Raw genomic sequence first — 288,358 nt, 5'->3', positions numbered from 1 at the left:
GGAGCCTATCCATCATGGCAAGTGACAACTTCAGAGGATTTCACTGTGACATTTACTTGGCTCCTACTGTCTTGCCATTAAAACACTTCTGGTACATCCCAGAATGAAACACAGGGCATTGAAAAATGCATTTAAATCACCCGAGTCCTAAAATTTCATTAACAAAGAATGACTTTTTGTCATAAGGGAACACTACTCGTTTCTTCAAGCGTATACTGTGCCCTTGGTCCTCCTGTCTGACAGACTGAGCTGCTCATCATGGGCTGCCTGATTGCACTTCTGATAACCTTGGAAGCACTTGCAAAAGGTGTTGAATTCCTACCTTCCCCTGCACAGCCATTATTTATTAATCAATTAGACCTTCACTGACTATATATTCTTGGGTTTAACTTGAAATGAGATATACAGACATACAGCTCATACATCTAGTGGCTGAAAGTCGATAAAATACTGTAACTTGAAGACAGAAAGAAGTCGCACTTTATAGGGTCTGAATTTTAGTCCACCCAAGACTGCAGATAGCATATCTTTCCTAGTAGCATCAGAGCAGGGATTAACCAAGAGAGCTGGAAGGTGATGGCAGACTTCACCCCTTTAAATGTTAATATCTAAGAGCCAGAAGGATGTATTTTAAAATGAAAGTTAAATATTTAAATTATTTCAGGAAGGATTCATTTTGGTGCTTTGAAGGTAGTAGCACTGTTTCGTTAAGGTGAGAAAAGAGTTGCTTTGAGAGACAAAGCAACTCTTTTTTTTTTTTTTTATTCAGTAAAAAATGGTGGTTTTGTTTGTTTGTTTTTCTGGGACAAACTTTGTATCTCTTTGTAGTGTAAAGTACCATGTGTACTCAGGCTGGTAAGGAGGAAGCGGCAAGATGGAAAAAAATAAAATAAAATAAAATAAAATAAATTAACAGAACACCCAACCAGTGGGCAGTTACAGGATAAATTTCAAAATCTTTTGGCATTGGAAAACCCTAGAGGAAATAAATAAATAAATAGCCTTTTGTGTATATCCCAGGAAAATGTTTTCTCCTTTGGTGTGTTGAATCTTTGTGTTTGCTCATGTATTAAAATTACTACTGGGCCTGCAGTGTAAAGATAACATAAAATGAATCCTAAATACTAGATATAGGTTTACAGCCTGAGATGCTCTCTGGAGCTGTCATCAGTTCTGAGTTGTGGTTGTGATGGGATGTAATGTTTTATGCTTTGCAGCTTCTGGACAAAGCCATGGCTAAAGGGATTTAGAGAAACTGACCAACAGATGTAGGCTAGGAGTCTGCTGGAGAAAATACACAGCAAGTAATGAGGAATTGCCAAGGAAGAGAGAAAATCTGAAAAGAGACAAGACTAAAATTGTGGGTTAAGATCCCCTTGCAAAATCTATTCCATCTTGTTGTTTCAAAAGCAGTACAGACTGGTGAAGATGTGGGGACCAAAGCAACCAGGTGCTAGGCTCTCATGGAGAAGAAGAGGGATACCAAATGACACTTCTGAGGCAGATAGAAAGTATTCTTACTCCTTCACCAAGGTCAAAGCAGCCCCTGTACCCCAGATGGTGTTGTTGTGGTCTTACGTGCCATATTGCATGTACTAGAGATGTTTTTTGCCCCATTCCACAGGAAGATTCCACTCCTGAAAGTGGGACGGGTGTGCCACCAACAGCTCTGGCCATCAAAATAGTCTGTGCTAGCAGTCTGTGCTTGGATCCCATGGTGGTATAATCTAAGTCAGGTATGATTTCTACAGTCTTGCATGTATGACAGAAGAAAGGAAGAACAATAAAAAAGAATGACATATCTGCGTTCAGAACAAGACACCATTTTCTACGTCATGGTGCCAAACTGAAACAATTACATTTACTCTGCACATCCATGTTCAAAGCATTTTAAATCATACTGCTGATGAAGACCTACAAAACCTCTCTATGGTGCATGTTCTTTTGCTTTCCACAGACTGACAAATGTGAGACAAAAGGTTAACTTGTCCACCATTAAAAAGTTTGACCACTGATGAAAAGGGAAAAATCTAAAGGAGGAACTGAAATTGTGGGGCTGTGTCATACTTGTGTATACATTGGGAAGGGAACTGGGACAGGAGGCATTGCTCTCACCATCAGAGCACCTTGTCCTTACTCTGTGATCCACTGTCTCTTTTCCAAGGCTTCCTTTGTGATTAGTGATTTATTACCAGCACCATTAGAAAATTCAGCAGAGTTGTTAATTGGCAGATAACCTTCATCTCCTACTCAGTACCTCCTTTTGGCCATGAGATTTTTCCTGAAATCAGACATTGAGGTGATAAGCACTGAAAAGCAATGGAAGGTTTCAGTTTAGGTTGTATAAAGACACCAGTTACTATTGAAAAGCACTTGTGGGTGTTTGGTATTGATAGGATTACCACAAGGTAATTCATATTCCAAGACTGCATCCTGGCTTCAGATTAAATAATGTCATACAAAGGAAATTACTGAGCTAGTATGTGTTAATAACACTGAAAATGTATTTATCTATCTATTTATTTATTTATTTTGGTATTAGTTTTGTGTACCAGCCTCATGTCTCATGCTTCAGGACTGTCTTGACAAGCTATTACGCCTCTTTTAGTTAAAGTTGTTTTAACCTACCCATTCTTTGAATTGTACAGGAGGTACTGGCCCTGTGTAAATATGCTCTTCCCAGAGTCTGTCTCTTTTAGCTGAACTCCAGATTTGTGCTGCGTGCTGGGTTACTTGTACAACTCAGGGAAGGCAGCATTAGGTACCATCTGACGTCACCTAGGAGAATTATGAAGACATCAGATTGAATTTCTTGCATTATTAATCAATTTCCAATAGAAACCTCCTGATAGAAATGTTCATTGTAAGGAAATATTACTCCCCTCTGCAGTTTTGGGTCTTGCCTCTGTGGAGCATCTCATAGTTATGGGAATCTCAGGCACACTGTGAGACCACTGAGAAGCTGTTCATGTGGATATATCTCAGCTCTACATCTGCAAATTTATACTGAGATCTAGTGCTTTAAGAATACTTACAGACATCAAACTGATACCAGAAAGATAAAAACATCATTTTAAACAACGTGATTAGAGTCAAGCAGATTACATGAATTATTGTACCTTGAATTGTGTGGCCAGTCTTATAAGGCAGAAAAGTGTAATTGGAAGGCTTTTAGCATGTATTTGTGTGGAATGACACTTCCCCACAATTTCAGTTCCTCCTTTAGATTTTTCCCTTTTCATCAGTGGTCAAACTTTTTAATGTTGAACAAGTTAACTTTTTGTCTCACATTTGTCAGTCTGTGGAAGGCAATGGAACATGCACCACAAAGAGGTTTTGTAGGACTTCATCAGCAGTATGATTTAAAATGCTTTGAATATGGATGTGCAGAGTAAATGCAATTGTTTCAGTTTGTCACCATGATGCAGAAAACAGTGTCTTTTTCTGAACGTAGACATGTCTGCTGACCATATATCATTCTTTTTTATCATTCTTCCTTTCTTCTGTCATACATGCAAGACTGTAGAAATCACACCTGACTTAGATTATACCTCTCACCACAAATATTTGCATTAAATTTAATAGGTTTGCAGAGAGACATCATAACACAAATGCCTGCCATATTCTAGCTTTAACTAGTTCTTAGGTCCCCTTAGCAACTGGGTTTTGCATGTTTTTAGTGAGTGATAATCATCAGGCATTGATGCCCGGCATTAAGAGTTAACACTAATGCCCTCTTTGTGCTGCAGCTGTTATTCAGAGTTTTGCTTGCATTATATATATAATTAGATCGAGCAATCCTCTTACATGTTTCTCTTCGACATTTCCTTGAGGGTGAATGGAAGGATTTACTGCAGAAATCATTTGTTATTTATTTTTCCCTCAGAATGGTTCGACTTTGAAAACAGCATTGTTTCAAGTCAGTGAATTGATGGAAAACTTTACTCCATTACTTTGCCCTGGTGTGCCATCCTACAAACCCAGGAGATGATCTCCACTTTTCATATTTATTGAATCACTGCATTCTAAATGAAAATAAAGCCTTTTCCAGTCCCAAGAAGCTTTTTCCAATGGCCAGTGGCCTGATTTATTCTTGCACCTTGGCAAAGAACTCCATTCCATAGTCAATTAATTTGATCCAGAATTTGATTTAGCCAAAAGCTCCCCATTTTTCTATCACTTTTCTTTCTCCAGTTTAAGGTTGAACATTGTCCTTATACTTTAACTGTCAGTTTCTTCCTAAACAACAATTACAGTGTTTTGTTGTTTTGTTGTTTTTGTTGTTTTTGTTGTTTTTGTTGTTCTTTGTGTTTTTTTTTTGTTTGTTTGTTTGTTTGTTTGTTTTAAGGAATAGTTTATGATGGCAGAGCTGAAAGAGGTGGATGCAATTTAGTCTCCTGCAATGTGGCAATGAATATCTGCGATTTTTAACCTGGTCTTTGAAGTGGCGTGGTAATTTTTCCTTCTTAAGACAATATGTTTGAAAGTCTGCTCATCCCTGGTTGAGTGGGAGAAGGAATCTTGTCATTCATGATGGTTGATAACTCATTTGCCAGATCAAAATTAAGAATAACCTTTCACCACCAGCTGTAGCACAGCCATCATCCTTCCTGCCTTTTCAGTGGGTACCAATGAGATTACAATCAGCTATCACATGACAAACCGAAAATAACCCCAGCAGTCTGTTAAAATTTAACTCCCCCAAAAGGATTATATCCTAACAAGCTCTGCAGCATAGTATAGTTCAGCTGATCAATGAGAGCTGAATCATGTGCTTTTTTTTTTCTTTTTTTCTTTTTTTCCTTTTTTTCAGAAATCTCAATCAGAAAATCAGAAAAGAATTCTCTTGTGAACAGGGAATGGTTGTATATCCAGTACAGATTGAATGTTTAAAGTCTTTGTAGGATTAAAGCCCCAGGCCTTCACAACTGCTACAGTAAAATTCAAAACTAATTCTTTTTCCTAAAACAACCTTAGCTAAATCCTGTCTGCTTCCAAGCCTTTCATTGCTCCAGCAGGTTTCTCCTATTCTGTACATATCTGCCTGTTGGAAAGCACATGAAACTACAGCGTTAGCTAAAGGGCATCTCAATTTGCCATCTGTATTCCAAGCTACTACAATATGAAGGTTTTCTTACAACCGTAAGATCTGTCTTTAAATCATTCTTTAAGACTTCTCTCATTCGTCAGAGAAATGGCTATTCAGAATTGGTAGGGTAAAAAATCTTGAGCTGACACCAGATGGACTGGGGGTGAAATAAGAGAAAGAGGAAAATATAAATGTCGAAGAAAAATGATCATCAGCTTTGAATGCCTGCAGTTCAGTGCATAGCAACAGTATATTTGTGGCCATCTACCCCAAAGAGGGAATGCACTGGACATCAGATGTGCATAGGTCATTGAAGCATGAAGCTTTTTACATGAAAGTGGCTACAGGCTTTTCTGTGTGACTATCACCATTTCTCTGTGCCTGCTGGTTTTCATCATAGATCCTGTTTCTTTTCGTCCTCTCTTGGGCTCATGCTTTGAGTTTTGATCCTTCAGTTACAGGCACTGAGAACTTTGCCAGCAATTTCCATAAGCATAAGATCAAGCTCTTACTTTTTTTCATGCTCTTTCTTAAGTTTCCCAAATGTTTCTGTCTAGGCTTCATTCCCCAATGCACAGATGTCACTTCTGTCTTTCTCTCTTTTTATTTTTATTTTTTTGGCTAAAGAGTAGGAAGACTTTAGAAAAGCAGTGAATAATTTGATTTGTCTGACTTCTTCAAGCATTTTGGAAAATCCTATTTAGGGTAGAGGTGATGATCAAGTTAGTTCAAATTTTTCGGCTCTCCCAAAGGATGTTTAGTTACCATAAAATAAATTCAGATGTGTACACATATGCACAAACCTGCCTGTAGTAATTGGGTATTCATATTAAAAATAATTAAATCACTTCTGGTTGCTCACATCTAACCATGTCAACAACTCATGCAGTTAAAGCTGCTAAATTAAACCTTTCTGACGCTTTAGAGCCTTTATACCAAGCAGATGTATTCTGGAGTACTACCCACTGGCATGCTGTCTACTGACTAGTTGCATGTAAAGAGGGAAGAACACTTCTGTAACACCATCTATAAATATAGCAACCGACATACACTCTGGCTCCGAAGTTACATTTGCTGTGAGGTTTTGAGCTTAAATCAGAACCAAATCTGACATAAAAGATGTTACAATGATTGAATATACTTTCTCGATTTAACATCTTCACAGCCCTATTTAATTTCCTGTAATATTTTTAGTTCTCGTAAAAAAGATACTCTCTCTATTCATCAGAAGATATTTTAATCCTTATGAAGAGGGTGAAGGGAGGGGAGGATAAAGCTACCAATGTCTGCTTCCTTTATTTAGCACTTTACATTTGACACTTTGTGCTCCCACATCTGCTTCTTACCAATGTCCTGAGAACCAAGGAGAGATGCTGGAGCAGTGAAAGTGGAGGAAGTGCAAGAAGATGGAGCAAGGAGACAGATGTGCTTCTTTCTGTATTCATTTCAATGGCATGACCACTGCATACGCTGGAGTTAAAACCACTGGGGTTAGGTTTCTGGCTTTGAAGATGGGGTCCTCCATTTCATTGGAAAAGGCTACAACGACTTCAGACATAAGCAATCACAGAAAATTAGGTGTTTTCTCTAGGCGATATCTGAAACTATCGACTTATGCATTGCACAATGACAACAACACCTCTGTGATGAGCCTGAAGCTGTTTTCTTCAGTCTATATTAAAGGCCAGCACTCTCAACTATAATGTTAATGAGGAAGAATGAGCCCTTTATCATTTTCTGCTATAACAAAATAATTTTCAGATGAGCCTAAGAAATGGGCAGTGCCTTATGTTCCAGGGGAGAGAAAACATCCAGGCCTAAGCCAACTCTCAATGCTAGTGTGGAGTGAAAGAGATCATCCTTCCTGATGCCAAATCTGTTGCTTGGCTTAATTTAGAAGAGGAAGATAAAATACTTGAAGTATGTCATCCTGTACATCAAAGACTTCCTGGATTTTGTGACATTTCTGTTCAAGCTGTCATTACTTTAATGGTGGCCTTTGTATATGTACTGCATTTAAGAAACATACATAAATAAATAAATATGTGACTATGAGGCAGGTTTCAGTGGGATGTAGAAATACCTGAACTAGCTTCAGCCAGGATACGACGGTACTGGAAGCAGATTGTTGTCTGATTAATTCACCAACCTGGATGTTCAGAATGATATTTCAAGTTTTCTCAGTTGCTACTAGGCAACAAGGAATGAAAAACTTTTCTAAAGGCTTCATTGACTGTTCTCCAGCTGGAATTTCTTTGGGAGCAGCACTGTTAACCTGAAGCAACAGTAGACAGTCAGATAACCCAGGAAAACTTTGTCATGCTTTCACTTAATGCTAGTTCTCCCGAGTGCTGGTAGCTGGATGTGGTGATTTCACACCAGTAGGTATCTCAACACAAGCACACAGCCCTCACACTCCACATCTTCAAAAGGATGGGGGAGAAGATATAATGAAAGCAAAAAATCATGGGTTGAGCTAAGGGCAGGGAGATCACTCAGCAATTACCACCACAGGCAAAACAGACTCAGCATAGGGAGATTGTCTTTTGATAACAGACTAGAACAGTAAAAACTAAAAGCAAACTAGAAACACCGGAAACATACCATATTGATGCATGTTGACTCTAGAGGGTCATTAAGATATAAGAATTGGTCACTGCCAAAAATACTATATATACTACCGAAAAGGCTATATACTTGTGAAATAAAATGTAACATGGATTTTAATGAATAAATCCCAGAAAATATATCTATCCTCAATTTGTTCCTAGCTGGAAGTAGAAAATAAAGGAAACTCACATATGCAAAAAATGTCTGACACAATGCACTGATATCAATTAGGAAAATTAGCTGAAGCAATTGTTTGTGTGAACCCAATCTATTTAGCTTGCTGTACCGTGAAAGCAAATGCAGAGCAGCTAATAACCCCTGAATCCAATCTGTTTTTAGCTGTTGCTTCTTGTTTCTTCTTTTATCTATCTCATGAAGTTTGGGTCTGTGAGACATCAACTGACTGATAGGAATTGCTACCAAATCAGCTTATAAAGTCACTGCTGGACATGTTTGTAATATAGACTCTGCTTTTGAGGTACGTTTTTGGATAATGGAAAGGTTAATGCAGTAATAAAGATCAAATGAACATACATGTGCTTTGTAAACTAACGAATGAACAAAAGCCATTCCAGAAATGCCAAGCAGACACTTTCAGGAACTAAGGAAAAATGAGTATATGACAGCATCCTCCAGCATAAAATTTTCCACATACTAAAAAGTGACAGAAAATATAAAGCTGATATTACGAATTTAAGCACTGGAGCAAAGTAGAAAGATGTAACTGAATGTACAAGGTAATTGCTGCATTATTTACTTTAGTTGTCCAGATCCTAGAGAAAGGCTGTTCACGCACAGCGTGGCACAAACAGAGAAGGAACTGTGCCTCCTATAAGGAGAATGATTTGAAATTCTTGGCAAAAAATACTTAGGTTTGAAAGATTTCACATGCTTTTGTATCCTTTTGACCTTCTGTGAAAGAAGGAATGCAGTGATCCATGCAGGAGGAAAGAGGGAGCAAAAGTTCCCTCAAGAGGCTAAAGCATGAGATATTCTCAGGCTGCCCCATAACTCCAACAATGGTGCATACAGAACTTATATGCTTTCTATTACAGGCATGTTGAATCATTTGTGTTAGATAAAATCCACAGCTGCATTACATCTGTTTAGAATACACTTAATGTGGGATCCTTGAGATGCATCTAGTAACTTTACAAGAAAGCTGTCTGTAACTGTGTTTATTTTTAAAATGTCACAATGGCTGAAATGGTGCTGAGAATGTAATGTGAAGTATATACCACCAAAACCTTTCAAGCATTGTCCTTGTGAGTAATTCACTTTATCATCAAACTTATCAAAGCACTCTCTGAATTCAAATAATTTGTAGACTAATTGTTACCAGCTCACATAATTTTACTGGGTGAGGTGGGAATTGCAATACCTGGTTCTTCAACTTTTCTCTGACATTACCTTCATAGGAGAAAACAAACTTCTATTCTTTAGAAAGAATTGCTTTAATAGTTGTCTTAGCTATGGGAAAACACTAGAATGCTTACACGCAAAGGGGCAAAAATAAGGGAGGGAGAAAAGTATATTTAAGAATATCTCATAATTAATTTTGATTTCATCTAATGAGTTTTCAATTTTCAGTCTGGCAAACATTTGAGTGTCAAACATGCTATATGTGGTTACACTGGGAAGATAGAGTAAGAAAATACAACACTTTTTTCTTCCTGCTGTTAAAGGTTGTATTTAGACATCTGTGCCCTGAGACCCAATGGAAAAATTTCTTCCCTTTTACCTCTTTTTTATCATTCCATACATTGTGATAGAATCTGGGGTTTGATCAATGGCTTGTTATCTGACATTGTGAGTGAGATTCATCTGACCTAGTCACCTGGGGCTTTTTCTAGATTGGCAAGTAGACACATCTAATACATGGTTGATCTAATCCGAAAGTAGATACCTAAAATAGAGGAGGTGAATCATGCTTTTAAGGTCCCCAGTTTTCCCTACTACTTTAAAGGGAGCCAAGCACACTGAGATTGCACTGGCAATGTCTGCAACAAGCTGAGGTAAATCCTGGACTGTACTTCATGTGTATCTGGCCTGATTTTTATCGAATCAAAATACAAGCAAACAGGTAAAACTGCACTCTGACATTCAAACAAACAAACAAACAAACAAACAAAAAAACACGTATCCCTAAATCTTTATTTCTTGCTTAAACAAAATATAGACTGCTTGGAGTATAGAGCAGTCTTCTGAGCCTTTGCATGACTACTACTGCTGGCAAGCAGTGTATCTACATGTATATATAATCAGTGCTTTGAGATACCGGAGATATTGTCTGTTTTGTTCAGTTCATCCAAGGAAGAGTTACTGCCTAGTGCTCACTTACTAATGGTTTATCTAGTCACATGGCAAGTGTGTCACCCCATCCTTGGAGATGTCCTGGTGGGAGAAAATTTGCCTTTCTAAACCCTTTGGAAGTCTATTTCAACCATCACTGTTATTTGGAATGCCGATTAAAAAGCCTAAACCTGACATTCATCCCCTGCCACACTTGATTAGGCTTAGCAAAAGGGAAATGCTCTGTATGTCTGATGCAAACCCCTTCTGTCATCCTGGTATTTGGGACTGGCAGAGGCATTGCAAACTGTGAGCATAACATCAGAGTTGTTGCTTTCTGCTTCAGGCTTTCGGCTTCTGTTCACCTAAATTAGAGGAGATTCAACTTGTGATTAAGCAGTTAAATTCATGCATCCAAATATTTTTGTGTGCCTACTTGTGAGTTAAGTATCTGCAATCCCAGTAAAGATAAATAGTTGGTACAGTCAATGGAGCTCAGAGGGCACTTCAGCTCACTGAATGAGCTTTATTGGCTAGCTGCTGGTCAGATCTGTTATGCTGTACCTGACAATGGATTTAACTCTCTAGTCTTACAGATTCATTATAACATTGAGATTCCAGACCCTCTCTGCACTGATGCCAAAACAGAAGGAAGTGGAAAAGCTCAAATTAGGAACAGGAGGTCCTATTCTCGTGGATGTTGATTAAGAATAGGCAAGTCTTGTCAAGGCTATGTCCCACTGTGCCCATTACTACTTTGTTATAGAGAACTCTTCTTCAGTCAAGCTAGCTGTTCCATTTAGGAGAGAACTGAAGATTCATCTTCTTTGAGGATGCAAGTCTCAATAGAGCTGCTTAGTGCAGACTTAACTGCTTTGCTAGATTGTATTCTGCATGCAGAATTTCCCATTACTGCAAATTGGGTTTTATTTTTCTGAATATACTTACGTATGCTGAATTCTGTTCTATTTCAAATGACTTGACTAAACAGAGATCTTTCTTCAAAGAAAAACAAATAAAAATATTCCCTTCCATATTGCCTTTTTTTTTTTCTGAAGGTTTGATAGGATTGTCTTTATTTAAAACTGTCAGGTTAAACAAGGATAATGTAATCTGAGATATTAACAAGTCAGTTGAGCAAAAGGGCCATCATACATTATATTTAACAACATTGTTAAAGATGCTGGTGAAACACTACAGAAGTAAAATTGGGCAGATCTGGAAAAGGCTGATAACCTTCTCCAAAGACTTCAACTTCAGACTTCAAATGAAATATCACATGCTTATAGATGATCGTTCTGAATTTTGAATGCTGATTAATTGCTTATGGTAATGCAAAGCAGCAGAAATACTTTAAAACAGCATCAAATTTACATAGGTACAAATACCACATGCTAATGTTTGGTTGTGCAAACAGAGTTTTGGTGGCACAATGACTTCTCAAGTGCTTATCTGCAGTTCACCTTCAGGGAGGATGTGATTCATTTGCCATGCTAACGCAACTCATAATTCACTAATGAATGGGAACTAAAGGTGAAAGTGGAGCACAACTTAATACAACTTATTAATTCTATATGCTTCAGCTGTTCTTCTGTTGACCTCAGTGGCTGTGTTAACACCATAGGTTTTTAACTCACTGGGAGCTGCAGACACTCTTGCTCTTTCCCGTGGAGGTGCAGATCATATAGAAATTCCCTATGACAAGGCTTCTATGGATCCCCTTACTGAATCACTTTAAAGTTTTTGACATACTTTACTGACATACTTTCATTAGTTTAAAGATGAAACATTGAAAAAACACTATTATAAATAAATAAATATATTATATAAAATATAATATTCATATAATATATTATATATTTAATTACACATTATCCCGTTTTCATGGGATGCAGTTCATGTGTGGCCATGCATCTTTTTCATACCTAGTTACAAATCTCTGACCATACAAAAAAGTCAATTGGAAATGCCACCATGCAAACATTTTTTCTGAATATTCTACTCCATGTAGAAACTGAGATTGTTGTCTTAAGTACCAGTGTGTGCACATAGAGCTGAGTGTGTGGTGGATGTTGAGATGGCACAGTCCAAACTGGAAATTGCTTTTTCACGTGGTGATCCCACCTATCCAAAAAGTTAGATTATGTCTGAAGTATTAGCTTTTCTTAAAAAGCATGTTCTTCTGCAATGCTTTTTCCAAAATAGAAAAAATGATATGTCATCAGAACTCCAAAATGGTTAGAAGTAAATGGTAAATAGTAAAGATTCTCTTTTCATCCCACTCAAGGGATCTGGCCAGCTGTCAAATTAATGTTATCACTCTAGAAACCTTATTTTAGGGACCACAGAGGCTATTCAAGATGGAGCTGTATTCCTGATGATAGAAATTCACTCCCAACAATATTGCTGGTGGAAAACATAATATGTTTTATGTGCATGCCTGTCAGAAAAGGGAATTTTGTCAGGTAGAAGAAAGGGTAGGTAAGTTGCTTGACTGTTCTTTTTTCTTTTCTCCCCTACAGTCTTTTGATTTTCAGATATTTCAAATGAGGAGGCAGAAAATATCACAACAGTGTGTGCAGTGAAGGCAAATGATAGGACAATGGGTTCAGATGTTTCGCCATTGTTGCATTATTTGGAGCTTCCTAAAAATTAACTGGGAGTGCGTAATACATTTCTTTCCCTTTTTTAAAAGAAATGGGAAGAGTTTGATACCAGTGCATGCCTGTGTGAGAGATGTTAACTCTCAGGTATCTCAGAGATTTTGTTGCATTTGGAAGTGGACTTTTTGATCTTTCATCTCCCTGAACACAACAGTGTTGGTGATGTTTAGAAAGACAGCTTCCTGGAAATTCCTACTCAGGATGTTTAACTATTGATGTGGATGATTAATACTCTTACCTTAGACTCATTATATACTCTAAATTCACTTCTTTACAGGGTTTTCAGGCATTTGACTGCTGAATTATAGGCTGACTTTCAAATGTCCTACATGTGTATTTCACAAAATTTAGCTGAAATCAATGTATGAATCTTAAAGTTTACTTTCAAGTGGTTTCACACAAATTTGCTAAAGTCCTTTGGAGAATGTCCTGTTAGAGCCATTTCTGAATCCCATTTGATTTGCAGTTACTGTAGCTAGGGCTGCTGGGTAAAGCAGTTTGTCTCTTTGTTGTTGTTGCTGTTTTGTGTTGCATCGCCCACCGTGTTTCATAGTCTATGTGTCTCAACTCAATTAGCAGCATGCTGCTAGAGAGAGATAAGGCCATGGACAGGCATACTAGTCATGGCAGATAAAAGCCCCAAACAATAGTTCAGTCCAATGTCATTCACTTAATATAAAAATAGAATTTAAAGCCACTAACAGAGCAATTCAGAATATTTAGTTGCAACAATCAGTCTTTTCCAACCTTGTTCAGGCCACAGGAGGACACAACACATCTAACTCCTTGATAACTAATTCTGTTATTTCCTACCCTTTGCTTCTGCAACCTGTCCCTAATCACCCATGTGTTAAGACATCTGGGCCTCTTCTTGGAACCTATGAATGCTAGGACCCTCAGAGCATCTTCAAGACTTGTCTCAAAGACAAGCTGGAAATGGTGTTTTGGTGGATGACACTTGCCTTCCAAGCTGAGAACTATCAGGCAGACATTTCTCAGGGTTTATATTTTGCACTTTTATATGCTAAATATGACATTCCATTGTTCTGAAATATCTCCTAAAACAGAAAATTCATGATGGTGGTATTCATGATATCTGATGTTGCTAACCCAAACTATTTTGTATGAGCATTCTAGACTCTTTAAGAAAGCTGTCAATGGTAAATTAAAAGGGTATCAAAGTAAAATGTTTTTAACAATGGACAAGAAGAAAAGGCAACAAAAAGAGGAGGCCTTAACCAGGCTCTTGGCTTGGAGGAAAGAAGGAACCATCTGACTTAAAAGCTGTTCTTTAGTGCCTTAAATTCCTTTGTGTGAAGCACAGCTTTCCTTTCCCAGATTTTGCTTTTTAAAAGCTTTCCAAAGTTAGGAAACCGGCAATGAAACCCATTCACAGGAATTCCTGCCAATACAGAACCCAGGGACATAAAAGACTGCTTAGGTGTGAATAAAGTTTTCCTAACTCAGTTTTCTACTTATAATGGTCCACCCTCCTGTTACCAGTAGACTGATGTCATTCTGGGCTACCAGTTATTGTCTCCTGAAACTGGTAGTGTGCCATTGAGACCAGGAACCCTTTTCAGATTTCTTCTTGCTTCCCAGGGTTTCCTCCTGATATATGTGGAGAATCTTCCCTTCTTTCTGCCATTACAGTATAGCAAGAGTGCAATTTAGCCTGTTGAATGTGTAATTTTTACCCTGTTCTTGCTCTCTGATGGCATTGGACCAGGGGTTCCTGCACAGAGCTGTGCATATGCATGTGTATTCAGCAAAATTGATAGATGCAGTGAAAGAGAAATGGAAGACATGCAAGAACTGAAAAACTAAATAGTGAGTTTTCCCAGCTCTGTGAAAGTCTGATGTGCATTCCCTTCCCTCTAAAGAATTTTTCTCAAATATATGATTTTTTTTTCTTTAGTGTTAAACATCCCAACTCAAGCCTCTCATTAACAACCATAAAACAATCAGTGCAGGATACTGCAGATGTTCTGTGAAAGCTGAAATTTGGATACAGAGAAAAAGACGGTGGGTGGAAATAAGGAGAAAATTAAAGAAGTATGAGGAAAGATCCAATTTTAATCCTTATGGGCCAAAGCCAATAATTGAAGGAAAAAAGACCGTTCCAATATGAAATTTAGGAAAACTTGTAGGAACCCTGTTTTTAGGACCATATTGTATCAGGAATCAAAAAAAAAAAAAACAAAAAAAAAAAACACACATGCGAAGCTCTTCTGGATTTTCCTGATGCAATCTTAGAGAAATCCATTAGCATTTACCAGGTGGCAGAACATAATGAAACTAGTTCACAAGTTTTAAGGGAAAACAAGAAAGGACCAAATGGAGCAAAGCAGAACCATCTCAGATTCAACTGAACTTTCGGAGACTGGAAATTCCAATGGGTTTGCAATAAATGGTACTGATTATGTGAAAGCAAATACAAGTCTATGCACCGTTCCACTGAAGGGGATATCTTAGTAGTATTTGTTCAAGAAGCTGTCCTGCCCAGAGCCTGGATTATTATCTTGCAAGTGGGATTCTGGACCACATGTAAATATAATATCAAAAGTTGCAACAAGGGATTTCAGAGGTATCTGATTGTGTAAGAAGTGGATTGGTAAAGCAAGTAGGCTAATTCCTTCAGTACTAAAAGCATATAAACTTTATTAAAATATAGGATTTGTAATTAAATCCAAAATAGTGCTGAACATCAAGTGTGGCATTCAGCTAATTTACACAGTAAATATTTCCATTTCCATAGAATAGAATCATAGAGTATTTTGGGTTGGTAGGGACCTTAAAGATCACCTGCCATGGGCAGGGCTGCTACCCACTAGATCAGGTTGTCCAGAATCCTGTTCAACTTGGCCTTGAACACCTCCAGGGATGGGGCATTCACAGCTTCTCTGAGCAACATGTTCCAGGTCCTCACCACCCTTAGTGTAAATAATTTCTTCCTTATATCTAATCTAAATCTCCCTTCTTTTAGTTTAAAGTCATTACGCCTTGTCCTATCACTACACTCCCTGATAAAGAGCCCCTCCCCAGCTTTTCTGTAAGCCCGCATTAGGTACTGAAAGAATTAAAATAGAATGGAGCAGAGCAGAGCAGAGCAGAGCAGAGCAGAGCAGAGCAGAGCAGAGCAGAGCAGAGCAGAGCAGAATAGAATAGAATAGAATAGAATAGAATAGAATAGAATAGAATAGAATAGAATAGAATAGAATAGAATAGAATAGAATAGAATAGAATAGTTCTGTTGGAGAGGACCTTCAGAGACCATCTTAGTCCAACTGCCTGACTTCTTCAGGGCTAACCAAAAGTTAAAGCACATTAGTGAGGACAGGCATGGGGCATCAACCACCTCTCTAGGACACCTCTTCCAGTGTTTGACCACCCTCACATAGGAATGAGTCACTAGAAGGTTTTCTTACAGATCTAGAGAAGAAATCGTCTCTGTAGGTACATCTGACCAGTTTGAACTGTCTACTTCAAAACAAGATGAGTTGTATATTAGAAGCATATGTTTCTCTCTGTTAATTGTAAGTCTGATTGAGGAATTTGATTGCTGATGTCCACAGATAGTCCTATTATATATGTCACTGTAGGTGATGATACTATAGAAGATCAAGACTCCATCAATGTAACTGTTAGCTTAAGTAACATGTATAATAGCAAAGAGCTATAAAAAATCAAATTAATATTGCATGTAAGTATATACTCAAGAAAATTCTTGCAGACAGATTGTGATGTAATGGCAAGGATCTTCACATAGGACAAAAAATTGCTAAAATGATGGCAGATGCAAATACTGTTTGACCTGCCTATGATGTTTCTAGTCCTCATGACAGCTTCAAAAGAACTGCTAAGTTTTGGAATAAATTATAAGCAAATTACTATGTGATCTGTTAAAATTTGAAGGAAGATATGCTGAACAGGATACATGACAAGAACCTATATACGGTGAAAATATAAAAGTTCTCAGATCTGCATTATGTTGACTTCATATAAAAGCAGTTATGGAAGAAACATTCAAAGAATATGAAACATTAAAAGAAATAAAAATCTATCAACAAAACAATCTGTGATGTTCATCCAAGAAGGATTAGTTTAATGATCTAGCATGGTCATAAATTACTTGTTCTTTCTTGGAAGAAATATGTATTGTTTTTGGAATACTCTTTTTAATAACTCAAAATAGTATGATTTGAAAATATGAGTGTTAAATGTGATTCCCAATAGCAAGAACATTTATTACCTAGAATAGCACATTAGTTGTGACAGTGACAAAAGAGCACTGCCATTTGGTGGTCTATAACTTACACATACAACAAAATAATCAAGATTTTAGGAATAATCCTGCAAATAGGTATAATTTAATGGTCTGTGAAAAAATATGTAAAATGATAGCAAGGTTAATTTTAAATCTGAAGAAGTAAATTAAGACCCTCATTTAGCATATCTAAATTACAATCTAGAGGTGTAGACTGCCACCTGCTGAAACACTGTTATTAGAAAGTTTAGGTTTAATAGGACTCAATTTTCATTGCTAAACATTGACTTTTACCCCATTTATTTCTTCTAACCCTTAGTGCAATATGTCTCTTGGATGGTTTCATTATAACTGTAAATTTCAGATTCCCTTTCTGGCAAATGATTTCCCAGGTCACTGTTAGCCTCTCCTCTGCACATCCCCTGTGATTTCAGCACTGTTTCTTTTGCTGTGATTTGCCCCTTATGATTTTACAGTCAGATTCAATGACTAGGCCCATGGTGTTGCCTCTAAAATATGAGATTAGACAGTAGAGACTCAGCTATTTTCCTATTTCCATGGGACTGTATAGGCTCAGCGATGGTCAAGCAAGTCTGAGTTTTTCTGATCACTAGGCCATCAACATGAGTAAAAAAAAAAAAAAAAAAAAAAAAAAAAAAAAAAAGCCCATGTAACATCTTCCATAAAAAGGTCTTAAGAATAGTTCTGGACTTTGTAAACACCAATATCAGAAAGAAACAGGACAGGCTGCAGGGAAGCAATGGGTTTCATAGTATCAATGGAGATTAAAATTCACAATGTGCTCTGAACACGATCATCATTTCAGATGGTAAATGAGGACTGCTGAGATGTGATTTGATTAACTTGCAGTGGGTGTTTATCCTTCGGAAGCAGTGAGGTAGGAAGATATCTAATGCTTCCAAGATGGATTACATTTACGTGTCCCAGCACAGCCTTTTCATCACTGCACCCCAGATTACTGCAGGAAGGAGCGGCATCTTGGCTTTGTGGGCTGAGAGTTTTGGGGGGAATGTGGTTCCTGCTCAGAAGTTGCATCTCAGCAGGAACACTTCTGGGCTGCATTCAGAAAATTTTTACAGACGGGGGGTTAAACCATGTCCCCTGCTGGGATTCACCTTTGAAATCACTCATGGTGACTTGTGATCTCCAGTCTCACCCTCCCACCCTCGTTTTCCTTTTTTATCTTCCACGATCTGTTGTTTTTGAAGGTGGGCTCTCACTTGGAACAGCAGAACCTGCAGCGTGGGCTGTGCTGCACAGAGTGATTAAGCAAGAAGTGCCTCTGGCCCATTCAGGCCAATATTTGTGGTTTGTTGTTGTTATCTTCTAGTGAACAAGAACAAGCTTTTTCACCACTGCGAGATTCATTTTCTTGCACATCAAATACAGGGGTGCGATCACCTGAACGTCACCTGCAATGTGTTTGTTTCATGGGGAAGTAAAACAGGAACGAGCAGGATCTGTCTAGTATATGGAGCACCGATACCCTCTAGTGGTAAAACCGCAGGCATTTTTTGGCAGAAGATTATTTAATTGAATAGAAGCACAGAATGGTTTGGGTTGGAAGAGACATTAAAGATCATCTAGTTCCAACCATTGGCAGTGATGCCACCCACTAGATCAGGTTCACTACTGAATTATCTTCTGTCTTGATTTTGGACAAAAATCTGCACATCACCTTTATGTTACAGTGCTGTTCTGTTTCATGATACCATAAATTCATGTCTTAAGTAGCTGATGATGTAATTTCCTTGGACTGTTTTCAGTGTTATTTGCCTTTCATTAAATCATTTAAGTGATACTTATGAGCTTATGGGTGACTGAATTTCCACATGGTGTAAAGAAATGGCTGTAATGGAAAGCATCATGTAGCTCAAGCTCAAGCTTTCAAAGGGAGAATCAGTGATGGTGCCACTGTAATAGCTGTAATTTGGCAAATCATATCTGATTTATAGCTGATTGAAGGAATCACATTTTTTTGGTTGAGTTCTCACCATTTTGCTCAGGGAGGTGTAGGGTATCTGGCTTGTGGGTCTTGATTAATTTCAAGATGAGGGCAGCAAGTTATGGTGTGACAAAGCAAGTGTGATCACGGAATTGCTAAGTTAACTGGTTAAAGCCTTGGTTGTGGCATGAGTGTTGCTGTAGGTTAATGGCAAAATACACATCCTGCACTGTTTTCTACCAAAAACATAAGCCTTGCTCTAGAGCATGGCTGGTGAGTGGGAGAAGGTGAAACTTGTCAAAGAAATCCAGAATCAGTTACCACAAGCAAATCCATTTAGATCTGTTCTAACCTTGCTCAAAATGGCTGATCTGAAAATTTCCAGGTGATTATCCTGGCATAGGAAACCTGAGGCTGAACAAGGCTCAAGGCTAGGAAAGTGGCAGCAATGTAATCTTTCAGGGTTTGCTGTGAGGTGTTTCACTGCTGCCCGTTCCTTGCATGAAGGCACTAATTAATGGTGTTTAGAGGAAATGCCTCCCCAAAAGGCAGGGAGAGATACCTGGAGCTTGCCTCTCCCCTTCTGTTCCAGCTGCAGAAACTCTGTAAAATGTCAGGATATGATCTCTTAGCCCTAGGTTTCCCCATACACAAAGGAAACAAATCCCCAGGGCAGGTTAGAGGATGTGCATCTCTGAGCTGAGCCTTCTTTCCATACCATCATCATTCCCTCTGGCTCCAAGCCCCAGATTATGGACTCTGGACATTTCACCCAGTGAAAGAAAGCAGGGATTTATTCAGCAAGAAATGAAATGACACTTTAGGTATCAGGCTGAATTTCAGAACAGGGATTACACACTAAATACAGTTCAAGTCTTAACAAGTTGTTTGCTGTTGTTTTGTTTTTGTTTTTCCACCCCTTGGCTGATTTCAATGCCTAATGCCTATCATTTCTTTGATGATTCCTAGTCAAAGATCCAGAGCTTTTACAGAGACATCCTTCCAATTTATTCACTAAGCTCTGAAATATTTCCAGGGCCACCTGCCCCTCTGTTCCTGTGGATCGGGCTTTGGAACACGTTCAAATGCCCATGATCTGGGTACATAAAGTACTAGACTATGAGCTTCCCCCACTCTACTTCACAGCAATCACTTACGAGACTCCCTTGATTTTTCTTACTCCTTTATGTATAAAAGATTTTGAATAGCTTGAACCTGGGAATAGTTTTATAAAGCAGATCAACGTGACTTTAGATTGGACTAGATTGGATTTACCAGCTGTGGGAGTTAAATTTTCTGACAGATCTCTGTGTTCTAGGGCCTCACAGACAATAGCACAAGGGCAGTGATTTATCACGTACTAGGTTCACTGGAGAGCAGAATTTTACCCTCTCTATTGTTTCTTTTTCAAGCCTTTTCATCTCTTCATCTACATAAAAAGGAGTGCAAAAAGAGAAGGAAAAAGAAAAGCAGTGTTATTTTCAAGGGAAGGTTTGTCCCAGTGCTGCATTTTATTGAAGCATTTACTGTTTCTCAGGTCTCAGCATGTGCCAAGTAGATTTATTTCTCTGTAACTGCAGTGCTATTTTATGAAGCACACAGCACATCAGCTTGGAATAGACCTCCTGAGTATTACATATCATATAATCCTGTCCTAGAATGCAATATTATCTATTTTCTTTGTGAAGAATGCAACAGAGTTAATTCATGTGTGTTTTGGGGGGGCTATTCTGATTTAGGAACTTCTCATGATTTTGCCATGACTTCCAAGTTCCCTTTGATCTTCATGAGAGCTCACCCCACTGCTCACGCAAGGTGAAGGAGTCACCTCCTGAAGACCTTTATCTAGGACTTTGTAGGCAAAATGTCCCATGCAAATACAGAGCAATAACAATGCCCTGATTTCTTCTTTTTTTCACTCCAGGTTTCTGATTGTTTTGGGGTGTTTGATCTTAGCTGTCCTGACAACTTTCAAGGAATATGAAACTGTTTCAGGAGACTGGCTCCTCTTGTTGGTAAGTAGTCTGTGGCCAGTGCATCACCCTGCTAATGTCCTTCAGTGCAAATCTGTTCCTTCAGCAGTGATGAAAAATTGGTCTGCATGCAGTAAAATGTCTTCCATTGGTCCTGGGGCAGAGACTGTAGCCTTATATACTACAGAATATTTAAGGGTACAGAGAATATATAAGGGTACAGTTTACACCGAATGAGTAAAAATGAAGAAAGGCAGGAGGAAAAACACAAGCCCAAAACTTTTAAATAATGAATTTTCAGCAGGTACCCAACAGTTCTGTCACTGAAGGACCAAAAAGTTTCCCATTGACCAGGCCAGAACTAAGCATTTTTGAAAAATAAATAAATAAATAAAAATTGGGAGGATCTCTCAATAATTTTGATTTATTCTATAATATTCTGTAAATCACAGCATCTCTTTAGAGGAGTTTGTCAGCATTGGACTTGAACTCATGCCTGATAGTAGCATAACTGAAATTGTTGCCAGCAGTGTCTCTGTTTAGTATCCATGAAAGAGAGAAAATGGATTTGAAGAAAATTTATTCCTTTCTCTTGAGTTTCCAGTGTGCTTATTTTATAAATGCTGGAATCCACAGTCAACATCATTTTTATATGCCTCCCACTTGGCAAAAGGAGAAAAAAATAGGAAAAGCCCACTAAGTATAAAAATGACATATTAATCATTTTATAAAAATTACCTTAACAAACTTCCTCTGGTCCCATAGATATCATGAAATTGAGAGCAGTCTGCCTCACTTAGCCTGGTCTTGTAGAAAAGCATCCCTAGGTGAACTGCCCAGCAGCAGTAGTTCTGGGATCTCAGTTTCTATTTCCCCTTGTACCCCAGAGACATGTAGGTGTAGATAAGAATTAAACACCAAGAGGCTTAGAGGGTGATTTCCACTTGCATGTTCCTTCTCAAAAAGTACCTGTATGAAAACACCTTCATCCCCTAGTGTATGTGAATCTTGCTCTTGGTCCCTCTTACCCTGCTCTGACCTAACTTTTCACATTTGAGAAAGCCTGAAACAATTTTTCTTCTCCTCTGCCTGCTTTCACATGGCTTTCAGTGATTTTTCAGAAGCACTCAACAACTGTGGGTATGAGTATTAGGGAAAATCCCCCTTTCTGCCTTGTCAGCTATTCAGAGGCACAAACAATGCCCTTGGGCCATCTCCACAGAGCACCTCAGAGAAGTTCTCTCATTCCCAGTTTCTCCTGACACTTAAAAGAGTTGAAAATATCCCCATCCCTAAAGCAGCCCATAAGAAAATCCTATTTTTCTGTGCATGATAAACTTAAAGGGGTAATATATGCCTTAAATTTGTCTTATATATACCTTTATTATTTCCTTAAATATGACCATGTGAATACACTTGCTCCTGTCCCTATCTCTCTACCCATAGCTGCATGAGGGAGCAGCTGGTGGGTAACTGGGTGTAGGTGTGCAGTGCACAGGGAGCTTTGCAGTCACATGTGTTCTTATTTTATAGGGAATTGGAAGGTTTTTTGTTTGTTTTTGTTTGTTTGTTTTTATTTCATTTGGTTGGTTGGTAGTTTTTTTTGAAGTAATGGTCCTTCTGTCAGGGCAGGGTATGCACTTCAACATTTACCCAACAGCAGAGGCACGTCCTTTACACAGATAATTTATCAGGCTGTAAAGCTATGTTCCACTTTGTCTTGACCCTCATCAATCTATATTCTCTTTCCTACTTTCTTCCTTCCTCTCTCTCTCTCAACACTTGCACCTCCTCTTCTTGCTTCAGCTATCTCCATGTGTCTAGGGTTACTGCAAAATTGTTGTATAATGATCTCATTTGCATCTTTAATACAGGAAACGTTTGCCATTTTCATCTTTGGAGCAGAGTTTGCCTTAAGAATCTGGGCTGCTGGGTGTTGCTGTCGCTACAAAGGATGGAGGGGAAGACTCAAATTTGCCAGAAAGCCTCTGTGCATGCTGGGTAGGCATACACCCTCTACTGTTGTTTTCCTCATTATGTCCTTCTACTTCAGAGCCAGGTTGGGAGGGTGTCCAGGAACTGGTGAATGTCAATAATAATAATAATAATAATAATAATAATAATAAATAAAAAAGCACTGAAATCACCCCAGCCCTTTGTGCTAGGAACTGTGTCCAGCATGGAGTGCTTGTTTGAAGTACCTGACAATAACAATCCATTCAAGAGACTCTTGGGTGGCAGGCCAATGTGAGCAAATGGATACTTCTACCCTTCAAATCCATGTTCCTTGTCCTGAGCCCAACAGCTTTTTTCTTAAGTTCGTCCCAAAATATACATTATCTGCCTTTAGTTTTAACGCCCGTCAGATCTGTGCCATCTTCTCCAGCCCCCTTTCATACTCGCTTTTTGTGTTTTACCTTTGTAATATTGGTCTACATTTGCAAAAATGTTTCTTTGTGATTTTCCCCATGTTATCCTTCAAGCTTGGAAGGCACCACATACAGCTATCCATAAAACTACTCATTATTCACCTTTTAATCTCCTAAAACTCCCCATTGGGTCCACAAACCAACTAGCCAATATTCAGGATCTCACCCTGCCCTGAGCACCTGTCATGCAGTCATGCACACCCACATTCATTCATTTTTTTCCAGGACTCTGTCCCTTTTTTTTTTTTTTTTTTTGGATGCTGTTTGGGCCAACTAACTTATTGGTTGCTATTTGTGCATCACATAGCACTCTCAGGACCTGTGGTGCTGCAGTTATACAAATACATGCCACCCTCTTACCCTTTCCCTTTTGTTCATCTTATAGGTCTAGATGATAGAGAAAATTGGAACAAATTTTCTTTGTGCATCTGTGATAGCTTGAAATGGGTGGTGCATAAAAATGGCACCTTTTGTATAAATACTTATATTTCTAAGAGCATTGTGAGAGCAGCAGAGCTTGTGTGAGCAAGTGGGATTGACATTACCTCGTGCCTTCTTAATAAAAGTGCCATCTCACTCTGAGAATGAATCTGCATTGAGATCTGAGTAAAGAAAAGAATAGACCCCACTGGATTTATTAATGTCATCTCTTCTTTTTGTTATTGGCACAAGTTTGTTTTGAGAGTAATTGAAAGTGAATAAATCTGAAATCCATCTGGTGCCACTTTTTTGGCTGGAAATAAAATATGAAGACAATTTAAAGAATGAGTGCCTAGAGAACGTTTGAAGTCTTTTGATACCACTTTTTACTTGTACATGTGTAAGATCAAAAATTGGGAGGAAACAAGGGGAAAAAAGGAAAGGGAAAAAAAAAAAAAAAAAAACAACAGCAACAACAACCACCAACAAGAATCAATGTGATTTGCATTTCAGACCTCTTCATTTGATCAGTGAATCGGCATTGTGAGTGCTTACAAAGATTTTAATAGGAAAACTCAGCCAAGAGAATACTAGATGCACCATCAAAAACTGAATTTCTTGTCTGCTGACCTATAAATCTGTGTTCACTATGGCCTTCCAGAGGGACATAAGATTTATTTTTTTCCTGTCAGCATTACAACACTGTTTCCGTGCATCCCTAAGCTAGCTCAGCCAGTGTCTCAAGTCCAGTTCATTGATCTGTAAATAGATTACAAGGCTCTCTGGTGGGTTTTGTGCATGACTCTGACTGCTGCAGGTGCAGATATCTGTTTAATTGGCATGAGGAGGCATTTTGAGGCAGCTTTAAGATTCACCTAGGGAAATTTACAGCACAACCAGCTGGGATTAAGAAGTGGGTGATGGGGCCACTTTTATTGGCAGGCTTTGTTGTTCTTTTCACCTTGCAGATATCTTTGTGCTGATTGCTTCAGTGCCAGTGGTTGCTGTTGGGAACCAGGGCAATGTTCTGGCCACATCTCTCAGAAGCCTTCGCTTCCTTCAGATCTTAAGGATGCTCCGAATGGACAGGCGGGGTGGCACATGGAAACTTTTGGGATCGGCCATTTGTGCACATAGCAAAGTAAGTGAGGAGCTTGAAGGACTTACCTGTGTCTTGGGGGAGAGATTTTAAAGTGGAAGAGAGGGGAAGCACAGGTGCAGCAATTCCTTAGGATTATTTCTAGCACAAGCTTTTGTTTCACCTTTTCAGCTTTATTCCCTCTTCTGTTCTATGAACCATTTCTATCTTCCTCTACTCAATAGTGGTGTTGGGAAGTGACAAAACTGAGTGTTCACTCCCATGCTCATTACAACAGGAATTTTGTCATGACACAGAATAAGAGGAAGGACATCCTTTTAATGGTAAAGTATATTGAAATCTTTGGCAGAAACGCCTCTGTAGTTGCAACATATTTTTAGTGGCTTCACAGGCTTGCCTGATCAACAGATGGAGCAGGACTCCAGAAGGTTGGAAAGAGGCTGGCTAGCAGAAATGTGGTTTCAGAAGGAGCTACTGGTATAATTTCTCTGGAAACATGGGTCAGACAATACAAAGATGCACACAGTGTGAATCCAGACAGACAGGATTTCTAAAATCATCTTTCCTCAGTCTAACTTGATGCTATAGTCAGACATTCTGTCTCACACCCGACAGATACATTGTGATCTTGCATTTTCACCAAACACTATTACAAGTTAAAAACTATCTGCATAAAAATCCTGTAGATGAGATTTCTCATCTGCACTGGGTGTAGAAAAACTGCATATAATCTGTGCTACTTACATTTTTTTTTATTTTATTTTATTTTTTTTTGTATCCATGAATGACATTCCTGACATTTTAGGTTTCTTTTTTGTTTTGTTTTGTTTTGTTTTTTGTTTTCTTTTTTTTTTTTGGCTTGTTTTGTTTAAATTAAAATGCCAGCTGGCACAGCATAATTAGGCTTTGCGTCTTTGTAGTGGCTGATAGGGATACCCTGCTTCATTTCAAACCAACTTCTGTTTCTTCCCTGTACAAACTTGCTACAAGGCAGGTGGCACATAAACACTTATGTCAAAAATGTTTCTCAGGAAACTGAGATCATAGAAGAAATATACATGCCAAAGACATTGTCTAGAAATGTTTAAGGCTTCACAGTGTGAGATTTTTTTCAATTGTTCCTCGTTTATTCCCCATCACTACCCTTTGGGTCTCAGCTGAATGAGAGAGATAAGAAAAGGTTGAGAGAAATTTGCTTCACTGGAAGACAGTAAAGAAACAATTTTGATAACAAGGATAGACAACAAATTACATTTTGTGGTAGCACAGCAGAAATCAGAAAAGAAGTTGACTTATCTCAAGACTCAATTATGAAATTCTCAGCTACAACACTTTCTTTGGTAAGAGCCATTCTCAGAAGGTGAAAGAAAGTGGAATATTGATTTTTAGCTGCTTGTGAACACTTTCTGCTCTGTTTCAGACATTTCTGGGATTGTAATTTGGTTCACTGAGTCTCCCACCTTAATGAGATTAGCCACACACTCCACTGTAGTCAGTCCCTCCAAAACAAGGTCAGGTTTTGTTTTAACACCAACATTTTTAAAGGTGTGTTTTTATTGCATCATTCCAGGCTGAAAACATACCTTGAAATCTGCTTTAATATGCCTAAAGAGAAGGAACTGCATTCTACAGCCTTGGCACTCTGAAGGTGGAACTTGGGCAGAACTGTTGATTTGCCAGACAAGACAAATCCAGCCTGGGGGCAGTAGGAATGGGCATGACTGTTAAAATCAAAGAAGATTCAAGGTCAGGGACAGAGGCCTGTGTCATAGTGCAGCTAAACTTTTAACCCAGCTTTACGCAGAACTGCAACTTTGCCAGTAAGTGCTGAGCCAAGGTGATCATGGACTGTGACCAAGCCAGCAGTGACAGCTCTGCTGCTATCTCCAGTGCTTCTTTCCTCTTCTGACGTTTACTCTGCCAGTTAGGGGTACTGAGTCTGTTTTCAGCCCCTCCATTGTCCATCTGTTTCATTTGCAGGAACTCATCACCGCTTGGTACATCGGGTTCCTGACGCTCATCTTATCCTCGTTTCTTGTTTATCTGGTTGAAAAAGATGTGCCTGAAAAAGACGCTAATGGTGTGGAGATGAAGGAAGAGTTTGAAACCTACGCAGATGCATTGTGGTGGGGACTGGTAAGTGACTCCAAAAATACTTTATGATCTTAAAAACTTTGTATATAATCAGAGATGATGTTAGGGGCCACAGTGTAAGTGCTGCTGAATTTGGGTGAATGTTTTTGGTATAACATTACCAATAGTAAGGATACCCCTAAAGCCAATTGTTAGAATTGATATCCCTGTTGATATTCAGTCAGACAAAGGCTCTTAAGTGCTTAAAGCCTCTTCAGAAATCAGTCTGTGTTCCTGGCTTCTCAGAGGAGGAGGGTCTCTATAAGTATAACTGCACTGGCAGAGCTTATCCCAATGGGAGACCTGGTTTTCAAAACAGCAGTATCCTGCTTGTGAGAGCTACATCCTTCAGCAAACAGCTAAAGCAGATCTGGCCAAAGGATTGTTTTGTAGGTCTAGCAAACCACAGCATAGGTTTGGCCACTGTAGGTAGATATTCATGGAAGTTAGGTCTATAAAGAGACAACAAGACCCTTCCACAGAGGGGTTCTCTGGATTCAAGCATGGAAAGGTAGAAAGATGTCTCTGTGAAGGATAATCAACACTTTGTTTATGTCTTATATGCATTTCTCAAGAATATGTGAGGGATTTCCATGGGGGGTAGGATACTGAGCAAGAGGGACCCTTAATACATCTGTTCTTGTTGCTTCTCATGAAGAGTGGAGTATTGGTTTGCGCCTCTGCTTATGTGATCACATAAGATTCCTGCCACCTGGTGTATAGAATTTATATTTCTTTTCTACCAATAGTTATGGAAGTTGTCTGTATCATTTTGTGACTAAGATTCAACATTTTTTTATTATTATTATTTAATGCACTTCACTTATAAGTGGCAAGTTGTGGGTTTGTTTTGTTTCCCCCCCCTTTCCATCATTAACCAAAAAGGTGATGCACAGAACAGTTGGATATTTTCATATCCTTGTCTAGTAGGAATTTCAGGTAAAGTGTTAGTGGTAAGAAAATGTACGTGGCTGAAAAACAAGGATTAGCACATGTATAAGAAAGGAATAAGTTCGTAGAAAATCATATTTGCTTTGTAGGGACTGGGGCTTCAAAAGAGGTAGCTCTGACTGGTTGTTAAAGTTCTGCAAAATGTTAATAGAAAAGTCCTATTCCTAACTGTGCATTGACAGTGGGCTCACTGTTTGTGCCACATCAGTTCCCTTTCAGCAAATGTATCCTAGAGAGGCAGCTGATTTAAAACTAAATCCATTCTCCCAGGTGCAGTGCCTCTGGACTAGGATACCATGAAAAAAATTGGCTGGTCCATCATAAAGATCCCGTTTTAAGAAGTTGTGTGTGAACACCCGTAGAGCTAAGTGAGTTACACAGGTTTGATGGTGATGTTTAAAGACAATTTGTTGGCTTTGTTTTACTTATGGGAAGGCCTGGTCATTTTGCCCACAGATCACCCTTGCTACGATTGGGTATGGTGACAAGACCCCCAAGACATGGGAGGGCCGGCTGATTGCAGCTACGTTCTCTCTCATTGGAGTGTCTTTCTTTGCTCTTCCTGCAGTAAGTACCTTCCTCGTACCCTCTTAGCCACAGCCCAGAGCTGTGTGCTTGCAAAAAGAAGGTGAAGTGATCAAAACTGCTAGTTAAAATAAAATTCCTTTTAAAGGAGGACTCAGACACTTGAGCTGGTCTATGTTAGTAAATAACTGATTCATGCTCTGCTTTCTGGTGGCAAGTAGCACACTGCTATCAAACAACCTTCTTCCCAACTTCGCATACAGACTATTGGGAATAACATGTCACCCTGATACTCCCTGAATGTGTGGGCTTTCTCTGAGACAGTGCTAGCTGGCAAAGGACAAAATCAATCCAGCAAGTGAACAGTCTGGGTGATTACAGGATAGTTCACAAGCCTGTATCCTGGCCCAGGTTAGTTTACTGGTATTGACATAGCCACACAAGACAATTTTTTAAAGGATTTGAGGCCCACTGATTTCATAATTAGTGTTGGGACCATATTACCTAGCTCTAAATATTTACAAGCTAGAGATCTACATCTGAGTAGATGAGCAGTGATCGTTCTTTAACCCATGCATCTCTGCAGAACAATTAATCTCATATATTCCCCCTCCTTCCTCCCTACACTTTTCCTGAGTAAGAAATGCCTAAAATCTTGCATCACTCTATGCTTTCAGGGCATTCTGGGATCAGGGCTGGCACTGAAGGTCCAGGAACAACATCGTCAAAAACATTTTGAGAAAAGAAGAAAGCCAGCAGCTGAACTCATTCAGGTTTGCAGCCACTTCTCTCATTGAAAAGATGTTGGTTATGAAGACTGTTGCATCATGTAACAAGGACTATCCCTTTCCCCCACCCAAATTCTCATTTCACATAGCTGGAGTCGACAAGTATCTGTAAAGGAGTCAGTTGTTTTTGTTTTTTTTTTTTGCATTGAGTTAGACAATCCAGTGGTCCTTGCAGTTTTTGAGGAATCTTTCAACTGCCAGAATATCTTTTAGAAGAAAGGTGTCTTTAGAAGAAAGGCACTCATCTGCTAGTTTCTGGAAAACAACCATCTTCTCTGTCAATGCCACAAAATCACAGAAAACAAGCTGTTAAAAAAATTCTTTGCAAAATCCAGGTTTTGCCAGTTCCTTCGAGAGAGTGTTTTATGTGCAAACAAAGTTATGCTGTTATTGATGTGAAAACATCAATGGAAGTAACACAATAGACAGTGACTGGTTCAATCAAGGCAAATTACATAAATAGCATGCGTGGTTTGTAAAAGCTGAAACATTCTGTTGGATCTTCCATTACATTATTGGAAGAACAAATGAATCAATGGAAAGAGCCTTCTTAGCTCACTTGGACTTTTGTTCTGGCCTTTGCTATGAGTTCAAAAATTCAAGCATAAAATGATTCATCTGGGGGCTGATGAATTTGACAGAAGTTGCTCAGTGTAGGTGTGGAGCACACTGTGAGGGCAGTGAAGCAAATGGTAGCATTTTCATAGAAGGAGAGAGAAACTTCTTGTAATATCAGAGTGAAGTGATGACGCTCAGGACTGCTTAGGATCAAACCAGTACTCAGGAGAAAAAGGTCAAATGGCATATTACACAGTTTTCATTAAAAACGCTGCTTAGAAAACAGAAGAGACTATAAGAATGAGTAGTGAATGGAATCCACCTTCTAAATTAAAGTATATCCACTTAGCAGCTAGTTAATTTAGCCACAATATTTGTAGTTTTGTGCTTAGAGAATTTTGGATGAAGCTAAGTGCCGAAGTAGTAAGTTGCTCAACAAAATTTCCTTTAATGTTACATTAGATAGTAAATTAGCTTAAGCACTTCTGGAAACACTGGACACATATAGCAGTGTTTAGGGTTACAAGAGAAGTCAGTTTAGTCAGGTATGCTCTGTTGTTTGTCTTGGTGATTCTCCCTCATGTCCTGTTTCCTTTAGGAGGCTTCCCAGATAATAAACCCGTGTTAATAATTTTGCCATATAGTGACACTCATTTGGTATGGCTGATTAGTAATTAATTTCCAGATAGTAACTCGGGTGAATCATTACATTCTTTGAAACAATATGGCTGTTTTCAGTCTGAGGAATTTTTTTACCTAATACTAATTATTGTCTCTCCCTTGCTGTCTCCAGGCTGCCTGGAGATACTATGCTACTAACCCCAACAGGATTGATCTAGTTGCTACCTGGAGGTTTTATGAGTCAATTGTATCATTTCCATTTTTTAGGTAAGTGCACTGTCCACCTCTCCATCACCATTTTCTGTGAAGTATTAGTCATGACAGGAAACATGGAATTTTTGTATATAATGAGGCTTTTGTACGTATCAGAGAGTTGCCAGTTAATGTATTCCTCTTTGAGAGCGAAAAACACACTTTTGGTTTCTGGATCTATTTCTTCTCCATTCCCTTAGTGGGATGTAGTGGGAGCACATGGATATCTCCCTTGGTGTTTAGCCTCTCATGAGGCTAAACAAAGGACATGGTTGCCTCACAGTCAGCTTTATTTTGTAAGACTTTGGAGTTTATTGACCTGGATATCTCAATTTCTTCCTCCATAATTTTGATCCCAAGAAAGGTTAAGTCCTGGGTTTCACAGGCACCTGTACTCACACCCTCTAGGATGCAGTTCTGTATTTTAACATATGGGTTATAGTGAAAATTATTTCCCCTCCAATTCAACCAGACCGAGAATTATGTTGCCATGGAGGTGGCCATGCCACAAGAAAAAAATCAGTGCTTATTAAATCCTTGCCTTTTGACGATACCAATTACTTACAGGTATAATTCAATGGAGGACAGCCAGAGAATGTCTAAAGCTGTCTCCCACTGAAGCCATTCATTGACAGTAAACAATAAAACTTTTCTGGATAGTCAAGAGTCCTATTTTTTTTTTTTAATCCTAATTTTAATCACCACTCCAGAGTTCAGTGAAAGCATTGCATGCATCAAACATGCATACTTAATCTATGTTCACATACTAATGGATGGATCTGTCTGATCCTCACTTTTCTGGCCTGTCAAACAGGCCCCTTCCTCACTTTGAGGTATTAAGAGTTAAAACTGGCCCTATGAAAGCCAAAACTTTTAGCTATAGACTGTCAGCTGCTAATGATGGGCATTAACAAACTAAATATATGTTTTAGACTTTCCCTCTGGGCTTGCTGTTATATCTCTCATTCTTAAAAAAAGGTGCTCTTAAACCACTGCTCAGGTGAGAGATCTGAGCACAGGTAAGCTGTATTCACTGAGCTAATACTGCAGCACCAGCTGTTGTTCAAAACTGACTTGAAGAAACTTTTCAGGCTTCTGCCTTCACAAAAGGAAAATCACAAATATTATCCCTTTCTTTGTTTTATCTAAATGTTTCTTTAGGACTAATCTCACATTGGTCACAAAGGAAATCTCTAAGAAAAAACAAGTGTTTAATTAAGGCTCAGTACATTTCTTTTTGTTATCCCTCCTCACTCTGTATCTATTCCCACATTATCTACTATAGACTGATTTCTAGAGGGTTTCTTGACCTCAGGTTTTGCTCAGAGAGTAATTTTCAGGTTCACCTGGCATCTAGACTCATTACTGTGATTTCAAGCTTGTTCATTGTATGTAGGTTCTTCTGTGATTCAAATGCAACCTGAAATTTAATAGGTGTTTTGCAAATAAGGTCCTGGGAGAGAGGGCAAGGGAGCTGAGTTCTCATGAAAGACTGGATTGCCATTCTAATGAAGCACAGATTAGTTTCAAGAAGCTATTTCACTTTCTTTGCTTTATGGGTACTTTACAATGAAGTGTCAGGACTTTTATTTTTGCTGTCAGTAATGGTCACAGAACAGAAAAAGTATAAGTGATTAGCAATAGATTAACAATTTCTATAAAAAGAATCTGCTGAATTTATTATGTAATTCTTCTCCCCTTGCTTTCTTGTCATGCTTCTGCTCTTGTATAAAAGGAAAGAGCAATTGGATGGTACTGCCAGGTATGTAGCTGTCATTATTATAGCCTTGTTTTAATACAGTTATTGGGGAATGTTAAATGGTTCTTTGTGGATTTATGAGCTGTTAACCAAAACATGCTACTAACACCACAGATAGTCATTAAAAATGATTAACCAATCCATTTTCTAATTGCTTGCTTTTTTTCCAATTTAACAGCACAGCTAAAATGCTAATTGTACAAATGCAAAGTGTTGCTTGCTGATTGTCTGTAAACAGCTTTATTGTTCATTATGATTAATCATGGTCTATATAGATTTCTCCTGGTCCATGCTATAGAGCTAGGGATTAGCATCCAGGTTGTTCTGGTGTGAATTTAAAGTTCTGCTTCATGTGTGCTTCTGTGCAGAGCAATGTTGTGGTGTAAGGGATCAGCTCTGTGTTATTTCACCACATTCACATATTTCTTGATGATAAATGGTAAGATAGAAGGCTAAGATGGATCAGCAGGATAGTCAAGCTCTCTGACAGTACTAAAAAGGCTACATTGAGACTGACGGCTTGTTCCCACCTCCGCTTAAATAGATGGGGAAGTTCCCAGTAACTTTGGGGAATTCATGAGCAAAGAGAATGAAAGAATCACCAGTCCTAATACTGATCAGTCACTGAACACTACAACAGGGCAGTCACCGTGAAAGAACCTGCAAGGTCTCAAATATATTTGGAAATGAAGTTTTCATAACCCTCCAGCTAAGTTACAGATTCAAATGCACATCAAATATTTCAACTTTTTTAGGTCAAGATCCTGAAGGACTTAAATGCTAAACTACTAGCAATGGATCACCCACAATGAAAGTCAATAGATATTAAAGGATATATAGTTCCACAAAGAGTCATGATGACACTATTTCCATTTCCATCCCCATTTAAAACACAGAGGAGAAAAACAAGAATTGTAGTAGACTTTGTAAACTGCCAGAGAAGAGGCTTGGGTTTCAGTCCCAGACCTGATGAAAAGTTATTATATTTTTTAAATATATTTTTAAGAATTTATTTAAACTTTTTATATAACAAAGCATAGCTTCAACAAAGGAAGCTGAAAAAAAACAGGTTCATATTTGGTGTTCTCCTATGAATGATGAGGGTACAAATCTCCTTTAACAGAGCAGAGAAACCCAGTTTTCCTTACAATTCAACAAGTGCTGTAGGCATTAATTATTGGGAAAGGGATGGCTTCCCAATAATCCTGTCACCATCATCATGGGCTAACCTTTTCCTCTTCAAAAACTACCTGGATGGAGCTTCTTAGTTTCTGGATCCTTTTGAATCTTAAGTATTACATACTCATGACACTGCCCAGGCTAGGCAGACTTGAGAAAACGCAGCTTCATTAATGCAGAAGTCTGGAGATTTTAGGCATTTCCAGTGTTGGCCTTTAATATCTAGGAGAGGTTTTAGGACGTGAAATCCTTTTAAGTATGTAACTTTATACTTTGAGCCAACCCATGCTCTGACTCAGATGCAAGAGCAGATTAAAATGGTGTAACTGAATGATTACTGAAGTTTGCTGTCAATCACAGCCCTTCTAGAAAATTCCTGCACCTGCAGTGACAGAACAGTTCATGAAGTAGCTTCTGAGTTGCTCTAACTTTCATGTTAGTGGAAGACATTTAACACCAATGCAGTGGATTAAAACATGAAAATTATGACTCTCAGCACAGAATCTTTAAAACTGTAATCCCAGGGCCCCTCATTCTATCACTTTATGCATTGCTTTTATGTTGTTATATAAGTAATGACCTTCAGCAAAACCATCATTAATCCTGCACTGGAGCTTTAGCAAGACTTTTTTAATGGAAATAATCATTCACTAAAAGGGATTGAAAGCTCTCCAGGTAAACTAGCAAATGGTGGTACTTGTGGGAGCATCCATGGACTTGAGTAGACATAGGACTGAGCCCTAAAATCTGGTTATTTTGACAGTCCCACCTCCCATCTCTCATAAAGCTCTTATTTACAGACCATGTAATTAAATAAATAAATAAATAAATAAATAAAGTCTTCTTCCTACAGTGATTTAGTGTGGAAAGTATTACTTGTATTCCACTGAAGTTTGTATTGGAGGCTGGACTGGAATAAAAGGTCAATAAGGAAATGTGGTCCTAGTGGAGAGAGCAGCCCATCAGTGCACTCTGTCTCCAAGATCTTGCATCAGTGGAGTACTTAATGGACAAGGTGTGGTAATAAAGTTCATTTTCTGAACAGTGTTTGATAACAGAGAAAGAAGAATTGGTCCAAATCTTTCCCAGAAGAGTTAAAACATAGCTAGTTAATAAAAATGAGGCTGTGTGAAACTTTGAGGATGGATAGTGCTCTGAGCATCGTTTTCTATTCTGTAGCTCTTTAGGAACCCCACATAGCCAGCTCTATGACATATCCTTTGAGGACCTCTCCTCTAAGCAGGATGACAAACTGTCAGGGAGATGCAACTCCATGTTCTTAGACCATTTGGAAGAAACACAGGGAAGACAACAGTGCGGAAGAGTCCATTTCAAAAGTTGCAACCCAAAGCAAGGCCTTGAGAAAGGACTTGTGGTAGCAGAAAGCCAATGAAAGTTTGGCAACAGCCCATAGCTTTACTGAAGCTTACTTGAAACTAAAACTGTGAAGAAGTGAGACTTGATGAAGAGCACGTTGACTCAGACAGTAGGGTGGATCATGTAAGCAGTGAAGGGACGTGGTATATATCATGCTGCTCTGTTAAGAACAGCGCTTTCACTAGGTGTCCTTATACAGGCTCCCAAACCAGGAGGAACTGGGGCTGTGCTTTTCACTGCTTACTGGTGGGGAGTCTGCTGACTTCGTGCTACAGTTGCCACAGTTTTTTTAAATCCTTGATCAATGCCTTAAACTATGAGCACATGGAATTACTACAGGTAGTAATTGTACCTGGAGAGAAAGGAGGACCTCCTGTTCCCACTTGGTCTGAAAACTCCTGTGCTGTTGCACTTCTGTATGTATTCGTTTACTTCCCAAGAAGGAAGATTTATGAAAAAATACATGAATGTTCATATCTGCTAGAGTGCTCTCATTCAGCAAATATTTGGGTGCCTGACCTATGTTTCCCAACATTTAGGGTAGGCCTTTACAGGATGGACATGTTGTTTACATTGAACCAAGTTTTTACATCTGCGTTTGGAATTGTGGCCTTGATTTTTCAGCACAGTTACCAGCTATTAGCAATGATTTGGACTAATGTATGAATTTTGAATCATTTGTATAAACAGACACTTTAGTGAAGGATTTTAAACTTTCTCCTAGGGCCTTGTTCCTAATCAGGTATTTAATTTCTGCACAGAGCATTTCCCATACATAGAACTAGACATCAGGAGAACATGTTTATTCCTAGATGCATTATTACGTGGTTGCAGAAAAGTCATTGATCCCTGTTTCCTTATGTCTACAAGATAAATAACATCTCTGTCTTTGGAAAGATGTTTTGAGATCTTTAAGTGGCAGAACCTGTACTAGTCCTACCTATTCTATGAGTATAAAAGAATGCATTGAATGTGGTGCATTTTTATATTGCCAGAAGTAACAATATAATGCAGATAAAACCATTCTTTTCAAGGCTGGAAAATGTCACTGTCAGCATTTCCTTTTAATGCAACTTCCTGAAACAGAAAGAGGAAAAAAGCCAATCTGATCTGTACACTACACTAACTACAAACAAAAGGATGTTCCCATTCTTTTTCATAGAGCTTTTCATGGGTAATCATTAACGTCTCATCTTAATAACTTTTCTTCACTTTACAGTAATGTCATGTTTAGTAGGGAGTCATTCTTTGGATCAAGCCTCACAAGAAAACTTAGGTATATACATTCAAGTAACAATCAAGCCTCACTCTTCATATTTTTTGCATGCCATTCTCTGCCTGCACTTTCTGTTTTGACTACAGTAGTTCATCTAACTACCATGAAAAGTAATGAGAGATAAGACTGAAACATTATTTAAACATAAAAAGAAACTTGCATGACTTTGCAGGTAGTTCATTGTTCTGCTGTTCAGAAAACGTTGGGTCTAGTCCTGGCTCTGCCAATGATCTGCATAGAAACAACTGCTTTTCACTGTTTTCATAGAATGGAAATGATACTAACCTACTCTGCTAAGCATTCAGAAATCTATGGGTGAAAAACATTCTGTAATAGATGAAAACTGTTTATTTTGCAGTCCCAACCCTGCCAATACAAATACATAGAAGTAACATAGTATTTGATTTTAATGGATCAACATCCCTGCATGTTTATTTACAGGTACTGGTTCAGCAAATGGAAAACAAGTGGAGGATTTTTATCATCTCAGTAATGTTAATGACATGCTTAAACATCTTGCTGAACTGTGACCTGAAATGTGGGGCAAGAACTTTATCTTCCTGCAATGGGACATAGAAGTAATTAGTAGCAATTCAGAAATCTGAAGGACACACCATTGGAAATACTAAGATTTCGACTAAATTGTCAAACATTCTATTTTATCCTGCACAAACATCTTCCTACCATTCAACTTTAGCTTGTTCTTCTCATTTCTGCTTCATTCCACAAACATGAAATCATCAGCACACAACACAGCTTTCCTAGCCTAAGCCCTTCAGCTTTTGGAGAGCTGCTAGTGAAGCACTCTATTTTTCATTGAATGATTGGCCCATGCAAAACATTTGAGAGACATTGATTTTTTCAGTTTGGTTTGCTTCTAGTGGTTGATACATGAAGAAATGTTCACTGCAAAGTAAAGAGTGAGTCAACATCCACATGGTTTCTATTTACATTTCTGGCTGCAGCCTTTGGTGAAAAATATCCATCCTGTTTTCACAAAGAATTGAATTTGGATTATTTTCTCCATGGATTGCCATGATACTGCTTATTTTTGCCCATTTCCATTCACTTTAGTGAATGCATATGAGAAAAAGGACTCAGCAAAAGCCTCTAGTGTGGACAACAGCTCTTTCTCTTCCTGAGGGGCATCAAAGATGAGCCTAAGTAAGGACTTGTGCTCATGTTTCTGACCAAATAATTTGAATGGTAGGTGAGTTTGGATTTAGAGTTATGCCTACACATAAATACCAATAAGAACATAAAACACAAGAGGGTGAGGAAAAGTTACCTAAAATGGGGTGTTTTCCTATTATAAATCAGACACTTGTAAATTTAGACCTTGGGATTCATGGTGCAAAGTGGCTTTTAAAGAAGGCATTAGTTTTCAGGAAGTTAGAGTCAACTATTTTAAGGTCGAACATTTTTGTGAGTTCTTCTCTATAGAAATTAATGTTATTTGATTTCCTTAAAAGGAAAAACTGATTGGCTAAAGTTCTCAAGAACTTTGGAAATGCAAAATGTTCTTTGTTGGGAAAAGACACAGACTCTTAGAGATCAGTTGAATGTATTTACTGAGGGTTAGATTTTCAGCAGGACTCATTGCTGTCCTCATAATATTAGTTTCATGCTAATTTCCACTGGGAGAAGTTCAAAGGAGAATATTTCTGAAAACTTCATTTAGAATGTTTGATTTCCCAAAGCTATGTTCACCCAAATAAGGACAGCGGATAATGTAGAAAAATATTGAAGTAAACATGACTTGTTTTTGCTTCCAGTTGCTTGAGACCAGGAATAAATAAACCTACAGATTAGCTAAACTGCAAAAATATGGAAAGATTTTCTGAATATTATTACTCCATGTGAGGTGAAAGCGTTTAATACATGGAAGAGGGCTGTGTTTGATTCATTTTTATTATTAATTCATTATTTTTCTTCTCATACATGTACCATTTGCTTATGAAACTCCACTACTAGGCAAAGAACAGAGAGGAGAGTATCTGGCTTGCATGATGGGATGTAACTGCATTATTTCCTTGCATGACTGTTTCTGAAACAGTATTTCTAGTTCAGTGGTTCCCACTCTTTATTCTGAGCAGGGGTAAAACATCTTCTGCAGAAGCCATCCATCTCTTGTATATCAGCAACCAAATTCTTCTCTCAGATGTTCCAAAATAATTCCCACTGCTCTTGAAGAGCAAGAATCTGAGAGCTGAATTGTTCTTTAGCTGTGAAGATTTCAAGCCAAACTGTTTGCAATGCATCTGTCTTTCCCCCTTTGTGGTGGTTTGTATCTTCCATAGTTATGAAGTTCTCATCCTTGAACTCTACCTTAAAGGCGAAGTTTTGGGGAAAACTTTTATTCCAACACAAGGGAGCAGATGCAATAACATGCAAGGCAAGCAATCACAAGATAGAAAAAATACTCTGCATTTATATCAGAATATTTTGAGATGTGTTATTCCCCACAACTTCTGGAATTACACTGGAAGTCACAATCATATTTTCCTGAATGTGAGGAAGCCAAATGAAATGAGACCACTGTCCCAAGGAGAGGAAGAGCAGCTCATATCAGTAAGAGGAGTCTGAAAGATAAGCAGCAGTATGTAAACCTGTAGGTGGGAACCACTGTCCTAGCCACTCTCATTGAAGGACGATGTGATCTGCGCATGCTTCATACTCTGAGACCGAGCCATGCGCATGCTGATTTATTGAAGGAGATTGTGTCATGAAAACAAATGTTTCTTAAGTGTTTTTAAAAAGCACAATGTAAACAAAAACCCCAGCAGACCCAGATTTCATCCCCCGGAAATGAGAATAAAGTCCATTGTTTCCCTGATGACAGCTATCCATTTATCTGGAAAGAAGCTTGGGTTTTGTTTTGTATACAACATATTGTTGTATTTTTTTCATGTGAAGCTGATTAATGATTTTCTGAGTATTCTACTGCTCTGGCTGCCTGGATATGAACACAATTGTCTATATTATTGTGTAAACATACTGTCTGAATGTTACTTTAAGGGTTAATTATCAGATTAAATTATTGATAAAGGCTTCAGCTTATGTAACTTTAGCTGAGACTAGAAATCTGCTTTTAAAATGAATTCTCTTCTAGATCTAGCTGTAATCAGTATTAACAGACAAGTTCCCCCAGTTAAAAAGTCACCCCAAAATGAAACAGATCTCAGTAGGTTAATAAATTCCCACAGAGCATAAAAAGGTGTCTAAAGGTCAATCTTAGACAAAAAATTCAACTTTTTAAACTTTAGGAGTTCTAGCTCCTAAACCTAAGATGCCTGAGCAACAGTCTTGAGACAATGGTTTCTTCTTGAAATGACACTTATTAATGGAGAAAGTTACCTTAGAAAGAGAATTTAGGAATGCTTTCTGTTCAAATTATCTACCTCCATGAATAAATAAATAAATAAATAAATTGTTACTAGATTAGTACATATGCAATAGAGAACACCAAGACAAAAAAGTAGTCTTTTGTGCTGAATGCAATGGAATATTTTGATCTGTTTTGATCTGTGAGGAAGATATTAAATCTTAATCATTCCTATTCTGAGGTCAGTTCATGGCAGATATTTTGAGCCCTACATTGGGAAAAAAAAAAAAATAAATAAAAATTCAATATGAATCTGTTGGATTCTTTGCATTGTCCACTGACCCTTTTCCTGCTGATCTGATCTGTGTGAAACCTTGTAACACATTATGTGCCTCCTTGTCTTTTGGTAAAGAAGACAGTTGATAAAGGAATTTTAAGTGACAAACTTTGAGAGACCTGGACATGTATTTTGAAGGACTGAGCAAATTTCTGAGACTCAAAGACCATATGTAATGAAAATTATCTTTTCATACAACATTTAACAGCTTTTTATAAACAATAGAAACCCTCCGTCTCACATATCTTTCTGCTTCTTTGGCTTTGAAGTTCTCTGCTGTAAACATATTTTTCCATTTAGAACTTTTATGTAGTGTTACCAAATCAAATCTTGTGAAGTTTGGTAGGTTGCTCCAAGGCAATGTGTTGTGTGTGACCAATTTTGACAAAATTATCTCATCATCTGAAATCATCTGAGTTTCACTTTTATCTTTCATCCTTCTAGGAGTTTCTTTCACATCGTTGAATATCTTTGCAGAAGCCCTTGAACTAATACGCTCAACTTTGAAATCCTAAGTATAAGTGTAATATAGTCCCCACCTTCATTTGAGGTTCATGTGTCATTCATTGGTAATCTGTTAATCTTCCCAACAGAAAAAGCTGATATTCACAACAACCCTACTGTACATATAATTGTTTCCTACCTAGAGGAAAATTCTTCATTCTAGATGTTCTCATCCTAAAAATTCTTGAGTTTCTTCCTCTTTGTAGCGTACATTACAGTCTCTTTCAGCCTACAAAGATCACTGCCTTGCCAAGCATGCTTAACAGCTCTATCTTTCTTCACATTGGTGACCTCACAAGCTCACTCCTTCTAATTTTCATGCCCATCAGTTTATATTTCCCATCTGACTCTTTGTTATCACTCAACTAGATTTTTTGTGCCTTCCTTTGCAGTAAAATCTGTTTTAGCGTTTTTTCTACTTTGCCCTCCAAAACCCACTCAAGTCATTCAGTTGACCTTTATTGTCCCCAACTTTATTTGTCATGCCCTTTCAAAACTTGCTCAAGTTAGCTGTATTCTTTTCCTGTAAATATTTTTTCCTAAGTATGATACATGAGTGCTTGAAGAATCCAAATTTCACAGCAGTGCCCTGTAGTTAAGACATCTGTCTTGCAAAGCAGTGCTGTTCTCAAACACTGCCTCTGAGAGAGTAGATAAATGGCAGTGGTTTAACCCGGCCGGCAGCTAAACACCACGCTAAACACCACGCAGCCGTTCGCTCACCCTCCCCCCTCCCTCTCTGGGATGGGGGAGAGAAATGGAAAGTGAAGCCTGTGAGTTGAGATAAAGACAGTTTAATAAGACAGGAAAATAATCATAACAAAAATAATAATAACAATAATAATAATAATAATAATACAATGGTGATAATAGGAAAGTAATAATAATATGTACAAACAAGTGATGCACAATGCAATTGCTCACCACCCGCTGACCGATGCCCAGCCTAACCGAGCAGTCCGGCCCCCTCCCCCTGGCTAGCCACCCCTATATATTGTTTAGCATGACGTCAGATGGTATGGAATACCCCTTTGGCTAGTTTGGGTCACCTGTCCTGGGTCTGTCCCCTCCCAGCTCTTACTGCACCCCCAGCCTGCCTGTTGGCAGGGCAGAGCGAAAGGCTGAGATGTCCTTGGCTTGGTATAAGCACTGCTCCGCAACAATTAAAACATTGGGGTGTTATCAGCATTCTTCTCATCCTAAGCCAAAACACAGCATTCCACCAGCTACTAGGAAGAAAATTAATTCTGTTCTAACTGAAACCAGGACAAATGCAGAAAAGACATCACAGGATTCTCTGTCTGAATGGAAAGCAAATCACTTGGGATCTTGCACTCATCATTAGTTTAGCCTTTTAGAACACTGTAGCAGATCAGCCAGATCAAAAGTCCAGGCCAAAAAGAAACACTATGGAAACTACTTTTTAAATAAGTGCTTAGGGCTTAACATTAAACTACCCTACATATTCTGTGGTGACTAATTTGTCACAGGTATCAAGAAGTAGCATCTTTAATTTTTTACTCCAAAGAAGGAAGCAATTGCTGCTGTGTGCATTTGTCTGCACTTTGTGCATCTTCCCCATAGCCATTAATTTCTCAGGAAACTACACTACAATAAACTTTTGGTAACATTAATACCATTCACTTAGGCTGCTCTATTTCTTCACTCAAATACATTATTTTCTCTTCTCACGTCATTGACTTCAGTCCTGGCACTGCTGATATATCAGGACTAGCTGTGTCTCCATACTTACACAATTCTTTCTTAACTGCCACTTCCATACTTTCACACACCTGCACACTTCATGCAGACAATGACAGTGCAAGTGTCTGAATTTACTGGGCTGCAGAAATTGTATTCACAACTGTTGTGATGTTGTCAGCAACAAGATTTGGAAAGCCCCAAAAAACATTCTGCAGTAATCTTTAGTGCTTCAGTCTTCTAAAGCAGGAATACCCATATTTTCTTATGTCCTAGGTCAAAGATTTATTAATAAGAATCTGACAGTAAAGAAGACAGTACCATTAATTCATATTAAAACAAACAAAAACAGCAACAACAATAACAACAATACCCTGCAATAATTGTGATCTGCAATGCTCAAATGAAGGAGGAACTTTGTATGCTGTAAATTGCAGTATTCCTACTACAGTCAGTACTGTTATGAAAACAGCAAAGACATCATATGTTTTTAAATGCCTTTCACCTTTGCCATTTTAAGAGGAATATTCCAAGAACTTCCACTGTGGTGGGATACTACATCAGGATACTGCCTCTCTGAGGTAGAAACAACTCCTGGCAAAGAGGTGCACCAGTAGCACCAGAGACCCCTAGCTTACAAAGACATCAGTAGAACACAAAAGTAACCCATCTGATCAAGGTAACCCCTTAAAAAAGAATAAAACATTCTGTGAGACCCTTCACTTGCATTGTCTGCACACAGGTCTCTGTCTTCGACCACTATGTCCTTGCAGGTTGCACCCTCCCCATCCTTGCTCTTTCATGCCAGTCAAGTTTAGTGGCTTCAGCTGAACAAACCATACAAAAACCTCTCTGCATACCTACGAAATCTCTTTCTTCTGGCCACCATTGCAACTCTTCCTTCAGCTCTGCTCCCAGCCGTGACTTTCAGAAATTTGCCAGGTGCTGTGGCTTCTTCTCTCCCCCTGCTCAACCCTTCTGACCCACTCTCCCACAGAGAAGTGCCTCTACTATGTGTGCACAAGACATCTCTTCCCAGAGCTGTCCCACACTGAAGTGCCCAAGACTGGGTTTAGAAGTAGGCTTTCTTCCCAAACCTTAGCCCCTCATTTATATTTTTTAACAAATGGTCAATAAACAGATATTTTTAGTAGTAAAATGAACAAGCAAATAAAACATTTATATCATCTCTCAGAGTGTATTTAAGCTGATGCACTAACTAGGAAATTCTTTTGTGCTGCTGTTTCCAGTGACATTGGTAATTGCCTTTAAGACTGTTATGGTCACTGGGCTGTGAGAAGGGTTAATGATGCTGGTAAGATGACAGGCAGATGCAATTGCAATTCAGTGCAGTTGTCACTGAAGGGCAAAGATCTTTGGTCCATAAATCCATAAGAGGACAGTGCAAGGAATCATCAGAGGAACAAAATATGCCACTTTACCACTATTTGTCTACAACACCTCAATTCCTATAATAGTGAGAGATGACTGAAATTGAATAATGGAGAGAACTAGGTGGCTTGCCCTACCACGTACCTAGTAATTGCTTGGCAATGCCTTTCCAGTGTTTTGCTGATAATTTATTTGGTTCACAGCACATCTGACTTTTCTTCTGCTCCTGGTAGTCACATTTAATAGCCTGCCATGGACCCAGTAGAAAAAGGAAGCACTGAACAGGAAAGGCCAAGCATCCTTGTCATTAGATAATAGAACTGCCTAAGTAGTAGTGTTTCTCTTCTTAATAATAAATCTCATGCTTCAGACATAGTACTGGAGCTGAAGCACTGTGATACATTATGTAGAGAGGATAGCAAAACCCTCTGGTAACATTTTCAACATTGTTACAAAAAAATGCTCATAAAAAGCAGTTAATTACATGTGGAGCTTAGCTGTTGCTTACAAAGACATTGATGTATTACGGTAGCCCCAGCAGTGTCCTTGTGTACAAAACATTTATTTAGCCTCTTATATATTTAAAGCATCATGAAAACAAGTTAAAAGTGTACAAAGGAGGAAAATGATTATTTTGCTTATTTTGTAGCCAAAAGCTGGGTCTCTTGGATCGGGTTCGTGGTACCAATACTAAAGGAAAGCTATTTACCCCTCTGAATGTAGATGCCATTGAAGAAAGTCCTTCAAAAGAGCCTAAGAATGTTGTCTTGAATAATAAGGAGCGTTTTCGCACTGCATTCCGAATGAAAGCGTACGCTTTTTGGCAAAGCTCAGAAGGTAGCCCATCTGTGTTGATTTCTTTCTATCCCTCCTCTTTTCTCTTCATTTTACTTTCTTCCTCTGCATCTTCTGTTGAAGGTTTGTGACTTTCTGGGCCAAGCATTGCCACCTCCTGGTTTCATGTGGCACATTTGGGGAAGCTCCAGGAAATGAATGCTGGTGTACAGACAACACGGTACATGAAATAAGGCAGTGGCCCTCCAAAAAAGAGCAATTGATATTGGATTTGGCCATAAATGGAGTCAACCCATTTGAACTTGAACAAAAGGGCACACCAGTCAGTGAACTGATGTCCCCACAAAAGCACATGACATCATGGGTCTGTTAATTATCAGGGATGCTATGCTAAGGCAGCTCCCTGCTAAACTGTATCCAGGCATGCATTAGCCTGTGTCTAGGCATCTCAAATACCTCCTCACTGAAATCCCTTAAAACCACATTTTATAGAGTGAACTGCTGTTCCCTTTCCACTTTCCCTAAGACTGCTGCCCCTCGGCAGGTTTATATTTAGTGGTGTCCATACCACAAGAGAAGATATTTTTTCCTCTCAGTCTCTCTCAACACATTTTTCTGTTATTGTCTATTGTGTCTAAATGGTGTCTAAAGAACAGTTTCTCCTTTATTGTGCCAGCTGGCTTCTGTGCATCTATCCATACTACCATGGCTGTAGCTTGGGTGTCCATGCTGGGGACTTGAGTATCCTCCTCCATGAAGTAACATGAGCTCAGAGTAGTGCAAGTAGGAGAACTTGGCCTGTAGCTTCTACAGCTGTTCTAGACCTATGTAAAATAAGATTGGTAAAGACTTTTCACCATATAAGTTCATAAAAGTGGGAACTTCTAAATTTATTTGAAAGGAAGAAAAGTTCTCAATGTTTTCAAAATGCTGAAATCTGGGAGGAGATGCCTCAAATGATGTCTTACTACTATCCCAGCAGAATTAAGAAAATCATTTCAAAAGTTGACTAGAGAAAGAGGAAGCCACAAGAAATGTTTCCTTATTAAATTACACTTATTTTATCCCTTTGTATATTGTGCAGTCAGATTTTTTTTTGTTTGTTTGTTTGTTTTTGACCTGCCTTGCAGATGCAGGTACAGGGGAACCCATGGGAGAAGAGAGAGGCGACAGTAGTGACTTCCTCATGGAAGATATGATCCCCACATTCAAGACAGCCATCCGAGCTGTCAGGTAAATGTCTTTGACTTCTTCTTGGTGCTTGGCTTTGATTTTGAATGTTTGTGCTTCAGGAAAACACACCACTGTATTGCTGCATGTTGATTCATTGTTGTTATTCATAGTTTAATACTTGAACTATAAATGCTATACAAGTCCTCTTTCAAAATATACGGAAAAGAAAATGTTTTTCAGTAACACTGATCATGCCATTTTTTGCAAGACACTATAAACATATTTGTTATAAAACAATATAGTATACAGCTTATCTTTAAAATATGCTGTAAATATAGTATCTTGCCCAAGTTACTGAGTGTAACATTTATGTACAGCTGGAATTCTAGCTTAGTAGCAAATCCTTAGCTGACTCAATTCTTATTTATTTACAATTGTATGAGTCTGCAATATATTTTTTGCCTGTCATGCTTTAATAGATGCTGAAGTCTCCATTTCATCGGTCTTCAGCCTGTCACATATGTCACCTCTAGTTTTGCATCACAAGATATTATCCCTGGGGTTAAAAAACTCCTGGTAAGGCTTGGTAATGTGCTTAGAACATCAAAAACATGAAATTTGTTCACTTATGCTCTGTTACTTCTCCACTCTGAATTTTCTACTCTACACACAAAAAAAAAAAAAAAAAAAAAAAAAAAAAAAAAGCCCCCAGAGGAAAAATATTCTATTTTCATTGCAGTCACTTTTTTTTATTCTACCAGTTGTTTTAGACCAGTGAGTTCAGTGAGTTACCACCTTCCAGTAGAAGAATTTCAAGTCTAGAGTATCCCAAACTCTATCTTCTTCAAAAAGGTTCAGAGAACATGATTGTGTATTCTACATTTAGAAATGTTTGTAAATCAGCTGCAGGTGTATGAGATGAATGTCCCATTGTCACTGGTTATGACTGTATGTTTTCCCAATCCATGCAAGGGCTCTTAGCCAACCTGCCCTCCTCCCCATTTCAGTGTGGATTATTTCTGCCTATAATAACTTCCAATCAACTACTAAGTGATGAAAGGTATTATTTCACATTTTCAGTTGATGGTAACACAGAGTAAGTCATGTATTACCAGAGAATATATGTTTGCAGGAGCTGAATTAACAGCTTCTGAAGAGCTTTATTTTTTTTTTCCCCATTTATGGATGCTATATTATACTAACAGGTTGTGTTACTGGATTATAACTGAAAACCAATGTCAGATTCTTCCTCTTCTCCTCAACAGTAGACGTCTGTAATAACTGGGCAATGGCTGAGAAAGAAAAACACTGTATACATGGTATTTCTTTCACAACATATAATTATCTGTAACTCCATTTTGGTCTCATCTGAGCTTCCATAACTGATGACTGGTCTGAATCTAGTACTTATTTTATTCTGTATAACTATAGTGTCTGTTTGTTTTCATTTTATTTTTACCAATAATCCAAGACTGCATTATATTATATTAACAAATAAAAGTAAAATTAGCAGTATTTTCTCCTTGTTGCTTTCCAGCTGAGTGCAGAAAAACTAGATATTAAAATTTCAAATTTTCTCAAGCATGCCAAAAGCCATATCCCACAGGCTTTGCTTTTGTTACCCATGACTGCTTCCCTCCTGCTGAAAGTTACTTCATCCTTGATTCCTCCACAATTTTCACCTTTTTCCTTCCCTGATATCTCCTTGTTTTCAAAGAATACACCACTGCCTTTTATTTACAGTCCCCACCTCCATAAGACTAAGACTCCATAAGACTCTGCATTACTTTTGCAAAACTTCCTCTCTCACACCCTGTGTAAACCTAATTGATTCATGTAATTTCCTCTTAAACTCAATTATGACTCAAGATGCCAAGCTTTTTTATGTATTTATTTATTTATTTCTTCTTTTCTTTTTCCCTGTACAGTTTACCCAGACCCAGAATGTTAATAGGAAGTAATTATTTCAGACAAAACCTCTTAATGAGTTTCCAGTGCCATAATCAAGAAGATTTTAAATTTAAATCACTAACAGTGTGGTTCCTATTTTAAGTATAGTTCTGGTCATATATATGATCATACAATATATAATCATATAATATATAATCATATATATCTTGGCTGGAATAGGCATAGGTAAAATTTTGAAATCTTGGACATTGAAAGATTTATTAGCAGCAAAGTTAAGTAGTCCAAAAAGCTTTTAAAAGTCATGCTAGAATTATCTTTGCTAAATGAAAGTCCATATATATATATATTTATAATATAACTTGAATAATAGACAGGTCAGAACCATAATTGATGAAAGCAATTCCACACTTTAGACCAAGAAGAACATGAAGATTGCACTGAGGAAGAAAATCCGTGAATTCCAAGTCAAAGACATATTAAAAAAAAAAAAAAATACTTTCCTTCTTTACGTATGTATTTTTTCTATTTGTTTAATTTTCCAAGATACACATGAACAAATGTATAAACAGAAAGTAAGTAAAAAAAAAAAAAAAAGGTTGCAAAAGTATTGCAAAACAGTTTTCAAGTAATCGTGCTGTCATGCTTCCTTACTATATCTATGATTTTGTTATTACTTACCAGTAATGATGATGATTTATATCATCATTATTGTTACTACTACTACTACTATTACCACCACCACTACTACCACTACTACAATAGTGTTATACTGCTACTTTTTCAAGGGCACTTCAGGTAGTTCTAACATTTTTCTCTTTTTCTTCACAACTTGATCTGCTGACTACTTAACTTCCACGTTTATAACAAGTTAACATTTCCCATCAAAAACTTTCCTAGGTGCTAAATGAAAAACAAGCTGAAAATGATTCAACACTATATATACACTCTAAATTAGCTTTATAATATGCTGAACCGTGCCTTCAGCTTCAACATCTCCTGTGACCTATGCTGTTCAAAAACAAGTTCCATACCATAGGTTGCTTTGAACAATTTCTAGTTATGAAGATGGTACTGAAAAAGATACATCATGTGTATATAATTATTTTTAGGAAAATCTAGCCTATTACCTATGAAAAGCCACCTATTATATGTTTAAAAACATAGTATGATATTGGAGATTCTCTGCTTATGTTTTATTTTCTAGTATTTGTCTAGTGAGCAACTTCACTTTTCAGACATCCAGAGTATTCACCAATTATTTGATAAAGCTGCAAATGGTCATTATGGAATTTATATAAGAACTTAGTATTACTTTTTTCCTGTTTATTTAACAGAATACTACAGTTTCGTCTTTATAAAAAAAAATTCAAGGAGACATTGAGGCCTTATGATGTAAAGGATGTGATAGAGCAATACTCAGCAGGGCATCTTGATATGCTTTCCAGAATAAAGTATCTTCAGGCAAGGTAAGAATCCTCTGGGAAGTGGGGAAAATGTATAGTGCTGGCAAAAGCATAGTTGGTCTATTTGTGTACAAGGCCGTCCAGAAGCTACGTCTTTGCACTTTCCTCTTCCCCAAAGAGTAAAGGTGAGTGAGCAGCTAGCTGGCATAGCTATAGAAAAGAGCACTGGCTCATAGTTAGAAGAAGGAAATCAAAAATCATGAGAATTTTCTTGATCATTGGTTCCTTTGATTATGGGGAAGTTTTCCCCCTTCTCTCCTTTGCACAGATAATCAGTAAAAGCAGTAATTACACTACATAGAACTTTCCTTTGTGATGGATTCTCTGCTGACCTGTGCCTCGTGAAAGACCTTGTATGAGTGAAAAAACAAATTAGCCTGGAAGGTTTCACATCCCCTTTGCTCAGATGTAAATTAACATATACAAAAATATTTTTTGAGCTCAGAAATTTGAGGAGAGCTCATGATGTTAGAAATCTGTGTCTACAACATGTCCCTGCAATGCTTGGGTGCCTAGGAAATATCTAGTTAGCTTTGCAAGTTTTGCCTTGATCTTTTTTAAACTCTACTTCCAAAACTCCCTTTTGAGTCTTTGTTACTGTTTTCTGCAGAGATCCATAGTTGTTTCTATCATGTGCTAGCATTTAGAGGTGGACTTATGCAGTTGCACTTTTCTTTTTTTTCAGAGTAGATATGATTTTTACACCTGGACCTCCATCTACTCCCAAGCATAAGAAATCCCAAAAGGGAGGAGCTTTTTCTTACCCTTCACAACAGTCTCCCAGGTGAAATTATTCTGCTTAGTATTTTGCACAGACCATAACAGATATACATGTTTGCTCATACCAAAAAGCATGCACTTAATTAATCCAGAAAGAACACTATTATAGTAACAATACTAAGCGGATATGATGCTATAAGATACATATGTGTAAATGTTGAACCAGAATGAGACTAGCTTCCCTAAGAATTATGTATAATGGAAATATAAACTTAATGGCTTCTTAACTGTCTAGCTCAGATTCTCTGTGGTTTGCAGACGTGATTTTATATGGAATATGTATTTATGATTGCTGAAGTGCTGAATTTCTAACACTCAACTAGTGAAAACAGTTAAAAACTCAATAAAAATTGCCAACAATTTTAAGGTAAAATTAAAACTTAAAATTTCCTGAAGTGAAAAAAGTTTCATTATAGCCCCCACCGACAACAAACACAGAGTTTCAATGATGCAGCTTTAAAATCAATGACTAGAGGGAACTGCTGAAAATAAATTGCAACAACAGGTTTCTGGGTATGAATGTTACAGCATGTGATTGTATTCTTGCAATCCTGGTAGCAAAAATTCAATAATAAATGGCTTTGTTTTTTCTTCTGTTATTTACAACTATTAATCTGTCAATAAATACCCATGAAGAACCACACAAAGCCATCAACAATCTGTCCCCAAAGCTGTTACGGTTTCTCAGGACAAAAGTAATCTTACAAAAAATAAATTAACTTGGCTCTATCTGGTTTATCCCACCCAGTGAAAAATCTGAAAACATGAAAATATGAAGACAGAGCCCTACTTATATGGAAAGAGGCAATGATGATTTTGGAAACAAAGCAGATTGTAAAATTTGCATGAGCCATATCAGTGATAACCCAACCTGCAAAATCTGACATATTTTAGTTATAGTTTCTGCTTTAAGATATATCCACAGCTGTGATTTTTGAATTTTGTCAAAAAGAGAGGACAAGAACTGGACCTGTTAAAACTAAAGTTTTAGGACATATTTTTTCTAAGTCATCTTAAGAACAGGAGCCTACAAATTAGTTTTCTAGACTTTGACACAGTTTGTGGAAAGACGTAGTTTCCTTTGAAGTTGATTTGGAACCGTTTAGATAAAGATTTAGCTTGACAATGACCATCTCAGATCCCATGATGTTATAAATCAAGGTTCTTTAGTTAAGCAGAGGCTATCTTCCTACCTCTTGAGCTTACTTCATCTGACAGATGAGCAGTAGGAAATTGTGTAGAAGAATATGTATTCAGTAATCTACTTTAAATATCCAGGCGAGACTCTCTTTTCAGCTTTTCCAGTCTCTGCCACTTTCTATTTGGTTTAATGAAATGGAGAAAAAAAACACTCGACCATGAAACTCATATTCAAAGTCTTCACACAAACTAATTAGAAAGAATTAGATTTCAAAACATATGTCCATCTGTAAACCTACTATCAGAATAGACTGCAACATTTTTCACAAATCTGAAAATTTTCCACCAACTCTGAGATCAATTTCACTGACTGCCATTTTGAGCTTTTTTTGTTTGCTTTTATTTTGCCTTAATCTCAGTCTTGATTTTGAACACCCAAAAAAAAAAAAAAAAAAAATGAAACACAAAATCAGTAATCTATTCTTTAGAAATGCACTGAAATTGCACATAGCAATATTTTTATTCCATTTGTATTGCAAATAACCAGATCCAATCCTTTCTTAAATGGGGTTCCAATGAGCTATGTTAGTATACCACTAACATGGCATTTCTGTTTTCTGATATAAACTACTCAGTGTGATGCAAAGAAAAATGGAACACTAATAGATATATTAATTCTTTATAGAAATGATCCATATGTAGCCAAAGCATCTACAGCAGATACTGAAGACCAAAGTATGATGGGCAAATTTGTTAAAGTTGAACGACAGGTATGTAATTTCATGACAATAAAGGACACTGAGGTGCTTGTACAGAAACAATAAACTGATATCAATTATATGTCATTCTTTGTCTGACCCAGGCAGATTTGTATTGCTGGCGATCAAGCATCACAAAGATCTTGTACTATTGATCAAAAAACTATCTGATTATTTTTCCATGAAGTAATGTAATTACCTGGGAAGAGTAAATTTTGAGACCTGTTGAATGGTTGTAATTATGTATGGCAGCAAGACCCATACCAGCATGTTTAAGTGAGACTTTTTCACTCCATGCTTATCATGGCTGGTGTTTTGCTGTGAGTACAATGTTCTCTTGCAATGTTCTCTGGCACTCAGAATTATTGCCTCCACAGGATATTCTGTGTCTTCTTTATGCATTTTAACCATATGCTTAGAAAAACATGACACTCTCATTTTTAAATACATAACTAAGATGGAGGCAAGTTGCATTAATTCACAACAGGTCTTATCATGGAATGTAGATGTTCAGGTACCATCAAAAGAGAAAGGAAAATTAGTGCTGATATTTAACCCTTATGTTGTAGAACTATTAAGTTAGAGAGGAGGTCTGTGTGCAAAGGTAATTCCATCTGTTGCATTTTGGTAATAGCTATTTACAGTATGCTATCACAACTTTGATCATAATGTTGTATCCACCACTGGATAGTGGATTGACAAATATCCAACAATACAGAAAAAATGCTGGTACAATTCATAAGCAATTAATCTGAGGCAATTAGTATATAAACTGACATCCACTGCAGTCCAGCTTCCAAGAAAAAGTCATGATTATCTTGCAATTGTCTCATGATTATCTTTTAATTGCCTTCATGACCAGTAAAGATGGCAACACATAATTGTGGGGGAAGTATACCTATGAAAGCATTGATTATTTTATTAAATAACAAAACCGAGACAATATGATAAAATTGGTATTTTTCAGGTTAATGACATGGGGAAGAAACTGGATTTTCTTGTCGATATGCATATGCATCATATGGAACAGCTGCAAATACAAGTCGCTGAGATAAGTCCATTGAAAGAAACTGCTTCTCCTGCAAAGGAGAAGAGAGAAGAAAATAAGTATTCTGAATTAAAAACAATAATATACAAATACACTGAGCAGTGTGCTCATGAAACTCCATACAGCTTCCAGCAGGTTCCAGTCAACAAAGTCAGTCCTTATGGTTTCTCAGCACATGGTCATATGACTCATTCACAACATTTATCAACGGGTGGGCAAAACTCTGGCAAACTGCAAGCCACACCTTCCTCAACTTCATATGCAGAAAGGCCAACAGTTTTGCCTATATTTACATTGATGGACTCGCAGGTTAGCTACCACTCCCAAGGAGACCTGCAAAGCCCGTACTCAGACAAAGTGTCTCCAAGGCAGAGAAGGAGCTTAACAAGAGACAGCGATACGCCATTGTCCCTTCTCTCTGTCAACCATGAGGAACTTGAGCGCTCCCCAAGTGGCTTCAGTATCTCCCAAGACAGAGACGACTTTCCATTTGGCCCCAATGGGGGATCTGCATGGATGAGAGAGAAACGCTACCTAGCAGAGGGAGAAACAGACACAGACACCGATCCTTTTACACCAAGTGGCTCCATGCCTTTGTCTTCAACAGGGGATGGGATTTCAGATTCAATATGGACTCCTTCAAATAAGCCAGTTTAAAAGTTGGGGAGGGTTAGTCACTGGTTGACTTCTCCGTGTAATGTAAGCATACTTTGTATATCTCTCTTACTCTACACCCAAAGCTTACTAGTTCAAAACACCAATGGCTGCATAAGATGCATGTGTAATTAGTGGTAGTCATTCTGCACCATTTCATACAATTTACTAATGCAGTTTTTTTCATGCTACCAAAACTAAGGAGCTTAGTTTTGAGCACGATTTGCATGACTTTACCCTATATAAATGGTACAGCTGATTTCTTCTATGATACATACCTTTTTGATACTCTTCAATACAAGGTGGATTGATAACAGCCAAGATATGATGGTCCTTGCTACGCTTTGTAAACTGAGCAGCAAAGTCAAAACAGTTCCAGAAGCAATATCCTTTTGTGGAAATAAAAAGTCTGAATCCATTTTCCAATATAAGTAAATCAATTCTATCCAACCTAGGCAAAAGGATCTAATAGTCAAAGGGAAAAAGCTGAGTCAAAGTAAATAACATTACTGAAACAGTTTTGTAAACTAAATGTTTCTCATGTGATCTATTATACAACTACCCATGAATACAATGGCAAATGAAATACAATGCCAAATGAAACTAGGGGTAGATTAGTCATTGATATTTATTTACTGTATAAATTCCTCAAGATACTTTGAAAATCTCCACTAGTGGTTATAAAATTAATGGAAGTGCGACTACAATACTGTTTTGTAGAAAAAACTTTTGCCAAGCCCATTGGTTTCTTATGGGGACAAGGTTTCTTTCTGTTAAAAAAAAAAAAAAAAAATGTATTCAAAAATTCAAAAGGTATTCAATGTAGGGAACCCCAGGTTTCTACTCTCCACTCTTTTATTGACTTACATGATGTTAAGTAAGCTGCATAATGCAAGTGTGCTTCAGTTTCCCATCTGTTAATTCAGAGTTATACTTACATATATACAAGTTGTGAGACTCAATTCTCTAATATTTGTCAGGTGCTTTGAGCAGAGTCTCACTGTTTTGTTCCCTGGGGGTTCCACAGTGCAGGACGATGCCAGGGTTTGGCTTACAGTTTCTCTTCAAAATGGACTGCTCCAAATCCATGTATGTGTATCATATTTAACATCAATGTAAAAATAAATAAATATCATTCTTGTGTCCTGTCCCTGAGCAACAGAGGTATAAGTATACTCATTAGGCCTCAGCCAAACATTTTGCATGGGAACTGGAAAACGTGTTGAGGGAGAGCAAGGAAACCATCCAGCCCACTGGGCACCAGGCAAAAATGAAACTGAGATCTCACCACCACAATGGGAATGTAGTATCTGCACAGCTAGTGCAAACAATCTGTCCAAATATCCTATGCAGGATTCACCTGATCTCAGTTCAGGAGTCCATGAAATAGTGTCCATCTGATGTCAAATTTTATTGCTATGCACTTTACAGCTGTGGAAAAATAATCAATACAGTCAGTGAGCGCAGGGTACAAGAACCAAAGCATACATCATCTTTAGGATAGGATTAATCAGACCTTTAACTCCATTATCTACAATTGCCAATTGACTTCAAAGGGAGCTGAGGGTGATTTCCTTAGAAGTAGGCATGTCACAAATACCCACGGTCAGTGGATGAGGCTCTCACCTCCACCCCTTTGATCCATGGTGCAGCCTCTCTACCATGGCTCCTGTCCACTTTCTGTTAAGAATCATCCCTGCCACTCCAAATGTCTAATGAGTACTACCATGGCTAGAGCACCGACCAGCAAAGAAATAAGGATTTGACCAAAAAAGACATTATAAAGTGATTTTTCTGTAGTGACTTTATACTGCAGCTATACAACTGAGCATCATTGATACATACAATTAGAACACAAGAAAGAGATGCACCCTACTGGGATTCCCATGTGTATCTGTAACTGGATCATGCACAGGCCTGGATAGAGTGTGCTTCGGTGAAAGACACCTTGTTGGGTTTTTCCCACTATAGTAAACTTTGTGTTTGTTGATTCTTTCATATTTTTGACATCTCATCCAGGCATCTTCTATTCTTTTCCAGATGTAGGCATTGCCTTCATCTTTATTATTTATTCTCTATTTGAGAGACATCTAAAGGATTAGGATTTTTGTACTCTTAAGACTGGATCTGCTTTTTAGCTAAAATCATGATACACCCTTCTGGGCCAAATCTTTAAGGAGAAGAAATTGCTGTAGTTACTTGAGTAAACAAAGCACACCAATTACAGCCTTTGAAGACTGAGCTGAGTCCATGGGCTATTCTGAGGTCAGTAACTATGATAATACAAGATACAATTTTGGTAATTACTTAATTGACAAATAGTCTGTGTTTGCTGCAGTTTCATGGCTAAACTCAAAGAGAATAAAACTAGCTGATGAAAGTGTAATTCACTGTAATTTGACATATTGAGAAAAAACTTTTGGCCACCAATGATTCTAGGAAATACCTATACTGTAGTTGCTGGAATCTCTTTAATGTAATAATATATATCAATGGTGAGTCATAAAACTTAACCCTCATGTGATGAATGAAAAGTAATGAAAACTTATATTAACATTGCTAGACTTCTTCTGAAGTTGTGTGTAAGTATATGGTAGACAAGCTTGTTTCATATTTCTAGTATGCCAAGTGCCTGACATTCCTACTGATTTCAGTGGAGTTTGGCCCTTCTTAAGATTCTTTCTAGAGATGAGAAATCAAAAATCAAGACAGCCCAAAGCCAAGTGCAATTTGAGAAATTTGTTTGTGAAGACCTTTGACAGTGGCTATGCCATGCAATTCTCTGCTCAGTTCTCCCTCCAGTTCTTCAGTTCAGGTTTCTAATCTCTCCTATGCCAGGTCATATAAAAGGAATATTTTCTCAGTATTAATCCTGGCTGAAAACTTGTAAATCAACTCATTAAAAAGGTACATTAATTTTAAGAAAAAATCCAAGCAGAGGCAGGGATTTGGATCAGTCTTATCTGCACACAAAAGTGCACCCCTAGGGAAATCAGGATTTGGGCTACCCTAAAATCTGTGCACTGCAGCAGCTGAACTACCTTCAAATTTGCATTTGCAATGCACTGTAAGTACCAATTTACATAAGTAGGTTAAAAACACAGGGCCAGGTGTCTGTAGTTACATCATGAAATATTTAACGACATGCTAAGTGACCAGTTAGGGCCTGCTTCATCCTAAAGGTGCTGGTGGCAAGTTCACAAAGGCTGTGTACAGTGGGCATTTCTGGGTCCTCTGGAAAATACACTAGGTGAGGGTCAAGTATGGTCTTACTAGCTTATTTTATTATTTATTTTACCCAACACACTTATTTCCATTGAAACCAGTCACTGGTCACTTCAGAAGGGCAATGTGCTCAGCAACACTGTCTTTCTAGATCATCTGGATTAAAACAAAACAAAACAAAACAAAAAACAGAGTGCATTCATGCTGTTCTTTGTGGCGGCAATGTAAATGTGTCTAGATATCACCAGTAAGGTGAGACCTGGAAATCTTCCCAGATCTGAGATGTGCACCAAAACTTCATAAAACTCCAGCTTAGGTTGAGTCCAAGAAGTGTGTCAACCAAGGAGCTGCAGTTTGTGTGTCTGCCAGAGATACTGGGCAAAACAAACAAAATAAAGTATCTGTGGCTGTTAACCCTGGAAACATTTAAAAGGTTAAGATTGTTTCTCAGAGTACGTTTTCCACAAATAAAGAAAAAATTATTAACAATTTCAGGTGGGAGAGTCATCCAGGTCCATTATTACTCTTCATACCCGTCTTTCATCAGTGTGTGGCATTCCAGTCTTCAGCTATTAGTCTTCTTGGAGTTAAATCTTTCTGGAATCTTTGTTTATGTATAGTTAAAATAAGAAAACAATTAATTGTTGGGATCTGCCCTTTGCTGACTCCTATGAGTAACCAAGAATACATTTCAGGCCTTGAAATTATTTTTATAATTAGCAAGTGTGGGGTTTTCTCTGCTCTCCTTTAAGTCAGTAAGAAGCCTCAAACAAATGCACTGGGTCAGAATTAGGTCCTAATCTGCCTTTATTTATGAATTTCAATGATTTTGAGATATTTTTACACTGATTTTTCTGTCACTGTAAATGAAGCTTATCTGTAAGTTTTTGGAAAAGTGAATATGTGTTTACATTCTGTACTTCTCTTTGCAACATTATCATCAGTCAGGCTTCCACAAATTAAATTTAAAGCAAGAATATTTCATTAATGCAGAAGTGAATGTCTAGGCTAAGCACACTGTTGTAGAAAATGTGGTTTATGCTCCATTTAGCAAATTGCTCCTTTAAGAAAAAAACTAGTCAGGTAATGGCTGTTGTCCTTACCTTGGCTTTTCCCTGTGCTAAATTAGTTGGTTTGGCTCCTGTTAAAATAACTGGGAACTACACATATAGAGGTATTGATAGTATCTGTCCCCGAGCTGACTTTGGGTATATTTATTTGATTCTTATCTCTAACTTTGCTGCATTGTTATGGTTCAGAGTGGAAATAGTTATATATTAGTCTGTTTCAAATTGTGGCCCAGAAATGCCACAAACTAATTCCTGCCTGAACCCTTGTGTAGCAGGACAGCTGACTCGTGGCCTTCAGGTGAGCACCGTGGTCCAATCAGTTTGCAGGATCAGCAATCAGAAAATGTAAATTAAAGCAATCAGAAAATGTAGATTAGGAAGCAAATTCGTCCCTGCTGGGAGCCCAGTTTTTGCAGGAACTAGATTTGTCCCACTTAGTGCAAAGCATGTGAGAAAGAGACAGATCTTAGATCCTTGCACCCCTTCACTAAGCTTTAGGTGCCAAGAGCAAACGAAAATTTTCTACAGCACCTCATGAATTTGAAGTGGTATCACTTTTTCAGAAGGCCAACTGAACACAGGTATTGCCTTTAAAAGACCATTTCCAGAGGTGCAGAGGAAGAAGGGGCCATTTTGAAGTGTCTTTAGCTGGGCACCATGAGAATGAAGACACTGGATATCACTATTACTTCCGATTATTTAGGCTGTAAGATTTGATCCTTCCCTGTTCAGCTTTCGGCAGCTTCCCTCTGAAGTAAAGTGAAGCAAAAAGCAGGATCCTATCTCCATCCTCCAGAATATGCTGAGATTGAAGGTTACATAGACAACTGCATTTTGTTTTCTAGTTATGGCATCTTATTATTACTAGTATTTGTGCCTTGCTCACTGAAATTTTCTCCATGCTACAAAGATGCTTTTCAGATTCTGGCTGACAAGGGAACACAACTTTTTTACAAGTGGCCTTTAGTGCTCTTTATAATATTATTTATTGTAATTTTTAAACTGTATGTGTAATTTATATTCTGGCACTGTCCAATATTTGAACAACTTGAATATGTTTATTTCAATATATTATGCAAACAATACTTCTTAACTGATTTTTTATGTTCTGTCTTTAAAAACTGCACCACTTATTAATAAATAGAAATTTCAATTATGATGTGGAGGAATTTCTTTTCATTTAAAGCATGATATATTCACACACATTCAGGGAACATGATATCAAATGTCCTTCCAGCAGATACTGGCAAAGATCTTCCATGCAGGAGTGAGTAAGCTATCGATGAGTAAAGTATAAAGTATATATGAAGTTTATAAGTAAAAGTCTGTATAAAGTCTATAAGTAAATCTTACTATGAGTAAGCTTTATCCTTCTTCCACACTTAGTCCATTATAATACAATGCATAGTAGATTGAATTATTAATTACTTCCTTTCATTTAGTAGCCATGCAACTTACACATATTTGGTCATAAATGTGTGGGAAAATGAAAACTAGTGAAAAATACATTCAGCTGGAAATATTTCCTGAAAGCACTATGATTGGAAGGAAAAGGAACCGCAATCTCATACACATCAGTATCAGAAATATCAGGTGCAGCAGGTCTGATTTTTCTCAGTGACAACAGTCATGTAACAGTTCAACGCACAAAGAAGATACAAGTTTTTATTCTTGTTAGACAGTTTTTGCAATGAATAGATGGAAAATAGTGCTTTTCAGAGGACGGTTCAGTCTGTCATATTGCAAATGAGCCAGATTCAGGTGGTGCCTCTCTCGGGTGGTGCCTGTCTTTAACCAGCGTTTTTCTTAACCACAGAATTCAATATGACCCACTTAGACACAAATATCTTTTAGATAGCTAGGTGAGGTGAGATGAATCATATCTTTTCACAGAATCATAGAATCACAGAATCATTCAGGTTGGAAAAGACCTCTAAGATCATCTAGTCCAACCTTTAGCCTACTACTGACAAGTCCACCACCATACCATGAATGCTACTTAAGTCTACATCTACACATTTCTTGAAGACCTTCAGGGATGGTGACTCAACCACTTCCCTTGGCAGCCTGTTACAATGCTGCACAACCCTGTCAGTAAAGAAATTTATCCTAATATACAACCTAAAACGGAGAGACTGAGATGTGCAAAGAATCAGTTCAGAGAGAAGGCTGAAAGGTAACTGTCCTGAACAAGACAGGAGAGCACATGGCACATGAACTTTTTCCCAAAATATGGCTGGACCCAATGGGATAATTTTAAGGCATTCCCTGTGTCATCAGCATCATGATTTTCACCAACCTCTGCTTAAAAATTGAAATTTAACTAAAAATATTTCTTTAATTTTTGTGGTAGGTAAAAATGTATTCAGCAATTAATCCAGTTTGTGATCTAAGTTTTACACCTCTGTAAATCGGGAGTAATTCAAAAAATCTTAAAGTAACACAACATCCAATTGTTTCCAAGTGTTTATGTTTTATTTTGTTTCTTTGTTTTTAAAATGGTTCAATTTAAATAGGATCAGTGCCAGGCTCTTACAAACAAATTTTATCAATTTTTCCAGAGATTGACAATATTAAATATATATATATTAATAAATAAATAAATCGACTAAAGCATGGAATTATGAATATCTAGGCTTCAGTTTTCCTCAAAGAATAAGTATGACATGAGCATTTTCTTTCTTCTCTGCATTTCTCTCCAGGCAAATACAAAGCTATTTTAAATGTATTCACACCATTTTATAGGCAGTATTACCATGCATTAACATTACTTAGCAATGAACAGCTAACTGAATAGCTACCTATGCAGTAGAATTCTTTTGTAAAGCAAAACAGACAGCCACAGTAATGACATTTAAATGAGTACTTTACAGACACAATAGGTGAACCACTCAGCTTTTGCTCACCTGAACTGAAATATATTGCATTAAAATTTCCCTTTGGCAGCCACCCAAATATGCACACTTGCCAAATCACTGGATTTCACTAAGGCACTGGTTCTGCTCCAAGAATCATAGTAAGAGAGTGGTTTGGGTTGGAAGGGACCTTAAAAATGATCTAATTCCAACCCTCTGCCATGGGCAGGGACACCAGGATGCTCAGAGAAATCTTCTAAGAAACAATTTTCTAAAATGAGAACAAAATATGATGACTATATTCAGACAAGAGCCCAGCTTGTATCCAGGGAGATTTCCACTTTTTCAGACTCTTCTTATGTTTATATGGGACTGCTGAGACCATATATAGTTGTTCTCTGCCTGAGCAGAGCATGGCCAAGACTTCTGAATGTTTTATAATGGGTTAGTATTGATGCCTTCAGTATAATCAAGCAATGCTGTCAGGGGTGGTGGCTTATTCACTTCTGCAAGTGCATTCTTCTCCAAGTGCATCCTTCCGTTACTTCTCAGGGTACTTATCAGGGAATTTTGATTTTTAGCACTCTTTCCACAGTCTTGAAAATTAGCTCAGAAAAAAAATAATAATAATAAAAAAAAATGCCCTTTAACGTCAAGCATTCTGTTGGACCACAGAGAAGAGAAGGAGTCAAGACAGCCAAGTTCCATGGCACAGACCAGCAGGTGAGCTAGACTGCCATTAAAGAAATTGCACTCCAAGAAGGTTTTTCAGGCATATGGCCCTGATGGCTGTTAGCCCAGTGGACTCAGGACAGCACTGCAGCTTCTCTCCTTTTCCTTGTGTCAGACACAGATGGTCATCAGAACACAGACCAGGGATTATGAAAAGCGAATATGATGTAAGACATGCTGTGAATATTTTGGTACGTTTGCAGGGAACAGCTGTGTGTCTGACACGTATATCAGAAATAACAACACTGGATAAATCATTAAATATTTTCTAAGTTCTGAACTGCTGAAACTTCTGTTTATCTAATCAAAGCCCTATGAGTTTCAAGATCTACAAATGTGAAGTGTTCGATCTCTGACTGTTGTTTTTAGAAGCCCCAAAGGAGCAATGCAAGACATTGCATGAGTCTGTAAAAATCTCATGGGATCTCTATACCATGCAGAGAAGAAAACAAAATCATCAGAAGCCCACCAGAAATGAACTTTGTTTTGAGATTCAGTACATTCCCTGTAGTTTCCATGTTGCTTTATAGACTGGGAAACACAATTTATGCAGTCAATGCAACAGCCATTGTGCTCGCTGCTTTTTCTGGAGAAACATTTATGCTATGAATGAACATTTGGTGACAGAGCTCTGAAGAAAGATGCTTGTTGCAGGAAGAACAGCTGAAAACATGACAGACACTAGTATGGTCAGATCATGTTCTCCCTTTATTACCTGAATAGTCTGACTTTTATAGCAAACTTAACAGGGGCAGATAGTGTCTCACACAAGATTATTGGTCAAAAGCACTCAGACAAACAACTGCAAGAAAACAGCACCACCTGCAAGAAAACAACCCCCTTGTGATTAGCAGTCACATAGATCCCATCCTTGAAGCCAGCTGCTGGCAACAATATTTTTTAAATTCCTCAATCGGGCGATGTGGGAACACTGTCATGGGAACTTCTCATAGTCATCATGGTAGCTTGGTTTGCTCAGCTGCAGCAAGTCATGGCCTCCTTGCTGTTTCAAAAATCCCTCAACAAATACTTGCAATAGCTTTGTTCTTTTAATGAGAGTGCAATGAGTATAACTCAGTAAATATGTTTTTCTCTACCCACTGAGGCAGCTCATCTGACTCTGCTATATTTTTTTCTTGTCACAATATGTCAATAACTCCATTGAGAAATTGAGTTACTACTCAGACACTCAGCTCTCACAGCTACTCAGTTCTTATGCTTTTAATTCTTCTTCTGTTGGACAAGCAATAGCAGTCTTCAGATGACAAAATTCTGTGTGGCCAAACCTTGGCCTGCTTAACCAAGTGAACCAGAGTACAGGTGGAAAAAAAAAAAATGTGTTCAAGACACAACATCTTTCTAATGTTCCAGATGCAGTCATTTTCTGCCTTGTAATATGGCAAAAACAACTCCTAGACCTTTTCCACATCAGCTGTGATAACTACTTGCTATTGTCATTATATAATTTTCAGTTTCCACACCTTTTTTTTCTTCCTGTTTCTCTCCCTTTCCTTCTTTCCTTAATAATATGCTTAAATTCACAAAAGTTATACAATATCTGAAAATTTAAAGAAATGTTTTAGCTACTTTAGACATACAAATAGATAAAACTTTCTTACTGGAAGCTAGTAAATTCAAGTTAAATGGCTGTAGAGTTTGGTATTCGTTCTTTTCAGGGACTTTTGTGTTGTTAGTACCAATCTTAGCAAAATCTTAATGAAAAAGATTAAAGAGATACTATTATAAAGAATGGGATTCATTTGCAATTCTAAATAAATTTCCCCAAATAGGAAAGACATTTTAAGGACAGGAATAAATAGAAGTTAATATATATACATAATTTCCCTTTAAGAGATTAAATTTATTTTACTCTTCCGAAAGAAGAGTAACAAAGAAACATGATTACATTTGAGAATTGTACTTAATGAAATTTGTGCAAAAATAAATAACATTTAATTAGAAAAATAGTGCTAAGATTTTCTGAAACGTAGAAGTGGGAGGGGATGCTGGGTGCTAACTCTGGCTCAGGTCACAAGAACATGATGCTGGAGCCCTTGCCATCACTCATACACATTGCAACTGCTTATGTAGCATGGTGTTTTGAAACCATTTAACAAAAATTGTTCAATGGTTTTAACAAGAAAAAAGTAGTGCATAATCTCCATGCTGTGTTCCCAGCCCAGAGAGATAAAGCACCAACATTGGGACTTTGCTTTCTCCCTCCTTCCCAGTCTTCTTTCTTACAGGTAAATCAAAGGCTTGTGGCATGAAACTGTGTTTATTTAACTTGTATTAGGGGAGGACTTCTGTGTAGCTTTCAGCAAATGAATGCTTTTACGTGGCAACTTATATGAATTACGCATCTATACTACGTTGCTGAGAACACACTAAAAATGACTTTACTTGTTCTGGATTTTGAGATGCCAGTTATGGACACAGCTCTGCCACACAAAGAGGCACTGAAAAAAGAAGGCACGTAAAGACTATACTCCTGAGAAAGCTGTTTGCTCAGAGTGATGCTCTGAGTGAGAACACCACATTGTCCTGAAGAGTCAAAGTTGGGGCTGAACAATAGCACCTTCCCCGGTCACCTGAGCATCGCTCTGCAGCTGAGCAAAGTTAAAATTACAGGGTCCCAGGGCAAAACACAGCATGAGGGAAAACCTGCTGAAAGTCAAATTATCCTCATAGCCAAACATCAAACGGTTGGAACAGATCCCAGCACACACATTTTCTTGGCTATACCTGGTTTTGTGAGCTGCTACAGAGAGAACTTTCATCCCAGTCTTGTTGATGAGATATTGAGCAACTGGTAATTAAGTCAGTAAAAGCAAAGTAAGTCTTGTCAAAGAAAAGATGTTTCCAAGTTCCTCAAGCTGCAGCATTTAGTCACGATTCACAAAAATTTTCCTGTATATCATATCAGTAACTTCCAGATAGAATTAGATAATTCTAGATGCAATAACACCACACTGAATATTTTTTCTTATTTTTTTTTATTTTTTATGAAAAGCAAAGTAAAAGAAGATAAAGGTAAGAATGTGCATGTGTGTGTGTGTACACGTTTAAGTTTAATGTTTGCCAGATATAATTGTTACACGTTGTGTTCCAGCTTTGGAAGTTCTTGGGCTTGTAGGACAGATGGAGACACCACCCTAACATACACATAGCATGACCCATAAATTTCTTTTCTGTAAGAAACCAAGAACTGAAAGTATATGACTGAAATCAGAACCCAGCAAAATCACTTTCTTTTATCTGACACTCTGGAGGACTACAGTGTTTTAGCCATTGCAGTAAGTGTCTTTGGGTAACAGCACAGCTCTTTCTGATATAATTAGTGGAAGTGAAAAAGTGAGACAATGCAATTAAAGGAAGAGAGTTAAATAAAGTACAAACAAAACAAGTCTGATGACACACCAGTTACCCAGGCAATATCAGCAATAATCAATTAAGTAGTGCTGGGGAACAGCCCTACAACCCAAATGCCTGTGTCATTAATAAGACCATGACATTGATAGGAAGTCTTGGAGTACTCATGATCCAGGCCAGCCAGCAGCCTCAACATTTCCCAGGACGAATACGGGAGGTGAGGAGAGGCCAGGGACCATCCTGTACAGCCAGCTTGTCATACATGACATCTGCCAGGTCTTCTTTGTCCTCTAGCAGGGGTCAGAGTACTCCTCGGCTGAGGTTTTAAACTGGTTCTTAAAGAACCTTTTAGTCCATTGACTGACTGGTTGCAAATTCCTTTTAATTTCCTCTCTTTCCTTTAATTATCATAAGGTTTTGAATGACAGCATTCCTCACATGTTGCAGTGGCTTATGGTAAAGTATCTGCTTTTAACCAAGCTGGGCTTAAATCCACTGATTTCAGAGGGATCACTTGCCATTGGAGCAAATGGAAGCAGAATTTTACTCACAGCTTCCAGTGACGATCATCTCTTGGCTTATGCTAAATATCACTCAACACGACCAAAATTGCTCTACATCATTGTTGTGACCAGCTTGCTCTTCCTTCCCCGCCACTTCAACACAATGCCAGACAATTTTCTGATTTAATCTGTCATTTTGTTCCTTTTGATTTTCTACAGTTAAGACACACACTAGTTTCTTCCATATTCTCTCAGCAACACCCCTTGTTTAAATTGCTATCCCAAGCATGGATAAAACTTTATCAAAGGGGTTTCATCTGGCCTACCTCTCCCTGTAAAGGTGTCATTGGCCTAATTGCAGTAAAATGAGCTGTCCCTTTAAAAGGGGGGAAAAAAAATCCTTTCTACTTTGCAGTTCAAGTCATTACTGCCAAAAGGAGCTTCCAGTCCTAACCTGGTGTGCCACAGAGTCATTCCATGGGGGATTCAGTGGGTATTGTGTTTGCTTACGATTGTGTTATCTTTAGTTAGTATTTCTGGGATTAGGATGACAATTTTCACTGGATTTTAAAGCAAGATTATCAAGCCTATCTACTCAAAGTCTTTCACTAAGTGGTTATTAAGACCTGGTGATAGCCTCCAGTCTTATATAGGCTTTGAAGATAATCATCTTTGTCAAGAGAAGTCGGGTAAGTTGATATTAATTATTCCAGATCTCAGTCATTTCAAATGTACTTAGAGGGAATCATATTGTACAATATCTGTGCTATTATTGTTGAATGAGAATATAGGAAATGAAATGTAATTACATTAGAGTATTGCTTAAATTCTGGTACAAATAAACCTTAACTTAAAAAGTGGTTGTAGCAATCTAATGAAGTGTGTAATTGTAACAAAGGCTTATTTTCATATTAACATGGAATATTTCTTTAGACCGGGTGTATCATGGTGTGTTTAAAATGAGAGGTGACCTTTAGATGGTGAGACTGAACAAAGGTAAGGAAATTAATTTAACTCGAGGAGTTTTATTATTATTATTATTATTGGTCTATTAAATTCTGTCCCACTCTTTTTAAAGTGAAAATATGGAAAAATTACTTGACAGTTGTTTATAGAGGGGAAAAAAATAAATGAAAACAATTCAAACTTCATGGTTACTTGCTGCATTAAAATGATTTCAATGAAGCATAGCTAATAACCGTGTTAATTAATCCCAAAATCTAGAATAGCACAGGGGAATTTAATAAGAGGTCTTCATGAGTGCATAAAGGTAGTCTGAACTAGATTAAACCCCCCAGTTCAGCAGGTCAGGGAACTCTGGATTAACAGTTCTGAGTAAAATGGATTTTAGTAATATTGTTCAGCTTAAAACCAACACAAAAGTTGTATTAATGTATCCAGTAGTGGCAAAGGGGAATTTGTACCTAAAGGCCTGATCTACATCTTGTATCAGATACATTTTTGGAACAAAAATATTCACTGAAAGTCAGTTTATGGAATTTATCTGTCTGCTCATGGTTGTGTGGCCCCTGTTCCTTTAACACCTGCAAATCTCACTATATTTTGCAATAGAAATTTTTAGTGATTGTGAGTTGGAGTCCAGGGAGGGTTTCATATTTGCAATCTGGACATGTATTTTAGTTATCACAGTAGTGTCGCTTATGTTGGCAAACAAAAGAGATACAGTTACAGAGTAATAAAGACTTGTCCCTGGTAGATTAAAAATTAGAAATCAGATAACCAGAATAACGCAAACATGACGTGTATCATAAGAGTTAATATTACTAATATGCACACTGTTGAGAGATAAGATGTTTCAGGTAGAAATTCTAGGAATATTTGTCATAGATGGCTTTAAAATTTAATTGGACAGCACAAATGTTCAGAGAGGTAATGCTCGGAAAAGATCTTGGAAAGCAGCTAAAACCTAATGCTTCAAATTTAAACCACTGGCTAACTGTTGAGCACTAGTGGCAGTCTTTCCAAGACACTGTTTTTAGTACTAAAGTTTCTCTGCAATTTCTTTTTAAGAAGCTTGTAATGGGCAGAAAATTAAAGCTGACATCCAGTCGAAACAAGCCTTCACATGAATGGAGAAATTTCCATTAATTCCATAGCAATATTGTTTAATATTTTCATGTTAGAAGTAGACAGGATTTGGTTTATGATCCATCCTTCAAGGTTATGTTTGCATTTTGTCCCAATCATCAAATATTTTACTTGATTGAGTCTGCAGCCTGTAGAATGTAATCTCAGCTACGTGTGGGCGCAATGGCCACACTAACACTTGCTCTGAATTCCTGCTGCAAAGCAGCATTGCATGTGGAGAAACTTGGCTGTGATGGTAAGCCTGGAGGAACAGCTCAGCTAGGAGGACAACTGTGAGCTGCACATTCAGGTGAGCAGGAAAATGTCTCTCAATGTCCGCGAGATACTTCTAAGCACACCTTTGCACTTCATTCTCTATTTTGTTTCTCTTTTTACAGCTTCTTGTTTTCTTCCCTCTTTTCCAATGTGTTAGTTAGCCCCTGCTAACATTGGAAACATGTTCTTCATATAGGCCCTGCTCTCTCACATGCTGCATTGAGTCCTCTGTCAGATGTTTTCCCTGTTCTACCAGCATGAACAGCTCTGGGACAATTTAAATAAATTAGTAATGAAGGAAAATCCCTGATACAAAGTTATCTACAGCCTATCACCCCTCTTACTTGTGAATCTTCATAGAAAACATCTGTGCTTGCACATCATTTTGCAAAATACTCTTACGAACAGCAAGGACTTTGGGGTTAGCTCCATGGTGACCCAGGAGAACCCACGCTGCTCAAAGTAGGTCCTGAAAATTAAGTCTTTCCACTTCGGTGAAAGCATTGATCGGTAACTGTAGGGGGAGATGAAGTGGAGCAGATGGAGTCCTTTTTTCTCACCTCCTAGCTTTGGGTCTCTCCCTCGCCACACAGCCAAAATCCCCATGAAGGGCAGAAGTTTGGGCTTTTCTTCCAGTCTGAGCAACAAAGACCCTCTAGCCAAGGCTAGCCTTATGTTGCAGGAGCAATGCAGTGGCAGCACTGCTGTTGGCTGTGTTTTGTGTCCCTTGGACCATCATGCATAGAGCCAGCATGGGCAGTGCAGCCTGGTCATACACCATATGCAGGGAATGGGTCATTAGGAGCACGCTCAGGGGGAGGTGTATGACCCATAAACACTGAACTGTCTTTGTGAAGCTTGACTCATCCTAAAGGAGATCTCGCAGAGCTAAGGTGTCAGTTACTTCTCATAGTACAGGAATAAAAATTTTTGAATTTCTCTTAAAAACAAACAAAAATCCAGCAAAACATACTGCTGCTGGCCTCAGCCAAACACACAGCCCAACAGCACCCCCTTGACGAGAGCTCTCAGGCCACTTCCATTGACTACATGCACCTGCCACTGTAGCCCTCCAGCTCCAAAAGCTGTGTAGTGACAAACCTCCCCATGACATGGTCACCCAGCTCTCCATTCCACAAACTCACCTGAACTCCAGAGCCTGCTCTCCCCAGCATGATACTTCCATCATGTCAGCATGTTAGCAGACTTGAGCAAACCTGCTAGTCTTCCCTATTAAAGAGTCCATAGATGCAGAGAAAAATCTCTCAGAAGTCCCATTAAGCTTCGTAGTCTGGACAGTGGAAGAACAGCTAGATTTCCCTGGGTGTCAGGCCAGCATTACAATCATGGTCTATAGTCTACCTGTTGCTCAGATCCTGAACATCGTTACATGGAGAACCAAGTTTAGGATTGTCGATGTTAAATCTGGACACTGGACACTGGACTCTGCCTATGAATAACTTTTTGAGCCCACATAAAGAAGATGGGTTATGAAATCTGGGGAATGAGACTTGACCAAGGCTTTCTCTCATCCTCAGCCTCACTCTTCAGTACATGGTATGCAGAAACTGGATGAGCTTAGGTTTGGGGCCAAGAAGAAAGTATCACCCAGATAGACCTAATAGATAAGGATTACCTGAATAGCTTCTCAGAGCTTTGTTTGAATTTGCAGAGCTAGTGCTTAAACACTTTAGAGTCATCAGACAAGCAAACACGGATGTTTCAGACACAGAAAAGCTTTGTATCATTTCATCATCCAGGTTTTCTTTACCACTGCTAAGTACAAAACTATTTTCAGAATGTGTTAATCCTCCAGTGAATTAAAGACGAGAAAGATTTTAAACATGATGGTAATAGATTGTTAATCAAGAAGTGCTATCTTCAAGATAATGGTTCACTGTGTGCTACTAAGAGAGGAGATGGCTGATATATTAATAATAATAAAAAAAGTGTTTTTTGTTGTTGTTCTTTTTTTAATTTTCATACACTCCCTACTTTTCTGACAGCTAGTTTTTTATTTTGTATTTTCCAATATTCTAAATAATAATAATAATGGAGGAAAGCAAGGACCTTCCTTCTGTTTTTTTCTAACCATCTCTAAGGCAGCACAGGACACAGCTGGGTGAGAATAATTAACTGTAGAAATACAAGATTAAGAATGTCTGGGAAACCAACAGTTCTGCAGAAAAGGAGCTCGGTTGATAACTGATTGAACCTAAATAAATGTCATCTCATTTCAACAGCAATAAAAAAGTGGGTACTTGGTGTGTCATTGTGCTTTAGGTACAGTTCATCCTGCCAGAGAAGAAGACTCTGTAGACAGCCTCACCAAGTTCCAGTAAAGAGACAGTTAATTGGTACTCACAGAGCAAGAGATTGTATACTCATACAAACACAAAAAATACTGATTGTGTGATTTCTGATTCTTTGCCATTTATGCCACCAATCTTTTCTTTGCATCCATATTACTCTCATGGTCACATCATTCTGGGACAAGGTCTAGACAAAACTGCACAACACTACCCATACCAAAACAGCATTTCTTTCTCCTAGAGCAGCCAAAGCCACTGGGAGTCAGACTTCATAATGCGGTGGTTCTGTTGGCATGTGCCAGCAAAGATGAGCCTAGGATTTCTGTGTCTCTTTCTGGTTTGGAACACAGGTAAGGACGTGGTTTGGTGCTCCCCAGGGAATCTCCAAGATATCTCTTTTCCAGTTGTTCCCATAGCCTGAAGTATTTCCCCATTCCCATATCCATAGCAGACTTGGTTCTGTATTCTTTCTCCCTCCGTAGGCAAGACGGATGGGCTGGGGCTCCAGGACTGGTGCCATACAGCAGGACAAGACAGGTGATGGCAAAGGTTTATTCTTGACTTATGAGCCATGAATATGGAGTCAGAAGGTTTTATAGAGAAAGACAAAGAAGACTTAGAAGACTTCTTACCAGCTAGATTGACAGTCTAAATAAATTTGTCTCATAAATTTGGCTCATCTGATTAGCATTGTATCAGAAGGCATGATTTACAGGCCTTGTAACATCGATTATCCACAGGTTGTTTTTCTTTTTTATGCATTCATACATAAAGAAAGAATGATAAGAAATGTATCATGAGATTCCATCCTGTAGAAGGCATGAATTTTTGAAAGAATTAGGACAAGCATCCAAGTTTCACCAATTTGGGTAAAAACGACCAGATTATGCAGTCTCAACAACTCTTTCTTCTGCTGTTTCCAGTCCTCCAGCTTTACTCTTGCTGAAGAGGAAACTGACCCCAAGTCTCCTACCCTCTGGTGACAGCTCTGCCCATTAGTCTATAACACAGAGAGGGGCATCACCAGCTTCACCAGGAGAGCCTCCTTCAGCACCAGCTTTCAAGAGAAGACTTCTCTCTGGTGATCTTGGATGGACTGAGATACTGAAGATTCAGAGAGATGTGAGAGCTTAGTGTTAGCAAGTGCTGGCTCATTTGAGGAGCCTTCTGGATTACCCTTTGGGGGCTCTCAAATCTCCAGTGGTAGGACAGGGAGCTTAAGTACAAAAGTCCTGCTATTCAACCTGTCCTGTGATGGCTAAATCACTGCTTTGTATCATCTCTTTGTTGGTCATTGAAGTGAGTCCAAACTCCTGAGCCCCACCCCAGTCTGTTTCCCAGATCACGTCTCTTTAGAGTGGCCCACAGTTGAACACCTGCTCTGAATTACAAACATGCATGCAGCCTACGTAGATCCCTTTTGGTTAAGCCTCATTACATACATTGCAATGTATTGCTTGCAAGTCCAGTTTCAGACTGCAAAAACAGTATTTTGTTTTGATTTTTGAGTTAAAGGGACAAGCTCTGATATTTAATCTGTTCTCCTCCTTTAGCTGGCACCTAAAGGACCTGACAGATTTTTTGGGACATCCTTATTCTTAGACAACTGATCAGCTGCTGTTACACATATTCAGTGTCCTGCAGTGCTTATGTCCATGGGTGCCTGGGTTATAATGAATAACAGCAGCAAAGTAATGTTTATGGAGAGCTCAACCGAGGGCCACTTGCTAGCACAATGGGGAAAACAGTTCCTCAAGTCTCTTTCTTCACTTCACAGCTTCATGCATAAAAAGAGAACATGAGAGAGAGAAGCAAGCGGTGGTGCTGGCTACTGCAGGTAACAAGCAACCCCTGAGGAATCCCCTCGAGCCTGTGTGTGGGTGTTAATAGGATGGGAGATATTGTACCAAGCGGGGAGGTGTTGGCGGGTGGGCCTTTCTCCTGTGGAGTCTGTGAATACAAAGCCACTGCAGGGACTCCTAACCCCAACACAGGCAGCTCCTCAGGACTATGAAAATCCCTGCTTAATCCATTTTAACCTCTGTCCTTCCAGCAATGTGAGGTGGAGTTGTCTCTTTCTTCTTTCCGTGGTCTGTAGGACAGGGCTGTCATCTCCAGTCTCACTTGCCTTAAGACACTCAGTTTGGAACAGGTTAAAAATGATACTGATGTCATTAGAAAATCATATTTCTCCACAAATTTGATTTTGTTCTCGTCCTGGCTTTCTGTGCTTGTTTTCCATCCTGCTCTGTTTTTTCTCTCTCTGTCATGCAGACACAGACCTTCCTCCTTGCACACACAGAGGCACCACAGCACTCTAAGTTTATATGATTTCATGGGAGGGAGGAAAAATATCATATTTGAAAGTACAGCTTGGGAAAAACAGACAAGCAACATCAACAGGAAGAAAATATCTTTTTAAATAAAAAGTGTGTTTCAGCTGCAGTCAGTTTAATCTGTGGTAGTGGTGTAGCCATCAAGGTAGCTGGAAAAAAAAAAAAAAAAAAAAAAAAATCTGTGTTTTCATCACCGTTCTATGTTGCACTGGGGATTTCCCAGGTACTTTTACCTCCATTTGTGATCTGCACAGAGAGACCCGTTTTTATTTCAGAAGAAAATGCACATTGGCCATCACGAGGGGGCACCAAAACGCCAGGACTGGGTGCTGCTCCTGGCAGCCTGCTCCAGGGCATGCTCAAGGGAGCAGGGGACACAGAGCCGTGCCTGAATTTTGGCCTGCTGTTGCACTGCCTGCTCTATCTTCTTATTTTCCCAACTTCTGTCTGCACTCCTGGAATATTCCTTTCCTAACCACAGTTTCTTTCAGTGTGCCTCAATACATAAACGGCTTATTTCATTTTCCCGTTCTGGAAGCTTTCTGCTGTACACAAAACGGGATTAGCAGCCATTTCCAGCTGCTCAGAGACCCTTTATTTTCCAGAGCTGCCTGCAAAGTCTGTGGATCTGGCTGCTCTTAACCTGACCGAGCTGGTGAACGGCATGCTGAGCATGGCACTCAGAGGTAATGCTGCAGAGGCTGGGCAGGTCACGCAGGCAGTCAGCCCCACAGTGAATGATATAAAGGGCTGATGGTGTTAGCAGGGGAAGTCATAAATGCATGCTCTCTGCCTCCAGAATTAACTCTCAGAGCAAGCCACACTTGCATATTTATAATGCAGATATAATGCAGATAGCTGTCTACCCCAAAAGAATTTAGAAATTAGAGTGTTTATATATAGGCATAGCATAATTACTTATGGGATGCCTTTAGAAAGCACTGTATAACCCAGTGTGGATTTGCCTGCCTGATTTAAAAAAAAAAAAAAAAAAAAAAAATGTAATACCAATGATCCTTCCCTCAGTGGAAATGAAAAGGAATTGAGTCTCAGGCAGCTGTAGAGCATCAGCACCTCAGGAGTCTTTTAGAAACCAAATGAGCAGAGCCGAAACATTCTGTTCGCATAATTTGTTCCAAACGCTAATAGCATGGGCATGTATTTCTGCAGGTACCAAAAAACTCTTCTCTTTGCTGAGTGTCACATCTTACAGCTCGTTTGCCTTCCACAAAGTGTCAGTCACCGTTTATAACAGTGAGTGCCTCAGCGCTTTGCTCCGCACAGGAGCAGTTCCTCTCACATGGCACGTGCATCAAGATACCCATTTTCTCCTTCTCTCTCCACAGTTTCTAGCCTGAAAAATGTTGACCCTGGCAAGTTTCCTATGCATTACTGCTACTGTTTAAACAATGTGACAAATGACTTGGCAGGTAGGTACACAAAAGAGGTTGGCAATTGAATGTGCTTAAGGTAAATTATTTCCTTAGGAGCTGAAGGCTGCAGCCTGAGCTCTGCAGGCTTTTTATTTTTGTACAAATAGCATCACTATACTGAAGTCAGCAGCCATTACTCATAATGAGTGTTGCTATGAACCTCTGGGTAAACTTGATGAAAATCTCAGGTGGTTGCACCCAACCGGCCACTGCGATGGAGCCATCAGTCAAGTGAGCAGTGTGGCTTGCCTGGTGGAAGGACCTTGCTTTCCTTCTCTGAGTACAAAAAGCAGTGCAGGACAGACAACATGGCATTTTTTAATACATTATCTTAGCCACTTTCGCCCTCCTGAGTTGACTCACAGAAGACAAACAAGGGTTTCTTTACACCAACAGAATCCAATAACCTCAATAAGCCAAACAGGAGTGAAAAGTAAGGATTAATGCCTGCATAGAGCTGTTTAATAGTGTCAAATGCTATTGACCCCTCGACAGAGAAACAGTGAGTTTTGTGGTTATTCTTCTGGGCACACACAGCTCACAAGCCTTGTAGCATAATGACCCAGACTGCACTGGAAGATGGTGCAGAAACTTAAATCTTCCTGCCCCAAATCCAAAATATGATTGTTAGAGCACCCTCCCAGGCAGTGGAAATTGTGGGCTCAACACAGATTGCAAGAGCTAGTGTCTGTCACTCCCTAAATGAGAATGTTGACCTGTTACTGCTAGAACCTGTTAGTTTAAAAATAAATAAATAAATAAAAACACCACCACTAACCATTTTTTGAGCTAACAGTATCTGTTTTTCTGAAGCAGACTTCAGAGTAGATGGACAATCACATGTCCCCACATGGTCCCATGTGGCAGATAGGCAATCACTGCCACAGAGCCTACAGGCTTGGGCTCTTCTATTTTTAAGCAGCCTTAATAGAGTGTTACTTTAAATAGCTCTCTTGAACAGATAGATTCTATTTAAGTTTTCATTTACGTACATTGGTGCTATTTTGCATACAATCTTTGACACGTATTTCCACAGAGTAATCCAATGGCTTCCTAAGTCTACTCCTATACAACAGAAAAGTTCTGAACTTTTACATATTTCAATCATTTTCATGTACAAGCACATATGCAAATATGATCACTTATAAAAATGATTTCTGATAATGTGGATAGTTGAATATGTTTTCAAATATAAATTTTCTGTATTTTGTTGTCTAGATTTTACAGCTTTACTTGTTGATATAATTGGAAACTCCACCAGTTATCTCACAGAAATTTTCAAATCTACTTCTATTCTCTCAGGTTTGCATTTCCTCTTAAACATTTGTCATTTTCTTATTTGTGTGATTTAGTTCTGACATGGAAACAAGCATAGAAATGCATATAAAAGTTTATTGCTCTTATTTGGCAGCATTCATGCTCTAAAGCATGACTGCAGCTGTAAAACAAGGTCTCCTTAGGGGAACAATCTATACATATATATAAAATTTTAAATATGTAGTATAGAGATGTATGTTTCTATGAACATATATGTTTTACTTGACAGTTTGATTAATTATTATTGAACACTGATATTTTAGGAAATTATGAGCCTACGTGCTATATTTTTTGATTTTTTTTTCTTGTAAAAATACTTGTATTAAGAATTTTAATTAAATTAAAAATTTATACTAGGAGAAATATTTCTCCTAGAAATGTTAGCATTTGGATTTTGTGCTGGATTGAGATTTTGTCAAAGTCAAATCTGAATTAAAATATTTGACTAATTGTAGTAGCCACATACCATTCTGGGTTTGTGTTTCACTGTTTAAGATAATATCATATAATGAAAACTGGTAACAAAGACCTGGTTTACATTTTTTTTGCCTTTTAGTGCGTCAGAACAATGATTCAGATTGTATCTACATCTGTGTGATGACAGGCCAAACAGGTAAATGAAAAAATCATTCTTGTTCAAAATATTGTCCTATTTACTTTCAATGATGACTTATACTAGAAACAAGTCTGTCTTCATATTTTTAATCATTTATATTTGCAGGGAGAAATCTGTCTGACTTTTGGGAAATATTGGAGAAGCCCCATGTTATTAATTACACATTTTCCAGTAACACATCATCTGACCTGGGTAAGTACATCCTGGGGAATAAAAAGAAACAGCAACAACAGTGAAAACAATGCCCAGGTAGCACTTGCAATGAATGCTCCTTTTTCATCTTGTAAAAATAAGTAAAATTTACAAACATTTAAATTATTGACTATGACGTCTTCTACTGGAAGAGCAAACAAAAGCTCCTGGGATCAGAGCTTTCATCGGATTCAGCACTGGGCTGGGAAGGCTCTGTAATATTCTTGAACTAAATGGTTATCTCCCTTAGCTCTCAGCACAAGTAATCTGAATTTATGTGAGTATCCTTTGGAAAGGAGTCAGATATGCTCAGACAGCGTGCTGCATGGCTTCTCCACCTGTAACTTCTTTGCCAGGTTGAGCTGACTGTAGATACTGACCTCTTATTGCTGCCAATATTTCTCATTTTTAACAGTGGATTGAAACAGGGAGACATGGAAATCAGTGGCAAGTTCACCTGTGCTGAAAGCTGTAGGAAGCCTCTCACCTGTTTAAAAATAAATTTAAAATAAATAATAAATAAACAAATATAAATAAACACAAATAAACAAATATAAATAAACATAAATAAACAAATATAAATAAATAAATTTATAAATAAATTTATAAATAAAAATTTATAAATAAATATAAATAAATAAAAGACACTTTGCCAGTAACTTTATTTTAAAAATACATCAGTTCCTTTTGCACCAGAACCTGATTTGTTTACTTTTTATTGTATGATATTCTATGAATGCTGAGTGCACTAACATTATCTTCTCTTACCTCAAAGATCTGGATTCAATTTTTTCAAGCTTCATGAAATTACAGGAAGACTCAAACAAAACCATGGATCCATCAGTAGAACACAAGTGGACATTTAAAAGTGAGTGAATATTGCCAGACCTTTATATTCTCCTTTATTAATGTCTCAACTAGTGATCTAGGAGTTCTCTAGGAGACAGAGAAGTAAAGAAAAAAATAACTGTCTGTTTTAAACCAAGAAAAAGTTTTGTTGTTTTGTTTCTTCTTATTGGCATTTTTATGTACTTTATTTAATTAAAATCACTGAAATTAAAACAAAACAAAAAAACAATGATTTTGATTTTAAATTGATAACATCTTTGATTTTATATGGCCCTCACTTATGAGTGACTGGTTGTTATTCCTGCCACAAAAATGTAATCAGTTCTCCAATTCCACTATCTGTGCTCCAGTACCTGCCTGCTTCCCTTCACATAGACAAGAGCTTTCATCTTTTCCTCTACAGTAAAAAAGCCTAGCAAATAAAAAATAATTTATGTGAAGAAAGGAAATAAAAAAAAAAACACTCTGAAGGAACACTGGAACACCACACCACCACACTTTCTTTTTTGTTTATGAACACTCGGACATTGAAATGTGAGGTGGGAATTAGATGATTTTTTAAGGTCCCTTCCAATCCAAATCATTCTATAATTCTGTACTCAGTTAAAGGTTCCAACTTTATTGCTACTCCTCATGTTCTCCTGGAAATAAAACAAACAAACAAACAAACAAAAAAAAAAAAAAAAAACATAATTTTTAAAATGAAGTGAAAAATTGAATCTCAGCTGCCAGTGGAAGCACTTGAGGAGAAGATGGGATTTTCTGGGTACATTTTAAGTAGTATTTTCCCACAGCGTGTTACATTCTCTGCTGCCATGGGGCACCAGAAGGCACTTTTATGGTGCCTTCCCTCTGTCTCTCCTGATTCTCCAGCTACCAGCACCCCTCTTGCCCTGAAAGGGGAGGACATTCCCACCACGAGGTCCCGACCATGGCCAAAAACAGTTGGTGCGAAGGGATCAGGGTTTCCATATCTGCACTTGGATGCTTCAGGACCAAGAGGCACAGTTGGAACCCCTCCGGCTGCTGAGGAGATCTTGGCCCCATCATCAGCCTTTCAGACCAGCCCTGGTGAGCTCTGTACACAGGACCAAAACCTACTTTACCCTATTAGCTCTGGAGTTTAGCCAAAAGCCCAACCCAAAGCATGTTTCAGAGGTGGATGTTAGGAGGCCCTTCAAGGAGACCAACTCTTGGTCACTAGTGAGTAGATTTCTTTACTGTAGAGTTGCAAACATAACGTAGAGGGACCATCCCATAGTTCTTACTGTTTGGGGAAAAACACAGGTCCTGCTTCTCGTGGACAGATCTGCCACTCAATTCTTTGCTCACATTTTGCTCCAAATCCACTGAATAGACCTGGGCAGGGGTGGGGTAGGGAACACCAAAACTAAAACCAACCATAAAATAGAGCTGATTCTCTAGGTCTCTACTAAAAATATCTTCTTTAAATCCTCTTTCTTTAGCCTGTGTACTTTCCAAGTTCTAATAAATACAGCTTCTGACCTTTCTTTTTCATCATGACATTTTTATAAGCCACTGCAAGTATTGGGTAAGGACCCTTGTCCGTTGAGCAGTCTCATACATAGCAGGATATTCTTCTCAATTGACAAATAACAAATTTCCTGAATAATGTGGTGTGTCTTTTTGTTCCCGCAGGTGATGTATATGCATTTTGGATGCAGACCATGCCTCCTCAAGAAGCCAGCAAACTGATGCAAACAGAGCCAGGTGAGATTGATCTGGGAAAATAACAGTGTGTTGGTCAGCACATGCATGAAAATTAAAATAATAATAAATAAATACATAATAATAATAATAATAATATGTATAGAAGCAGGAGAGTGTGAATGTATTTATGCATCAACATCTACAGAAGTGTGTATTAGTGGTCTGCAACTTCAGTATTTTTTTTACTCTTCATCAAGCTTCCTTTTCTCCTTTTTTTTTTTTTTTTTCGTTAGTATGTCACAGCATTTTATATTATTCTTCCTCCTTCAGATTTTCTCTCCTCTGTACTGTCTACTGCACCCTACCGGCCTGGTGTGACAGTGAAACTTCACTCAATTACCTGTAAGTAGTAGTTGAGCATACAGCAAAAATAGTAGCCTGTTTGAAAGTATAACCATGTACACTTTTTCACATGCAGAAACAATGTGTATGTTTAATGTACTATATAGTATATTATATAGTATATTTTATGAATGTAAAACACACAAAATGTCAAAGGGATTGCTTCCGTATTTCTGAATCATACATGATCTCAGATTGAAAATACAAATTATATTATATTTAAATTGTGTAGTCCACATGTCAATTTTAATATGGATTGGTTATTGGGAAATCTTAAAATTCCTTTATTCCAAAAGAAATTGTCATGCTTTAAATCCTCCTGTTGGTACAAATAAAATGATTAAGTCAATCCCTGACACATGCAATCTTCAGAATTACCCCAAATTTTTAATTCTGCAAAGTTCCTCTTTGGCTAAAGAAGGACAGTTATCAGCTAGATTTTTTGAGGAGAACTCAGTTCTTCCTTTTACGGAAGAACTTTTCCTTTTTCCTAAATTCCAAAACAATTGGAATAAATTCCAAAACAATTGGAATTTAGGAGCTCAGTGTAGTAGACATATGATGATATGCCACTATACTTATAAGTGTCATCTAGTCATGTAGATGATAAAAGTATATTTCTCTGAAGGTATTTAGTAAGATGTTACATGTTTTGAAAAAGTGAACCTGATACAATTCCAGAAAGGGAATCTGCATTCTGGGAGAATCTATCCCAAACTTTGGATTCTGGGTATGTGAATGAGTCCAGGCTGCTCACTCCCAAATTTGCGAAGTAGAACCATAGTTCAGAAGTACAATAGGAATAAATCTTGGCTGCAAATCCCAATCAAAGTCAAAATCAGCAGTCACAGACCTGAAGAAAATTTCTGCTTGCTCCAGCAATGCCAGGAGTGGTAGAATGGTAGAATATAAATTCTTAATTGGGTTTTCATGGGTTTATCACAGGGAAGAAATAATAACTCTTCCAGTGGACTAATGCCAACACCTTAGGGCAGGATTCTCCTGACAAGAGAAGTTGCGTGTATTTCAGCTCCTGCTCCTGATTAAACATTGCACTCCCTGCTAACCTGCTAATTAATCATAGAATCATAGAATGCTAATGGCATTAAGGAATTAAATTAATGGAGTTTAGGAAGTAAATTAATAGAATTAAAGTAAATTTGAGGGATATGCTGGGGTGCACGGTCCAGCTTTGGTATTCGCATAGAAAAGCACTTGAGCATTATTATGATTTCATATTGCTGCTGTATTTGGAGGGAAAATCCACACTGCCTGCACTTGGATCCAGACAAAATCTTCATACCTATATTCCAGACTGGGATTGTGATTATCTGCTATTCAGCGTAACATGATCTTTTTAGAGAAACTTGGTAGCTACCACTGAGGTCAGTTTGTAGAACATAATTCAGGATCAGTGTCTGCAGCTGAAAAGAAGACTAGAAAGAGAAGAAATGGTCCCCACTTTACCAGAATAAACATATGGCTCATTTCCAAGGTTTCCTGGCATTAGGATTGTATTCTCAGCCTCTTGCACCCTAAATCCACCTATTTGGCTGCTCCGAGCTGTGATAGAGATACAAACAGATGGGATGCTCTGGGAAGAGGCTGTCTTTGGTCCCCACGGTGAAGTTGACTGTGTTGCTACCAGAGATGTGATTGTTCCTGGGAGAGGATGAGCAGGAACACGAGTCTTGCTTGGTTGTGAGGACTGCCAGAGGGGATTTTGGAAATCTGTTCCTTGCCTGCTCATGTTTCTGTGCAGTGACTGTCTAATGCCAAAAGCATAGATGCTGGGCTGTGCAATGGTAATATATCAGACTAAAATGCAGGGGCTCTTCAGTATCATTTAGTCTTGATATTATAGATAAAAACAGAAGAATTTTCTATTTGTCCAAAGGACAAAAATGCCGATCAAATAATACTTTTAAGATGGTGTGTATGAACACATGGGAAATAGAAGAAGAAAAAAAAAGATGATCTGAGCAAATTAAGGCCAGCAAATTCAGAAGGTCAGTAGGCAAGGATGGAAAAAAAAAAAAAAAAAGTGCTGATTATATGGCTTGTGATATTTTGATGGGGATGATGGAAAAATAAGCTGCACTGTCTAATATTGTTAAACAAAAATGTGGGTCTTTGATATGAATTCCTAATAAGTCTGACCAAGAAAGCTGCTGCTGTCTTGTCAAAACAGAACAGGCAAAGTGAAAAACTGAGCATCAGCAGCAGTGAAAAACTGAGCATCAGCAGCAGGTGAAGGGACACTCTGCAGCCTTGTGGTCTCCTTCTGTGCTACTGGAACCAACCCAGAACATCAGAGATGCAGCTGGTTCCCCAGCTCCATGCAGGCAACCCTCAGGTCTTTGTTTGGGATTGCTTTGAGGCTTAAAGCCAAAGACTTTCATTGGATTGTGTGTTAATCTCACAGTTTGTAATGGTATTTTAAATACTGACTTCTGTCTGCTCATTGTTGTATTCTAACCCACCTTTATTTGTTTGAAAAGGATTATTGTGAGGGGATAAGCATAATTGTGTCAGACAAGAAAAGTCCTGTTGTAGATCTTCAGTTTGCTGTTACTGGGAATAATCACATAATAGGAGAGAAGTAACATCTTATATCTTTGGTGTTGTCTGCTTTTTACCTTGGTTTTGATGTCATTGCCTGTTGCAGCAAACCAAGAATAGCATCCCCTGCTGTTAATTTTTGTAGCTTTTACTGATTCTGATCAGATTTTTCATAGTTTTGGTTGGCTGAATTTACTAGCAGAAGTTGGTTTGTTTGTCTTTTTCTTTTTCTTTCTTTTTTTTTCTTCTTTTTTTTTTTCTTTTTTTTTTTTTTCTTTTCAGTCATGCTATTAGGAAAAGAAAGCATTTGAGAGCATAGGACTCAGTGGGGCATCCATTCTTGGAGGAAATAATGTTATTGATGTTATTGTAGTTAATTAAAAATAATGATTATGAATACAAAGGATTTTGAGAACAGCATCAAATGATCAAACACAGTGGGGGAAGACCTGCAAGAAAGGCAGTGGCAAAGAGGATGGAGAGGAATCTATTGCCTAGGAGGCTTGGAAAAACTTCAGTAAAGCACTGTCTACTGAGACTTATTTCTAAGGAGAGGACTCAGTGGTGGTGAGACAAGAAACAGTTCTTGATGTTAAGAGGCCTTTCAAACCATTCTGTTAAGGAGCTAGTTATCCTTTCAACGTTGTTTTTTTATTTATTTTTTTTTATTATTGATATTTCTTTCTTTTCACTTTTATTTAAAGAGTCAAAAAAAAAAAAACAAAAAACAGCATCCTCATCTTAACCCCCATGAAATACATTGTATGAAGAAAATGAACCAGTATAATATCATGAATATAATTTGATTTCTTGACACTCTTGATGGTGTAAAGGGAAGAATTTAAGATGAACTATGTCTTCTTATCTTAATAGAGATCAGATGAATATGCTATGGTAATTCTTGTCCACCAAGACATAATTCTGCACACACACACACACACACCAGCAATGACAATGTTCTCTGTGTTTCCTAGTTCCTCTGGATAAGTTTGACTTGAGGATTAAATAAGGGCCACCCAACCGGACATTGCTGGAGTCTGTGAGTGGATTTGTGGTGTGTGCTGTCCAGGATTTGTTAATCTGCAATGTGCTGTCTAGTGGACAACACTATAAACCCTATAAAACCTAAAACTGGGAACCAGACCTTTTTGAAAAGGTTGCAATCAGTGAATGGAGAGTCACAAAACTCCTGTCTGTCAGAAACCATGGCAGAGGCTATATAGCTGCATATATAAATCATGGCATTTTGAGAAGAAAAAAAAAAAAATAAAATCGAACAGTGGGATCACACAGCAGTGAAGAGCAGCCACAGTACTCTGAAGACGAAGACATTATTCCATGAAGCCATTTCTTAAATCACAAAAATGAATCTGTTTATTTACTTGTTTATTTATTGCATGCCAACTGATAAAATATGTATGTGTGTATTATAGCATGCAGAGAGGGATATTGTAAGCCTGAATTATTCACGGCAACCACGATATTGCTTTTCACTGACAGCAAAATTTAATCTCAGTGTCAAAGAGAGGTGATATTTGGTTCCTAGTGGAAAAGGCTCTTTAGTGCAGCAAGAACTGGTCACTTATCTACCTGCAACAGTAGTGTAGTAATTTCAAAAGGGCAAGAGCAAAGCTCTGCATAGGAAACTGTTTTTTGTGCTATCTTGTCTGTATTGACTAACCCATTATCTTAGAAAATAAAAATATTAGAAAGGAAACTTTTAAGATAAATTCCTGCATATAAATCTTTTTGCTTCAATCTGAATTTGTAGGAATTAAAAAAAAAAAAAGTAGAAATTTATTACAATGAGATAAAAAATGACTATGAAGCACTGAAAATATTGATTTCAATGCTGTCATGTAAGTGTACTATCCAATACACGTAAATTAAATCTAATATTAATTGAAAAAGAATTTTAACATTAAATGCAATACTATGTAAATACATCAATTTAAAATGAAATTATTGTTAGAAATGAAAACCAGAGCAATTTGTTTAACTTTCAACTTTTTTATTTGACTTCTTTTCCCTACATAAATGAGTCCACATTGAAATTGCAGTCATTCAATTTACATTTAGATAGAGCTGAATTTCTGCTGGCAAAATGCACAGCTTGAACAAAGCACTAACACCTGTTCGATGGAATAGCGAGTACCTACCTTGGTGGAGATGTTGAGATTCATTGGAGGGTGGCTTTTAGGAAGTTTTAATTATTCCAAGCAACTCTAACATCCCTTTTAATGGATAACTTACACGAAAAACTCATCACTGCAAGCTCTGATGTTCAGTTATTAACATGAAGGTTGTTTGTTAAAACAAGACATCGGTCATTTTTAATTGCCAGTAAGTGGAAAAAATCAAGACATGTCAAGATGTGTCAAGTGCTAGTGATCATGCAAAACTGCTGAGATTGAGGGAAATGGGGCTCCCTCTTGCCCGTCACTGACTAATTACAACACATTGTCTGTGACACAGCCAGTAGTCCTCTTTCAGAGGGGACCAAGAGCGTGAGAGCTGCAAGGTCTGCCCATTACTCCTCCATGATTTCTGCTACCTCGGGCAAGCTCTGGCAGAAGACAAATTGTTTCATAGCAATCTCTTTCAGCTTGGCAGTGCCTCTATTTTCCTTCTGCCCACGGATGCCATTTTATATTAAACTTCTTGTCAGCACTAGACAACTCAGTCTTATTTCAACAGAACTTCATTAGTCCAAATTTAACCTCCGTAACCTCTCCTATCGCATAACATAAGATGGCCCAAAGCTATAAAGCATGTGAGACATGTGAACCTGGAAATGCAATTACACTGTCTAAGGGGATTACGCTCTGCAGGTAAGACAGTTTATCTAGGCATGTGGCCAAAGCCTGCTGCTGGTTTCACAAATGGAAAAGACAGCCAGCAATCCCACAGCTGCTGCCTTTGCTCCCCACATTTGGGCTCTTCCACCCCAGCGGGTGGAAGGGAGAAGGACACCCAGGTCATGCAAAATGTGGCTTCTCCTGTCATGGTCTCTGGTTATTTTCTTCCAGTTCCAGTGGTGTTTGCAGGGATGTCCCTCAGTTTTTGGAACTCTGGCACAGGGTCAGCATCTTTGGAAGGCTTGTTGCACATAGGGGGCAACACGATCTGCACACCACGGTGACCCAAGTGTGCCTCCCCACAGCACCTCCTCTGCAAGAGCGACGTTATTTAATTCACAAAGGAGAGTTGATTCCACACCCATTTCAGCCACTTCCTAGCCTTTTAGCACAGTTTAAATGTCACATTTATTTTTCCTAGAAAGCCCTTTGATTTTTACCTACCATAACACAACTGTTAACTAAGTTAATGTAACTAACAGCAAAGACTCAAGATGACGTGTGGCAGAGTATGGCTTCAAGAAAACAAGATTATAGCTAATGTTATATTTTCTCTTAATATGGTAAAGAAAAACACTGAAAAAAAAAAAAAAAGAAAAAAAAAGAAAGCAGCTTCAGTTTTGCATTACCCTTTCTAAGTTTCCCTCATTTTCACCTTGCTTTGTTTTTTCTTTTATATAATAGAAAGGGAGGCTGAAAGGAGATTGTATTTCACATCCGGGGAAAAAAAAAACAAACAAACAAAAAAAAAAAAAAAACATAGCAATTCTTATAACCTGCCATCACCTATTCTGTTATATTACATTATCTGCAGCCTGGCACAGGTGCATTTTCTGGTGGGGTGAACTGTTTGGTGTACAAATGTTTCTCTCTCACTGCTGACTGCAGAAGATTCAATGAACAGAATAAACTAGATATTTTCCTTTTAGTGGATTTCAGAGAAGGGAGAGGGAGTCCATCCCTGACTACACAATTTTCCTGCATTTTTCTTAAGTTAAATTAATATAATCATGGTCACTTGAAGGAAAACCAAACAAACAAAAACAAACATAGATTAACCAACTGGCAGCTGACCAAGAGTAAAATGGAGAAATGATTCAATACAGGCAAAAATTGACCTTTTCTCCTCCAGTTTCTTGGTAGTTTTCAAGAAACCTGTAGGAAACTATTTATCCAGAGGATTTTTAATTTTCTCTAAAAAGTTATCTGAAATTAGATGATGATTCAAGTTACTGGAAGCAAGAGGGGGAAAATGGCAGACAAATATAGAAATAGACAGAAAGAAAGCCATAACCTACATATAAATCATGTTTATTTTGTTAATTAGGCTAAAAAGGAGATGAAAAGAACAGTGAGAGACTGACTGCTTATTATCTCCGTTGTATTTAGCCTAAGATTCAGACTTAGAGGGTGTGTGTATTAAAGAGTATGGAAATGGAAATGGGTATTGCATTAAAGTGTCGTATCCATATAGAAAATATAATAAGTATATGGTGCTGTTCATCTAACTGCTTTGTGCTGTGGAAAACTGATGCTTCCGTGGCAACTGAACCTCCACCTAAAGAGGTAACAATAAATAAATTACATCTTTAGAGTTGTTCCTTATATTTGTGATAAATAAAAGCAAGATGGACTTTAATAACTAAAAATGATAAATAATAAATTGAAAAGAACATTTGTGCTATCAGTCTAACAACTGCCAAACTGTGTGGCTTTCTATTCAGTTATCTGCCGCACTCAACTTGATTTTAAGATACCTATGTGAGCTCTTTAATCTGCATATATCCCTTAGCCCAGATAAGTAATTGTAAGAAATTTTATGGGATAAATTTATGAATTATTTCACAGTTGTGTTTTTCCTAGGGTGTCCACAAGCAATTTTCAAAGAGTCCCGTGTGACTTCGCCTCCTGTCACAGTCATAGTGCAGAAGATCAATCCTTGTGTGATGGAGCTGTGCAGGTTTTTCCAGCTGTGCCTCTGCGTTGGTCGAAGAAAATATTTCAGAAAGGAAGCCATGAGGTAAAATCTGACAGCAGTTTCACTTGCTTCTGTCTTCTTAAAATAATCCTTCATGCTTTTGCAAAAAAATGACAATTTTTAGTCGCCAGTGCTTACTTTGAAGTCTGTGGCTACTGGCTGAGTCCCATGTGGGCCCCCAGGGCACTGATCTGGCCTCCAATTGTCAGACTAGGTGAATGTTACTCAGAAGAATTTTTCCAAGTATCTAATGGCATAGGTGAGGTCAGAATCTCGTTGTTATTATGTTCAAAGTGCAATATTAGCAGCATGACGTGCATTCAGCTATTCTTATGTAAGATAGCAGGACAGTACTCTCCTAACTTTACTTCTTTAGGTACTGTGTTGAATACTATTCCTGGTTCTTGAAAAATGCAAGTTATGTCTGTGAACGAGTCAAAAGAGTTGCTTACTCCCACAGTAAGTATGTTTTTTTATCTAAACTTCTACATACCTTAAGAATATATAACAGAGTATTTGCTGACTTTCTTCAGATAGCTGTTTCTCCTGATGAAGATTTTTTCAGGTATTATAAAGAGATTTATTGAACCATGTATGGTTTTAATATTCTCCTTGTAAAACCTGTTCTGACTGCAATTTTCCTTTGTTCTTCCAGCACTAAAACAGAAATGCCTGAAAAACATCTGTAAATCAGTTTAGAGCACTGAAGAATTTCACTGGAATTCAGATGATCAGTGGCAGTTTTAGTAGTCTCTTTCATTTCTCAGCGTAAGAAAAATCAGATTGTGATATGTTATTTACAAATATTTGTAGCAAGACAAGTTATTAATTGGATGTTAACCTAGAATCTGTCTTCCTCGAAGCAATGTAAAAATTATGTGTAAAAACAGATGCATTTTATACAAGTGTTGTAACTGCAATAAAAACATTGGAAGGCTTTTTAAAATTTTATTATATAAAGGACTCTTATATGGTTGGTTAGTGCATGTAAGTAGTTTCCTCCAGTACAATTTACAATTAACACAAAATAATCAAAATGAGCAAATATAAGATAATTTTAAAACAAGCTGAAATATTAAAGACAACATTTTTATTTTTTATTTTTTCCTGGGGGCTAAACCCATGCAGACTGTCCATGATTCTGAATCGAGATACTCCCACTACTTCAGCAACTCATCTCGTGCAGAGCTCAACCACGGAAATGTTCACACCTCTGATACCCTCACTCTGTGACACATTTGTGTGAGCTCAGCAAGAATCATGACTTTTCTTCCTTAATTGCACTTCTGGTAAACTAAAATAAAATTCTTAATAATTAAAAAAAAAAAAAAAGAAAGAAAGAATAGTCAAACAAAGCACAGTCCTGTATTTTGCTTCACTGCAGCAATATGATTCCTCAGTCAGCCTAAAGTGCATAATCAAGTCATTACAACATCCAACAAAAGAGGAATATTTGCAGTACAGATGATATGCATTGATGTTTCACTGAAATTTGTGTTCAAAGTAATATAATGTGAAAGAGAAAGGTGGCACCATAGGGAATGCTGACCCCAGAGAAAGATAGTTCTTTCCCCAAAAAAAGGTTAATTTATTGTGCCCAATGGCACAAAGGAAGCATTAATCTTCCATTCGTATCAAAACGCAGGACAGACTGGAGTAGCATCAATTGCAGTTGATATTGCAATGTAGGCCAGTGAAAGAAATAGGAATGAAGATATAGTGGACGTGTAAATTGAAGGGAGTGTTAAATATGGCCATGGTACTGCAAAGCTGCACCACAGCACCTCTCCTCACCCAAGGCAAGATCAATTCTGTTGTGAAGGGCTGGGCGACAACAACTTTGTGCAACAGCTGCTTTTCAAACCCACAAAAACATTGTAAAGTCTGAAGACATGATAAAAAAGTAAATCTATATTGCTTCTTACAGTCATTATCATCATTACATTTCCTGAGAATTGAGGAAGAAGGACATGCAAGGATGAACATAAGGTGGGGGAGGAAGAATAATTTTGTTTGACTTTCTGGTTTTCAATAATTGAAAGAAATATATTTTTGTCAAAATCTTCCCTTTGAGAAGATTTTTTTTAATTATTATTATTTTAATGTTTTTGAGTTGTAGCAACGGTCTCCATGCTACAGGAGGCTTTTGTGTTTGTAAGGTATCACTGGCTTCTGCATTTTTGCTGCAGGAATAGTATGAGTCCTAGGGCAGAGTGCTAACTAACCTCTGTATGGTACAACAAGTGCCATGTCTGGCACTGCATGTAGGTCACAGCTGTCTCCAATTTAAGGTCCTAGAAAGGGTTGGGAACTACTGCCTGAATGTGTTCATGGGGAGAGAATTAGTGAATGCCATGTAGTTAAAGGTGTCTTGTGAAACGATCTAAAGGCATGTGTCCTGAGTGACAGACTTCTTGTCACAGTTGCTTAAGACTCACTGCTTGGCTTGCCCAAGAGAATAATGAAAATTAATGGGGAGAAAAACAAAAACAAAAACAAAAACCTACAAAATATCTAAATATGAAAAGGAATAAAAACCAAGACTGTTTAAAACAAAACAAAACAAAAACAAACAAACAAACAAACAAAAAAAACACCATGTGTTTCCATATTCCAGGGTTTTCATTCCTGCAACGCCTCAATGCCTTGCCAGAAGTTCATAAGTTCATAAATGATGATGGCATTCATCATCATTCATCAGAAATTCAAAGGACTTGTGTTTACTATTATGCCCACTTGAACCCACTCTGATTTGTCAGGTTGAAATTTTTCATCAAGACAGTAAAAATGCACTACAGGAAACCCCTGAGGTAGCTGAGGACTCCAGCTGGAAACATCAAAACTCATGGAGGTTGTAGGAAATCTATTTTCATATCATTCTTGTATAATCTCTGCCATATTTTCCTCTTGTCTAAAGTTCCTTGATAGAGCTGGTCACAGAGCTGGTATGACTAGACCAAGAAATATTTGTCCTTCTCCTGGCAAGATGTCAGTACTGAACCAATACAGACAAGTGTAGTTCACTGGATCTTGGAAGAGCCAAATCTTTTCTTCATGTAGATATTGTTATAGTTCTTTTGCCAGTCTTTTCTCTTCATTATGGTAATGTTCAGTGGAGAGTTGGCCTAAAGTGCCTTAAATGAAGTTAAGAGTGCTGTGGCATCCTAACTTGCTGACCATGTGACCTCTTGTCCAAGTTATGTCTTGGGAGGATCAGGATGAGATATTGATATTTCTGGGAGATCTTGTTGACACTGCTTTCTGCTACAGCACTTTGGGAAAATTTTGTCTAGACTGTGTCTCTGAAAGGGCTTTGAGCAAGCCTTGGGGAGGGCCTTGGGTGAGTACTGAAGGTGTGCATCTCACAGAGAGTGTGTGATGGGATACCTGTAGTGACAAACTAGAACCATCCATGTCGACTGGGACCTAAGTTTTCTCATCAGCTTCAACTTCAGCCACCTGCTGAAGTTCAGGACAGATGAAGTAGCTTTCACCAAAAACACATCTCTGGAAGAAACAACAACAAAAAAAAAAAAAAAAACACCTTTGCTAAAGTATTTTTGAAAGGTAGCTGTGTCTGACCCTGGCAGAAAGCACACCTTCCTGAGGAGGAAAAGCCAATGAGCCAAAGCTCATTGATTCAGCCTTCCCCTGGATTTCACTCAGCTTTGGATCAGAGCCACAGTGGATAGACAAGAACAGACTTCTCAACCTCGAGGAATGCCAGTGTTTAAAGCTGTATAAATTTTCACTCATCTTTCACCACTGAACACTACCTCTTGCTAAGGCACACTCACATGCCACAGAGATTTTGTGATTAATAACAGTGGAATGATTGTTATTTAATTACAGCCACAGAGTATTAGGGCAAGTTACTATACGGTGAATGCACCTGCAGAAAAGACCTCTCAGTATAGATCCTTTACATGGCTGGAGCTGTATTACGAAAATACTCTGTGGGCATAATGACTCTTAGGAACTTCATGGAAGGATTAATTAATAAATGTTGAAGTGGGTTTGAAAAAGGAAGTGATCACATGGGTGAGGTATATATCCAAGCGAGTATAAATCACTTAGTACTGACTTTGCTGAAATCCATTTGTCTTTCATCCAACTGCTTTTGAATAATATCCCTCAAGGTAAGCTTTTCTAGATGTACTCTATAATACAGAAATTAGGAAGAAAATGTAGAGAAAAAAAAAAAAAGTTATTCGGCACTCTGGAGTACAGGTAAGACCAAAGTGAAGGTAAGAGATTTCAGACAGCAAACTATAAATATTTAGAGCTGTTAGATTTATAACCTCATATCCTGATTAAATATTACAAGATTTTTAAATAAAAATGAATGCAATATTTGACTTTATACTTGACAAACCAGAAATCAACTGTAGGTACATATTTGAAAACTGATAAATAATTGTTCATTTATTGTTATTAATATTATTCATTTATTGTTCATTATTCACTTATTTATTTTATAAAAAAACTCCACGCCTGACTTAGAAAATTATTCTAATTTTGGGATGAACTGTAAGTGTAGTTCAAAACCAATTTTCTGTCATTTAATGAATACTGGTGCAAAGCTTTTGGCTTCAGAAGAATTCCTTACTTACATTTCTAAAAGGACAAGCATACCCAGATTTTGAAGATCTTCAAGCAATATAGAATTTGTGATTAGTAAAATATATGATGCATTCCATCAGTCTCAACACAGATCAGAGCAAATGTGTGACTACAAAGTGGGAGTGATTTTCATGACGTGAAACAAACTAATATGTGGGAGTACAAATTAACTGGGTTCAGTAGAATCAATTCCAGAATTTTTGTTCATTTATAAGAACTGTTTGAACATTCTGTTAGATCAAGTAAGGTATGAAAACTGTTTGAAAAACAAAAGATACTTCAAGCACACCATTTTTTTGCTCTATGGACTTGCTCTGTCCATGGAACTTTTGAGGAGCCTGCTGACTATCTTATATCAATACCCAAATAGATATTGTTATTCAGGTTTATAAAGAGTGTTGATAAAATGTGGAGCATACGTAAGACTAATCTTTGCTGCAATATGTACACTTCCTATGATAAGGATAAAAAACATACTGCATCAAGCAGAAATATGTCCAGATTATAAAAGAATAATTTTCTAATTTAATGTCTTCCTACTCTCAGATTCAAGAAATAACATTCTGCCTAATATTTTATTTAACTCATCAGGCACATCAGTCTTCTGTGTGATTTTTTTCTTATCTTTGGATTAAACCAAAAATGATTGCAATTCTTCTGGTGTCTATGTCAATGGTGTTGCACAGTGGTAAGTCACCATTCACTCTTTATGATTACTTGGCATGTATTCCTAAATACTGTTTTATGTGCACATAGAAATAGAACTCTAGAAACACACCTTCTACCGCCTCAAACCTTGTTGTTCAACATTCAAATGCACTGAAATAAGTGTAATTATGGAGTAGCTGTAAAATGTTTTTTTTTTTTTTTCTCTCAGAACTTGTTGTAAAGCAAGAAACATTTAGTAGGGTTAAAATATTTAAACAAAAAATTGCAACTTCCCTTCTGCTAGCATTTGGTCATGATCTAAGTCCTTTAGACTGAAAAAAATAAAAATTAAGTGGGTCCTGAAATATTACTCATGCTCAGCTAAAGCTCCTCCTTGAAATTTTACTTTGATTTTTTAATTTAATTTAATTTTATCTTTCTTCATATAACTCTTCAGATTTTGGTGTCATGAGGTGAATGAGCTTCTAAGTGATCCAGTGAAAGGGATGGAAATGAGAAAACATTTCAAATTTCTGCAATCCCTGCATTTGTGTGGGAATGTCAATATAATTAGCAGTGTGCAGGTGAAGAAAAGGGTTCATAGAAGGTCTAACACCATTTCTGGTTGTTCTGTGGGCTTACTTCTAAAGTGAAAAGAAAGCCCAGCACCTTTGCACACACAAAATTCCACAGTGACCTACCTCACTTTCTCTCATTGCCTCTCTTCTAAGGTGTCACATGCATTACAACACAGTAAAGAAACTGTTCTAACACAAAATGCATGGAGAAATTATGTTACTGAAAACAAGTCTTAAGACTCCTACTGTATGAATAGAAATCAATAACAGTTTCAGCATTTTCCCACTACAAAGATAGGGAATGCCAAAATGCAAGCACCATTTTTTTTTACAGGAGAAAAAAATAATAAAAGTAAATAAATAAGAAGAAAGAAGGGATATTTAGTCTCAAAGAAGAGATTTTAGTCTCCAGATGTAAATGTGACTACATATATTGATATCTAGTCTGAATATCTATGTAAGTCTATAGTGAATATCTATTTCACTCAGAAATATCTGGGCACCCAGAAATTTTCCTGACTGTGTTTGAAAGACATTTTTGCTCAAAGCCTCAAAAAACTGTGCCACAGTTATTAGATGTTTCATCCAGCTAAGCACAGTCTAAGCACAAAGCTTTGAATTGTTACCCTAGACCATTTGTGGGTTTGGAAAGGGTTCTTGATTTATACTTACGTGGGATCCATTCTAAAAAATCTCTATGTTGAGATTGAAACAAATATCTGTGCATGAATTGGTATCTTTGTGAGGAGCTAATGTGATTTACCTTGAATATATTATATAGGTTGGGTTTGCTGCACCCTTATTTTTCCTAGCACAATCAATTTCTGCTCCCCAAGTATTATAATGAATGCATCCATGCCCTATATTTTGACATTTTAATTAAACATGACTGCAAGAACAACTGGAGGTACACTGATGTTTTTATTTATTTATTTATTTATTTTTCTATGGGCTTTGTTTGTATAACACTTCTGAAAAGCATTGTCAGGGTATCAGCATCACAGACAGTCCAGAATCTATTTTTACGTGCATCTGAATGATGAACAAAACTCTGTGGCTAATGCATACAACTGGAAAGCCCAAGGGCTGATGTATCACACAAGTCTTTTCAGGACATGTGCCAAGTCATTTAGCAGGTTGTACAGAAAGGTGAGAGAAGCTGACCTCCCCAGGGTGTTCTGTGATTTAAAAGATTTATTTCTGTACTGCAATCTTTCACTGACTATACAAGGAACGAGATGGGAACATGAGCCCCAAAAGACATGATAGAAAAAGAAGAAAAGAGCATGATTAATGCAGAAGGTATTTTCTCATTGTCCCTACCCCAAAAATTAAACAAAATTAAACAATCTTGTTAGCAAACATTGATTCATTGATCTTGACTCACTGACAATCAGAAATACCATTCTTAGTAACAAAAGGATTAGAAAAACTAAAAGTTTACCAAGCAGCTGACCCTGTGGTAGGAATTTTTCTCAAGGGGAATGTCAGAGACTTATGAGTTAATTTGGTGTGTGCAAATTAAGTTTGCTGAGAAGAATTACATGCAAATGGAGGATGCTGAAAGAATGACATCTTCCAGCAGCTCTGTAATGTGCCTTTATTAATCCTTTTCACTGTCTCTTTTCAAGTCTATGGAGTTTTCATGCTTTCCAAAACTTTGCTGAAAGGCCTAGATGATCAATGGCTACATATCAACAATGAGTTCGAGCTATGGAGATAGACAGTGTTTCAAAACCTGGCTCTACATACATTTGACAGACCATGGCTTTGGGCAAGGATGTTTGTGATTGTAGAAGAAATACAGGTTTTAAACCCCAAAATAAGTGGCAGCTTTTCTTTAGCAAGCATGGCTTAATGTGTACACGTATCTATAGCACTAAATGCTGTTTCTCTTGGTAGGCACATCGTTATTTTGCTCGAGTCTGATTTTCTTGTGGCTGTCAAGCATTCTATAGACTTGTTCCAGTACTGTAATATCAGCCTTTATTGAGAGGCTTTTTCTGGTCTGTGGAAAGCAGTCTCTTCCTCTCCATCCTGTTGCAATGAGGGATGCTTCTGGTTGTTTGCTGTTCATCTAAAAGCTTTTAATTGGGGCTAAGGGTTTCAGGAAAACAATAACATAAAAGGAAAAATGTCTTCCTATTCTGCCACCAAACTTGACAAATGTAGTGCTGGAGGTATACTGACAATGTCTGAGGACATCTTGATCACTCCACAAGTTGTAGTATACTTGAGATTCCTGAGAAGATCCATTTATATAGTCTTAAAAAATAATAAAAATAAAAAATCTTAATCCTTTGCTAAACTTCAAGTCAAGGATTATCTAAAATAATAATAATAATAATAATAATAATAATAATAATAATAAAATACTCATTTTCCTCTTCATTCTCTTATACCTATATTTATTGCAGGAAAATACAACAGAATAACAAAGTAACTGTCAGCTCTTTCCCAGAATCTTTCACAGAAAAAATGGACAGAGTTACTAATACCAGTTATTCTGAGAGATAACCTATGCCATGATTTTAAAATCATTTTTTTATTCGGTCTTTAGATACTTGAGCCAATAAATACCCTTGAGTTTTCATCTGCTAATAATAATAATAATATAAGAATATAATAATAATAACGTTAAGTTTAAATCAATTCAAAGTAACACATTCTCTCCTAAAAGTGTACAGAAAATAAGAACAAGGACAATATGTGGGACAGGCAAGAAAGAGTACTATATTTTATCCTAATTCAAGGTATTATAAAAATAAAATAAAACTGCAGAGAATATACATTGGCATCTTCAAATGTGAAAAACAAAACAAAACAAACAAACAAACAAAAACACTATTGACTTAATATGAAGAAACTGTAGGCAATAAGTTCTCCACAAAATCAATCTGAGAAGCTTCCGCTTTTACATGAGAAGGTTTGTCTTTTCTATGTTTGTATCATTTAGCAAACATCATATTGGTGGGAAAAATTGTTGACCTGACTTGTTAGCTAAATGAAGAGCAAAGGCTTGAAATAGTTGGAGATGTATCTAGACAGTAAATCCTTATGCTAAAATATGCAGTAAACCCTATCTTGGTAAAACAGCAAAGTGAAACATCAAGTGGAGAAGCACTTAATATGTCTAATACAAAAGCTGTCTCACTATCTATAGAGTAATTGCCTGAGAGATGCAGTTAATGCTACAGAGAAGGTAAATCAGCTGCTGCTTCTCTCATTAACCCAGGACTCATTCCACCCAAGCTCCATACACCAGGCTTTGAGTGCTTCCCCTGAACTCAAGCACTGGAGTCACAGCTCCCATCTCTGCTGGAAGATTTCTAGAGGCATGCAGCAAACACAGCTGTGGAGGTGTCTGTGCAAACCTCTTGACTTCCAACAGCCGAAGAGCACAGGGTTACAAAGTAGAAACATCTGAAACAATGCAAGTAGTTGGGCAACTAAAGCAGTTTTATGCAATTATAATAATGATTTCCAGCAGGTGTTATTGTTCAGAAGAGCACAGGAAAGTGAGGTTCAGCACATCTTCACTAGCACTACCACAGTTTAACAGAGGCTGATTTTTAAGTTGAAGCCAATGTGACTTACAGGTTTGCTTCTGGACTCCCCAGGGTATACATGGAGCTAAGAAAGTGTTTCATTGTTTTGCTATATCAGCTTGTTGGTGTACGGAAGATATTCAAAATGCATGCAGTGTATGTGTCATAATGAAGTATGTTATTGTGTTTTCAATTTTAAAATCTTTTTTCTTCTCAAATTTGTTTGCCGAGGTAGGTGGCCAAGAATTGGAGCCACCGATATTTCTGCCAGAGCTTCTTATCACACCTGAAAGAATCTTGAGTAAGAATGTTTTAAGCTTTATTTTCTATAGTATTACACTGAGTGGGGAATAACTCATGCCCCAGAACATTGCAAGGTAGCATGCAGTTAGCAAATGGATAGTAACTCTTACCTCAAAGTGTTTTGACAACAGAAACAAGGCCAGGGGTGCTCTGGGGGCCATTCTTGTCACCTACTTTTTAAAAATATATATGTATTTTTTTCATTTAGACAATGCCACATTACTGAATGGAGTCTTTCAAAATGTGGAAAGCGTTGCATTATTTTTTGGTAAGTATGTGTTCTAGTTGTACTTCAGCTGTGGAGTTTGTTTTTATATGTACTGAAAAGTGATGAGGATTTTTGAGGCTGTAGATCTCTCCACTGACTTAATAATACTGAAAACTGCTGAAAGTCAAGCACTGTTTGATACTTCCATTTAGTGCCTTGGTTAGGCTCTGCTTTCATGTTCTCACCATCCAGGTGTGTCCCAGGCCTGGCTCACTTCTGTGCATCATGCATTTATGGCTGCTCTCTTTCCAGACTGCCTGGGTTCTCACTTCACCTGGCTACAGTCCATCTTCACTAACTTCCCTGCCCTGCTCAACTTTGTGAACAAAATGAAGTGTGTTAGTGGCTTTTGTCCCAGGGATTTTGAAGACTATGGCTGCTCTTGCCGGTTTGAGATGGAAGGGCTCCCTGTGGATGAAGCTGATGAGTAAGTCTTATGCATGTCAGATGTCCTGAAGCATAACACTTGCCTATATGATTTAAGGACTTCACTACACTTCAATGTGGAGGCACACTTCCTAGAAATAAAAACAGCCTCCCACACCTGCATATAATTTCACCAGTGTAAGCCTGGTGGCACAGCTGGTTTAAACTGGTGGTGAAGAATGGCTACTCCTGCAATAGAGTAAGTAAGCATCAAACCCAACTTCTTGGTATCCCTTACCCACGTGTCTCTAAATTCTGAGCATATCTTTATGAACAAAATATCATTTGTTTCTTTGTGCTGGGGAATTCTGTCTCACCCTGAAATCACACTGTGGTGCCAAAACTCGGAGGGTCTGTTAATAAGACAAGTGGGATTATGTGAATCTGAGCTTCTCAGTGGGTTTACAGCCTTACTAAAGTGCTGCTATTGGGAACAGGGTAATACATCAGCAGTGTAAGCACATGTAGACTTTAATGGAAATATTAGCATCTGGGGGATATAAAGCATCAACAGAACCAGGTTACAGCTAAGTGTGACTTCAAGTGGCAGATAAGAGGTTAACTAAATCTTGCCCTGATTGTCTGTGCTAAAGGTATGAGACACTGAAGCATCTGGGCACAGAGAAGAGCAATGTAGCTCAAAAGCTCTTCCAGGTACCATGCACTAGTAACAAAACCATCCAAACCCCAGTTTGTGCTTTGAAGATATACTGCTCCAGACCCTGGCTGGGCTAGTGAGAAAAATATGTAACATCAGGAAAAATAGCCAAGAAAATCAAATGGCTATACACTTTTACCAGAAGGAGTTAGGAAAATAAATTAAAAGAAAATTGAGATACATCTATGTCTAAGTAGAGGGAAAAAAAAAAAAAAAGGCATTTACAGCAATGCAATAAAATAATTTCCTGAGTGAAGACACCAATGGTTATTGCCTATAGCTAGATGGAAATTAGTCCATCCACTTTCCAGCATGGGATGGCTGGGAAAATCTAACCCTGCTATTGAAAAAAAATAAAATAAAAAAATAAAAAAATAAACACAATGACATTCTGAAATGAGAGTTCGAGGCAACTCAATGGATTGATACCTGAAGAGCTGAGCACCTGGGCTTTTGCTTCACTCAGCTCTGTTTCAATGCAGAGCAGCACCAGTACAAAAAGAGTACAGAGATGTTAGCAGTCCCTCAGTGAGGTTTCCCTAGCTGCGTGGCAACCCTACTGCAGTTTGCAGCAAATGTAGACTGATGATTCTTTTGCCACTGGCACAGATATGGTCTCTTTGTTCAAGACACCCTCCCAAAAAGTGGTTACTATTTATATTTCTGAGAAGTGAAGAGAGAACTGATGAGGATCTTGTTTTGTTTGAACTTTCATTGCTACTCACAGCTAAAGTGGCCATGCAGGTATTTGGGGTTTGCCTGACAGCAGTTGTGTAGGACAAGGTGAGGTTTCTAGCTGCCTGTGTAGTATAGTGGTAGGAGAAAGCTGCTTCACTATGCTGTGAGAAACACATTGAGGACCCTTCTCATGGCTAAATGGTTTATTTTAATTCTAATTGTTGCATTGAGGAGAAAGAACAAGAAAGAGAGGATAATACCCCACCCATTTACATAGCCCCCAATGAGACACAGTGATTCACAAGGCACTGCAGAGACCTTTACCTCTGATTGCTGGGTCCTGCGTAGTTCTCCAAATCCGCAGTGAGACACTTTGTGCCAGAGCTGGAGACAGGACCTCCAGAGCCAAGCTGTGGGGCTCTGTCTGGCAGTGTGCTGTGAGCAGATATTTGGGCATTGGCATTGGATTTGTTACTGAAACTGCTTCTAGCGTCTTTGTGGGACCTCAAGTACTGTAGCAGTAGTGAAATGCAAGCGTGGTGTCCCACAGCCTGCAGACCTGCTCCCACCACTGAGTTTTGTATTTGTAATCCCACCAAACTGATTTGGGGAAAAGCAGTACTCAGCCTTTCTTTTTCCTAGGGACCATTGCTGATCTTGCAGGCTGATCTTGAATGGGAAGGAAAATAAATTGTCTGAACTTTGTGTTGTTTCACTCTTTAAGATGCTGTTTCCAGCACCGCAAATGCTACGAGGAAGCAATGGAGATGGAGTGCACGTGGGACCCATCAAAAATTTCTACAGATGTCAGCTGCTCTACTGAAAACCTGACCTGTGGTAAGGTTAACTTGTCACAAAAGCATGATACTAGAGTCGCACTGTGGCTGAGAAGCTCACTCTGGTCCATCTACCAAAAACCACATATAAATTAAGCAGAAAACATCTCTGTGGATTCTTGAGGGATTAAGTGTTCTGCTCAGGGGAGAATGGCGATAGGAATACAAGGAGGTATCAAAGCCCAGATAAACAGAAGAGCTGAGGTCCAGCAGCCAGAAATTTATCAGGACTCCTCTAACAGGCAGCCTCCTAATGAGGTTTCCAGGCTCCATTGCAGGACCATGGAGCATTGCTTGAGATATCTCCACACATCGGGAACAGAGATGATACTGAGGAATGACCTGAAAAGCAGTGCTCCTTATGAAGTTTTGTCCACAGGGTCACATACACTCCTCAGGCACAACAGCATAAACAGCAAGGGCAGAGACCACACTGTTGTGAAAGGAGCTACTCCATGCATTACTAGGAAAATCTCAGTGAGTGTAGAGTGTCCCTAATCATTTTAATATAATTTTTCACCTAGTATTAGCACTCAGGAAAGACTATATTCTAGAACAGGATTTGAGGTTACCAGCAAAGAAGAGCAGAATCACAAAACCAAGATCTTCACAGCTTGTTTAAATAATGATCTGATCCAATTTACACTTCTTGTTCCAAATTAAAACCATTTTTGTTTTCTGAACCAGTCTATAAATACCCAAGCACATTTAAACATCAGTAGTGTTTCTTCTAGCTCTTTCTATGCTTAATAATCAGAAAACATTTTGTTCAAACTTTTTTTTTTTAAAAAAAAAAAAAAAAAAAGGAAGAAAAAAGAAAGTGACTAAATGAATAGTCCCTGTCGAAAATGTGAAAGATGTGAGAACCCTCTGAAAGATCAATGTTTTCTGAAGCTCTGAAAGGTAGAAGGCTTTGAAGTAGGAAAACAGTATTTTTCAGGAAACTCTTTCATAGCCTTTATAAGGAGCAAAACACATTTTATATGAAAGACTTCGCCTGAGGACTGTGAAGTCCTGGGGTTAGGCAGACTATTTTAATGAAGTCTGTGAAATGTCAAACTCAGTATCAGCTGGCTTAAGTTTTCCATGGAAAAATTAGATGCAGCAAAGCCCTGCTCTGTGCTCCTTGCTGCTCTGTAGTAGGAGCTGCTCCAGTGCTCTGTGCCAGCTGTGCAGGCTACACAGACCCGTGTTTCAAAACCAAACTACAGAACGTGAACGTGTTTAATGTGAAGAATCACAGTATAAATAGGTATGCGCTAATGAATATGGACACAAGCCTTACAGGGAGGAAAAACAGGTGGAGGGAAAAGATATCTCAATAGCACCTTGTTTGGATTGTTGTTTTGTTTCCAGAAACTGGGGATCCCTGTGAACAGTTCCTCTGCACATGCGACAAAGATGCCATTGAGTGTTTTGCGAGCACCCATATTAACTCTTCCTTGAATGGGCTGGATGTCTCCCTCTGTCCAGCTCTGGTTACAGGTAACAATCTGACCGAAGGCGAAGGAAGCAGTAGCTGGGTGGTTTCCTGCACTAAATCTGGCGGTCTGTCCTGTTCTCCATTTCATGTGCCCTTTCCATTTACTGCTACTCAAATTAATGTAAGAAGAGAAAAAGAAGGCTAATTGCCATACTGGAGCAAGGCCAGAAGAGGTTACAGAGCCAGAAGGGGGCTGGAGAATCTGATGGAAGAGGAGAAGGCTCAGGGGCATCTTATTGCTCTCCTCCACTACCAAGTGGAAGTGTGCAGAGGTGAAGGAGATTAAACTCATTTTGGAGGTGCACAGGGACAGGACAAGAGGCAAGGAACACAACCGCAAAAGGGAAAGTCCAATTAGACATGAGCATTTCTTTATTTTTTTGCCGATCTGGCTATTGGGTACTACTTAGGGTTATAGCAACCTGCTGAGGTCACGAGCAGGAATGTGAAACTGACAGTATTGCTAGCTAGATCTCCCCTTAAAGCATGCAAAAAGTAACTATAAGGGAAAAAAATAGACCCAGTCTGCTCTGTTACTTGTTTTCCATTATGGAAGGAAAAATCCTCTATAAAGGTGAAGGGGATATTTATCTCCATTGTCATACACTGACCTGTGCTCTGTAGCTGAAATTACAACCTGGTAAGACTGAATACCCAGCCTGTGGGAACAGAGCTGGATTAAAAACTTAATTCATATGGTTTGCAACCAGAGCATGGTTGGGGGAGGACCTTCAGACACCCAAGCTGAGACAGATATGAAAAAGCTCTGCTAGTTTTTCTCATCCCTTTGCTTATATTTGTCAACGTTAAGGACAGCTATACGTGTTTAGGGCTCTGCATGTGTGCATCCCTGAGTGAAGAAGTCAAGGGAGAAGAAAATGCCACAGCAAAGTTTGCATTGATGCCAGAAAATTGCTTTGTGTAAGCCAGTAATCTTTCACTGGGATCAGATGACTCTAATATAAAATATGGCAGCTCCAACATGTTACAAATAAAAGAGAAATTGTCAAGTGTTAACAGGAAAATCATGCTACTCTTGCTGATAAAGACAGATGACAGTTTATTTCACTGAATATCTCCACTAATTTTAGGCTCCTGATTTTAATTCTTACTGGAAAAAATAAATCCTTTGAATGAAACATTTTTATTTAGTGTTTGCTCATATTATTATCTTTCTGTGTCTGTTCTGTCCAGCTCAGGCTTTGTAAAAAAAAAAAATAATAATAATAATAATAATAAAAAATAAAGGGCAAAACTTCCAGGAAAATATTGATTCTTTATTACAGAGAAAATTTGAATGAGATAGGGATATATTTGCCTAAACCTTTACTTTAATAGGAATAAATCCAGTGAACTCCTGTTTTGTTGTACTATTGAGATAAAATGTTGACAAAGCCCTTTCTTACACTTTAGTCTCTAAGAGCTTTCTCCTTTTCAGAAACAACTAGCAAGAGAGAGCTGACAACACTTCACATGGAGGGTACGTCCCCACCTCTTTAACTCTATGACTGGAATATATTAAATCAAGATGAATGTATACATTGAGAAAAATAAATCGAGTATTTAGGAAGCCATGCTTCAATAAGATTCTTAGCAAAGTGCCTGGATTAAAACATTTTTCATGTATAAATATTTAATTCTTATCTTCATATCTTCACAACAGGACACATATTTAAGCATTTGCTGAAATGAGAATGTAAAGAATGCTCTCTGCTGATCGGTTTTCTTGTTTAGATTAAAACTGTGATAGAGACTGAGGGCTTTTTCTAATTGTAATGTACTTCTTTGAGTAGGATTTGTTATCAGCAGTCAATAGATAGTAAGGAAGTATTTTAATAGTTACTTTAACAATAATTCGATTCATACCTGTTGTATTTGTGTTATAAATATAGCCCTATGAAAAGTACAATCATAATAATATTTGGAAATAAGTTTCATTCTGCTGACTCTGACCATGTTACACCAAGTTCCTGTCTAACAGGCATCCTAAGCCACAATTCTCTTTGCAGTAAGAATACTTTTATTTTTGCAGAGCTCCCTCATCACAGGACTGACAAAACACTGGCTGCAACAGCATCTGTAGAAGAAGGTTTGCAACTAACAGTGCAAGAAGCACTGCTTTCAGCTTCCAAAAGCTGGAAGAACAAAACAGAACAGGCTGATTGTTTTCTTACAGCCCTTCTAGATGATTGGATATAAAAGTAGACACAATGTTTTGGTGATCCAATTCAGGACTGAATGAGAAGGTGCAATTTTTCAGTTTGTGTGCTCAACGTGCTTAACTGGTGTTTACACGAAGTTTCCCAAGGGCTGAGACTGAGAACTCTGTGGCAAAACCTGCTTTCATCAGAACAGACCTTTATACCCTGGGAAGAGACGTTGCAGCAGGGAGGCTGCCTGGCAGTGCTGTGCTGCGTGGCTGCCAACTTCTGCACCCACAGCCAGTTGCATACTCCTTGTCTTGAAAAAGAGTTTAATCATACAAAATGAAACAGTAGCTATGCGCAGTATTTGCACATCTGTACCAATCTTCCCCCAAACCAATTACTCGTGCTCTCTGAACTGGTATAGTTCATCATAAAGCTCGATATATTGCCCAGGGATAAAAGCCTGTAATAGAAATTTTAGAAAGCTAAACTTATAACACAGATAACATATCTAGTCAGACTGCAAAGGAAATATTTGGAGAACCATTTCCATTTAACTACTTGTGTCCCCATTTTAAACCATGGGAGCTTCAACATTGCTGTGTGAACCATATTAAGCCAAAGCTAAATACTCTGCAGAAATGCATTCAAAGGCAAAGACCTACTTCCTTATATCACAACATCCTAAAACACACACACACAAAAGATGCAGAGATTAATATTATTTTTTTTTTTGATTACCTGGTAGCTCTGTTTATAATTTATCAAAAATAAGCTGGTATATAAAAATCAGCATATGAGGTAAACAAATAAATCAGAGGTTAAGGAAGGATTTGGGTTTGTAGCTGCCCATCCATTTTTGATTTTCAATGCAGTCAAACACAAGATGTTCACAAGGAGCATGCGTCTGTTCTGTGCACAACAATGGGATTTTACACTTAATTCTCTCCAGTGTAGTCTGTCAGATGGATTTAATAAGGAATTTTCTGCTTCATTCATATTTATGTTGCTTCTTTGAAAGCACATTATTCAAAGGTACAATGAGCTTATTTTATGAGTATCACTTTGTCTGTAACGATCAATGTACTGCAGACAAGACCAGGCAAATCTCCATAAATGAAATGCTGGGGGTCTTTCCTTCTCTGCTGAAAAATCTCTTCTCATCAGCTTGATTTTTCATAAGTCTGTGCTGGCAACTTCTCTGAGTTTACATTTTCTGTCCTCAACAGTGGTTTCTTTTGAGCCCAAGGAGATGGTCCTGGGGACTTTCATTGTGGAAGGTAAGAGTCTGCTTATAGACTTTTGTTGATAAATTGTGCACTCCTGGCTCCAGGTGATAACAGGTTTTGGTTTATTAGGCTTTATTGTTGTCATGGGCACCTCAGGATTTCTGGATAATACCTCTAGTTCTTCTGCTGACCTGAATATTCTTGAGCAAACTACTTTGTTTCTCCTAGTTACCCTCTTTATAAAGAAAGGTTAATAATGATATTTGGTTAAAGTATATAACATTCTCACTAAAAATCACTCAGAAAACACACTGCAGAGATGCAGCAGGTATCATCCCACTACCACGATGCCTCTGCTTTTTGTCTAGTTATCACAAAGAACCCCAGAGGTACTGCTCCTGCTCCTCCTGTCCCCTTGCTGAAAGGTCAGTGCCTCTGAGCTGTTCTTTTCCTTTGACTGGCATAGCAATACTTTACCTGAAGCATCACGGTTCAAAATTACACATGGTGAGGACAGGGCTGCTGGAGAAGAAAATTTAGATTGGGGTCAGGTGGCAGAAACACAGTCAGTAAAATCACACTGAGAAGTATTTGCTGTTCATTGCCTCCAGCCACTTGCTTGCACTCCTCATGCAAGTACTTGCAAAACCTCTTCATGTAATATATTTTCTGATACAATGGTTGATCCTTTAAATTACATTCATAGCATTTGCTGCCTGAAGGGTTCATTTTGATTTTACCTCCTCCTTTAATACATAGAATTTCATGGAACTCTTTCCAGGTCTAACAGCTTTTACACCTTTTACAGTTATTATTGCTACAAGCACACTCACGCCATTAGCTACAGCTAAAAGTAAGTGGAGAACCATGTCTTGGAGGTTTTCAATGGCCCATTTATGTGGAAATGATCATTCAGAAAGAAGTAAATACACCAGAAAATGTCAAATGACATTGAATATGGCAGGAAAGAAGGAGATGCTTTTTGACTTGTATTGCACTCTCTGACTCGGATTGCACTCTCTGGATAACACCCATGTCCTCCTTCCTAGACCAGAAAAATGGCATTGCTGTACTGAGTGCTGCTCAGAATCACTGAGCTTGAACATATCTGAATATGCATGTCTTGTGTTGGAGGTCTGCATGGCTACTAGAAGGTTATCTGTAATATCTGTTCTTGGCAAAGTGCAGAATAGCCCAAATTCTGGTTATATTATCTACATTTAGCAGGAATCACTTTCATTTTAATACATCACTGTCAAACAAAGCGTCACGAAATGAGCACCTTGCTGAGCCATTAGGACCAGCATGTTGCTATTGACCCCTTCCTGCATCCTTTCATGGGCTTCCCTGTGTTCTTAGTGGTATTTTCACCCTTTTTTTTCCATTCTCTGATCCTCAGACAGGTTATTTTCAATGTGTACTAAAAACAGAACTTCAGAGGGATAAAATTAATGAATTTGAGTTGAATTCAATTAATTAGTTAAGCTGGGGTACATAAAAGGAAGGGCTTTCAAGTTGTGGAAACCATACACATAGTCACTTTGAAAATGAACTATTTTGTATGTGAAATAACATGTTCTTTGTATTAACATTTAGAAAAAAAAAATGAAACAAGTTGATTTCCATTTGAAAATAGAGTTTTCATTTACAAATTAGCTTATATTAATAGTGAAATTTTAAAAAGAAGAAGAAAAAAAGATAAATAACACCCCAATTCAACAAAACATTCCTGGTCAATGCTACAGCTTAAAATAATCTAAAAATAAAGACCAATGTAACTTCTAGGATAAAGAACCTCCCTAAAATTGTTCTGCTATTTAACCTCGAAGTATTTTCCCCTTAATATTTCCTTACAGTTACAATGCAGTAAATCCTGCATTTGCCCAGCTCTGCATCAGTCAAATCATTTTCTACCTTCACTAATAATGCTGTTAGTTTTGGTACCCTTGTATGAAGTGACACTGTATGTTTTTTTAGGCTGTTTACTCAGAAATGGCATCTCATGTTATCTCACTTGCACTTCTTCTCTCAGTACAGCTGACTAATCAGCAACCCATTTTTTTTTTCCTAATAACTGGCATAGTTCTTTACCTCAGTATGCAACATATAAAATTTACAAAACCACAAACAAATACAATAATAATAATAATAAAAATAATAACAAACTTAACTAACTAAAAAGTAACCAATCTCTTAACCAACCAATCTCTTCCTGCCCAGTCTAGCAGTTACATTGGTCATATTTAACAAGCACAACTTTTTTCTGAAAGGCAAGATATGTGAAGAAGTGATCAGTGTGGATACTCTTTGCTTTTCTAATCTTCATCTTGATTATTTTTTTCTCTATGACCATCAGTTCACAGCACACCTGCCCCAGGATATTACCCTGACCTGCTATCTGAAATGGAAATCTGAGTTGCTCCATGCTTCTGCTTTTCTCTTTCTGCTTATTCAGGAAAGGACAGATTTTCAGAACCTGTAGTCCCTGTGGGAGTAAGAACCACCTCCCCAGCCGATGTTAACTTGGTGGAAGTCAAAATTGTCCCTACTGAGAATATTCCTGCAGGCACATCTACACGGATGAAAGGAAAAGGCAAGTACAGGCTGCACTGCATCTGCACTAACATAATTTACACCGTTCTGTTCAGAGCTTCCTGAAGAACCAGCATTTCTCACCGACTCATAATTTCCTCCCTAAAGCTGGTTAGGTTACAAAGGATACAGGGTGTTCAACAGGGAAAGAAGGACACAGGGTATTCAACACTGAAAGGGGCAGTTCACTCTCTAACAGTGACCAGGAAAAATTTATTAACCATCAATAGTCTTCAGTCTATTAATTAAGCAAATGTTGGAAGAATACTAATTGATTATGGCTTAGAACATGCACTTCTGGTCACATTACTTGTAGAAGCTTATTCTAGATTTGCAAGTCTGATCTTTATATGTCTAACCTGTGCACGTGTAATCTCCAGAGACAAGCCCTGCAAGAGGTGTCCAGGGCACAGCTTCCACTGGAGTAGCTCTGGACCTGGCACCATCTGAAAGGGGACCCAATGGACCCGAAGGAAAAGGTAAATTTTTTCAGTTACATCTAATGAAAAATGTACCTTTATTTTAAAAAGTAGGATTGTATTACCCATAAAGATTATAGTTATTCTAAGCCAGTCAGACACATGCATATGGACATGTACATGAAGGAATTGTGCACATCTTTGTTTGAATATACTCTTAATGCTACATGGATGATATTTCAGATAAAAATTTGAAAGGTTAGGACAAAATTTGTTGTTTCTTTCAGCACAACTTAGTCACTGCCCAGCTATCACTATGGAGTGATATAGAGTCATTAGTTTTCTGAATTAGCTAAGAGAGAAGCTACTGAATTCTTATTTCTGTCAGCTGGGCTTGAATGTTCTGGAAGTAATATTTAAATACAAAAGATTACAAAGGGTTGCAAACTACTCTCATTGCAACCCATTTTGACTTGTATTTTATATCTGTGTAGGGAATCTCTCCATTAAATATTTCCCCCCATTTCTCTTGCTGACTTGCTCAGTGGTATTATAAAAGGCATAGGTCATGGATTGAAGCACTGATTTTGAAATAATATTACATTGTCTTAAAAAATAAAAATAAATGAAAATAATTGATGGTTCCCAAAATACTTGTATCATCAGAAGAGAGCCCCCAACTTTTGAAAACATAGTATGTGAAATAACATCTTCTTGCTTTACAGTATGCGAACGATTAACCTTTCTGCAAGACAGAGGAAATGGAAGAGTGAAGAGGGAGCTGCCGCAGCTAGGAGAAATGCTGTTCTGTTTAACTGAGCGGTGTCCAGAGGAATTTGAGTCTTACGGTTGCTACTGTGGACAAGAAGGCAGAGGTTATCCTACTGATGCCCTGGACAGGTGTGGGCTCTTCTCTAACCTGCAGTTAGCTTCGGGCATTATGGACCAATGAAGATCAGTGTGCCTTTTGCCATCAGTTAATTTACAAATTAACCTTCTCCTTAGGTGAAAGTCATAATAGTTGGGAGCCACATGGGGTCTAAGTATAGTGTACAGCACACAAATAAAACTACCCACACATGATAAAGTAGGCTAGATCAAGGCTAGTGAAGGCTCTGGTCATCTTGCAATTTTCATTCAGCCAACAGCATTTGAACGCTTCAAGACCATGCTAATGGAGCATTGGGACACAGTTGCAATTTCTATTTTAAATCTTGAAATTAAACTATCAAACAAAACTACAACACCTTTAAGCACTTCATACCAAATGAATTAGGAAGGTGGTTGTAAAGTGCAGATGTTATTATTTTCTTCTTCATGGAAATTTTTTTCCATGATATGGAAACTGTAATTTCTTAGTTTTAATGGTCATTGAAAATAAATAGATAAAGTAATTAGGAATGCACTGTGATTGATGCAGGAAAATGAAATATTGTCCAGTTATACCTATTGTTTATTTTAGGTGCTGCTTCTCTCATCACTGTTGTATGGAACAAGTTAAGAAACTTGGATGCCATGCAGAAAGAACCTCAAGATCTGAAGTTGTATGTTTTGATCACACGCCAAAATGTAAGTTTGGGTTAGAGGATGTTTGTTGTTTTCTGATGACAGTGTATCAAAGTATTACAGACTGAGTACCACCATACCTGTGATGTGCTAGCTCTGAGTAGGAAGACAGAATAAAATGGCTCACAACATTTCATCAATGTTTACTCCAAAGCTGAAGTATTTTTCCTAGTTGAGGTAAAGGCTACTACATCACTGTGCAAGATGTGATGAGATGAGAAAGATGAGAGAATTGCATTCGTATTTTTTGACTGAAGACAAAGGACACCTGTCGGTGTCTTTACATTCACAAATTCAGCAAAAGCCAGTCACAGCTTCAGCTGCTCCAACCTCACTGTCGGGCATATTTAGATGATTAAAAGTGAATTTGAAAATTTTATTTCAAAGCTCATCTACCTGTGACAAATTGCACGTTGACTAATTGTAACTGCTTTTGAATATTAATTTTGAGTTTTCTCTTTCAGGTATTGGTTGGAGCCTGTGTGAGAAACTCCTATGTGCTTGTGACAAGACGGCAGCTGAGTGCATGGCTTCTGCCTTCTTCAATGAAAGCCTTAAGTTTCCACAAGGGCAAGCGTGCCAAGAGGAGAAAGTCTCATGCCAAAGTGGCCCTTATGAAAGGCCTCCAATCAGCACAGAAACGGGTGCTGGGATTTCCAGCTCTGAGGAGAGCAGTGAGGAGGAAGGTCCCCTGTGGAGCACATTCAGGAGAGCAAAGAGAGACACGGGGCGTCCTTTTGGAGAGCCCAGGACTGGGCAACACGAAGGCAGATAACCGAGCACAGCCACTTGCTTGAGAAATGGCACAGGGAATTTCACAGCCAGCCCTTACTCTTTCTTATCACTCTGCACGCAGTTTTACATTTTCCAGCATGCTAATGGCATAATCATAGGCTAGATTTTTAAAGCTAAGATGTATTCTCCTTTCCATAGTGAAGTCATCACTATGGTCCATCTATGCAGAGCAGCTGTTACCTTAAATAACTGTTTGATGGCATTCTGCATCACTTTATTTGATTTCCAATCAAAGCTCTGATTTTTGTTAACTGTGTAGTTGGCTCAGACTGGATCTTACTGATGGTGGCTAAATATTTCAGATTTTTAATTAAATCAATTTGCAACTACTCCAACTCCTTTTGCATTCTTCCTTTAGCAAGCAAAGCAGGAATCTAAGGTAATCACATTAAAATGTATTGCTTCTTCCCTAACTGAAATTTTCACCCCAGAGTGATCTAGCTGGTCTGCTAGATCACAGCAATAAAAGGTATATTCTGTGCCCCAGCCCTGGGTACTGTGCATAGTTATCTCCAGTTTTGAGAGATTTCAGGATGTTAAAGGTTCTACTTTCTGGGAACAACTAAAACTAGTGTATAGTATCTAATGCAAAACTAGAGTAAAAAAAGAGCAACAAAAATTAGAATAAAAAAGCTAGTCGTACCTGTCTCAATTTTGCCTTGGAACTAGGAAGGCTTCTAACAATTTTCACACTTCAATTTTCTTAACAAAAGTAGGCTTTTATTATTGACTGAAAAGAAATATGAAAATGCTAATCAGGAAGCAACTTCATGTTTTAATAAACATTAAAAGCTTTCCAAATTTCCCTCTCTCTATAACCTTCCCCCAGAACAAAAGATGACCACTAACATTTCTTCAAACAAAACCAGTTCCTACAAACTGCCTGGTGATTCAGTTGTTCTGAAAAGTCTAAGGCTCTTGTCTATAATCCTGCTTTAAGAAGTCTAATTTTGTAATAAAAGTATTCATTACAGATTAATGACTGTAACCCAATGCTGGAGATAGAAATGCTGCCCATGTTCCTCCCTACCATGAAGTACTTAATTGATCACATCATTTTGGTCTCCTTTTACAAGTCAGCACTATGATAACAGGTGAAAATGCAACTGAATGCTCTTGAGCAAGTAGTCAACACTACAGACCTCTGGTTAGTCATGATTTCAGTATTTTTCCTGCATTAAAAACTGGAAAGGATTAGATCAGTGCTCATCCATTTTTGTGCAGTGCTGAGTATGAAATTTGCACCAAGCTGATACATTTACTCAATCCAGAATCGGAACTTCTGAGTTATCAGCCTTTTATCATACTGATGGAAAACTATTTTTGTGTTTCAGAGCATTTAGAAGTAAAAATGATAATTAAAAGGTCAGATGGCTAATTACCTGAAACGGGAAAAATTGGCCTTTAAACAAGCGAATTAAGTGCATCGCTACTTTATAAAATCACAGTCTCATTTCTCTGATTGATGAAAAAAGTGCTGCTGCTTTGAAGCCTGCATTTAAAATACACACTTAAGAGAAAAAATAAAAAAATAAAAAATCTCTTACAGCTAATTATTAGAAACTAGGATTACATTCATGGTTCTACAATCAACACAAGCATTTATTCACTGAAATATGTCATTTTTTTTAATTTCAGAGATAGAGATGGATCATTTGAATCAATCAAGTAACAAAGATTACATTATAAATATGCTGTTATTTAGGTGATGTTGTAATTAACTGCTGTGGGAGTTTTTTTCCAGTATCTCATTTCAGGAAAAAATAACTTTCAAATTGTTCTATAATTGCTACCATAAAAATTTTGTTGATAAAGAGTAAGTCTAGCTATGATTAGCTATATTCATTCTTAGAGATCAGCTCCAAAAATAAAAATAAATAAATGGAACAAAATGAGGGAGAAATCTATCATAGGTTTTTTCTTCCCTCATTCTCACTGTAACTTTACACTACAGTTTTAAAAGATTTGGGACATACTTTCCCAAAACTAAATTGCATCCACAAAGCAAACAACTAATTATTATGTGCTCATTTAAGAAGATTATTTACTTAATTAGATACCAATTTACTTATTTTTAAGCATATAGTCTTTGTCCGTAACCTGCTACAGAAACAAAGACTTAGGAAATTGATTTTATGAAAAATTTGAAATAATTTAGGAAGACTTTCAAACTTCTTTGGAAAATTTGAAAGACAATACTATTCAGGTGTACTGGACATCTCCAACACAATGTTATTAAAATTAGGAAGAACGAATTAGTTAAGTCTTTCATACAAAGGCAAAAATCTCTTTTTGCTTAGATTACAAACTCCTCCAAAACCCAGAAGGTAGCCCATTACAAGTCTTGGTTTTGTGTTACAGCTGCGGAGTGTTAAATGGGGCTGAGACTTTTTTCCCCTTGACTGGTCTGATGTGGTACAGTGACAGAATCTCTCCTTTACCTCTACATTTTCTCTTTAGATATGATTTAAAAACAAACAAATTAACAAAAAAATAAACCACCACCAACAAAGAATTCAGAACCTTCCACGTGTAGTTAATGTTTTTTCCCTGGATTTTTTTTTGAGGTATCAAGTATCAAAATCCTGCTCTCACTGACCTGAGCAAGAAATAACCTTGACCGCATGGTCTTAATAGAAGGTTCTGAGATCCACTATAAGCCATAATGACAAACAGAAAGAACATGCTTACCCTATTAACATTTTGTAAATATATTCCAAATTTTAATGACTGCAAAAATGAAGAACAGAGGAACAAATTTAAAAAAAATATATATATAATCCTGTCTATATCTAAGATATATCTTACGTGAACAAGAGAAGGTCCCAACTTCCTCAAAGTAAAATAACAACAGGAAAGTAAGTTCTTCTTGTAAATAAGAGAAGGCTACAAAAACAGAAGGTAACAAACAGAAACTCAAACCTACTAGACAGCATCATGGTTTGAAAAATGGTACCTGTGGGGAGAATACAGATCTTCAAAAACTCTTGCATCATTCCTTGAAACGGACATCACGATACCTCAGAGAGACAGCCCTGAAAAAGCATGACTTTTCTTGGAGCTTATTTGTCATAGGGAAATGATTTTTTAATTATTACTTTCTCAAATTTCGGTGGTTTTTGCAGTAGTAATAGTTCAAAAGTAAGTATAAGTAGTAGTTTAACAATGCTGTAGTACTTTTTGCAGAAAAACAGGTGTGTAAAATGAAGTTTAGATTAAATGCAAAACAAAATTTAAGTTTTAACTGAAAATACTAAAAATCAGATGACAACTTAGAGAAGATTTATTTTAAATTTTGGTTTATTTTATTGCTTAAATATAGATTGCACAGTGTGTTCTTACATTTATTGAACTGGTTCATTACATACAGTACAGAATATATGACCATCAGAACAACAGAGAAATTAGCCCTACTCTGATTTTGGACAACAGCCTATTTCTATTTTTTGAAATTAACAAGGAATTCATTTACTTCAAAAGTGACCCACTACCAAAGCCATAATTTTTCAAAATGACACCATGGGAAAGAACTCAAAGCAAAAGCTGTAATACATTTGAACTGGATATCAATGTATAAACACTGTGAGACTACTCAATGTGTTGCAGATAATACAGGGCCAGTAGAGGTTCAGAGAAAAGAGGTTCTAAGTTCTGCAACTTGTGTCAAGAACATAAAGAGGTAAGTGAAACAAAGCAACATCATTGTAAAACAGCACTCTTAATTCATTTGGTTTCATTCATCATCATCGTATTAAAACAGCTTTCAAAACAATACATTTTACAGTGACTCTCATCTTCCAGCTGTCTAAAATGGCCAGAGTGAACCAGTTATCAACTTACAGACTCCCTGAATTTCCCGAAAGGAAGAAATTAAATATCATGTGATCACAGAGTGTTACAAGCTCTTCAGTCCCTGCACAATACCTGCACAACACCTGCGTTTCCCAAACAAAGCTAGATTGAACATTGAAAACATGGAAACCTATGATTTGCATAAATGATACTTCATAAACAGAACAGAAAATGAAATGCTGAATTCAGTTATTTTCACATGCAGCATTCATGCAACAGAATTTAATCACTGAAACAATCCAGTATTTACAGCACAGTCTGCATACTGCAAGAGTGCAAACAGAAGTACATTCTTTATTTCTGATTCTTTAGACTCTGTTTTTTGTACAAAAGTGCACAGTGTTATTCTTAAAAATGACAGAGTGGATAAGTGTTTTACATTGTAACTCTAGGTTAGATTTACTCTTTAAAAAATTACACTCTTTATATAGGCCAAAAAACTATTACATTTTACTGTAAAAAAAAAAAAAAGTGAAAACTAAAAGCTAGAGTGACAACGAGTCCTAATTATGTGTAGACTGTGGTCTGATCAGGCTGATACGCTGCAGCAGTAAAAATCACAACGGAATGCTGTAGATAAGGGGCTGTTTCGTCATCCACTAACAGCTGTGATTTCACTGTTAAACTGAAAAGAAGGTCTCAATTACCTTTTGAGTTTTGTGAATGCTTTCTGAAAGTATCAGCATGTTATCTCATAGGTTTAAGTAGCTGAAATTTCGCTGTTGTCACATTTGAGAGTAGTCTAGTGGAATGCGTACTGTACTACAGTTCAAAAACTTACATGTCTGTTTTACAGTAGGTTTCAAATGCCCCAAACAGTCAGCAAATTAGCTGGCCTACTTGACAAAAAATAACCATTCAGCTCGTAGACTTATGCAATCATAGATTAATTTAGATCGGGACTTCTGAAGGTCATCTAATCAAGCCCCTGCTCAAAGCAGGGCTAAGCAAAGTTAGATTACTTGGTTGGTGGCCTGATCATCATTTATATAAATGCTGGCTACTTCAAATGTCTGACATTTGAGACTGTTTGTTCATGTTTGTGTTGCTTCAGATTCAGATAGACTAAGAGACTTCCAGCTTGCGATTCACAGCATCAACTATTCCTGCATTTTCTTTTTACCTGCAGAATTTAGTGAGTCAAAGACAGCCTTGACAATTATCATCAAAAGCTCACTGATTTACTGTATCAGTTTTATTTGCATTTGAATAGTATGCTCAGATACATAAACCTATGAAAGTCAGCACATTTTCCTTATATCTAGAAAGATCTGAGAAACGAAACAAAACCAGACAAACAGATACATCTCTAAAAAAAATGCTTTTGCTTGAAAACACATGTAACAAATTCCTGGTCTTTAAACGGTTTCATCCATTTTTCTTTCAATTTCTAAAATATCATTAAAAAAGCTGTAATAAATGACAAAGAAACATCCCATAGAATATAATTGTACTTTCTGTATTTATGATTTAAAATGCCCTCAGTTTATTGTTTGCTATACTAAATATATTTCTCATGTATTTATACTAAAACAGAGTAAAATACTACTGCATTTTCAAAAGTACAGTCTGTAAACTATACACTTTAAGACATGAAAAATATTGCACAATTCAGTGTTTCAAGAGGAGATTTCTCCTCTCTTACGTAAAGCAGTAGCTCTCAGCAAGAAACACGGGACATATACTGGAGCATGTTTAGAATATATATCTAAAAAGCATAATATGTTATGCATTAAAACTACTTAACAAGTGTCCATTCTTTCATTTACTGTACTTGAACACATGTAAGGTTGTTGTTTTGTTTTTGTTTTTTTTTCCATATATTCCAAAATAAACAAGTTAACTAACTGTAACAGCAGGAACAAAAGGGAGCTAGGCCAGCGCTCCACTGTTACATATATTAAGATGAAGCAAGCCAAAAGCATTTAGATATATGACTGAGAAGGAGAGGAAACAAAAAATAAAAAGGAAAATAAGGTTCTTCAATTACATTGACACAAATTAAAGGAATTTACAGAAATACAGATTCCTAGAATAACTGAACTATTCATATACATGGCAAAACATGTTATATATCTGACTTGTACATGTACTGAAACATGAAAATGAAGAAACGTTAAATGAAAACCTAACAAATTATATGACAGAAAAAAATAACTCAGCACAGATTCAAGAGTTTGGCTAAAGTAATCTGGTTTTGGCTCATATTCATCATTATTTTAAATTTAGCTTAAATGAAAAACAATAAAATTTGAAAACTCATCTTGCTCTTTCTATTGTACTCTACTCTAAATAATTTCCAGCAGACTTCAGAAGACACTTAATACACACAAAGATCTGGAAACTTCATCTCATAGACTGGAACAGATTGGTAATGAGCATGTCCAGCAGTAACGGTCATGGTTCCCGAGGGGCTAGGTGGAGGACTGCATGAGAAGAACAATCAATATATATAATTATACAGATAGTTGTTTTTTTTTTTTCCTAACAACTTTATACACTAATATCTAAGAAACAAAAATGATCTATTTTTTTTCCCCTCAGTATTTTATTCTGTTCCTGAAATTCTAATGACATTATAATGCCTCAATTTTAATGGTGCTCTTTTCTAAATAAACATATCACTGATGTTACAGAATTACAAAACTGCATTTTATTACTTACAAATATTATTTAGGCTGCACCAAAGATGTGCACAAGCTCCCTACAATAATGTCATGTAATACTTTGGTTGTTCAATTTCTAATTACTTTCTCAAACAAATGTAGCTCTGGGAAGACAACAACGTTCCTTAATACCACTGAGATAAATAAAAATAATCTAAGAACACAAGTATAAAAATATTTCAAATTTGTTAAAATGTAATATAACATCATAAAAGCTCTTCATATTGCCAGTCAGGGGGCAGTTATGTTCTCTTTGATAAACTCTTGAAAAATTTCAAGTGAGCAATTAAACTTTGAAGAGGCATTTATAGATGTAGGATTTATGCTATTGCATGGTTCCTGGATAATTTCCACTACCTAAAAGATTCAAAATAACAACAAGAAAGTCAAAGTGACTCTTTAAGACTACTGTTTTCAGATAAGTCAATTATCTTCTGCCTATTACGTGTGTTTAAGAACACTGTGACATGACCACATGAACGTAATCACAACAGTTTTATAACTCATTTTTCATTCACCATATTCTTCTTGCATAAAGTCTTACCGAATGGTGAGTTCCAGTATCTGTGCAAGTCTATCGTGAAGCAAGTTTGCCTGGAGGAAAAAAAAATTAATAATTACTGCATCTTCAACAAAGCTAAAATGAATGTGACAGGCCATACTCAGTGTGTTTCACATTGCTACATGGCAAATCGAGGCAGCATTTCCAATTTAGATGTAATTTCCCACTGCTCCAAGAATTCTGAACCCTGAAGAGGCATGTGAAATTGAGTGAGCCTGCCTTGGAATATAAGGAATTATATAGCAGATTTTGTTGTTGAAGATAGTTACACATTTAATTATTCAAGATATATAATGACATAAATACTGCTCCGTTTATCCTGGGATGGAATAGGGGTGGACTGTGAATCTAGGTTTCAAAGACAGTAAGGATAACATTGAGATGAAGAGTGTGTAAGATTTCCAGTCCTTTCCAAATGGTGTAGGAACAACAAAAAATATACTTTTATAACTGGAATAACTGGAATTTCCCAACATAGATAATTATCATTGTGGAGACAATAGCTGAAGACAAAGAACTGAATGCTATTATTTAGCAACAACAGTAGCAACGATATAATATCATAAATCATCTTTAGGCAGCATATCTCTATAAATGCGTATGCTGGTATCTTCACTACAGTGTAACATATTACAGAAACTCACTTTGGTTTCACATTGTGCTGCAATTTCTTCAAATGGTGCTTTTTGGAACTTTTCAATCACAAGACGCCTTTTTTCTTTTTCTTGTTCTTCAAGTCCATTGTTATCTTAAAAAAAATAAACAGGAAAAAAATATAATTGTAATTTTGCCTATCGAGTGCACATGATTTAAATGTCAGTGTTTTGCCTTCATTTACATCGTGTTTTTAAAACAAAGTGCACTGCAGAAGCAAACAAGCACTGTATTTGAAGTGATGCAACCATACCCAAACAAGCTGTCAGTTGTCACTGCTTCTAAAGCAAAATGCTGATACAATTTCATGGAGTTGGTTTGAGGATGCCAGTTCTGACCCTTTCTCACTATGTGCTTTAATCACTAGGACAGTCAGCCCTATTTCTGCTGCATCATCTGGGCTCCAGACTGCAATTCTCACTCACTGCATCCAGGTTCAGCTTCAAAAGAAGGAAGTATCCTCCCTCCCAGCATCACACAGACAAAAAGGCGGGATTATTATGATTTTTTAATCAGAATTTGGGAAAAGTGAGTTATACCTCCATAGGCTGAGTGAACAACAGTTGGAACTTTCCAGCATCTAACAAATTACAGTACTTCAGCAACTAGCTTTGGAAAATGGTCAGACTGAATTATTGTTTAAAATGTCCATGTTCAATCCCTGTTTTTGGCAGAATTTTGGTGGACATTAATTAGTAATTACTTATAGCAGTATGAAATAAGGAAACTTTAATTCAGAGTTCTACTAGCTGGATCCCTGTTCAGAAGAATCTTCCTCTAAACACACCAAATACAATTGTATCAATACAATAACTCAGACACTGAGTGTTTTTCAAGTCTTACAATCTGTTTCCTGAATGCACTGAAGACCTAAAAATCTGTTCCTAATAAGTAAAAAAAAATTTAAGTTCATTTACAAATAATCACTCAACAGAATTTGAAAATCTCACGTTATTTATAGATTGGTCTGTAAGGGCAAATTTAATAGATGATAGGCACTTCCAGATGGTTTCATTCAGTCACATTAGCTTCAGAGAATGAACTCACAAAAATTATCAAAATCTCATTTCAGATATTTAGAAATAAATGGTTGAAATTTTAAATCAGTTTACTAGCTGATGAGAAACAAATATAGTATTTTAATTACGTTATTCTGGCAACATGTTCTCTCTAGTAATTCCACAGTAATCTAGAAGTATGCTGTTAAACACAATTGTAATAAATCTTACCAATTGCTTTCTTCAAAGCTTCAAAGGTGATTTCTTCAGTATTATTAACCTAAAGACAAAAAATACAAAAATATCTTAAACCTCACTGGCACAAACTTCAAAAAACTGTGGAATGTAAAAAAAAAAAAAAAACAGAAGGCCAAAATAGCTACAAAGCATGTTTTACCTTACAAGTTTTTAATACTTTCATCAGTAGTTTCTATAGAAAACAGTCCATGAATTCTTAGCCATTGGATTGACTGGCAGTTCTTTGCAAGCAACTATCTTTGTATATTGATAACTGATACTACCAGCCTCACTTAAAGCCAGTTGGTTTATTTATTTATTAAAAACCTGTTTCTAGCTACCAACAACAGATCATTCAGGCTGAAGTTTCTGTCCTAAAAGTCATGATTATTTATTGAGGATTTTTTTTAATGAAGTGAGATCAAGGAAAACTTTCCAAATTTCTGGTCAAGATGCTCTATAACAAATAATACTTTGGAAAAGAACTTCAATTTTGGTGGCTCTCTCCTTTGTGTCAGGAATACACTTATGTTTCTTGTACTGTAAACCTCAGAATTGATTCTGAGACATCTTTTGAGAATAATATAAGTCCTTTCTGAGACTAGTTGAACTATTAGCAATGTGAAACTAAAATAAGAGTTGGTGGTTGAGGGTAGAGTAGAAAATTTTTATTGCATTAGACTGACTTTGTACCAGTACAGACTCCAAGAAATTTAGTATTTATGTTGTAAGCACTGGAGCTAAAGGGTTCTTCATAACAAACTATGTCTGATGCACTGAGAAAATCTGTTCATTTACCAATATGAACACCCATTTGCTTCTGTAGATGTAATTCATTAGGGATTGCTCTGGGCTGCAAAATTACCAAAGATGCATGAACATTTCTCTGCAGAGCTCCGTCTCATGGATCTTTGTGTTTCATTTCTTTACAAAGTGTTTCTGTATCAGGAAGCTTTTTTTACAGTGAAACTACTGCAACAATGTTAGGGAAGAATGCTGTGACAGGAGAACTGTGTGCAGCTGAATATAACATGCTTTCTCAGCTTAGCCTACATACTTTTAACTCTTCAAAACTATGTGTAAATATTCAGCACAACTATTTTTCCTTATAAACTTTGTTTATAATGTTCTAATTTAACTTAATATGAATGACCTGTAAGGTATCAAGATGTTGCATCACCCAGTTCAGAAGACTCTTTGAATTCTGTTTGTTAATTCACTCACTTGATCTACTGTAAATGAAAAAGCCTTAACAAATAGTAGCTTTGCTTTTATATCAAGCATTATTTGAGGAAGTGCAGCTGTAAATGATACTTTTCTAACAAATTTTACTGCAGTAGCATTGTATTCTCTACTTTTGAATACATAAATAAACAGCAAAATACTAAACAAAAAGCAAAGAAATAATAAACTACAAAAAATAATAAACAGCAACAAAATAATAAACACCAAAAAATAATAGACAGCAAAGTCTCCTTTTAGTCAAATGTTCGTTGATAGTGCTAGAGACAGAGTACTCAGGTTTTGAAATAATCACCTTTTACATGATTTATGTTTGGTAAATATTGTTTATTGCAGCCTTTTAGATTTCTTGTAACAGCCATAATACTTTCTGATATCAACTAGCATTATTTTTGGCTATAGGACTAGCTGCTTTCACAAATGCTTTCTACATATAAAAGGAAATACCTATAGAACAGTCCACATTCCTAAATGGGATTCACTTACAGCCATGTCAGAATGAGAAACTTCAATTGTGCTGACAACCGTGTGTGTGTTGTACATGGTAATAAGTAAGTATTTTAAGGATGAGCAGTCTTCACACAGTCCTCAGACAGTGTAGAAACAATACTCTATTATCATCAATACTACAGGTTAACTAACCAACCAACCAAACAACAACAAAGGTAGTTTATCCTCTCCTTATTGTTTGTGTGTTGTTACGTTATGGATATTATAGTTACTAATTTACACAGCAAGAGACTTAGATTTAACACTTCCAGGGACTTTTGTCCCTGCTCTTAAGCTAAAAACAGCGTACCATCTTATGTTGTCAGTGGCCAAAAATAGCCACTATAATAGAACAATAATTAGCAAAAAATTACAGAGCACCATTACAGAAGGAAAGTTTTGCAAATGCTTTTGAATTAGATATCAAGGTGTAATCAGCGAATCAGAAAATACCATTTTCCCCTCAGCATGATAAAAAAAAAAAAATGGAATGACACTGTTAAGCGATTAAAGGAAGAATTTTCCATTTCATGTCTTTCTGATGAATAAAATTCTTGTTTTTAGAAGATACAAACAGTAATTCATCATCCAAGATGCTGTACTGCATTCAACTGAGAATGCAAAGATTTTAATTCATCTAAAACTGCTGCATCCAGCTATATATGCAGCTATAGTTATAGCCATAAATGGCTACAGATCAATGTTTAAAATAACTTAATCACTTGAAATCTGAAATGAGATTTTCCCTCATTCAATTTTATATTCAAGAGAGAATTCTTCAGTCATATATAACACATGAAATTTAAAGGAGCATCATCCTTATTAGGAATATAGACTTTCTTCAGAAAGCTAACAATTGTGATGAATTGCGATTCACCTGCAGACACAAACACCTCAATTACAACAGCAAATCTTCTTTGTAGCCAGAAGAAATTTGGTTCATAAATAAATAAACAAACAAATCACGAGAGCTTTGAGAAAGATTCACTGGAAATAAATGGAAATTTATTTTAAGAAACACTTCAAATGAGGTGTCAAAAGATGTGCGATGATTTTAATTATAACACAGTTTTCATGAGAGGTAATTAGCATCAGCTCTTGTACCCTACACATGAACCTTTTGTTTCCACTCCTTTCCTTCCCGTGTCTTTACAGTATTGTGTGTGTGACTCTGTAACACTGTGTTGTAAATAGCCTGCCTAGTCTTCACCTGCCTGTCTCAACAACATTCTTAAATCTGTCAGCCCCATGTTGAAGATGACCACCTTCAGGGATATTTCACATGATGTAGGGATACACATGCAGGAATTTTATTTAATACCTCAAAATGCAAAGAAAATGTTTTACTTAGAGTATTTACTAATAAAATATCAGTAGTTTGGCATATTTATGTATTGCCACACATGCTCTGCAATACTACTTGTAAAAATTATAATGGAAAAGTTATTCACATTTTCATACAGCAAGATCAGTATCAGCGTGTTTGACAACACACTTCTGCAAGTATGGGAATTAGAAAAAACACATCAAGAAAACATTTAACATTGCTAGAATGATTAAATACTAGAATTTTGGGGGAAACTTCATTTGAAGGTTGTTCCCCCCACCTCTACCTCCACACCAATGCTGAAAATGCTGCCTTAAAATATCCTGTGATTTTCATACCTTGTCCTCTGTGTTGTTGCCAGGTAGAATATCCACCTGAATAGAAACCGTGTCCACAATGCTCTTTCTCCTGGATAGTCTGTCCTCATCTATGAAAAAAACACAACACAGGCAACAACATAACTAACTTTATGATTATTCTTGTTTCAGCTGTTATAAGAATTTCTACACATCAGATAGTTTTGTTCCTATGACTATTTAACCCTAGATCACCTGTTTTATCACTTGGATTGTTGTGAATAATAATGCGTTAACTTTCTGACTAAATAATTAAACAGGAAAGAGAAATAGCCTCTTTATTGTTCCTTCCCCCACCCATCCCCAAACCTTCTAACTTTCCCTTGAAAGACCACTTAAAAAAAATGAGGTGAGATCTTATTCAAATGAACAAGTAGCATAGCACGTGATGATACACTGCTGAAGAGTAATTTACAAAAGCATAAACATTTTTTATCTTTGCTGTGAAATTGAAATGTTAAGGTCTCAATTTGAAGGTATTTTGAAACAGAAAAGGGCTTCTTGGAAGATGACTCACTGACAAGAGAAAATAAAGATTTCTGAATGGAAATGAACTATAACCCTTCCTTATTCTTGTTGCTACAAATAACGCACTCAGCATGTCTAAAATCTACTTGGTGAAAAAAAAAAAAAAATTTTAGCTTCTTACTTTCTACAAATGTTAGCAAGTCCAATTGCCCTAAAAGCTGTCAGAATAAGTTCAACTATGCTGATACTAAAAGGAACATAATTTTATTAATGCAGAAGCAGATTATGAATGAATGATCCATCACTAGATGGGTTTTCTTTCTGTGATTGCATTTCTGAAGCAAAACACCAATAATCATTTCTCATTCTGACGTTTAATATAGAAACATAAGATAAGAAACACCAAAAAAACATTTAAAGACACGTCACGAGGAACCTCTAACAAACGGAGACAAGAACAGCTTAATTTTCATGCATCTCATTTACAAAATCATGAATTGATGTCACATTTTAGATTTTAGCTGAGATAAAGATATTGGAAAGTGGCTGTTACTATTACAGACTTCTACTGTACTGGGTTAAAACACCTACAGGCACTTGATGGTAAAATAAGGAGAAGGGCAGTAAAATTCCCCAGTGGTACGGTAATTTACGTTGGTTCCTTCACATTCTTTGTTTAAACCACTTCTAGCAAAGGGCTTTTGCAGTGCAAGTATCACAAAAAGAGTTCATTCATAGCTGAACGTACTTGGCTTTTATAAATCAAGAAATAACTTTCAGAACAGTCATCTAAATGAAATGCCATTTTCAGATCAAGAGGCAGTGGAAGAACAAGCGCAGTGAGAAACACCTGAAGCTTAGCAATCTTTGCCAAGTTCTCTGAGCATCTGAAGTGGCATTTTGAAGGATTTACTTATTTTTAATCCCTGCTGGCTCACTGGTACACAACCCAACACATGCAGAGAGGAGAGCACCGTAACCAGTCAAGGGTAAACACAAGGCAAACGTACGTCTTTGCTGCCATCTTGCTGCTCTCTCTATAAATGACACAGAAACATCACAAGGCACGCTTTGGGGACTATTTTGGACAGAACTCATTTTTATAGTGGGTGTCTCACTGTTCTCACCTAATAAGTGCCATTCTTCTCTAATAACAACGGATTATGTGGGTAAAAAATTGTGCAATCTCCAATGCTGTTAGGTTATATGATACAAAGCTTATTTCCACACACACAAAGGATCCCAGAGGCACTAAGGCAGCGGGGGAGCTCCCCAATACCCCTAGTCAGAGTCAAGAGACCCTCATCCTTTTCATCAAGTTGATTAAGACAGACCATTTCTTCACAGACTGTTTTCTAAAATGACAGCACTGTGCTAAGAACGAAACTAGCCTTTTCAGTCAAGTGTTGAGTCCCATTCCACCTCCCTAGCCCCAACCCTCTCCCTGAAAGTGTTCTTCCTATGGGCTGTGTTATTTTTTGTCCTCCAAAGCAAAATTTCTGGAAAATACGCATATGAGCTGAAATTTCCAGGCTTAATTTTTTTTTATTACTCAACAGAAGCAAAGTTTATTCCTCCATGAACCTAGATAATTTCCAAATATCACTATTTACTAATCGCTTCACCATCTTGACTGCTTTCTCTCCGGCCTTTTTCCGTGCTCATTTTTTATGATACAAAAGTTATCTCCTGAAGATTCTGAGCTACACGTAATGTTGATTCATCCTGTTTCTAATATCAGACTGGTGCCTCCACATCTTGAGCAAAACACCTTCCTTAAACTCAGCATAGAGGAAACACTACCTGGAGCACAGGACTGGAGATACACAGTGCAGAGTGCAGCAAACATTTTTTCTGAGAGGAAATAAAGTAACCGTGTCTACTGAATTTTTCATCTCTTTCACAAGTGACTAGAAGTTTAACATATATATACATATACATATATATAACGTATATACTTACCAAAGTAACTATTAAAGTGAAATAAAGATTTTCAAATCAATATGCTAAGTGCTTTATCTTCACAATTCAATTCACAATAAGCGCTTAAAATATACTTCAATTGCTAAACCTAAGTAAAAAGAATCTAGAACCTATGTAGTTCAATCAATATTACTTGGATGGTAGCAGATAAAAAAAAAACTTTCCTCATAATACAATATTATGCAGCCAGACATTTCTTCTTTGTGATTTCTTGTTTTGAAGAGTGTGGCATTGCAAGCTTAGTGCCAGATCCTGAACTGTGCTGCCAGTTGCATCCATGCAGATGCCCAGAACTACTTGTTTAGGAACTTTCTTTTCCTCAGGGATAGAAAAAAAATCGATTTTGCACTCTGCCACAGTAATACTGGCAACAGTGGGTGTGTGCAAGGAATAAAAACAAACTGTGCACCTACAGAGAGAATTTATTCTTGGTTTACAAAATAGAATCTACCCTATGCTGAATTCACCATGCTACTGGGAAAAGCTAAAGAGAACATTAGAGCATGAAAATGTGTGGTAAAATCCTTATTTAACTTAACATAGATCAAGTAGAAATTAAAATGAGTTAAAGGATTGAATTAGAAGTTGAAATAAACAGAATTGAATGAAAGCAAAACTGGTGAGTGCTGTTATTTACTCATCTTCATATTTCATTAATAAAACTCTCAGTTTTGTAGTTTACCGCAGACTTAGAGTAAGATGAATCATCATTCTGTGAGCTGTTGACAGCTTCTTCCAACTTTCAAGCAAGATCTTGTAATTCACTCAAAGAGGTAATTAGTACCGTCACAAAAAAATGACACCTACCGCCCTACCACCTTCAGAGAACGAAAATAGGAAGCTACCATAATTTCGAGTTCTAAATTGAGAACAAGCACAAAAGCAGACCTTGCAGCTGCAAACACTGCTACAGGCATATAAGGAAGAAGATAAACAAAAAAAGCAGAATGACACACTAAGTACAAGACAATTTCTGGCCTATTTGTCTAAAAGCCTTCTAAAAGCACTTTTTTTTTGGACTGGGAACATCCTATCCAAGCACACCACAGCTAGCAGGAGAGCGGGATGTCCTACAACTCAGTTTTACCTTTTGACTTGTGTCTGCATTTATGTTTTTTTTTACCTAATGGAAATAGAGCTAAATTAAAACATTTACATATATATATATGTGCACATTTAAATATCAGCTTTCCCACTGTACCCCTTCAACACCTCTCCACACCCTCCAATAAAGAAGAGAACAAGAACAAAAAAAAGTGTCTTTCAAACTGATAGGAAGTGCCAAAAATTAGCAGGCAAACAGGGGGAGGATGATGATTCTCTCTATATGTCATTGTTAAATATTAATATTTAAATATACTAGAAACATTTGAGATGAAAATTTTTACAAGCTTTTTCAGTTCAACCATAACTTTCATGGGAATATGTCAAAAATTGATTTATCTTTTACTAAAATCATTGACATACTTCGAACACTGTATTGTAACTTTATAGTATAATGGTAGAAATGAAACATTTCATTTAAGACAAAATGAAAATTTTCAGAATTCCAAAATATTCACTTTGGCTTTGATTTAGTTCAGTGAAAACCTCGGAAGTGCAATATTCCACAGGATCAAAGCTTAATGATTCTAATCAGGTATAATAACAGATATGAAATCAGTATTGGTTACAGTTCTCTGCAGAACATTATAACAAGCAAACAAAACAAATCCATCTGATTCACACACACTAACATTTATCATGAAATACAAGCATTTCTCATCACCCAAGCAGCAGTTAAGCAGGTATTACTTTCCACCTGAACTCACTTAACCCTTCTTGATGTCAGAACATACTTAATTCCTGTGTAGAAATGTATTTTAAGAAAGTATCCAAGTAAATCCTAGTAAGGTCAATTAGCTACAAATGCATCTTATTTTCTAGAAGAGGCTTGACGTAACTTTCAGCATAATTTTCCAACCAAGCTATCTTTCTCATTCCATTCTCACTCACTCAAAAAAACAGTAAAAATCTGAAAACACAGCATTTCATTACTTGGTACCTACCTCTTCTGCCAGTACTAAAATACAATGTTAACTGTTTTTTGGAAGCCAGAAGAAATAATCTAAACAGTACCCTTGTACTTTCAAAAAAAAAAAAGTACAAATCTTTCCCTTTTTTAGAGGATACCCAGCAAGGAGAGAATACCCAGAAAGGAGAGAAAACAGACATTTCAGCTGTGTCTCCGAATGTATCGCTAGTCTATTTGCTAATACTTGAGGCAAAACCACATCAGTTGTTCTCATTCCCTCCCCACCTATCCCAAAAGATTCAGCAAACGTCATTGTCTTTGAATGTAGCTGAACCATTCTGCAAGCATGATTTGATTATATTCACTGTCCATGTGTACTATGTTTCTATGTTTAATCTACAGAATATAGGAATCACTTTCTTGCTAGGTACTTGTATTTTGCAAAAAAAGCCATGCTTCAGACTGGAATGGCCCATAGCCACATTATAGTTAAACACAGCCACAAAACGAGTTAAACACAGCCACAAAACACACATGGTTAGTAAAACAAATTCTTCAAACAATTTTTCCATATGTTCCTCAACAGAATTTTGAAAAAAAAATATATTAAAAGCAGAAAAGCAAGAATGTCAAATACTACGTAGTTGCTTATGCATTATTCTCACATCCTGGGTAGGAAGCACAAACTAGCACAAATCTTCCTCAGGCATACTTTTTATTGTGTTACCTGACACTAACTTAGCGATGGAGGCAATCATCACATTCTTGGTTAAAATAACATCTGCTCATTTAGAACTTGACTAAGATCAAGATCTCAAGTCAGCAGAAGGCCAGATGGCAAAAGGATAGGTTCTGTTCCATTCACTGACTGCATAAAAAGGATCAAGTATGCTGACTTTATAGTCCTTCTTCACCTATCTCAAGTTAATACAGAAACAGAAATAATCACCTGCATTATTATAGGTATTATTTGGAAAGCAAAACAATTTCTTTTAAGAGTTGAAGTGGGCTCAAGAACTTAGTGCCTCACCTCCTGAATTTAAATAAAAAATCTTAAAAGGACACAAAGTTGAAATACCTTTGCAATAATAGAGCAGCTCATGATAGAAAAAGAATCTCAGGAAAACAAAATTATACTACGATCAAGTTTTGTTGCCAAGCAGTCACACTACATTTATTTGATGTGCTGACAGACAACACATTAAGAAAGCATTCCTAATAACTAGTACTTAGCTGTTTTGCCACTTATCACCACTTACCTGTTACCTGTGGTACATAAGGAACTGACAATCTTTCCACACTGTATCCACTGCCGCCTAATGATTCTGCAATCTTGTTTGTCAGGAAAAATAAATTTTTTTCATGCTTCTCTAACGATATTGGAAGACTGTTAAAATATATATTTGAAGTTATTATCTACCAATAGAGATTTGTTCATTAAGTAAAATATTTTTCCATTGTCTGCAAGCAACCAAAAAGGGTCAACAATGATGGTTTGACAGAAATAAAATGTGCTCAGTTATTTACAAATGAATATATACCCTGTAACACGTGAAATGAATCTCTCTCCAATATTTTGAATTACCTTAATAATTCTTGGTTACATGAAACAAGTTCCTGTACTGTGCTAAATCTTGAGAGAATATGGTCTCTGTTAAATTGACAGAACTGCAGAGTAATAGTATTTGCCATTTGCCAGCAATGTGCCCTTGCCCTAAAAAAAGCTAATGGTATCTTGTGCTGAATTAGGAGGGATTTTGACAGCAGGTCAAGGGTGGTGGATCCTTCCCCTCTATTCAGCACAGGTAAAGCCACAGCTGGAGTGTCCAGTGCTGTGCTCCCAAGTACAAAACAGACTAGAGAGCCTCCAAAGAAGATTATTAAGGAACTAGAGCACCTCTCCTATGAGAAATGACTGAGACAGCTAGGACTCTTCAGCCTAGAGAAGGTGCAGGGGAGGATCTTATCAATACATATAAACACCTGAAGGGAAAGAGAGAACCTGAAAAGCACAGAGAATCAGGCTGTTTTCAGTGGTGCCTCTTATTCTGGCACTGGGCACAAACTGAAACACAGAAGGTTCTATCTGAACCTAGGGGAACCCTTCTTTACTGTGAATGTGACTTGATAGAGGCTGCCCAGAAAGGTTGCATCGTCTCCATCCTTGGAGATACTCAAAAGCCAGGTGTAGTCCTGGGCAGTCTGCTCTAGGTGGCCCTTCTTGAACAAGGTTTGGACCAGGTGACCTGCAAAGGTCCCTCACAACCTCACACATTCTGCAATCCTGTGGAAATTCGTTTTGCTACATTAACACTTACACCTGCATCATATGGTGCTTGGTGTAACTATCTTTGACCACAGTAAAAGAAGTCTAAAAATCAGATTCTTTTTTTCATATAGCCTTCTAATGATTGTTGTTTTTTTTTTCCTGCTTATCCTGAACACTATTTAACATGATAATTTTCACATACACATTTCAATGATATGCAATTTCTAATAGTATAAGAGGTGGTTTACTGTTCATTAATTTATATTCTATATCTACTTACTTGCATTTGTCTTTAAAAATTGTTTCTGGTAGAAAATAAGGTGCTTCCAGACTTCTAGTTTCAATGACCTGAAAAAAGCCAAGACAAATAGTATGAATGGAGTAGTTCCACACCTAACATATCCAATGACTAAGCTGCTTAAATAGTTTTACTGTAGCAGATTATCAGTCCTTCACTAATATTTACCTCATCAAAATTGAGGTTTTTAGAATTTTCTCTTAACGAGAGAAAGTATTGTGGCACTCACCCTTTTAGACAAAAAATCTGTTTCTCATAGTCTTGTTTACATCAGTACTGTTTTATCAAAGCCAGTGAGGCTGTAAAGTCTTACCCCAGATGGCAGTTTAGCTCATCATATATGGTAGCACAAACAAAAATGCTATATGGTGACAGAAGAATTCTCTGCGTAAGTTTAAGATTCAGCAAGTAAGATGGAAGATGGTAAGACGACAGAAGGCAAAGAACAATGTTGGTGAATAAATATCCAGAGATCAAGAACACAAGCAATTACTTGAAAGAATATACTTCCTTACCTAATAGGATGTTTACTACACTAAATGACTTATTACTTAATTACATGTTACCTTGCTGACATGCTGACAGAAGGCAGGGACTGCAATCATCTGACTCAGAAAGTTTAGATATGCTGCAACCAATGCCATGACACCACAACGATTGAACATTGGTAGATTATCCTCATTGATGATGGCAATGTCCTGAAACATAGAGGACAGCGTTACATCCTCCAAAGTTAACAGGCTGTCCAAAAGCATAGAAGTCATTAGTACTAGTAACACTAGCTGACTTACGATGACTATCTGGTATTACTTGGCATTTAATACCTTTCACCTCACAATCCTAGTCTTCGATCCTTCAGGATCTAACCCCTATGAATAGAAATAAATCTACTGAACTCAAACTTCCGTTTCTCAGAAAGAACACAGTGTAATAATGACTTGTATCTCTGTGCAACTTCCAGAAGGACTACCTGCTGATCAGGAAAATTAGGAACAGTATCTTAAAAATAGAAATCATCCTTGTGAGTCATGGATACAACAGCATAAAGGGAATTATTTAATGCTTATTAGCATTTCTACAGTTTTTCAGATGGTATTATTTTTGCTCTAGTCAAATTCCTATCATCATTTTCATCAAGGGAGGATCAGGTTCAGTGACATTTTAAAACTAAGGATGCACTCTGCATTTCAGAAGTTTCACAATGCAGGTGCACATTAGGGAATAAGGCTAGTGACAGAGAATGAACTGAGAACACGGTATGCAATCTTATCAAATTTTCATGGCACACAGAATATTTTTTGCAATGCTTTGATTTTAGGTAAATAGATAAAGCTATTTTTTTAACAGTTTCACTGAAGACTGGATGCAAGAATGAAATCCTATTTGATACTATAAAAGAAATGTTGAAGAGTAAAGCCTCTCAACACTGATACAGTTTTAGTACAGGTAAGATTAACTAGCCTGCTGGGACGTAAGTTTCCAGTCAATTAACCAAGAGCTTTCTTCCAAGGTGAGAACATATATGAGGTTATAAAAACAGTTTCTAAATCTGTTAATGAATATAACAATGGTTGGAGGGAATGTTTCAGCAGATTTCTGCATCTGCTAAATTTGATGAAGAGAATATGCTGTAGAATTTTTTAACAAATCTGATTAGCTGAAGCTTCACCATTACTAAATATTATGCATAAAGTATACTTGCTCAATGGATTCATCATATTAGGACTGAGTGATATGATTTCCAGTCTGAGTATCAACATGCAAACAGAACTATTCTCATCTATATTCACAAACATAAATTTAGTCAGTGAACCCAGCACTAGTTCAGACTCATACCTGCAGAGCAATAGCTAATCGGATGAGGTCAATAACCACTTCTTCATTGGCCAGTTCAATTGTGGTAAGAGCTAGAGATGTATACAGCAGCTCAAAGTTCTTTTGGACATTGTCTTCTTCTTTACAGCCTAAGTAGATGTGCCTGTACAACTGCTGACCATGCTATGAAAGACAAAGAAAGTGAAAACAAATATTAAAATCTCAGAATAATTTGGGTTAGAAATTATATCTAAATGTCATCTAGTGCAATTCCCTTCTCCAAGGAGATAACAGATCACTTTGGATACAGAATTAGAAAAATTCCCTCTGATGACAGATCACTTTGGATACAGAATTAGAAAAAAAAATAAAAATAGGTAAAACACACATAGACAAACAAGTACATGAAAACTACTAAGACCACTAGTTTACTATAAAGACAGCAGCTTATTTCAAAACACAGTATTGTTCCACTTTCTGTAGAAGTTCACAGATGGGCAAGATAATGCAGAGAACTGCACATGAATACCACACTGTGTCAGACACTGACATTCATTTCTTACTGAAATATTCAGAAAAAGAAAGAAAAAAGCCTGTTTATGAAAAAGAGAAAATAAAACGTAGATCTTGAAACATCCTCAAGCATATTCACGTAACTGAGGAGCTACAAGGGTTATGCATGTTCTCTAGTGTAGACACCAAATTTGTGCATTAAGCAGGTCTTCTTGAATAGCAAACTAAAAAAAATTCTTCTAGAAGCGGGGTTGAGAAGATGGACAAGGCTCACTTATCACTGCACATACGGAACTCTGATGAAGAACATAAGTTATCTAATCAAAGACCCTCAAATACAAACGTGACTTTAATTTCCTCCTAGCATTGTGCTTAACCAAAGTTTTGTAACAAAACTATTATTTCAACTACTAAAATAAATGAAAATAGAGATAGGCAGGTTAAGAAGCAGGTTTTGTATTCAAGACACTGCTTAAGATCACTCCAGCATTCTTAATCTGTAGAGGATACAGGTCTATTTCAGGTGACATAGATAATTTTCAAGATCTGAAGACCGATGCTTTATCTCTGAAAGTAATAATTCAGCTTCAGAAGGAGAAGGGCAACTGAATTTTTTACTCAAAGGAGGGAAACATGGAGCTATTACCAGAGCACAAAATGGTGAAATAAAGACAGCTAAGAGGTTAGATCTATAATGGACAGTATATTTGGAAAATAAAAGTAATGAAATAATTCATTCATTAGCAAAGACAGATGGTTATATGAAAATAAATGTATAATGTAGAGTTTTCTAGACCATGTAGTATTTCTAAAAGATAACAAAATGCCAGAGGCTTGACATTTCCCTAATAAGACAATGGCTATTGTTAGAATCTTTAAATGACAGAAGGAGTCTCCTTTGAGAAGGCAGACTGAGATTAAAAGAGCTTTGCTACTATGTCTGGTTTAATTCTACCTGAATTTAGATACTGAAATTTTTAAGTTTGATACATAATTGCTGTGGGATCCCCACTTAATATCAAATGAGCCTAGATGGTCATTCAGATCTCAATGGACTTCTGGAGGTGCTTCATCTTTCTCCTTTGATTACACAAATTATCCGGTATGAATAGACTACGGATGTAAATCGGGTATGTAAAATCAGGTTTATGATACGCACCTAAAACAGTACCACAGATAATTATTAAGTGATGTCATTCCACAGGGTTAAAACATTTTTAGAAGACCGTATAATCTATTCTTAATCTGATAAGACTCTATTTTCCTCTCCTGCCCTCTTTTTCAGATAAGAACATTAATTAATGGTCAACTGTCAACTAACTTGACTAACTGTCAAATACTTAGTTTGGCAATTAAAATTTGTATGCTAGCGAAATCAGTATATGCAGCTTATCCAAACTGATTGATGTAAATAAATCCAAGGTACTGTATCGATGAATTCCAATATAATTCATTTTTCAAAAAGACACATTACTACTAATTGCCAATGTTGGAGTATTCTTTATACTTGTCTTATTCCAACATTATTCAGAACAGGGACAAATATACTGCAAGGAATAACAACTGTACTAACCTAGCAAGAACGCATACCTTGCAAACTTACTTGAAAGCAGCACAACTATTTTGCATACTTTTATATAGAAATAGTATCTTTGCCTCTGGAAAAATTAAATATCAATTCTCCCAATTTTTCTAACCAAAATATTTAACAAAGATTTACTTAATGTTAAAAAATTATTTACTTCAGAGTCTATACACTGAAGACCCTATACTTCCGCATCTATACTTCGAAGACATGCATCTTTTATTTCATAGCTGATAGAAAACAAAAGGAATGCAGCAAAGGACAGCTGTGAGAAACTAATATCATCTCAGGCAGGTGACAATGATAAACATTTTTAAGGCCTGCTTCCACTCACTGCAGGAATCTGTATTTTTTGTTTACAAATATAACCACACAGATCAGCTACATTCAGGAATGACAGAGCACATTAGTAACTAAATACATTGTAGAAAGTAAAGTGATTAGTATAAAGAAGTAATTTTAACCCACATAAAAATTATCTAAAAAAAATCCGTTCTTCTTTAGAACCAAACATATTCAGAAATCAATTGGAATGATATCCTGAAAAAAACAGTACCTTGTAAGGAGGTTCAATTTTTATGTCTGAAGTAATGTTAACTTTGAAGAAGACACAAGACATTTTGCTAAGGCTTTTAAAGAAGAGCTCTTAATTAAACGTGAAAATACACAGAAAATAAGTGCAACTACTATTGTTAATTGAGTTTTTATTTTAATTGAGTTTTAACTAAGGAATTGAGAATTGAATCTGTATGAAAAGACCATACTGAGGATAAAAGAAATGCAGCACAGTGATCTAACGATAGAGAAAGGTTTTCAGAACCATAGTTTAGATATACACTTCTCTAATTTCACACATGCAAGGATTTCCACGAAAGACATAAATAAAAATTTTATTCCATGGAACCATCTCTGAAGCACCTACGAGTCCTCAACATTCAAGAAACTAATTAGAATTAAAATCACTTGATACTGATATATTCAGCTTGCTGCAAAAAAGTTGAAGAAAAGCAAAGATAGTGGTTCAGTTACTTCATCTTCTTTCTAGATGGAAAAGTTAGCTTTGTTCTATTACCTTTTTCATGAAGCTGACGTCTTGCCTTGAAATTTTGTCTCGTTTTATCTTTAGATCAGAAACATCTGGTATTATTCTACAAAGGAAACCAAGATACCGTTTCAGGAAAAAAAAAGTTGAAAGGGGAAGAGGACATGAAATAAATGAACTATTCAAACAAATCTTGAAGCAATTTCCATTTTAATTATATTTATGTTTAACAATGATATTCAGATTTCAGTTGAAGAGACAGAACCATAAACATAATTATGACAACCACAGATATTTTTTTCCTGTATATAAAGTACCATAGTCTGTTATCCACAAAGCAGATAATCAGTCACAAAGTCAATTAAACTTTCAGATACTGGAGCAGTCTTTTAATGTATCATGAATTGTTTACCTGTAAAATTCTTTCCATTAATAAACGATACAGAGCACTGTGCATTTATCAAAACAGTACATTAACATTTCATATTTGGAAAAATATTTAAAAATCAAAATTACTTATCATTCAGATACTAAAGTAGAACTTCAATTAATGTAGAACCATGGCAAACAAAGAAGAATTACCGTATCCCTCTGAGTTTTGCTCTGTTGTCATGCCGATCAATGAGATTATGCAGTATTTCCAAGACCAGCTGCCTTAGCTCAGAGTCCTCCATGAGTGAAGGAGACAACAATGGGTCCAGAAATGGGGCAGGAAGCGCATTAGTTATCGTCGTTGCTTTGTATCCTGAAGTTACCTGTTCATAGTTGAAGCTGAATATTAGTATGTGTCATTACTACAGTATGAAAATTACTTGCAGCTGTCACTCACATTTTAGCAGGCCTTGGCTGGCATCTGAGAAGTGGATTCAACCAGAAGTACTGTATTTGTTCTGAAAATTCCTAACTTCACTACAGATTTGGACGGACTTTAATATTCAGGTTCAAATGAACACACTAATCTGTGTTAAAGTGGTATTTGTTAGGATCCCTACTCTGTCAACACTTAAAAAGCAAAAATAAAGTAACCATTTATCAAATTTATAAGAAATAACAAGAGTGATTTGCAGGTCATAAAATGAAGGTAACAATTTCTGAGAGAGAGAGAGAGAGAGAGAGAGAGAGAGAGAGAAATCAAGCCCTATACACACTATATACTAATATACTAAACATTTATGGATACCAGTTTATTGCAAAAAAAAAAAAGAAACCAAGGAAAAAGCATTTTCTTGGAAATCTGCTACAGTGGTATTTTTTTTAAATTAATGCTAATGCTGACTTACCTCATTTTTTTTCTCTAAAACAAGATTTGCAGATATATAATGAAGAGTTAGTTAACTTTAATATAACTAATTATATATTAATCAGTTGTACATTTACTGCAGTCAGAAATGTTTAAATGGTTTCTATCTCTTGAAGTAGATGTTAAATCCAAAAATTAATTATAATAAAAACAATCATATGTTTAAGACTACATAATTATATCTTCATTGCGTACATTCTATACTATTACTGCTTTTACATGCAAATGTGTGCAAGCACTATTCCTACTGCGTAACTGAATAGGTAGGAAATTGGTTGGCAAAGTAGCAGGAGGGCATTATCAATGCCACAGGAAGGAATCTGATCAATCTTTATTAAAATGGAAAATTACTAATTTTACAAACAGTAATGCTGCAAATAAAAGTTCATATATTTAATGAAGTGCCAGATTTGAATTGCCTATACAACACTAAGGTGTCTGCCTGTGTGTATGCCAGATGAGACTCGTCGTGTTATGAAGCATTACTTTTTTTACATAACAGATGATGCACAGTGCTCAGTTCAGTACACAGAACAGGCAGGATTCAGCAACTTCTAGTTGCTTAAGATGTGTGCAGTCCACACCTTATATACTGAAATAAAAAACTTTTGCTTTGAACACAAATTCCTTCCACTGTTTTTTGACAATATTTATCAATATCAGAGTAATTCATTACGCATCAAAACATCTACTTTCAGATCTTTGGGGAGTGATGTGATTTTACTTTTGTACCCTACAAGAAGATATGAAACAAAATTCATCAACAAAAGCGTTCAAATCCATCCATATGCAAAATCTGGATCCCCCACAGCCTACTTGCAGGCATCCCAAACAATTACAACAGCTCTTGGATAGAATTGGATAGAATTTTTAGACTGGTTAGATAAATATTGTCAGAAACAGTTTAGACATAGCTGATTCTTAAATGAAGACAGCGTGCAATATGACCCTATGAGGTCCTTTTTCTGCTTTAAATGCTTTCCTTTTTCTGCCTTTAAATTGTAACTGTGATTGCTCAGCTCTTCTGCAAGAGAGTCTAGGATTTCATATTCTGACCTGCAAAGAACTGTTTAACTGATTTGCTTAACACCATGCACAAATTTCATGGTAATGCAGGGATAGAAGTTTATTTTCCCAGAAGGCATTCTACGGTTTTAGTAATGAAACGGTTCTTCATACTATTTCCCCTACCTCAGTCACTAAGCAGTTTTCAGCTCCTCTAACAAAATAGGCCAGGATTCTACAAGCGAGAGCCTCATATACTACTTACTTCTGAATCTTACTATCAGGACATACCTTGTTTTTACCGAATAAACCAAGAGAATTGTGGCATTTATATTATGAGGGAAAAAAAGGCTGTGTGAACAATTTCTTTTATCATCTACTTTTTTAGATTACTGTTATTTTATTTTTATTTATTTACTGCAACCAGTGCAATAAAGATTATTTCTATTATTGCCAAGACCCACAAGTGCCAGTATTAGGGTTAAAACTAGCATTCAGGAAGTTCCTGACAAGTAAGTTCTAATTGGAATCTTTAAAAAGAGGTTGACAGGCCTAAATCTCTAAGATAATGCTATGGACAATGGACAGAGTTAAGCACTGCTAAATTCTATGTGAATTAAACATCTCTCTACATTGTTCATTGTTAATGCTGAAAAAAGAACTAGTGACCACCCCTCACCCTCCCAGGTACACACTTGCGTTGATAATATCTGTATAAAACCTGCATTGGAACTACGGATAAATTGTCTCTTTAAACCAGAAGGTGTTTCTCTTTATTTTAGTCCATCATAAAATGCTTCAAAGATGACACCAGCAATTTTCAGAAATACTCTTTGAAGGTTTACATTTGAAAAGTGTAATTGTAATAAAACATTTAATTGTAGCTTACGAGAAATTTGGGAAATACTAGGAAGGAAAGAACAATGGTGCCTGAGGCTCTAAAGCCTTGGAGATAGGCATCCATTCCCACAATTTAAAAATACTAGTCATTTTACTAATTACAGCCTTTCTGATGCCAGAGACAAGTGATTTCACTTTAATGTTGCTAGCAGAACAAGTCAGCTCAACCTACTTCGTGATATTCTTTTGGATCTGCAGATCCAATTGTAACTGATACTCACTAAAGCGCTCTAAGAGATGGAGGCATATTTCCTGATCTGCTTCTAACCCATGTTGGGAAAACGCTGTCACAATTTTTCTCAGTAGAACTACAGATCTATTTAATACAAACATATGTTAAATTTCATAATACAAATTTGAAATACTGTACTTATATGTATAAATACACACATAAAACACTGCATGCTTATACTGAATACAGAAGGCTTACCATAAGTAAAGACCTCAATAACATGATTTGAATCCTCCTAGTTCCCAAATCCCTACAATTGGAAAAAAAAGTTGAAAATCAATTCTTTGCACAGCTTCAAAATATTATTCTACTCATCTATAACACCATTCTAGCAACTTTGTTTTTGACAAGCGAATACAGTAGTCTTGGACGGGATGCAGGATGGCCAGAAGTAAGAGGAAAATATCTCCAAATGCCATGCAGTACCTAAGCATTTTTGAAAGGGACACTTATAGCAAACATTAAATAATGAACACACATACACAACTGAAACAATAGTAAATGATATATGTGAACCAGACTCAAATCTTCATGTTCCATTTTAAAATCTCCATGTATCTAAAGCGTTCAATTGGTACATGTTTGACTTTATTTTCATAGGCATCAGTGCTCAGAACGTTTTCAGACTTAAAATGTAATTGAGTTCTATTAAGAAACCAGAACATTTTTTCTCCCAAAACTTTGAGTTTGAAAAAAAGTAATCTGCAAAATCAGCAAGACAAAAATATGAAAGAAACCACAGGAAGCCACGCAAAACACCAGTTAACCTGTTCTTCATCTCTTCTCATTTTCCACCTGTTGGTACTAAAAGAAGTTAAATAACTATCGGTATTACAGCCACGTTGTGCTGCTCTTGCAAGATCTTACAAAATAAAAGTGTAATTGGAATAAAGTGTTCTATTCAAAAGCAGTCTTTCAAGAAAGTAAAAAAGATACACTCTTAATCTGCAAACCCCTTTGTCCACCAAACAGTGTAAGGGAAGAGCAAGCCTCTACCAGTAAAAAGTTGGCTCCTGCGTAACAGTAGAAAATTCCATTTCCACTGGCTATAACCCTGGCTATATCCACTTGTAGTATTAGTCAGATGTTTTGTGTAGCAGAGAACAAATTTCCAGGTAAGTAATGCAAGACTACCATCAGTCAGAAAGCCTTTCTTCAGAATGGCACATACATACCATACTGCTCAGTCCTGTGTTTACAAAAAGTAACAAGGAAAAATTGTAGGGGGGCTCCTCTCCCCCTGCAACTGATAGTCCAAGTACAAAATTCTAAATCAATCCATATTTCAAATGCCTTCCATGTTAATTGCCTGGCACAGCCAGATTTCTGTCTTCTATGGAGCACTACTGCTCATACTGCAGGGACACAGTATTTTATTTTATTTTGAATTTTTAAAGTATATGAAAAACTAGCAAGAAACAAGAAGAATGAGAGTGACTTAAACCTAGCAGGGATATCAGACTGCTAGAAAAAGATATGTGGTACAAAGTATCCATGCATACCTGGCCAGAACAGAGGTAACCCTTTCAGTTACTTTCCTCATGTTAAGGAAAAGTAGCTTTGAACATTAACATTAAAGCTACAGAAAACAAACAAACAAACAAACAAAAAGTATTATTTCTTAGTATGGCAGCTATTTAATTATAGGTTTATTACAGGAGTAGCTTTTTCCTATTTCTTAATAAAAAAGTAAATCTAAAATGACACAAATTCACTGTAATTTCTACAATTTCTTAATGTGAAATCAGTTTATACAGAATGAAAAGAAAGCAAAACCTGTGAGTAAATTACACAGCTATTTGAAAAAATGTAGTCAGAGTTCAATTTCCCTCATTCAGAAAATACACATTTAAGAAGTTATGGAATTGACAGGCCATTAAGTAGGTAATTTCAGCAATATTTGTAAAGATATGGAGAGCAAAAATATTTTAGTGCAAAATAAGTTGCATTTCAATCAAGTATTTTCTATATTAGTGATATGCCTGAAGACTGAGTTCATGTTGATGATGCTATGCTTATTTTGTTTCTCTATGGCATTTAATGTAGCCCCCAATAAGTGAGAATTTGCATTTCAGTTTTCTTTTTTTTTCCCCCCTACTTCTTATTCAGGATTCTAAAATTTATGTTTTTAATTAGAAATTCAAAAATATAGGAATTCATACAAACCCAAGGTGACTTGTATCCAGTGACTGTGAAGTTGACCCAAAAACTGGTACTTTTCCCATAATGAACATCATGATCTCTGACCTCTGGTAATCTGGGAGATTGCTTCCAAAAAATCCTAAAAATAATAATAATAAAAAAAAAGGCTGAATTTATAGAAATTCACAGAATTCAAAGAAATATAGAGCCTCTTTAAAAGATAAAACTTATTTATACAAGGAATTCATTTATAAAGTCAAAATAGATTAATACGAAGTTTATTCTATCTGGGTCTATCTTTCGAAATAAACTATGGTTTGTTTTAGGGCAGAATATTCACATGTTCGCTTCTACTTAATGGCATATAGAGTCTTTTCATGACAGTTTCTTCTTTGAATTTTAATATTTTCTAATCTCATCCTCTTAAATGTATCATTGAGAAGTTGTCAACCCTTACCTGTAACTAGTGAGGAATTGTAAGTGTTTCTTGTGGAACACAGTGTTACTACTTTAGTCTGTTCTTGTGACACCATTAAATAGAATGGGTTTACTAACACATCTCAGAGGTTTATAACTATATTACTTTGAGATTATCACTATGAGATAGTGTAAATGCAACTGTGATAGAATTGGAGAGACAATATGTATTAAAACTAACTTTGAATTTTATTGTAATAGTGATAAACAGTCTACTACATATTTTCTACTGCTCCAGAAAGCTGGAAGGAATGAGCAAAGATACAGCCTAGGGAATAGAATTTAAGATACTTAAAGAAGAAGGAGGAATGCAAAGGGCACTGCAAACAGACATCATAAATTCACTGCAATATATATCGTTAAACAGAGAAAAATCTGAAAAAAATGAGGGAGCCTATTTTTATGAAATCATTTACAGACACTGTTGCTATCATTTTGAGCGCTGTGCATAAAAGGGTTTCTCCCCAACCTAAGCCATTCCATGATTCCATGACAGAAGTACTACAGTTAAGTCATGGTAAAACAACTGGCCACTGGGTGTCACTCTTGCTGTGTTTTAACACTGGTTTCTACAAGCTTTCAAGTAGTACCTACAAAACTGCATTACTTCATACAACTTGCCAGCTTATTTTCATTAACAGACTAGTATTATTAGAGCTGTACCAAAGGTACAGAATGATGTCTATATTTCAATGGATACATAATAATGGAACTAACGCATTTACTGCAATTCCACCAGCATTTTAATTTTCTTTGAGCTTCCTGGCTGACTGCTCAGTTAATGTTATATAAGAACAGTCTTTCAGAAGCCAATTCTGTAAAGTGAGCCTGTGATTTAGACGCAAATACAGAGATACCACTCACCTTTATTCCTTTCCAATTCAAGGTCTGTTTTAGTACCTCCTTGCTGAGAAAAGGGTGGGAGGAAGAACTTAAAAAGTGAGCCTGTGATACCCTCATTACTCACCAATTGTTTGAATAATAGCATTCTGGACAATCCTCTCATCACTCTCCTTGGAAGCTGTGCTGAAAGTGGCACTTCCTGATGAACTGCGCCTATCACCCAACTCAAAGTCAACACTGATGCGCAAGTGCTTCAGTAAGGTATTAAAAACCTCCAGAACTGCTGGACCTGGAAACAACACATGATTGCACTCATCAAGGGAAAGATGCCTTAAGAAAATGAAAACTAGCTTTTTGAGTTTGTCTTTTTTCAGGAGAAATAAGATTAACCAGAGAACAAGCGAAATTCACTGTTTGAAGGATACAGCCTAGAGATAAGCTTGTGTGCCTACATCCTGGTATTTTAGAAGTTACTTCAGAATCAGGAAACGCGATCACGTGTATGTGCACAACCCATTACTATCAAGTTGTATGGGGTCTGGCTGGGATGGAGTTAGTTTTCTTCATAGCAGCTCATGTGGTGCCATGCGTTGGATTTCTGACTCAAACAGTGTTGATAGCACATCAGTGTTTTTGGCTACTGGTCAATGGTGCTTCCACAGCACCAAAGCTTTTTCTTTTTCCCACTCTGTCTCAACAGTGAGCAGGCTGTGGGCATGCAAAAAAAAACTGAGAGGAGATACAACCCAGACAGCTAACACAAACTGACCAAAATTACCCCTTTGGTATGGGTATTCCACACCATACAATCTCGAGCTCAGCCAGAAAATCTCAAGGAGAGAAGAAGGAATGGGAGTGACATTTGCTGGTATGCTAGCTGTCTTCCCACATAACTTATGTTATGCATGCTGAGGCCCTGCTTCCAGAGACTTGCTAAACATCTGCCCGCAGATGGGAAATAATGAATAAATTCCTTTGCTTTGCCTTTGCATTCAGTTTTTGCTTCACTTATAAACTGTTGCTATCTTGATCTATGAGACTTCTCACCTTCCTGCTATTTCCTCCCTGTCCTGGGGAAGAGGGATGTGAGCAAGTGGCTGTGTGGGTGTTTCACTATTGGTTGGAATCAAATCACCAGAAATTCTACATAGAAATAGTATGTGGCTGCTGAATGGGTTAAACTGTATGAGCTTGCCCCTGAATTTCAGTTATTAAACTCCAGTTCCATTTATTGGATCAAATAACGAGCTCTTCTCATAATATGATAAAAGCCTTCACAAGTTTCACTTCTGTGTTTAAGTGGGTCTTGTACTTGTGAGTCTACGTCAGACACAAGTTAATGAACTAAAGCAATAATGTTTCAGCTCAAGACTGGAGAAAAGCAACAGTAGAGAAGTACACGTGTGTACAGATCTGAAAAAATACTCTAATTTTGTGGAACTATACTACCTTAAATTATGTAATTCACCTTATTTTAGCTGCTTCATATTTACTAAGGTAAAATTCTGCAAGATCATTCTGCTCTCAATTCCTTTGTTACTGGTCCTCTTATATCAGCTGTATCGTAAAGCAGCAGTTGTCTTGACTTCTTGTAGACACACACAGTTCCCTCAAGACTTTGCGACTTCTTATCAAGAAGAAATTCCTGTCTTTCTCAAGGCTGTAAAAATAAATCTACTTTTTTTTTTTTTTATGCAAAGGATTATACATCCATTAGCAGTCAAACGACTAAGAACATTTAATTAATTATAAATGGAGTAAGATTTCAAGCACGTTTTATCAGCACACAGAGGAAAAAACTAACATACAAAAAGCCTTCTCCAAAATGCATCTTTTTATTAGTCTGAAAACAAAGCAGAAACAAACACCATCCCTCAAATCTATCCTCTGGCTGATGACATTATTTTAGTAAGACTTACCTATTGATCCTTTAGCTGCTATTGCAACTGCTTCCAAAAGAACCTGAATAATGCCAGCACGAACTCGTGGTGAATCCCTTTTGCAAACATCAAGGTGTCTGAGAATTTCTTGTATTACATGATGGGAATACTGTGCCTATTAAAGAAGAGAAAATGAGAAAAAAGCTTTATCTGTGACTTTATTAAAGAATAAACTCATACACTATTCAGCTACAGTCACCACCATGTTCCTATTCTACAACATTCTTACAACTTTGTTTAAATTTCAATTCAAGATTAAATAAGGACTAACAAAACTACCATAACACATGATGCCACGCAGATCCATGTAGCCCAACACATAAATGCTTACGGTATTCAGGTACCTAGAAGTGTCTGCAAGAACAGGGGATGTATGACATACTATTTAATTCAACTAAATGCAGTTCAAGGACTTAGCTATCTTACAGAAATGCATTGTTGATACAAACACTGAATAAACTTGTCTTTCTTTTACAAAGCTGTAATTTCATGACTTTATCTTTTGGGTGTCTGTGCTTTACACAGTCCAAGAGTCAGGCTTTGATTGCTTTGCAACAGACACCCAGTAGTTGTCCACTGGTAAAAAAAAATAAAAATAAAAATATACCAGTTAGTGCAGCGCAGCTCTATATGAAGTTTGTTTCTTGGGTTGTAAGAACAGTACAGCTGTATTGGCATGGAGACACAGCCAACTTAAGACATTTATTTACTAAGCACAATTCCAGAGCAGTATGGTTATCCTGCTCCTTCTTCAGGAGCTTGCTGAGGGACCTCCACAATAACATCAACTAAGCATTCCATAACTTATTTATTCTTTTGCAAGTGTACATTAATTGAAAATAAATCAGATAAATTAGTTATGCTTTGCGATCAGAAGTTATTATTTGAAAAGTTTAAGATTAAGGAATTAAGCAAAAGGATTTTCCGGATTCATTGACTTAATCTACTATCTAGCATTACTGTGGTGAAGTAAGCATTTAACCCATGTACTCAAAATGTGTATGTGAGGAAAGCAAACCCCAAAAAAACCCTACCTGTATAGAATACATGATGATTTTGAAGCAGGAAACAGCAAATTCGTTGGGATCCCATAGCTTATGATGGTCTAAATGCCTATGGGAAAAAAAAAAGATTTGAAATAATAACATTCTACACACATAGCTCTAGAGGTGTAACACCGATGGGCAGCTAAGCACCACCATGCCACTCTCTCACTCCCTCTCCTCAAAAGGACAGGAGGGAGAAAATATGAAGCTTATGAATTGAGATAGTGACAGGGAGATCGCTTATCCTCACAGGCAAAAGAGGAACAGCATAAGTGAGACCAGTGTAATTTACAGCCTATTGATAACAGACTTGAGCAGTGAGAACTAAAAGTGAACTAAAAACACCTTTCCCTCCTCTTCACCCTCCCCATTCCACCCTTTTCTACCTCCTCTGCTTAAGGCACAGGGAAATGCAGATTGTGGTCAGTCCCCAGCACTCTGCCACTCCTTCATCCTCACTTTCTGCCCTCGCTCCAATCCAAGCATGGGGCCCTTCCCACATGATGCAGTGATGCAGTTCTTGTGAAACTGATCCTGCATGGGCTTCCCACAGGCAGCAGCTCCCCCCAGACCCCCTGCTCCTGCGGGGGCTCTCCATGGGCTGCAGCCTCCTCCAGGTTACACCCACCCTTCAGCTCCCACACTAGCAAAACCTTGCCACATAAGCCCAGTACAATAATAAATGTTTTCCCTTACGGCTTACTAGAAGTTCACCTCGGAGGGATTATTTCCTTACATGTAGGTTCTAAACAATGACTTATTAACTAGGTGAGAAAACTGGGATTTCAGAAAATAATTTGTTTTCAAGGTTTAATATTTAATAACAAAACATTTGGCTGTAACACAAACTCCCATAGCCAAATCTGATCTTCTGCTTTCAGAAATGTAAGGAATCTTAGTCATACCAAGGTTATATAGAATATACCATTTCCATTCAAAGTGCATGCATAAAAATGGACATGGTATTACATGCACATTTATATGAAAAGATTGAAGAAGATGGTTAAGAGGTGGTTTGTACCTTGACAAATTTATAGTTCAAGTAAGATAAAGAATTTCTTTTCAATCAGGAGTCACAAAAAGATGAATGTTACATCCAGAAAAGACCCTAAGAGCTATTCTCATTTTCAAAGAGGTTTCATGAATAATATATTTGGAAACCAAAAATTAAAAGAATTATTATCTGTGTATTTCCATATAATTCCAAATCATTTCAGTCACAACATTACCTTCAAGAAATGCCAAAACAAAATCAGAACAATAAATGTTCCTTCTTTTCCTTAAATGTGAAAGCAAACACTGACTAAAAACTTTGTCAGAGTTACAAGCAAGGACAGGAAATACAGCTTAAGCATTGTGCTGTAAGGTATGAGTAGGGCACATGTCAGCTTTTCCAAAAAGGAGATACGGAAAAGCATGACAAAAACAAGTGCATTTTTTAAATTTGGAACAATTTAAATATGAAATTTGAAGAACTTAAATTTGAAAAAAAAAAAAAAAAAAAAAAGAAATTTGGAAAAAGCAATTAGGGATACTTTTTCATCAGGATGATTTAGGTTAAACAACATCAACAGAAACTTTCTTACAGAAACTGAATTTAGGCAATGTTTCTAAATAGGTATCTCAGCTACTGAATCACTTTTGGTTTGACCTTTCCCAAAGCCCATAATAAGTATCTAATGATGCTTCAGAATAACAAAATTGAAAGCATACAGGTGAAAGAAGTAAGCACTCTGAACACAGAGGGATTGACAGGATGCTTTAATTTACTCTACTTAGAATCTGGAGGTCTCAATTAACTCAGTGGCCAGCTGCTGCCAGCCTAGTGACCCAGCAGCCTACTCAGGTCTCCTTCAAGGTTGATTAAACCGGCAGCAGCAGAATCACCCTCTCATGTCCTAGATTATCTGTCAGTCCATTGTAGAGCTAAGAAAACGTACTGTCTTTTTGACATATTACATAGCACTAATACAAATCCCTATCTGTAAGATTTTCAAGAATTTTAAAGGTGTAGTTTTCAAGCTGGCCTTACAAGGTAATAGCATATTTGCATTACTATTAAATTGGACTACCCGTTGGGGATGGCTACCTTTTCTGTGTACATTCCAAACACACAAGTGTATTTAATCCTACCTTGGCATCAGAAAAACAAACAAAATTACCTTTTTTTAACCTTCAAGGTTTTGCAGATCAGTGTTTATTCATGTCTTTTTTCTCCCTAATACCATTCAAGTAGGGTCCATCATTACTTGTACATGACAGCATATTTTAGCTCACCTATTTTCTTGTTGTCTTATCAAATACAACATCATATTCCCCACTATCTTTATCTGACTGGAACTGATCCTTTGATCTTTTAGGTTCGTATGTGTTCTCTGTTACACCTGGCAGCACATCTTTATCTGTCCCAAAGGTCAATTCAAACAGATTATGGTCAACTACATCTTAAATCAAGGTTGGTTTTGTTTATTTAAAAACAACTTCCCTCTCAAAACAAGACATACAGTTCTCTTCTTCCAGAAAGGCAAAACATTAGCTTCAGGTAGCTGAACCGATGGGAAGACAGCAGGGGGAAGAAGACAGCCTGAGATAATGTTTTATGTAATAGCTGAATGGACAACATACTTTTTGTACTGGAATTTTCCTTCAAAGAAAAGGATTATTAGATTCATGTAGGTGATACGTTTTATTTGTCATAATGCAGGCAGTGCATTTAATGTAGTTTTATGGTTTTGAAAAAGACCACAGATGACATTTGCAGCATGACACGTTTAGTTTAGTTAAAATCAAGTCGCATCTTGCCTATTTTTTCCCCCAATCTTAGTTCTTTCAATAAAGATCATCTGAGTAAAATTGAAAAACATTTTAATGGTGGGTTAACAAATGTCAAAACCTGCCTTCCATTAAGACCTGATTCATGTACCTAGCAAATGTGCACTATTAGATTTCCCAAATGAAAAGCAACAGCAGAACCACTGGTGCAAATAACTAATAATGAAGTGAGAACCACTAACAGATCCTGAATTCACTCACATTAACAGTCACCAATGAAAGCAATCCTTACACTAAAAAAATGATAAATCAATACTGCTGATTAGAAAGCAGAACTGAAGCTTGTATAGGAATATGTAACTAAATGTCATACATCATGTCTGCTGAACAAGCATGAAAGAGCAGCCTTTTGATAACATTCAAAACCCTTGCACAGATGATTTGGCACAAGAATGGAAATACAGTGAAATGAGCAGGGTGTAACTTGTTATACTTGGGAAGATGTTTGTCTTAGTAGATTTCTGTATCCCTCTGGACCTGCCTCATCTATTCACCACTGCAAATTCATGCTAAATTTCTTGTAACTCGTGACTGTAGACATAAAATACATTTTTTCGTATCTTATTAATAGAAAACTTTCAAATGTTTTGAAGCAGTTTACCAGATAGGCCTCTCAGATTTCATTAAAAAAATAGATTTTGAAATTTTCTAGATAATAAACATAGAGAAACTTATAACCATAGAGATTTTCTGCCAAAGGCAAGGAGAACAAAGGTCATTCTAAACCCACGAGACTTCAGATTTCAACTCTATTCATTATAATCCTTCAATCTTGGAATGTATTCAGCCTCATGATGGAAGAAACACGTGTCTAATATTCCAGTGCCACATGAAGCAAGCCTTCAGGTGAGGAATTGAACCTGCATCTTCATTGCTATCAACATAATAAGTGGCCTTATCTTTATTCCCAGCGCTTTTTAAGAAGTTTTTCAATTGTTGAAAACTGCTAAAGGAAATTGTTTTCTAATCACATATAAATATATTTAAATCCATTTCTTTCAAATCAGATAAAAGTGCAATGGCCTGACTATCGAATTTTCTTTTTTAACAGTTCTGCTCATTCACAAAGTGAAGCTGATTAGATAGAGCACTAGGTTTTTGTTCAGGAAAAGCAGAGCTTGGAAACTTCATTTTTCACATCTTTTGTTCTTCACAAACACTAAAACTTTACGGCAGTTACTTATTTGGTTATTCTTCCTGAAATTGACCAGAAAAATAGCGACCAAAAAGGACAAAGACTTTCCAAGACAGCATGTCCTGATAAAGTCATGGAATATATCCCTAAGAAGAACGTATAAGCAGTAAGAAAACAGCTGCAATATAGTTCCAAATAGTTCATTCGGGCTGCTTAGTACCTTAGTACCTTAGTTCATTTTGTTGGGCTGGTATTCTGGAGGTGCAGTGAATTTTGAAGTGCAAGAAAGCACAGAAACTTTATAATACTCATCTTTGCAATAGTTAAACTCTTATTGGACTGGTATAATGGATGCACATGGAAGTAGGATAATAGCATGGTTCTTCACATTCAATACTTCTGGGAGAATAACAAGTAGTTACAAAAGGTTTCTGCCATGATTTAGTAAATGAGCTTCCCTACATTCAGTTTGCATTCCTGTTTGGGCTTAATAGTAGTAACTTGAAAATAGCTTTCAATAGCTTGAAAGTCTTACAGTGTATGAATCACATCCTTAGAGTCTGTAGCAAGAACTACACCATCTAAAAGCAGGTATTCCCATAACAAATGAGTATTTTGAAGATCTACAAGAAGGACCAGGCAGAAAAAAAAAAAACAAAAACAAAAACAGAAAGATGCTGGACTTGACATACCAGCAAAAATTTGTAGGTGCATTTGTGTATAATGTGCATACTGTGTACACATCTGCCATTCTCTGGTAACTAAGATGTTAAAAACATACTCCACAGAATATCAAAACGGGTCTTGGAAAAAAATGCAAGAAAGTAGAAATCTTAACTTTATTAATCTGAGCACAATACTCCTTTGTGCAACCTGGTTTCTCTCTTACTGACTGCAACAGTCATCAATACTTAGGAACAGTTTCCCACTATAAAGAAATGTTAGCTGTGGCAACAACCCATCCCAATCATTATACTACACTTCTGAAATCAGCAGAATGGGACTCACGTTTCTCCCTAACTATCTTCAAGTTAACAGAGAGTCAACAAGTGATGAGTTTAAAAAAGGGGTAAAGTTTTGAAGAAATATGAAAAACTTAGCAGAATCCTAAAGGTTGAAAAGAAGGAAGGAACTAATGTAACATAATTAGAGGATGAAATCTGAAAGTCTCTTAAGATCTTCCATGAATTTCCAACTTACGCAAAAACTGGTCTGACAGCATTGTTCATAATTCCATAGGTGGCTCTTCCCAACAGTTCTCTGAAACAGTTTTCAGCCAGCAGAGCAGGATTTTCCTCTTTCTCTCCTCCTGTAGGAGAGGATGGAAGGCCAGTTCTGCTGAAATACGACAAAATAACATTCAAGTTACTGCTGATTAATATTCATCTTCCTTAACATACGTTGTCTTGGTTCTACAACATTCACTGCAACACTGTTGTCCGCTGTCAAACTGTTGATCCAGGCTAGAATCAACATACATATGTAACAAATATGCATTAAAAAACAGAACTCTGATTAAAATATTGTTATTTAACACTAGGACCATATGGATCTTCATGTTTACCCAGTACTGTGGACTATATTAGTAAATATGTAAGTGGCAAAAACAATGGCTAATAATACTGATGTGACTAGTTACTCATTGTATTTTGACTAAATACTGTCCATTATAAGTGAGAAACGAAGACCATGACAAGAGATGTGCAGAATTTTATTTTGTTCAGACTAATGATCTCATTCACCTGCCCACTACTGAATCCATACTGTGTGGGTGGGTGTTAAATAAAACTCTTAATATTTCTGCAGAAACAGATGGCTTGCAAGTTTAAAAAAAAAAAAAAAGCTGATCAAACTAATTAGAGCACTGTCACCCACACAGTTACCTCTAACTAGATAATGTAGAAATTAGGGGACAATCAATTAGAAGGTGACTAACATTACCATGGAGAGGACTGTGCTGGGTGCCCATGCCCAGGTGCTGGCTTGCAGCTGCAGGGCCTCCAGGGCCTCTGTGGTGGCTCCAACAGCCCCATGGCAGGACCCAGCTGAGACCAGCACCAAGCTGGCGACGCCTTGGGGAAAACAGATTTCCAAAAGGGCAGAGCGGGCACAGGCTGAGGAGGAGGCCCAGGGCGAGGGAGAAGCAGCAGAGGGCCCAGGCCCCAGGAGGAGGAGGGCAGGAGGGGCTCCAGGCCCACAGGCAGCAGGGATTCCCCGGCAGCCCTGCAGAGCCCCCCATGGAGCAGATCTCCACCCTGCAGCCCAGGGAGGGCCCACGCCGCAGCAGGGGGACATTTCCTGAGGGAGCTGCGGCCCTAGGGAGCCCCCGCGGGAGCAGGGTGTTCCTGAAGGGCTGCAGCCTGGGGCAGGGCCCCCGCTGGAGCAGGGCCATGGGTGAGGAGGAAGGGTGGCCAAGAGGGGCTAGGGGGGAGCTGAGCACAGTCGCGTTCTGTGCCAGCTGGGGTAGAGGGTGCAGGAGTGACGGTGAACAAGAAGTTCTTTATAAATTATTATTTATTTTTTATTATTTTTGTTTTGTCCCTCACTTGCCAAATCTACTTTAATTGGCAATAAATTAAATTACTTTTCCCCAAACCAAGTCTGTTTTGCCCATAATGGTAACCGGTAAATTAAGTTACCCGCTTGTGTTTATCTCGAATCCAAGGCTTCTCCATCCTACTCTCTCCCTGTCCTTTTGAGGAGGGAAAGAGCAGCTGAGTAGGAGTCTGGCCTTTAGCCACAAGGACTCAAAAGCAAGCAGAGGATCTATTTCTTAGAGTCTGCATCAGTACACAAAGCTCTAATGTTTCACCTTATTTAAACATAATGCTTTATCAAGTTGAATCTTGACCTTTATGATACTTTTGGGCAACTGGACTATGTTTATCACGCAGATTATGTTTATCACATAGAGTGTTACCAGTAACATAGACGTTTCTATATTTGGAAATATTAAGATAAAGATACCGATGTTAATTTCTCCATTATGTGTTTATAACTTGCTGAAGGAGAATTCTCCCGTCCCTTACTGGATTATTGTAAAAAAAAATATAGCAACTGACTTTTTCAGTCAGAAAATAAATAACAGCAATGCCAAAAATAGGCCATCAAGCACTACATCAGAAAAATACAGGTTGAAGGGTGTTATCTACACTAAGTTTTGCAGGGAAATTTGTCCTTTAAATGACTGAAATAATTGTGATCTTCCTTTATAAGGTGCTAATATCACAGTTATTTCACTCATAGAAAATTTACTGATAATAAAGAACAGTAAGAAATGATAACATGATGGGAGAGAGAGAAAAAGCTATGGATGTGAAGAGAATTTATTATTACCAGAGCTACTATTTCTTCAGGCACTGAAACACCCCCAATGAATGCCTTAATCCAAAATAGAAATTCTTTTAAATTATGAAAGAATTAAAATCAGCAAATAGCAACTTGATTTCATATGTAAGTTTTAACTTACAACTTAAATCCTGCAGTAAAAAACAACGTTTTAATGTTTTGTACTACTGGCAGTACCAATAACCAAGCTTTCTTGAAGTTCAAACACTGCCGTTTGCAATTATTTCTCTTCTCTTGGTGACTGGGAATTAGGTCAACCATTTAAAATCAACACAGTACAAAGAGAGTAAGAGTACTGAATTAGAGAATATAGACACAAGAAGCAAAGCTGGAGTAACCATGCTGTGTCTTGGACAAACTAAAACCAGCCAAGGCCCAAATTCTACAACTGACTTTTGAAGGTAACAGCCTGTTCTTGCATTGCAAAATGTAAAATTAGCACCTGCACTATAGGCAGTGAATGATGGAGCTTTTCCAGAAAAGTTTCCCATCTGACATTTCTCATTTTTGATACAAGCCTTTATAATGATGCTTATTATTATTTGGCTATTGTTTCTTTTCCTTTGCCTATCCAAGTGCCCTCCTCAGCACACAGAGACCTAAGTTATTTTAGAAACTTAAAGGCAAATGAAATATATTTCTGAACTTAAGTGCTTCACACATCATACTATTAAGCTACTGCCAATGTTTCATTTAAATTGAGCATTTCAGAAATAGGAGGTATAGGAAGAAAGAAAATGGTTCCCCTTAAGGTGAAACAGAACTTACTGAGAACTGCTGTACCTACAGCTGGCAAGGGCGCAAGGTTTTTTTTTTTTGTTTTTTTTTGTTTGTTTTTTGTTTTTCCCACAAAATACATACTAGAAACTTAAGTGAGAATTCATTCACCTACATTAAAATTATGCTTTTATGCACTAGGAAATGTTTTTTTTTATTACTATTATTTTTTCAAGACTGCAGAAATCAGTACGCTACAGCCATAAACATATTTAGTTCTGCAGCTCAAGCTTGCACGTTAAGTAGGTTTAGAAAAACATTCGTTAAGCATCAGCTTATGCAATATTCACTCTGGCATCACCACAGCATTAGAACATTATAAAAAGTTAAATACTGAGATGCTGTGAGTCAAATTAACATGTAACATCTGTATGCTGTAATATCTCCTATAAGGAAAAAATCTCCTAGTATTTCAAGACTACTGCAATCTAAAAGTTGCAGTATAAAAAAAAAAACATCTGTTGCCTTCGGTAAGGTCAGATTCTCAGAAGTTACAATAGTACTGCTAGCTCCTCAGATTTTAATAATAAGAAAAGCCCCAGGCACCCTGTGAGTTAAGTAAAGAGAAACACTTTTAAAAATGCACAATGATTAGAATTGTAAAAGGCATGAAAATCTGGATATAATCCACCAAGAACACCACTTAAACGGCAGCTTTATCCAACTGCCGTGCCCCTCAATCTCCCTGTTTTTTTTTTCCCCTGTACTGCCTAGACTCTGGTGCAGACATATGGGCATCCTCCTCAGAGCAGAGGAGATACAAATGACAGTGCAGGGATAACTGTCATGCTCATTGCTGTTTTGACACAGATTCCCTAGAACACAGCAGTATGAAAAAGGAGAGAGGGGAAAAAAAAGACAGCAAACTGCAGAACACACAGAGCTAACATGTGGAAGATTTCTAGTTAAAAGGCAGTAAAAATAAATTATTTTCTGCATGTTTGTATATGCAATTCCACAGAAGGGGACTTCTTAGAACTGCTTGGAGTCTTACTCAGAATAGGTTAGAGGAAAAAACTGCAAACCAACCTTCCTGGTCTAAAATCTCAGACTTCAGATTTGCGCATTCTAACCATTTGAAGCTCAAAATGATCTTCCATTGTAGGGATCACATTTTCATTTTGAGTCTTAACAGCAGCTAGCTCTCAGTACTTCTCACTGATGAATATTCCATCATTAACAAATGAAAGACAAAGATTATAAAATGACCCTTTAATTTTTTTCAATTAAAAGCAATTTTTCCTCTATAAAGAAAGCACGAGGTGCGTTTTGCCATGAAATGAGTAAGGACTACTCCCTTCATCTGTCCTACTTACTTTCTTGCGGGTAATCTCTAAGAAAATGTGGCAACAAGGAGCTGGAAGGAGGGTCATTTTGGAGTATAGAAGTTTCTACAGCAAACATCTAAGCACAGACTAAAACTGGATCTGAGCAACTCAACAGCTCACAGCTGAGAGAGTTCTTTAATACCACAAAACCAGCATAGGCTGAGATAGGATGGGATACATTAAGGAAAACTTGAGCAGAATAGCTACAGAAGTGTTCAACTATGATTCACAGTTGTTTTTCACTTACCCTGAGAAAAAAATACACTCTAATCTACCTCTAAACCAGAATTTATATGAACATTACGTTTAAATCTTCTTAATATACCCTTCAGTCTGTATCAAGTGTTAGTGTCCTTATGCCTTAAATAAGGCTGACACTTTTAGCTTTGCAGTTATTGTGAGGAATATGCTACAAACTAACTGAAAACACCCTTTCAATTTTCCATTTCATCCATCCCTTCCACACTTTAGAAATGTGTATAAATGGACATAATTGACTGTTCTGAATCCTCTAGAAAACTTGTAAAGCGGAAGAAGAGTCTTTCAGGTTTATACTGCAGTATGCATTACATTTTTTTTGCAGTACAAGATTGGAGTGAAGCGCAACTAAGAAAAAAAGCAGTCTGATTTTTAGAATATGTTACAAAAGCAAATTTGTCTGACAGTCACCTCACTAGAATATGCATTCAGACATGCAGACACATAAACCACAAATACAACTGTCTTTAATTTAAAAATGGTGTTTAAATATTCAATCTTCAACTAAAAAAGCGTCTCATCTGACACATTCTCAGAATATTAAGTTAAGCTCTGAAGGTTCCACAAGTAACAATTACACTGATATTTAACGTAAAGTTTGAATGTGTGTGCTTCAGCTTTAACCAAAAATGGTTATTTTCTATGGACTTCAGTAGGGGGTATTTTCTAGAATTTCTGCTCTCTCACATAATGCTTCGATTCCATCTGCTAGAACAATATGCTTCTTACTCCTACTCTTCAAGATGCCTCTGTTTGTGCTCCACAAATATGAAGTCACATAAAACAAAATGAGAAATTCTCTAACATCATTCAAGGCCAGCAGGTCAACAATTTATAAATATTGTTTTCAGCTTTTCTGTCATATGTGCATTATATGAGGCCCCTACTTGCCACTTGGAAAACCATTAGCCTTTTCTTCTGTTGAATGTGCATTACAGGAAAAGTTTTGAGAAGCCAGTTCAGATACTTACTTAACAGTTGCTTTTTAACAGATTTGTTTTTCTACCACCACCACTGCATTGCTCAACAAATGACAAAAATGAGTTCTGCAGTAGATATAAACTCATCTGCTGTAAGTGGTTGATCCCAATCCCATTTGAGTCAGTTTTCCCATCAGTAGTTAATTTGACTTCATAAAGGTTTATAAAGTATGCTTGGAGGCCCTGTGCAGGGTAATGAAGGAAAGGGTATCGAGAAGCTTTCTAAGAGAAAGCAAAGGCAAACTTGTTCAAAGAGTGGGTTCAGAAACCTTTGGCTCTTATTCACATCTCTCTTCAGATGTAAAATCGAAGTGGTATTTATGCATGTACTTTGTGGGCCCCAAGTTATATGCAGTAAATAGCTACAGAATGCACAGACAGACAAATATCAATTTCAGTTATTTAGTTTGAAAGTTTACTTCAGAGAAGAGCCACAGGAATAAAAGAAAAGTAAAGCTGCCGAATGAAAAATCTGACAGATTCCAGAAGCTGTGTCATAAGAAAGCATGAAAAGCATGTTGTTATAGGAAGTCTGCTGAACCTACTTGGCAAGTTTTAGAGTAGGTAGGGGGTTGGACATGACACAAACATTTAAGCTTTTTTGCACAGCTCAAGTTAGTTTTGATATGTGGAAAATTCCCAGTGCTATCATTAACCATATATTACACCTACATAGTGTTTAGGTACAAATGCAATAGAAAACATCGCTTTATTTTTGTCCATGTAAGGTAAGGAAACTGACATAATCCTTAGCATCAGTTATTACAGATGTCTTTTCTGAAAGCAAACCTGGCAGGTAAATATGCCCAGGAGCTATTGAGAGCAGAAAATATGTGCCTACATATCAAGAAATTTTCAATCTTCAACTTAAGTACTGTTGTAGACAGAAAAGACAGTTGCTACTGATGACTCAGCAGGAATTAAACCCTTAATTTTTAATAAATATAACTGGAAAAAATGATTTGAGTTACCTACAAACTTGTGCTTACTAATCTCCGCATCATATTACAAAAACAGAGTTTACAGTTCTTAAAAAGTGAACATGGATATACAATTTCTGGTATGGTTTTATACTGAGAGAAGCAAGAACAAGTTATACAGTTATATATACTTATATAATAAGTTATATATACACTTCTATATATAACTTATAAATACAGACAGTTGAAAAGACTTTAAGACAAAAAACATTAACAGCTGTTAAGCAGAGCTGTGTTATCAGTTTCAAGAACACGTTGGCTAGTAAACTTCAGTAGGGATTTCCTCTAATAAGAAAAAAAGATTAGTAAAATAAAAACTAAAACGTTGCTCAAAAAACACACCAGTGACCATGAATAAAAATACCTGTCAACATCTTCTATTTTCTGCATGTTAAACAGCAATGATGGTACTATCTTGTCCATGTGCTGAGGTTCCCATATAGTTGCTCGAAGTTCATCATTAACTGTTTTTCGAACTACTCCCTGAATGCCCCTGATTCCAGCAATTCGGATCCTAAGGAAGGAAAAAAGGAGTTATGAAATAGGAGAAGGACATCACCTTGCAGCATGGCTGGCTGCAAGGCACTAGCGATTATGTAGGGTAGAATTCCATTAAGTTCTCTAAAGCAATAATTTGGAAATTTCTGGGTAAAAACTCATCAACTCTATGGAATTTACTACCCATCAGTTGCATTTCAACCTACACCAGTGTTGAAAAAAATGTGAAATTAGCACAGCTCAGTTGATGCAAGAGGTACCACAATCATGTGATCAAGTCCTTAAAGTTAAGTGAAGTTAAGACTGTGGATTAGTCACAGATCTTTAAATATTTGTGGAAGATGAACAGTCATAAATAAACAACAGGAAAACATACAAAAGATAATTCTGTCAGCTTAAGCCTGACACACCAAAGGAACTATTACTTTTATTCTAAAACTGTTTGAACTAAATTAACAGAGACTGATCAACAACAAAAGAAAATTTAATGCAACTTCTAAGACTTAGTCTAGCTATTAGCTATTTTCATTACTCCATTGAACAAAAAGGAGAATGTGTACAATGAAATGCATGGTAAAACAGTGTTTTCTGAAGTGATAATAGTCATTAGGCATTATTATAAAGGCTAGGAATAGAATTTTACTTCCTAAAAACAAGTAGACGAAAGGATGATACAGACATCAAGTGAAATAAGCACAGCAAAGCTTTGCTAAAATTTGAAATTATTTTTATGAAAATAAATCCCTCAAAAAGGAAATCTTAATTTCACTATGGACAACACATCATTCGCCTTTGTTCAGTCAAACTCACTACATTGCAACATTTAGTAGATGACCTTCAGAGCTGACTTTTATAAATGTAGAAATACTTGAAACTGTATCCCTCTCTTTTTCATCCATATTTGTAAAAATTCAGGTGTATTCAAATAGGATCCAATATCAGGAATCTAGACCTTCTAGACCTTTCAGTACAATTTTAATAGGTTTACATATAAATCAGGAAAGGAGGGGGATACAGAAACAACTAGAAAAGTACTTGCTCTTCCTACAGTACAAATATAGTGCAGTATTCAATATTAAGTTTCCAATATTAAGAGTCTAAGATTGACATTTAAGACAGAGAGCTTCCAAAATTCCATCACTGAAACACGTTACACAGGCAACTACTGTCACCTACAAATAACTCCAATATGAATTTAAGAAGCAGCAACTTTTCTTTTTTCTTCTTTTGTCAGAATCTAGTTCCTTTTTAATTATTAATTCTTCAGGTAATCAAGTTTTGCTGATAGTGTGGCTTTTCAGCAGGCTCCCCTGCTGAAAGGGAAATGCCACTTACCAGGTGAGATTCTGTTTCAGACTCAGAAACCTACATTATTTGACTACGTGTCTAGATGATGTTCAAGCTCGCATTCAAGTCAGTAAATTCAATGGAACCTCAAGCTGTGCAGATGAACAACAGCTACAGATATCCATGGTAGGATGAGCTGAAATACACACTAGGTTCTATCAACTACACTGACTTCTTCTGATATCTGCTTCTAGAATTGTAATCTGGAATCACAGCTCATTTGTTTTGTTGAATTACCTCAGTACCTACAGCAAATCTAGTAGGCCCACTCCAAGAATGATTGGTTTTCATAAAGGGGAGTCATTGTTTTAAAGATCTTCTTAGAAGAGATGCATTCAAACTATCTACAATGATTTGAAAAAGCTGTATTACTACACATTCGGTTAACCTGAGTAAAAACTCCCACTGACACACATGGGGAAAAAAAGGCCATGTTTTCTGTATTGGGATTGTTATTAGCACTAATTTCATGCTTTCTCCTGTGCAGGTGGTCAAAAAATGAGGTTTGAGGTACTAAAAGAAGGTGCAGAGCACCAAATTTTGACACACAGAGGAAAGATTTATTTCATCTTAATAAGGCTCAGATAGGTATTAAAGCAGAGACTACATTTAAATCAAGGTTGTGTGCAGTCTTACTTCACTAGGATTGAATTCCACCCTAAGGGTACATCAGCACTGCAGACTGAAGCACAAGCAACAGCGCAGGCTGACAATCTACAAATCAGAAGATTACCACAGTTCTCTTCTCCAATGATAATCATACCTTTGAGGTATGTTACTTTAAGGTACCCTTAGGAGTGGTTGATCATACTCGGCAGATGAATGAGGGTTATATCTTATCTTGATTCATTCCATGTTCTAGTTCATTATTATAATTACTTATCTTTTGTGAGGGGCAACAACAGTGGAAGAAATTCTAAAAAAAATAAATAATCCTGAACTGAACTTAAATCCTAACCTATTATGGAATGCTTTATGCTGAGTTTAGTATTTTATTTCTGTTTTAGTTTCATTAAGCCTAAAAGGCAAAATCTCAAAAATCTCTTTAAAACATCTACAAATACTGTTTTGCCACTATTGGCTTCCAATAAATGAATACACTGAAAGAAGTGTAAGTTATGAAGTAGTTGTATGATACACCAGCTTCACCAGTGACACCTCTTAAGAATTACACAATAGTTTGGGTTGGAAGGGACCTTAAAGATCATCCAATTCCAACCCCCTGCCACGGACAGGGACACCTCCCACCAGCCCAGGTTGCCCAAAGCCCCATCTAACCTGGCCTTGAACACTGCCAGGTATGGGGCATCCACAGCTTCTCTGGGCAGCCTGTGCCAATGCCTCACCACCCTCAGTGAAGAATTTCTTCCTTGTATCTAATCTAAACCTGTCCTTTTTTTGGTTTAAACTGTTACACCTTGTCCTGTCACTGCACTCCTTGACAAAGGGTCTCTCCCCAGCAGAAAGTCTGCATTCCCTTTGGTCTCTGAGCACAATCCCTTCAGTTATTCCCAGAACAATTTGTGCAGCCAACCTGTAAAATCATTCACTGGAATAATATTTCTAAATGGAAACAGAGGAGGCAGGGTGAAAAACATCTGTTGTAAGTGTCTATATTTTTAGAGACAGATCTTTTTAGAGAGAGATGTTTACATCACAGCCCTGCAAACAGCAACAGGACAACAACTATGATGGCAGCGAATTATGAACAATAAGGAGGAATGAATCAGAAGACTGAAGGAGGACTGAAATGTGCATTAATTTTCTTTATTCTTAATAATATTGAATATATTATTTTTGAAAAGACAGTTTGTAGATTTTTGAAACTGTAAACTAAGATCTTTATGCATTGCAGCTAACCTAACATGGGTTGAGTAAGTGTTCAGTGTATGAATTTTTCACAGCTGGCTGAACAATTTAATGTATGGAATCAGAAAAAGTGAGTACAGCAGAGATGCAAATCATATAGTCTGAAAAACAAGGTTTTCTCAAATGCTCAGGAGTTAAATACTGACTGACAATTCCTATAAAGAACACATCACTAGGTGGAGCTGAAGTTAAAAAAAAAAGTAGCGTTACATAATAATGTAAAAATTTGTAATACAAATTCATGAAGGCATTTTGGTTTCACGCAGCACTATACTACAGACATCTAATAAAATTCAATTTTAATGAATAATTCTCAAATAACAGACTCAAAATATACTTTTGCTATTTCTATAAGTAGCTCCATTAGTTTCTCAAATGAGTTATGCAACTCGCACACATTTATAGTAGTAAGCAGTGCCATTCTGGAGAGAATCCATGCAATCCAGAGGCATCAACCGGGTAAAATTCCACCTGAATATTCTACAAGTTTTATATACGTAAGATTTGCAATATTCAATACTCTTTAAAAAGTCAGACTTCCATTTTCTTCTGATGGAATGAAATATTCCAACAAATATCATAATCAGAAACTGTATTACAGACTGAATTCAGCCAGTTCTCTACAATACATACGGTAAGGCACTTACTCTTTTTGTATTTCTGGATCGTGGTCACATGAATGACACATGGCACTGAATCGAGACACAAAGAAGTCATAGCGTCTGTGATATGAAGGTGTGTCTTCCTCAATGTTGGCGAATTTGACAAACTGGAAAACAAAATATGTTAAAAAAGCTTTTGATAGCAATTACCCAAAAGAGGATAATGAATATTACGCTTCATCTAAGACAAATAAAAAATAGTGCATTAAGAAAGAATCCAGATTTTACAGTATTTAAATGTTTAGCCTCAGAGAAAACAAAGTCAAATTGGAGGGTTTTCTTTTAAAAGTCTTTCCACTAGAACTTCTTTTAGGTCATTATGATTATTATTATGATGCCATTGCACCAAATAACACCTTATGCAACATGGAAACATCTACCACTTGAATAGTAAATGTCATTAATTCATGCAATCCAAGCAATCCAGTGGTACCCTGTCACTGGCCAGTTAAGTAGCAACATCCCAACTTATTAAAATTCAAGGGAAATAAACTTGAAAGACTTCTGTCAATTGCTGTCTATCTTTACAAAGATCTTTTTATCTTAAAAAAAAAAGTCACCAGTCAACTTTAATTCCATTCACAGCAACTGCAAAAAAAATAAAAATTCCAATTTGAAACCATCTAGAATGTAACAAAAGGATAAGTAACAATCAACATGGATTTGTCAAGAACAAATCACATCAACCCAGCCAAACTTATTCTTCTGACAAGGAAATAGATTTTGTGAATCCAGATGAAGCAGCACCTGTCATATCTTAACTTCAGTGATGCTGCTGACAAAACAAAAAACAAAACAAAACAAACAAAAAAACAAAAAGAACACAACAAAAATCTCAAAGAAGCTAGAAAAACATTGTCAAAAGTACACTCCCCATAAGATAGATACAAAAGGGTTTAAAAATGTGCCAACATTTTTAAACCATCAAACTGCAATAAGGTACTGAGTGAACTTCTGAAGAGGCCTGTCTGGAATACAATAATTTCTGAATTTCACTAGAAATTTAAATAATAGAGTGGGCTTAGCAAATTTGCAAAGAACACTTAAGCTGACGAGAGCTAGAAGTAAACTTTATGCCTGGAACTCTCTAAACTGGAAAAAGGACCTGAAAAAAAAAATTAAAGCAGTAATTTAGGAATGACAAATGCAAAATTCCATTTTAAGGCAGATGTACAAATACAAGCCAGACACAGCTGAATGCAGGAAAAAAGCTTAGGTTATAATAAATTGTGTTCAATGCAAGTCAATGCTGTTACACTGGCACAAAAAAAATATATATACACATTGTGGTAAGTCTGTACTATCTGTGAGATCTATGAAGAAAATTTTGCCATCTAATTGGCACTATTAAGCTTTAGATACCATACCCAGGTTAAGCATCACAGCTGGAGACACTGACTAACCAACACTGTCCTTCATCCTAGGGATGAACAAAACTTTAGACACATTATCTAGCCTTGAACTCCCCAAAAGATTACTAGTCTTACAGTGTACAGAAGGTATCTGCAAAAATAAAAGAAAGTTGTATTTGTTTAATGCTACTAGGAAAAGCAATAGTAGGATTACACTGCAGCAAAGGCTGCTTAAGCTAGAAATATTTTTTTATTTTTTTATTTTTTTTTACTGCCTACAATGAAGATTGCCTGAAAACAGTGTGGATTCTCTATCACTGTAAGAACAGATCACACAGAGAAGAAAAAAGGGCAAGGAAAGGCCGTCAGGAAAGGTTTAACAGCGCTGATTCTGCCTTGAAACAGCAACATCCCACTACGATTGCTCTACTTTTCCCTCCGCAATGTATTCTTCTTACCAATTGCTAAGCACAAGCTGAGGCATTTCTTGTATATTTACCAAGATGCAGAAGCTGTTTTTATCATCGCGTTACCCACATACATACAGACGAACCCAAAGCACTTCAGTATGATCTGCAGTATGCTGATTTGTGGAGGTTCTGAGATAAGTGTTCAAGCTGAAAGAGAAATCTGTGCATTCCTCAAAAAAACACTTTCTACTCTGTAATATTTTTTTTTCTGTTTTAACTAGGGCACTTATCCCTTGCAACTAAGCTATCAGTTCACCCACAGAAAGCTACAAATGAAATTGAGATTTCTACAGTTTCTAGAACTATATTCCCAGCCATTACTTAGAAAGGTGCAAAATTGTATAACACTAGCTCATTTTATACATCTTTCTGGATGTATATCTTTTACAGTTACGTGATAAGAAACTGACATACAGGCAAAAAAAAAATAATAGTCCTTCATATTCTGCTGCCAGAGTTTGTGAGCAAAATGAGCAGCAACCATGCTGTTTTTTCAATACGGTCAGTTACAAAAGCAATCACTTCCTTCCCAATGGACTCTAAAAAATGCTTTAGTATCTTGTGTCTCACTGGCTTGTTTCACGAAATTGTTAATTACAAAAGAGAGGTAGACTTTATTTATTTATTAAACTAGAACCTAATTAGTCCTTAAAATTTAATAAAGCAGAAAGTTCAGGAGGAAAACAAAGAATAATATGACCTTAGTATTTTTTAAACATTCAAGTCTACAACTGATTCACGCAACAATCTTCCACAAAAACATGAACAGAAGCAAAAAGTTTAAAGAACAGAAAACACTATGGGAACAGCCCTGAGGATATTAACTTACCTGTAATTTGGTATCAGCAGAAACAATCTAAATATACATGACGACTTATCTGATTGACAGGCTCTTCCAACACAAAAACGTAATATAACTCTAATAACTTTTGCTAGAGGAAAGATTTATTGTATTAAGAAATTGTTTTGTCAGAATAAATGAAGAATTTAGGCCACAAAAGTTTCCCCAACTCTCTCTCTGGAAATTAATCCTGCATCAGAACGTAGCTTTGTAGCAGGGATGAAGTACTTAGAAATTATGCCCCTCAAAATGAAATTAACAGTAAAACGTCCACAAAAGACATAGAAATTTTTGATTCCCTCCTGTACATTGTAACAATTTCACCCACTGAACATAAAGCACTTCTGAAATCTGTTCCAGGGCTAGCATTCGGGTGACTGAATATTTGGGTCACCGGAAAGCTAACTGTCACAGGGCTGTTCTGAGTTGCACTGTCATGAAACAGAAATGGAAAGTTTACACAGCACACATTAGTCTACACTTTCTGCTTGCCTAGCAGTGATGTTCTTTAGAAGTTACTGTTAAATAGAAAATGTTTGACTCCTAAGCACCTAAGATATTTCCAAGCATAGCACAATTATAGGAACTGTTTGACTTTAAAAAGGGCAAAACTCTTATGAAATTCCAAGCAACTGCCGCGGATATACTTAGAAATTTTCACAGAGGTAAACATGTCATTCAGTCATACTAAATGCTTGCAGTAACACACCGATAATTTATGGAAGCTTTACCACTAGGAGCATCTTCGGCATTGGTATAATACAGAAGGTACAAAAAGGTACTTACATTGGTAATATCTTATTTCCATTAAGTTTGAAACCAATAGCATTCAATCAGTGTAAAACCTTATAAATCTACCCTTAAATACAGCAGGAACATTTTAGCTATTGAGAAGATGCTCGTCCTGGACTGCATCAAGAAAGTGGGATCCTATTACCAGGGAAAAGCAAATTGTGCAAGTCCTTTGAGTAAATCATGCAAGTTCTCAAATTGAATTCCTAAGGACATGATTTCTTCTATATAATTATGCTGTCTTATCACTCTTAGGTAGCTCATACTTCATAGGCAGAAAAATTAGAAGTAGGAACAGAACTTTTGATACCCTCTGGATTTCTTCAAAGGAGGTCAGCTTTTTTGCAGTAGTTCAAGAACTATCATCATTCATTGTATTTAACTCTGAATTACATTACTTCAGAGCATCTATCTGTAGAATGTGTAGGCTGGTTCTGAGCAGTATTTTCTGATATTTGAGCTTCCCAATTTTGTCTTTAATAGCTTGAAATTTTTTCACGTTTCATTTAGCCAGAAGGGATGATAATGCCAGTAATTACCATCCTTTATAGAAAAACTACTGTATTTCATTATTAGGAAACTATCACATAGGAAGATATCCTGTTTGTGGACCTCTTCGAGTGTCCAGAGGAGGGCTACAAAGATGATCAGGGGCTGGAGCACCTCTCCTGTGAAGACAGGCAGAGAGAGCTGGGGCTGTTCAGCCTGAAGAAGAGAAGGCTCTGGAGTGACCTCACTGAAGCTTCAGGGTGTCTTATAAAAAAGATGGAGAAGGACTCTTTACTCAAGTAGATAATGATAGGACAAGGAGGAATGGTCTTAAACTAAAAGGGGATAGATTTAGACTAGACATTTGGAGGAAATTCTTTGCTGAAAGTGTAATGAGGCACTGGCACAGGCTGCCCAGAGAAGCTGTGGATGCCCCATCCCTGGAGGTGTTGAAGGCCAGGCTGGATAGGGCTTTGGGCAACCTGGTCTGGTAGGAGGTGTCCCTGCCCAGGGCAGGGGTTGGAGTTGGATGATCCTTAAGTTCCCTTCCAATCTGAGCCATTCTATGAGAAAGGGCATGTAGGGTAATTGCCTCTCTCTGTACCTTTAACTCCTGTATAAGAAGACAGATCAGGGATTCTAGAGATGAAATACTTCATTGTATTCTAGATCACTACTAGTATATAATTCCACACGGATACATGGAATGAAAGGATCTTGTACTACAAATAAGGTGCCATGCATACTTCCAGATTAGTATGCTAAAGACAAGCAAGACCAACAAATCAGTACTCTACTGGAAACATTAGTTCTGACATTCTTTAATTTCACAGTCTTGACATTTTGAATTAAATTTATGTGAGCATGCACTTCAGTTCAGCCAAAAACAAGTGTTATCATAAGCCAAAACTAACAAAAATAAAAATCTCGTTGCTCTATCAGGCACTGGCTGGTCCCTTTTCCACCTAGGATGCTGCTCATCTTCTTTTAAACACCAAACAAGATGACAGCTGGCAAACAGTTACCTGCTCCTCCTGCACAGGAAGCACAACGCTGCCACTAATAGCATGATCATTTCACTCATGCTGAAAATAAATCTGCTTTCCAAAACGAAGCACCCTATCAACTAAAGAAAGATCTAAATTGAATATTTTTTGTAAATAATTTAAAATATGATAATAATGGGTTCTATACACATACCCACAACTTTACAGATTAATTAAAAATACATTTTACTATCAAAATGCAGAGAAGAATTCATCCAGTCAGCATTCTGAACTAGCTTAAAAATGGTTTATATTCAACCGAGTTGCCTCAGCATATTTTAAGATAAATTTTACTAAATTACAACCCCCATCACTTTCGACCATCTGATCACTAAATAAATTTTCTGGACCTTCTCTAAATAAATTGACAGGCAATTTAAAACATTAAAAAATAAAATCTCCCTCTTGTCCCAAAAATCTTGACCATAAATTCAACTATTTTAGATCTGTATGCTACTTGATAGGATGAACAAACATAATTGATTCTACCCCAGTATAACTCTGGTCTATAGCTACTACAGATCTTGTTATTTGTACATCAGATATACAGACATTTGACATGATATTTGGTTACTGAAATTCTGTAAAGTGGATAAAGAGAGAAATTTAGTATTTCCATACGCTTCTAAGTAATAGACTTACTGCAGTCAGCTTTCAGATTCTATAATACTTAAGCCAACAAAGTCTCAGCTGTTTTTTTTACACATTTTTTTCAGCTTCCTCACCAGCATATGCTATCTTACCACATGGTTAATAAAAATATCTTCCAGGATAGAAACAGACATTCTGAACTTTATAGACATTGCCAATTTCAAATGCAGTCGATTTCAAAGAAAAAAAACAGAGTTCAAGACATTCACTATTGAATTTCACCAGTTCTCAAGTATCTGCCTGTATAAGTAGATTTACAACTGTATTATAAAAAAACCTTGCTGCTGTAAGAAATAAACTAACGTAATTTACAACGCAATATAAACATATAAAAAACATAGGAATTAATTTTATATAATCTGAAGATTATGCACATAAGTACACAAATTAAAAGCAGAAACAGCTGTTTTTTTCCAGAACAGTAATCTTCAGCTTTGTTTTTAAAAAGTAAAATAACTTTAAAAAATAAAAAAATTCAGAAGCCAAAGTCCTGAATGCAACTTCTATGGTTTTATTCTTTTTTCTTTTGTAAAATATAGAGCACCAAATAGAGTAAGTTCTGCCTCCAAGAACCTGAGAGTTGCAAGCCAAGGAAAAACCTTGAAGGCAGCAGCACCTTTCAGGTCCTTCCAAGACTTTAAACTACTAGGAATCATTCAGTACACAAATTTGGTTCAGAAGTCAGGGTTTCAAATGAAACATCACAAGAGTTCTCACAGTTCAAGTAAAATCTGCTTGTGAGGCTGAGAATAAACTGCAACTCAATTAAGGCAGTTGAATTTTACTTGAAAGACACAGTTGCCTTTGCATGCCAGTGATGCTTTTAAAAATCAGCTTTGGAATGGAAAATAATCAAGATACACTTAAAATGATATGGAAATTATCATCGTTTCCCTTGTAAAGCAAAAAGAGACCATGAATTTGTATCAGTGTGAAATTTAGCTTAATAAAACAACAAAAAAGGGGAACTTTCCCAAAGGTTGCCTGACTTTTCAGCAGTTTAAAGACATTTACTTTGTATACAATTTATTTTACTTGTAGCTGTTCCAGGCAATACATTTCCTCTCCACAGTGATACATTAGAGTAACTAAAGCATATAAAAGATAATCCACTTTCTCTTTGTCATCTGTACTCATTTTTTATTCCTTCTTAGGGACTACAGGAAAATCTAAAAGAGGCTAAACGTGATGATAAACTTTCTTCATGTCTGACATCAAATTTATTTAAGAACATAGCAGGCCAGTTTTCTCGGTAACAGAAAATCTGTCAGTGCCAATATATTTCACTCCTCTAGAGTTAACACAAGAAGACTATCTTTTCTCTTTCTTGACTACAGAAGGCACCTAGGGAAATAAGCGTAATTAGGTTAAAAGGAGTCTCTGGAATACTGTTGAAAAGCCACATATTCATTATTCTTCTTCTTACATAATTTAATATCTTATTTAGGATTTTTTTTCTTGTTATTTTGGTTACTGAGTACAACAGAAAAACAGAAGTTATTTTCCAGATTAGGAATTCCACTGATCCACTTTGCACATAAAAAGCCTTATTAGGAACACACAGGGATATCAAACAGATGACCAGAATATGACCTCTGTTCAAGAGGATATTCTTTTAGAAGAGATGCGCGCCTTGTATATTAAAGTGGAGGTTTTCAGTAATTGCTTACCACTGAGGTTTTCAAACAACTGGAAAGTGACATACATTTTCCCTTACGCACTCCAGAAAGTAAGTTTCATACCTGTTTCTTATTTCTCAAAGGGGTCCCCATCCAGGTATTGTTATTACAAACAAACCAAAAAAATTCCAAACCCCTGCCATGGGCAGGGACATCTCCCCCTAGATCAGGTTGGCCAAAGCCTATCCTTGAACACCTCCAGGCATGGGGCATCCACATTTTCTCTGGGCAGCCTGTCCCACTGCCTCACCACCTCCACAATGAAGAATTTGTTCCTAATACATAATCTACATCTAACCTCTCTTAGTTGAAAGCCATTGCACTATTACTAGGCCCCCTGATAAAGAGTCCCTCTCCAGGGACATATATGTATGTATTATGCATGTATATAAACTAAAATATAATGTGTGTGTATATATGATTACCATCAGTAAAACTGCCGTTAGATTGCGATTAGGGGACCCTCCTTCCCTCCACCACAGCAAGAACCCTCTGTATTCAACTATAAGAAATTCTACTCCAGAGCAGTATCACTAATACATACATGTATATCTTACTCCCTCTCAGAACCACAACTCCACTTTAATTCCACCAACCGGGAACCATGTCCAAAGGAAAGACCGATATTTTTATAGAATCCGCAGAACCTCCACACTGCTAACAATGGCAATGTACGTAAAATGCACACATTACTTCTTTACTCTTGTAAAAATAATCACTCCAGGTGAAAACAGACCACAATCCTGATATTTCGCAGAACCATGCTGTATTGTCTGGGAAATACAATGGTTAAAATGGAAGCATAACAGAATTATAACATTAATTGCATCCACCACTTCTTATTCAGGAAACCAGATCTCCAAATCTTCATTTAATACTTTTAGTTTTGCCTTTCAAGCCAGGATATGGATCCTGGAACAGGTAAGATAGCCAGTTAAGAATACTGAAAGCTTTTGTCTCCTGTTTACTTTTCAGCTAATAGGAGTCTTTCTCCATAATGTTCAGTGCAATGGAGAAGGATGTTATTTCCTCTTTCTCCCACCACTTCTCTTGTTGCTGAAAGCAAGAAAACATTGCCTTTCCTACACCAATGGCTTCAGGAGGCCTGTTAAAAAGATTCAAAATATGAATTGACAGAAGAGCTTTTCTATTTCTTCCAGGAGAAGTTATTACCACAGAGGATGAGCCCAAGCATCAAAAGAGTCTTAGAGACTAAATGGGAACATGTTTTTCTGTCTCCATCTGGTCTATGTTCTGTGTTTAGGCCCAGACAGCATATCGTTCCATTCACAGAATCTTCTCAATTCATGTTAAATGGGAGATACTTTGTGAATTCTGCAACTATTTTGCCTCAGCAAATAAGCAAAGACTTATTCTGATTTCAATTAGAATCTGGGTTTACTCACAGAATTAGTTCCAAGAACTTGCAACTTTGGTTCTCCTGATTCCAGAAGCTTGGCCACCATATGAAGGAAGCTTTCCACAAACGGCTTTATGCTTTGAGAATGGCAAGCCATTAGAAGTTGGTCCAATGCTTCCATGGCGATTAAGACGTACCTGAAAATTAATTGTGAAGAGACTCAAATATATGTGCTAAGTTTATTATTATGCCTTTATCACTAAAATAAATTACAGAAGAAAGGGTGAAGGCACATCTTTCATAGGATCTAAAAATGGAAGTGATGGAAGCAAATGGTATTTCTGACTTCTTTTAAAAAACCACAACGTTCTTAGAAAGAATATCATAATATTTGCTAACTGAGTAAAGGTAGTTTAATTTTCTATTCTAGCACATTTTGTTTTCAATTATAGACCTTAGCTTTCTAGTCTACAACTTCTCTATTCAAACCCCGGTATGGAAAACCATCAACTTATCCATTCTCCTGCACAGTTGTCGTGGTTCCGCTCGAGTGGGCAGCCGAGCTCCACCACAGCCGCTCTCTCACTCCCCCTCCTCAAAGAGGAATGGGGAGAAAATATGTGAAAAGGGCTCAAGGATTGAGATAAGGACGAGAAAATCATGCAATAATTATTGTAACGGGCAAAACAGACTTGGCATAAGGAGATAGTAAGATTTATTGCCTACAACTAACAAGCGAGAGAAGTGAGAAAACAAAGGAAAAAAAAAAACCAAAAGCACCTTCCCCCCCATCCACCCTCTTCCACCTCCTCCCCCCGAGCGGCGCAGGGGAACGGGGAATGGGGGTTATGGTCAGTCTACAGCACTTCTTCTCTGCCGCTCCTTCTCGGTCACTCTCGTCCCCTGTGCTGTGGGGTCCCACCCACGGGATGCAGTCCTTGATGAACTGATCCGGCGTGGGCTTCCCACAGGCAGCAGCTCTTCCAGAACTGCTCCAGATATGGGTCCGTACCACGGGGTCCATCCCTCAGGAGAAAACTGCTCCAACCTGGCTCCCCTACAGGCTGCAGCTCCTGCCAGATCACCTGCTCCTGCGTGGGCTCCTCTCCACGGGCTACAGGTCCGGCCCGGAATCTGCTCCGGCAGGGGTCTTCCACAGGCGGCAGCCTCCGTCGGTGCAGGGCCACCTGCTCCACCGTGGTCTCCTCCACGGGCTGCAGCGTGGAACCCTGCTCCACCGTGGTACTCCATGGGCTGCAGGGGGACATCCTGCTTCACCATGGTCCTCACCACAGGCCGTAGGGGACTTCTGCTCCGGCGCCTGGAGCACCTCTCCCCCTCCTTCTACACTGACCTTGGTGCAAGGCTGTTCTCTCACTCCCTTGACTCTCCCGGCTGCTGTGTGGCGCAGCGTTTTTTTTCCCTGTCTTAAATATGCTCTCACAGAGGCGCAAAACAACATCGCTTATTGGCTCGGATCTGGAAAACAATGGGGCCCTTCCCAAACATGGGGCAGCTTCTAGATCTTTCTCACAGAAACCACCCCTATGGCTCCCTGCTACCAAAACCTTGCCACGTAAACCCACTACAACAGTGAGAGAATTAAATGAATGAGAAAAAAAGCAAGCCAAACTAGGTATCCTAGTGAATGGTCTTTTGTCCATTCTATGGGCGCAGAGCCCCCTCTCTAAGAGACAATACTTGAGGTTACTTTATTAAAGCTTTTTATCTTTTTTTTTTAATTTTTATTTTTTAGTTGTATGATGTCCATTCTAAGTTATAAAAATAGCTTTTAACATCATGAATGCCAAAGATATCCCATGATGAATATTGCCTTTCTTTTGCAGTTCTTGCACTCAATAGTTTCCTATGCCATTTCCATGTTTTTTTTAAATCTTCCTTTTTATGACTCTGTATCTTACCTCCTAAACTCGTATTTGCTCTGACCTAAATGCAGCTACATGTTAGCACCTATTTTTAACGCTGCGACTTATTTCCTTACCCATAGCGATGCCGGACAACATCTCTGCTCAGTCTCTCTGCCAGGTAAGCACCGATTCGATCCAGCTTTTCTGGTGCAGAAACCGCATAGAAAGTCAGCTTCTCCATATCAGCTTTAACAAGACCATCCTAAGAGCAGACATACAGAAGTAAAAATAAATAAATAAAAATCCAGAAAAATTATGAAGTTTTTGAAGTATTTGCCTTTTGGATACTCAAAGCAAAAGATCTGAGTTGTACACACTACTCAAAATATGCAACTTTTGAACAAAATTGTCAACAGCTAAGCTGCAAAAATCATCAACTTAAAAAATTAGGCAAGATATTTTTGAAATAAATGAAGTAACTTCTCCCATCATTTGGGGGGTGGAGAAAAATAGACATTGACACAGACAAGTATTCCAAAAGCAGGTATTTACTGACCTACATTATCAGTGCTGCAACACATTGTCCCCACTGGTACAATGTCACTTTTTCGTCTTCCATTACCCCCCAAATGTCATCATATATCTGATGGATAATTCTGAGAAGTTAACAGTCTACACAAAAGATTTAAACTATAATCTTGTTCATTTTGTCAGTGTCATATTTTGGATAAGGCTGACACATAGGGTACCTGAAGGCTAATTTTTAGAACAGGATCAGGCAGTAATTAACAAATTAGTTACACATACCCATTTAGTCTGAACTGTGATACAGGCATCCTTAGGTGAGGTACTACGGGTACTAACTGTCAGCTAAGAAGAATAAGGCTTTTTTTCCTTTTTTTTTTTTTTTTTTTTTCCTGCTGTAAGTTTCCAAAGCTTTGTGTTTTCCAAACAAGTTACTGAAGCTTTAAAGACAGTCAGTATTAATGCATTTTATCAAGCAAGTCTTCTAATATTTTAAACAAGGATTCAGTGAAACATCTAAGGCTGTCTTGTGTCCTACACTGAGCCAATGAGTATTAACACAAGTAGAGACTAAGGCAGAGCCACCAAGTGCTATTACAGCTCTACAACTACAACTGTAGTCACCTGAGGTATTTCTATATCTGTGTCACAAACAAGTAGATTAAAACAAGCGTAGCATATAAACGGAAATCACTGTATTTGCAGCCGACAACATATACTAACATAGTAACTAACACTCAGTATCAATACATTTCTTTAAAATTCTAAAAAAAATAAAGTAATTTTGAAGCTCAGATACTCTATAAACCAAACCTTATATGAACACTGACTGCTCTGCTCACCTATATACTATTATAAAAGATAATAAAATCTGGTAACATTTAAAAAAACACAGCAGCATAAACATAAGCTTTTGATTACTTTGAACTATCACATGATTATGTATAGATATATACAGAATGTTAATTGTACATGAAGTAACTGTACACTAATGTTAACACAGAAACTGTTTCCAGAGAGTAACAGTTGGGCTTTAATATAGCTCCCAAATTGTTCAAGTGAAATGTTCATACCTGTCAACACAGCAAAAGAGGTGTTCATACTTCTAAATCATTATGAAGTTAAGTGCTACCTCTGCTGCAGCATACCATGTCTAATTAAACCTCTATTTACTCGAACAAAACGTATTTATTTTTTTTTTTTTTTTTTTCAGCATGTGATGGCCCTGCTTTGCGAAGGGACTTGGACAAAACGATCTGCACCAGGCCCCTTCCAGTTAAATTCTTCTACCAATCTCTGTTAAGGATACAAAGTATTAAGACAGAATTTACTGTGAAATAAAAAAACAAAATGCTAAAACATTAGCTTCTGAATAGATTTTCAATAACCAATCCCGTTACAATTTTAAGTCCTCACTCACTTTTGGATCTTCAGGAAATATGTTATCTACCAGACGCTTGTAACGAGGTCGCAAAGCAGCACAGCAACAGCACACTCCTGCAGAGAGATTTATCCAACAGAATTTAGAACAAAGTTTCAGGAACTTCAATAATTTCATTCTAACTGAGTAGCCAACAAGCAAGGAGGAAAAAAAAAAAAAAAAAGGAAAAAGAAAATGAATGTAGCTGCTTGTTACGTTCAGCACTTAAACAAAATAACAGTAATTGAAAATGACTGGGAAGTCAAATAAGTGAAGCTATTATAATGCGATACATGAGAAGATATGCACACATGCTGGATATCAGAAATGCACCTGTCATCAAGCCATACTTAAATATATGCAGAAAGATCAAAAATTACAACTATTTCTTCGCTGCTCTATCCTCATTCTAAATTATCATTTCAAAACCTAACTAAAAACACATTATGTCTACTCCTCTTAAAAATTCAGAAATAAAATCTTCATCGCATTTTACAGGCAACCATATAAAGTGCCGTAAACTACAATATACAAAACAAGTAATCAACTTCATTATCCCACTATTTTACTTGGCATCAGAAAAAGTCACTTGAAGTGAAGAAAGGTTCTGACATCATTTTTACTCTGTACTGTACACATACAATGACAGTCAGAACAACACACGTTAACTTGTAATTCTATTAATTTAAAAAGATACTCTAGCAAGACAGAAATGTATGAAGTATTTTTTTTTTCTTTTTTTTTTTTCCCTCTTGGATTCAGGACTACCAAATCTTTGGAATAATTCCAGTTTGTATTAAAAATAGCACATAAAGTGGAAAAAAAATCAGCATGAAGAAAAAAAGCTTCCAGATATCTATCCCATTCTTTGCACATGTCAGTGCAGTGTGTTCCCAAGGAATGTGTTTCGACAAATCCAGTTTTAAATTTTTCTGTGGAAATATTACCAGACTGATTCACTAGTCATGTCTCAGATCAACATTAAAGCAGCTTTGATGTACAAGAGCCACTGTGCTGAATCTATAGCAATAATATAGTGTATAATAATATACCAAGTCTGCACAAGGAAGTATATGATCATAAGTACATGATACCTACATCATTCACAGTTGCTAACTATCTTAAAAATATCTAATGAAAGATATCCATTTATGTACGCAAACGTAATAAAACTTTGCTAAAAATAGTAAATTTTCCAAAGGTTAGTCACAGACAATTCAAAATAGAGAAAAGAATAAAGGTTATCTTGGGGATAACTGTTGTTTACAATGTATCCGAAAATTTTTCAGCCTGCTAAAAAGTATATAATATAAGATACCAGGATTTGATATTTCTTCACTTAAGATATCCAAGAAACTACAGTTGTTTGGAATCATATTTTTCAGAACATCTGGGAAGTTCAAGACTAAGACTTCTGCTGCTGTACTCTTTTATTACAAGACTCTACATGAGTAGACTTTGCTTCTCTGTGCCACCTGTTTTCTGATGCTATTTTTTTGCAAGAAAAACCTGAATTCTACTCTGTCTGACAACTTCACTCACAATGTATTTAATCAGAAACACTGATGAGAGGTAGATCTATGATTCTGAAAGCAGACCTTGACTCTAAATTCTCTTTGGTGGTCTTTTAACTCAATCCATGACTTAGTCAAATATCATCAGTAAGAGGAACACAGATTTATGACCTTAAAACAGAACTACGAAAACAAAAATACACTCAAGCAATGAACAACTGCAATATTGGGGATTTCTGTGTGAAATAGTACTTTGTCAAGAACTGCCAAGTTCTTCCTATGTCTATTTCTACTGACATCTACTCACAGAGGTCCAATCAACGTGATACCATACATTTACACAAAAGATGTAGGTACCAAGTAGATAAAATCAAAGCTTATTTCATATGCCATTAGAAAATGTAGGTATCAGTGAATCAAAATAGTTTAAAAACCTGCTTGTCTTAAAACAGATCCAATTCAGCTGTAGGAATTTCTTCTATTGACACAGCAATGTTTTGTAACATTTCAAAATGAAGTGAAATCACAGTAAGATAGGAGTACCTCTTAAGCGACTAGAATATGACTTATTGTGAAACTCAAGTAAATCATCAAAATAAGACCTAACTTTGTTAGATGTCTCTTGAATTAGATATGCAGCTCAGCACCTGTCTCAACACTCTTTGTCCTTGTGTTTTCCTGCCTCCCAGACTACTAACACCGGCCCCAGGTAAATGCTGTGTTTGATTAGTGTAAGTTACAATAACAAATTCTTACAGTAAGTGTAGTACAGGATTTTTCTGCAGCTATCTGAAGTATAGTAAGAACAGATGATATCTTAACACAATTTTAGAGTTAGTTTCTCTCCCAGCGAAAGAAGAAAATCCTTGCAAAGAACTACAATACAAATCTATGACTGGTATTTTAGAGCATGGTAGTTACATAAATTGAACATAAAACCTGGATACAGTCACTCATTAGAGAAGGGTGAAATATCAGGTAACAGAGGACCAGCTCATTCTTCCAGCCTAACCAAATGGTTTCAGTTAATGGAAACTCAGCGGTGTTTCAATACTGCTCTTCAAATTTATGGCACAGAGTCAATTTGAGATATAAGAAGGCCAAACAATATGTTTATTATGTAAGATTTGAAAAAGTTATCTTTCCCCCCATTCTGGATTTTCTATAGTATCTTCAAATTGCCATGTATTTAATTACAGTAGAATTTACAGGGAAAAAGAAATAAATTTCAAATAACTCTACCATCAATAAAATAAAAAACTAAATGAATACGAATTGAATTATAAGATTTCTCCTGATTAAACAAAACATTCAGATACCAGAAAGCTAGAGCTAATCTATCAAAGCTTTCAGCCTCAAATTATTTTAAGTAAGGAAATTGAAACAGAACTCTTATCAGAAAAACTAAGAGAGAGGGTCTCCAAAGAACAGAAGAAAAAATGCAACCAAAACAATTAACAGTCAGGAGACAGGTTTAGTGGGAAAATTATTTATCATTGCTCAGCATTTTGATAATAATCAGGAAATATTAATATAAACGTATGTAGGAATATGTACGGTATAAAAATTATGGATAAAAATCATAAAAAAAATCAGGATAACTAAGTGTTAACAATAGATTGAACTAAAAGATTTTAAATATAAATAAGTCTTGAAACACTACACTAAATATACCAGGAAAGATGAATGCTTTATAAGGTAGTGAGAAGCTAAGCCACTGAAAATTGATTATTTCTTAGATGCACATTTAAACATAATAAAATTGATACAAATAAACAGATTCACCTCACACATAAATGCTGTTTTGCCACTGAACAGCGTAAAATGAACCTGCTCCAGTTTAAGCATTTTTTCACCCAAACTGCTATGACAATTTCCTTACAATGTCAGGGATAATTTGCATTTTAACCATCTCTCAGCGTTAAGCCATTTTATACAAGGAAATACAAAGGTTAAAGCCTTTTACAGAGAAGTTCATGCTGATGTAAGTTAGTCAACATAAAAGTCTTAAACAATATTTATTTTTATTTCAGCAATAGTGGGATTTCCACATTTAAAAATGCTAAAAAAAAAACCATAATCTTGATTTTCATGTTAAGACCGTACGTACTTACCAGCTGTAAGTGTATTTCTTTTTATGCACGTCTATTCTACACATTAATAAGAAGAAATACATAGTCTACTTAATCAGAAAACGGTATTTTCACCTACCCAAACACACACACGGTCTCGGTTCAAAAGCGGAATTATAATCATAGGCTTTTTCTTGCTCAATAGTTGGAACTTGAACATACTGCCTCATCCTGGGTAGGATTTCACTCCCCGGGATCTCAGTCCTTTTTCAGAAATTTGTGCTCTCGCACTACCACAGAGACAGCTACTTCCCGCGAGGGCTCTGCAACACTGTAAGCTTATCTGATTAGCTCTGTGACATCTACATAAAGCCAACAAACACGTGAAAAACTTCAGTATCAGATTCTGCTAACGAGGCCAGGCACGAGAAAAGAAAAAGAAAATATATATCGTCAACATGGGATTCACAGCTCACCGAAGGAAATTGAAGAGTCAGGTCCATCAATTAAACTTCCCTGGAACTCGCAAGTTTTTTACTTCTGTGACTACCAGGAAAAGTATCAGTATAGTTTCAGAAAAACCTGTGTTCCTTCAGTTGCCACATATCACTGTAGACATAACTACTTCAGCAGTGAGAAGCTCACCAGTCTTGTTGAATAATGGCCAGAAAAAAAAAAAATATATATATATATTATTTAAGACAGACTGCTAACCAAAAAGGCTTTCTAAACATAAGGGTTTAAGATTAAAAAAAAAAAAAAAAAGACTTCAAATATATATAGGTTAATGAAATTAAAACCTAGGAATTTAAGCAAGGGTTAAAGAATTTAACTCCTTAACATCCATACTCACAAAGAGTATGATACATCAGGGAGAAATTCCATTTTGAGTTCAACAATTTTGAAGTTGAACTTCCCACAACTTTTCATCATATCATTGTTTTATTTCCTACTTTACATCCACTTGGACAATACAAATCGAGGATTTTCATATAGGTGTATTAAACATCCTGAAAATTAAGGTACTCTTTTTTTTGTAAGTTCACCAATAATAATTTCCAGTAAAGAATAATTATTACAATTCCAGATGTGATAAGCTACTGTTTACTGCATGGAAATTGAGAGAAAACACTGAACTGTTACCACAAAGCTTACTAAAGAAATCCTACACTGTGAGCTAGATGAATGCACATGACAAAGAAGTTTTATGTCAAAAGCACTTGTCTAAATGTTCACTGCTGTATCTTATTCACGTAAAAGAACCAAAAACCTGAAGCTGGCTTTTGACATCAAGCACCTAGTTCTCTCCATCAAGTTTAAAACAGCCAAATTATTTTCCTCTATCAAAACCCAGCAAAACAAAAGAATTGGACTGTACTATTTATCTTATGCTAGAATTTCTTCCAAACATTTACTAATACTGCTCTTCTGGCAGTAGAACATTAACAGCCTGAAAAAATATCCCATGTTCACTTAATGAATATTTTTTATTATGTGTCAAGCTTGGATATGGTCATTCAGATTTTTATTATCTCTCGAGATTTTCCAAAACCTCTTGTTCTTTTAAAAAGTCTAATTAACATTAAAGTCTGTGTCTACAGATCAATGTGTATTTTGCTATCATCGAGACAAAAACTGAACAGTACTGAAATTACATCCGGATGCTCAATATATTAAAATACAAGTACATAAAAATTGAGTGCTTTACTTTTATGTAATAAACTTTTGTTTTGGTTTTCTTTTATCTGAAATGGTAAATATACGCAAACAAATTTGTTTCAAATATAGGGCAAAGTGTGCAAAATAACACCGACCTGTACACTAACTATACCTGGCTAGTGAACTGTTGATGCAGTTAATGCATTTAATTCAGAGCTAAAACTATTTTCAAGGACAATCCCCATCTGCTATTAAAATAGATCAAATACTTTGGAACAAGGAAATTATTCTGGCCATATAAGGAAGTTAATTAAAAATATTCTTCACCTTGCTATAAAAAGAAGAAATGCAATAAGGACACTAATCAGCCACTGCAGCGTCCCCCTGATGCACTTTGAGGGAGAATGGAGGACTTATCCTGTAGACAAACGAAGTCCCATCCCCCAGATCAACCTCTCCTTTTCTCCACCTCTTACTCTTGCACCATTTGCCTTCTAGATGGCCGATTTCTAGCCTCTCTCCACTAAAAAGCTGCAAAGAAAATGTCCAACACTCAGATCGAATTTCTCAAGAACACAAGAGTCTTCTTGACATCACTTCCGACCCCCATGACAGCAAAATCTCACTCAACTGCAAATGAGGAAAAGTCCACCCAATACTTAGGTTTGGCAATTGGACATTTAAAAATAAACATATTTCCGTGCTCAGTCAATTTAAAAGAAATTCAAAAGCAAACGAAACCAAAACATAACAAAACAATTTTCTCCCTAGAATATATTTTTACAGTAAAGCTAATTCTGGTTTAGTAAGAGTTCAAGATGTGTCCGTCTACAGTAGAATCAACATGGCAATACATACAGAAAACTACAGTAAAAAGCATGCGAAAATGACTGGAACATCAGCTTTCTGTGAAAACAAGAAATGAAAATGCACATCAAGCTACTAGCAAGAAATGCAAAAAAAAAAAATCTAGTTAAATAAAGCTTACCACTAAGCTTCTTCAGTGAAGCTTTCTTTTCTGAACCATTAGCAATTAAAACAAATCCCCAGGGACGATGATATCTTTGGGACGGTGCATTTAAAGACTTCTAATCCATTAAAAAGAAGTTTTCCATTACAGCAAGTTCTCTGGTTACATGCTTTTTCACAAGTTCCACTGCCTACAGTGTTTCCATACAGTCTCTTCTTTCTCCCACCTTTGTTGTTTTCACATGGGAACTTTGTTTTACTTGCTCATTTCTGTTCTCTTCAACACCGCCTCTTCTTCTCTTACTATGAGATACTACCAGAGCTGTCTATTTTTAAAACGTTATTAACAATGTCTAAAATTAATCTGGTCCCAGTGAAAGAACCTCTCTGACTTAAAATGCAATTTGCTTCTTAGTTCTTACTGTTACTTCTATTTCTATTGGCCACAGCAAGGTCGTTTACTTCTTATCAATAAAACAACTGAAAAGGGAAATTTTATCACTCCCACTCCAGAAAACACAACTGGAAATATACATCTATATACATCTCCTTAACTTTTCCCCATCACAGCTGGCACTGAGAACACATCCACAGTAAAAATATTTTGGTCAAGTACAATTTTCATTCCTGCTTTCAGTATGGAGTTTGTGGGCAGGAAATGAGTTCTGGGGGATAAACTCAGTGAAGGAGGAGAAAAAGAGGTCACGATACTCCTACTTATAAACATACCGATTTCATAGTAAGGTGTTTCATAAATCAGTATAAAGTGGGGACGTAGGCAAACCATTCACCTGCATGTACTTGTCTGCATTATAACTCCCTCTGGACAATCAAAGAACCAGAGCAGAGTTTGGGGTTGGAAGGGACCTTTAACCCCACCCTGTTCCAACCCTCCCTGCCACAGACAGGGACACCTTCCACCAGACCAGGCTGCCCAAAGCCCCATCAGCCTGGCCTTGAGCACCTCCAGGGATGGGGCATCCACAGCTTCTCTGGGCAGCCTGTGCCAGGGCCTCACCACCCTCAGAGTAAATAATTTCTTCCTTTTATCTAACCTAAATCTTCCCTCTTTTAGATTAAAACCATCCCCCCTTGTCCTATCCCTACACCCCCAAACAGAGTCCCTCCCCAGCTCTCCTGTATCCCCCTTTAGGTACTGGCAGGCCGCTGTAAGGTCTCCCCAGAGCCTTCTCTTCTCCAGGCTGAACGACCCCAGCTCCCTCAGCCTGTCTTCCCAGGAGAGGTGCAACAGCTCCTTGACCAGCCTTGTACCTCTCCTCTGCACTCATTCTGGTCCATGTCCTTCCAGTGCTGGGGGCCCCAGAGCTGAGCACAGGGCTCCAGGTGGGGTCACATGAAAGCAGAGCAGAAGGGGTCAACCACCCCCCTTGCCCCGCTGGCCCCACTGCTTTTGACCACCTTGCTTTTCGAATCACCTTGTTCCCACATTGCAGCAGTTATGGAAGGAACATCATCTAACCTGGAAGACCATTCTGCAGGAGATGGCGTTGGTTGTGCTTGAAGGAGAGGAAGGACATGATGGCAGTCCCAGCTCCAGACAAGGCAGACAGACAGAACTTCCTCTGTGTCACTCTCCCCACTCCCAGTTCCAGTTTCAAGTTTTAAACAAGGTTTTTCACGCTTCCTTTCCCCTTGTATTTCCTCCTAGGTTCCTGGTCACAGCCCTCACCCCCTGCCAGGAGTGAAGTTACTTTGCTGTTTGAACACTTGCTGGTCCCTCCTGTTTTGCTACAGATACTCACATAAACTAATCCATTACCTTTGGAGTACCTCACATTTGTGTGTGTTCTGAGGGTGAGAGTAGAAGGGAAGAAGGCATCAGAAGAAAGCTGGTACAAGAGCATGAGTCTAGATATCTTTCATGTTATGGTAGACAGAAGTCAAGCTCTCTACAGGTTCACACAGGGCAGATCCTGCAACTGAAGAAGCCCAGCTAGGAATGTCTGGGCAGAGCACCATGACATGGTATGATAACTGTGTAGGGGCTAGAGCAAAGTCATCCATCTGGCAGCGATAACAAATGATAAAAGCTTCCAACATAAATGTGGTAATGGTACAATTAATGGCACAATTAGTCTCATTTGGCATCTCTTACACCACAACTGGTCACCCAAACACCACGAACAGTTCTGCCATTCAAGATAGCTTGAATCCATGGGCAGAATCATGAAAGAAACTGGAACGGCTCCTGATGTGTGGGAAAGTTGCCAGCATGTTTATAGATATACTAGTCAATTACACAGTAGCCTCTTCTGGTTTTGAGCTGTAGCAACAGATGGAACTGTGTCAAGTGCTACCAATTTGTGTATGATCATGAAGGCCAAAAGCATGCGTGGTTTTGTCAATACTATTTATTTACCCTATCGGAAGGGTCCTGAAGGATGACATCTGGAAACTTTGACCACCACCTGCCCGACAGAAGACAAGTTCACTTCAAACCAGCTAGTAATTGGTCAGCAAGTGGCCAGGGTCGCAATGCTTTTGGGCAATAACCACCTGAAGCGTCATGCACTGAAAATCTGAATGTAGAGAAATGTGAAGAAGTCTCGTAGACTACTGCTACTTTTATTTTTAATCCTTAAAACAACACAACTACATGAATTCAAACTCATTTTCTTCATCTAAACCACGAGGTGGAATACAGCTGCAGAGGCAAAAATTCTCAAAACATTATACTTCGGACTATCTTTCTGCTCAGCGAAAATGATTCTTAGGAAAACTGACATTTCTTTACCACAGCTACCCTATGACTGCAGCACATAGGCTGGGAGGATTAAGTTCTCCACTCCTCCCCAGCAGTGCCTTGCAGCACACATTGTCCAAATGCACCGTGCTGAAGTAGATCAGGGAGTACACGTCACGTCACTTGAACTGCATAATGAAAAAAAAGCATTAGAAGACTTCCATGGGTGAAAAAGACACGTGCATCATGTTTAAGAATCCTGATGGTACAGAAGCAAAGGCTCACAGGCCTCTTTCTGGAAATCTCAAAGCTTGTGCAGTGAATAGGTTTAGCTGAGGAAACTAGATTTGAACAAATACAGAGTAAATCACTTAATTACACACAAGACAGGCAAGAGTGTTTTGATCTATACATCCTTCCTTCTACTAAAACACTCTGAATACCAATGTAAACATGGCCAGACAGCTTTACAAACAAGAATTATTTACCCTCATTTAAGTATACTCAGTGGTAGACTTCAGAACATATACACAAATTTGAATATCATTTCCTAATTAAAAGCAAAACTTTCTGTATACAAGTAGTTTAATACCACATTACATAAATTAGATTATTTTTTTTCCACTGTACATGGCTGAATACAGATATGGCCCAAAATGTGGTAAAATCTCTGTTCCTGTTTAAGGAATACAATGTGTTTACAATTAAGAACTCTGCTCATGTCCATCCCTATACATTTGTTCTTCTCAAAAAGAATTGACAAAAAGGGATATTCGCATTTGGTCATGTGGATGAACACATAGAACATTAAAATTATTTGGGGCTAGAAATTAAAAAAATTAATCTTTATATATTATTAAGAACAAGTCTCCAGTCCTGCCTGTAATCATTTTACATGTTTTCTTCTCTGAAGACAGCCTTACTCCAGCTCATCCTGCCCTCACAGAAGACCAGCTTTGTGCTAAAATTAGCAAACAGAAGTTCATGGAACAGCATTTCAGTATTAACACTTTTAAATACAGACACAAAGGACGGAAGTTGCATTTAAAATAACCCTTCTAGATTAATCTGAATTATAAAATATCCTTGCGACCATTAATTTTCCCCATTAGTTCGAAAGAAGTGCTCCAGCTCCAATTCAGATGTCCCAGAATAACTGAAAAGTAGCTGCTACAAGGTTCTGAACAGTTTTCTCCCCTCCAAAAGAGTAAATCTAGTGGTAGGATATGCACCTTGAAGGCTCTGTGAAGAACCATGTATCCCAGCTAATTAAAAGCAACTTTCCCCCTCCTGTAATTTCTAATCAGCCATGGGGTACACAAGGAATGTATACGCAACTGATTGCTCTTCTGTACATCTTCATTACCTAGAGGCTACCTCCCTTTGCTGCTGTCACTCTGTTCCCACCAAGCTGCTCAGTCTGGAAGACAGACAGCTTTATAATCATACACAAAGAAGCAGATATATGTGAGCATGTTGTTAACCACCTCGAGGTGTCTAATATTTTCTGTTAAAGCCAGACTTCCAGCAAACAAAACAAAAAAAAAACCACCCTTTTACTCTCAGACTTGATATAACAAGCACATTCTGCAAATAATTAAGCTATATGAACATAAGTTAGGTTTTTGCTCTTTGAATTTGGTGTTGTGGTTTAACCCAGCAGGCAGCTAAACATCATACAGCCATTTGCTAACTCCCTCCCCCTCCTCCTGTGGGATGGAGGAGAGAACTGAAGGGAAAACAATAATGAGAATATTTATATATAAACTCAGATACCAATGGGGAGAGAATTGAAGGGAAAATAATGAGAATTTTATATATCTCTCCATATACACACACAGAGCAAGTGATGCAGAGTGCTCACCCCCCACTGACATGTCCCCAAGCAGTGCCCCTGCCTCCAGCCCACGTTTATTGTTCAGCACAACACCATGCAGCATGGGACATCCCTTCGGCCAGTCTGGGCCAGCTGTCCTGGCTGTGTTCCCTCCAGCTCCTGGTGCACCCCCAGGGACCTTGCTGGCAGCACGAGGAGCTGAGAAGTCCTTGGCTCTGTGTAAGCACTGCTCTGCAACAACTGAACCATCAGTGTGCTATCAGAGTTATTTTTCTCGTACATGCAAAACTTGGCACATACCAGCCCCTAAAAAGAAAATTAACTCTATCCCAGACAAAACCAAGGCAATAAACTAATGTCAATTCCAGTCTAAATCTAAAGCTTTTCAATTGTTTATATTATTTGGGCAAGCGATGTCTGTTCTTTTTATAGTTAGGACAATGCACACAGATTAAAGGTCTGCAATAGACCTGACCCATGCCAAGACACACGCATCTGATTTTTCCATTCACACAAAGTTCTTATGAATACTGAATATGCAGAACACTGCTGGCAACTCTTGCCCTGCAAACATGGGGATGGAACTGTTCTAGTCTACGAAATTAAATCTAACTATGGAGAAAAAATATTACATCTTTCACAACTCATACACTTAAATTACTGCACTTAACAGGTAAGCAGGATGAAGATTTGACTGCATTCAGAGGCCATGATTTTCCTTATTTTTCATTTTTTTCTACTTTTGTTACAGTTCTATTATTTTTTAAGCCACTGAATTTAAAAAGAACTAAAAAATGTGCTTATTTTAAAGTCACATATTTATCTTTTGCCACATAATTGCTGGGGATTTTGCTTATCTTTATAAAAGATTAATTTTTATTGCCATGTTTCTAGTATAGAAAAAGCATACCATATTTTAAAGAAATCAAAGTTCTTAAACTTAAAATAGCTGCACTTCAGTAATGTTCTTTTCATAAGCACAGTTATTTGCACATGTAAATTAACAGACTAGGCAATTAAATTATCCTGAAACTTTTTTTCCTATGAATTAAGAGCATGCATGTCAGACTACTGCAATATTCAATCTACACAAGTACATTTACTTATTTAAACACATGTTCAATAAAAAAAAAAATCTATCAGTAGATTTAACCAATTTGCTTTTTATATTTTACTTGTAGGAAACTTAAATAGTTTCTTAATTTAAGTTGCTAATCTCAAGATTCTTACCTGTATTTCTGCAAGACAAGAATTCTGTAATTGTTTTAACTTTTGAAATGTGAACAATTACTCCTTATGTTGGAAAAATCTCATACTGACCTCTACATAGGTACCAAAAAGTTTGTGTTGTCTGAGTTATCTGGGATACTAGTAGGAGCCACAGGTCATTCCCTTGAGCACATCAGCTACAAACAAACAGGATTTCCTAAGATACTTTAGGGACATGAACTCAAAAAATAAGGAATCAAGCAGCACTTTGTTCACCTAAGCACCTTCAAAACAGGAAAATCCGGAATCAGCTGATATCTACGACTTACTGTATGAGGAAAAGTCTCATTCACCTACTTACCCAAGCTTTCTACTCCTTTCTGTCTAATTGCTGTAAGAATTAATTTTGAATTATGTCATTTTCTAGGAAAAAAATAGCGCTCCTTGAAAGCCAAGTTTCACATACAGGGTTAATTTCCATCTTCAGCAATTCACTAAGTACCTGATTTTCTGAGAACCACTGGGTATCCTTGTGACATAATGGTGACAGGAAAGACAGTCCACATGCCATGTAAAGAGATGGCCAAAACATTTTAAAAGCACAGTTTACCCTGTCTTTCCACAGATGCATGCATTTAATCACAGACTGCAAAACTCAACTCCTCCCCAAATCAATTTTTCTTTGTTGTCATGCATAAAAAGAAATCAGGGCACTCGCATGCATAAACAGCATCAGACTTCTTACCCTTTCGTCCCATGATTGAGAAATCAATAGCAAACAATGCTGCACATGAAGGTTAATCGACTGATAGAAAAACCAGTTGCAAAGTAATTTCTGTAAATAACAACGATAAAATATTTTAATAAAACCTGGGGAAAAAAAATATTAAGCTACCTTTTAACAATCAGTGAGGTGTCTACATATAGTTTAAAAGCACATCTAGGCTTTGATGTGGACAGTATTAAGTTCAGCTCTTACACGTAACTCAATAATCATATGCCCAAACTGCACACACCAAACTAACAACAGCTGAAGAAACGTACTTTCCAGGTTTTGACAACCTATGTATTAGAAAAATTGTGCATTTAGCCATACTTAAGAGTGATCCAAAATAAATGGAAGATGATGAAGGCAGGAATGACATCACTAGATACTATTTGCAATGTGTTAGTACAAGTGATCTTCACTTTCTATGAAGCATGCAATTCCCCCTTCCCAAGCAGACTTAGGATGATACTTACATGGAGGAAATTGAGAGCCAACAGAAAGCAACAAATTAAATATCTATTCAAAAATTACGAAGTCTTAAAGAAATCATGCAGATTCATTAAAAAGTATGGAAGCAGCCACTCCACTAGGCCACAAAGTTGGTTGTGCTATCATGAGTGAAATAGAGCCACAAAGTACAATTCTTTCAGCTATAAATTCCTGGATTTTTTTTCTTATCATGATCAAAGGATACATTAAGATGAATTTTTACTTTTTCTTTTCAGTGTGGAAAATACGATCAGCTAAAAACCAGATCGAGAAAACCTGTATCTAAATGTTTACATATTGGAGGCTTGTATTGTTTATTATGAAAAGAATCCATTATATACTTTGTGATCACAGTATTATAATAGTCACAGACATCCTGACAAACAGTTATTTTCCCTTACAGGCCTCTGTCTAACACATGGCAAACTGCCAAGGTAGCGCAAATGATGACCTTCCCTTAGCATCTGTTTTTCAAGTTCTTGTGTTGGTCTGATTAAGCAGTTCAAAGAGGGACTTGATTTAAAAAGCTTCCAGCGACAGACAATAACAGAGCTGCTTCTTCCTCTCAGGTGCTAGAATCAAGCAGCAGATGATGATGTGAGATAATTCCCTATGTAATTCTTTCATAACAGCCAAAATTTTATAGTGTTATAATGTATTTATTTTAACACCATTCTAAGTAGTCAACAATACTGTTAGAGAGCTAATAGGATTTCTACTGCATACAAAATGAATTAAGGCAATTATGAAAAACATTTCATTATGTGGAAGGTCCCATTTGGGGCTTTAATGTGCCAAGGGTATATGAGAAGCATACACCAGATGAGAAAAAGTATGTTAGGTGGAAGGATTGGACACAGATATTAATTAGAACTGTGACATCATTTTTGCTAAAAACAAACGAACAAACAAACCAAAAAAACAGAATGCATTAGCCCATGAAGTATTTATGGGGACAGAATTAGGAATGCATCTCCAACCACCATGGGGTACTGTAGAACTGTACTTCATAGGGAAATAAACCTTCCCTTCTTATTAACTATCTTATTACTATAGAATAAACCTAGATAAATAACTAAATTTTCCCTAAGTTGTTGCAGGGGAAAGAAATTCAAAATGAAAACACTGCATGCCTCTTAAAAAGAGTAAAGAACATTAATACGAGCTAAGAATTCATTCATATTTCAAGTAACTATTTCAAATGCTGTTTTCCTTCCTATGCTTAGCAAAGAAGCCCTATTTAAAAAGAAAAAACTTTTTTTTTTTTTTTTATAAAGATTATGAAGTAACATATCTCAAAGCAGCAACATCCAAGAAATAAGAAAGATAATCACTCTATTTAGCTGTTCTATCTTTTACTTACTTTTGTATCACCCAGACTACGGATGTTACCAGTACAACGCAGCTGCAGACTAGTTGTTTGTCCACAAAAGACCGACAAAAAGCCACAGGGTATTTTTACAGTTGAGGAAACAAAATTTTACATAGTTTAAGGAGAAGGAATCGAGACACTCAGCATACTTTGGGAAGCACTGTGAAGTTACCAAAACTTACTGCACCAGAAACAGGCCAGATTGTGGAAAAATTTCCCCGTAACTGATACATGAAGCTCTTAGATCAAGTGATCTCTTTCTAACTGGCAAAGAGTAGGGGGGATGTTTGGATTACTAACTTTTGCAATTATCAGTTCAATAAAAGAATAACGGCAAATTACATTTGTCAAAATCCTTTTATTTACTCTCTGAATTTGCTTGTCAGACATGTAGGCAGTCATACAGTGATCTGCTAATCACCAGATAGGATCAGTTCAAAGTAATATTATTAACAAAGCCTTCAAAATCAAGTATAGAATTTAAGTATGTTAAAGAAATTAAGAGTAAGTCATGTAAAAGATGACTAAAAAGGAGACATCCATGCATATAGCTATCACAAGTAAAATACCTTCCTATACTATGCAGACATTGTCACCTGTATCAAACTTATTTTTTCTACTCCAAGCAAGTTCACTTTCGTATGAAAACTGCCTTTAAGTTGACCATTTAATTTAAGTCAGGGAAACTACTTAAGTAAGTAGTTTAGCTATTTCTGAAAAAAAAATCATTAGCTAGAAAACTGTATTTCAAGCAACTCATTAAGTGTGAACATCTGGAACTTAATGCTGAAGAACTAGTCTTAATTGCTTTGGTAAATGATTTATCTACGCTTTTTTCCTTAACAAAAGCATTTGTGTCATTTCAACTCAAATGCAGCCAACAAAACCACTGAAATCACCCATGTTCTGCAACGTGTTAAATGAAATTATCTGTACAGACTACTGAAAATTGTTATTGCTACAAAAAATATTTTTTACAAATATTTACTAAAGCACTGCTTTGGCAAGCTCCCTACGATTGCTGCAGCAATTACAGCATTACACGATAGCTCTACAAACTAGATGTCAATGCAAAGGCCATGCCTTGGCTAGCTCAAGCCAAGCACTGTTGCATCTAAGATTAAAAGAACAGGTTGAAAATTTGGCTTTATGAGCAAAATAATACTGTATTGAGACAAAAACCTTAACATTATTTTGTTAAGGGTTCAATGCAGCACTGTGACTCCATATTCTTATGTGCGATTGATCAACAGCAACATCAATTAAAAAATGACTACCCCAATATGTAACAAACACCTAGCAATTGATTATCCTGGATTAATAGGACTGATTATCCTATGATTATCCTGGACTTCATGCATATTTTTTAGACAGTTAATACTGAGGGAAGTGATAACTGTAATAACTTCAGGCTGAGTTTTAAAATGTCTCTGGGAAGAGTGAAAGTCCCTGAAAAGACCAAGTCTCTCTGTGCAGTTTTTCCCTAACACCACTGTCCTGGCTTTTCCTGACTTTCTAAACTACCGCTTCCACACCTTGATATTGCTTCAATAGCATACTTGAAAAAGGTGTAAAACTTCTAAAAGGAACTGATATAGACTCATGAAAGCAAGTAGAATGACACTGGAAGACAGGTCAGGATGATCTGAAAACTCCATCAAGCTTTCCTTGTAAAAATATCCTACTATTTACTTCCATTAAAACTTATCCTAGCAGAACAGAAAACATTTCTGGAAAATATTTCAGAGCCTTTTCCACACTCTGTTCTTAAAGATGCTCAATGAACCTGTTGATGCATGGGACAAGGGAAGTCCAAGTGGTAGTTCCCACCTTCACGGTGAATGTTTACAGATTACAAAAAACAAGTAATTTACGATTTCAAAGTTAACTCTCTACAGCGCCAACCAATGTTTCCTCAATATGCTCTGAAAAGAATCCTGTGGAATCTATCAAGAAGCCTGAATTAGTAGACAGCACATTCCAAAAGGTGAAGTTGAGGGCAGTCTATAATATACATGCATATTATATTGCCTTATCTTTGCTCATATACTCAAAAAAAATGATCTAATACACACAGAAGAGAAATAAATGGTGGGATAGTTCTGAACACCTCACTACAGATGTTTTGGTCTCATTTAAGTTCCACCTGACCCTGTAGTTATCTACATGCATTAGGTTAAATAGTGTTAAAAATGACCATCAGCATAAAAATACCTGGTGTAGAAAAAAAGATTTTACTCTTCCAGTCTAATTGCTTAAAAAACAAAAAACGCTCCCAGCATAAATGACTATCATGATAGAGGCCTTATTAGTACTAAAAACTGCAATTGAAACACAGCAACAGTTCATGATATTCAAAAAGCTTGACCACAGTACACTTTGAACACTTTATGCCAGCACTTACAAATCTGAATATATACATAAAGCATACATTAATATTTACCACTATTTTTTTTTACATAAACTCATGTCTATGTAGAGGAATAGGGTTTATTTATTTATTTATTTATTTATTACCAGAAAATTAAAAGAATCCTAAATACTTACATTAAAGTATTTTACATTACAGTGGCTCAAACTGTACTACATATCAAAATATGACCACTCTTAAAGATTAGACATTCATAGAGGTGTGACCATGTAACACAACAATTATAGTACAATATTTAAGTATCCAGTAGGCACAGCTTTTTACAAATCTTAAGTCAGCTAAATAAAATCCTCAAATGTTTCCAAATGAAATTAAACACTTGTGAAACTCATGACAAACCTATAAATAAGTACACTCAATACCACTGTACTGTAACTTTTTGAAGAACTCTTTATTCTCATGATAAAGCAGTTTGCTTTATCCAAAGACTGATGTTGCTAGAGACCACACCAGATTTTTCTAAGTATACAATAGAAAAAGCTAGAAAAAAAATATTAGTGGTATTTCTTTTGATTTGTGAAAGTTGCTACTCTTCATAGTAAATAAGAATTTGATTCTTAGAAACATCTGCTTCAAAAATCGCATTTGATTTGTTGAAATGTTAAAATTTTTGTCTCATCACTTTATATACTAAACAGCAATTCTACCTACTATAAACAATACTTGCAATTTGCCAAAGATAGATATCACTATAATGAAATATCTTTTTGAGTACAAATATTTCAGAACATACTTTAAATCATAAAAATTATCAATGTTAAACTGTGCACATCTAACTGAACAGAAACAAATCAGAAACTACGAGGTTTCTTTAGAAAAAATACACTGAGATCTACAAAGGTTGAGGCTGGGTAATATGAAGATCTTAAATATTTTTAAAACGACTGCAAGTGATCATCAGTTGTTGTTTGTTTCCAACCCCTTTTACCCCCGTGTTAATTCTGTTAGAATTTTAGCCCCCCCTTAAACATTATCTGAAGGTACTGGAGGCAACAATACTTACTAGCAGGCATTGTTAATCAGGAATCTGTCTTCAATTTCACAAAATATAAGCTATAAAGAAAACAGAAATGTAAGTCAAGACAGTATCTTTAGACAATTTGCATCCAGACATATGTAGAAACTTATAAAAAATGAGCCAAGTCACATTCCTTAGCTCCAACATCAGAGGCTGTTACCACAGAAATCCAGATATCATTTCATCTCACCAGACTACATGTAGGTTTTTCCAGCTCTTGAAATCTGTTATTGAAATCTGTCATTCTGTTCTTACTTCTGATGCCCAATTAAACATTTTCCTTGTGTTTACTGGGATGACCTTTCCCACTGTCACTGTTTATGGTGCTGAATGGTGTATAGCCTTACAGGATACTTCTACTTCAAATGGAAATGACAGCACTACCTCATTAAAAGGGCTCTGAAAGGTTTCTGTTAGCATAGCAAAGAAAAGCTATGCTAAAAATCCATGTGGGACTTTCTAGTACATTTTTCTCCCGGTATTAAAAAGAAATAGATAGATCTTAGACCAGAGAGCAAGCTACTGTAAACAAAGGCTGCTTGGCATATTTTTGATGTGATTACATATTTTTACACAATTAACAAATTTATAACAACCTTTTTTTAGGGATAAACATACCCTAATATAATGTTTAAGCAATTATTATTAAAATGCAAATCATCTTTTTTTTTTTTAATGTTAAACCAGCTTAATTGGTTTTATTAACCACCACCTTCTTGTAAACATACCTTTTTATAAATTAAAAAAAATAAAAAATCTCAGTTAAACAGACTGTGCTATTGCTTTCAAAAAAAAAAAAAGAATTTACATGGAAAAAATACACCTAGTATCTGTTTATAGGTGTATATAACAAAGATTATTATTGAAGGCACTGACAATGTTGGAACAAACATTTTATTTGGTCACAAGTATGTTTAAATAATCATACACCAAAGCAATGTTCATAGTTACTAAAAATAAATTTGACTCTGATTGTGTACTTATTTCAACAAAAGGTTCCAATTTGCTGACAGCAACCATGATTAAAAACAGTGCTTCAAAGTAATTTATTTAAAATATCCTGTCCTGGTATCAAGCTGTATGTCCCTCTCCAAGGACAGAGGGAGAAGCAGCATAATTTGATAAGCAGAAATATGTGGATTGTGATGTTAAGCAGTAACCTGGAAAAGCAGAATTAGAGTGCAGTACAGAATTTAGCTGAGAGATTACAGAAGACAGATTTACTGAGATATTAGAACTACATAAAAATGCAAAAAGCCTGATAAGAGGTTCATGGGAGTCAAGTGACAAAGACTCAGCGTTTTGCTGACTGTCACTAGCAATCAGGAACTCAAAACACTATGCTAGTACAATACCACTGTTGCTGCTAAGTCAGTCAACTAACTTCAGAAGATGTTAATGTAGAAATTACCAGACAGTTGCTTAAACATTCCAGACAGCTGTTCAAAGAGAAAATTGTTGGTTTTGTTTTTATATAGTTTGCTGCTTTTTAAACACTTCATGACGTGTAACAGGGCCAAAGAATTCAATATGGAGGTGCTGTGATATTTAAATGCAGAACAGAGTCCACAATTTCCTCTCAACAAAGTGTTGAATCACAGACTGATTAGTTATAGAGCAAAGTTCAGTCCACTGATGCTAGTAGCTCCTCTAATAGACATGGTAGAACAGAACTAAACTAAAATAAGAAGCTTCCCACTATGAGTTTGATTTGCTGTTTTGTCACTGAATTAGATTTTACAGATCAAGAGAGGAAAAAGAAAAAACACAATTTTTTGAACTAGAACTCAACTATAATTTAAAAAAGACACAGCAAACCACAATAAGGCAGCCACAGTTTAGTTTTCCTAAACAGGGAATAGTGTTTAACGTGTCTACATCATTCTGTGATATTTTACCGACCACCAGAGGAAAGTTAAGGCTACGTACCCATACAATACACACAACGCAACCAACTCCTAGATTTGCAAAAGAGGTAACTAGGAGTCATAACTCGTTTTCTGCCAAGGCCTACAGGTTATTTTGCTTTCCTAAGGATAGTAGTAATTCTAAACAACTAAAAATTAAGTACAATGTATTTACATGTAAATACACTGTATATTAAAAGGCAGATCGATACTTGTGTGTCACATAAGGGTCATTTTTCTTAACAAACACTTTCAGTTCAGTTTTAAAAAGGTCATGAACAATTTGGCAAGGATAAGGAAATCCATTGTTCTAGTAGATTGAAGCAGCTTTATCACAGGAGTAAAAAAACACTTCGTTCTACTGATTGTTCCTGATCATCTCCTCCCTTGTGTGCTTACCTTTGACTTATCGTCGTTACTTTAAATAACCTGAGATACAAAATTAAAGAACAGCCGAAGCTATTTCTTATTATCCAAAGATTCCATAAATGGCACTAAAACGAAAACTAAAGAGCAGTCAACTTTTTTTCCTGTTTGGCTTATGAAAAAAAAATCTCCGTAAAACATCTAAAATGGAAAAATCTCATGAATCATATTTCACTGTGGCAGACTGTAACAGTAATTTTACAGTATATGGCTCTATTCCAGTGGAGAAGAAAGAAGAAAAAAAAAGTTCTGTGCCAAATCTGATTTAATAAACATCTTTTTTTTAATTAAATTCATACGCACAAGTGCTGGATGAGGGAAGAAAAAGTATTAATAACCAAGTTATCTTCTGAATTCAACACAATCAGATCTGTGTTTCCAAAAATGTAACACATCCTTGAGTTTCAGGGAAAGAAGCAGAAATTGGCATACCTAGGGTACTGTATTTTCTTTTGGTAAGTCCACCATTACCTAACTTGGTTATGTAACACTATAAATAATTAACTTGACTTTGAGCATTCAAAATGACATTGTCAGCTGGGCACCCATCCATTCCTGCAAATTAAGACAAAGGGAATGCAAGTTTAAGCATCTCTGAGAGTCAGGCAATGAAGGCTGGGCAGGCATGAGCTGAAAATTTTAAAACACGCTGCACATTAAATTTTTATATCACTTGTTTCCCCACCCACTCATGTTTTCTATTTGAAAAATTGGTCAAAAAGTTTAGTTTTGTGGATTGGCAAATGGCCAATGAGATGCAACATTAAGAAGTCACATGCTCATTCTTAAACGTAGACTGTTAGGCTCCAAGTACAATTTCCAGAACTCCCAAAAACGCAATTTGAGATAGAATTACATAGCCCAGTTCAATTCTATGAATGTACCTAACTTGATTTTGAATTAGCTTTCTCAGGAAGAGAAGCAATGCCACACATGAACCTGGCTGTGTTAAAGTGGAGTGGCAACCCTGTTATTTCACCCACCAGAGCCCACCTGAACAGGCATAACTAAAAGGATATTTGTCCTGCCTCACCTTACAGAATTCAGTCTGAGTATATGGTTTCAGGACAAGAGACATTAAATAAGTGTTCCTGAGTAATACTTTCCCTCCTTTCTCAAAGGCTAGTTTAACCCAATATCCATTTCATTCATAAAGTTAAAGGCACCATTCCTATGCCCTGGTACATATGTTGCCAGCCAGCGGTGGCTTAAAAATCCATCAAATAAACACTTTTTCCTTTTTCAACTGAAAAGCACATGATCTGCTTCTATATATCAAAACAAAGATCTTCAAAGTTGTTTGAGAATATCACAGTAATTTTACAAGTAGTATTTCATTACAGAATTAGGCTGTGCAATTAAGTTGCTGATACCAACAAAAGCTGTTTCTGTCCTGTACTTTTTACAATTTAGATTCCATAATTACAAGTGCAGTTCCCTTTCATTATACTTGAAGTTCAACTGATGAATCTGATTAATATTGCAACGTCTCCTTCCACTTATATTTAATACAAAATTTGTTTGTTCTTCTCTCCTAAATGAGCCTGGGTCAGAAATAGAGATGTTAATGTTCATTAACTGCAAACATTTTCATAACATGATGCACAACTTAAAACAGTTACCTTATAATTAAATATTAATTACAAGCTACATTCCAATTCTTTTTTTTTTTTTCATGAATCAGAAATTAATTCCATTCTAACAATTTTTAGAAAAATATTATAAGTGTTATTAATAAGTTTGCACAAAATCTGTGCATAAGCATTCGCAAGCATCAAGGCACCACAGTCAAGATTTTAAGTCAAATTGCCAACTTCCCAAGAAAATTTTACCAACATTTTTAAAAGCATCCATACATGAGTCTTCTGGCAAGATGTCTTAAATACTAAAGTTACTCAAGAAAATATTTCAAATGATTTTTAGTACATTACATTACTTCAGGAAGTAGATTGCCCATGCCTTGCCAAAGCTTTGAATGGTCTTATCTTTCCTATACAATTTGCAGGGCAAACATCTTTTGTAGATTTACAAGGTATAACGTGGGCTAGCTAACTTGATTTTGATACTGAAATTATAGCCTCGGCTCTCAGCCACAGGCTTTTCCACTAATTCGCCAACGAAGCACAGAGATCTCATAATCCACTCAAGGCTTTTTTGCCTTCCTAGTATCTCAGCCCGAAGTACGATGGGATACTTTGCTACATGTATTAAGCTTAAAGAAAAAAGTTGTAATATAATTAGCTCTCAGTAACAGGATTTGGGAACCTGCCCCTCAATTATCTTAAGTATGGCTCCATGCGGCACGCTTACTGGTAAGTACAGCAGTCTGGTAAATCCATCCGGTAATGACTGTCCATTAAAATGACCATAATCTGCCAGGCACTGCTATGACAGAGGCCCTGACAGCAGCAGCAAAGCATGTAACAGCTTTGGAGTAGACGATGAAGCTCTTTAAGAATGCTGTGGCAGCGTAGTTGTATTGCACAGTTAGTTACAAGGGTTTAATTAACGCTCAGCGAGATGTGTTATGGGCCAGCTGAAGGAGACCACTGTGGGAAAAACTCAAACACCCCCCACACACACACCTTCCCTGCTTGCAGACTGATAACACAGGGATATTTGAGCACATCCCAGACTACTGACAGAAAGATGCTGGTGTTTTGTTTTTGTTTTTGTTTTTAAATATATTTTTGTTTTTTAACGCATGATCGCCTCACAGAAGGCCTCCTGGAGCTGGGGGTTCCCCTGAGGGGTCAAGCAGCACAGCAGGGGGCTCACAGGAGGACAGGCTGAGGGGGTTTCTCCTCTCCCAGTCCTCCTCCAGGCAGCCCCCCAAGTCCCTCAGAGCTCCCCAGATCTCCTCAGAGCCCCCCAGGTCCCTTCAGAGCCCCCCAGGTCCCCTCACAGCCCCTCAGAGCCCCACAGATCTCCTCACAGCCCCCCAAACCCACTCCCCGCCGCCTTTCCTCAGCCCCCCAGCTCCGGCCTCCCCGCTCCCAGACGCGGCGAGAGGGAAGGGACGAGGAGCGCAGGCCCAGGCGGTGGCAGCGGGGTAAGCGGCCGCTCCGCAGCTGCCCCGACTCACCTCAGCCACCTCTCCGCCTCACTTTAGCCGCCGCCATTTTCACCCCCCCACCCCAGCCCCCCCGCGTTAAGTTGCTCGGAGCGCGATGCACGCCGGGAGATGTAGTCCTTCTGGCCGCCCTGCTCTCCTCTCCCCGCCCATCGGTCTTTTCACGGGAGCAACTACGGAGGGATCGGGGCAGAGGAAGGAATTCCCCTGGGACTGCTCAGCAGCCCGCCGCCCAGGAGCCGCCTGAGGAGCGCGAAGTCTCGGCAGAGAGGCAGCCAGGGACCACAACTCCCAGCCTCCTTTGCGGCAAAGGCTCGCCACGGCCCGGAGGCAAAGGGGGCGGGGCTAGCGGGGCACCTGTCCCCGCCCCACAGCGAGGCCCCGCCCACGCCCCGTAGGCACCTCCCCGCTCTCTGTGTCACGTGACGGCGCCTCACCCCTCGGGGAAAGGGGGCGGTGGCGGCCATGTTAGGGGGAGGTGGTGGTGGCGGCCATCTTAGGGGGAGGAGGCAATGGTGGTGTAGGAATAGAAATGTTGTTTTTGCAGAGTTACATTGTTTAGAAGGAAGGAATGTGGTACTGAGATATGCTTACAGTGATAAGAAAGCTTGATCAGGTGACCTTGTAAAATGCAGATAACCAGATTCCTTAGGACAATTAGGTGAAAATCACGGTGTTAAGTCAGATAAGTGAGGAAACATTACCACTTCAAACAGTAAAAATGGCAAAAGGAAATTGAAATTTGACAGGCCGGCTACTGAAGGCCATGCATTGTTTGTGAAGCATCAGATAGATTGTGAACCTGGATTACCCACTCAGTGGGGAAACAGGGGAGGGTCCTGTCATCAAAAAGTATATAAACTGTGTTTTGGAACTAGTAGTTGCGCTCTCCTGCTTGTGGGGTGCCTGCCATTGCAATCACGAATAAATTACTACTTCACTGAGATCCTCACCTGAGCCTAAGTTATTGGCTACGGAGTGTTTCTCACAGTGGCAAAGGGGTTTGCGGCTTCAGAAGGCCCGCCTGTCCGCTTTGGGGGCCAGGATGAGCCCTACCTAGCCTTGAGGACGAGGCTCTGACTGAGAGGTTTCTTGGCAGTGCTGCCGCTAAAACCTTGGTTTTGGCGTGGTGGTGGGTCTGAGCCCTGAGGTTGCGTGAGGAAATGTGGTGTCCAGAAGGGCGGTAGCATGCCCAGATGGGAATAAGTGAGATCAAAGTTGGACTCTGCAACGGGGTGTTGGCAGAAAAGCTGATCCTTGGCCTGGCTGTTATGTTTGGTTTAAGTGTTCGTGCCTCTTAACAGTCGCTGCTGGAAGACAGGAGGGAGATGGGCCCAACAAGCTGTGTTTTCCCAGTGCAGCTGAAACCGGTGTTCAAACATATCCAGGCGCACAATAACAAATAGCCCAAATAGAAATTATGTAAAACTGCTGCAGATCCAAGGCAGCATAATCTCATAATCCATTCTCCTTGAAATAACATTACTGGCTTCAGAATTTCATGTGTTTTTTTTCAGGTCTGCTCATGTTACATATCCTGAAGAAAAACTTGTATTTTTTTTACACTGCTTGAATTAGTTTTCCTTCTTTTCAAACAATAATACAAGAAGGATCAGGATCAGTAACACGTTAATTGGAAATAATGACTAAAATGCCAAATGGCACGTGAGATGTCTCCATACTTCACAGTTTTTAGCTGTATCCAAAATAGGTAAATTTGGGGAAATTGTCAAGAAAAAAAAAAAAATTGCAACGTGGGACAAAGTGATAGAGTTAAAAGGGTCCTTTTTAGTTGTTTATATGATTTCTGAAATGCTGCTTATGGTTTTGAAGTTACAGGGCTGAACATGATGACCATAATAAGAAAAAGAGTCTGCCTTCAATAGATTCCTATATTGAAGTATAGAAGAAAATTCTTACAAATTTTTCATCTGCCAGAAACATAAGTGAATGATCATGGCCTGAACTCATCATATGAGATGCACCTTCAAGTTCAAAGATTGTTCTTCCAACAATCAGCTACAGGCAGCCTGATCTCTTTACTGAAGTGCTTCATTCAAGCTATTTTTGCCTTATATTTCTATTAGCTGTACATAAGGGAGAGCAAGCTCCAATGTACTTGTAATGCCATATGGTTTCAGGAGGATGCTGACAAATAGTGCAGCTACTAGTCCTTAGTAGTTGTCTGAATGCGACAAACAGCAAGATCAGCTGGTGCTCATTCAGCTACCGCTCACAATTTTAAATGTAACACAGTGAGTGACATGTCCTGATTACTCTCTTTTTCTTTTGTTTTAAAAAGCATTAAAACAACTTGAAATGACAGTTCCAGTTGTCAGACATTACATCTCGCGTGTCTGTGATATCTTTTATTCTCTGAGGGTTTTAAAAATGTTTTTCTTCCAGCTTTACTGGATCACAAACATCTATGAATATCAAGTAGACATATAAAGCCGAAATCATAAAGTAAATACAATGTTGGAATTGTGGTTTGTTAGAAGAGAGATGATATGTTTTATGACACTTTTGTATAAACCATGTAGTAACTAATGTTCAATAAAGCCCTTAGCCTACTTGTAGTGCTGTTGTTTAAAACAACTGTTTTCCTATTTCAATTTCAAAACAGAGCAAACAGCTGTAGTCTGTGAATATGTATGTACTCGTCTCTGTGAGTTTCATTATGTGTTATGTAATGGATAAAAAATTTAATTGTAGAGTACATTTTTTTTTTTAATTTCAGTGAGGACATTAGAAGAGCATCCAGCCACCCTTCTAGACAGTAGGATCGACTGCACCCTCAGCAAGTTAGCAGATGACACCAAACTGGGTGGTACAACAGAAGGAAGGGATCCCATGCACAGGGACCTGGACAAGCCTGAGAAGTGGGTCCACATACACCTACTGAGGTTCAAAAAATCCAAGTGCAAGGTGCTGCACCTGGGTCGGGGCAATCCCAGACAGAAGTACAGACTGGGAAGAAGAAGACTGGGACGACTGAGAAGAACTCACTGAGAGCAGCCATGCAGCGAAGGGCTTGGGGGTTCTGAACAGAAAGCTCTGGGAGGACCTCATTACAATCCTTCAATACTTAGAGGGGGCTTATAAAAAAAGATGGAGTGTAACTTTTTACTGATAATGATATGATCAGGTTAGTTTAGTTTTAAGCTAAAAAGGGGGAGATTTAGATTAGATGTTAGGAGGAAATTCTTCACTCAGAGGATGGTGAGGAATGGGAACAGGTTGCCCAGAGAAGCTGTGGATGCCCCATCCCTGGAGGTGTTCAAGGCCAGGTTGGATGAGGTCCTGCGCAACCTGATCTAGTGGGTGGCATCGCTGCCCATGGCAGGGGGATTGGAACAAGGTGAATTTAAAGTCCCTTCCAACCCGAGCCATTCTACGATTCATTCATTGTCAGCGAAAGACTGACATTTTCCTTTGACCACATCTAGAGTGATAATCAAACTATCCAAAAAGATTATGAAGTTGAATTAAGTGCATATTAAATTGCTGTATTGCTAATTTATAGCCAAACTGTTCAATTTTACTTCCACTCATCTTAGATGTGCACTCAGTGCACACTCAGTGCACATCTAAGTGCACTGGCCAGGTTTACTGAGAACATCTTATAAATCTTCTGAAGCTAAAGTTCTTGCATACATTGATCTGTACGTGCCCAGAACTTTGTGTCCCAGGTAACCTGAGTTTTATTATTTTTTAAAGTGATATTCATAACATATGTACAACTTTTAGAATTGTAACGCTCAAAGTTTATAAAATGTGAGACAGCAACGTTCTGTTCCATGACCAGTAATAAGAAAATGTGAACTGTGCTAGTAATTTGGTAATTGCAGTTACATGTTTTCTCATTAGATTTCAAATTCACATAAAAGTACAATGAAAGGTTCAGTGTCTGGAGCAAGCAGCAAAAATTACCTCAGTTTAAAATGCCAGCGGAGGTTCAGAAGGGTAACAGGAATGATTAGTAAGCATTAGACAGTCTGAATATGAAGTGTTTTCAAGGATTTTTAATGGAAACAAAAAAGTATAAAATACCAAATTTATCCCAAGAGCAGTATAAGGTAGAAAAGGCAGAAAATTATGTTGCTTTTATACCTGTACAAGGATACAGTTATATTTAAAATGTTTAGTTTCCCTAATTTTAATGTACATAGAGAAAAATAGGTAAGGAAGTATATGGTACACATCAAAACCAAAGGTTAAATTGATGAATAATATGCAGCTGCTCACCACTACATTGTATAAATCTATTGTAGCAATTAATTTTTATCTTCCAAGAGAAAAAAACAACCACCACCAACAACAAAACAGTAGTTTTATTGGAATGACTGCACGGCTTGCTCAACCGAAAGTAAAGAAAACCTTTCATGGGCATCTCATTGGAATGTATTTTATCTTCATCATCAGTTGCCAGTTAAATTTTTCTTAATGCTTATTTTGTAGTGTATTTTTCCAATCTCATATGTATATGTTTGATTCTATAAACAGGTGGTAATTGCAATATTTTATGAGCAGCCAAATGCAGCTGATGATAGAAGATGTTTCTACCAAGAGTAGATTGCAGAGATCGGATCCTCGGGGCCTTTGATAAGGTATTTGCTTTGTCATTGTTCATTTTGGCAGGAGGCAAAGTGGATGCAAACCGACGACATTAACCAGCCCTGGAAGCAGAGCAGAGTTTGTGCCAATTCAGCCCCCAAACCATCCAAGCTCCTGGTAGATTTTTTTCCTGTCTCTTCTTGAGTGAGAGTTCTCAGTGACAGCTCTGCTCACTAGGAAGACAGCTGTCAGGGGGACAGCAAAAATAGATTGGAATGATTATGTTTTTTTAGAAATTCTCAGAAAGTGCTGAGCAGTGCTGTCAGAAAAGTTGGTGTCTTGCAGATGTCTTGGAGCAAGAATCTTCAAATTGCCTCCAAAATCCCAAGTACTTTACAAAACTATGGCTATAAGTAGTTGGAGAGTAAATTTCACCTAAGAATTAAAGATCTTAATACTACAAAATCCTCATGTGTGTAAGAAAAGTTCTTGTATGATATGTATGGAGTTGATGACCAGTAATAGTCCATAATATAATCGATGTATAGGTGCTTGGTTGTTTTTAGGCCATTAATTGTCCTTAAGGCAAAGGACCTGCTTTACGAGAACTTTATTCAAAACGGAAAAAAAAAAGAAAAAAAAGAAAAAAGAAAAAGAAAAAAAAAAAAAAGACATTCTAATTATACCATTACATAGTTTTTATGCTTTGCTTTTGGCATTAGTAGTGTTTGCACTGATAATGTTTTTACAGATTGGAGCAATTTTGATAGATTTTATTTTTGGGATTGGTAGCGTTTCTACAAAGTAAATGGTTTTATAAAACCATATTTAAAGAAAGTCTGAGTTATTAAAATTTAATTTGCTTGTCTGACTGGGGGCAGAAGGAGAATGAAGTACAGAACCTTTTCCAATATGGAGTAGGTGGCAATGAGATGTATTAAATATTGGATTTGAAACCCTGAGTTCCTGAAGTGTTACCTGTAAGAGAGCTAGCTAGATGTATGACTCCCAATTGATCACACTGCAGTTCTTCTTACTCCAAGTGACATTAAATATTAGTCAAGTTCCCGTTCCATTCCTCAGAGCTGATGTACCTTGGTATATTCTGTACATCTTCACTTGAAGCCTTCTCTTCCCTCTGCTGTGTAACAGGAGACTAATGTCAAGGTTTTTCATTACCATAACATCCCAAAATAGAACCTAATTATTCTTCTCCATTTCCAGTCTCAACTGGATTTTGGAGAATTGATTAAAACCCTATAGAAAAGAATGAATGTGCTCCAGTCTCAGTGCAAAGAACATTTATTCCATTTCATTTAAAGTACTGATAACAAATAATGCATGTTGTGTTCCATGCAATTTATTTTTGTTTCTTTTTCTTTGGTTTCTGAGGCTTACACAATCACACTGTCAGTCCCTAATAACATGGGAACGATCAGCCCAACTTCAGCCGTAATTGCCACAAGCAGAAGTTTTACAGTAAAAATGATTCTGGAAGTTTCATAAATATCTGTAAATGGTTAGAGAAAAGTGAAATGAATTAGTAAGCTCACTGAGAGTGTTTTTTTGTGTTGCTTGGCCTACCTTGGTCAGATGTGCTCTGTGTGTAAGCCAGCTCGAGCTGAGCCTGACACATGCTGATGTCTTCTCAACTGGTCACGAGGAAATGTGGTGGGAACTACTGAAAGTGTTACGAGATATATGGGTCATGATGAAAATAAAGGAGGAGCTGGGACTATAGCAGTGTGGGAAATCAGGTTTCACTCGTTCTACCCATCACAGAACAATTTTATTTATACTTTTCCTGTTAATGCCTTTCAGAGAAAGATTTCCCTGTCAGACATGTCACATCCACTGAAATAACCAAATAAATTTCTAAAAGGCCTCTGGGTGAGAGCCTTTGTTGGAAGAAAATAAATAAATAAATAATAAAAAAAAATAATAAAAGACTTAATTTCATATTACAGTGGATCAGATTCTCAGCTTGATGAATGGAGTTCTGCTGACTTAATGCCAGCTGGCATGCTGTTCTAGGATGTGAGAAGTACTTCCAAACAAGTTTAAAAAAGATAGGCAGGAGTATGTTTAGGGAAAATGGTCATAAAATTACAATATAAAGAGCTGTCACTTTGTAATAGGAAATACAAGAATGATAGGGAAGTAAAATGTTAACTATTTTAAGATTTAGTATCAAAACTAAATAGATGTATCCCTTACTATCTCAAATCATTTCTCATTTTTTTGTAGACCGTTAAAGGAATAGTATTCTTTTAAAAGAATGACTGTTAATCTATGCCTGTTTTTGCAAAGGTAAAACATGTAATGTTTTTTAGGTGTAAAATAATAATAATAAAAAAGCAAGAAACCAGTACACAAAATAGAAGAGGTCAAAGAACTGAAGGACATAATTTTTTAAAAAGATACTATTTTTCATTAAAGTGAGAGGAACTAACGTGGGCAGGGATAATAGTCATGAGAGGACTGAAGGGAATTGATGGTTTTCATGAAAAAGAGACAGAAGAAGAAATCAAAAAATGGAGGACCTGCAAGAGCTGGCTAAGCACAAGGGGAAGCACAAGACTAAGAAATGGGAAGACAGGGACAGGAGGCTGAAGAATAGTCTTACCATTACTTTGGCAAGAAGACCTGGGCTGGGATAACAGTCCAAAGAATGGATGCAGGGAGGAGAATGGGACCACGAGAAGGAGTTGGCAGCATGGTGAAAACCAGGGGGGCATTAGGAGATGGGAGCTTGGCTGAAATGCCCAGGGTCATCCTCCTCCCCTGTGTCAGGAATAGACTTTAAGACCCATGAATCCCATCAACGCTCTGTTGTTAGCTGGTCTTTTTAAAGTACTGGTTAACTGGAAATACTGGGAACAGAGCTATCTAAGAAATGACTTGGATGAACTCAAATAATTTTATTTCTTTTTAATAAAGGTGTTCCTGCACTTCTGACTTCAGTTAAGTCAATTAGTTTTGTTCAGATTATTTATATCATTTTAACCCTTCCTATCTTTTTAGGTCAATTTTGAAATATGCTATGGAAAAAAAAAAAAAATCAGTAGATTCCATTTAGAAAATATCAACATAGACCATAGACCCAGCTTTTTTTTTTTTTTTTTTTTTTTTTTTCCATTTCTTCCAGACATATATGTCAAGTATGTAATGACTGGAAGAAGAAAACCCATTTTTCTACAAATTTATAATGTTGGAAATAAGTCACCAATCTCTATTTAAGAAATGCCAGGAGGTGGCGTGAGCCTACTTATTTTGCTCCCTCAGATTGAGGCGCTGAGTTTTGCATCACAGGTACCTGACCACATACTATTGCTTCCACTTGGACTTCTGCCATGTTTTAAATACATAACAACTACTGTTTACCAAGCTATTCTTCAATTTGTTTGCTCATCGCTGTTCAACGTATGTCCCAATGAAGCATTTATTACTCCTTAGATTTTGCTTTTAAAACATCATTTCCATTTGGACTTCTGTCATAGTGCTTGAAGAACACTTGTCTGTGTTCTTCACAAAATGTAATGTGTTAATTTGCTTTATGTAGCGCCTTTTTCAGATGAGTAGATAAGACGCTATCTCATTTGAACTGAGGAATTATTAGGGTTTGGGATATGGAATTCGAGATGTAGAAATCTTTTCAGAGTATTTGTCTAGACAGTCATTGCTACTGCTGTATGAAGTGCTCTCATTTGGAAATATTTGCTGCCAATACCTGTCTGCTCACTCCCAAGATCTGTGTTTTCCCAGTCCCTTTCTGTCTCCTAGTACTAAAGTCTATTTTTTTCTTTCTTACTCCCTCTGCAGCAACAAGTGTGGAGAGGAGTAGATGTTGTTGCTTCTTTACTGCAAAAAAAGTGTGAGTAAATGTAAGTAGTTGCTAAGGAAAAGGTAGGGTCTGTTATGGAAGACATGGGAATCCCACAGTCCATGGGAACTGAGCAAGAGAGGGACTAAGCACAGGAGATCAAGGGAGAGGAGAAGAGAAAGTGAAGACCTAGACTCCTGCCCTTCTGTATCTCAGAGTCCTCCAGTGCCATGCTGACATCTCCCAGTATCCCTCATCAAAAGTCCACCCAAATTCATCTGCTTGCCTCATGAACAGAGGACGTCCCAGCCCAGTGCACACATAATCTTATCCTTTTCTTTAGTCATATCCCACCAGCTTCCTTCTTACCTTCTTCCTTCTTGTGATTTCCAACACACATTGCCACTGCCACCAAGCTCAATTATGCCCTGTGTCTGAAAAGCTGAATAACAGCCACCATCACCAGATATACACTAAAGAGAGTTTTCCTATTTCAGCATCCTTATTTCTTTCCCTTTCCCTTTCCCTTTCCCTTTCCCTTTCCCTTTCCCTTTCCCTTTCCCTTTCCCTTTCCCTTTCCCTTTCCCTTTCCCTTTCCCTTTCCCTTTCCCTTTCCCTTTTTTTCCTTCCCCTTTTCCTTTCCTTTTCCCCTTTTCCTTTCCTTTTCCCCTTTCCCTTTCCCTTTCCCTTTCCCTTTCCCTTTCCTGGCGCTTTCCCTTTTTTGTGTTCTTCCCCCCCCCCCTTTTTTTTAATGCATTTAGTTAAATCAGTATGTCAAGTTCACAAATACAAAATTGTGATAAAGATGTTGCTTTATCTAGTTTGTGTCGGAGGCAGCAGCCTGGGAAGGGGTCATACAATCACATCGCCACATCACATCTGTGATTATCAACTAGTTTCAGATTTGCTCTAAAGTATGCCAGCTGGTCCTGTGTGCGTACAACCCAGTTCTGCAAACCATATGTCCTTCATTGAGAAGTATTCACATGAGGTGTCACACTGAAGACATAAAATTCTTTCAGCCAAAACTGATCAAAGAGGTGGCAGCCAATAAGGCCAGCACTTCCAAAGCTAGGTGACTGCTGTTAGTACACTAGCCTGATGCTATCTGTCATTCATATCGTTTTTCTTTAGTCACCGGAGTTCCTTATTTTTGCCCAAAGTGATCTAGGACTTGTGCAACCAAGCCCCTTGTCCTACTGCATGGTTCGTAATCTCCTGAACCTTGACCCTGCTCAGTGGGAGCTGGTGGAATCTCAGATCCTTCTGACTTCTTCAAACTAATCTGGATGCCCAGAGAGACAGTGAAGGAATGAGAATAGTATGCAATCTGAGTAAAAAAAAAAAAAGTAAAAAATAAAAACAGGAAATGTAAAAGAAAATGTGACAGAACACAGTGCTAAAATGCCACTTTTTGACATTACTGACTTAAAATCACTTTAAGAAATAATATTCAGAAAATAACTGACAGGGTCAATTTCTGACATCGCCTTGTCTTTTGGGAGTTTACTGCAGTAAGCAAGACTGCATATATGTGAATGAGCAAAATGTAGCTCAGAGTTTTTCATCCATTATGACTGCTGTGTAGAAAATATCAGTTGCTTGACCATATTCTGTCCTTTATCTTGGTACAATTTTGACAGATGAACAGATATAGCATTTTTAACCTGTTTAGCACATCTGAGAAAAGTCTTTACAGTTTTAAATGCAAAAATATCTATAACCTTTTTCAACCAATGCTGTCTTTTCTGTATAGGTAATTACTGAGATTAAGCAAGCATCTTTAAATTGCTTATATTTTCTTATATTTGCTTCTATTTTCTGTTGGCCTTGTGATTGTCTTTCTACAGAAAGCATGAAAGATAGATTTGCTTCCTTTTTTTTTTTTTTTTTTTGGAGATAGCCTACAGAAGGAAATTACTTTCATTTCAGCAATGGCAACACTTTTCTGAGGAATAAATGCTTTATTTTGAAAAAAAAAAAATAATGGCTTCCATTTCAGAATTTCTGAAGCAAGAGATCTTGCATGTGTTTTTAATCTTCTATACCCAAATCTTCATGGTATTGAAGAAGGCAAAAATAAATAAATAAATAACTATGAGAAATTCTAGTTAGCAGAAGCTGAGTTCAAATAATACTGTGACTCTGTTCTCACAGCAGTCAGTGATGAAAAGAGTTTCTCTGCCTGATCCTCAAATCTAGTTCCTGACTCTTGCAGCAATAACTGCATTTAATTTTGTGATCCTTCATATTGTACAGTTGGAGATGCTACCATAGCATAAGACTGGATATAAGAAAAAATCACAATCTTCCTGAAATCTTCTTTCAGCAGAACAAGGATTTCATTCACAAATTTCTGCAGTGCAAGGAGGAATGCAGATTTATTTATTTACTTATTTATTTTGCAAATATAGACTTCATATGTAATATTTTGAATCCTCAGAGGTAAGGAACTAAGTAAGTGAAAATCTATTCCTTTATCTCAGAAGAGTCCTGGAAGCAGTATATGCTGTTGTAACTATTGCAATATCATGTACTTTTCTTACATTTAATTTATGGAAGCATAACTGGGTTATTCTAATAGCAGTCATCTATTTCCTCCCACTACAATGGTTTTATTGTTCAGGTAATTGGATAGAATTGGCTGACAAAATGATACCTAATGGGGAAATCTTTTACAGAGTGCTGTATTTATACTACAGGTGCACAATGCTTTTTTTATGTGTCATTAAAATATGTGGTTCCAAGACAAAATGGACTTTAATAGCAAACATACAATGTGGCAAAAGTGTCTGTGTAGAAAAATGCAGGTCAGCTGGGAGCTAAAGGTTCTTCATCAGGACCTTATTAAAATCTTTGATAGCATCATGGGAAGGCCTGTTTAAAATGCTTTGGTGGCATCAATATACAAATATATTTGCCATGTCACTCCCTGGTGATTTTCCATAATAAAATCAAAATGGGATCATCTGATTTCTTATTTATTTTCCTTTTACAAATAAATATTACTCAAATCTTGTCTGCAGAGAGAACTTTCAGGTTCACCTCCTCTCCTCTCTCCTTCTCTTTTCTGTTTATCATATAGCTTCCTCAGAAGCTGTGATGACATTCACTCTGCTGTTGGAAAATAATTCCATGATATTTTGCATTAATACGATTAATCACAGCTGACAGCACTGTCTCCTGATGGTTTTTCAAAACAGAAAATCTGATTTTACAAGGAACAAGGCTTGGCAGAATAGAAGTTCTGTCTTGCACCCATCTGGCTTTTCACGTTATGCTCAATAGATCTTATCTATATTCTAATGTAAAAGGAGAAATTTGCTAATACTAAAATTTGCATTGGCTAAAGTGTAAAAAAAAAAAAAAAGAAGAAGAAGAAAAAAAAAAGAAAAAGAAGAAGAAGAAATCAGTCATTTAAAACAAATCACAACTATCAAGATGTGTATTGGAGAGAAACTCAAGGGTAGAACAAAAAATACTGTACCATGATATAATTCGTATCTGTTTCAGTTGTTTTATGACCACCTTCAGAAGTCTTCCAATTATAGATAGAGTTGCTTATAAATCAGTCAAGGTTTAGCCTCTCCACGAGCAGGTTGGTCAGCACTCCTCATAGTTCATCTGGATAACCACCAGACTTATCAAAGCATTTACAGTTTAAGCCATCTTTGGTATAATTTACACTGGCAATGCCATTATCTCCTAATTCAGGGACTCAATTTGGATGGTGTTCAAAAATATCTGATCTGATGTCTGTCAGGAAGTCTAAACATGCTCAGATTGCACACCAGCAGGCTGTGGTCTCAGATGTCATCCTTCTACAGCCTTCTACAACCATTAATTTATAACTGGTACTTGCGTACCTGATCGTTAGGTAAAAGGCAACAGTGTGAAATAATTTTTTATTATATTTAAAACAAAATACTTAATTGAAAGGTTAAAAGCAAGCTATGTAAAATGTTTTCCAGTACATCATAAAATACAAAAGATTACCTTGACCTGCATCTACTCTGACTACCTTTAGACAGATTTTTGTCACCGATTACAAACTTCTGATGTGATTACTCAGTAACTTTCATGTTGCATCCACTTATTATTAGTTCAGAAGATATTTCAGTATTTCCTGTATTCTTTATACACTCTTTCGAAGAGTACGTTGAAAGCATTGCTGTCACATAATCAAAACCATCCTGAAGGAAAGACTTTGTCTCATTTGACCTTTTTAGAGGAATGGGCTTGTATAATCCTCTCTTCCCTTGCAGCTATGGTGCTGTACCAGGACAAGAGAGACGCTACTGCCTGCCTCATCAGTCCCATTCCAGAGAGAAGTAGTCCATAAAATTATACCTTTCCACTTCACTTGCAACAAATTATCTTCTTTCTTCTTTGCGTAGGGCAAAACTTCTTAAAGCACAAGGAAGAATAAAAATAAATGAAGGAACATTTTTATTATTTTCTTTTTTTCCAGGAACTCTTGTGTAGTGACATGAAGCAACTTTGCTTACAAGTCAGAATAATGAGAGGCAATAACCTGCATCTGAAGCAAGTTAAAACTGAGAGAAGGAAACAGTTGTTTGATTGACAATTATCTTAACTTCATCCTTAATTTTACCAGTCATTTTCTCAAAGGAGGCTGAGCAACTGAAGGACTCCATCTGTAGCTTATCTTCAGCCTCTCAGGCTTGTGTTAGGGAGTTTCAAAATGGCTCTCCAAAGCAGGTGGAAATGATTGGTTTTCATGGTTTCTTCATATAAGATTGCTTTTATTCTCTCACAGCATTTATTAGGAATGGGTTTATGTGATTGCATGTCTGACTTGAGTTTGAAGAATATTTGCTCAGAACACTTCATGTATTTGAAATGCTCTTCTACAGATAACATTTCTGATCAGAAAAGTTTAGAAACTTGCTTTCTTTAATTCTGAGAATATATGACCATGATACCAGTAAATAAACACATCCTACTCAGTGCTTTTTACATTATTTCTTTACCTTTCTTCAGTTTGTTCACACAAGAGGTAAGCCACAAAGAATAGACAAGGATTGTAGCCAGGTGAAGCTATGGCAGGGACAAAATAACAGCCAGGAGACAAGGTAAGAATTGGGGGAGGACTTCAGGACTAGTTGTGACATCTCAGTGCTGCTCTCTCAGTCATCTCAGCCTGTGCTCCTCCTCCCAGCTATGTCCCTGGCTGAGGTGGCTAGCTACCTGGAAAGTTAACCTGCTTACATTGCTGTCCCATGCCTTGCTCAGGATACCTAACAAACTGGGAGACTGCCATAGGAAATGAAAATCTGACCTGAACAGTTGCCACATAGAAAATATGGCAAACAGTCTGGTAAGGACAGAACTGAGACCAAGAACTGATGTCACTGAGGCTGCTATATTGTGACTTTGAATTCAAAATGAACAGCTCAGAAAGACCACCTATTGCACAGCTTTTCCCCTAAGTCCTACTGAGGTACAAGCTGTTTCAGCACAATGAAGGATGTGGTAACAAATGCTGTAACTACATCATAGAATTGTATGTTTATAAAATGCATAGTTACAGACCCATTGGTATTATTTGCTGAAGTGAACAGGACATTTGAATACAAGTGATGAGTGGTTCACAATTCATCATTTCTGAGACTAACTCACATACCAATGTTTCATTAAGTTTTCATAGAATCATAGAATCATAAAGGTTGGAAAAGACTTGCAAGACCACCTGGTCCAACCACCCCCCTACCACCAATGTCACCCACTAACCCATGTCCCTAAGCACCACGTCCAACTTTTCCTTGAACACCCCCAGGGACGGTGATTCCACCACCTCCCTGGGCAACTGTTCCAATGCCTGACTGCTCTTTCTGAAATGAAATGTCTCCTCATTTCCAACCTAAACCTCCCCTGGTGCAACCTGAGGCCACTTCCTCTAGTCCCATCACTGGTTACCTGTGAGAAGAGGCTGACCCCAGCTCCCCATGTCTGCCTTTCAGGTAGCTGTAGGGAGCACTAAGGTCTGCCCTGAGCCTCCTGTTCTCCAGACTAAACAACCCCAGTTCCCTCAGCCACTCCTCACAGGACTTGTGCTCCAGGCCTTTCACCAGCTTTGTAGCCCTTCTCTGGACACATTCCAGGGCCTTGATGTCCTTCTGGTACTGAGGGGCCCAAAGCTGAACACAGTACTCAAGGTGCAGCCTCACCAGAGCAGAGCACAGGGGGACAATCACCTCCCTGGTCCTGCTGTCTACACAATTCCTGATACATGCCAGGATGTCCTCGGCCTTCTTGGCCACCTGGGCACACTGCTGGCTCATGTTCAGGCAGGCGTCAATCAGTACCCCCCAGATCCTTTTCCTCTGCACAGCTTTTGAGATACTCTGCCCCAAGCCTGTAGTGCTGCATGGAGTTGTTGTGGCCACAGTGCAGGACCCGGCACTTAGCCATGTTGAACCTTGTCCCATTGGCCTCTGCCCATCAACCCATCCTGTCCAGGTCCCTCTGCATGACCCTCCTACCCTCCAGAAGACTGATACTTCCCCCCAACTTAGTATTATCTGCAAACTTACTGAGGGTGCACTCAATTCCCTCAACCAAATCATCAGTAAAGATATCGAAGAGGATGGGCCCCAACACTGACTCCTGGGGAACACCACTGGTGACTGGTCACCTTCTGGATTTCACTCCATTCACCACCATTCTCTAGGCCTCACTGTCCAGCCAGTTTTTAACCCGGTAAAGAGTATACCTGTCCAAGCCATGGGCTGCCGGTTTCTTCATGAGAATGCTATGGGGGACTGTGTCAAAGGCCTTGCTAAAGCCTAGGTAGACTACATCAAATGCCTTTCCCTCATCCACCGGGCGGGTCACCCAGTCATAAAAGATGAGGTTAGTCAGGCAGGACTTGGCTTTCAAGAATTCACGCTGACTGGGCCTGATCCCCCATTTGTCATGTATATGCTATGTGATTGCATTCAAGATGACCTGTTCCATTACCTTACCTAGAAGATCCCCATATTCTGCTAACTTGTGTCTCAGGAACAGACGCAAGGAAGACAAAGCTGGGGTAAGAAGAACATAAAGGGTTACGGGAACATTAGTACCACTCTTTTATCACCCACTTACACTGTTTCTGCCAAAGCTTTTCTTTATCTCCATCAGAAAGCTTCAGTCTCTAGACCATCTGCAAGGCCACAGTACTTCTTCCACCATTTAGAGACTCACATTTGATGGGAGTAAGAGAAGTGCAAGGAGAGATGGACAGGAGACCATGTCTGCAAGCTATAAGGCACATTTAGAACTGGGACAAAAAGCAGGAAGGAGTCACTGGTCTTCAAATATTTGCATTTCACAGACTGAAATCCCCTGTGTTTTGCCCACAAGGAAGAAAACTAAAGTTTCAAAAATGATTAAGGAACAACATTATCCCTCTCCCTGACATAGATTCTGCTTTTAGTAGGGCTGACTCAGTTCTGCTTTTCCTTTAGTGAGACAGTATCTCACTAGAATAACGATATGGTTCAATTCATACAAAACATCCCTTGCCATTACTAAAATTCAGAATGTAATTCAGTTATAAATATAGCTCAAAAACTCTAGGGATATACTGAGACGCTGATGCCTAATTCCTATGTTACCTTACAACACACCATACATAATAAGATTGCAAAAATATTTTAATGATTAATAAATGTGTCTGCAGAAAACAAAGTTCATATCAGAACAGTTTATAGCAAATTTATGAGAAAAATATAGCTTGTCTAAACTATTATTTCCATAAATGCATTCTTCATGCGCAGGGACTCAAGAGTATGACTGCCCCATGTGGTTAGAGGAAAGACACTACATCTTCTGTTCTCCTATTCCCCATATTTGAAATGATGTCAATAAACATTACATCCCCTATAAAGTACACTCACTTCCACTGATGAAAAGCACTTTTACTGGAGCAAGGTCTTCTGATGATATAAAAACTGGATATCCTCCTACCTACTAACCTGGTCTCTTATGGCATATCAGCAAATCCAAGTACTCAAAACCTATTAATCTGTCCTGCTTCTCTTCCTGCTTCTCCCAAAGCATGAGCAGTTTAACTATTGTAAGATTTAAACAATAATAACAAACATGAGATTTTTCCTCTTTCTTTGCAGATGTTTGAGTGTAAAGATTACACCTATGTCTCATGTCAAGTTTTTATTCATGACAGTCAGTGACTTATCTTATGTGAAATTCTATTTCTAAAAATCTGCTTGTCAGCTTTAATACATGAATAAACTGCCATGAGTTGTCTATAATCACAGAACTTAGTACACAGCCTGCTTTTCACCACAGCATAATTTTACATTAAATTATTTATAGTTTCATATTTTACATATTTTTTTAGTTCTTTGAGGTCCACCCCTCCTTCATTTGTTTGCATTCTGTTTTTCTGAATTGTGGTGTTCCTTTTGCAGACTGGATTCAGCCCCCCTCAGCAGGACAGGGGAGGGAGAGAGCAGCTGGGTGTGTTTGTCAACCAGCCAAGGTCAGCCTGCTATGCAAATGAAGGAAGTTTGCTTCTTACAACTTAGTTCTGAGCATTTATCTTGATGCCTAGGAGAATTTGCATATTAATTGTGGCAGCTCAAACTGGATTAATATAGCAAAACAACTAATTTTTCCAGAAACAGCACATATTGTGAAACAAGCACATTACAAGGTACAGAAAACATATTTCATAGCACAAATTAGACACTGCAATGCATTCTGTTTCATTTTGCCTTTAATGGAATACTTCCATAAACCAATTAAAATACTTTTTGAAATAGTGTACCAAAGAAATCATAATCACATTTATAAATGTCCAAAGTAGACACTAATCTTAAAGTAGGCACAGAAGAAAAATGTTACACACGTGTTCTTTAGGAGGTTAATCTCATCTGAAAATATTTCATATGATACTAAATCAAGAGTGTGTTAAATCAGCTTCTTTTTGTAGATGATTTGCAGTCTTTTCTGTTTAATTTCATACATGTTGGGAAGTCAATCTTGATTCTCAATATCTGATTAAGATGAAGGGGGGTGAAGAAACCATCTTGTTCATTAGTTTCCACTTGGCAAGTTCTATATTTAGTAATGCCTCCCGCTAGGGGCAGCAATGGGAGTTCAAGTTTCTCAGACTCCTAGGATTTGACCTAAGTGTTGAACAACCTGAATAATTAAGAGCATATTTGTATTTGTGCAGGGAAGGTGGGAGAAGCACATACAGTACTGCACTATGTGCCCATGCCCACGTGATGGTGGGGAGCTGCAGGGCCTCTCTGGTGGCTCCAGCAGCCCCATGGCAGGGCCCAGCTGAGCCCAGCACCAAGCTGGTGGCACTTGGGGAAAACAGATTTCCGAAAGGGCGGAGCAGGCACAGGCCAAGGAGGAGGCCCAGGGCGAGGGAGAAGCAGCAGAGGGCCCAGGCCCCAGGAGGAGGAGGGCAGGAGGGGCTCCAGGCCCACAGGCAGCAGGGATTCCCCGGCAGCCCAGCAGAGCCCGCACTGGAGCAGATCTCCACCCTGCAGCCCAGGGAGGGCCCACGCTGCAGCAGGGGGACATTTCCTGAGGGAGCTTCGGCCATGGGGAGCCCCTGTGGGAGCAGGGTGTTCCTGAGGGGCTGCAGCCCAGGGCAGGGTCCCCGCTGGAGCAGGGCCATGGGTGAGGAGGAAGGGGCAGCCAGGTTATTTTGTAATACAGGAGACTGCATGGAGAGGAGATCAGTCATCTCACCACAAATGATATAATGTACAAATTAAAGTCAGTTGATGTCTACTTTATACTGCACAAGTCTCTCCAGAGTGGATATGAATTTTGCCAAAGAGTATTTTGAGCATCAGTTTGGCACAAAGTGTTGTAATGCTCTTATAAAGAACTCAGTGTGTTGATTCTAACAACTGTGTTGTACATGGATAGCACTTGCTTCGCACCCCTTTCCTAACCAGCACTGAGCATCAAATAAAACAAAGTTTCAGCCTAAACTGAACATACAGCACCACCTCTCGATGGGATTGTTTTCTGCATGGTGATCTGTGCAGAGCTCCTCTCCTCCCTCTTCCCAATCACACCACTGATACTCCAGGCAGTCCTCCAGGTATACCAGCCCATTTTACATCAACATGGGCTTGGGCAACTCAGCAGGTTCCTGTACTGAGAGACCAGACCCCCACTTCAAGGCAAATACCCATATGAAGGTGTTTTAAGAAGAACACAGATGTAGCAGGGGTAGGAATCTCTTAGATTTGATCTGCTAATGTCAAAAAGTAACCCAGCCTTATGTGGAATGGTATTTTCTTACATAATTGTGGTGGTTTCACTCAGCTGGGCAGCTGAGCTCCACCACAACTGCTCTCTCACTCCTCCTCATCAAAGGGAAAGGGGGAGAAAATATGATGGAAAGGGCTCAAGGGCTGAGGTGAGGACAGCAGCAGCCCTTTGGAGCCGGCTGAAATTGGCCCTTATCTAACATGGGACAGTTTCTGGATTCTTCTCACAGAGACCACCCTTGCAGCAAACCACTACTAAAACAACCTTGCCACTAATCCCAATACAATATAAAGTCGTTCTGATAAATTAATTTAGTATTAGGCCACTTTATTTTTGTATGATTTGTTAATAGGCTGTGCAGCAACTTATTTTATTTATTTTGCCATAAGTTTCACTATTTCAGTATAAAACTCAAGCCTTGTTTTGGGCTGTTCTTTTCCTCACCAGGCATTAAAGGAGTTAGAACTCCTATCAGTAAATAGGAGACTTTGTCAGAGAGCCCTTAAAGTCTGCCGCTAGCTAAACAGTTAAAAAATGTGGATCGATGACAATTCAGACACTTACAATTATAAATAACATACTTTCAAATCTGTTAGCCAACTTGGACAAAGTTTTTAAAGAAAAAACAGTGATGAAGCAGTATCTATAAATGATCCAAAATTTTCAGATTTAGCAGAAAAATGATTCATGTGTGATTGATTTCTTTCATAAAGAAACTTGAATTCAGAACCTTTGAGGACCCAATGTTTAAACTAATCAGTCTGCAGACTGACTAGTTCCTCATAATAACATTATTTTTCTGAGAAATTCCCATCAGCAAATGGTTTTTGAGAGTACTGAGTTCTGTGGTGACTTCCATTTAGGGAAAAGAGTAAGATAATATTCTCTTTCAATACAGAGACTGCCGTGGGGAAGATGTAAATGCATGCTTTCAGTTAGCATGAAATTGATGTTATAACCAGAATTTTCTTCCACTACCAAAACATATGACGCTGCAGAAATTCAAAGTAATTTGTGTGTTATCCATCACATTAAAGTATTCTGTGGATAACAAAATAAAAAGGACACAAGCTGATTTATGCTTTAAAGGCAAACAGCAGTTTAGAATATACATACTGAAGTTTTGATTGCTGTCTAAGAAAAATAAATCAGTTTATCATTTTTATTTTGTAGGCTACTAAAAATATGGTAGCTAATTAGAATGAAAAAATGTAGCTTCATTAAGCATTGTATCGAGCTGCATAACAACACACTATCAACGGGATGTAGAGAAGAAAAGATTCATTAAATTAGTAATCTCCAACTTGAAAGTTTCTAAAAAGTGCATATAAATAATTAATCATAAAGACGACATAAAAAATTAAAAGTAACTTGAACATGTACGATCCTTATGCAAGCAAAACTCCCCCACAGAAACATGAAATTTTCCAATGAAAAAAAGAGAAGACTTCAGAGCTTAAAAGATGGGATCAGCTGAAGGAAGAATGAGTGTTTTGTTAAAAATCTGATCTGAAAAATTGTTTCTTGAAATGAAGCAGTAGCTTAATCCTTCCTAATAGACATGATCATTTTTTGATTCTGTTTTTTTCCACATTATCTTTTGAAGCAAATACAAGAACAATGATTTACAAGGGAAGATGATAGCATAAGAGCTTGCTATTTTTACTTCAGTAAGTTGGCTTCACTTTTTTAAGATGCACCCATGTCTATAACCCTAACTATAATCTTTGTTTTATTTGATAAAGCAAAGAGAATGGATGGAAGCAAGAACTGCTTAGCATCTTCTAGTAGCCTGTCAAGTCAGCATGGATTCATGAAAGACAGGGCCTGCTGACTATCTCAATCTTGTATGACAAGGCGATGCACTTAGTGGATGAGGAAAAGGCTTTGGATGTTACTACCTAGACTTTAGTAAAGCTTTTGTCACTGTTTCCCACAGCATTCTCAGAGGGAGGAAGGCTCTACAGAGGGATCTGGATAGGCTGGATTTATGGACTGAGGCCAACTGCATGAGATTCAGCAAGACTAAGTGCCAGGTCTTGCACTTGGGCTACAATAACCTCATGCAATGCTACAGGATGTAAAGCTCTCCAGAGGAAAAGGACCTGGGGGTCCATAGCTGGACATGACACATGGTGAATAGATGAATATAAGCCAGCAGTGCACTTAGGTGGCCAAGATGGCAATCAGCATCCTGGATTGTATCAGGAACAGTGTGGCCAGCAGGACTAGGGAAGTGATTGTCCCTCTGTACTTGTCCCTCTGTACAGCTCAAGTACTGTATTCAGTTTGGGTCCCTCACTACAAGAAGGACATCAAGGTGCTGGAGCGTGTCAAGAGCAGAGCAACAAAGCTGGTGAAACAAAGACAAAAATCTCGACATAGCCAGAAGTGCACACTTACAGCCCAGAAGGCCAACTATATCCTGGGCTGCATCACCAGAGCGGTGGCCAACAGGGGAGGGAGGTGATTGTCCCCCTCTGTTCTGCCCTTGTGAGGCCCCACCTGGAGTGCTCTGTCCAGGTCTGGGGCACCCAGCACAAGAAGGACGTGGGGCTGTTAGAGAGAGTCCAGAGGAGGGCCACGAAGAGATCAGAGGGCAGGAGCTCTCCTTTGGAGAAAGGCTGAGAAAGCTGGGGCTATTCAGCCTGAAGAAGAGAAGACTCTGGGGGGATCTCATTGCATTCATGCTTCAAGGGAGCTTATAAAAAAGATGGAAAGCAGCTTTTTGCTTAGTCAAATAATGACAGGAAAAGGTGTAATGGCTTTAAACTAAAAGAGGGGAGATTTAGACTAGAGGTTAGGAGGAAATTCTTCACTCAGAGGGTGGTGAGGCACTGTCCCAGGCTGCCCAGAGAAGCTGTGGATGCCCCAACCCTGGAGGTGTTCAAGGCCAGGTTGGACGGGGCTTTGGGCAACCTGATCTAATGGGAGGTGTCCTTGCCTATGGAAGGGGGTTGGAACCAGATGGGATTTAAGGTCCCTTCCAACCCAAGCCGTTCTATGATTTTATGATTCTGTAATAATCCTAGTTAGCAGAAAGTGAGGACTGTGAGACCTATAATGATCCCTTGCAATAGCAGCCTGCAACTGGGCTTGAAATAGAAAAATCACTGTCAACAGCTGTTAGATGAACTCTTAGCTTTTCACGCAACTTTTGAAATTTTCAGCTCTACTTGATTCCTGTGTTACTGCTGTATTGTTCCTCAATCTCTGAGTAAAACTTGGTGGTTTTTTTTTTTTGTTTGTTTGTTTGTTTTTTGGGGGGATGAGGGTGGTATTTGAAAATTTCCTGGTGTCCCTTTTGCTCAAAGGACCATGCCATGACAGATTCTGTCTGCTCAGCTCTCTGTCTTGTTCTCCTCAGGTATGGAAAATATTATCCTTTGGAGAAACCAGGTCCTGCTACAAATCAGTCACTAGAAAATGTTGTAATGCATGAATGAATGTTTCAAATAAAATCACTCTCATGCATGCATAGGACTCTATTAGTAGAAAGTATAGCTTTTTCTTGTGTTACACACACTCATTGCCTTACTTTTCTGATCATGGCTAGCTGTTGCAGAGCTACATGCCCACCTTTAAAGACAGTTTGCTGAGATGAGCCAGAAGATGGAGTGTAACCAATGTGTAACAAGTTTAATCTCAAATATGCACACAGGAGAAACTATTCTTGTTTACTCCCATAACCACAGTTTAATCAGGCTCCTCTACCCCTTGTGTTTCAGTTGGGCCCCTTTCAGTGTGCTTTCAATTTATTTGCCATGGGGGTGGATGAGCACACTCACACTGACTCTTCACATATCCCCCAGATTTAATTTACTGAAGGCAGGAGCAATTGGATGCACAGAAGAATCTGAGTTATGTTCAGTTTAAAAAAAAATAAAAATCACAGGTATTTCTAAAGGGGAATACTGAAATGATTTTTCCTTTATCGGTTTAGGAGATAAGATAGAAATCTAAATGACGTTAAATATCTGTAGAAGAGCCATCAAGTTATTGTCTCATAAAACATGCTGTTCTTCATTTCTGCTTGAGTTTTTAGAAAACCTGTAAAGACCATTGTGCTTGGAAATGCAAAATAAATTGAATTGTATAGAGTGTCAGCAGTCTTAGGCAAAATGAAACTTTCAGGGAGGCATAATGGCACAGACCATAATAGTATTTAAATTGCTGGGTCATAAAGGATAGAACTACCAACAAGTGAACAAAAAACATAACCCATAAAGAAAACTCATGGAGTAAAGTACAGTTATTCCATCCCATTAAGGGATTCAACTTCTTTTCTCATTTTTGAAACAGATGGTTTGACAAGATTGGCAATGCTCAGCAGCATGAACATAATCTAACTCATTCAAATCTGAGCTGAAAATAATGAAATTTAACTCAGCATGGAAAAAGACTCAAGCTAACACATGCATGGGGCAAGAAATTCAAAACAAACTGATGCAAACAGTGCTAGGAACCTGGAAAGCAAGTGTGTTAAAGGAGCCCAGGAAAAATATGGCTAATAAATGATGTCCTCTTAAGCAGGAGAGTGGTTTTAGCTATGCAGATTTTAATCATCCAAACTGGAATATAGCCGGGATGTTGAGACTTGCACTTCGACACTTAATTAATATAGCAGTGATTGCATAGCTTTTAATGATAAGAAGTCACTGGAGCTTGAGTTTCCATCTCTTTTCTGACATTTTCCATACCCCACTAATCTTCACAGCAGACATGAGGCACACTGGTTTATGGTTCAGGAAATTTCTAAATCTTGTCAGTGTTGGAGGTTGCTCTTTCTCCTAGGACTCCAGGGAAAAACTGAATCGGTACTGCAGTGCCACCTTCTGAACCACCAGCTCTGAGTGCTGCATTTCTTACATCTCATGGATTATTTTGTAATCAAGAGTCTGATACCAAGCTGCTCTAGTTTTTCATAAAAATAGATTCATTGAAGTCAATTTGGAAACACTGGTAAATGCTTGAGAGAGCAAAGTGGTTTCCTGAGAGGTTAGGAAAGAATCCTGACTGCTGTTCCTCTCCTCAGCCACTTTGTACACAGATAACTGCAGTGCTTGCCTTGCTTCCTTCTGTAATGTGTGTTTCAAGTCTTATTTGATCTGCCCAAAATGTTTATAATGAAAATGGAAAAAAATAAAGAACTTCTAAGTACTTGTTTTCATTTAATCAAATGGTGACACCTGGTTTTGTACAGAAAAAAAAAAACATATCCATGATATGAAATTCTGTGGTTTTTTCTCCTTATAGACTGGTTAGATGTCTAGCTCTGGTCATCTTCAGTTTTGGTCAGCAAAATTACGGATGGATGAACAAACAAATGGCAGGGTAGTCATACTGGATTATAGGGTAATTTGACGCATTTAACTTTCCCTAAGCTAGGAGGCTTGCTTGTGCCATTAGTGTTCCTACAGAGGATTCAGAGGGACATGGTTATATTCGATGGGTGCTTCAGAACATGTAAACGCTTTATTATTTTTTATTATTATTATTTAATTTTTTAATCTGTATTTTGCTTTGGAAAAGCCTCTTCCTGCTTACTAACCACCTCTCTCTCCTACCTCAGCCTGGAGAAGGCCTCTGCCATAAGAACATGTCTCTGTAAATGATTATTGGGATATTTCACATATGTGGTGATGGATGGTGATGTCATTTCATTTACTTTTCCTCCTAAGTCCTTCTTAAGATTGCCATTGTGTTGCCCTTCTGCATATCTTTTCCTGCCTTAAAATCATTTGAAGGCTCAGCAGTACATATGCTCACCTTGAAGAAATCACATAACTGCAAAAAAATCAATGTATATTAACCTCATTAAGTTCCCAACATTCATTCTGTCAGGAGCTTCATATTGAGCCCAGCCAGTATAAGCAATGACAAAATGAAGAAATGGTGCTTAAGTCAAACAGCCCTACCCCGAGGGCACTGTCACTTTTCAGGAGATTTGATCTGGACATTTAGAACTTGCAGTTTTATTTATTTTGAAAGAAAGATTCTACACATACATGATAAAGAATATTATTTCTCTTTGTCATTCAAATGATAACAACAACAATAAGGATTTACATTTTCCATTAACACAGCAGTTACCAAGGAAAAGTTTCATACTAGGTTTGTGAAAAATCATTACATGAGCAACAGATATTTGATATTTCCTGAAACATATATGAGCTCCCAAATTCAATGCAGCCTTTTACTGGAAACATCTTTTTCTGACTTGATTATAAGTCATTACAGTGACTCATTAAAATATATTGTTTCTGAAAACTCCCTAAGGCCATGAATGAAATGTCATACAAGCAGATCATCATCAATAAGGCACTGCTTTGCAATTAATATGACTTTTATAACACAAATTTATTTATTTATTTATTTATTTTTACTGACAATGTGTCCTGAGCTTTATCTTTTTACAGCATTACAGGCAGCTTTGAAGTGCTGGAAATCACTTTGGGTATGTACAGAGGGGGAGGATCATGGGGATACATCCTGCCGTTGCCTCTCCGTATGTAAATTCTGTACATCTGTACTTGTGAGTGCGGAGGTTCACCATGGGACTTTGTGTACACAAATGTAAAAAAACTGTTTTCAAACCTGTCGTGGTTTAACCCGGCTGGCAGCTAAACACCACGCAGCCGTTCGCTCACCCTCCCCCCTCCCTCTCTGGGACGGGGGAGAGAAATGGAAAGTGAAGCCCGTGAGTTGAGATAAAGACAGTTTAATAAGACAGGAAAATAATAATAACAAAATAATAATAACAATAATAACAATAATGTTACAATGGTGATAATAGGAAAATAATAATAATATGTACAAACAAGTGATGCACAATGCAATTGCTCACCACCCGCTGACCGATGCCCAGCCTAACCCCGAGCAGTCCGGCCCCCTCCCCCCGGCTAGCCACCCCTATATATTGTTTAGCATGACGTCAGATGGTATGGAATACCCCTTTGGCTAGTTTGGGTCACCTGTCCTGGGTCTGTCCCCTCCCAGCTCTTACTGCACCCCCAGCGTGCCTGTTGGCAGGACAGAGCAAAAGGCTGAGATGTCCTTGGCTTGGTATAAGCACTGCTCTGCAACAATTAAAACATCGGGGCGTTATCAGCACTCTTCTCATCCTAAGCCAAAACACAGCATTCCACCAGCTACTAGGAAGAAAATTAATTCTGTTCTAACTAAAACCAGGACAAAACCCTTCTGATGATTTTAACATAACTGTAGCATATGTGAAAGAGTATCTAGCTGCACAGGTCCTTGACAGGATTATCCTGTCCATAGACCAACCATATAGTTGGTCTATGCACAGTGGAAGGGTCTGGGCAAAGAGACCAGAAAGGTGTCATGGTGTAAGCAATAGCAATAGGGAGTGGAGAGGACAGTCGTGTTCAGTTTTACCCAGCACTTAAGTCCAGCTGTAGCCCACTCAGGAAATGCTCTTACACCACCCTAGGAAGGTTGGAGCCTTTCTTTCTCTCCTCTTAATGCCTTTAAATAACCATTGCATCCCTGGGTATAGATCTAGCCTAGTGTCATGACCACAGTCATGAGGGTGTATTTCATGTAGTGAAAAGTGTACAAGGTCAAACTGATGCCCTGCTAAATGAGAATATTGGAAGTATTTACTACAACCAACCAGAGTGTTTGCCTGACAAATCCAAAAGTGTTTAAATCCCTCTATCATGCACTTTATTAAGGAAAAATGCATGGTTTTGGTAAATCCACATTTTCTTAGCCTGTTTATTCATTCAATAAACTACAGTAGTAGTTTAGTCAGTGCTGGGGATGGGACCTCCAGATGCTCTGAACTGCCTTCTGGGACTGCCACTGTTCCTGCTGCCTCTGTAATGAGCCTGGGAAAATCAGCCTACTGATCCAGGGCTCAAAGCAGGCATGGTAGGAGAATACAGGCAGCCTTCCCTTGGTTCAAGTTCATGCCCTGGTGGGACTGGGATCCCCAAGGAATGAAATCATGCCTCTAATGAGGGAAGTAGATGATACTTTGCTCAGACGCATGTAATCTTCTTTACTTTAACAACTGGGCTGGCTGAAGCACTGCTAGCACTACTTTTACCACAGGTAAAATTATTATTCAAAGCTTTTTTTTTTTTTTTTTATTCTTTTCTCACAGGGAGAGTTGTACTCCTGGCAGGTATGCTTGGCTGACTAAGAAATTAATTCTTTGAATTCTCTACCATTGCTTCTCTGAAAATCTGCAACTTGTGACATCATCACCAAGCAGTGATGCAATGCCTTCAGCCAACCCCATGGTGTCAGGATAGAAATGATTTCACATCGCAGTGTCTGCACTGAAGTAACCCGCTTTTCCCCTTCTCACTAGCTGCCTGTCTACTTCCTTCCTCTTCCTTCTCCTTCTCCCTCACTCCCCCAAAGCCTTTTCTTCCTTTCCCCTGTGGAAAGATAAATGTTCCCTCTCCCATTCCTTTTAAACTAATGGGAGGTATTGCATCTCCCAGCACCATTTAGTTCTTTGTCTCTAATCTAACCAAAACACACCCAAGGAGGTTTTTGTCATGCTCTGGAGATCTTTATATGACTCTAGAGACTAACGATGAATATTCAACTGCTCAATTATATACTGTGGAAACAAAGATGTATAACCCAGGAGAAAAAGAAATAAAAAGCCTAATAAAGGAAAGAAATAACTTGAAGATAAAATGTAATGGTTCAATGAACCAGAGAAACACAAAAGGATCTTCCAGACTGAGCAGATTGTGAAGGAGGAAGCTTCTCCCTGTAAAAGATTTAAAAAAAAAAAAAAAAAAAAAAAAGTGAATAAGAGTCACTGAGGTCAGGAAAAAAATATGTCTGCTGTCTTAGTTACAGCCCTCAGATGAAATGATACCTTTATTTGATGTTAAGATGGTTAAGTCCAGCTGCTGACCTGCTCTCTAGATTTGGCTCACCTGCTGTCTAGATCTGGCTCACCCATCCAACCTAGAATGGCTATTTAGCAGCAAGAGCTCCCCCAGCCCCTGGGTGCTTTCTTTTATGCCCAGGGGTGTCCCTGTACAGAGCACATCATGAGCTGCTCTTGCCTCTGCTGCCCAGAGAGGAGGAAAGAAGGAGCAGCCATCTGCTTGCACAGTTGAGCCTTGTCTAGCTGCACTGGCTGGTGCTGTCATATCAGTGTAAGCTACAGGGAAAGGAATATGCCCTCCCTCCCCAAATCTCCTCTCCACAAATAACATATTTGACCTATTTTCAAAGCTATAGAGCTAGATTAAATGGATTATCCGTAACAACAACAGCAACACGTAAAAAGTCTTCCCAGCCAGAAAGCAGGTCTGTTAATTCCCTTTTGGCGCACTGCTGTTCAGTAACATGTCTGATTTTAATTCTATTTCCTTAACACTTTAATAAAAGGACACAGACCCAGGTAATTACTCTTTGCTGCTGGCAATGAAACTGGAAGCATTTGAGCCTCCTGTGCCTGTGAAGGGTTTACTTACTGGGTCATGGGGGACTGCAAAGAAATTGCTTTACAAGTTTTTCTTCTTTGGTTTGGAATATGTGAATGATCAGCAAGTGTTTTTTTTTTTTGTTTTTTTTTTTTTTTTTTTGTTTTTTTTTTCAATCAGTCAGGCGCTGTACTTTATCTGAATTATTTATATAAGATACCCAAATTCTCATCTAAATTTCTCATAAGCAAGAGCTGAAGTGGTAGAAGTTGCTTTCAGTTTGAAAAGTGATGATGTTTCATGGTTGGGACTAAACCTGAGGGACCCTGTAACTCACATTCCCCAATCAGCTGCACATCTGGGGAGCATCCCCCATAGAGACCTTCTGTATCTAGGAATTAAAAGGCAGAATCTATTTACTCAAGCAAAGCAATTTGGACTTTGATTTCTTGTAGCATATTTTGGATGATTTATGCTATGATTACATTTTTTCTTGTCGATGATGCATTATGCATGCAATATCTGATGAAGTAAGATCACAGTGAAATCTAAAAATAGAGTCATTCAAGTATCCTTAAAGAAAACCTGACATGAATGCCAGCCCTCACATCAATGAAACTGCGCTGCAAAGGCACACTCCTCTTATCCATGCTTCATGCAGAATTTAAAGCATAGACAAATCTCTGTTGTGCACATTCCTAACATCGAGACCTCAGAGGTGATTTAATTTACTTTAATTTAATGAGACAACAAAACTGGCAAGGTGTACACTGAGTACTCCCATACAGCACAGGTTGATAGTGTCACCCGTTTTGCCCTACCCAATTAGTGTGTTGCAGTTGGCTGTTTGTGCCTAATCCTGAACACCAGTGGTTTCCACTACAAGTCAGAGGTAACATTTCAAAAGCAGCTTTTTTAAAATTTTTTATTATTTTTTTTCCCTCTCAAATAAAAGAGTGAAACAACTCAACATTATCAATAGCAACAGAGGAAAAGGATCCTTTTCTCTTTCAAACCTAGCAGCTACATCTTAAACTACTGCTCTCTGCCAGAAGCATTTCTTCTCTCCTTAATTTGAAAACATGCTTTGTAGAATTCAGGACGTAAGGCTGATTCCCATAACCTGCTTATTGGTGTCTTAGAAGGAAGATCATCTGCCTTCTTGTGATGTTGCAGAACCATAAACCCTGTTGATTTGTCTTCTTCCCTTTGAAAGGCACTTCCAAGTTTGGTAACATCATTCAGGCTGTCCCAGGATTAAGGGGAAGGTAATGAGTGAATGTTTGGTCAGCTAAACAGACCCACACACAGGTTTTAATCTGTATATTCATGAAGGTAATACACCTATATGGATAAGATATAGTTATCAAGCAGATGATATGGGATCCAGTCATGCTTGGGCAGCACATCACTTCAATTCTGCCAGAACACAGGCAGAACTTAAATAAATTGAAAGGGGCAGAGAAGGATAGAGATCCTAAAAGTTAGCATGAGGGATTCTTTCAGTTCAGGCACTGGAGAATATAATGGAGTGCATAAAACCTGAATGACAGCTAGAGACATGGGGGTTGTTTGGAAAGGGAAGACAGATGGAAAAAGCACCGTGACTTCTGGACTCTTCCCGTTTGACAGCACAAGTGTTCCTCAAAGCTTTTCCAGTGTCTGTTTTAATGTTTGCCTCCACGCTGGTACTGCTTTTCTCTTCTCTGGAGTTAACCCTGCAGAATGCAGCTCTCCCTTTGAAGGATGCTTCATGTGATTTATTATTTTGGTTTCGGTGTGATAGTATCTGCTGTTAGCACATGTGAATCAATAGTGGGCTTTGTTTTTGAACACAGCACTTATAAACAGATGTGTCTATAGAGAACATGGAGCTGACCTTGCAAACACAGCGTACAGTCTTGATGTTGGCTTGCTCCTTAGTGAAGGGATTTATTTGTTTTACCCCTGTATCTTCAGCAGCAGAATGCTCTGACAGAATATCAATGCGATGGGTTATTTGTCAGGCATTTCCAGACAGACGTCCCCTGAAATCAAGATTTCATCATTTGGAGACCTGAGAGAAAAATGTTATTTTTTGTTTTCTCCACTGTGTAGGGTCTCTAGTTTGATCATCTGGGGCACATTTGCAGCACTTAAGTAAGCTTTCACTGCTTCACATAAAAAGATACAGGCTTTCAGTAAGTGCACATAGAACAATTAGCCTTTTAACATTCAGCAAAACAGTAATGACTTTAATTATTTCATTTGCAATTGCGATTTCTGGTCTATTTATTTTGAATAACACAGCTATGGTAGTTAATGACAGTAGCACAGCTGAAGAAATCAACAGTGAGACAGACATGCTTGCAAGCAAAGGTATGTGCAACGTCTCTTCATGCAACGTCTCATCTCTTGATTCTTACCCTTTTATACTGATCAAATGCAGTCTCTAGCACCTCTATATTCAATATAACAAAAAATGTTTAATGCATGCAGATTTGCCCCCTCCCCGAGGTTAGTAACAGTGACTATAGCAGCCTCTTATTTAATTGTATGTGACAGAATTGCTGCTTTTGCTCCAATTGTGCAGATTTATACTTCCAGAGCTGAAAGCTCGAGGTTTATCCCTAGTTAATGGCAGTAGCTCTAGTGGCTGTGCACACGCATTATTTGCATAGAAACAAGATTAAAACTTTTGACAGAGGAGAATATTTTAGGTAGACTTTTTCTGCTTTCATTAAGCAACGGGAAGCAGTGATGCCATAATGGAGAGCATAACACAGTCAGATCCATCTTTGATACACGCAGAAGTGACAAGGTAATTTTGCCAAGGGTCAAGTATTCTCAACCCATCCCTGTCTAATGACTTGGTGATCCATCTCTTCATCAAATAAGCTATATTCACAACCTAAAATTTTGAAAGTTATTTGAAATCCGTATAATTTAACTGCATCCTGAAAATTCTTTTAAAATTATTCAGAGCTGTAGGAAAGATAAATGCAGCTGCCAAAGTATTTATTTTTCTGTGAATGTGACAATCTAAATAGTATGCAACTGAGACTGCAGTAGGTTGGATTACTTGCTGGCTTTGTCCTAAATTTATAAGTCAAATGAAAGCTCTTTTCAGTCCACAAGAAAAAATAAACAAACAAACAGAAACAGCAACAAAAACAATTTTTCCCTTGATCTACATTCTTAAACATTGAAGAAAAATATTTCATTTAAGCCAGCCAAGAGAAGAATATAAAATATCTATTGGGAAAATAAGTACTTTTGGCTCCTGAAATGTTAATAGAAATATGAATCCCTCTAGTACAATACTCATATAAAATTTTCAATACTTTTAAAAGTAAAGCTTCTGAGCATGCTTACTGAAATCTCTAGTTTATTGTTGTTGAAATAATAATAATAAAAAAAAAAAATCACCCATGCTCACATACTGCAGCTTTGTTTTTGTGTGTAAGATCTACCGAACTTAAAGTAGAGCTATTTACAAAGGTTAAAGGTGAAACTTCACTTCTGCTGCAATTCCTTCTCCTCCAAGAAAATGCATTTTTCAAAACAATCATTTTTTAAGACTGTATCTATTTCAAGAAAGATGGTTTTTCCACTCAGTTATATGAGACCAGTTCGCAGCAGTCCTCAGGGATATGACCACCTAAAGATTACTCTTACTCTTAAATTTATCTGATTCAGACTACTACCCTGTACTCTGAGTATGTTTTTCCTCTTCCTTCACTTTTTCATTCCTAGGAGAAACCTTTGCTGTATTCTGATATGAATTGATACTGTTTTTCAATTTCTAAAATGTTCATGGAATGAGAAGCAGTTTGAACCCATTTTGATTTTACAGATTAAATCCTGAACTACCAAGGTCAGCCAGATTTTGATATACTTTAAAGTACATCCTGTAGCAGACAAGTAATTTTTGGCCCAGCTCCAATAAAAGTGTTAAGCTTGTGCTCCAGCTTCCTTCCACTTAAATTACGTATCGTTGTCATAAATACATGTACTCCACAAATTTTGACTGACAAAAAAAAAAGAAAGGCATAATTTTCCGTTAAAAGGCAAAGTGTTTGGACCATTTGAGACACACCTGGAGAGTGGATTCTGATGCCAGCCAGTCCCCAAAGGAGGGCAGTGTCCTCTTTGACTCCTTCCAGATGAGCCCCAGTATTTGCAACCCCGAGGATCTTACCTTCAGCAGGACATGCAAGGGAAGGCAATCATCTTAGACAATTGATCTCAAAATTGGAGTCTTAAACATAAAATCTGCCACTTTTTACCCCAGTCTGCAAATCCCTGACAGGTCACAGAACTATTATTTGGTGTGTTTCTGTTTTGTTTGTTCATTTGTTTGTGTGTTGTTGTTTTGTTTTGTTTGTTTTTAACCAAACCTGTAGTTTTTTTATGTAGCTTTAATATATGAGGCACACAGATGAAGAGAATGGAAAGCCGTATACTGTAGCAGGACCTAGAGGATTTAACAGAAAACAGACTGAAATTATCCCAGACCAGTGATTTTTTTTTTTTTTTTTTTTTTTTAACACTTGGAAACACAGTTTTACTAGAATAGAATGGAAGGGAACATTTGCAAAGCTGATCTGACCAAAAAAAAATGTAAAGATCTCTTGGGTATGGACATATTTAGGGGTTTCTGGCTAAGGGAAGCACCTGTGCATGGTTACACAGTGCCAGGTGCTTGAGCATTGCCCTAGATAGGGACAGCAGTGCAGACCTAAGGTCTCTATGGGCAACCAGGCTCCAACACAGTGCTTAGCTCAGTGTTTATGAACAAAAAAAGCAATCAGGAGTCACAAAGAGTACCAGATTTTGTTTAGAGTGAACAAGGAGATAAATTCACTTTTTTTTTTTCAGCTCATGCTTCAGTTTTACAGGGTGCTCAGCACAAGTGGGAATCATACCGGAGGGCAGAAGGCTGCTGCTGCTGGATCAACAAAGCCTCCCTTAGTCTGATAGCTGAAGAATTAAGAAAGACAATGCTTCTGTCAATCCTCTCATAACCGTGAATTGCTTCAGTGCTATATTTACAGCTGTTGCATAATCTTAAAGGTTGCTTCGGATATAATGAAGAAACCCAGCAGCGTGCCAGCTTAAATAATATTTCATGTGTGCATTTAACATGAGTTATCCTTCCCCATTCATATTGTTACAACCCTGAGATTCAGGCAGTCTTCATTTTGCTTTATTTACAGTATTATAATAAATTTTGCTGCAGTATGGAGCTAAATTATTTCTTAAATAATGCTGCAGATTGGATTATAACTCAACAGCAGAACCAAAAATCAACAGATGTAACAGATATATTTAAACTAATTACCAACACATCACAGCAGAAACAGGCACATGGCGCGTGGATTCATTTTCCTGTACCAACCATCTGATCCATGCCTCTGATCATTAATTTAGCACATGCTGAATTGTATTTTCAAATACATCAGAGAAAAAAAAAAATCAACATGTTCTTCAGTTTTCACATTGCAGTCATCCTGTTGTGGACACCCTTCACTAAAGGCTATCTGGTCCAACACAGCATTTATAAATTAAACATCTAATGGACCAATTCTGCAGATGTTGAAGTGATTACATGGCAGTTGCTTCTTGGCAGCAGTCGCTGAATGTCCCATGTCAACTGCTGCAAATTGAACTGAAAACTAAAGTTCTGTAGTACAGGGTAGGTGGGGAAGTGGGTGGGTGGAGGGTTAGAGCACACCCTTGCCTATGGATTTGGTGAGTGGTAGCTTATGAGTTGTCACTTGTCAGTTAAAAGCTGTGCTGGAGCTGCAGTTGACAATGTGGTTTTGAAGAAGCATACTGTAACAACTCCTGAACAGTGTGAAACAGAGCAAGTACTACACGAACAAATGTACTAGCATGAGCTGTACCCTTCACATTAGCGAGATGGCTCTCATGAGTCAAGTTACTTGCATGTACAAGATGATGCAGTTTTCACCCTTTGTTAGAAAGCAAAATTGTTTCTCTTTCATGCACATAAATTGCATCTTTTTCCAGTTATTCAAGGTCCTTGCAGAGGAGGTGCCTGAGTCATGCAGCTTTTTATTTCATTAGTAGCAATATTACTACAATAAGTGATATTAAATCTACATGAAGAAGAGCACAAATATTCAAAGCATTAGCATTGGAAAGAAAGGTAGGAAACCTATTGCAGCCTAGTGCCTATTCTGCAGGCTGAAAAACTACCCTGGGTGGCTGCTGCTGAGGGAGAGGCTGGCACATATAATATATAGGTTAGCTGTTAGTGTTGGGCAGGACAGGTGGACCTTTCTAGCAAGAATAGATGCTATTCTGCTTCTTAAGTCTCCCTAAATATGTTTCTCCAATGACACCCTGCTCCTGTCTACCCTCCTTTCTTTTGCCTCAGCTTCTGAGATGAGTTGTCAGGATGGAACAAGATTTGGTACTGTGGAAACCAATGAGATTTTTCAAGACTTTCTAATGCACCTGTAGTCAATGGCATAAATGACAAGTGAAAGGCAAAGTAAAATCCACATTTACCCTAATGTATATGATTTGTCTGTGTCTATCTGGTTTTTAATATCTGTATGGTTGCACTACTGTAGACCTGAACAACTTAGACTTTAACAGAATGATCTTCATAAGGAAGGTAGGAAAGAAGAAATAATTATTCCTGTATGCACGGATAATGAAAGTACAGAAAAGATGGCACTGGAAATTTACAGAAAAGCAGGGGATAGAAAACAGAGTACAAGAGGTTCAAGCTGTTCTACAGAGCTGGTGAGGTCTTTACATTGCACTGGTTTATTGCCTGGCAGAAACGGGGCTTCTCCCCTTCCCATCTGACTACTGCCCAAGCAGGCATCTGCCCTGGTAGATAGGACTGTGCACTGCAGTTTGGTTGGGCACTCTGGAAGATGTTAGAAACGAGAAGCATTCTCCTGCTTCATACTGGCATGCAGGGTTTCAGCTGTGTCCATGCAAGTCTGTAGCCCAGGTGGATCAGGTACAAAAGGGTGAGGGCTGCAGGAGTGGGTTGTTGCTGATTCACTGAGCTCCTCCTACCTGTCAGCCTCAGAGAGCAACACAGCACCAAAATGGCTAGTGCCGCAGGAGTGGTATCACTCAGTCCGTGCCAATGCAGGCTCTGCTCATCCTCTGTCCCTGTTAATAATGACTGGTTTGACAACAGCAGGCAGGGAGGTGGGTGTCAGCTAGGGAGAAGATTAAGAAATAGCAAGTTGAGTTTGAAAGAACATTAAGAGTCAAGTATGAGGTCTTTGATATTTTGAAGTACAGAAAGTACAGTTCACAAGAAACCTACAAAATTACAGTTTCCCCAGCAGATGCAGCACACCATAATCATGTACAAATACTCTAGCCCTTCTGCAACCCAGAGATAATTTAGAAGGAAGGTACCTTAACATTAAGTGTCTTAACATTGCTTCCTTAACTGCTTTGAAAGCCTCTTTGCATCTCTTCAAAGAAGAGTTTCTTAAACCGGAAAGCTGAATAAGCTGCCTTTTGTTTTCAGGTGAGCCCTACAGTGCAGAGGTTGAGGAGGATGAAGCTGTGAAGCAAACAACAACCACCACCTCTACATGTCTACACTGCAAACAGGCTAAAATGTCAGAATATCCATCTCTTCAAAAGACTGTGTAAACTGGTAGGATAAAGGCTACCATTTTATCGTCTGTAGACAGCTAAAAACTTTTTTTCAGAGCTTAGTTCACACTTTTCCACTAACAGCCCTAAACATAAGGTACCCTTCCCTTCCTTGTATGCCAGGCAGACTGAGTGTTGGCCAGGTCTCATCCCACTGCACAGTGGACTCTTAACTCCAAGCTCCAAGAACTCAAGTTTTCAGAGAAGTTATAAGAGGAGAAGGAAATGAACAAGCAAGGACTTGTGGAAAACAAGAACATTAGCAGTAATGAGAACAATGCAAAGCTAACACAAATTGACCGTGCTTATGGTTCCCAGTCAACCAGTTTGATGCCAATGCAGTAGCAGTTCAGATATTTTCGCATGGAAGCTGCTGCTTTAAGCCAAAGTGATCTTTGAACTGGCTGGATAGCTGGGCCCAAAGAGTCGTGGTAAATGGAGTCAAGTCCAGTTGGAGGCCAGTCACTAGTGGCGTCCCCCAGGGCTTGGTGCTGGGGCCGGTCCTCTTTAATATCTTCATCAATGATCTGGACGAGGGCATCGAGTGCACCCTCAGTAAGTTTGCAGATGACACCAAGCTATGTGCGTGTGTCGATCTGCTCAAGGGTAGGAAAGCTCTGCAGGAGGATCTGGATAGGCTGCACCGATGGGCTGAGGTCAACTGCGTGAAGTTCAACAAGGCCAAGTGCCGGGTCCTGCACCTGGGGCGCAATAACCCCAAGCAGAGCTACAGGCTGGGAGATGAGTGGTTGGAGAGCTGCCAGGCAGAGAAGGACCTGGGAGTGATGGTGGATAGTCGGCTGAATATGAGCCAGCAGTGTGCTCAGGTGGCCAAGAAGGCCAACGGCATCCTGGCCTGTATCAGAAACAGTGTGACCAGCAGGGCGAGGGAGGTGATCGTCCCCCTGTACTCGGCTCTGGTGAGGCCGCACCTCGAGTAGTGTGTTCAGTTTTGGGCCCCTCGCTACAAGAAGGACATGGAGGTGCTTGAGCGGGTCCAGAGAAGGGCGACGAAGCTGGTGAGGGGCCTGGAGAACAAGTCCTGTGAGGAGCGGCTGAGGGAGCTGGGCTTTTTCAGCCTGGAGAAAAGGAGGCTCAGGGGCGACCTTATTGCTCTCTACAGATACCTTAAAGGAGGCTATAGTGAGGTGGGTGTTGGCCTGTTCTCCCACGTGCCTGGTGACAGGACGAGGGGGAATGGGCTTAAGTTGAGCCAGGGGAGTTTTAGGTTAGATGTTAGGAAGAACTTCTTTACCGAAAAGGTTGTTAGGCATTGGAACAGGCTGCCCAGGGAAGTGGTGGAGTCACCATCCCTGGAAGTCTTCAAAAGACGTTTAGATGTAGAGCTTAGGGATATGGTTTAGTGGGGACTGTTAGCGTTAGGTCAGAGGTTGGACTCGATGATCTTGAGGTCTCTTCCAACCTAGAAATTCTGTGATTCTGTGATTCTGTGATTGAGGTGCAGGCATGGTGATGGCCTTAAATTAAAATGGTATTTATCTCACACAAAGGTGGCCGAAAAGAACTTGGGTCAGGGAAGGGGAATTAACAATATTGGCACCTAAAAAGCAAAGAAAGGAGCTAACCTAGTTGCTAACTTTTAAGAAGGGCAGGTAGGGCAGAAGTAACTGGAGACCTTTGAAGATTAGGAGGATAAACAGGGATTTGCTATATGGAAGGAGGATGCAAGAAAAATCAGCAGAGTAGCAAAGTAGAAAGAGATATCACAAGCTTTGGACAAAGAGTGGCAGTTCCACAGCACGTTGTCAGCAGTGCCCAGCTCCCCTCTTGCAGTTCCCACTTATACAATTCACCACCTTGCTGCCACCAACCCTGCAGTCAGAGCTGTCAACATCCTGCCAGTGCAGTCAGACCCGATACAGTGTTGGCATTAGCTGCATCTGCTGGTGGAAGCCATTCTGAACAAAATAAACCATCTCAAAATGCTGAGGCCAAACGGAGTCATTGGGTATACTCAACTCTTCTTCCCTCTGGTTTGACATGGGGCTGTGCTGTTAGAAGCAGGCTGCAGACAGCTACAGATCAGGTTCTGCTAAGGGGAATGCAGTGTCTAAAGTAAGAGTAAATCATCTAATACACTTCCTTACCAGAACTTAAAAAAAAAAAAAAGGTTCAATAGGACCGATAGTCTAGCACTTAAGAGACTTCCCTCATAGCCTCTTATTACCCTCATATATGATTAGAACACTAAATTTTGACCTCATTGGTTCTTTGTTTTATTTTGTTTGCCTTTTTTTTTTTTTTTTTTTTTTTTTTCCCATTGGTGAGGACAGAGATCAGGATGTTCTGTATTAAAAAAAAGGAAAAGATGAATTTAAGTACACAGGAGAAGGAGAATCCCTCCCCCCTGTGAGGAATTCCTTCCTAAGGGAGCAGCTAGCTGATGCTGGGAGGTAATACTGCTGATTCATTTTCAGGGTTGTTTTACTGGTGTGGGAGTTATATAGGAAAAATATAAACCCCTAAATGCTTGTTTTGCTGTTTACTCTTGTAGACGTTGCACATAGTGCTGTTTTTCTTGCTTACACAGACTGTCACGCTACCATCTTTTCTCCCTTTGAAGGAGTAAATTCTTTAAAGGTGCTTCATGTAATGCATTGAGCAGCACTTTGGTTCAGGCAGGTGTTTTTGAGTCAGAGTTTAGCTTTTACTTACTACTGGGTTTGCTGAAAAAAGACTAATAGCCTCTTTCAGACCTTGAAACCACATGATTTCAGCAGAATAAATTGATGGCTTATTAGAAGGAAACTGTGTAGTCATTCTTGGATTGAGTAAAGGTCCCTCAGCCCATCAAGGTTTGTCCAGCCCTTGTACTTCATTTCCCCTAGGGCAACCTCTAATCATTTTTGAATGATCCTAATATTATTTTACCTTAACCACCTTGCTTTGGAAGCACATTTATGGGTCTGTACCAGCCTCATATCGGAGTTTGTTTTTCTTTGCCTTTAGAGAGGCAAACTTAGGGCAAAACCCTCTCTATAAAGCATGCCGTGAACCTCTGGGGCTGATCTCTGACTTTCCTTTTACAGGCAGTATTTTTAACCCATGCAGAGTCATTAGATACCTCTTTTACCTTTTTGCCTTTTTTTTTTTTTTTTAAGTATTAAAAAATAATATGGGAAATAAAACTTTTTTTTTTTTTTTTCCTTTTTTTATCCACACGTATCGGAAATCTGATTTTTGCTGAGACATAAGCAAGTATCAAAGGTCAGACTTGGGTGTTGAACATATGCCACTACATGGTAGACTGAAAAAAAACACTGGTATTGAGCTCTGAATATGTTTTTTGTTTGTTTGTTTGTATGCTTTCGTGTTTTTTGTTTGTTTGTTTGCTTGTTTGTTTCTTTTATGGTATTTGCTATTGTCTGAAATAAGAAATTTTACACTGAACTGTTTTGGTTAAATACTCTTTTCTACTTTACCAGGTAACATTTTTAGGGGACTGGTGTTCCTGGAAACTCTTTCATTAAGAAAGAAAACAGTGCAAATAGAAAACAAAGTCTCATTTTCTTGAATATGCCAGGACCGCAGTGCATGGTCTGATAAACCCCAACTTTTTAAGACATGCTAAACCTGAAAGCCTCTGTCTTGAAGCGGCTTAGAGGAAGTCTCCATTTGTCTCTCACCAAAACATCCCATCTCATGTTCTTCCGACCCAGTAACTTTATCAGGGTCCAAGATGTTTTCAATTACAAATAGTCACCTGAGAAGCTTCCCTGAGTATAAAAACTGATAAAAGCTGCTTCTTCCATGACAGAAGATAATCCACAGCTAAGGAGTGACCAGACAGGTAAAAAAAAAAAAATAAAAATGAATGAGAGAAGCAGTAAAAAGAAAGATTTTTGGGATGCCATATGGCTTTCACTGAGAAAATTATACTCACTTAATGGAATAAGGTGGAGGTGTGTTGTTTATTTTATCCTGACCTATGCTTAAGAGCTTTTTGCATGATTACTAAACACATAAATTTAGTTTTCTATTCCTTGAATCTCATACTGCAATGTCTAAGGGATGCACATATGCAGTTTCTCATGTTGGAAGGGTTCAAAGCATTTCAGCCAGTAGCTGGGAAGGTGGAAAACTCAGCTTCAGAGTGCTGTGACCTCTCCTCCTGCATGTGGTGCAGAACACGTGCCACTGGTGCTGTTAAATTGCAAAAGACCACACTTCCCTTACACATTTCTATCAATGCATTCTGTTTATGGTTTCATAGTTTAGAACAAATGAAACTTCACTTGGAAACAGAATACAGCCTGTGTATGTCATGCAGACCCACTGCCAGACGCCTCCGTTCAGGTACAACACAGTTGGCTGGCATGCTTAGCACAGATCCAGTCCTTCTGCTGCTGCACAGTTCTCACTCTGCAATACACAACACAGTTGTGTACAGACCTGGTAACCAAACTGTTCAAATACAACAAATTTTTTGCTCTTTTCTTCTGTGCCCACTTGTACTGTTTGCTCATAGGCTCTCACTACTGCCGGTGTCCATTCACGAATCAGTCTGCAAACACTGCATTTGTACCTTTTACCCCTAAACTTCATTAGCTAGGAAGGGTAAATTGACAGAATTTAACAGTTGTTGTGTTCACATTTAGCTTTGGAAGTACTTGGAAGCTATTGGATTAAAACTGGATGTATGAAACTGGCAATATTTGTATAAACATTTGTTTATACAAAAATGAGAAGAGCAGAAATGTTTTCATTGTTTCTAAAAAAGAAGGAGGTGGCAAATCATATTTTCCAAATTTGGACCATATTTGCGCTGGATTTATCCCCATAAGGAAACATCAGTGAGTTTAATTGTGCCTTTGCAAAGTCGCAGTATGTTTATCTTTTGTCCTTTCTTGATTATTCCCTTCTTCAGCATGATTGCAAGTTTTTAGTATGCAGCACCCCAGTTGAGCTATTTGCATCCATTAACCTTTCAACCTGCATTTTTTTTTTTTTTGGTTTGACTTTTCAGCTTTACTCTCTCTTTTCTCTTTCTTTGCTAGATTCTTCCCCTCTCCACCCCCCTTCCTTCCTTTCGAACTAGAAAGAGTTGGAGACACACATTAGCTAAAGGATCACAAGTTTTAAAGAGTAATTATCTGTGCAAATGAGCCCACCAGATAAATACACTAGTGTTTTTTAGTTCATTTATTTCTTGGATGTTGTCTAGCAATTCTTTGCACGGTTGCACCTTCCTTCGAGGCCTTAAAATGCTCCCATGCTTTCTTTTCCCACTGGTCCTTTATTTGACTATTGATTGGAGAAGAATAGCCTCATTTTTATACCACTGCAGGGTTCTCCAGACCAATACAAAATGATGCCTCAAATTATAGTTTGGACCTAATCTTTCAGTCCTGTTTTCTCCTCCAATAGTCACCATCAGCTCTTTTCCTTCAAGAAAGTTCTTGCTGTCTAGTAGAATGGCTCACATCAATCATCGCGGCAGGGACATAATTATCCTTGCCATCCTGTTTGACTTTGAATGCTTCACTGGCAACGGGGAACACTCCTAAGTTCCTAAGAGCAGGAGCTGTGGCCCACAGCCACTGCCCTGAGAAGTGGATACCACAGAAGAGCTACTTAGGGGTGTTTTTGCAAAGGAGTTGAGTAAAGTAAGCTAACTCCCCTCCTGGGTTACTTTGGATGAGATTCTTTTTTACAGAGAGAAGGAGGCACGCTCTTTTTAAACTAGAAGAAAATTTGCCTTTCTGCCTGAGGGTGTCAGCAGATATTTGGAATTCTCCTGGAAAAAAAAAAAAAAAAGAGGTGGTGAGTCTGTCTTAAAAACAATTTGCACTTTCTGCAGTCTTCCGAGGGAAAGAATATTTCTGCAGCAGAAGTGTTTATCAGCTTCTTTAAAACATTTTTCTGGGAGACCTGGAGGAATACAAGGTTTCCTGAAGGTTCGCACCACTTTAACCCATATTTTCAGTGTACCAGTGGTTCCCATTTGACTTAAAATCTTTATACCCTAAATTTACTGAAAACTTACACATGTTTTTCTTTGGCATCTGTGGTAGCAGCCCAAGTTGTATTTGAAATTTCAGCTCCATGGGTTATCTGTTTTCAGATGCCTTTGGCCTTGGAAATCTTCTATGCTGAAAGATGGTGTGATGGCACCAACAGAGCTTTCAGGCATGCTGAGCTCCCACCAGCAACTTGGAATATGTTAACAAATGTGTACTTGGGGCAGATATAAGCTCAGGTTATTTAGGATCAAAGTGATTTGAAAGATATTTTCCTCTGGGTTCTTGTAATACCACTTCACCTTTCTCTGTCCTGTTCTTACCAGTTTTTCTTGATGTCAGAGAACTGTTTCTGGTCACAGCTGGTGTTTGGTTATTACTTCTTGATCACTATGTAGTATTTATGAACTCTGTCTACTGTGGGGCTTCTGTCTTTGCTGTTAAAGAAAAAAGGCTGAAATGTATCCTTGATCACCTGGAGCTACTCCATGCAGTGGGAGTGACAACTGTGATTTCAGGACTGGCATTTCACCACCAAAGTACAACTGAATGCAAAGGCTTTAGTTTCCAAAGTAGACCCAATCAAAATCCTCACCTCTCTGCTGCAACTTTCCCCAGCTGAATGGATTTGGACACAGTCATCTTCTCTTGTCCATTCATTCCTACCTGCATACACTGGCAGAAGAAGAAAAAAAAAATGTCCACATTGTTTTCCCCGTATTTGTTTCACATCCTGAATAGGATGTTACTGTTCAGATTTTTGTTGAGGAGGCTTACTTCATGGCTTACAGAATTTAGTAAGGTACAGTTAGATACACATGGCAATTTCTCCCTTGCACTTATTTTTCTCCTAGTGATCCATTTTTAACTTTCAAATCTGCATCGATTCTTTCAAGATAGCACCCAAACAACTTAAAAAATTTATCTGCGTCATGAAGCCATTTCACTTAGATGTGCATTGAAAACTTAGAAAGAAACATTGACAAAATGTCTAACTTCACTGCAAAACCTGAACCTTGCATGCATATACTTTAACTCACAGCACTTAACACTGTGATAAATTGAGCTTCCTGAATCTCATAATAGATTTTTTTTTGTCACTCTTATGCTTTCATTTATCTTGCAATGGCAGTAACTGACCCATTTTTATATACTGTAATTTGTATTATTTTAAGCTGATTTTTTTTTCTGTCTTCCCAACCGTATTTAATATCCTTATTCTAACCAAATATTCTTATTTGGTATCCCAAAAGCTATTGTATTCTTCCCCAGAAATGTAATATTTGACAACATACAGAAATAATTTCTACTTACATCAAGGTTGAAATTGATTCTTTATGTTAAAGACACAGTTTCCAATATTGTTTATTTATTATTCTACAGATTGCTAGTTTAAATTAATCTAAAATATTTCATAGATTCTCTTTCTCATCTTCTTTCCAGTCAAATGCATAAGGAAAATGGAAATAGTGCATCAGGTATATTGTCATAGTTTATTTTTCACGTTCAATTACTGGGATTGGTTCCCAGAACATATCTCAGCTGCTTCCAGAAATAGTTCTTTAAAGTCAAACCCCAAATCCCAAAGTGAAATCTGAGAGATTCTGACTGAAATGAGAGCAAAAAGAGGTTTTCATACACCTCTGTAAATCTAGCCCATAACATTTCAGAGAATTATCATTGATATTTTCCCTTATGTTTCCATGTCTTATTTATATTCAATACGTATAGTTTTTGCTCTCTGCTAGACATTTTAATTCACTGTGAAGAAATTCAGCTGGATGTTAAAGAGAACTTCTTTCCTTCCTCCCTAAGAAGCATTCATTTGGGGGTAAGTGGGTAAATTTCTCTTCTGAACTCTAAACAGCTATAAACAGAGTCACATACTTAAAATGTGAAGCCCCTCAGACAGAAAATCCTACACCTTATTACTTTTATGTGTAGTGCAGCTGCTGCACCATAGCATAGCACGTTGTGATGTCAGTCTGGGCTTTCTATTTGTGTACACCCTTTACTAGATGTTAGAAAAGTGTAAAAAGCAAAAATATTGGAAAAAAAAAAAAAAAAAAGAAAAGAAAAGAAAAGAAAAGAAAAGAAAAGAAAAGAAAAGAAAAGAAAAGAAAAGAAAAGAAAAGAAAAGAAAAGAAAAGAAAAGAAAAGAAAAGAAAAGAAAAGAAAAGAAAAGAAAAAAAATGTAGCCAGCAATTACTGGGTGGGGTTGGTGTTCTTGGTCACCTTTAGCTACATATGACTCCTGCTGCCCAGTCTTTCCCAGTAAGTTGTGCTCCTCCAAAGTACATGTGGGGAACACCAGTGTGGAGGTACAGTTGTACCAGTCACACAGAGGAACACCAAAGGGCAAGGAGATCTTTTGGGGTGTACTGACAGTGAAGACATTGAAGGCAGGACCTGTATGAAATGGAATGCATTACCATGATAAAAAGAACCCTAGGTGAATCATTATCAGCTGTAACGGTGGAGACCACCACTATTGTAATTCCTGCATCTGTGAACATAGCTGTAATTTAACAATGAGTATATACTTGATATTAATCAGGTGCTGCAACTTTCCATAACAACAAGCAGCAAAAGCTGACAGGCTTGTTACGGCAGGTGAAGTCAGCTGCTTACTTAGTTTTCAGGGACAGAATGGGGGCTTGTCTTTGTCCTTCACTATTGTGGCATCCAACATACAGCAGTTCCATCACAGGAACTTGGAGGCAGGAGAGAAAGTCAACATGTGAAGCATGAAACATAAATAGCAGGATGTGCAATAAATGTTCATTGGCGTTGCTAAGCAATATGCCAGGCGTGGGCAAGAGCGATGCCATCCTGGGAGAGCTTCAAGTTGCCAGCCCTTAATGGAATATTCTTCTGCCCAAGATGCCCAAAAGGCAAAATGCTTTTGATAACTCGGGGAAATGCATTGGAGAGTACATTAGGAAACTACTGAGGAGAAGTAAAAGCTTTCAAGATGCACATCTATTAATAAAACATGTGACGTAAGTTTGAAAGGCACTGGTAGAGTCATTTCCAAAGGCACCAGTACAGTTTATCAGCTTCTTTGCTACCTTTAACCAGGCAATGCCTCCATGCACTCTGTTGTTCAGAGAATTTCCAATTTACTTCCAAAGCATGCCACAGTAACTACTGCACCTGATAGCGTGGGCCTGGAAAATGTGGAGCAGGAGGCTCCTGAAATCCCACAGGAGGCTGTGGGCAGGAGGAACTCCATGAGATTCCTGTCACTGCTTTTTCAGCATTCTGGATGAAAGTCTGGTATAAAAAAATGAAAAAACCTGCTAGCCATGGGAATATTTTGGAGGAGTCTGGTCTGATGAAAGAACATCTGTATGAAGGATTTTCATCAGGAACCTTCCTTAGGTGGCTATTAAAAAGGCTTTTCATTATTTTCCACAGTCAGCTTGAACTGCCTCGCTTCTACTGCTGGACTTTAGAAGCATGGAGCCAGTTTATGTTCATGGTCTCTTCAGATGAGATTAATGTTCTGGCTACGTCCTAACAACAGGTAAGGACAGAGCAGGTCTGTCCCTTCCCTTGCATCCCACAGTGCTGTGGTGTGTTAGCCATGGTAAGAGCCAAGCGCATACCCAGCTGCTTGCTTACTCCCCTCCTCAACTTGCTGAGTAAAGAAACTGAGGAAGAGAAAGCTCACGGTTCAAGATGATGACAGGGAGATCACTTCCCAACTATCATTGCAGGCAAAACAGACTGTGTTTGAGGAAGAGTAATTTCTTGCTAATTATAATTTAAAAATAATTATTGATTTGGACAGTAGAAACAGAAACAAAAATTAAACACTTCCCTTCCCCAGGCCGCAGCTCCCTCAGGAAATGTCTCCCTGATGCGGCGTGGGCCCTTCCCAGGCTGCAGGGTGGAGATCTGCTCCATGGGGGGCTCTGCAGGGCTGTTGGGGAATCCCTGCTGCCTGTGGGCCTGGAGCCCCTCCTGCCCTCCTCCTCCTGGGGCCTGGGCCCTCTGCTGCTTCTCCCTCGCCCTGGGCCTCCTCCTCGGCCTGTGCCTGCTCTACCCTTTAGGAAATCTGGTTTCCCTGAGGTGCCGCCAGCTTGGTGCTGGGCTCAGCTGGGCCCTGCCATGGGGCTGTTGGAGCCACCACAGAAGCCATGCAGCCCCTGGCCAGCACCTGGGCATGGGCATTCCCCAATTCTAGGGAGAAGGAATCTGGAATCCACACCTGACAGAAATCCAAAGCAAAGTTTGGACTCTCACAGGGGCAATCCAGCTAAGGAACTAGCCTTCTAAACAAAGCGTGCCTGCAGTAAGCTGCACCACTGCCTGGCACCTTAAAATGTGAAAAGTCAACAGACATTCTTAAAGGCTCAGTCTGACTTCCTGCCTGGTTCCTTTGAAAGTGCACTGGGAATCGGATGCCTGGGACCCATCTGAGCCTTCTGTTCATGCTGAGAAACAAGACTAGCAAGCTCTTATTTACTCTAAAATAGCTCCAAAGCTCTAAGGAAGAGCCACATACCTGCTTTTCTGGATTTTTATGGTAATAAGGAAATTCCCGTTTGTTTTCTTCCTCCTTTAATGAGAATCCTTTTTGTCAGAAAGGAAGAATCTGTGGAAGAACCTGATGCCCAAGAGGTTAACCTGTGAGAAAAGGGTTGGACTGGCTTCTGGCCAGCAGCAAAAGTTTATGCACCAGCAGGTCACTCTCATTAGCTTTTATGGCAAACTAACCATACAGGAACAGAACAACATCATTGACTTTTCCAGACTGACTTGTTAGCATGTTTTCTCTGTTGAAAGGGCTTTTCTTCCACACAGAAGGGAAAATTTCAAGTGGTTGCAGAGAGACAGGTGTCTGGGTACTAGTTAAAAACAGCAAACTCCAGTCCCAAATGCTCCCCTAGGTACCATTTTTACCCTTATACCATTACCCTTAGGTACCAAATCTGTTATTTAAGTTATAACTTGACTTTAACAATTCTCTAGGACTGTGCACATTTGGATTTTTGTTCCCAGTGTCAGTCTGACAAGTAACATAATTGTCTTCAGTATTTTAAGCTTGTATACAATACAATATATGTATATTAAAAACATGCAGTGAAATGCAGACTAGAACTTAAGTCCTCGCTACCAGAAACTGTATATGCATTTTACATTGATTTGTTACAGGGTTTAAAAAAAGAAAAAAGAAAACAAACAAACAAAAAAGCAAGTCCCCCACACACAGACACAGAAGGGCCCCAGGATTTCCTTTACTGTGACAAAATCATCTAAACATTACCCTATTGGTTAAAGCTTCTGTCTGAGCTTTCTCCTTCTCCCTCCGTGAATCCTGCAGGCATCACTGGATAAGGAGTCAGTTTAATCAGGATGGTAAGCTAAGCCCCAACAGCAACCTATTCACCTCATTGTTTACTCACACTTTCTCCGGGGAATGTAGGTTTTAATCCCCTGAAAGAGATCCCCTAGAGATTTGCCTCATTTTCAGATATAAAATGGGACAACATTATTCCCAGATCAGATTCAGCTGTTATTTTCAGTTATTTTTGTTACAGATCAGCACAAGGCATAGATGTTACTGGCTTTTAACGTGCCAAGGTCATATGGATGATATCTTTCAAGTGTGGAATGGATCATTGATCTTGTATTTATTCTGTATCTGTGGTTACCTCTGCTTGTCTTTCTATTTATGCTCTGTTATTATGTAATCTAAGAATATGGCAAAGCAGATGAGCTCTCCTGTGCTGGCACAAGCTGCCTTTTTCCAGATCAGGCTGTAAAAATCTACTCTCGGACTTGTTGTTACATTTGCTTTGATGTAGCTCCCTGTTTCTTCCTCCTGTTGACCCATGTTCTTCATTCTGTAGGTGTTCATGTGGTTCCGTTAGCAGGATGTTTTATTTTGCAGGGAAGGGAAGGGAAGGGAAGGGAAGGGAAGGGAAGGGAAGGGAAGGGAAGGGAAGGGAAGGGAAGGGAAGGGAAGGGAAGGGAAGGGAAGGGAAGGGAAGGGAAGGGAAGGGAAGGGAAGGGAATAGTTTATTTTTTAGATGGCTAAATTTCTATGTGGAATAAAATTTGGCTACTGAGGTGTGATGTCTCAAAGCTCCTGGCACTAATGCGAATGCAGAAATTCTGCTTTGAATTCTAAGCAGGCTCAACCAATCGCGCTTCTCAGCATGAGCTCTATGGCAATTTTTTCCTTCTTTCCTACCTCCTACAGATGATTTATCACAGATATTAAACTATCCCAAGCACCAACAAAATACTTCACTTTCTGCTAAGAAGCAGATGCTTGCCAGCTCACATTTGTTATGTAGTAATGATGTTCTGGAGTGAACTGAAAATGGCATTCTGCAAAATTGAAGTTTTTGCTTTCCATCCCTGTTTTCTCTTTCAGTAAGAATGATCATGGAGAAACTTCACTGTGTTTTGCCATCATGCTATCTCATGAATGACAACTATGTTGTATTTATTCATCAAGGCACAGAGGATGTAGTAATAAAAGTGCCAGTCTGCTTATTTTCTCACTCAATAGAATGTATGGTAAAATGTGGACTTTTAGGTCTTGAACATTGATGTAAATCAGGACTTCTATTGACACAGGGCTACTGAAACCCAGATCTGAATTAGGCTTTTGGAAGATGGCAGTAGCAGTTCCAAAGATGAATGTTGTGACAGTTCACTAATATTTGCAAGTTCTCAGTTTACATGTCCATTCATACCTGGGCAATGACAGAAGTCACCTTCTACTCCAAAAGCTGATAGAGCACTGCACTGCCTGAAGGTTCTGGACTTTTTGCTTGAAAAGGCCTCAGCTCACAAACACAGGGGTTACAGCTGTCTTTACAAGTCATTTGGCACTGCAGAATTGGGTCACTTAGTTGAAATGATTTGTGTTGAATCTGTCAGCTCTGCTATAAGTAGTTCAGAGAAATGTCTGTGAGTTAGTTTTAGGCTATTTTCTTGTGCCCAATCTCATCATTGCACATGTGCTTTGAAGCTTTGTGAAGGGAAGCCAACCCACAAACCTTTGGTTCCTTGGCTGTAGACTCCTTTGCAAGTCACCGCGCCGTCTCATGCAGATGTCAGTGGCTTGTCATTGCAGGTCAGCACCCCTGTCTCCATCACTTACATGGAAAAGCTGTGTTATGGTTCCTGCAGTGTTTTCCAAGTGATATGCCAATGCCCAGTTGCCCTCTCCATCTCCTCAGTTGGAGCTTAGATAATGTACTCTACAAATACAAGGGCCTTGGAGTTGAGCATGGAGGGACCGCACCACCTTCAGGATGTTGGGTGACAGACAGTGGATGCAAAAATTTTGGCCAAGGAAGGGCAGTGGCTAAGGCCTGCTGCTGTGAGCTGCTTCCAAACTTCTCATCCTCAAGTAAAATGTTGGGAGCCCACCACCATGCTTTAAAGACTGGCTATATCACCTTGTGGTACCTCACATCCCCTGACTCCCACTGGCCATCAACTAATTGGTGTCATAGTCACATCCAGTCCAGGCCAAGTGGCTGTGGAATCCTCCCACCCTGTACCTTTGTGCAATGCATAGCACTGATTAATCATCCGACATTTTAGTCTCTATGGCTTCCTGAGCTGTGAGGAAAGGGTAGAAAATGTTCATATTCCCATCTATTGTCCTGCTTATAGCAGCTATAGATGTGTAAGCATCAAGAGTCACACTCCATTTTGGAATCATGCTGGCAGGACTAATGAGGTAGATTTATGGACATCTCAACAGTTCTCACTAAGACAGTTCACAACATCTAGGTTATTTGTATCTCCAGTAGTTTCTTTTCAATTAGGTCTGATGCTGGGCTTTCTACAGATACATAGAAAATATTTCATGTGCAGAGAATTAAGGTTACATTCTGTATGCACATATAGATGTCTGCCTTCTGTGCACCTGCAGAGCTAGAAAGGCCTTCTCAGACTTAGGAACTTTTAGCTCTGGGCTAGAATTGGCCAATGATAACAAAACAAATAGCTCTAACCAGTGGTACCAAGACTTCCAGCCTTTATGTTCTTCATCTTAAAGTCACAAGTCAACAGTAAGGATCTGAAATGCACTTAAAGACACAATTACATCTGTTCTTGTAATTAATGTTTTCAAGAACTGAGAAAGGCATTCAGAAGGAGCTAAGAAAGAAGAGTGCAATTTTTATTTTGTATTGCAGACAATGTTTCAGAAAAGCAATCACGGAGATTGGCTTTCTCCATACTCAGATGAATTTCAGCCATGGTGTTTGTTTGCAGCCTTCCCTGGCAGAAGGCAGTTCTTGCTCTGTGAAGATATTTGGTCCAAATCCAAATGCACTCCAAAACATTTCTCAGAACAAAACACAAAGCCATTTACTTTCTGGAGGCCACAAAGGCAATTCTCATTTCTACAGTATCTTCTTGACAATCAACAGCGATATCTAAACAAACCCTCCAGTGAGAACTGGGATCAAAATTAAAATAAGTGAACTTGTTACTTTCCCACAGCCATAGCTTGAAACCATATGCAGTTTGGGTTATTTTGTTCTACCCTCACCTTCCTTGAAATGCTTAACAAACCTGCTCAAAAACTACAAAAATGCTTCTGGGAAGTCTGGTGACTCTACTTCTGGGAAGAGTTACTCAGTGAAACATTTCCTATTAACCAAGAGCCCCAGGACAACAGTAGTGCCAGGATTAAAGAGGATTTGTATACTCTAAGAATATATATACGCATAAACAGGCAAATTCTTAGCTAGGGAGCATCTAAGAAAGCCGGTGAGAGAAAAGATGTAGAGAAGTGCTCTGTGCTCTCTGTCACAGTGCTATGCTTACTGCTGAATTGCCAGCAGCCATATTGTAGCCAGAGAATGGTACAATTTTAATGATTTTGTTTCAGTTCCTCTACACAGCCTCAAAACCACCAGGGGCCTCACTGAGTTAGGTGTTGTACAACACAGAGCAGAGTGCATTGCCCCATCTTTATTGCATTTAAATACAAAGGCTCAGGCATTCAGGAGGAGAAGAAAGGTCTGGGGAAACAAATTTTCCTGCTTTTGATGCTGGAGCAAATAAGTAGGAAAACTGAGAAGAGTACAGGTCTCCCATGTCTTTAGCACATTCCTTATCCCTCAATTAAAGTAGCTCTGATCCTCAATTCTCTTCTTTTTAGACAAAATTGCCTCTACCTTATGCTAGATCTGACTGCAACAAACCATACCATACTAAAGACCAAACTATTTTATTAGCTTACTTCGTAACAAGTATTTATTCCTGGAAAGGCAAAATGAATGACAGTAACTGCTGCAGGGGAAAACTGATCAACTCATGTGGTTTAACTCAAATTGAGATTAAGGCAATTTATAGAAATATCAATGGCATAATAAAAAGGCAATCAGCCAACTATACATTCAGGATCAATATGAGCAATACAACAGGTAAAGCACAGAACTAGACACTCACAAAATATTTAGAGAAGTAAATTTCTAAACCTCCTAGTTATCCAAAAAAGCTCAAACTCAAACACCTCCACATGCACACAGGCCTGTGGGTTGCAGGTGTAGGTGCTCCAGCTGGGTGTGCACCCTGCTGCTCCTTGCACAGGGGCTGAAAACCAGCCCCTGCAAGGGCAGGTGCACAGCCTTAGGGTGGGTTTGCTACCTGTTGCGCTGCACCAGACTGTCATGCTGCCCGTAGGCAGGTACAGGCTGCCTGTGGCACCCCATGGGCGATGCTTTGTGTGGCCACAGGGCAGATCTTGGTGCCACCAGGGCTACTTTTGACAGCTCTGAACCATGATCTGCCTGTAGGTATCTTAACATCATTTCTATCCCCACCGCTACACATTTCCATAGTGTTTTACTACATCACACAGGCATTGTGTGGATTCTGTAGTATGACATTTATACTTGTGAAAATGGGGCAAAGAATTCCATAATACAGCAAAAACAAAGTTATTTTTCTCAAAGCCTAAAGTCCTTCCTCAACTTCAGGATTTTATGGAGGCTTCCTAGTCAGGGAATATGTATTTTCAACTCACCTCATGATTAGGTAGTGTTTATATATCAAAGTGAGTATTATGTGTCTCCCACTTGTGAATTCTGCAGATGAATTGATAGTTGCTGCAGAATACAGTAAATAAAGTACACTGTCAGCTGTTATACACTGTGGAGCCCAGTCAATGCTTGGGGGGAGAGATGACTATGGATGTGAAAGAAGAAATGTTTTTTGCAGTCCTAATTTTCTCTCTTTTTAAACTTAGAATGAGCATGATCTCAGAAAATGGTTTAATCTTATGGATTTGAGAAATCAGAAGCTAAGAGAAATGCAAGAATGAAAAATAAATGGTCTGATCTTTCCTGATTCTCCTCATGCTCCCTATCCACATACTCCCCCTCAATGACAGAATAAATAAATAAATAAAAACAAACAAGCAAATACACATCCCAGACACATATCATTTTCCTGTCCCAAGCAGACAGTGGGGTATCTCAGCAGCTGGTTGGCAGGACCAAGAAAATTCAACAGGTTTTTCAGAATTTGCAATGCATGAAAAATATATAAAAATATATATGTATCCCACTGTAGTAATCTAGAGTGCAGAGAAAAAAGTAATGGAAACCAGGTGCCTCTGATATATTGCCAAGGAATAAATGTTATTTGGCAGAACAGAGATGATGAATACAGGTGTTTTCATGAGGAGGTTTAATTGTACCAGGACACACAGATATTGGCAAAGCTAGTGACCAAATTGTACCGATTTGGGATTGGATAGAGTTTTTTTTCTTCATAGCAGCTCATATGGTGCTATGTGTTGGATTTGTGATGCAAACAGTGTCAATAACACACCAATCTCTTACCTATTGCTGAGCAGTGCTTACACAGACTCGAGTTGTTTTGTTTTGTTTTGTTTTCTGCTTCTCACACTGCCCTGCCAGTGGTACGATGGAGATATACATGAAGCTGGGAGGGGACACAGCCAGGACAGCCGACCCCAAGGGATATTCCGTACTCTATGATGATGTGATCAGCAATAAAATGTGAGGGAAAGAAGGAAGAAAGGGGGACATTTGGAGTTATGGTGTTTGCCTTCCCAAGTAGCCGTTATGCATGATGGAGCCCTGCTTTCCTGGAAATGGCTGAACATCTGCCTGCTGATGAGAAGCTGAGTGGTGCTTTGCTGCCTACTGGGGTTATACCACAAGACCAATTACAATACAACTTCACATCGAAATACAAAGCATAAGTGGAAAAGACCCCAGAATACTCATTCTGAGTAGAAAAATGAAAATACAGAGAAAAACACAACATTTTGAATTTAGCTCTTGGTCATTAGGAACTAAACTAGTTTCTGTGGGAAGTGATAAAAAACACTATTCCACCTGTGGCTCATTCTACAAATTTACTCATTTTCACATGTGAAAGAGCAGATTTTCTGAGAACACTTTGCTTCTTATATACAGACACATGTTCATCTTTGATGGCAGCAACTTGAGGTTACTACCGACCTTTACTGGACATATCTCCCATCCACTGAAAAAGTGTGTCCTAAGGCTATTCAGTTTTTCCCACTCTGGCTTTCATTCTTGCTAGATTTTATACCATTGTGCATGGAAAAATGTTCTGGAAAGGAAAACTTAATGACTATGAAACACCTGCTACAGGCAGCAACTACTGTTATAATCTCTGTAACTCTTGGGCAATTTGTGATCTTTCCTGGTGGTCAAATGATAGGAAAAGGCACAGGTGGAAAATGAATTTTACCTTTAATCTTTCTGACTTTGTAAAGGGAAAAGTAGAAGTTTAAAAAAAATGCCTTTTCTTTGCTCATTTTCTTCTGTCATTGGTAAAAGCAGGTTTTGTTAGCAAAAGAATGGCACCATTTAGGAAGGTAATAGAGAACATAAAGAAATACAAAGGGCAACAAGAAAGATAAAAGTATTAGAGAAAAAAGTGTAAGTGGAGACATGGAGGGAGCTGAATTTATATAGTCTATTAGAGGCTAGATTCAGGAAGGATGTGATCATGGTTTATATATAACTTCAGAGTAACAATAAATATAAAGAAGATAATTCTCAGAGGATGCCATGACAAGAAGCAATGGCCTGAAACTAGGAACAGAAAACTTTAGGATTCATGTTGAGAGATATTTTTAAATAAGAAGTATAATTGAGGGGAGTGTCAGAAACAACATCCTCATGGCAAATCAGGACTGGATAAGGTATGATCTTGTCCTTAACGATCTCCTTATAGAAATGAATCAGCAGCCTGATATTGAATTGATTGATATTGGATTAAGCTCAAGAGTACAAAATTTCCACTTTTCTGAGAACAGTAATGAATGTCTTCCTTTTTAGAAGGGGCGTCAGGTCACTGAGGTTTATTATAATTTCCTTGATTTTTTGATGAGAAGTGCCAAGTATCTAAATGTTGTGGACCAGGTTCCTGATGCAGGGAAATTCATCAAGCAGGTCATGTATTACTTTTAATTACTTGCACTACAGAGTGAGCCTTTTTTCAAACTTATGGCCAGTATGCCTGTTGCCAGCTCCCAGAAAACCTCAGGAACTGGCATAACACACATGAAAGTACTGAACAAAATTTACTTACTGCTTGTCAAAGCTCCATGAAAATAATTCACATCACACAATGCACTGTTTTTTCAAAGGCTTAATCCTGCACCAAGACAAAAAATATGAGGCACCATCTTGTGATTGCTACCAAAACAGCATCCAAAAATACCTGGATCAGAAAGTTGGAGGAGAAAAGATGTTGAGATGATGACAGTAATTCACATAAGGAGGTCAGGAAACACTTTCCAGTAGATACTGTGGCATTAGAGCATTTAAAGCACCTTTTCACTGACACTTTCAAGAGGTGTTGACTATAGGCTCTTAGGTGGGTCAGAAGTAAATATGTGACAGAATGTTTTAGATCTTGAAAGCCACGTTTGCTCTCTAGGTGCCTTGTATCAGGCTCTGGGCTGATGCACTGGGATGTGCTCTGAAAAACACATGAGAAATTCTTCTAAGGCAAAAAAGTGAGGCAATACGCTATACCTCCAGACATGTCCTGTGCCTCATGGATCACAACAGCAATGCCATATATAATGCTTAGTAATGTTTTGAACTTGAGGGGTGGATGCTTCCTTTAAATCTTCTTCCTGGACTTTATATGATCACCAGCAGGTCTTTCTGCAATCTTTGCCGTTTTGTAGAGCTAAAAGTTGTAAGAGACTTTTACATTTTTCTATTTTTCAATGAATTGAGATTATTCTTTGTTGTCTTCAGTAACTTTAGCCATGCAACATATACTCTTGGTATCACATCAGAAGAGGAAAACAACCATGAATCCATTCTGAAAGGAGCATTTAGCTGACACCCTTTCACAACCCTTTCCCTCCCCACAGATTTCAGTCACTGAAGGTTCCATGAGGAAGGAAGCCAAATTTCAAAAATCTTGAAACCCCTCAGAAAAGATAAACATTTCTTATCTCCAAAGCTTAATCATAGTCTTCTTCCTCTCTTTTGCATGGCCCAGGGCTACAGTGAGCTCTGATAACTGCTGTCCATGATGGTGCCACAGCACTACATGGAACCTTCAGTAGGGTTACACACATGCAATGCAGAGGGCCACGTTTTTCAAATCAGCCCATAATTTTGCACACACACAGGTTGAAAGCTTCCATTATTGACCATGGATCCCCAAAATAAACTGGTAAACTAACTTATAGGTACAGGAATTTGAACTAGATCTTCTGTTAACTGCAGCTCAGAGATGAATTTGCTTTATTGGAAGAGTTTTAGACCCATTCAGGCACTCACTAGTAGATGCTTTGAAGGTTTGTATTCTACCCCTACAAGTAAAGTCATAGAGACCAAACCAAAAATGATGGTGAGACAGGCCCAGATCATCACTGTTGCCAGCTAGGGGGATGGGGACTTGCTGTTATACCGCTGCTTCAGTCATATTAACAGAACAGAAAGACTTGGGAATTATTTCAGGGCACAAGGGGACTGTTTTGAATTTGAGTTATTCTTTTGTAACTTTTCTCACTCAGAATACAAGCAGAATTTTGTTTTGTGCATTTAAAACTACAAGATCCTGCACTGGAGCTAAAAAACAAGGCTTCTCCACTGTAGAGTTTGTATTGAATTAATTCATCTTTTATGTGTACCAGCCTGCAGAGAGAAAATAAAAAATAAATTAAAAAATATATATATCTCTGATAAGAATGATAAAGCTCAGAACTGATTTTGATCATGATCCACTGCACTGCTGGATTGTGTTTTTTCTTTGTCTATTTTTTTTTTTTTTCCTTTTCTTTGTTTTGTTTCCTTGAAGATCTCATATACGCCAGTTAAAAGAAAGTTATTCTTTCTTAGGGATAATGTAACACTGTGGACTGGACTGAAAAACAAAACACAAAGCACAATCCCATACTGTGGAAACTTGGTCCTTGAAAATGGATTGACAAAAAATCTCTCCTTCACAAAGCTGAGCTAGGAGTCTCCAACTGGAATAGGAAAAGTCTCACCTTAAATGGTGGGGAACGATTGCAGAGTGCCAGGTTAGTGGGAAAGTTTACGAAATTCCCTATTTTTTTTTAACTTTTTTTCTTCTTAGAAACACAGACCCCTAGCATTTATGCTCTTTATTTCTTTATTTACATTTCTTTTGTGATTTAATGGTTCAGGAATGATCCAGGGCAGTGGCAAAAAGAGCACTCTTTAGTAACCTGGAATCTGAACCCTTCCCAAAATGTGAATTAAAGACTTCATCACAAAGCAGCATGAATACTGCACTTGGTGCTACACAGGCATCTATGGTTATACAGCTTGCCTTTAAAAGTAAGCATATGGTAGGATTGCATTAGCAATACATTAGCTGGGATGCTTGTTGTTTATGTGTTGCAAAAGCTAAATTTATAGAAAGTTATATAATTTTCTGAAGATCAGCAGTTTGCACCAGGGATTGCCAAAATTTTGAACATGACAGGAGAGATAAGCCAAGCAGCAAGGGTAGGAATTGTGTGTCTCATGGCATATGGTGTCTGCCCATGTGGAATTTCCTCAATGATACATCAATTACCCATACCTGTCAAGCAGTCAGTGAAGAAGCTCACTCCATGAAGGTGAATAGCTAAAGGGTTTTTAACCACTGTAAAAATCACATCTGTTATTATTTCACATTGTAGCTTTTATCTGAAGAGGAAATATGCTAAATCATAATGAAATATTGGCTGTGGTCTGATCTGTAACATCTTTGCTATAAGGAAGTAGCAGAAGTTTAATTTGGTTATTTTCTATTTTTGGATAGTGTTAAAATTGTGCATCAAACCTGGAAATTTTGTTTTAATGCTTCCAAAATGTTTCTAAAGATTACAAAAACTATTATAAATGTGATCCAAAGTGTGTCAAATCTCCTGCAGTTTACTCTGATAGTTTCATGGTTAGATTTCAGCCACTATGATATTTTCTCTCACAAAGAGCTATTCTGGGTTTCTTGTTGCTTTTAGTTTACATACTGGCATGACTCATTTTGCAATCTAACTTGCATTTCCATTTTTACTCTGGTGATACTCATCCTAATTTTTTTTTCTGCACTTCTAATCAGAGAACAACTTCATATAATCATGAAGACTAGCCTGCAAGAGAATTTCTTGCAGCTAAATTTAACTAAGCTGCAAAGTTTTGCAGAGGATGAGGAGAGTGAGTGGGCTTGGAAAATTGATTTCGCTGGAGTATGTTGCTAGTCTTTTAAGTCACATAGCAAGCAATTTTGACCTTGTAGTTCAGCCATGCTTTGATAGATGTTTTACCTTTTATCTTCTTTCTTCTCCTTCAGATTATAGAAAGGGATTTTTAAACTCAAGTGCTGTAAAACATTTCACTGATCTAAATATAGTGCACATTGGTAAAATATGTAACAACACTCCTTGATAGCCTCAGCCAAACCTATAGTCTTATCGTCTACATCTAAACAAATATATAGTCAGTGACTGGGATTAGCTGAAGTTATGCCCAGGAGTTCATAGTGTTTGAGCATTCCCATGGACCAGGACACAGTCTGACCCTTAGCAACTAGCTAGGTTAGCCTTTAGGAGAAATGTTAAGAACTGTTTTTAAACTCACCAAAGAGTTTTAGGAAAAGATAAGAAAGCTCTTCTATCTGTCACAAGTGATGTCAGCATTATGATACTGCCAGGTACGTGGCAGGGGATCAGATGACTCTCTTCAGGTTGTTTCTATTTTTTCTATGATTTTCCTGTGGATGCAGCTGGAGGTGACAAACTTGATTCAGCCCTCATCCTACAGTTAGGGCACTGATGGCCTTGGTGCTTTACAAAACTAGAATCAAGAACAACTGTTCTTACACTAAATAGAGAGCCATAATTTTGAGGTCAAAACAGGATTTAAGCAACTGCATCTGAATGAAAGCAAAATGATTTGGAATAGTGGGAGGAAGCAAGGGCAAAACTTCTTGAACTTCTATTTATAACTATCCTCTATACTAAAATACAACATTGGCTTCCTTTGGTCATTTGTTTTAAGGCTTGCTGCTTACAGAAATCGAAGGAACATGATTGCCACTGACATATGAATCAATACAAGGGAGTTAGAAAGCAGCTGGTAATGTGGTTAAAACAAGCTTTGGATCTAGCCACTGAGGGGATGTAAAGGCCAACAAGTAAAATGGATATTAGCTGCAAAATGTGGCTTAGAGATGTTGCTATTAAAAGTCTCAAGGCAGAAGTTTCTTAGCAATAGCATCACATTCCGGAATGAGGTTAGTAAAGAATGACAGAGATGCTTGTCAGAAACCAGTAAGACGCAAGGATGATCTGCAGTGATGAAACGGGAAGGAATTAATTGTGGATCTATCTCAAGCCGACTCAGAAAGTAGATCTTACTGAAGGAGGCTGTGTTTGACCATGAAAGAGGTAAAGGCCCAGGAAAGCTGAAAGAAGAAGCATATACTTAATAAATGGTTTGTGGGAAAGCCGAGGCATGAAATTTTAGTGGTTCTGGACACCTGGGTATGGGACTGGACAAAACAAGAGTCTGTATGGTATGTGGCATTCTCTGAATATTTCTCTTGATGTGTCTGTGAAGAAGTATGAAATGTTAACTCATCGTTGTGGAAAGGCTGGTTCTTTTTGATTGGCATGGTTATGCAGGCAATGGGCTTATTCGGCTAAAAAAAAAACACAAAACAAAACAGAGACAACTCCAAGCAATTTGATGATGTTATACCATAGAATGAAAGCAAATCCCATAACAGAATAAAAGATATTGATATAACAACATTAATGAAATGTTAACTAAAAAAATTAACTGTTACCAAGCTTGCAAACAGAGAATAGATCATCTTCCAACTGGTCCATTGCCATAAGGCTGTGAATCTATCACAATGTGCAACAGACACTTGTAGTGAGCTATTTTCTGCTCCTTTGAGTCTTCAGTTAATCACTTCCAGGATGTGCATGGAAAGTACTGCTGTTCATAATGTCTAAGCAATCCAGGGGAAACACAGCCAGCAGACCTGCAGCTTGGAAGGGCAGGGTGGGTTCTTCTTTGGCAAAAAAAAAGATGTGTCCATAGAGTTAGCTCTCAACACAGGTGGTCCCTAGGCCACCCAGGTTGAACAATGAAAGTCCATCAGTCATATCATTCTGGCTATTCCAGCCCCATCCTACAGCGATGAGAAATGTAAAATAATGTCTGAAAATCATTACTGGATTATAATAGTATTTCTGATGAGACTGCCTTACAAAGCCCCTTTAAGAAACCGTGGAGCAGGCATCAGTGCAGGGGTGGTTTGAGACCACTTTGACCTCATAACTGTTTATGGTGAGGGAGAGAGGTGGAGGAATAATCTACCCCCAGCTGGCTTTATCAGAGAGCTTCCTGCCCACTTTATCACCCGAACCCTCCAAAATTGCCAGAGAGAAGAATCTAGCATAAAGGGCACTTCTTGCCTAGGTCAGGCAATGATGTCCAGCATTCCAGAAACATTAATAGGAGCTGGGGTTGCTGCAAGAAACTGAGCTGAAACAGGGCTCAGAAAAGTGCAGCCCTCAGGACTCCTGCTTAGACATTTTTGCAAGGAGATTGTCGTGGTTTAACCCGACCGGCAGCTAAACACCACGCAGCCGTTCGCTCACCCTCCCCCCTCCCTCTCTGGGACGGGGGAGAGAAATAGAAAGTGAAGCCCGTGAGTTGAGATAAAGACAGTTTAATAAGACAGGAAAAAAAATAACAAAAAATAATAATAACAATAATAATAATGATGATACAATGGGGATAATACGAAAGTAATAATAGTATGTACAAACAAGTGATGCACAATGCAATTGCTCACCACCCGCTGACCGATGCCCAGCCTAACCCCGAGCAGTCCGGCCCCCTCCCCCCGGCTAGCCACCCCTATATATTGTTTAGCATGACGTCAGATGGTATGGAATACCCCTTTGGCTAGTTTGGGTCACCTGTCCTGGGTCTGTCCCCTCCCAGCTCTTACTGCACCCCCCAGCCTGCCCGTTGGCAGGACAGAGCAAAGGCTGAGATGTCCTTGGCTTAGTATAAGCACTGCTCTGCAACAATTAAAGCATCGGGGTGTTATCAGCACTCTTCTCATTCTAAGCCAAAACACAGCATTCCACCAGCTACTAGGAAGAAAATTAATTCTGTGCTAACTGAAACCAGGACATCTATCCACCCCTTATTCCATACCATTTATGTCATGCTCAGGTTACACTCTTTTCCATACATTCTAATTAGTCACCTATAGTAATCATGGTAGTGATAACATACAGTATAATATACTATTTAACATGGTGCAATTCAGTTCATGGGCTATTCTCACCCAGTATTAAATCTCCTTGAGGTACACACCGGACCTCTCCGTTCTTTTGCATCACCCACCAAGTATATCCAGGTCCCTGAGCGAAAACAATTCCACGAATAGGTTTGCCTTTTCCTGAGGCAGGAGTAGCCCAGACTGTTTTACCCAGCATATTTTTTACATGCACTACAGGAACTTTATCCCCATCTACAGTACGTAACAGGTTTGATTGGGCAGGTCCAGCTCGGTTGGCAGATCCCCTAGTATTGACTAACCAGGTGGCCTTTGCCAAATGCGTATCCCAGTTTTTGAACGTCCCAGCGCCCATTGCTTTCAAGGTAGTCTTTAACAGGCCATTGTATCGTTCAACTTTCCCGGAGGCTGGTGCATGATAGGGGATGTGATACACCCATTCAATACCATGTTCTTTGGCCCAAGTGTCTATAAGGTTGTTTCGGAAGTGAGTCCCATTATCTGATTCTATTCTTTCTGGGGTGCCATGTCGCCATAGGACTTGCTTTTCAAGGCCCAGGATGGTGTTCCGGGCGGTAGCATGAGGCACAGGATATGTTTCCAGCCATCCGGTGGTTGCTTCCACCATTGTAAGTACGTGGCGCTTGCCATTGCGAGTTTGAGGGAGTGTGATGTAATCAATCTGCCAGGCCTCTCCATATTTATATTTCAGCCATCGTCCTCCATACCAAAGAGGCTTTGACCGTTTGGCTTGCTTGATTGCAGCACATGTTTCACAGTCATGAATAACCTGTGCTATAGCGTCCATGGTCAAGTCCACCCCTCGATCACGAGCCCATCTGTATGTTGCATCTCTACCTTGATGGCCTGAGGTGTCATGGGCCCATCGGGCTATAAATAATTCACCTTTATGCTGCCAATCCAGGTCCACCTGAGCTACTTCAATCTTAGCAGCCTGATCCACCTGCTGGTTGTTTTGATGTTCTTCAGTAGCCCGATTCTTGGGCACATGAGCATCTACGTGGCGTACTTTCACAGCCAGGTTCTCTACCCGAGCAGCAATATCTTGCCACAATGCAGCAGCCCAGATAGGTTTGCCCCTACGCTGCCAGTTGTTTTGCTTCCATTGCTGTAACCATCCCCACAGGGCATTTGCTACCATCCATGAATCGGTGTAGAGATAGAGAACTGGCCATTTTTCTCGTTCAGCAATGTCTAAAGCCAGCTGAATGGCTTTCACTTCTGCAAACTGACTCGATTCACCTTCTCCCTCAGCAGCTTCTGCAACTCGTCGCGTAGGACTCCATACAGCAGCCTTCCATCTCCGATGCTTCCCCACAATACGACAGGACCCATCAGTGAACAGGGCATATTTCTTTTCATTCTCTGGCAACTGGTTGTACAGTGGGGCTTCTTCAGCACGACCCACCTCCTCCTCTGATGATATCCCAAAGTATTTGCCTTCTGGCCAGTCCATGATCACTTCCAATATTCCTGGGCGACTGGGGTTTCCTATTCGAGCCCGCTGAGTAATCAGTGCAACCCACTTGCTCCATGTAGCATCAGTTGCATGATGCGTAGAGGGGACCCTTCCCTTGAACATCCAGCCTAGTACCGGTAATCGGGGTGCTAGGAGGAGCTGCGCTTCAGTACCGACCACCTCCGAAGCAGATCGAACTCCTTCATATGCTGCCAATATCTCCTTTTCAGTTGGAGTATAGCGGGCCTCAGATCCTCTGTATCCCCGACTCCAAAACCCCAGAGGCCGACCTCGAGTTTCCCCAGGTTCTTTCTGCCAGAGGCTCCAGGTGGGGCCGTTCTCCCCGGCTGCAGTGTAGAGCACATTCTTTACATCTGGTCCTGTTCGAACTGGCCCAAGGGCTACTGCATGGACTATTTCCTGCTTGATTTGTTCAAAGGCTTGTCGTTGTTCAGGGCCCCATTCAAACTCATTCTTCTTGCGAGTTACTTGGTAGAGTGGGTTTACAATCAGACTGTAATTTGGGATGTGCATTCTCCAAAACCCCACAACACCTAGGAAAGTCTGTGTTTCTTTTTTGTTAGTTGGTGGAGACATAGCTGTTATTTTGTTGATCACATCCATTGGGATTTGACGACGTCCATCTTGCCATTTTATTCCTAAAAACTGGATCTCCCGTGCAGGTCCTTTGACTTTATTTTGTTTTATGGCAAAACCGGCTTTCAGAAGGATTTGGACTATTTTCTTCCCTTTCTCGAAAACTTCCTCTGCTGTGTCACCCCACACAATAATGTCATCGATGTACTGCAGGTGTTCAGGAGCTTCCCCCTGCTCTAGTGCAGACTGGATCAGCCCATGGCAAATGGTAGGGCTGTGTTTCCACCCCTGGGGCAGCCTATTCCAAGTATATTGGACTCCCCTCCAAGTGAAGGCAAATTGTGGCCTGCACTCTGCTGCTAGAGGGATGGAGAAAAATGCATTAGCGATATCAATTGTGGCGTACCACTTGGCTGCCTTCGATTCAAGTTCATACTGAAGTTCCAGCATGTCCGGCACTGCAGCACTCAGTGGTGGCGTGACTTCGTTCAAGCCGCGATAGTCCACTGTTAGTCTCCACTCGCCATTAGACTTTCGCACTGGCCATATGGGACTATTGAAAGGTGAATGAGTCTTGCTGATCACTCCTTGGCTCTCCAATTGACGAATTAGCTTATGGATGGGAATCAGGGAGTCTCGGTTGGTGCGATATTGCCGCCGGTGCACAGTTGTGGTAGCAATTGGCACTTGCTGTTCTTCGACCCTCAGCAACCCCACAACAGAGGGGTCCTCTGAGAGACCAGGCAAGGTAGATAATTGTTTAATGCCCTCTGTCTCTAAGGCAGCAATACCAAAAGCCCACCGGAACCCTTTTGGGTCCTTGCAGTATCCTCTTCTAAGATAGTCTATGCCAAGGATACATGGGGCATCCGGACCAGTCACAATGCGGTGCTTTTCCCACTCATTCCCAGTCAGACTCACTTCAGCCTCCAATACAGTCAACTGCTGAGATCCCCCTGTCACTCCACAAATATAGATGGGCTCTGGTCCTTTATAGCTCGATGGCATTATAGTACATTGTGCACCGGTGTCTACTAAAGCCTTATACTTCTGTGCGCGTGATGTGCCAGGCCATCGAATCCACACAGTCCAATAAACTCGATTGTCCCTTTCCTCCCCCTGGCTGGAGGCAGGGCCCCCCTAATCCTGGTCAGAATCTTCCTCGTTTCTGTGTTTGAAGGACTGTCTGCTGGAAGTTGGAGCAGCAAACTTTTCGGAGAATCCCTTTTTCCTGATTGTTTTCTTTTGCAACTCACGTACCCGTGCCTCTAGGGTCGCGGTAGATTTTCCATCCCACTTTCTCATGTCCTCTCCATGGTCTCGTAAGTAAAACCACAGGGTGGCACGGGGTGAGTACCCACCATATCGTCTTCCTTGTGTGGGTGAACGCCTACCCCTGACAGCTGAGACACTGCTTTGTACAGGTGCGAAGGAGAATAATCTCTCTTCAAGTTGGTGAACCTTTTCAGAAAGTTTCTCCCAAGTGTTCTCCTTTGGTCGGTGGGCACTGGTTGGTTCAGGTGGGGAGGACAATAGATTCTCTTCAAGTTGGTGAACCTTTTCAGAAAGTTTCTCCACAGCTGAGACGCAGGCCTGTAAGGAAGAGGAGAGACTTTCTTCGTACTGCCGGAGTTGTTTAGCCGCTTCACCCACTGTGGGTTCCTCATCCTCTTTCCAGGCCATTATTGCCAATGAGCTGGCATATGATGATGGTGCACTCCGTACAAACTTCCGCCACATGGGTCGTGTACACTTGACGTCATCTGGATCTGTGGATGTTTGATTGAGGTCTGGATCCTCATAAATCACTTCCCGTACGGCTAATTCCCTCAGGTACTGGATTCCCTTCTCCATAGTGGTCCACTTGCCTGGTAGACATAAAATATCTTCCTTGAAGGGATACCTTTCCCTCACAGCTGAGAGGAGACGCCTCCAGAGGCTGGTGGGTCGTGCTCCATCTGCAATTGCTTTGTCAATGCCGGCGTCTCGAGCAAGGGATCCCAGCCGCTTGGCTTCCCTGCCGTCTAATTCCACACAATTGGCTCCAGAGTCCCAGCACCGGAGCAGCCAGGTGACAAGCTGCTCACCTATACAGCGACCAAAATCTTTTCGCACATCTCGTAGCTCGCGCTCGTTTAGGCTTCGGGTAGTTACTGTTGCTCTTTCGGCATCCTCATCTTCCTCCTCCTGAATCCTTGACGGCCCAGCGTCGTCATCATCTTCGTCATCTCTATACTTAGTTTTGGCAGAAGCCTTACCTGGATTGGCAGAAGACTCTCTGCGTTCTAAACGACTTGAATTTCTGTACCATATTTTCACCTTCTCTACAGGGGCAGCTTGCACTGCTACTGCTCGTTTCTCTGACTTTGTTACAGGGTCTGCCACAGGGGTTGGAATGCCCTCTGCAGGGTCAACTTGCACTGCTACAGCTCGTTTCTCTGACACGGCCACAGGAGCTGGAGCGGCTACAGGAGCTGGAGCAGTTGCAGGAACCGGAGCTGTAGCGGCTACAGGAGCTGGAGCTGGAGCTGGAGCAGTTGCAGGAGCTGGGACTGGAGCAGCAGTAGGAGCTGGAGCTGGAGCGGCTTCAGGAGCTGGAGCTGGAGCGGCTTCAGAAGCTGGGACTGGAGCAGTTGCAGGAACTGGGACTGGAGTAGCGGCCGGAGCTGGAACTGGAGCGACTGCAGGAACTGGGACTGGAGCAGCTGCAGGAGCTGGAGCTGGAGCGGCTTCAGGAGCTGGAGCTGGAGCAGTTGCAGGAACTGGGACTGGAGTAGCGGCCGGAGCTGGAACTGGAGCGACTGCAGGAACTGGGACTGGAGCAGCTGCAGGAGCTGGGACTGGAGCGGCTGCAGGAGCTGGGACTGGAGCGGCTGCAGGAGCTGGAGCTGGAGCGGCTGCAGGAGCTGGGACTGGAGCGGCTGCAGGAGCTGGGACTGGAGCGGCTGCAGGAGCTGGGACTGGAGCGGCTGCAGGAGCTGGGACTGGAGCGGCTGCAGAATCCACCGTAGGGGTCACAGTGGCCGTTGGATCTGTCACAGGGTTTGGAGTGGCCGCAGGATCTGTCACTAAGTTGACAGCAGTATCAATGGCAGCTCGATAGGCATGAGCCAGGCCCCAGCACGTTACAATGATTTGTGTTACTTTGGAACTGCCAGAATCATTACACCTTTTTTTCAAGCATTCTGCCAGTTTTTGAGGATTTTGCCATTGTTCAGGGGTGAATTTCCAACACACTGGGGGTGCCAGCTGCTCTAGATGCCTGCCCATATCCACCCATACTCCCTGCCACCCACAACTATACTGCCTCCGGGCAGATCTCCGGATGAGCTTCATAAGTAGTTGTTTAACTTTAAGCAGAATCTGAAGTGCATTCATGAGGCAGAACAACAAGACTATGGTATTCTGAGTATTCCAGAAATATTCAATATCTTGGAGAGCTATTGTAACAAGCTCAGGGGATAAGAGGGTGGTGAAGGAGGAAGGCAGAGTGACCCAGGAGGATACAGGGGTGGTGAAGGAGAAAGGGAGAGTAAGCAAGTAAGGAAAAATATCCTCCCCTTTCCCCTCCACAGATTGACTCTCTAATGGAGAAAAACAATAGGTATAATTGCTAATAGTTCCCAAGATGCTGTTTCCAAAGTACAGAGTCCACGATGTTACTGAGTATAAATACCAAGTTAGAGTCATGACCAGATATCTTATCGTCTCATAAGCCATTGCTATAACACTTAGTACCATAATGGTCTGAAACCAGGGCCCGGAGAGGAGAAACAACACTACAGAGAGCAAATACGGAAAATAATGTACTATAATACTCAATTTGGAAAACAGGCGCAGCAGAGTTGTGATTAAAGCAATCAGCATCATGACAAGTGACTATTAAGCAGGTCTAATCCTTACACCAATTTTAGTTTAACACACTCTGATCAGATCTGCCGTTATCTCAACCTTTCGGGCCCCACGTTGGGCGCCAAAAAGACTGTCGTGGTTTAACCCGACCGGCAGCTAAACACCACGCAGCCGTTCGCTCACCCTCCCCCCTCCCTCTCTGGGACGGGGGAGAGAAATAGAAAGTGAAGCCCGTGAGTTGAGATAAAGACAGTTTAATAAGACAGGAAAAAAAATAACAAAAAATAATAATAACAATAATAATAATGATGATACAATGGGGATAATACGAAAGTAATAATAGTATGTACAAACAAGTGATGCACAATGCAATTGCTCACCACCCGCTGACCGATGCCCAGCCTAACCCCGAGCAGTCCGGCCCCCTCCCCCCGGCTAGCCACCCCTATATATTGTTTAGCATGACGTCAGATGGTATGGAATACCCCTTTGGCTAGTTTGGGTCACCTGTCCTGGGTCTGTCCCCTCCCAGCTCTTACTGCACCCCCCAGCCTGCCCGTTGGCAGGACAGAGCAAAGGCTGAGATGTCCTTGGCTTAGTATAAGCACTGCTCTGCAACAATTAAAGCATCGGGGTGTTATCAGCACTCTTCTCATTCTAAGCCAAAACACAGCATTCCACCAGCTACTAGGAAGAAAATTAATTCTGTGCTAACTGAAACCAGGACAGAGATGCATCCCCAAAATATCACACATAACATCTTCCAGAAGTTTACCAGTGTCAGAGATGGAAATAGGCCGTGGTACTGTCCGTCCTGTACAGGACCATTCATGGCTCTGCTGTCCCAGGCTTCCAACCCCATGCCTTGGGCTGAGGGGGTGCTAGCATGATGACGTGCTTTTCCTGTGAGCTCTTTTGGGAAATACACTGGTGGTACTTGGTACAGCTGTTTCCATCCTGCCATGACTCACTCTGATTTAAAGCATTATGATTCATGGAGGAGTTTCAGTTCTGTGATTCATTCAGGTCCACTTTTCACTACAGCCTGAAATCTTGTAATCAGTAGGTGACTTGACTTAGCCAAGAAAAACTAAAAATGAGCCAAAGTTAACAGATGCTCCAAGAGAAAACTCAGAGAGACACAGCCAGCACCGGGGCAAGATTAAGCACACAAAAGCTTGGGATATTCACAAAGCAAATATACTCCAGCCTGAGCAATATAACAGATTAAAGAATAACTAGTTTTATTTATATGTACATTAAACTGGCATGAGTTGCCAGTTCCAGTTTCCTCCTGCAGATAATGTTCCTTCTGTCTGAGACATTTTGTCCAGGATATCCACAGCTTTTCTTCTTATAAATGTATAGAGTAAGATATGTTTATTACATCTGTGATATTAAATATATCAGATCGAGGAGTAGGCAATGGGGTACATTTCTGGACTTTTTCTCATTTTGGCTTATCATTTTAGCTTATCATTTTTGGGTTTTGTGCTTTCAGTTGTGCTGAATGCTGATTGAATCTTTGCGTGATTCTACTACGAGAAGGCAGAAAACTTCAGAAAGAGAGGAGAGGATGAGGCAGAGGGAGACAGAAATATCTTGAAAATAGAGAAACCAATATTCTCTGCAAGGACATTAGCTACCTATTGGATTGTGAGCTGTAATAGCTCTTTGGGAAAAGGATATAGAGAGACATTTTCACTCCATCGTAAATACGCCATTAATTGTGAGAACTGCCGGCCATCCTACAGAACTGACTTCTATACTTAGTGTTAGAGAAGTGCCCCAAAACAGGTCCCATATGAATGAGCATTTTGTGTACTTCCAGGCGTGTATGTTTAAACTGAGAAAGTGCCCAGAGACTCCAGCCAGAGATCTGAGCATCAACATACATGATTAGGCTGCTCTTTGATTATTGGACATGCAAATATAATTGTTGTCTTTTGGTGTTAAGCATCAAACTATGAACAAATGGTTAGGGCCCAAACTATTCTTGGATTGAATGTGCTTGACTGCAAGGATTACACTGAGAGTAAATTTGACCTTTCTGTTTTGCAATCACAAAGGAAATCACAACCATGTGCGATTTGAGGAATTACTGAAGTGATGAACTGATGTCCAGTCAACACAAACTGGTTTGTGTGTGTGACCATATAACCTCAGTAATGGCTCACCAATGCCTTGCAGCCACAGGATTACTATGTGGGAATTACTCAGCTTCAGCTCTCTGGGTTCTTGCAGAGGAAAAGGTCACTGTGATGTGTGAGATTTGTAGAAATTCATTTGTGACTTGGCACTACATGGATGAGTCCCAAGCCAGGGGCCTTGGTACTCAGCACGCAGGAAGCTGTCCTTGTTTCAGCTCCCATTTTGGTTACACTTGCTTTGACCTCAGTGGGAACCTCTTGCCCATGTGTGGGCCTGGACTAAAACCTAAATCAAATACAGATATTCCTTTGATTGCTTCACTGGGTTAGAGCTCCAGGAAAAGCAACAGGACTCCTAAAGCCAGCGAAAGTCGTATGTACTCCCAACTTTCATTTGGGGCGTGAGCTGTCATGGTCAATCAGTTTAAGAGAAATTAAAAGTCAGTTTGATGTCCTTTTGCAGAAGAAGTAATGAGGATAAAATTCTTTATACAAAATTTATACAAGTGAACCACAAACAAGAGGACTCACTGACTCATCTTTCCAGAGAGAGCAGAGTGCAACAGCAGTAGCATCTCTCCTTATATAAGTTGAGCTTGGCTGACATCCAGACCGAGAAGTTTAGGGATGTATTTAAAGCTAATTCAGCTCTGGCCAGAGATGAGCCTGGTCTTAGGCAGGGCCGGGCAACTTAGGAAAGAGGTTGAAAATTAATAGCAAAGAACCATTAGATGCTGCCAAGCATTATACGTGGCTTAAATTTGAATGTCCCACCTCTTAAAAACCTTACACGCATATGTTTCTGTCATAAACCAGAATGGATTTCCTCCAGTGTACTTGAAACACAAGCTCAAAAATACATTACCATTGGAGTTTCTGATACAGACAATTGTGATATTCCAATAAATCAATTATATGCAGAGATCATACAGTCAGATCTATGTCCATAAGGATCTCTGGGTCAGTCCACAGCAGACTACACTGATATAATGTGTACTAATGTCCTGCGTTTTCTATGTTTCTGTTTCATAAAAATGTAGTATGGTAGCATAACATGATGAATAACTCTGTTAATAGCTTCTTCCCTTTCTTAGCACCAAGTTTAATTCTTTGCTGAACTTGTAAATTTATGAAAATTAATTTATCTCCATGAATTAAAAATGATATGATGCAAAATTCAGTCTCAGGGAAAATCTTGTAATAGATGTCAAACAGTTCTCAGATGTCACAGGTACTAGTATACCATAGCATCCACATCAGGAGAAGAATTAAACTTCCCATTTTGTGATATTGCCGGTGCATTCAGGTCTGACAGCCAATGCACAAAGCCCTTGGCTCTCTCACAGGCAGGTGCCTTCAGAGCTCTGCATATTACTGGCACCTGCATCTCATTAAGAAAAAATATTTCTGGCATTCCTGTGAGGCACCACAGAGTGGAAGTGTCTCCTATAGTCCTCTTTGCTCTGCTACAAGAAGAATGCTGGCGCAGAATCAGAAAAAAAAACATTGCAGTGCCTTGTGTGCACAACACACACTTTATTTAAGGGTAGACCCTGGGTTCAAGGCTGCTGCAATAGCCAGTTCCCAATTCCAGGTGGAATTCCAAGACAAAGATGTGGTTAAGTACTGAATCATGAGCATGAGACCCTTAAAAACTTCTCAGTCAAAATAATTTGTTAGAATGCTGTTTTACTTGTGATTTGTCATACCATGATCACCATGAAGGCAGCATAGTAATGTCTCCATGAAGAATAAAACAAACTCAGGAGCAGTAGGTTACCTGTATGAAGATGGATGGAAGAAGCCATGCTCTCTGAGGAGCTGCTTTATAGATACTTGGCATTTCAAAAGAGTAGGTATTGATATTGTGTTGTGACATTTAGCCCACCTTTTGAGGAAACTCATCTTAAAATGATTCTAAGTAGATCAGGATATTAAACCTAGTATTTCTAGTTCTTAGTGCTCTTTATTTTTGTACTATTTTTTTATTAGATTCTACTGTAGTCATCCCTCTTTTAACTGTGTCCGTTATCACCTCTCTGATTTTCTTTTCCTTTTCACATGTCTTCAAGTATCATTGAGGGAATTAAAGAAAACAACCCATTGTCAGGTAGTTCCTCTCCTTATGATGATTTTTGTTACCACTGTAATGAGACATGGTCCCCAGGACCATGGTAGAGTGCCCTTCCCCCACTCAGGTGATTGCATGTTTCTGGGTCTCCATGTAAATAATGTGCTGGCATGTTCCCCAAAGACATTCTGATGTCTGCAAGGTGGGGTATGTGGTGTCAACCACTGGGGGGCTGCACAGGGATGTGTGATAAAGATGCTGTCAAAAAATGAGCAGGGAAAATCTTTCAGTGAAATAGCCCTCCTCGAGTTGTGTGTTTGATGGTATAGTTATAGGCTTTTGGTGGATTAATTTTTTATGTCAACTATAACCAGCCTTGTGGGTGCCATTACAATAGAAACAATGGAATAGATGTACACAAAGGGGGCCTTTTGTGCTCAGAAGTACGTGTAGCTGCTGCATTGCTTTGCCTTTGGTTCTCTCTCTTTGCTAAGTAATCTGTGGCTTTGGGAATGCTTCTCATGCACATTAGGACAAAGGTATGCAGCTGTGAGTTCAATGAGATGGGAGTATTCAGATCTGATAAATGAATATGCAAGTGACATTTACGGTCTCTGACATCCAATTTAGCAAATACATGCACAAGTTAAATTTGTAATCCTGTATTTATATGATATTATAATTGTACCTTTAAAAGTCAGGTGTTTCTTGAAGTTGTTTATAGGTTCATCTGACTTTTTTTCATTTTCTTTTTTTAAAGCAAACCAATATTTTTCTGCTCCTCAAATCCAGCCAGAAAATGACTTGAGCAAATTTTGTTCAACTCAGAAGGCAATGAAATAACCAGTTGGCTGTAATCAATCATAAAACCTTCATCCTGGAGGTGAGCTTGGCTGTATTTTCACATACTATGAGAAAGTAACAGAAGTAGGGGCAGATTCAAATTAATGGCTTCACAATGAACTGAGCATTCCTAAATTCAGTGGAAGTAGTTGTAGGGCAAAGATCCGAGAGTCCAAAAGTATGGAGTAAATTTGTAACCTTACCCACATGTACAGCTATTGCGGTCCCCAAAGAATCACCATGGCAACTCAGGGATGCCACTAAGCTACAGACCTTACTATTTCAGTTACGCTCACAAGAACCATTGTTTCTCTTTTATTTGTCTATGTTTCAGTCAGTCTCAGGAGCTAAATAGGTCAAACCATTCTCTGTATACTCACAAGTACCCAATCACTGAGCTCCACTTGCCTTTTTTTTTTTTTTTTTTCTTTTTCTTTTTCCTTATTTCACTCTGAGGCAGATTTTTACACATAATTGGGCATGAAAGATGCCAAAAGCTGTGTTGTTGCATATTCAGATGTCCCAAGTTCCCTCTAGAGTATCTTGGTGTTTCTGACGTTTCGCCAGGATCCTCATCTTTAAATACCCAATTCCTGTAGAACTCTGTCAGTTAAGGCTCTCAAATAAATTGCATAACAACCATGGCCATTCCTCCTAGCCATTAATCTTGCAACTATATAAAAAATTACATTTTTTTTTCTAATCTTATATTCAGAGAGGCAAACAAAGCTTATTTATGTCTTCCTTTGAAGAGAAGGGTAAATTACTGATGTGGCTGGCAGGGAGTTGCAGTTGTGGCTCCAAGGTGCACTGAGGTAGATGCAGATACAGGATAACCTATCCTTAACCAGAAAGAATGAATTGTCCCCAGAGGGTCCTCTCCATCATTTCTAGGTGTAGCCTAAGCACAGAAGTCAGAAAGGTTGCTTGACTTCTAGAAGACTAAACTGAGGTGAGATACACCTAGGCCTAATTGTATGGCCTAGGTTACACTCGTGTGATCCACACTGACACACAACTTCCGGATTTGTATCACTAGGAATCCCAAAAGGAAAAAATGCTGCTATCAGAAAATGCAGCTTTCTGAAATAACTTTCTAGCTGCTTCTGTTGCTAGAGAAGGAGTCATGGATCTTTGCTTCATGTACTGTCTAATGGGTGCAAAATATCTGTCTGTGGGGATGCCTTCATGCTATCCCAGCTTTGATGAGCACTTACACTACTGAAAAAAAAATAATGTCAGGAGTGTAGCTGAATGCTTTCAGGCTTGCAATAATCTTTACAGTTTGGCTTCCTACCAGTCAGTTACATAATCTAATAGGATGGGAAGTAATTGCCCAAATATTTAAGTAAAGGACTGCTTAAACTCTCTGATTTATATTTCTGAGTAATTAAAGAGACACACTGGATGCTTCACTTATATTTTTCCGTGGCACAGCAGTTAATCTGGGTTTCAGCACAGATCCAAAAGATAGCTGTCTGGATGTCCAATCTCCCCTCCCCAGCAAGCCCGGAGTCTCAGAAGAGCAACAATTATCCAGTGCATGACGGTGGATGGATAATTGGGGCCGTGCATCTTAAACTTCCTGGTGGCATTTTGTTATCTTGCTGAAGCAGGCTATGGAATGTATTCAGTAACCTGAGTCGTCTTGTCAGCAGGGGATAAACGTGTGGCAATGACAGCTTTTTGTGACGGTGATTAAGGATGTCTGGCTGTCATGGTGTATTTGCATTGGTTGGTGTGACCGTGCAGGTCCAGGAAAGAGCGTAGCATCTCTTTTTGTCCTTAAAGGCACTTAAATTGAACACTGAATTGCTACTGGGTCTCTTTGGTAAAACATGCATTTCAGTTTATTCATGTATTGTGTAGATCACTAAGAAGCTTTCCTTTCTAGTGGCTTTGTCAGGGAGAAAATGGAATTTATAAAGTCCAGAAAATTACTCCTGCCCTGTATCAGGTTCCAAAGCTTGTTTCTTGCTAACATCATCCCTTGTTTATCATGAGTATTTTCAGAAGAATCTGTAATAAGAAATATCAAAAGAAGTTTCTCTACCTGCAATGTACTGAACCAGCTAGCAATGTCGTATATAGAAAAGAAATGCCTTCCAGACTGACCTTGCACAGCATGCACCCCGAAGCGTTTTGCTTCCCTTGAGGTAGTACCAGGCTGCTTATAACCACCACCATTTTCTGCTTCCATCAGTGGGGAATGGAAATGGGAAATATCTCATGTGTCCCTACAACTAACTGTGCATGCTGTATTGGGGCTGGTTGCTCCAAAGCCCAAAACAGTAATGACTGCAATTTGTGCTGGATGCTGGAAGCCAACGGGAAATTTTCTCGGGTTTGCACCAAAGCTTGCTGAATTCAATACAGATTCATTAATGGATGTGTGAATATATTCATAAAGAAAAGTCATGCCTTAAAGTGTGATTCATGGAAAACAGGTGTTTGTTTTTATTCCGCCCCCTTCCTCCCCATTATCAAATGTACCTAGCTTACAGGGGAGAAAAACTAATGATATTTCTTTTAATTAGCAGTGATATCAACAGACACTAAGAATCATACTTTCTTTTTTCCTTCCCACCTTATCACATTTTCCCACTAGATATAACACATTCGAATGAGTACATAATGCTGTGTTTTTGTTTTTGTTTTTGTTTTTGTTTTCTCTACCAAAAGTAGATTTATGTGGTGGAAGAGACTGAAAAAATACACTGATTTTTAGGCTGAAATGGAGCAATATATCCATCCAGTCTGACCTCAAACATAGAACAGGTCTGCAAATTTAACTAATGATGCCTTCAGGAAAGGAAACTATTCCCTCTCTGGGAAGGATTCCCCAGCTGATCAGTAAAGGCAACCAGGTAACTCACTCATCACCCTGTCTGCTTACACCAGGTGAATGTAGATACTTTTATGATGACTTAAAGACCAGGACAAGATGTTGATTTTTACGAGCAGTCATTAATTCTCTTTAATAGCAACTGATTACTGTTAAATGAAATGAACACTGTAGATTAAAAAGCAAGTAATGGTTGCATCTATGGGTAAGTATATATTATATGTATATGCATTGCTCATGGCTATTCTTCACATATTTTTCTATAAAAAGCAATTAAAAGGTCACTATGATTTTTCCTCTGTATTTATCGATCCCACTACAGAGGCTGGCATCTGGGCCATTCTGTGGAAAAGGCTAATCTTTCCACAGCTGTAGAAAGGTCGGTAGTTTCAAATTTATTTTTGGTTGGGATTCTAAGTACCTTAGTGAGAAATTTTTGAAATGACATTGAATTGCTCACTGAAAATTCACCTTGACGTTTCAGAGCAGACTACCCCAAAACGGTCACTGAAGTTTAAAATGTCACAGTTCCAGAATTATATGCTCTAAAAATAGAGGAAAAGCTTAAAGAGGAATTAAACTAACTTAGACAAGTTTAATTAATCATAATGCTTTGGAAAAAAAAAAGTGCTTTTCCTATTGAAGCAGGGAGACAGTTCAGATGGAGATGTGGTTGCACAGAGGCACTATCAGAAGACATCGGTGTACTAAGCAGGAGCAAACCCTGTGTTTTCAGCTCCTGCTTTGGGAAGGCATGACAGCAGCCATTTTCATCCAGCCTGTGCCATGATCTCAGCCTGCTTGTTTGTACGTCTGGGCCTCATTCAAATCCACGAGCAGCTTATGTAAATGTCTCCTGGATTTAGCACATTGGATCAATGATCTAGCATACCTTAACTTGTTCTTACACATAATGATGTTCTGCTCTGTGACCAAGGAGAAGAGAAGAGGCCATGCGACAGGAGGGAAAGGAGAAAATGTTCCTAGGCTGAGTTGTTAAGTGTTATTAAGAGCTAAAGAGCAAGAAGGTGAGACTGGTAGCATTCATGGGGTAGAAGGGAACAAGGATGAATGAGTTTTTCCCTAGTTTGTCCCACTGTTCCTGACTGGTCCCTGATGGAGCCTGGACCTGATTCATCACTTCATGTAGTCCAGGACTGTTGGTGGAGCTGGACTTTGTCACGAACAAGGCCACACTGCAGTGCTGTGCGACTGCGCCCTGCTGCTGAGGGCACACAGACCAATCTTCTGGTACTGGTCTGTCCATCTCCTTGTTCTGGTATAGGTAAACCCCATAAGTATGAAGAACCATTCCCCCCCACCACCCTAAACCAATTCTGTTTCATCTTGTTGTCAAATTCAGTATGGAGGTGATATACAAGCAAGTGGCTCAGTGACACTGTGATTAACACAATATTTTACTAACTCACTTAGAATCAAAGAATATCCTGAGTTGGAAGGGACCCACAAGGATCATCAAGTCCAACTCCTGGGTCCCCAAAGGACCACTCAAAAAATCAGACCATGTGTCTGAGAGCATTGTCCAAAAGCTTATTGCAAAAGGACTAATATCAGCATTCTATTTTCTTCCTGAAGAAGAAATAAATAGTATGATCATCCACCTTCTTCTTCATATAAATAAAAGCTATATCAACCCCCTCTTGTTCCAGTAGATATGGTTGCTTCAAGGCGTTTCATATTTACCTATATTTTGCCCAGGTATTATAACCCAGGGATATCTCATGCTAGGTTATTCACTCAGCCCTGGGGGGATGTTGCTTGCCAGTGTCTGAAGCCTGTTCAGGTCCCTCTGCTCTGTGGTGTACCAGATGTTTTGCAACGTGGTTTGTATAACCCGTGTACCACAGGGATTTGCACAAGCTCTGGCCAGACCCAGGGTAGCAGTCTAATCACAATCCCATCCTCCCCTTTCTGAGATCCTTCAGGGAACCTAAGCTCAGAGTGCATTCTCCTAGCTGGTCTGTAATCCTTTGAAAACCAGGATTGCTAATGGGAAAGCTGATAGTCCCTCAGTGCTGGCAGTGCTGCTGAGTGCTATTGCAAGGAAGTGTAGAATGTAATGATCATGGATAATGTGGGATTTATAACAAAACCATAACTCGATATTGGGGGTTCAGATGATATCAGGTGATATCATAAATCACAGACATGAAGTCTGATTGATCGATGAGATCATTAGAAAGCTGAGATGAAATTACAGCTCTGGTAATTTATCACTCTATTACCTCAGCATTTTTTATGATATTTGAGGAAGACTTACAAATTTTCTGCACTTCTTCACTTTTTTTTTTTTTTTTTTTTTTTTTTCAGGTCCCCTGTTATAAATAGGGTGGCTGCATATTCTTTTAAATCAGTGGGCAGTCTAGTGTCACTGTCTCTCAATGTAATCATTGTTGCAGGCATGCAGTGAACTTCCCTTTTGAATTATTTAAGATGTAGATCATTGCAGAATTACAACATAGCATTTTTTTTTATTTTATTTATTTTTTTTTTTTTCTCAGTGTTCAACATGGCAATGGAAAATTCCAGTATAATGAGACTGGAATGAAAATTTCTTTCATACTTAACATTTTATTGTACTAATTAAGAAGCAAACCAGAAACAATATTCTGCATTCTATGTAATTGTTAATCGTATTTCACATTAATTAATAAACATACATTTGAGGCATGCCATTTTTCAGTGCACTTATTTCCAACTGGTTTAGTAGGTTATACTTGTATCTCTGTCCATGATATCTGGTCCATCACTTGGATGTATTTTGTATATACATATCAGCCATCTGGAGCCATAAAAGTTTGATAAAGTAACAAGTCATTCGCTTTCTAAAGGAGGAAAATTAACAGCCATAGGCAGAACTGAGAAATTAATGAATTCTACTTCATTTTGCAGCTCTGACAGCTACTACCCAGGGCATTGTACAGTAAAACATCCAATATGGTTGGCACCTTTGAAAGCAGTCTGCACAGCCCATGGGAATGATAAGTGAGTTGTTAGTTCACCTGGGTGACATTCATGGACATGACTTTAGGGAAGAGAAAACTAAAGTTGCCAATTACACTTTACATTTAATCAATTTGACACTTGTGCCCCTATAACGGCTGGAGGACAAACACATTCTGTCTTGCCTCTTCCTTGCTTCTTCCCATATGTCTCACTGCCCAAAGTCTCTATCCAGTGGTGATGCATATGTGTGCTCCTCTCTCCCTTGCTTCCAGCGTTACGGCTCTGTGAGGCACAATCTGTGTGCCTGCATCTCCCTTGGCCCCCCAGATTTCTTGATTCTTACAGGAGGGTTAAGGGTGATAGAGTTGGTGCAGCTCTCTGTCTTCCACTGATGTTTTCAGTGTTCACAATGATCTTTTTCATGCAGCAGAATGAGTGATGTGATTTCTTTGGGAATCCCTGCTGTGCTTCTGCAAAAGAAGAAAATGATCTTTATATACATATATCTTTTCCCCCTGCTGCTGTCTGGTAGAACCGTTAGACAAGAAATGTTCTTGGTTCTTAGGAAATTTAACCTAAGAAATGACTTCAGTCTGATCTAGGCTGAAGTGAATACGAATATTCAGAATTTCCTGTGAACTGCAAATTCCAAGGAAAATCTCATTTCTGACACACCAGGTTATTGTGTTTCTAAAACTAAAGGTTATTCCTGTAGCTGCTGTGAAAACCTGACATTCTTGCCAGTTCTCCCCACGCAGCTACAAAGAGGCTGACAGGAATGGCAATGTCAGCAGTGGATGATGGGCAGGGAGCTCAGGATCTGTGATGCACTCACACCCTGCCCTGTGCTGCTCCTTTGAGTATGTCTGGGGTACAGATACTCATCTGCACATCAGGGACCCTGCAGTCTTCAAATACCTACAGACCTTTGAGAGTTAACAAGTTTCCCTCGTCCTGCTGAAGAGCTGCGTGAAATTCCTTACTTACAGCTCTGAAACTTTGTTAATCCCACTGCATGGCAAAAACACAAGCACCAACACTGCCAGCAGCAGCTTCTGCCTGCAAGACAACCTAGGGTCCCTAGGAATGTACTTTCAGAGGTGCCAGTTGTACCTAGTAGTCATCAGTTTTGCATATATACAGTTCTTCCCCAATTTAAAACTCATCTTTCAACCATGAAAAAGATGATTATATTCTGTCACTGATGTAATTCAGCATTGTCAATATATCTGTGTCAAGCTGGTCTGGTCTGTGCTAGGTTCCACTATGGCTGTATGACTGTAGGAGCTTAAATAATTTTCATTTGCTTAGCAGGTTTTTAATATTCTGCATTGGTCATATTGTTAAATGTCTGGTGTCAGCCTTGTGGAATGAATATCAGTCAAAACCTGCCCTCCTTAGGTTTTTATTTGGATATTTCTGCAGCTCTTATGCTAGATTGCATGAGCACATCACAAATATTAATGACCTAGTCTTCCTGAACCTTTCTAAGATATTAAGATGTAATTCTCTCTATCTGGCAGTGATAATTCACAGAGAATTATAAACACGGGCTAATTTGGGGATACCCAGAGTGATATGCTTAATACTTGGATTTTCAGAGTTTGTGCCTTTGCTTGTCCCTCTGTCTCTGAACACAAAATGCAGCTCCTAGTTTTCAGGCAAGCTGCAAATCATCCACCACCTCCCAGAGCATAGTCTAAGGTCAATACTTACCCCCTCCTATGCCACTGAAAGACACAGAGGTCAAATCCAATTCTCTGGGTCAGTTTACAGCTTCCTCACCATCCTTCCTCTGCCTACAAGCCTGAAATCACATCTCTCCATCCTGCCTTCCATCAAAGTAGGGAATGCTGGCAACATGCTGCTTGAGTGCACACCACAAATCACTGCAGTGCGCTCTGTCTACAAGACTGGGGTCCTGCTGAGAGAGGTGATCCCTGCAGTAGAGTCTATTAAAACGTGTGTGCCAGCAGGGTGGGGATTGATTTATGCATGGGGCAGCCTCCCTTATGTTTTTTTCCCAGCCAGTTACACGTAGGGTTCGGCAACCTTAATGTTGTGTTTGTGCATGAATGAGTAATGGACCGTGGTGAGGGAGAGACCTGGCGGTGCTGAGCAGATGGTGCTGTTGTCCCCTGGTGAGACAAGGGCCATGCCTGCCCAAGGAGAGACAGGCAACCTTGCCCATGTAGAAGCCATGCTTTTCTATTGAATTATATTTATGTGCTGATGAAATGAACCATATAACATCAAACCACAGCCAAATTAGCCAGCCCTCAGGAAAAACAAAGGAGAAGCCTCTCTAAAATACTTACCATTTATCCTGGGGAGATGTGTGTGTGTGTTTGAGCTTACCAAGTTTTGATTTAATTTATTTTTTATTCTCTGCTTCCACCTCAAAAGCAGCAGAGATTTAAAAAGTGCTTATATTGCAGTCAGGGTTTTACAAGGCAGCTGCTGCTGGGTGAGTTTCAGTGTTGGTGAATGCAGTGCCTGTAACCCGTGATGCTGCCTTTCATGAGTTAGCAGCTTGCTTCAAAAAGACAGATGAAGGTGGGAAGTGAAACCTGGTCTAATAAAATGCATACTTGAACTAAGAAATCATGGTTTTTATTATTGTTATTATTTTTATTTCTGCTAGCTCAACTGCATATCCATTGGAAGTAAGGTATATGCAGAATAAGCTGATCACTGAATTCTGATCACAACTCCTTAAAGTAGCTGATCATGTGCGGCATCTCCAGTGTCCTCAGAGGATGGTGAGGCACTGGAACAGGTTGCCAGAGAGGTTGTGGATGCCCCATCCCTGGAGGTGTTCAAGACCAGGTTGGATGGGGCCCTGTGCAACCTGATCTAGTGGGTGGCATCCCTGTCCACGGCAGAGGACTTGAACTAGGTGATCTTTAAGGTCCCTTCCATTCTGAGCCATTCTATTCTATTCTATTCTATTCTATTCTATTCTATTCTATTCTATTCTATTCTATTCTATTCTATTCTATTCTATTCTATGATTCCTGTCCATTGTAGATGGCAAGTCCAGAAAGGAGACTGAACTAACCTCATCAGAGCTCCAGGCCATCACTGCCCAGAAGACAAATTATAATTTATTTTCACATACGTTTATAATTTTCATGGTATGGTGGTTTTACCGTGCTAGGCAGCTAAACACCACAACCACTCTCTCACTCCCCCTCCTTAGATGAGTTGGGGAAGAAGTAAAGTAAAAAACAACTCACGGGTTGAGATAAGGATAATTTAATTAAAGTGAAAAAAATAATAATTATTAAGGAAAGATTATTATTAACTAAATAATTTAACTAAAGGGGGGAAAGGGGAAAAGGGAGGGGGCAAGTGAAACAAAAACCAAACAAACAAACAAAACAAATAAAGGCTACGTGGAAGTGCAGAGGAAAGAAATTACTCTCTACTTCCCACAAATGAGTGATGCTTGACCACGTCCTTGAAGCAGGGCCTCAAGACATGTAGCCGGTGTTCAGGAGGAGGACTGACATTTTCACAATGAGAGCCCACCCCTCTTTTCTTCGTGTTTCCACCTTTTATTGCTGAGTGTGACATCATATAGTATGGAATATCCCTTTGGTTGGTTTAGGTCAGCTGCCCTGATGATGTTTCTTTTCTCACATTTTTGCCCACCCCCTTGGAGGGTTAGAGAGAGTCCTGATGTTGTGCCAGCACTGCTCAGCAGCAGACACCACACTGGTGTGATACCACTGCTGTTCTAGCTACAAGTGCAGAGCACAGCACTGTATGGGCTGCTGCAGGGAAAGTTAACATCCCAGCCAGACCCAGTATACATGGAAAATACAAAACAAAACCTCTATTCTAGATTCTAGATTCTAGATTCTAGATTCTAGATTCTAGATTCTAGATTCTAGATTCTAGATTCTAGATTCTAGATTCTATGGTGCTCCCCAAGATGGTTCACCCTGGGAGCTGAAACAAAGGAATATTAGCATCCCTGCAATCAGCACCCACCATGTGCCTGAAGACCTTGTAGTGTTACCAGCATTCAAGACTTTCCTATATAGGAAACACTTCTGTTCATAATTTTCTCTGTGATCATTTCAGGAAGTTTGGAGAAAACGTCATTGTCATCATTAGTTGCTCTACAACAAAAATTCCTCAACATTCAGATCTTTATAAACATGTCCATCTGAATAGATGGCAATAACTTTATTCTTCTGAAATTTTAACACTTCTATGTTTTAGATAATGAATGAGGATTGTAACAGAAACCTAAAGGAACTTGCAGTTGTTTTTTGCTTGTTTGTTTGTTTTGTTTTGTTTTGTTTTCCCCACACAAATACAAGTCCATCCTTTATTAAAGTGTTTGGTATAACTACTTCTTGTTTATTCTTCCTTTGCCTCCTTGTTTACATATCTATTTGCAGTTTGGGGTATTTCAAATAAGGTTTTAGTGCAGTTCCTTTTTTGATGTATTATATTTTCTCTCTAAAGTGGAAAATTTTGCAAATATAAATGCATATGGGTGAACATAAATGAGAATGCTATAGAAAGAGAGATTCAATTTTAGATGTTATATCATATCAGGTCTTGTGATGTGTACCCTTCGCATTTTAAAACACACATTCTTCTCAGAGCAATTTACAATCTTCCGAGGTGTGTGGAGAATTTTTGGAACAGGGAAAATGCTAAGATTTTCTTTTCTCTACAAAGTAATTAGATGCTTTTAATATGATCCAACAATGTCATGCTGTTTTATACACACACATATATATAATGCTGATACTGTGTTAGATGCTTGGAGTAACTTACCTGGGCCACGTATGCTGAAATTCAAGGTCAAGTTTTCAGCTCACAAAAGAAGTGGCCTAATGTGGACAGAAATACGATAGCTCAGATAAGTTGATCAGACATCCAGATACTCTGACTTACATGTACAAGGAAAGACTGAATGAATAACATCTGAATGAATAATATCAGGAAGACTGACTGAAGATGCTGTGAACATGTTCAGATGTAGAAAAGGCCACCAAGAAAACTGGGCAATAACTTCCTTCCTGACAAACGGAGACCAATTGAAGGCCTATTGGATTTAAGCTTCAAACAAGGGAAATTTCCACTATTCAAGATCAGATACTATTTTAAACTCTATAGTGGTGCAAGAAGTGAAGCACAAAGTAGAAAACAGGTTGTCTGGAGTCTAAGTCACTGTATGTTTTTGGGAAAAAAATACATTACAAATATTTCTTAATTTATATATAATTACATATAATTAAATCCAGTTTGAAGTAAGATGACAGAGTAAATTACCTCTTTCCTTATTTTATCTTTTAGGATTCTCAACAAAAGGAAGGTATTAATACCATTTGGGTTTTCATGGGGTTTTAATGCTGGGCTTTTAAGTATGAGGTGACAAGGAAACAAATACTGAATCATTCTGACAAGCAGTATATTGCAAAGAGGACTGCAAATATAAAGAAGATAAGAGAACTGAGCAAACAGTTCATCACAAGCAGGAGTTTCATCCAGTTTGGATATCATCAACAGAAGCAATTTACCATTAAAAAGTGACTCCTTGTGAAGTATTTTGGAGAACATTTTTTTTTTCTTTTTGTGGTGAAAATTCGTGTTTACTCCAATGTATCCCAAGTGAATGCATTTTCATAACTTTGAATGTTCCGTCCTGTTGCTTTTAGAGTAGAATATTTTTTTTTTTTCACCTAAAAATAACTGATTTCAACTATATATACATATATAGTTTATTAAAATGGAAGAAATAATGACTGGAGCAAAGCCATTAAAATCTATTTATTTATTTATTTATGAGCTTTTTAATTCTAAATATGATTTAGGAAAAAAAAAACAGGGGATGAATCAGTTAGCTTTGGGTTGTGCTTCAGATGAAAAATAAATGTCAGAATTATTCAATATCCTGTGGAATGGGCCTTCTGCTTTCTTTAAACTTAATTAGAAACGATCCTAGATCGCTAGTAAAATTAGAGATCGAGTAAACATGCATTTGGGGAATCCCTTTGGGTTTTGAAAAGTATATATGCACAAAAGGAACTGAACAGTGACTGTGTCTCCATATTCAGTCCATAGATGCCTCATTTTACTTTATTTTTTGTTTCCTTTTTCTATGATTCTAGTTACCTTCACTTCTTCTGAAAGTGAACTATAGTTTTTATAATAGTATCACTCAAATTTAGCTTATGGTGAGACTTACAGGGACGGTGAGACACAGGGTTGGTGGGTGCTCTCTATCCCCTGAAAAGCATAAAATAGTTAGGCAAAGGCAGTTGCCTTTGAAGTGTTAAATTACTCAGAATATTTAATTTCTTTTTAGGGAGTTAGGTCATAAAATTTTAATATCATTTTCTTCCCACTCAAACGAGGATGGATTTTTTTAATAATAATGAGATATAAATTGAAACACCACTTCCTACTTTTTTCAGAAAGACTGGTCTTATTTTTTTTTTCTAAACCTGTATTTATTAATCTCCCTTAAAGTTTATCTGAAGCCAGATATAAGCATACATCACATTATGTATACATATATAATAAATATTATTAACATTTATGAACATTAACTATGAGCATATACTAAAAGCATAGGATAAATATAAAGCATAGGATAAGTATACACTAGCTACAACATCAACTTTCTACTCATATTACTGAGCACTTGAAATGAAATGAAATAAATTAAAATTTTAAAAGGTAACATGACTGCAATATTATTCAACTGTCTACTTTTACCTGGAAGGGCCATGTATAAGAGGCCTTTTACCTTCACTTTTTTTTAAAACACCTTGGGATAACATCTTGTTCAGTTCATATTAGTAGTGGGATAAGCTTTAAAGGAAAAATGTCTCAGAATTACATTTGGAAAAAAAACAAACCAAACCAAAACAAAACAAAACAAAAAAAAAAAAAAAACACAATCAAACAACAACAACAAAAAACATATTTAATTACTATCTATGGCCAGTTAAAGAAATAATCTACTCACATGAACTTGAACTAATCAGTTTTGTGAAATCTGGAAAATGTAAAGTCTTGCAATTCAAGGATATCTTTGAAAAATAACAGAAACCTTTGTGTCCTACTTGTTGGGAAGATTTGTCCAAGTGCATTACTGTGAACTCAACAGCTTCATCTGCAGTCTTCTGATGTCAGTGAGGATGGAAGGTTCACATCTTCCTCCTCACTCTTCCAAACTTCTTCCACCCTTTCATTACATTTTTTACTTCTGGTCTTTCTTTGCAACTACCATGAATAAGATACAGGTATCTGGGCACTGGGATGCAACAAAAGTAACAGAGTGGTTGGGCCAGTGCAGCATGCTAGAGTGATGTCCAGACCAAATACCAAAATACAACCATTTTTTAAGGGAGACATGAAGATGAGAAATATGGGGTAAGTTCTTTGCTTTAGGGCATCTCTGTGACAGCTAAATCCAAACCTCTAATAACCTTATCAAAATAAAATATCTTTACTTTCTTCCAAATAGTCTGAATTGTGACTGTGAATCATCCTCAACACCAGCTTTCGGCTGCTGACTCAGAACTGAACATCCAGTTTTTGAGTGTTGGTGAAGGAAACCTGCTACTAGGTCGCTTGGTCTGGCATCATTGCCAAAGTGGCAAACGATCCTTCATGAGAGCATGTTCAGTTGGCTTTTGAGTACTCCCAAACTGTGAGACTCTACAACCTCGCTTGGCAACCAGTGCTGTAGTTTGGCAACCCTCACAGTAAGTGTTTCCTGATGTTAAGATGGAATGTCCATTGTTCAGTTTGTTCCTGTTGCCTCTTCCCCTGTCAGTGGGCATTACAGCGAAGTGTCTGGACACCCTATCTTCATTAATCCTATCTGGCATGTATACATATTGATGAGTTTACACCTGAGCCTCCTCTTCTGTTAGCTGAACAGTCCCAACACTCTCAGCCTTTCTTCATAGGAAAGGTGTTCCAGTCCCTCATTCATCTTAGTGGCCTTTCATTGAAGTCATTATCTTCTTGTACTGGATAGCTAGCACTGGACATGGTGCTCCAGGTGTAGCTTCACCAAGAATGCCATTAGCCTTCTTTGTGGCAAGGTCACACTGCTGACTTGTTGTCGTGGTTTAACCCGGCTGGCAGCTAAATACCACGCAGCCGTTCGCTCACCCTCCCCCCTCCCTCTCTGGGACGGGGGAGAGAAATGGAAAGTGAAGCCCGTGAGTTGAGATAAAGACAGTTTAATAAGACAGGAAAATAATAATAACAAAATAATAATAACAATAATAACAATAATGTTACAATGGTGATAATAGGAAAGTAATAATAATATGTACAAACAAGTGATGCACAATGCAATTGCTCACCACCCGCTGACCGATGCCCAGCTTAACCCCAAGCAGTCCGGCCCCCTCCCCCCGGCTAGCCACCCCTATATATTGTTTAGCATGACGTCAGATGGTATGGAATACCCCTTTGGCTAGTTTGGGTCACCTGTCCTGGGTCTGTCCCCTCTCAGCTCTTACTGCACCCCCAGCCTGCCTGTTGGCAGGACAGAGCAAAAGGCTGAGATGTCCTTGGCTTGGTATAAGCACTGCTCTGCAACAACTAAAACATTGGGGTGTTATCAGCACTCTTCTCATCCTAAGCCAAAACACAGCATTCCACCAGCTACTAGGAAGCAAATTAATTCTGTTCTAACTGAAACCAGGACACTTGTGTTTAACTTGGAGGCCACCAGGACTACTAGGTACTTTTCTGCAGAGCTGCCTTCCAGTTTGTCGTCCCTCAGCATATCCTGGTGCCTGGGGTTGTTCCACCTCAGATGTAGGACTTTGAACTTCTTCTTTCAACAAGAAGTTCAACATTTCATGAATTTCCTGTCACCAATTTCTTCAGCCTGTTGAGGTGCCTTTGGATGGCAGCACAACCCTTTGGCATATACACCACTCCCCCCAGTTTAGGGCCACCTGCAGATTTGCTGTACACTCTGTTCTATCATCCAGGTGATTGAGGTTAATAAAGATGTTTAGCAGTATTGGCCTCAGCATCAATCCTTGACTTGGATCCACTGGACTTTGTGTCACTGATCACAACCCTTTGGGCAGGTCAACCAGTTTTCAACCCACCTCATGGTCCAATTATTTAGCCTGTGCTGCATTACTTTGTCTCTGAGGATGTAATGAAAGACAATGTCAAAGTCTTATTAAGTTGATGGGCAACATTCTCTGTTCTCCTCTCATCCACTGAGCCAGTCATCTCATCAAAAAAGTTTACCAGTTGGTCAAGCATTATTTCCTTTTCATATATTCAAGTTGACTAATCTAAATAAGCTTGTCTTATGATTAGAAGTAGTATCTGACATTATTTCCTTCATTCCCTTACTAGGGACTGAGGTGAGACTGAGCATCCTGTAGTTCACTGGATCCCTATTCTTGTCCTTTTTAAAGATAGGGGTGACATTTGCTTTCTTCCAGCCTTCAGGAACCTCCCCTGATCACCATGAACTTTTCGAGATAATCAAAGATGGCCTCACAATTAAAACTCCTGGACTGCTCATGCCATGCTGTGATGCCATTCCATCAGATATTGTGTAGTTGAAGTCCTCCATAAATTCTAAGGCCTGTGAACTTTTGGTTCCTTCCAGTTATCTGAAGGTCTCTTCTACTTCTTCCAGGCAGTCTCTAGTGGAAACACAACAAAACATTGCACCCTTCTGCCAAAACAACAGATTTCACGGTTTTGCTAAATATGCAGGGATATGCTGTTAGTTTCTAAAATTAATGTGTTATCTGTATTGCACCTCCTTTTCCTTTAAGGTTTCTATTGCAAATATGCTGTTTTACTGAGCCATCAAAAAGACGTATAGTAATCAGAAGCCAATGTGATCTCTTGTACTGAGATGGTGCCTTTATGGCCTTTATAACAGACAGTAAAATCTTTTTTCTCAGATCAGGTTGTTTGTAAAAATAAACCCAAGCTTAAGAGTTGTTATTTTAATTGGTAAAATGCAACTGAAATTGGGAGGATCACAAGTTTCCAGAGAAGCATGCAAAATAAATATTGATTAGCTAAGTAGCGCAGATCAATGCTCCTCAGTCTTGTTTAGTTAATGGCTCCAGTCTTAAATAAAAATGGCTACTAATCTCTTCTGTATTTATTACAAAACAAAACTGGAACACCTTAACTGTGGACTGTGAATGGATGCTTGTGTGTCCTTGGGAGGGTGGCAGAAATCCTTGATTTTCTATGGATGTTGATGGACTAATATTTTCTTTCCTCAAACCATAAAAAATCCTGAATTACAGGAAAGTTGTAATTACTATCTTAAATCATCTTCAGTTACAACATTTATTAGTAATGAATAAGCAGGCAGCCTGGAGCTCTACCTTATGGAGAGAGCACTCCACTTTTATTATAAACCAGCTGCCATTCTCTAACTTAGACCTGATATTTTGATAAAAGCATTTATCTTTTACAGAAGTGAACATGCTGCACTGCTTTTAAGCAATGGCAGCTCTGCACAGATTGCTGCTGGACTTTCCACATTGTTGAGATTTGAAGCAATATAATCCTATCCAAAACAAACACCAGAAGCTGAGTTCCAGAAAATGTTTGGAAAAGGGGCACCTTAAGAAATAGGAATGTGATGTGATTAAGAAGGTGCATGATCCTGAAGAAAACAGTAATCTAAAAATTAGTTTTCCCTGAAAAGTTTTGCATTAATCTTGCACAGCCACCACTACGATAATGGCCTTCTAAGGCTCTGACAAACAAGACTATTTCAGATGCATGTGCAAGTAATTAAAATAAACATATTATAAAAAAATGACAATTTCCAAATCCTAATCTATGCATTAATCTTGATGGCACTAAGCCCAGTTCAGTCAAAAAATTAACATGCATGCTTCTTATGAGTCTTTGTCTGAAAAGACAGATGTATCTATGTGCTTGAAGACATGTGTGTTCATGTGCTTGTCTTCTATGTGGACCATACTTCTCAAGGTCATGGGCTAGGCAAAGAAAATATTTTCTTGTTTTGGTCATGTTTTGACTTGAAAGTTGAACAGGCCTATTCAGGGAAGGGAGAAAGGGATGTAGCAGGCAGTTGAAAAAATCTTTTAAGCCAAGATGGCAGCTGTTGAGAGAGGAGACATTTTATGAGTCTGTTCCCATATGCTTATCCAGAGCATTGTTAGCAGGAGTAGGCTGAACTGGTGCAGACCCCTCAATCTGGATTTATTTATTCAGCTGATGGCTTGTTTTTCAAGCCATTTATGAGAGGAAGTATTTATAGAGACTCAAAAAAGTTCAGAGATGGGCCTCAATCGCTGATGATAAAACGTCTTGTCTTTCCTCCCAGAGATATTTAAAAATTGCACACAGGAATGACTTCATCTACTACCAAACCAAAATGCCTGTCTTGCTAACGTGAGCACAGTGGCTATTAACAGAGAACAGGTCATTATATGGCATGGTGTGTGCTGGGAGTTGAGGTTGAGTCCAAATTCCAAGTGACAGGTGAGTCTGAAGGAGGGAATGCTTAGGCTGGAAGGGAAAGAGGAATCAGTGCTAACATAATTAGCACAGCAGAGCTGTATAAGTGGTTTGCAGTGCAAGGTTTGTATGCTGTGAGTTCATCTTCTTTGGCTGTGTCTAAGATAATGAGGTTGGCCTGATGCCCAGAGCCAGCAATTGTCCGACTATAAATCTCCCAGCCTCATCTCCTGAGGCCCATCTAGTTCGACCCTGCGAGTTCTGCTGAACTCCCAAGTCTGAGTCTGGCTCCATCCTCCCACCTTCCAGGCCTAATTTTTTCTGTCACATCTGGGAACTTCAGAGGTGCTAGAGGTGCTGAGCACAGGCGGTTTGCCAATGACATGTTTACAGTTCCCTTTTTTAGAGATGGCTTTTCTATCCACAAATAGAGACAGGCCAGGAGCGGGGAAAAATCCTTAGAGTACTTTCTAGGATGTTCCCATTGATAACTGGGACAGGAGCATTAAGGTATCACAGAGACGGGGAAGGATGGATCATAACAGGCAGAATGAAGGCGAAACAATGCATATTATATACTTATAATATGTGGTAAACTGATGCAGAGATTCCTGGGCTAGCCTTACTTGCATGTCTGTTGGGTGAAGACAAGTCCTGTAGGCACATAGCTAGTTATCTCTGCTGTAGCAGGTCAAAAGCAGAGAGGCCCTCCATGGTTCCTGTGTCCATAACAGCTGTCTTTTAGGTAACCCCATTGTACTGGGCTTACGTGGCAAGGTTTTGGTAGCAGGTGGGCTGCAGGGGTGGCCTCTGTGAGCAGAGCCCAGAAGTTGCCCCATGTCATGTCAGAGAGGGCCAATTCCAGCCAGCTCCAAAAGGGACCCACTCCTGGCCAGAGCGAGACAGTGAGTTAAATTGGTTGTGCGTTGTGAGATCAGATTTAAGAAAGGGGGAAAACTATTGCACAACAGCAGCTGGGAGAGAGAAGTGAGGAAAATTAGAGAGAAGCAGCCCTGCAGCCCTGAAGGTGAGTGCAGCAGGAGGGCAGGAGGTGCTCCAGGCAGGCAGCAGCAGTTCCCCTGTGGCCTGTGGAGAGGCCCCTGGTGGAGCAGGCTGTCCCCCTGCAGCCCATGGGTCCCACATGGAGCAGATCTCCACGCTGCAGCCCCCCCATGGGTGGAGGAGCCCCTGGTGGAGCAGGTGGATGTGGCCTGGAGGAGGCTGCGGCCCATGGAGAGCCCCCGCAGGAGCAGGCCCCGGGCCAGAGCTGCAGCCCGTGGAGAGGAGCCCACGCAGGAGCAGGGGGTCTGGGGGGAGCTGCCGCCCGCAGGGGACCCGTGCTGGAGCAGTTTGCTCCTGGGGGATGGACCCCGTGGTAAAGAGCCATGTGAGAGCAGTTGTTGAAGAGCTGCTGCCTATGGGCAGCCCCCGCAGGCTCAGCTGAGGAAGGATGGCATCCTGTGGGAGGATCAGGGACTGACCGCAGCTCCCATTCCCTTTTACCCAATACCACTTGTGGGGAGGAGGTGGAAGAGAGTGGGTGGGGGGAAGGTATTTTTAATTTGCTCTTAATTCTCACTGTCTAGTCTGTTATCGATAGGTATTAAATTACATTATCCTATACTGAGTCTGTTTTGTCTGTGACAGTAATTGGTGAGTGATCTCCCTGCCCTTATCTGACCCCATGATTTTTTTTAGTTGTATTTTTTCCTCCTGTCCTTTTGAGGAAGGAGACTGCAAGAGTGGCATGGTGTTTTTGAGCTATCTGCTGGTGGGAAAGCAACATGCCCATATCAACCTACCTATATACCACACAAAAACCTCTGAAAAAGGCAAACCAGTAAGGTACAGAAGAATACCTGACCTCAGAGAAAACACAGAGGAATGGCATTCAGTGTGCTCCATTTAATACAGAAGTGAACTGGGTACTCATTGAAATCTGAACTCCCAATAAAAGCCATTCTCTGAATGCTGGACTGGTTTTATTGGGAAGTTTCTAGCATGAAGCCCTGAGGGATTCAGTTCCTGAGCAAATTCTTTAATTAGCAGGTTGTAGAGCAGTGATGACAGGGAGACAGCCATCAGCTGTCCAACACAAAGTGCATGAATAGTCCATGGAACAGGACATGACCCTAACACCCACTCAGCTATGTAATCCACCTCCTGTGGTCTGGCCACAGTGACTCAGCTTCAATTGAGACATGGCGGTATTGCTATCCATTTGATATATCCTGGTGGTTAAATATGTGGGAAATGTGGCCATGAGTCCTTTTTGTTAAGAAGGAACTGCAGTCTAGGAAGTTGCTGGGTGACCGCTGTAAGCATAAAGCTGTATTTGGGAGGAGGGTGATGGCAACAGCAGTGTGAGCCCTTGTGGTTTTATGATGCAAAGCGCTCAAGGGTTGTGATAAGGATGGGGAGATTGTGCAACAATTATTGTTATGGGCAAAACAGACTCAGAGGAGGGAGATAGTAAAATTTGTTGCCTATTACTAACAGGCTAGAGAAGTGAGAAACACAGGAAATAAACCAAAAAAATCTTCTCCCCCCATCCACACTCTTCTATCTCGTGCCCCTGAATGGCACAGGGGAACGGGGAATGGGAGTTTTGGTCAGTCTATAGCACTTCATCTCTGCCGCTCCTTCACGGTCCCTCTCTGCCCCTGCTCCACGTGGGGTCCCCCACATGGGATGCTGTCCTTCCCGAGGTGAGCCTGTGGGAGCAGGATCCAGCAACTTTTTAAGGATTTCTTCAGCAATTTGTTAAGGATGGGAGCTCTTCTTTTCTCTGAGCTGACTGGAACACTTTCCTTTCCTTTCCTTTCCTTTCCTTTCCTTTCCTTTCCTTTCCTTTCCTTTCCTTTCCTTTCCTTTCCTTTCCTTTCCTTTCCTTTCCTTTCCTTTCCTTTCCTTTCCTTTCCTTTCTTTCTTTCCTTTCCTTTCCTTTCCTTTCCTTTCCTTTCCTTCTTTCCTTTCCTTTCCTTTCCTTTCCTTTCCTTTCCTTTCCTTTCCTTTCCACAAATGTAGGTGAGTAAAGAAACAGATCCAGGAAAGACTATGAAGGAAAAGATATCTGTTTCAAGGGAAAGAATCCTTACTTAATTCCAGTTCCCAGCTATTAGAGATCAGAAGAAAAAATCCTTTAAAGAGAAACTACTTAATACTCTAGAATGCTAGCCAACATTTAGGTCATCCCCCCCCACAACAATATTCCCCTCAAATAGTTGGTATTGGCCACTGTTTGCAGAAGAGCATCGGCAACAGTTTAATGGGCCATTTTGGTCCAGTCTGGCAGAGCTGGTGATCCTATGGGGAAAGGAGTCCCTAAGTTAAAATGCTGATGAATTCCAAGAGCTTTAGCAGAGGACTTGGAGGGAGAAACAACAAATAAATAAAACCTGGCAAACTCTTCACTTGGCACAGCAATTCTTTCCTTCTTCACTGTTTTTTTTCCTGTGTATGAGTGAATGCATAGTATAGAAGACCTCTGTAATTGTTTGCATTTTGGAGAGCCTTTTGTTCTGGAAAGGTGCCATTTTAAGCATTCATTCCATTTTTCTTCTTTCTCTTCTTTAATTAAAAAAAAATTGCAAATGCAAAATATAGCTGGGTGATCTAGGATGAAAAAGACTTCATTTGAAAAAGGATCCATAATGACTGTGTGGAAGATGCATTTGGTAGTTAAACTTCAATACCCTTTTTTTTTTTTTTTTTTCTATTTATCCTGACCAATTTTATTTGCTGATGCAAAAACTACTGTAGACCCATGAGTCATCTGTTATAATTATTTTTAAGCACTACATTGTTTTTCATTCACATGACGTTTGCAGTTTACTTTTTACCAAAAGGGGAAAAAGTCATTAAAAATTTATCATGCTACAAATTTAGAAGCAGGAAATGGTAGGGAAACATCTCTAAACCAGACTTTCTGCTTGGATTTCATCTTGGATGGAGGTCATAAATGTTCCAGAAGAAAAAAAATAGACCTGACTTCAAGCATCATCAAAAGAGGTAGTTACCTGCATAAGGACACTGCTGGGAGCAGCTAAACAGTTCCACTGGCAAGTAATTGAGGTCCAAATTTTGGCTGAACCGGTGCTGCTCGGTGCCTTGACCCTTCATCTCTGCTCCTGCTTGGAGTTGGGGAGTGCAGGAAAGATGGAGATGTTCCATTCTGGTGGAGCAAGGAGTCTACTGGTCATGAGAGTTGGCAGAAGAACAAATAAGCTGACAGATTTTGGCAGCCTGCTTTAGGAAATAGGTCTGTTGTCCTTGGGAAGCAAAAAGCCATTTGTCCCACAGCCAGCAGAGATGTGTGGGTGAACTGGTGATGAATGTGGATTGTGAGTAGACAGATAGAAGAAAATGCTGGGCACTCTGGTTTTCAAAAGACAGGTTATCAGTCATCTAGAATTTGTTTTCTTGTCTCTACAGTTGCAGCTTATCTGAGCTTCTAGTTGGCAATGAACGGAAGGGCACAAAAGAACTGCTTGCACTATGACAGCAAGCCCTTTGGTGGGAGAAGCCCCTAGGAAAATGGGTTCATTGCTGTGTGATGCAGCTACAGAACTCCCTGTCTCAGGATGCTGTGGGTACTAAAAGTTTGCTAGCAATGACTAGACAAGTTGATGGAGTCTAGCTCTACTGGAGGTTGTTAAAAGCAAAGACAACTCTCCAAGAAATCTGTGAGTCATAAGTGATTTGGA

General features: G+C 38.4%; 4 protein-coding genes across 6 annotated transcripts in view; 3 read left to right on the top strand and 1 right to left on the bottom strand.

Annotated features, from left to right (window-relative positions):
- KCNQ3 (potassium voltage-gated channel subfamily Q member 3) overlaps positions 1–53,211 on the top strand; it is a gene marked incomplete at both ends in the record, with an annotated part of 192,550 nt that extends 139,339 nt beyond the window's left edge. The window contains 15 exons of the mRNA XM_084283129.1: positions 20,812–20,902; positions 22,735–22,861; positions 24,678–24,850; positions 26,789–26,944; positions 28,349–28,459; positions 29,095–29,190; positions 30,557–30,651; positions 32,372–32,398; positions 36,171–36,227; positions 44,136–44,323; positions 45,412–45,514; positions 48,700–48,831; positions 49,514–49,612; positions 51,434–51,518; positions 52,474–53,211. Of these exons, the coding sequence (XP_084139255.1) occupies positions 20,812–20,902; positions 22,735–22,861; positions 24,678–24,850; positions 26,789–26,944; positions 28,349–28,459; positions 29,095–29,190; positions 30,557–30,651; positions 32,372–32,398; positions 36,171–36,227; positions 44,136–44,323; positions 45,412–45,514; positions 48,700–48,831; positions 49,514–49,612; positions 51,434–51,518; positions 52,474–53,211 (2,278 nt within the window). The remainder of the gene's footprint in view (positions 1–20,811; positions 20,903–22,734; positions 22,862–24,677; positions 24,851–26,788; positions 26,945–28,348; positions 28,460–29,094; positions 29,191–30,556; positions 30,652–32,371; positions 32,399–36,170; positions 36,228–44,135; positions 44,324–45,411; positions 45,515–48,699; positions 48,832–49,513; positions 49,613–51,433; positions 51,519–52,473) is intronic.
- Positions 53,212–69,915: 16,704 nt separating this feature from the next.
- Positions 69,916–86,554, top strand: HHLA1 (HHLA1 neighbor of OC90; the record flags this gene model as incomplete). Its single annotated transcript, XM_084281697.1, has 14 exons — positions 69,916–69,991; positions 71,419–71,478; positions 72,583–72,663; positions 73,148–73,231; positions 73,324–73,407; positions 74,629–74,712; positions 75,284–75,340; positions 75,449–75,535; positions 76,311–76,403; positions 77,258–77,455; positions 78,044–78,115; positions 85,741–85,897; positions 86,232–86,314; positions 86,511–86,554. The coding sequence occupies 14 exons, from the start codon at positions 69,916–69,918 to the stop codon at positions 86,552–86,554; spliced, it is 1,260 nt and encodes a 419-aa protein (XP_084137823.1).
- A 7,284-nt stretch (positions 86,555–93,838) lies between these two features.
- OC90 (otoconin 90) lies at positions 93,839–108,632 on the top strand (the record flags this gene model as incomplete). Its single annotated transcript, XM_084281696.1, has 14 exons — positions 93,839–93,884; positions 95,488–95,553; positions 95,764–95,823; positions 96,076–96,250; positions 98,310–98,422; positions 99,778–99,906; positions 101,343–101,384; positions 103,281–103,331; positions 104,062–104,133; positions 105,736–105,873; positions 106,253–106,351; positions 107,017–107,191; positions 107,754–107,860; positions 108,322–108,632. 14 exons carry the CDS (start codon positions 93,839–93,841, stop codon positions 108,630–108,632), a joined length of 1,584 nt encoding a protein of 527 aa, XP_084137822.1.
- A 3,329-nt stretch (positions 108,633–111,961) lies between these two features.
- EFR3A (EFR3 homolog A) lies at positions 111,962–194,911 on the bottom strand. Of its 3 annotated transcripts, none has more exons than XM_084282245.1 (25): positions 194,876–194,911; positions 189,443–189,492; positions 184,124–184,213; positions 171,415–171,491; positions 169,604–169,731; positions 167,648–167,798; positions 158,907–159,028; positions 154,910–155,059; positions 148,075–148,212; positions 142,896–142,974; positions 141,841–141,976; positions 140,046–140,210; positions 138,626–138,740; positions 136,658–136,709; positions 133,605–133,777; positions 133,053–133,128; positions 129,904–130,065; positions 128,634–128,765; positions 128,050–128,117; positions 126,760–126,887; positions 121,018–121,106; positions 117,616–117,664; positions 116,377–116,480; positions 115,715–115,764; positions 111,962–114,930 (listed from the first exon to the last, which is right to left on the bottom strand). In XM_084282245.1, the coding sequence occupies exons 3-25, from the start codon at positions 184,134–184,136 to the stop codon at positions 114,825–114,827; spliced, it is 2,463 nt and encodes an 820-aa protein (XP_084138371.1). In that variant the 5' UTR covers positions 184,137–184,213; positions 189,443–189,492; positions 194,876–194,911; the 3' UTR covers positions 111,962–114,824. The 3 variants fall into 3 exon arrangements, with proteins under 3 accessions (XP_084138371.1, XP_084138373.1, XP_084138372.1); XM_084282247.1 differs by having other exon boundaries at positions 148,075–148,209; XM_084282246.1 differs by lacking the exon at positions 184,124–184,213 and having other exon boundaries at positions 194,876–194,910.
- Positions 194,912–288,358: the final 93,447 nt, after the last annotated feature.

The sequence above is a fragment of the Netta rufina genome (assembly GCF_964035555.1).
Source record: "Netta rufina genome assembly, chromosome: 2".
Lineage (NCBI taxonomy): Eukaryota > Metazoa > Chordata > Aves > Anseriformes > Anatidae > Netta > Netta rufina.
The sequence above is the reverse complement of the archived record's forward strand: the minus strand, read 5'-3'. Positions and strand labels throughout refer to the sequence as shown.

Excerpts from the sequence above, each read along its gene's own strand:
- EFR3A (XM_084282245.1), bottom strand. Across the intron at positions 169,732-171,414 it reads TATTTCCTGAAGATCCAAAA|GATGGTCTTGTTAAAGCTGA; the intron begins GTGAGTGAGGAC and ends GTCTGCTCTTAG. Across the intron at positions 136,710-138,625 it reads CTGGATACAAGTCACCTTGG|GGATTTGGGAACTAGGAGGA; the intron begins GTTTGTATGAAT and ends TTCCAATTGTAG.